The 288,358-nt window shown below is 37.8% G+C and overlaps 3 protein-coding genes, 1 long non-coding RNA gene and 4 pseudogenes across 14 annotated transcripts in view; 4 read left to right on the forward strand and 4 right to left on the reverse strand.

Annotated features, from left to right (window-relative positions):
- Positions 1-423: 423 nt before the first annotated feature.
- Best3 (bestrophin 3) lies at positions 424-78,361 on the reverse strand. 5 transcript variants are annotated; one of them, XM_087192485.1, is made up of 14 exons: positions 78,042-78,361; positions 49,229-49,271; positions 49,042-49,084; positions 46,930-47,025; positions 44,370-44,422; positions 43,321-43,559; positions 38,010-38,191; positions 37,501-37,734; positions 28,579-28,733; positions 26,736-26,813; positions 26,474-26,626; positions 22,955-23,035; positions 21,601-21,752; positions 424-3,435 (listed from the first exon to the last, which is right to left on the reverse strand). In XM_087192485.1, the coding sequence occupies exons 8-14, from the start codon at positions 37,661-37,663 to the stop codon at positions 2,472-2,474; spliced, it is 1,746 nt and encodes a 581-aa protein (XP_087048611.1). In that variant the 5' UTR covers positions 37,664-37,734; positions 38,010-38,191; positions 43,321-43,559; positions 44,370-44,422; positions 46,930-47,025; positions 49,042-49,084; positions 49,229-49,271; positions 78,042-78,361; the 3' UTR covers positions 424-2,471. The 5 variants fall into 5 exon arrangements, with proteins under 5 accessions (XP_087048611.1, XP_087048612.1, XP_087048613.1 ...); XM_087192486.1 differs by lacking the exon at positions 38,010-38,191; XM_087192487.1 differs by lacking the exons at positions 44,370-44,422; positions 46,930-47,025.
- LOC101724997 (OCIA domain-containing protein 2 pseudogene) lies at positions 59,613-60,217 on the reverse strand (annotated as a pseudogene).
- Positions 61,468-63,250, forward strand: LOC101726245 (ribosomal oxygenase 2 pseudogene; annotated as a pseudogene).
- A 93-nt stretch (positions 78,362-78,454) lies between the features above and the next one.
- Rab3ip (RAB3A interacting protein) lies at positions 78,455-150,670 on the forward strand. Of its 4 annotated transcripts, XM_021258531.2 has the most exons (12): positions 78,528-78,676; positions 79,128-79,445; positions 88,697-88,972; positions 89,838-90,096; positions 119,207-119,302; positions 135,194-135,271; positions 135,872-136,075; positions 138,989-139,117; positions 143,222-143,334; positions 147,408-147,507; positions 147,593-147,662; positions 149,551-150,670. In XM_021258531.2, exons 2-12 carry the CDS (start codon positions 79,435-79,437, stop codon positions 149,631-149,633), a joined length of 1,419 nt encoding a protein of 472 aa, XP_021114190.1. In that variant the 5' UTR covers positions 78,528-78,676; positions 79,128-79,434; the 3' UTR covers positions 149,634-150,670. The 4 variants fall into 4 exon arrangements, with proteins under 4 accessions (XP_004845110.1, XP_021114190.1, XP_087048617.1 ...); XM_004845053.3 differs by lacking the exon at positions 79,128-79,445 and having other exon boundaries at positions 78,455-78,676; XM_087192491.1 differs by lacking the exons at positions 78,528-78,676; positions 79,128-79,445 and adding an exon at positions 78,942-79,083.
- On the forward strand, positions 90,103-112,953 carry LOC147823651 (uncharacterized). Its single transcript, XR_015443482.1, has 2 exons — positions 90,103-95,040; positions 95,105-112,953. It is a non-coding gene; the product is annotated as an uncharacterized LOC147823651 (long non-coding RNA).
- A 15,742-nt stretch (positions 150,671-166,412) lies between the features above and the next one.
- LOC101723562 (bcl-2-like protein 1) lies at positions 166,413-167,568 on the reverse strand (annotated as a pseudogene).
- A 25,807-nt stretch (positions 167,569-193,375) lies between these two features.
- Positions 193,376-288,358, forward strand: part of Myrfl (myelin regulatory factor like) — a 150,612-nt gene continuing 55,629 nt past the window's right edge. For 2 of the 4 annotated variants that reach the window (XR_015443459.1, XM_087192413.1), the window contains exons 1-13: positions 193,377-193,815; positions 222,342-222,432; positions 240,661-240,728; positions 240,825-241,083; positions 241,910-242,001; positions 250,408-250,558; positions 253,105-253,300; positions 255,301-255,377; positions 256,813-256,923; positions 258,233-258,323; positions 264,277-264,477; positions 286,419-286,527; positions 287,317-287,426. Coding sequence is in view for 1 of the 4 variants with exons in the window: in XM_087192413.1 (XP_087048539.1) it covers positions 193,770-193,815; positions 222,342-222,432; positions 240,661-240,728; positions 240,825-241,083; positions 241,910-242,001; positions 250,408-250,558; positions 253,105-253,300; positions 255,301-255,377; positions 256,813-256,923; positions 258,233-258,323; positions 264,277-264,477; positions 286,419-286,527; positions 287,317-287,426 (1,602 nt within the window). In the remaining 3 variants the exon portion in view is untranslated. Of the gene's footprint in view, positions 193,816-222,341; positions 222,433-240,660; positions 240,729-240,824; positions 241,084-241,909; positions 242,002-250,407; positions 250,559-253,104; positions 253,301-255,300; positions 255,378-256,812; positions 256,924-258,232; positions 258,324-264,276; positions 264,478-286,418; positions 286,528-287,316; positions 287,427-288,358 lie in introns of all 4 variants that reach the window. The other 2 variants (XR_015443458.1, XR_015443460.1) reach the window with 2 other exon arrangements.
- Positions 232,404-233,087, reverse strand: LOC101723208 (glucose-induced degradation protein 8 homolog pseudogene; annotated as a pseudogene).

Consider the following 288,358-nt stretch of genomic DNA (forward strand, 5'->3'; position numbering starts at 1 on the left):
AAATAGAATTGAAGAAAAGAGATCAGAGGGATTTAAGTTGCAGCACACAAGAAAATTGCACAAAGACGCTGGGAGAAGGTCAGAGTTCTGGACTTTTAGAAGTATGCTGTTGGGGCCTTATTGTGTGTAATGTTTTGGGAATATCAGTGCCTTCCTAGGAGGAAACACTAATTGACCATCAGTGGATAGCATTTCTAATATTTCCTTTAAGCCCTTTGAGAAAAGCTAGTAAGAGTAAGTGTCATTGCTCTCACATAGGTTGGGAGGCCTGTTGAGATTAGCCCGTCTTATGAAGATGGGCTAATTATGACACTGAACCTCAAGAGGAGTCAGGTAAGGGACAGGAGGATTCTGCCAATTTTCTGCTGTCATGAAAAATGAAAAAGGTACAGCTATGGGGCCAGGGATTGATTGATTGATTGATTGATTTAGCTTAAGTTCTTTTATTGGTACATTTTAGGAATACAATACGTTTACATTTATCATTGGGTGCTTGTACCTGTACATGATGTATCTTGGTTATTTTTTCCCCATTACCTGTGCGCCCTTCACCCCCTCCACCCTTCCCTATTTACACAGTCTTTGTTTCCATTTTTTTCTTTTCTCATAATTTTTCCTTTCCCCTTCCCCTCCCACTTCCAGGGCCAGGGATTTAGCTCAGTGGCATTGCACCTGTCTCAAAAGTGCAAGGTCCTGAGTTCGATCCCTGGTACCAAACAAACAAGCAAAGAAGGTACAGCTATGGCTCAAACTTGAAGTGCACTCTTCTCTGTAAATGCATGAAAGGTGAAGGTAGACTTAAGCAGGCAGGACCCAAGAGGCCTCCAAAGCTGGATCATGAACCTGTGATTTTGGTGCAGTTTCCTTGGAGTAATTCTGGAGAAATTACTAGCAGATTCAGGGCCTTACAGTCTGGAGCAGTAGAAAGATTAATGGTTATGAGTGTGTTCTTGAGCTAGATGAGACTGGTCATGTGGTTTTTCTTCATTTTAAAAATAGAAATAAAAGGAAGCTGGGTATGATGGTGCCTATTTGTAATCCTAGCACTTGGGAGGCTGAGGCAGGAGGATCATGAATTCAAGGCCGGCTATGTAGTGAATTAGAAGCCAGCCTGAAGTGAGATTTTGTCTCAAAAAAAAAAAAAAAAAAAAAAAAGGGAGGGAGGGCAATATTAGTATATGACTGCCATAGAATTTCTATAGGATCAGTGAAATCCCTGTGAATTTTGTATGCTGCTGCCTGGAACATTATGAGTACTCAATCAATGATACTTATAAGGGTTACTTTATTTCTTAAGCCATATGTAGCCAAGTTTCATCAGATGGCAAATGGTGAGACCACATTCATAAGGAAAGGCCTTACAAACTTAGGAGCTCACAACAAATAGCCACCCTAAGAGCTCTTGGAGGGATTTAGTCAAAACCCAGTCCCCATTATGCAGGGCTGGACCCCATCTCCTGTAGCCTATTTCATTTCAAACAACCTGATAGGCACAGTAGCTGGTCCCATGTTGTGACACAACTGAGAATTCTGCTTAAGAGTTGAAAATAAGCAGATTTGAACCATATTATTCTTTAGTTCCATAGTATTTGGTTAGGCAAGCTTCATATCCTCTTAGCCTCTGTTTTCTCCAGTGTCCAAGAGCAAGAACAGAATCAGAGTGCAGCAGCAATGGTTTTGAGAGAGTGGTAGATACCATTAACCTGGCCCTCTGTGAGGCTGGATGTGTCTGAGGTTCTATTTGTTGACCTGTTTGGTTATCCTGTAGGTGGCTTTGCCAGTGCCTCACATTTGGAATACCACAGCAAGAAGCAAGCAACAGAGTTGGCAAGAGAAAACATAACCTAGAAGGTGAGACAGATTGTAGTAACTAGAGAAGCAAGACTGGTGAGAACAGGGAGGAGAACATGAGCAAATAAAGATGGAAGAGAGAAAAATGAAGACTGGAAAGTGAAAGGGCAATTGAAAATAAATGGAGCTTTCTGATGCTGATGAAGCATGAGTTAGAAAATGATGATAATAATAGTTATAGAAAGATCATGAGATGGTTAGAAAGCCTCAAAGAATTGTAAGAGAAAAGGGTCTTTGGGGCATTGTGTTATCTATCTTTTGTCTTTATAGTTGAAGAAAGGAAAAAGTAAAGTAAAAAAGGAAAGAAAGAGAGAATCCTTGTGTTTGGGCTTTTGTGTCTAGGGGATTAGATTTGATCTATAAGGCCTTTTCCATGCCTAATAATCTATGAATTTACAAGTCAGACTTATTTATATAAGATTTCTTATCTAGTTAAAATAATTTACTGTGGTTTGTATAACTTCCATGAAAGCCACATTATTATGGATGATGTGAACGTGTCTGATTTTTCAAATTTACAAAAAGTCAAGATCATAATGCCCTTCGAATTTCTAAGTAGCTTATACAGTGGGATCCTTTTTTTTCCAGAAAGCTAACCAGCCCCCAGGGGTGTCCTGAGATTAGTGCTGAGCCTTTGGCAAAATGAAATCTGGGCTAGAACAGGTCCCAGAGCTTTGTGGCATTCCTTTGGGGGATTCCTCCGTTTCCTCATTGCTAAAGTCTATGATGTCTGTCTCCTTGGCATCTAGGTTTTCCATTAAGTACAGCATCTCAGGAGAGACCCGAGAGCCAGCCCCATTGCTGACTGCACTGGGCTCTGAGGATATCCACGTTTCAAGAAAGAGAGGCTGCCCAGGGCTCATGGGATCTGGACTTAGATTTCCTAGGGAGGTGTGGCTGGACTCCTGAAACTCTGGGAGGCTCCACCTTTTCAGGAACCTGTCATCATCTGGGTCTTCCTCAAACTTGAACTTATTTGTCTCAGTACAGGCTGAAGCAGTCTGGAGAGTAGGGCTCCCAGGAGGTGGCCCCTCCTCTGAGGGGGAAAGGAGTGATCCTACCGGGTCTTCCTGCTGCTCCGTCCTGCTTGGCTGAACTCCAGTAAACTCAAAGCTAGTGATGGAAGTAGTGGAATTGTGGTGATGGCCATCTGATGAGAGCGCTGGCACTTCAGCTGCTGTGATCAATACCTCGGGGACCTGAGGCATTTTGGTGGGGGAGGCCCTCACACTGCACTGTGGGGTTAGGCTCTGGAGGGTGCTTGTCCTGCTGGTCTCCCTGATTGTGGACAGTTCTCCCATGCTGGAATGAAGCTTGAGGCCGCCCTCGAGGGAGTGCGATTGCTGCTGGATATGTGAGGCTCTGTGAGGGCTTCTAGAGGGCACATGCAGCAGATCCTGAGTTGGTCTGATGGGGAAGAGCATGGAGCTGTCGCTGGCCTGCCTCCTGAAGCTTCTCCTGGGGCTAGTGGGGTGCTCGTGGGTACTCAAGAACCTCTTGACTTTTCTTATCATAGAGTGCCGATGGCCATGCTTCTGAAAGTCCCACATCCACTCCTCACTGGGGAAGTCAGACTCAGACATCCTGAAACACACAATGACAAAAAGACAGGAATGGTAGCCTTGGGGGCCTGACTCTGGGGGCAGAGTCTCAAAGTCAAGAAATGAATTTGCTGTTTTTGCTTTACAGATTTTGAAAGGGAGGCAGGGGGATTTAACTCAACATAGTTCAGTAGGGATTTTCAAGCTTTTTGGTTTCAAGATCCTTTTAAACTCTTAAAAATTATCGTGTACCTCAAAGACATCTATTAATGTGAGTATTTTCTATCATTTCCTACATTTGTAATTATAACAGGAATTTTAAAACACAAGAATGTATACGTACACATTGCATTAATGGTTAATGATGATGTCATTGCATATCTGGTAGCTTCTGGAACATTCTCCTGTGTGTGAGTCATCCCTTATCTGTGGGACAGACATTCCAAGACACTCAGTAGGTGCCTGAAACTACAGATGGTGCGAAACCATAAGGGGTTTTCTATCTTGTTTGTCACACACTGACTGTAACTTTTGTAGTTTGAGTTGTGACAGCAAAACTAGCATGAATTTCTTTTCCTTCTCCACAATTTCATGGGTAGAAGAGTCACTCATATTGTAGATCTTCACAATTTCAGCATAGGAAGCACTTTACAGCTCCCTTTGACATATGTGCATTGTCCCCATTACTACTCCTGTGCTCTGGAGTTATTATTAAGCAGAATAAAGGTTACTTGAATACAAGTACTGTGACGCTGTGACAGTCAGTCTGATAACTGAGTTGTCTATTAAGTGCCTGGAGGGCAGACAGTGCAGATACACTAGACAAAGGGATGCTTCATGTTCTAGGTAAGATGGAGCAGGATAGTTTGAGATTTCATTCACTCTTCAGAATGGAATGCAATTTAATTGCAATGAATTATTTATTTCTAGAAACTTTTATTTAATATTTTTGGATTATAAAGAAAAAATAGTTTAGGAGTGTGTTTGATTGTGCATAACTGCAACCTTGGAAAGTGAAGTGGTGGCTAAAGGGAAAAGAGAAGAGGCAAATAACAGCTTGGTATTAATATGAAAATAGTTTTGACCTTAAGGATTCTTCTCTAAGTGGGTCTTTGAGACTCACTGATCTGGAGACTTGAACATTAAAACATGTATACTGTATACAATATATGATCTTTCTCCCTTATTACAGTTAAAATGAGATCCTGTTCCCCCAGTATCCATAATTCCCTTCTCCCCCCAAAACAATGGATCATAGCTAAATTTTAAAAGAGCGCAAATAACAGCTAATGTTCATTTAGTTCTCACAACAATTGTGTGAGTTGGTATTTTTATTATTATTCATACTTTACAGAGAAGGAAACTGAGTCCCAGAGAGATCCATTAGGCTTAAGCAGCCAGTGAGGGCCAAACTCCAAGACCAATTCCAGAGCCTTTGGTCTTTACTCCTGTGATAAAAGCCTGCCACACAGGTGTCAAGAGATGAGCTAAAGCCCAGGGCAGACTGATAAGTAAAACTATTGTCTTTTCGCAGAGGTGATTTCTGGTGAATGCTTTGCCTTTCTGTCTGTTCAGTGAGTTAAGGAAAGAGAACCACATTGTGCTTGGGCTCCCTTGTGAGTAAGTCTGATGCATTTGCTGTGGCTAAAAATTTCCTATTAATTTTAACATTTAAAAATTAAAACAAATAATCTTACTATTTTAAATCTCCTTAAGGCTGAAATAAAACGAGTAACTCAGATAGCCATAAGACTGGTTGGTAGTAAGGTCTGCTCTTGCCTCAGATTACATGGTTGTCTCACATTCCTGAGGACTTAGAGTCTTAATGGGGTTTGGAGAACTCCTTAAAGCCTTGCCCTTAAACAACAAATGCTCATGCTGGCTGTGGGAGCACCCGTAATCACACTAACCCAGTCCAGCATTGGTATTGATATACATGGTGACAAGACACTTCATGCCAGGAGCATTTTATGTGACATAAAGGGAAGAGTTGGTGCAGTAAATTGCATGTGTAACCTGAAAGGGCAAAGGGAGTAGCCAAAGAAAATGTGTTCCTGGTGTTTATGAATAAGAGATGGACGACCAAGATGATTAACTGGCTACATGTCCCAGGAAGGGGTTCCATTACACCCTTGTGCTGTTATTCTGAAGCCCCAGCTGTGCCCTTGGCTACCACATAGCCTTCTGACCTGCCCCCTGCTGTGCAAGGTGCGGCTTCTGTTACATGGACTTGGAAATGCAGACTCATGCTTCAGTGGCCTGGGTGACCCTGCTTACTGGATTTCATTAGGTCAGATTCCAGTCATACTTCACAGGAATCTGTTTAGCTGGGGTGCACACAAGCATAGTTGGTCACTAAGACTGCCACACTGGATGTGCTCTGGGACTTGAGGTCGACCTGGCAATTTCTCTTTATAGGACCAGCATCTGTCCTCCATTTGGGATCTTGACTATTTATTTGAATTCCTTAACTACTTCTAAAGCACATAACCTCATAAGAATGATACAGTCTTCTAGGGAAAAAAGTTTGTGTTTTTTTGTACTTCAAAATTTTGTAGCAAAAACAAAACAAAACAAAACCCTTGTGATTCAAAAGGAAAAACCTTGCAAACTATGCACAGGTGTAGTGGATACATACATTCAATATAGTGACAGGAATAAGCCACTGAGTCACAGAATAGAGAAAAACGGACATGTTTAGTGAAGAAACTGCAAAAGGATTAGTGCTTTTGCTAATGTTCTACTGACTGACATTGGGTTGATCTGTCAAAGACCCTAATGCACCTTCTGCCACATGTAGACTCAAGAGATTTATCTGCTTATTCACCAGCAAATTTATGGAACATTTATCATGAACAATTTGTTGCAGTAGGAACATTATTTATAATTTAAAAGGAGCAAGAACATACACACACACACACACACACACACACACACATACCTTTGAGACAAATTAAGTTTTTGAGCTGCCCTTGACACTGAGAGTTGGACAGGTGGAGAAGGGACAGAACATTTCAGGTGGAAGAAGTGACTTGAGCAAATAAGGCAGCAGGAATTAGAATGCTTGTGAGGAATAGGAACACTTGAGGTGGTATAAACATACAGGATAGTGTTAGGCACAGGCTAGCAAGCTATTTTGGAGTGTGTTATAAAGAGTCCTGTCCTGCGTAGAGGGATTTGAACTTCACTGCAGAGGTACTGTGCAGCTATGGATTGTCTTGGACAATAGTGGGAATAGCCAGGGTTGCCTGGTCTGGTAGTAGAGCCCAAGCTGGAATGGCTACATGAAAAGCAACACTGATGGATGCTTAGGGTAAGAAATATAAACTTTCCCACCTTAGCCTGAAATGGGTCGTTTGAAGAACATTTTGTTTTTTGTGCATTTCATGATGAAACGATGAGTGGTGTCCTCCAGGTTTTTATTCCATGGGGGAGCAATAGTGGAATTCATCAGCATGATGGGCTGAATGACCTTTCTTCCATGAAAAGTGCTTCCATTGAAAATTTCATTGCTAATGCACAATGTCTGCCACCTTCCTTCTCTAAAAGTCATGGTTTTCAGCATGACTGTTCTCACTCTGGGGGAAATTGTGGTTTAAGAACAAAATGGTTTAAACCTTAGAGCACAGAGAATAGAATACATTTAAAAAGTCTTCATTTCCTAACTGGGTGGCTTTGGTGTGCCTTTTAGGTCCTTTTATGCTTTCTGTTCCTCCTTTTCTGATTTTAAAAATGTATTCTTAGTATAAAGTTAGAATAATTATAAGACCCAAAATGTCACTTAAGCAGTTCTAGCAGAAACACTATATGACACAACATAAGCACTCTCATTATATTGCTAAATATTAGAGATGGTCAGCTGAAAAAGTGAGGTTTTGTATTTTAAAACTCATTTGGACTGAGCTAGACAGGTAATTAGAGAATGGAGGACACTCATGGAAAGTGCTACCCAGCCATCAGTTTCTGGAGATGGAATTGGAGAGCTGTCTCTGATGTGGGACAAGTGATTCATTGTGAGAGCCTGCTGAGCTAGGATTGCTGCTGCTCAGGCTGACACTAGTTGTGTGACCTTGGGAGACTCACATAACCTCTCTGTGACTTAGCAATGCTCTTCGTAAACTAGTGATAGTGATACTTTATTGCTTTCCGGGTTGTTTGGGAACTCAAAAGGGATCATACATGCAGAAAAGCTCTCAAGAGTTGAAGATAGAACAAGGACTCTGTCAATGACTGGCAAAGTTTCAGAAATGGTTTCCAAACCATGATTGACTTCTCTGGTTGGAGGGAATGACAGTGTCTACCTAAGGGTCACTGCCTTTTTCCCCTTAAGAGTCTCCTTTAAAAATGTGACCTTGGAAGGGCTGGGGATTTAGCTCAGTGGTTCCAGTGCCTGCCTCAAAAAATGTGACCTTGGAGGGCCAGGGATTTAGCTCAGTGGTTTTGCCGCCTGCTGCACAAGGCCAAGGACCTGAGTTCGATCCCCAGTACCAAAAAAAAAAAAAAAAGTCACCTCGGAGCTGTCACCAAATAGTTAAAACCTTAGAAAGGATGACTTAGCATTCATTTACTGCTAAGAGTAGGATATGGGGGGAACAGAGAAGAGTGCTGGCAGAATCTGGGTTATTGGAAGGAAGGAAGATATGGCTGACTAGATGGTGGGAATATGGAGACGGGACTATCCTGACCTCACCTTGTCCCTCAATACTGGTATTTTTTTATGCCACTGCCAGAAATTACCAACCCAACTGTATACACTTATTGCATAATATAAATCATCAATACAGAAATACAGGACACATGGGAATGAGAAAGATTTCCTAGATGTTGGGCTATTTTTGGAAGGGAGTAGAAGGGTAGAAGAAGAAGAAAGAAAGGCTATTGCTTAAGCTTATTGTTTATAATTGAGTCTAAAAGAAAAGAGAGCCTGAATTATTTCTTCAGGGCAGATAAACATCTGGATTATTTTCAGTCCTAATGTAAAAAAACAAAACCCCAAGATTTCAAAACATTCATGGAGCACCTACAAAACCATCAGCCTCCCTTGCAAAGAACAGACATGGAAGGGCAGGAGCAGCAGAGATCTCTGGGCTGCCCAGGGTGCAGAATGCTTTGCCCCCCATGTTGCCAGGACAAGGGAGACAGGAGACCAGATGTTGAAGATGTCAGCAAGATTCCACAGTTTGAGGGGCATGTCTGATATGGAAAGACCACATAGCCTTGATGATTTGAAGGATTTTATGGATCTTTTTAAAAGCAAGCTTTTTGCAAAACAGCCCCATTTTGACTAGTATGATTAGGTAAACATAGAGCTTCAAAAAGACTGAAAGAGAAAACTGGATGCTGGCTTTTCTTTTTCTGTTCCACTTTTGAAGCTGTGTTTTGACAATTTAAATCGAAATGATAACAGGTCATTTTAAGAACTGAAATGAGGAATTTATGAAAATGATATTTAATACTATCTCGCATCAGATATCTTATTTTAAAATTGCTAGTGTACTCAGTGTTGGGGGACTACCTTGGAGGAAGCCAATAATTTTCCTGAGAATCTATCAAGGCAGAGACTTGCAAAACAAAATGTACTTTTCAAACCCATTAGAGGTGAACATTGTTATTTTTAACCTTCTGCGCTGCAGAATCACTGTCAAAATTGTAGCCAAGGATTTATAAATGGGCAAAGTAACCCTCATGCTGAGCTGGTAAGAATGGGGCTGAGAGATATGAGAAAATCCAGGGGACAGAAATTGTATCCTCCCAGCCTCCCCCTGCTCCATTTCTGGTAGACAATTTTAAGCTAGCGAAGCAACCTGGGAGCTCTACTTAGGCCAGAAAGCTGTGTGTAGAGCTGGTGACCTTCCCATCACCTCTCTGTTGCCGATCAAAGTTTAGACCAAGGATTACGGCAAATCTGACTTAAGAAGAGGACTATTGCACCTTTAAGGAGGCGTATCTGTCTTCATGCTGTCACCTTGGTTATTCTGTGCTGGCCTCCGCTGTTTGACACAAAGAGCCAAAAGTCAAAAGTGGAGGTTCACGTAACCCTCACCTGATTAATATTGTATTCTATAAGAGTTTTGTGAGAAAGGGAAATTAAGCCATGTATACAAAAGGTGAAAATGGAGGACCATTGATGACCCTATACTGACATTTTAATGAATCTTTACATTTTAAAATTATGTACTTAATGCAGTCATTTCCTTGTGAGGTTTTGTGTCCCTTTCCTTTCTGCAACATTAAGAGAAAAAAATCAATGTTCCAAGAATACACTTTTACTGAAGTTAGTGATTCAGAACTGGATATATTTTCAGTAGTATATAACATAAGCATACAAGACTATGTATTGGACTATGTCTTCTATTATAATGCTAAACTACTTGAGTATAGTTGGCCAAGAGAATTTTTGAAAAAAGTGTCAATCTGGAAGTATATTTAATCAAATTTTAAGGTCTTTGCTTGCTACAATACGTATCTTCATATAGTTTAACTAATATCACCTACTATGCAATCCTAAATGCTTTGTGCACATTGAGTATATATATGTATAACTACAAAAACTAATTGTATTATTGATCTATATGCTTAGAAGTTTTGGAATAGAAAAAGGTAAATAAAAGCCACCATTTCCAACCAAGTGATTATAGTTTCACAGTACCAGATGAGTCTTAAATAAATTTTTTGACTCTTCTCCTCCTTCTTCCCAAATAGACCTACCAGGAATCAGCCTTGAAAACTAGAGATCAAAAATGCAGCCCCAATCAGCCTATTTTTGCCTTACCTGCCTTACATAGTAGCCACCAAGCAAGAGAATAGTGATGACAGTTAAGGGAAGGATACGATGATTGGGGGCGACATTTACAATTTCTAGTTTTCAAGGCTATTTATTTTCTAGCTAGGTCTTATTTTCAGGGAAAGAGGGTAGAAGAAACTCTTAGAAAAATTTGAATATTTCTCCTCTTTACTAAGTGGATCCTTTTTTTTAAATTTAAAAAATAAATTAGAAGCCGGGAATTTAGCTCAGTGGTTCTGCCACCTGCCCCGCAAACACAAGGACCCGAGTTTGATCCCCGTTACAAAAAATAAATAAATAAATAAATAAGAATACATAATCTCTCTTGGTTCTTATTTTTTCCCCATTCCCCTGCCCTCCCTTCAACCCCTCCATCCCTATTTACAAAGATTTTGTTTCCATTTTTTCATTTTCTTATATGAATCCCATTCCCTTCTATCCTTTCCCCTAGCCCTCCCACTTCCTTCCCCTTTGCCCCTTTTCTTTCTATTTCACATTACCTATTATACATTTAGTCCTTATTTACACTTTCAGTTTCTCACACCAGAGAAACTATTTGGTATTTATACATGTGTGTCCTATTTATTTCACTTAAGAGTATTGCCTCAATGTGCATCCACTTAGCTATAAATGTCTCTAATTTCTCATTTTTTATGGCTGAGTAGTACTCCATTTTATAAAAAACCTACATTTTCTTGATCCAGTCTCCAGTTGATGGGGATTTGGGCTGTTTCCAAGTTTTAGCTATCACAAACTGTGCTGCTATGAACATGGGCGCACATATATCACAGTGGTATGATTCTTTTAGTTCTTTGGGGAAGATCCCCAGCACTGGAATAGCGGGGTCAAATGAGACTTCCAGTCCTAGTTCTTTGAGGTATCTCCATACTGATTTCCACAGTGCTTGCACCAGTCTACACTCCCACCAGCAGTGGAGCAGTGTTCCTCTTTCCCCACAGCCCCGCCAGCATGTGTTGTTGATTGATTTCATGATAGCAGCCATTCTTTCTGGAGTGAGGTGGAATCTCAGCATTGTTTTCATTTGCATCTCTCGAATGACCAGTGATGTTGAACATTTTTTCTTGTATTTATTTGCTATTTCTACTTCTTTGTCAGAGAAATGTCTGTTCATTTCAGATGCCCATTTTTGGATTGGGTCTTTAAATTTGGGAGGTCTGATCTTTTTAAGTTCTTTATAGAGTTGAGATAGTAGACTTTTGTCTGAGGAAGAGCAGGTGAAGATTTTTTCCCACATTGTGGGTTGTCTCTTCACACTGCTGGTGGTTTCTCTTGCTGTGCAGAAGTCTTTTAATAAGAAGAGATCCCACTTGTTGATTGTTTATGCTAGTGCACGGGCAACTGAGGTTTTGTCCATAAAATCTTTTCCTACGCTGATGTCTTCAAGAGTTCTACCTAACCTCTGTTCTAACTGGTTCAGAGTTTCTATTTTAATATTTAGATCTTTAATCCATTTTGATTTTAGTTTAGTGCATGGTGAGAGATATAGGTCTAGTTTTAATCTTTGGCAAGTTGAAGCCCAATTTTTCCAGCACCATTTATTTAAGAGGCTATCTTTCCTCCAGTGAAGTGTTTGACTCCTTTATTGAAGATGAGATGGCTGAATGTGTCTGGCATTGTTTCTGCATCTTCTAATCTGTTCCACTGGTCCTCAGGTCTGTTTCTTTGCCAGTACCATGCTGTTTTTTTCACAGTAGCTTTGTAGTAGAGTTTCAGGTTGGGGATTGTGATACCCCCTGCCATGTCTCTGTTACCTAGAATTGCTTTTGATATTCTGGGTCTCTTCTTGTTTCAAATGAATTTTTGGATTGTTTTCTCAAGGTCTGTGAAGTCTGCTGCTGGGATCTCAATTGGAATTGCATTAAATCTATATAGCAGTTTTGGAAGTATGGCCATTTTCACTATATTAATCCTTCCTACCCAGGAGCAGGGGATGTCTGTCCATTTTCTGATATCATCTTCAATCTCTCTTTTCAGAGTGCCATAGTTTTCAGAGAACAGGTCTTTGATTTCTTTCTTTAGGTTGATTCCTAGGTATTTCAGTTTCTTGGATGCTATTGTGAAAGGAATTATTTGCCCTATTTCTCTCTCAGTGAGTCTGTCATTTGTGTAGAGGAAAGCTATTGATTTTTGTGTGTTGACCTTGTAACCAGCTACTTGACTGAATTTGGTTATTAAGTCTAGAAGACTTTCGGTAGAGTTCCTGGGGTCTTCTATAGAGAGTATCATGTCATCTGCAAATAATGACAATTTGACTTCTTCATTACCTATCTTTATTCCTTTTATTTCTTTCTCTTGTCTAATTGCCGTGGCTAATGTTTCCAGAACTATATTGAACAAGAGTGGTGATAGTGGACATCCTTGTCTTGTTCCTGATTTTAGTGTGAAGGATTTCAATTTTTGACCATTTAGTATGATATTGGCTGTTGGTTTTTCATAGATGGCGTCTATCAGTTTGAGGTAGAGATCATCTATTCCAATTTTTGTAGGGTTTTTATCATAAATGCATGTTGGATTTTGTCAAATGCTTTTTCTGCATCTATGGAGATAATCATATGGCTTTTGTCCTTGGCTCTATTGATATAGTGTATTACATTGATTGATTTTCATATATTGAACCATCCCTGCATCCCTGGGATGAATCCCACTTGATCAGGGTGTATGATCTTCTTGATGATCTTCTGCATTCTGTTTGCCAGTATCTTATAAAGGATTTTTGCATCTATGTTCATTAGTGAGATTGGCCTATAGTTCTCCTTTTCAGTTGGGTCTTTCTCTGCTTTGGGGATCAAGGTGATGCTTGCTTCCAGGAATGAATTTGGGAGTATTGTTTCCCTTTCAATTTCATTGAAGAGTTTAAACAGTAGTGGTAGCAGTTCCTCTCTAAATGTCTTGTAAAATTCAGCAGTGAAGCCATCAGGGCCTGGGCTTTTCTTAGTTGATAAGTTTTTAATTCCATTTTCAATTTCATTGGTTGATACTGGGTTGTTCAGAATTTTTAGGTCTTCTTCCTTCAACTTTGGTAATTCATATGTATCTAGTTATCTGTCCATTTCTTCTGTGTTTTCCATCTTATTGGCGTATAGTTTCTGGAAGTAGGTATTGATGATCCTCTGGATTTCTGCTGGGTCTGTTGTAATTTCACCCTTTTCATTCCTAATTGCATGGATTTGGGCCTTTTCTTTCCTTTTTTCTGATAAGGTTGGCTAAGGGTTTGTCAATTTTTTTGATTCTTTCGAAAAACCAACTCTTGTTTTAACGAATTTTTTTGTATTGTTCTCTTAGTCTGCATTGCATTGATTTCTTCTCTAATCTTTATAATTTCCTCCCTTGTATGAGCTTTGGGTTTGTCCTCCTCTTCTTTTTCTAGAAGCTGGAGGTTCAGCATCAGGTTAATTGGACTCACTATGTTTTCCCAATACTAGTATTCTCTGCTATGAATTTCACTCATAAGATTGCTTTCATTGTGTCCCATAGATTCCGATATGTTGTATTGTCATTGTCATTTAATTGTAGGAACTCTCTGATTCTTCTTTAATTTTCTCTGTGACCCATTGGTTATTCAGAAGTGTGTTGTTCCATTTCCATGTGTTTATGAAATTCTTGCAGTTTCTTTTGGTATTGATCTCCAATTTCATTGCACTGTGGTCTGATAATATATAGAGGATAACTTTAATTACCTTGCACTTCCTTAAACATGTTCTGTGAGTGAGTATGTGGTCTATTTTGGAGAACGACCTGTGTGCCACTGAAAAGAATGTGTATTCTGATTTTGTGTGGTGGAACACTTTGTAAACATCTGTTAAGTTCATTTGTTCAAGAGTTTGATTGAGTTCTAGTATTTTGTTGCTTATTTTTTGTCTAGTTGATCTATTTGTGAAAGTGGGGTATTGAGGTCCCCCACTACTATTGTATTAGTTATTATTTTATTTTTCATGTCCATATTTGTTTTACATAGTTGGGCACACTAGTGTTTGGTCCATAGATATTTATGATTGACATCTCTTCCTCTTGGATTGTTCCCTTTACAAGAATGTAGTGTCCTTCTTTGTCTCTCTTAATCAGTGTTGGTTTGAAATCCCTTTGATCTGCAAAGAGGATAGTTACTCCTGCTTTTTTTCGGGTTCCTGTCACATGGAGGATCGTTTTCCACCCTTTTTCAGTCTATGAGTTTCTTTTTGAATTCAGTGAGTTTCTTGTATGCAGAATATTGTTGGATCTTGCTTCTTGACCCATTCTGCCAGCCTATTTCATTTGGTTGATCAATTGAGACCATTAACATTGATGGTTATAACTGATATGTTTTGACTTATCATTGTCATGACCTTTTCTTTTTGTTGGAATCTCCCCCTTTGCGTTTAATTTCTTGTTGTGCTGAATGGATTCATTCTGCTGGGCTTCCTGGGGTTGTGATCCTCATTGTCTTTTCCTAGTATATTGTCTAAAATTTTTTTCAGAGTGCTGGTTTGGTATTCATGAAGTTCCTAACGTACTCTTTGTCATGACAGTATCTTATTTCTCCATCAATTTTGAAAGATAGTTTTGCAGGTTACATCAGTCTAGGTTGGAGGTTGTTTTCCTTTAGGGCTTGAAATACATCACTCCAAGCTCTTCTTGCCTTGAGGGTTTGTGTTGAGAAGTCTGTTGTGATTCTGATGGGCTTTCCTTTGTATGTGATTTGTTTCTTTTCTCTAACTGCTTGTAGAAATTTATTCTTCTGTTGGGTTTCTGGAATCTTAACTATTATATGCCTATGTGTAGATTTTTTTTTAATCAAGGCTAGTTGGAGTCCTACATGCCTCATTTATCTGTATGTCAAGTTCTTTTCCCCTCCTTGGGAAGTTTTCTGCCATCATTTCTGTGATGAGTTTTTTTTATGTCATCTGCACTGTCTCTTGTTTCTTCATTGACTCCAATCAGTCTTATGTTATTCTTCTTTGCATGGTCTAGCAGTTGCTGGGTTGATTTCTCATAGTCCCTTACTATTTTAAAGAAATTTTTCTTTTCATGGTCACTAATTGCAGTCTTATCTTCTATATCTGAAATTCTGTCCTCACATTGGCTCATTCTGCCGTGTAGACTTTCAGTGGAGCTTTTAATCTCCTGGAAATCTGTTTGCATCTATTTTATGGATTCCATTTGTTTCCTATGTTGGGATTCCATCATATTCCTCAGCTCCTCTATTTTTTAATCTGTGTCCTCTTTAGATTTATTAATCATTTCTTGCACTATAGGCACAATCTCTGCTGTTATCTGAGAAATTATTTCTGATTTCATTTTTTCCAGATCCTCTTTTGTTGCTAGTTCAGGTAGTCCAGGTCATTGAATAACAGATTGATCCATCTTGTTTCTCTTTGGAGTTGCTTTAGTTGATCTGCAAGTCTGATTTTGAGTCTTGGTTATGTGTCTTCTCATTTCTAGCAGGGGGAGGTGTGTGCTACTGCTGCCCTTGTGGCTCACTGCCTCATCGCTGGGGGCAGCTCTGCTCCTCAGTGCTGGGAGTGGTGTTAAAGTAGCCTGCAAAGCTCCTAAGAGGATCCTTATTTGACATCATGCACCCCTTGTATAAGATTACTATAAATATGAAGAGGTTTCAACATGTAATTTTTTTTTTTTTGGTACCCAAGATTGAACTCGGGACCTTGTGCTTGCGAGGCAGGTGCCAGAACCACTGAGCTAAATTCCTGGCCCTTCAACATATAATTTAAATAATGGCAGAAAAGCCCAATAAAACAACTCACTTTAGAAGGGACTGCAGTTTAGTTTAAGATTTGAACATGCTTTCAGATTAGCAGCACGGTTAGATCATGTGCTCATGGCACACTTGAATGATGCATTTTGTCAGCAGCCATGGCCTCCCTTCTCTAGAACTTGGAATTGTCTGGCTATTATGGAGGTATAGTGTGTTGGGGTTCTTCCTGGGCCTGTAAGAGATTAGTGCTTCTTTACTATTAGCAGGTTTGATTTTCAAGACAGGACTAAAGAGACTTATGAATCTTCAGGTCTTTAATTTCCATGTGTTCTATTTCTCAGTGTCTTTTTTTTTTTTGGTACTGGGGATTGAACTCAGGACCTTGCACTTGAGAGGGAGGCGGCAGCACCAGTGAGCTAAATCCCTGGCCCATATTTCTCAGTGTCTTAAACATTGGTAATCTCAAGTAAATAAAAAATAGAAAAAATTTTGAAGTGACTCATGAAGCCGTAAGACAAGCATTCTACCTTTTTCCTCAACCCAGCTGTGGCAGACTAGGTCTGGATCATTTTTTCTTTCTGTTTTTCAGCCATGTTCTGTTAAATTTAAGCATTTGAGGTTTGTTTTGGTAAAGTTAGGTTTATCAAACTAAGTATTTATTACTGCCACAATAAGAACTATTTTCACTTATGACTGCTTTCTTATTGTACATCTTATCAACATCTCTTCTTCTGGCTGATTTTGGGTATTTTCTTAATCTTAGTTAATAGTGTTTTCCAAGTGAGTTAATTAAAAAGACACTTTAATTACGACAGCTATCAGAAAGCATTCCATATAATAACAAAAGAACAAACAAAACATATTCAACTAAAGTGATTTCAGGTAAGATGATGGGCAAGAGTTCAAATAGAAAATTTTTTTCACTGCTTAGTTAATTCAGAGGATGGTTTATTAAGAGGAGATTAATGACTATATAGTAACTATCACTATTAGATGGTCAAGGCTGGCATATTTATAAAAGCACTTCTACTTTGGGCACTCCATTTACTTTTTTTTTTTTTGGTACCAGGGATCGAACTCAGGTCCTTGTGCTTGCAAGGCAGGCGGTGGAACCACTGAGCTAAATCCCTGGCACCATTTATATTTTTAAACAACCTTTTTTCATGCAATCAGTTGATTCTAAAGTTGATTTTTACAACATTGGGAGATGAGATGGAACTTCAGACTGATTTGGTGTTGGAGTGTATAAAATGCAGGTTTATTTTTATTTTTTTTCATTATTGCACCTTCAAGTTTTACTTTCAATCCTTGTTAGCCACTTCCACTTGCTTCCCTCCAAACAAAAGTCTAAAACTGACTACCTCCATGCTCATCACTTTAGCCTGTTATTTTCATAAACATAATCTAAGTTTAAACTCTACATATAAGGCACAAAAACTTTACTAAATTAGACTTCTATGTTTTCCATACATCACCAACTGGAGTTGCCCTGTGTCCTATTGGTCTTGACTTCACAACATTCCTAAGTGGTCGAGGGGAAGCTCAGGGTGGGGGCAGCATCCTAAGTTCCGGTCACCAATGGGCACAGCCACACCCACTTGCTTCTGGCTTAAGGCTCAAAGGTCAGGCAATGGCAGCAAAAATGTTAACCTTGCAAAATCCATGGAGTAATCCAGAAATACAGCAGTGTCCTCTTTTTGTGGGCTCGCCTCCTCTTTCAGTTGTTACTTTTAAGAAATGTCTACATATTCACAGCAAGTTGAAGCCAAAGGAAATAGCAAGGAAGACCAAAGCCACAGGTATTACAACATAGGACCTGCTTTGTTTTGGAATTCAATGGTAAGGGGTCCCCAGGTGTTCGCAGTTCAGTGAGGAGACACCCTGGATATCAGAGTCAGAAACACTACTGAAAGGACACAGACCTGATGTTGGGCCAGGGATCAGATGGGCATTGGATGGGCAGCTCTGCTCTGGGTCTGCACCCTGCTAGATGGTGAATATGCTGGAGTCTATAAGCCCTTGAAATACTTTCCAAAGCAGCACAAGGCACATGCCCTTGGTCAGTGTGTGGTGAACTAAGTGGAGGGGTGAAAGCATCTGTGAATTGCCCTTAGGTTTTCCAGTTTGGAAGTTTCCAAGCCCTGTGCTCAGCTTCCACTAAAGGAGACATTTACAGGCCAGGCACCTACTCAGTGCACCCTAGGCAAGATCCTCACCCTCAACCATCAGGCTCAAACTTCTTTCTAGACTCTTCTCAGGGCACCTACTCTCCAGGGTGTCACCAATAAAATGCAGATTTAAAACAGTAGCTTTTTCAACTCAGATTAGGCAGAAAAAGGTGAGCCTTGTTAGAATTTACTTTCAATAAGATGAGATGATGACTGCACGAGGTAAAAATAGTGCTTCCTACTCCACCAGCCACATGGGCACCATCTCCCCTTGTCTCCTTCTACACCCAATTGGGGCTCCTTCCTTCTGTCTCAGATGCCAAGGCCTCCCTCCTCTGGGCCAGCCCCAGGCCTTTGCCATCCCCATGTCTTCTCTGTCATCCCTCATGATGCTACCTAGTCCCTAATCCCCTCCTGCTTAAGTGACAGCAACCTGTTAAATGGTCTCTCTGATTCTACTCTTTTCATCAGCAATCCACCTTTCAGTCAGCTGCCCGGCTAACCTATCTAAAATAAAAATGCGACCATGTCTGTGAAGAGTTTTGGGCCAAGGCAGAGGCCCTTCACCCGGCCTGTAAAACCTTCCATAATCTGCCCTTCCTTCTTCTCCAGATTCATTTCTTGGCTCTTCTTTGTACATCCAATTGTTCCTTTGAATATATCATTTATCATTCCCTTCCATGTTTGCTCACACTGGCCTGGAACATACCCTTTACTGATTCCCCCGCTCCCATTTGTGTGCCAGCTCTACTCTCCTCATTAAAGATGAATGCTACACTCCCAACTCCAAGAACCTTTCTCTGATCCACCAGGCTGAGTGTTCCCATAAGACCCTGAGGATTTCTCTATTGCTGCACTAAATCACATTGTATTGTAACTTGTCTCCTCATTATCTCTGTGTGCTTATGTGGTATTTAAAAAATTAATTTTTTTCCCATGTCTATATCTAGTATCTGGCATAAAATTTACCACATAGTAGAACTCTGGAAAAAAACTTTTAAATTTGTACTTAAAGAGTTTAAAAAAGGGAGAAGCAATAACTTTGTTTCAGATGTGCACATCTAGTAAATATTCAGAAAACAGAGCCATATTTTGAACAAAGTTTCATAATACTGAGAACAAAAGAATTTCCTTTCTATGTGAAGGTGAATAGTGTGCCGGATAAAATAGTGGCAGAGTAATTTCTCAGGTGCCCTTGGATAATACTTTTGCTCAGTTTTGTTTTGGTTACAGAGCATCAAACTTGGAAACTTGAACTTGCGAGGCAGGCGGCGGAACCACTGAGCTAAATCTCCGGCCCTTGTTTTGTTTTTTTTTGAGACAGGGTCTCACCATGTAGTACAGGCTGGTTTTGAACTCGCTATGCAGCCCAGCCTGGCTGTGAACTTCCTATGATCCTCCTGCCTTGCTTCCTGAGTGCTGGGATTACAGGCATGCACCACCACACCTGGCCTTTTGCTCAGTTTTTGAAGGGTATTTATTGCCTTGCTGTTAGAATTTCTGGGTCATAGGAATTGTAGCTACAAATCTGAAATCTTGATATACAAAGATAATGAAGTTTCATTCTGAATTAAATATGCTGGGACTATTCACAGAATAAAAATAAACAATACAAAAATAAAAAATTGGGCCGGGGATTTGGCTCAGTGGTTTCGATGCCTGCTGCGCAAGCACAAGGACCTGAGTTCGATCCCCAGTACCAAAAAAAAAATTTACTCATCCAAGAAAAGATTTTTATGCTCATCAAGCATGGACACATGAACTAGCCATGGGTAGTCAAAACATTGTCTCTACCGGTCAGAAGTGATTAGTTTAGGAATGGATATGTTAGTCAAGCCCTGCCAGTTATAGCAAATCCAGCACTTCAGTTTTGAGAATTGGAAAGATATGTGTCCTTTCCCCAGGGTTTGCTGAAAGATGTGTTCTAAACCTGGAGCAGCTGGCTGCCATCTGGCATTTCACCCTCTGGAAGGGAGAGATTACCTGAAAATTGCACCACAGGGGAGAAACGCAGAACCCAGAGAGATGGGGCAATAGTGGGTCAGTTAGGTAACTCTGAGCCTCTGGATCCAGCCAAAGCTAGGCTTACTCTCTGGATGTGATCTAACAAATCCCCTTTTGCTTAAGTTAGTTTGAGTATGGTTTTCTGTCACAGGCGATCAGAAACATTTTGCTGAATACCATAACCGTAAGAATAATCAACATTCATGACCAAAAAGGGGTTGATTTCCGTGAATGCTCAGCTTTCTGCAGCCAGTGCTCCTGTGAGTGACTTTTCCTGGATGGTGAGACAACCCTTTCATGGCTCTCATTCATGCAGAAAGTCAAGGGTAAGCAAGCTTTTGCCTAATTGTTTCTTTGATCAGTTGGTTCTAGCAGAATCCAGCTAGACTTCTTGCAAAAATTTCCACAGACTCTGGCTTTTTTGCTTTTTGGCCTCTTCCTGCCATTCTGGGAAATATCCCATTTTGAGTAGTGAAACTATGACAACTGACAATTTTTTTTGCTGCAGTTTTCAAGTGTCATATCTCCTGATTTTTCTCTCAGTTGTTTTATTTTCTGTTCCAAACTCCCAGGGTTAGTTTAATATGAAAAAGAACTTTCGATTTATTTAATATTTCTGTGCTTTGGTTTGAAATCCACAAGTAAAAGACCTGACTAGTTGATAATAATACTGCAGAAGGAGTTGCCAAGGCTGACTAGAGCAAGCAACAAGAAATTGCTATTCATGGAGACTGAGCAATAGGCCAGGGGCAGGATGAGCAACTATCTCAGAAGAACCCTGGATGGAGGATCCTGTCTCTGAAGGCCAACTGGCAGCAGAGGCAAGTACTTGGAGGAGCACCATGACAAATCTCCCGGCTCCTAAGTCTTTTGCATCATTCACCACAACTCCTGAAATTCCACTTTGTGTCACCTTTGGCTTTGGATCTTGGAGGGTGTTCAGCCTCAAAGCCCCTAAAACCATTACTTATGAGCACCAGGAGACATCAGGTAGAGTTTAGCTTTCAGGAACAGGATGAAGATAAATGCCTGAAAACAGGGAGTCAGGAGGCAGAATGCTACAGAAGGTGGGGAAAGATGGTCACAGTGCCAGCTACAGGACTCAAACCCACTTCACAATCTGCTTAGAGCATCCTCAGGAATAATCAGTTTTGTCACAAAAATTTTTCCTTTTCTACCATTTTTTTGGGGGCTTGGGGGAGGTTTATTACTTGGTAAATTTGTCTATGCTCTCTTCTTTAAGTTACTTAGAAACTATAGGATCTGCCTCCCACAAATAAACTTTTCGCCATTCATGTATTTCTCCAAAATCAGAAATATTATCAAATCTAATAAAATTATTCCAGAGTTGTGCATAAATGACATCAGAACTCAGTCCATTTATTTAAGTCTTATAGTACATTGGGACAGATTGTTAGGTTAAAACCACTGGATAGGGTCTGACTTACATATGAAATACAGTGAAAAAGTACCCCCTCCCATAAAAGGTAGATACTGATTGAGTTATTTGCTAAATATTGAAGATTTAAAAAAAATACTTACCCCATTTGGGTTGTTGACCCCAGAAATGAGGGTATACAGTAATCAGCAGCAGCCAGTGTGTATGGTGGTTGAGCGGCTGAATCATCCCAGTAAATATCCTTCTTCATTTTAGGTAAGCTCATGTGCATTTCATCCACAGCTAAAAGAGAGACCTAAAATCATTGTCATATTGTTAGAATAGCTTAGATTTGAATTATAGAAAAGAGAAGAATTTCCAGTAGGTAGACGGGAGTTGGAGAGTGACGGGACAGAGTCTAAATGAGTAAGTATACAAATAAATGCCTACAGTACTTACTTGCTACACCAGGGCTGCTGTGGAGTTATACCTATTGTTCACTGTTCAAGAGCCCTTGACAATAGTGAAAATGGGGCTGCTAAGCTGCCCACCCTCCATGCATCAAGCCACACCCCTCAGTGTGGGCCTGTATCTCACCTGGAGGCAAGTGAGGCACCCTTTTCTTCTGTACTCACAGTTACAGCACTGTCTTAGTGGCTACCCTGACAGCAGCCACTTCACCCCAGGACAGCAAGGTGAAGATTCTCATCATCTCACCTAGTTAACCCCATAAATACATATTAATCACTTCTTCTATGCCCTAGTTTCTTATTTATTTAAAAAAGCACATCATCAAGCCCATACTATTTGAATATATAGTGATCTTTCCTCTTGCTTTTGACAAAATGACACAGGAATAAATTATTCATTCTCTCACACTCAACTTTTAACAAAGAGAGAGTCATCTAGGCATTTCCCTTCTTCCCTAATAGACTGACAATATGATATACAGTGAAATATTTGAACCTAAAACAAATGGAAGTGAAATGAATACAGTTTTGTCCAGAAGGAAAATTTCCTTATGCCAGTCCTTCATGGAAAGGTCATTAGAATAGTGCTTCGCAGTAATGGGGTGTGTTTCAGGAAAATTTGAGAAACAGTCCAATGTGGCCCAGGCTCAGGGTCCATCCGCTAGACATCTGATTGCTAGAATCTATGTGCTATGAGTTTAGGATTATATCTGGGTGCCATTTTATGTCATGTAAACCTCTCTGGGTGGGAACAGAAAACAGATAAAATAATGACTTGAATATTGCACTTGTCCTAGAAGGAAGAGGCTGAGGAAAGCTAATGGAGAAACTTACAGAGAAAACTGACTTGAAGTTCTACTTAAATTTTCCAAGAACTGAGATCTAGGACATGTGAGCCTCCAAGAGGACAACATGCTATAAAGATAACCTTCTTTCATTTGTAGCTAAAAGCTCTGATGCCTGGGTCCTGTGTCCAGTCAGTTCAGATTGGAAGCATCACAAATTGTTTACTGTTAATGTTTGTAAAGGAGAGAAAATTTCCTCTAACCTGCAGATTTCTATCAATGCACCAGTTAGTTTCAAAGTCATCATCATCTTCTCCAAAAGGGTTGATAAGCTGCTCGGCTACCTGCAGTTGAGAACACAAAATAAGTCATCATACTGTCTGTAATGCTAAACAGGGACTGGGGATGATTATTGATTTATTCTCTTCTTTTTGTGTCACTTTCATAACATGAAGACTAGAGGAGAGTGTGTTTTCCATAGGCGGATATTTTTTAGCAAATGAGTCTTGATTCTTTCACCATAAATGATGTCCAGATGATAAGACAAGGCTAAACAGTAAAGAAAGATTTAAGTCACAGTTAAAGAAAACATAAGGTGATTTTACAATTATTAGACATAACTGCCAAGTTAATGAGTCAGAGAGTTATTAATTCATCAAGGTGGTATTCGAGGCTTACTTAATTTTACCCTAAAGAATTCATTTTTATCCCGTTAAGTTTTCTGGTTGGGAAAAGTTTAGGTAGCTTCTTATCACACATTTGTATTTTTAAATTTTTTACATACTTTTCTTATATTTGGTCAATATTAAATTATTTTCTTTCCTTCCTTCCTTCCTTCCTTCTTTCTTTCTTTTCTTTCTTTCTTTCCTTTTCTTTTTGGTACCAGGGATCGAACTCCGGTCCTTGTGCTTGCACAGCAGGCGGCGAAACCACTGAGCTAAATCCCCAGCCCAAAATAATTTTCTTATGTTCTTGCATCAAATAGTCTTCTTGATGAGAGCTTTATATGTTAACCTGTCATACTGTCATTTACTGTTTGAATAATTTCCTTTAATTTTTATTATCTCTGTATCTGTGTATGTGTGCCTGTGTGTGCATGCTTGAGTGGGACATTTTACATTAGATCTAGGTAGAAAAAAACTTATATGTATAGGATAAAGGTATCATTTGAATGATTCCCAAATTATAGATTCTGAGATCATTTGGTAGAAACTCCACTCACTTAGCTTTTTGAATTTAAGTCAGATCACTTAAAGCAGTTATTTTCAACCTTGGCTGTACCTGAAAGTCACTTGAGGAACTCTTCAAAAACAACCTCACAACTGAAAACCAGATGCCCGGGCCCCTGCTCCAGCGGTTCTGATTTAACCTGTGGAAGCTGAGCCACACATCAGGAATTGGGTAAAGCTTTCAGGAGGTTTTAAAGTATGGCCTGAGTTTCTGAGCCACTGAGAAAGAGACAAGGTGCCTCTGCTTGTTCTAAGGGACAGCCCCAGGCAAGGCTGTGCCCTGCAGCAGTGAGCCCCAGGGGATAACTGTGTGGAGTCCTTCATTGTGAGCTGTAAGAATATACCTTTTCCCTCCCTTAGAATTTTGCTTAGATTAAATGGACTACTGGGTCCTGAAAATCTTTTCATTATATCTAAATTTTCACTTTTACAGTGTGAGTCTGGTGTATATTATTATAGTCTATACTCCATTATTAAAATGACACCTGAATTTGTGAATTGACAATCTCACAAAGATCATGGAGCAAGTAACTGAGTAATAGACTGTTCAGAAAGTGAAGATGGCTCTGCCACACTTTGGAAAGATTTATAAATACAGTGGACCCTTGAGATATGACTGGCCTGACATATGAACAATTGGGTTATGAATGGAATTTTAATTTTAACTTAAGAACAAAGTCTTGAGTTACTACCCGAATGCTGGCCGCTTGTGCTTCTAGATGGTGTCAGATACAGATTTAAGCCTTCAAGAGTTCTGGAAGGAGCATTATAACACCCTTTCCTGTGTGGGTTAACTGAGAAATCCTGGGCCAGTGCCTCTCTAAGGACACTGAGATCTGCCTGTGTACAGGAGAGAGACTTTGGAGGCTGTGTAGAAGAGCCTAAGCCTATAATTGACCAACTTGAGTTATAACCAGCCCTCGAGAATGAATTGAGTTCATAAGTCAAAGATCCACTGTATCTGAACTGCCAGGATAGAACAGCTCTTTAAAAGTGAAGACACAGCTCATTGGTGTGGGAAACTAACTTCTCTCTCAATTCTTTTTTTTGTGTACCAGGGATTGAACTTGGGACCTTGCATTTTCAAGGCAGGTGGCGGAACCACTGAGCTAAATCCCCAGCCCAGGGAAACTCACTCTATAAAGTTTCCTGTATCCTAGTGGAGCTACAATTGTGTCATTCATATTTTACCTTTTAAAAATATTTTATAAAGGAAAAGGATATTAATATTTTAGAAATATGCTGGAAGAAAGGAACAACTAACTACAACTGGTTTAGGACCTTTTTGTTTTTGACTGAGCACCTTAAACGGACACAAAGCAAATAATTAAAAGGTTAACACAACTCAAAGAGGAGGGGGAAAATTATAAGACAGAGCATTTGGGCCAACTGTGGAGATACTATGTTTATAGAGGGAAAGTCTACTTTTTTCTCTAGTGGGAAATAAGAGTCATTAATCTGTCCTACCCTTTCTTGCTCTTCAGTGAGTAAAAATAATTAGTAATTATTGTCATCTGGTTAAAAATGTTTTGCCATTTGTAAAGGACATGCCTGTAGTCTCTGGAGCATAATTTAAAATGCCAACATACTTACTTTTCAAGATGAAGATTCAAGCCAAGGAAAGAAAAGGCTTCAGAAAGGAAAACACTGCCACAGCCTGAAGGCAAGACAGCACGTGGCTGTTTGCAAGGCCTCACATTTAGAAATTCTGTTAGTTGTCTTCAAACTGTCATTAGATTTCAGTTGGTAAAGCCATGGCCTTTGTTTTTCTTCCCCACTACACACTTCCCTTCTAGAAGTTTACAGAAGTGATGGAAGAGCCCGGCTTCTGGTATTTATACATATATCTGGGGTTGCGGTTGAGAGAAGTGGGGAGGTGGTGGCCGTGGTTGGGAAACAAAAGTCTACCCTGAGAATTGGATAAGCCGTTCTTGATGTTCTGACCTGTTTTTAAATTCCTGGCAAACCAAAAGTCATTATGAATCCTGGTGTTTTTGGTGTTGATTCTGATGAATTCTTTTCTGAGTCTCAGTTCTTGTTTTGAAAATGGGATGCATTTAATATTATGGGACAGCTAGTAAGATTTCAGAGTATTGCATGTAACAATTTACAGAGCCAGGCAGAACCAAGATTCCACTACAATATTAATGTTTAAGTTTGATATCTCAGGCTTCTTCTTTACTCTCTTTTACTCTGCTTAGTTGCTTATTGTGGCATAGAATATCAATGCAGTTACAGTTATTACTTTAATTACATTTCTACAATCCTAATGGGAGCACACAGAAACTTTAAAGGAATCAATAACTATAAAAGAGTGTTCTTCTAATTTGCTTGCATAATGAACTGCTTCAGCCTGCTGCAATACAGTTTGACTACATCTCTGTCATTTTAATCCTTGATGGAAAAATAATCACATTTCTGAGCTACTGCATGTTAAATCTACCTTTGACTCACTCATGAGTGATTTGCTAAAGGCTTAGTAAGGATCAGCATGGAGAATTTAGAACATGATAGATTACAGAGTGGATCCCAGGCACTGAGACTGTTGCCTACCTTCAGCCATCCTGCATAGAAGAAGAACTGCAGGAGAGTAAAGACTGGAATGTAAAGATCTAAGTCATGCCCTGCGTAGCCTTTCGTGGGATCCAAAAACTGGCGTCCAATCAGGCAGGCAAGGAAGAAGGTGTAGACAGCAAGAGTGACAACCTGGAACAGAGAGAAACTGGAGTGAGTGGATGGTGCTGCTGCCCACAGGGAGCTTGAGTGTCAAGGTGGGCAAGGAGAAATAACATATCACACACAAAGCATCTGATACCTGGGTGTAAACCAGCGGGATTCCAACCCAGTCATAACCGAACAAGAGGCTGCACCAAGAGCGGTATCGATTCATTTCCTATGACAGAAACAGATAAAACAGGATTTATTGGAATGATGGGCATGGTAATAAATATTGACTGGGATTCAGGCAATGTCCAAAATGACGGGACAGACTTTGTAAGACTAGGAAAGTGCTTCCTAAAGCTACTACAAAAGAAAGCTCTAAAAATGACATGCAGGGCTGGGGATGTAGCTCAGCGGTGAAGCCTATGCCTGGCAAGTGTGAGGCCCTGCGTTCAATTTCTGGTACCAAAAAACAAACAAAACAAAAATGACATGCAATAAGCATCACTGCACAGTGTGCAAAAAAGAGTGAGAACTTTTAGACATACATACAGTATTTTTCTTTTTAAAATATTAAGACCAGAAGTTATAGAAATATCCCTTATTCTATTGAATCCACAATTTCCAACTTAGCAAAAAATGGTGATGGGAAGGCAATGATTAATATTTTAAATAAGCAATTTGTAGCTATTTTATCAGAAAAGTTTGGTGAGCATTTTTCTCTCTCTCATGTGTGTGTGTGTGTGTGGGGGGGGGTGGTTTTTTTGGTACTGGGGATCGAACTCAGGACCTTGTGCTTGCAAGGGAGGCGGTGGCACCACTGAGCTAAATCATGAAAGAGATGAGATTCGTCTTAAACTCCCTCCCCCAACAAATGGGGACTTCAGAATTCACATATTGATAGAAAATCTATCTCTTCTTGGGGCAGAAGGACTGAAACTCATTGCTTCTTTTCCTCTATTGAATGTAATTATTATCTAAGACTGGGAAGAAAAATTCACCTTAATTTGTGTGCCATTTTAAAACCATTTAGCCTTTTAGCCTAACTCAGGCAGGAGACTGTCATGGCACAAACATATGTAGCCCTTTTGTGAATTTGTTTCTTAGATGAATTCAGTTTTCTTTCTTTCCTTTCTTCCTCTTTTTTCTTTTTCCTTTCTCTCTTTCTTCCTTTTCCCCTCCCCCTTCCTTCCTTCCTTTCTTTCTTCCTTCCTTCCTTTCTCTCTTTCTTTCTTTCCTTTCTCTCTCTCCTCTCTCATTCTCTCTCCTTCCTTCTTTCCTTCCTTTCCTCTCTCATCTCTCTTTTCTCTTTTCTTTCTTTCTTCCTTCCCTCCCTCCCTCCTTTCCTTCCTTCCTTCCTTCCTTCTCTCTCTCTTTTCTCTCTCTCTCTCTCTTTCTTTCTTTCTTTCTTTCTTTCTTTCTTTCTTTCTTTCTTTCTTTCTTTCTTTCTTTCTTTCTTTCTTTCTTTCTTTCCTCAGAGCATCATACATGTCAGGGAACTGTTCTACCATTCACATTCTCAGCTCCAATTCAGGGTTCTTTTGTTTAGGGAAAACACTCTTTTGTTACTGAAGCACCTGAGATGTTGACTTAAATTTGAGACAGTCTCGTTTTTGGGAAATGGCTGAGGAAGTTTTCTTTCTGTGCAGATTTTATTTTAGAATCCTGAAACTAGGGATGAAAAATATGCTGTGTGGGCATTGTATTCTCCAGAGCTCTTGGCAGTCCAAGGTTAATCAATCAAGGAACACTATTTGCAGAGCCTATCAAAGTGTTCTGTATAAAACATACCTTCCTAGCAACTACAACCAAGCAATCTGAGTTCAACCTATGCATTGTGTCTTGCACATTGTGGGTTCAGATACTAGCAGCTTGATCTTTCTGTTCCTTTGGAAGCAGAATGAACAAAACAGACTTTTCCTGGCCAGACCTGTTATATCCAGGTCCCTTGTGGGAGATAGTCAACATCTTTTACTGATGATTTGTGATGTACTTACCGCCATCAATGATTGTAGATCAACACTGTCTCTGATTCTACCTTCATCCCGGGCTTTAGCTGCGAGATTTCCAAACCAGATGAATGGAACCCAATATTTCAGATGAGGAGATTTGTGATGGTCAAATAATTTCCTTTCATCTGGTGTCATAAAACCTTATAGAAAATAAAAACAGCTAGATTATACAAACTTATTTTAGCACTAGTACATTACCGTATTTTCAGTCTACTATGGAAACAGATGGAGGGATACTAAAGAAATATAAAGGTTCCTTTCTCAAGTAGTTTATCCCCAGATTCTGATTTAATTGTTTTAGGGTGAAGTCAGGTATCAGCATTCTTTTAAATCCTCATGGGTGATTTAATGGAATTACATCCTGGCAGTTGCAGGCTTACTGAGCTCTGCAGGAAACTGTGACATACAGAAATGTTTGAAAATCACTGTACTAACCAGTGAAGGTTCTGTTTATTCAGTATTTGAAGTAAACAGCTAAACTATTACAAAGGCAATATTTACCAAATAGGAGACTAGTTTAAGATGATACTCAGGTTACTAATACTGGCTTAGAAGGGTTCTGCCCATGCCTAGAGAACGGTGCCCTCTACAGAGATTAAAAAAAAAAAAAAAAGCCTGGTAGTTAATTCACTTCTTGCTTCTTAGTACAACTCAGAGTTGTTGTATGATTTAGATAATCTGTTATTTATTTTCTTTTTTCAAAAAAGACTTTCAGGGTGTGATTAGATGTTATTTCAAGAAGTCAACAGAAAAGTAAAGAGCAAAGTGAAAAATAGATGATAGGAAACAGGGAGGTAGCCTTTGTGGAGATGGGAGGAAATAGATGGGGGAAGGGGAAGTAAAATGATGATGATGTGTTATGTATCATGTGCCAGTTCCCCAAAATGAATGCAGTTATCATGTATCACAAGCATATAAAATAAAAAATGTAAAAAAAGAGAAGTTAACAGATGCATTTGACCTGTCTTGGCTTTATGTTTAAAGAGTTGCTGCAGCTGTTCTTTAGCTGTAAGCCTATTCTCAGATATTCCATATCAATTGTCTAACAGTTATATTCTTAGGATTTATAGTGTAATTTCCAAAAATGATCCCACTTTTATAGTGGCTGCAATCTCTGTAATTTGACAAAAGAATAACTTTGTCTCTAGTTTTTTTTAAATTTAAGAGCATGGACCAAACTGTGATGGCAAATTCATTCTTGGCTTCTAAGTAGAAAGCAAATAAACACAGTGAAGGCTTATTTAGTGCAAATAGCAATGCAAGAGTTAGGCTCTTTTCTCCGTGTAGGACATCGTCCCCCACCCATCCCAGGTACCAGGAATTAAACCCAGGGCCTCATACATGCTAGGGAAATGTTCTATCACTGAGCTACACCTCCAGCCTCAATTAATTTTATTTTGAGAGAGAGTATCACTAAGTTTTGAGGCAGGCTTTGAATTTACAGTCCTGCTACCTCAGCTTCTTGAGTAGGTGGGATTATAGGCATCCACCACTGTGCCCAGCTAGGAGTTCTATTGATTGGAAAGGACCAGTAGAGGAAGGAAGCTGGTAAGTTTTCAGCTTGAATTTATTGAAAGATTTCTAGCTGTTGTGAAAGATAAAAGATGGATCAGATATTAATCTATCCTCTAGGAGTATATAGGCAGAATAACTTTTGTCATTCCCTGCGCGGTCACATATTTTATACAAAGTAACCTCCTCTGGTTATTTGAAAGAAAATGCCTAGATTGTTGGCCAAATCGATTCAAAGAGAATTTTTCATGAAATGGAATGTTGTCCTCCATCAGCACTTCAAGTAATATTAACCACAGGCCAATACTTTTTTCAGAATAGGGTCATTAACTCAGCTCTAAGGCTATGTTAATTACAGTCACTGATATGCCACAGTTTGACAGTGCCATCATTGGCTGGTCTCCCATCAACCTGTCTTCTTTCCATGTCTGTCTCCATGTTATGCTCCTTTGGGTCCTATCCATACTCATGGCTGGCATGGTTTTTGTCCTGTCATTGTGTATGCCTATATTTTTTCTTGCTATCTCTTTTCCCTCTGGCTGGCTCAGCTCTGCTCAACCATTTTCATATTGCTTATTCCCCAAAATATCTTCTTTACTATTTCTAATCAGAGCAAAATATCTATATCTGTCAATACAGAAATATGTTTGCATTGACTTGCAACTTGAGTTATGGTTTGATGGAATGGTATCTGCTACCTGAAGGGGAAATTTTATTGCCCTCAACCCAAAGGATGAATTAATTCTATTGACAAACACATTCTGGTCATAATAGATTATATCTTCTGTATAGCTGTCCTATTTTTTTCTTGGTTGAAGCTGAGGTAGGTGTTTTTTTGCCTTTTAAGCAGAGAATCAAGTGAGGCTCTATTTGTAGGACTAAAAGGTCATCTCAAAATTTGAAGGCAAAATGGGTTTGATGGCAGTTCTTTCTGAAAAAGAAGGCCATGCATTCAGCATCTGAGCCCTTCTTAGAGGGAAGGCTTTTCAGGAAGCCTTCAATGTGCCTGCCTCATTTTCATTTCTGTGTTTTCTAAATGCACACAACAAAGCCACCCTTCAACAAAAGCTGTCTTTTAAATATAACGGGAGAGGTTTAGACGACCCTGTCAACTGGAAAAAGTCAAGGAGAGGCAAAACAAGATAGAAAGAGAGAGAGATGGAATCACATTATGGAATCTGCATTATGTAGGGCAGTATATCAAGCACCTTCTACCATGAGGTACAGTACAGTAAGACATGTGGTTTATAAAATGACTATTAGCTCTATCCTGTTGTGTTCTTTATTCCATCTCATTAAAATGGTGGTTGCAAACCATTAAAATGATTTAAGAACCAAACAATGAATTACAGCCCACAGTGCACAATCTGAAAGAGGATATGGTGGGGTAAATTAGTGCCTCTGGAGGTAATGCTGAACAGAGACAGAGACAGAGACATTCCCTTATTTTTCTGATATGAGCAAAACATCTCTAGTCAGCAACATCCCTGCAACTAAATTAATATCTTGTTCAGTAGTTCACCACCTTCTAAACAGCAACACGTAAGAAATAACATTCACAAAATTAGTACGCTTAACTCCTCACCTATGCAATCGGCCCAGAATTTCATTTGTCCTTAGTATGTAGATCTGAGGCAATTTGCAGATAAAATTGGAAGAATTAATTAATGTGCCCTAGGGCAGTGGTCCCTAAACTTTGCTGCACATCAGAATGGTACTGGAACCCAATCATTGAGGGTAGCAGATAGATACCAGTACTTTAAAACTATCCCCAGTGAGTGATTCCAATGTGTGGCAGAGTTTGGGAAAAACTGGCCTACTGCTAGGCATTTCAAAATTCTTAGTTTGAGCCAAACATCCTGCAGTGCTTCTGGGGGGCTTGTTTGAATGTATATTTCCCAGTTCTTAAGCCTCAGTGTCTTGGATTTCCTAGGCTGCCAGGGAACCTACAATTTACATAGGTACCCTTGATAATTCAGTAATTATGATCTACAGTCACACTTTCAGAAACGCCAAGGTGAACAGATTTAAACTCATAAAACAGAACTGTGGGGAAACTTCAAACACTGGAGACTGTCCATCTGTGGTATTAACTCAAGGAGGTTAGTACTGCCTTGCACTTTCTCTCCTGAGCAGAGCAAGTGCACATAGGTGAATCAAGTTTCACTCACAAGATGACATTCTGTCTGTTCCGGACTCATCATGTGAGACTATAGGGGCAACTGACTCAGCCTCTGAAAGTTCAGCCAACAGGAAAATCTGGCACAGCTGTGAATTCCACTGTCTCCTTGGCCATTTTCTCCTGTAACACAGAACAGTTGGAGATTTCAAGACTAAGGAGCCCCAGAGCCACAGGAGGCATCAGAAAAACCCATGGCAGACCTCAGCACAGAAATGTAATACAGAATTCAATTGATTTTATTTAGGCAGAGAAGGGAAGATCACCAATGAAATGCTCTATCTATGCCAGAAACTCAAATAGGGCTCACTTCCAGTCAGAACTTGTAATGAACAACCACTTGACAGCTGGGGGATTACTGGGCTGCATGGATGTCTACGAACCATAAGAGTCACTGAAGTCCAATGGTGCCTCATCACTCCCTTTAGTCATAGAGCAAGTTCATGAAACTTCATGTTAAGATTACCAGGGTTTAAGAAAAGAAAAGGGTGGTTTATCTACAAATTTACTGTCTTCTAATCACTCTTATGAATTATCAAGTACAGAAGGAAACTACTCCAGAGAGATGGAAATGTAATGTAGAGATATGAAGTTTAGCTGTAAATATATATATTTAAATATAACTGTGCTTGTCTCTTAAAATAATTAACGTAAGACAATATTTACAGTGATTTTACTGATCCTTGAGGACAGGGACCATACCCATTCTTGCTTATACCAGTAGTTGTATTCCCAGGGCCCAGCACAGTGCCTGGCAGTTGGTGAAGTTTTGTCTAATGGAGCAAATCCGTAATACACTCAGCATCACTTTGCTAATATTTCTTTTAGAGGGATTATATATATATATATTTCCTATTATCCATCTTTGTGCTTCTGGTTAAGTAATTATGAAGAGAACGATTTTTTTCTCTTGATGCTTATGAAATACTAGATAAAATTATTTTATTCAGGCTGACACTATAATACAAGCACTTAACTAAGGTTATAATTTGAATTAGCAAAGATCTAGAATTGTGCACCTGCCATGGAATGAGTGACTTTTTTCAGGGCATCGAGATGACTAGACTTTTCCACAACAATTTCTCTGATAGGCAAAATAACAGAGACTATATTGCAATCCCTTTGATAAATAACTGGTAACAGAGCAGTTCAAGGGCTTTATTTTAAATTCAGTAGTTATATTTCTATTTTCATATACACAAAAAACATCTTTTTATTTTTAATTTGAACCTGCAACATCAAAATCAAGTCATGTACATATATGCACACACACATATATATGAATATATATGACTGCGTGTATTGCAGACTTTTTACTTCCCACAATAATATAACGACTGCTGACACTAAAGCAAGGAAAGTTTGGAGACCAGCAGGTAAGTGGCCTGGCTCGTCCCCCTCCAATCAGGGAACTGCTAGATGCTTCAGGAGGAACTGCTGGTCTTCATTCTTTTTTTTTTTTTTTTGGCACCGGGGATTGAACTCAGGTCCTTGTGCTTTTGCAGCAGGCAGCGAAACCACTGAGCTAAATCCCTGGCATGGTCTTCATTCTCTTGGTACTCTCCCTTCCTTCCTTCCTCCTGGCCAGCCCTGAATCTATGCAGGCCTAAGCCTTCTCTGAAGGAGGAGGGAGAAGAGGGTGGAGAGATACTCGATTGCTTTAAGCCTATTGTTTTCCTGAGTGTGATCTAGTGACCATCTGCCTTGTTAAATGTACTGTTTCCTGGACTCTATTTTTGACCTCCTGAATCAGAGTCTCTAAGAGTAGCATCTGGAGATCTGCATTTTTTACTTTAATTGATTGACTTTAATAATATGTAATGAACACTGAAGTTCGTGAAAACGCACTTTTCCTTACAGGTGATTTTCTGTAGGGGAGTCAAGTGACAAGGTTTTGTGTGCCTGCAGCATTACCCTACCCGATGGTATTTACCAGTTTCTCTGCTCTCAGTCAGGAGCAGGTGCCCTGTCCCTGAGTCTAGGGCATCTGCCAAACAATTTCCACTATCCCTGAACTTCCTATTCTTCCCAGAAACCCTGGCACAGGCATGGGGCAGCCAGGGAGTGGCGGAGGCAAGTGCCCAATTAGGAGAACTTGGAAACAGACCCAGTGTGCAGACTCTGAGTCAGCGCTGCCATGGATAGAGGGTGCGGGCTCTGAGGCAGCCAGGAAGGACCCCGCCTCTGAAGCCTCTCTCTTTGCTTAGAGGATAGTGGCTTGGAACCTTTGCTCTACTGCCTAAAACACAAAACTTACACTCTTGTGGGAGCAGGATGTGCCCACTACCTCTTTTCCTGCGTCTTGAGAAAACATCAAGGATTAAAGGAAGCACTGGGGCTTTTTCACACAGGTAACTGGGGATGATCTAACAGGGTGCTTGGAAAGGCTTAGGCCTCATTAGCTTTCCCCCAGTGCTCTTCCTCCTCAGCCAGACCAAACAAACCAACCAGAAATTTTGTCAAATCAACACTGTTTATGTCTAAGCAGTCCTAATTCAACTCTTCTGGGCAGACTGCTGTTGAAAGCCCACCTTTATAATTCTGGAGCAACTGGTGAAGCTAAGGTTTTGAATCTACTCTTTCTTAATCGTTGCTACTTGTTGTTAGTAATGAGTTGGTGGTTCCCAAAGCCTTTACTCTAGGAGTGAGAAAAGGGCTTTAAAAAAATAAGCATTCCAGTGATGACACATGTCTGTAATCCCAGCATCTGGGAGGCTGAGGCAGGAGCATTCCAAGTTTGAACTCAGCCTGGGCAATTTAGCAACTGAGTGAGACCTCTCTCAAAATAAAAAAGATTAAAAGGAGATGTATCCCAGTGCAAATTTTTTTGGTTCAATCCCTAGTGCTGCAACAAACAAACACACACACAAACACCCATAAAAGATCCAGTACCTCTCAAACTTCACTGTACACAAAATGACATGGAAGCATGTTTTAATGCAGGTGCCTGGGCTCTACAGCACAGATTCTGATACAGCAGACCTGAAATGGGGTCCAGGAATATGCATTTAAAATAAATAACTCAAGTTATTCAAGATGTAGAGGCCTGTGGGTCTGTTGATCACATCATGGAGACATACGAGTTTAAATGCATTTCAAGGAGTGAACAGCTCATTTTCAGATTCCCTTGGAGTGTGTGGGGGTATTGTTGGTTTGGAGAAAGAGGCATTCCAATATTTTCAATGCCTTTGGAAGGGAAAAAGCCTGGATTTAAGTGCATATAGACGTCTGTGTGAGTTTGTTGAGGAGGAGGTGTCTATACCATGAAAAACATACTCATGGGAATGAAATCATGTCATTCTCCTGCCTCTCTCCCTTTCTATTTGCCCTTCAGTCCTCTGAGCTCATGTATGACCAAAGGCCCCCAAGGACTCTCCATTGCCAGCTGTTCTGACTTCCTCTCCATGTGCTTTTAATATGGACGTGACAGTAGGAGGATGAGATCTGCTTTGAGAATTGGGCCTGGTATATGACTCCTGTCAGAACATACTCTCTTTACTCCAAGGATGTGTCAGAACCAGAGAAATATCATCTCTATTCATCCAAGTAAGCGTTAGTTCTCACTCATCAATTTGGCTGGGTCAAATCTTTCTTGTTTGTTCTTAGGTCTTTCTTTAGAAGTGGCAATTAAAAAAATATTTAACTCTTTAGATATTAAGATAAGAAAATTAAGTTGTTAGGTAGCATTTTCAATTTGATTATTTGGAAGAAGTATTCTACTATTAAATTTAGAGGACAGATGGTAGTTAATTTTTGTGTAGTTTCTGTTGTTTTTACATCATGATACACCTGTACACTTGCCAGGCCATTCATACCCTCCACCTGAATCCTTAGCCAATAGGACCCCTATACCCCAAGACTTTCTCATATCCTATGGTGTACCCCTAGCAACATCATTTACATCACCCCTTTTTTATTTCCACCTTGACTTTCACAATTTCCTGGTCAAAGTAGATCAAGGAGACTTGGGATGTCATATTCCCAATAAATCTTCTAAAGTGATCAAAGTTCTATATTATGCTGCTGTTTTAGATGATTTCTAAGTAGCAAGAAATCACATAGCACTTACCAAGTGCCAAGCACTGCTCTGAACTTTTTTGCAAATATTAATTCATTCAATTTTCATAATAAGCCTATTAGGTGTATAAGGTAGGTGCTATATAAGGCCATTTTATGGATGAGAGAAATGAGGTTAAGTAACTCACATGAGGTCATGTAGGAGGTAAACATTAAAGGATTCAAACTCTTAGTGCTCTTAGTTACTCTCTATGTACCCATGTAGGGAGAAAGAACAGGTAACAACAACAAAAAAGCCACAGAAAACTCCATAAACAAATATTTTTTAAAAAACTATTTTCAAGGACATTTCAGAAAAGGAAACTGGAGATTCCTATTTAATTTGAAACTGTACTCAATACAAAGGCAAAATCATCTAAGGGTTCTTATGAGAATTACCTCATTTAATCCTTACCCTAGTGAAGGCTTCTTTGCTAAATATTTACATGCCAGAGAGAACCATACTTGAAACATAGTTTATTCTGAGCACTCTGTGTGCAGGAACCCAGAGAAAATAACTGCATCTACTCTGAGGCACTGGAGATGCCAGGTTCACACTGAAACAGCCTGTTACTGTTGCTTCTCAGGCCTGGTTAGGGGAAATCAACTTTGGTGATTTGTACAAAAATCTGCTTATGCTTTGAGAAAAGCATTAAGGTAGGAGTTCCAAGCCTACATTTTCATCTTATCTCTTCAGCTAATGAGCTGTGTGATTCAGGACAGGTTGTGACATATTCAAATAAGTTTTCTCACTTTTTCATAAGGTCCAAATGAACTAGTCACAAAATAATATATATTGTAAAGTACTGGAAAACTGTAAGGTAATATTATAGGTTGTTTTAATATGACCATCATAATTATATTCTCTTAAGGCCATGCGACTATCTGCTGAAGGCAGGAACCATGTTTTATTTATCTTTGCCTCTCAAGGTTGCTTCTGGCACATAGTAACTGATCAATAAATGTTTCTTGAGTGAATGAATAAATACAAGAGATTTTTGGCTTGGGAATGCAGCTTAACGGCGCCTCACCTGCCTGGCAAGTGCAAGGTCCTGAGTTTGATCCCCATTACAAAAAAAAGAGAGAGATTTTCAAAAGGATTTTGGAGATCCACATGTCAATTGAGAAGAGTCCATGGAAGGAAAAGCCATTCACAGTACCTGCTTCAACCACGTGGTCCATTGTTGGAAACCTTTTGTATACAGCTGTGCTGACTGAGCGAAAGATGAGCAGGGACGTGAGATTTACGTAGCGCATCAGAGTCCTTCTGAGCAAGCGCCCATGCTGGTCACGTCCATGAACACTGCTGGAGATGAGGAACATCAGCCTGTCTGGCCAGGGCAGATTCACAAACTGGTTCCACCATCGGTTCACTACCAGAGTAACATAAAATCCTGCAGAATGGGAGGAAATTACAAAGAAACTTCTTACAGTAGACACATTGGTGACACTGATGTTTTAAAGCAGAATTTTAGCCTTTTTAGGGGTTGGGGGAAATAAAAATATGTTATTATCCATACCTTCAGATTTTGCCCTCCAGAAAGAAAAAAAGTCACTTGCGCCTGGCAGTGCCAAACACCCAGTAAGTGAGTATTAGAATTCAAGTATTAACTACAAAAATGGAGAGTTAGTGAAGGGAAGGCTTAATTGTTCAATAGCAGATTATTACCTCAAACTTGTTTGTTGTTAATTTAGCAGAAGCAGCCCGAAGGCAAGAAACTGTATGGATGATTCTGTCCTATTGCAAGCGATGGCTTTTCAGGCATGCCTTTCAGCGTGGAAACACTCCCATGCAGAGTCATTGGTGCCATCCTAACGGAGACAGCTGTGTGGCTGCATTCTGTGAGTGACCTATACTTACCAAGCACAAAGGTTACTGGAATTTGTTCAGCATATCTGTCACAGTAAATTGATAATTTTTCAAAGTAATGTTTTTGGGCTCCTGTAAGTAACAATCTGGAGCAAAAATAAAATGCACAGCCCTTTATGATATTATACTTCTGCACCTGCATTGCAAGTGACATAAGTGCAAACAATGAAGCACAAATATTGTTCTTTTTAAAAGGAGCAATAATTTTCCTTTCTCCTAAAGCTGATGTGTTTTAAAAGTTTTTTACTTGCTTAATGTTTCAAGTACTGAAGTTTTTGCACATAAATGTTACTGACCATTAAATACAGTGGTACCTTGTTTCACGAATTTAATTTGTTCCACGATTTTGGAAAAGATGGCCATATTTGTGTTCATGCAGGAAAGATAGCCATGGTTGTGTTTGTCACCTGATGTAGATTTTGCCAACAGAAACAGAATTTTGCCAAGCATTTTTGTTAATGAATCAAATTTTTCACAAACAAAAGGGTTTGTGAACTGAGGTACCACTGTAGAGGTACCATTTATATTTTTAAAGTTTTGTATAATTGTTTCATTGGATTTGGAAGAATATATGTTATAAAAAAATCCATTTTCAGTTATTACTAAGACATACTCAAAAAAGAGAGTATTGATTAAATGTAACAGAATTAAGTTATTATTAAATAATAACATTTGACATCTTGACTTTACTTTCTCCCAAATATGCTACTTAGCACATTTGGTTCATATATGTTGTACTTCAAGAGATACTATAATTATTTAAAATTCCATAGTTATTTAAAATATAAATAAAACAAATTTCACAATTAGAGGTGAAAAGTGTTATTTTTACATTTAGTTACTGTCTCAAAATGTTTATTATAGATCTGATTCAACCTACCCAAACCTATTTTCTGGTATTGTTAAACACAATTGCATTTAAAGGCCATCATTGATATTTGTGTTGTAGGGTGAGATTCAGAGTTAGAAGTGGTGTCTAAAGGCTAATAGCAATGATCAAAGTATGGAAAGGGAAGCCACACACATGAATTTGCATAAATCAATGAGTGCAGCTGTTTCAAAGATGGAAGAACCTGAGGAAAGATCCATTATAACAAGCATTAAAAGCTCCTTTGAGGAGTAGAACTTTGATAATGGAAGCAGAGGGACAATGGGGTAATAGTGAGCAACCAATCATATTGCAGGTGGGGCCCTGTTGGGAGCTAGTATTGGCAAGCAAAGTGTTTGGTGCACACGGTGGGCTTAGGGTTCCTGCCCCAGCTTTGGAGGTGGTGTTAGTTACTAAAGTCAGGAAGAGCTGAAGAGGCACCAACTGGTTACACAGACCTAACTGGATCATGGTGATGGCAGGTCACAGTCAGAATGGTTTTCTAATATGTAAATCAAAATGACCAAAGAAGATTTAATGTGGAAAGCATAGATCTTAGGTTCAGGACAAGACAGACTTTAATTTCAGCTCTGCCTCTTATTGGTTTGGACTTTGAGCATATTTTTAAATCTCTTTGAATGTCTGTTGTCTCATTTGTTAATGGAGATAATAATACCTTATATAGTAGGGATGTTATAAGAATTGAAGGATTAATAATCATATATATGAAATGATTATGGCCTCATACTTAATAATGAACTGATTGGTATTATTACTAGTTAGCTAAAGACAAATATTTAGATGAGAGGCACACAGAAATGTTAACAGCTAGAAACTACTACAGAGATTACTTTGTCAAATTTCTTTAAAAATAGGAAGAGGCATAATCATTTTAATGAATTCTTGTTCTGCCTTATGATATTTGTTACATATAATTATTTGCTTATAATAGGATTAACAAAAATTTAGGTCATTAGTAGACATGGGAATAAAACTGTTTATGTTTTTCCACTGGTATATTTGACTTTCTTAAATTCATTCTATAGTTGTTAAATCTTTGATCAAGATAAAAAGGATCTACTTTAACAAGATTTTTACAGTTGAACTTTCAAAAGTACAGGATAATTTGGACTGATAATTATTGTTAGTAAGCACTCTTTTGTCTTTGGGAAAAATATAAGCATACAATTTGGGAGGAGAAGGTTAGAAGTAGGATATTGGAGTACAAGTTGAGATCCCAAGGAGCATTTCTGGCTACATAGTAACTGCTCTGAGGACTATTCTATTCTAAGCAGCAGTAGCAGCAATAAACTCATATTAGTAAAAATAAACTAATGAGATAATTATCTTGGAACATCATTGTGTCTTCCACCATTTCATATTCTGAAGGCTTAGGTGACATATAAATAAATATATCAAATTATATGACATATCTGATAAATTATTAGAGGTTTTTAATAAAGATATTTTGCCAAAATGCATATCAATATGTATATTTATTTGGAATGGCAGTTTTGATGTACAGGAAAATGGCTTTTTCCACTTTATTTTTGATGATTATCAGCCAGCTAAATTAGTATCTCTCCTCTCTAAATGGAGTCCTATTGCTGCAAGGAAGAAGGTAGGTAAGAGCAATGATATACAGATTTTTTTATCTGTATGCAGAAGAAAAATAAACTGATGTACATAGAAAAGGTATAAATACAGCCTCAAAAACCTTTAGCTTTCCTGTTTTAAGTTTTAGCTTTCTCTAGAGAAGAAATATATGCATTCAATTTTAACAAAAAAAACCCCATAAAGCTTACTTTTCATCATACTGATAAAATTTTATTAAGTCTGTAATTTTTAGTTCTGAAAGTATTTCTTAGATGTGATATTGGTCAAATTTTCTATCAATCTGACAGACAGGCATAGGTTGTGAATATACCTCCTTTTCTGAACATAACATGTTCTAAAATCAGAAAATATAAAGAAATAAATTAGCCTTCAGGCCTTAATTCCTTACTTGAGGCTCTGGTAAGGTTGGAGGGCACTATCCTGGATAAGAGCTCATCTCTCCAGGCAAAAGGAAGGAAAGTTGTTTGATACACACCACTCATGAATATAATTACATATGTAGTTGCAACCAGCAGTCAAATCACAAATTCAAACCATGTATGACAGTTGGGAGAAGTCAAATAATTACTTGTTTGTGGACTTTTCCTGTTCATAATCATGACATAATAAAGATCTAAAAACCGTCCAATTTATGTCTGTAGCAATGCCTTGAAGCATGACTAATACTTCTTTATGATTAATTAACGTGGGGTTGGAATGAGAGCCTCTTGAATCTGAGAGTTACAGACTATTTAATATCCTATAGAATGGTTAGGTGTGGATTAAAACACCCCATCCTGCAGAGAAGACAACAGAGAGTTCATGCAAAGGAAGAGGTAACATAATGCAAAAGTCAGCAGCAACCAAAGGGTTCCAGATTTTTGAGACTGTATTCTTACATAATATTTGATGGCCATTTAAAGAGACATGCAAAGCAAAGTACCTGTACACCAAACTTATTGCTGTGTAAAGAATAGCAAAAACAATAAATTCCCTGTACAGTAGCTTGTAGATGCTGCCTCTCCACTTGAGGAGTAACCTATGAAATCCAAAAAAAGTCGCATTTGCTACTTTACTGGAGTAAGTGACAGTCATCTTGGATAGTTTTTTTCTAGAAGAGTAAGAAGACAAAACACAAATAAAAAATCATGTTTAAAATAGGGCATAAATAAATCTATATCAAAGGAAACCCAAGCCAGTAACCCAATCAGCCATCTCCTTTCTTAATAAGTACACTTGGAACTTGGGGATAACCATCTCAGTCCTAGAGCTCTTAGCAGAGAAAAGGAAGAAAAGGAGTCTCTGGGATGAGTGATATTAGAAGTCTTAAAATTGCCTTAATGACAAAATATTTTAGACTGAATAGCCACTGCTTAATAAATTTTTAAATAAATGAAACATATAATCTATGTTGTAACATCATCTATCGTATGTTGTCTTAATCCACAGGAGGATTTAGGATATTGATATGCTAAGTTAATTGATATTTTCAAGAGCAGTGCCCAAACAATAAGTGTGTTGAAGTATTGATATCACCTTTAAAACTCCTAAGGGGAAGTTGTGGCTCTCATCCTAAAAATTGGACATTGTTGGAAAGAAGCCAGGCTCTCATGAGAATTTAACTGGTGGGTTACTGTTGGTGGTTTTAGTTGTATGGGATGTCTCTCTAGAGGTGCTCTTGGTGCAGATAGCACTCTGTGTCCTTCAAGAGGCAGCCCAAATGTTAGCAACAGTGACATTTTAAAAAGTGCACTTTTTCTATGAAAAGTCTCATTAAAATGCTTACAGGTGGTCGACTTTCTGATTGGAACTGAACAAAATGAGATTATTACTTAGGACTTTCTACTTGGATCTGTTCCATGCATGTAGATAGGATGAGACTGGCACCTTAAAGCCTAGTTTTTGGTTAGTTCTTTGAAATTCCATTGCTTTTCCCTGAGGTGCTAAATAGTCAATGTTTGAGATAGGTGGCCCAAAACTAACCTTCGAAAATCCTACTCAACTATTGGCTAACATGGATCATATGCAGATAAAATAAGATTTCTCTGAAATCTTGGTTTTCTCAAAAGGATCTGTGAGGAAAGTCTTACAGCACTACTTTGAGATCATGGAGCTTTTAGGTAGAATTGTTGTAGACATAAAAAATACATTCTGTAACAGATTTCTCATAAAGTAACATGTCACACATTTTACAATAAACAAGAAAACTTTGTCTTTACTCATTCCCAGAAAAATGACCCAACTCCAATTTACCCATTTTCTTTAAGGAAATGAAATTCTAGGGGCTACATTAAAAAAATTACAAACTCAGTCTCCAGTGTTACCGATTTTAAAAGAAACCAGGGCCTTTTGCCATAAGTAAATGGCATTACAAAAAAATGGGACTCATGCCACAAGACCAGTTTCATTTTTCCATTTTTACTTTGTCTATTCATCTAACGTGAACACAGCCAACATGGGGACGGGAGGATAATAAATTAAATCCATTTCATAATTTGTTCTCAGAGGCATGAGCTAAATAACAGTCCTCAAATCACTTTCTTTCATTTAATCATTCACCCTTCTGTTTAGCCTCTGTCAGAAATACTAACATCACGTAGAGTAGAGGTCAGCGTTAAAATGCATAGGTTTACTCTGGGCACTAACCTATTTACTTGGAGTCTCCGAAAGGAAAGAAAATCTTCAAATTTCAGGCTCCTTTTGAAGAGGTGCTTTCAGGTCGCTGTTGTTCTCTTGGTTTCACCCTTCGTTCACGGACAGTCAGATTTTCTTTCTGTTCTCTCTGGCTACTGTGCGTGCCCAGAGTGTAAGAAGCACAGGGGTTGAATGTTTTTCCACTTGTGGAGGCCTGTTTATGCCAATTTGCCCACTGATGACAGTTATAGCTGGGAACAAACAGAAGTGACAGCTGCTGATGTTGCTTTTTTCTCATCTATAATTATAACTCCACCTGCCACTCAAAGTACCCCTTTGAATGAGGAGTCGGTGGTGACATTAAGGATGTTGGGCCATTTAAATCTTAGATTCATTTCAACTGCATCCTGGGATCAAGGGAGCAAGTTCCATTTTCCCCCAAAGAATTCTGAAGAGATTCCACCAGCCAAAGAAGGGAATTAGGACACTCTTTTTGTGCTTGAAATGAAGAATATATTTTTATGAAGTCATAAGCTGAAGCAGACAAGAATATAAACAGGATTTTCATTTATTTGAGAGGTATTGAGAACGCTCTTCCATTAAAAGCAACAAGCTATGTGTTTTAGAGAGAGAGTGTTGTGTGTGTTTTAGATGAGCATACAGAATTGTGACGTGATGGCTCAGTGTAGTGGAAAACCGTAACACACTTGATTTGTAACACTTTGTTATCTTTTCTATGGTTAGCTGGAAAATTTTAAATTATTCAAGATGTTTTCTCTTAGAATTTTGCCTATACATTTTCCTTCTTAAAAGAAAGAGTTCATCTGCACTGTTTAAAAAATGGAATTATTAATTTAAGGGCCAATACATGGCACCTTTCCAACCTTCTGAAGTAACTCTGTGCACCAATCATTGTACTATATAAGCTTAAAGAAAATGACTTCAAATAAACATATTTTTGTGGGGAAAGAGAAAAAATATTTATTCTAAAATTGAGAATACATAGAATTAAATTTTTTCTAAAGAATTCTTAAGTCTTATATACAGTTGGCTGTACATACGTTAGAGCAATGATGGATTTGTAGGTGTTCTAACAGAGTTTCAGCATGGAGCCCTGTAAATAATGGATATTCAATGTATATTTGCTGTTTGATTATCATCTTATCTTCACTATTATACTTCTGTTGGTACACCTGAGGGAGTTTTGGAACATTTGAAAAGCATGTACACAGTATGGATCACATCTTATATTTGGGTTGTCAGGAAAAGTGATTGGGTAGATCTGATGTTATAAAGGTTTTCAAAATTGAGCAGTGTTAGGGAATTTGAGCAAATCTAAACCTTATGAAGTAGAAACATTGAGGACATTTTGCAAATTCCCACTCCTGAATCTTCTATCAAATGTGTGATGGCCCTGAAAGTTGGTATGGTTTCATAACTGTGGCACTAGAATTGCCCCTTTGGTATGGCACTGTTAGCACTGTTGGTCACTCCCATTTTTGAACAAGGGTAATTATATTCATCTTTCCCAATAGGTTGCTTGAATAATGTTGAGTGCATTCTATATGCAAATTAGTCAATAATAATTTGATTGAATGAATGAACTCCCCTTATTGAGCGCTGAGCCTGGTGATTATTTCTAATAGGTACTGAAAGATGCCATTTGGTAATTAACTCTTTAAATGAGATGAGCCACTAGAGCTTATTTCAAAATGTCTAGCAAAACACCAAATTGAAAAGTTTACCACATAGGAAGTTTTGAAGAAAACTTTAAAATTTCTTGTTTAAAATGTACATATTGGGCCAGGGATTTAGCTCAGTGGTTCCGTCGCTTGCCTTGCAAGCGCAAGGACCCGAATTCAATCCCTGGTACCAAAAAAAATAAAATAAAAAAAATAAAATGGTCATATTTTTCAAGATTCTGAAGATAACATAAAATTACAAAAAAAGTAAAACAACATATAAAGAACAGAGTAATAATCATGCCACACTAGAAAGGTTTTAACATTGGTCATAAGGTTTGTCTTTCTATATTTTGTGGAAAGTATTTTAATTCCCATAATTAATAGCAAACAATATGACAGGGGGCTCTGTGAAATAACTATACCAGGCATATTTCCTCTTAATAGCTAGCAACAGGTTATGTGATTCTGACCACTCTGATTTTCAACAGTTCAGGTAAGCACATTTGTCTTTGATTTCAGTAAACCTTCAGTGATAGGACAGTTCATAAAAGAGAAGTGATTGCTTCCAAGCGATAGGAATACTGAAAATCAGCTGTTGATGTCAAATTACCCTTTGTTCTTTAACTGAATAGAAAACAATAACAAGTTTAAATAGTCACCACCATTCCCTAAAGCTCCACATCAATTTTACACAGATTTATTTACTTTTACAATAAATCTTTACACAGATTTATTTATTTTTCTTTTTTGGGGGGATAAATTTCTTTTCAGTGCTTGGTTAAATATAGTTGTAGTGACTAAGCTTAATAGTGTCAATTTGTTTGGCTTGGGTGATGCTGAGGGAATTAATACAGCACACTTCTGGGTGTTTGGGTGGGTCATGGAGGATTACCCATGGGGTGTATATCTGGTCCCTTGCCCCTTCCTCTCTGGCACTGCTCTACTCCTGTGCTTCCCAGCCACCATGAACTAAGCAGCTTTGCTCCACCATGTTCTCCTGCTGTGACGTTTCTACCTTGGAGTCAGATGATCATGAACTGAATCCCCTGAAACTGTGAGCCAAGTTAAACCTCTTCTCCATTAAATTGTCAGTATCTGATATTGTGTCCCAGAAGTTGACTAATACAATGGCTATATGTAAGTACAACTTGCATTTTAATATTAACCAAAGACCAGAAATGGAAGGAATTGATTTTGAACTTGACTTTTAGACATTATTAAATAGGGAACAAGGACAGTATTTTTTATCAGAAAAAGGATTTGGAAAACATTTGTGTTTCAGAAAAGTGGTGAGTCTTTGCAAAGGCTGTGTGATAGATTGGAATGGGCAGGGACTCTAGCAAGGGGATCCATTTGGAGGTTATTTTATTGTTGTTTTGGTATGAATTAGGATGGTGGTAAGTGGAATGCAGAGGGAAGATGGTGATAGAGAACCTGAGGAAAATCTCCACCAAAAGGAGAAGCAGGTAGGGGTAGGGTTTGGAAAAGAAGAGAAGTCATATATAGCATTGTCCTTTGACCAGCCCGTTTGCTCACAACACAGATACCACAGAACATGATTCTCAAATTTGTTCTGATCATATTTTGGACAGGTTTTCTTTGCTGGGACAAAATTTCTGACATTTGTAATTTAAAGGAGAAGAGGTTTATTTCAGCTCACAGTTTCAGAGGTTTCAGTCTATGACTGGCTGGCTCCAAGGCAGAAACATCATGCTGGAAGGGTACGGTGGAGAAAAGTTGATCAACTCATGGCATCCAGAAAGCAGAGTAGAAGAGTGAGAGAAGGGACCAGGGACCAAATGTGGTCCCCACGGTCATGCCTCCATGATTCACTTTCTCCAACTAGACTTTAATTCCCAGTAGCCCATCCAGCTGTGAACTCATCAGTGGGTTAACCCATTGATGAGGTTGGTGCCCTCACAATGCACGCACTTACTTCTCCAGAAGGGTCTTAATCCAGTCAAGTCTACAATCAAGATTTGCCAGCACTCGTGACATGGGGAGCCATGAAAATTTGATGTTTTATTTGATGCTGCAAAAAGGAACATTTTTGTGGCAAAAAATGAATGCAAAGGAAAAGCACAAGTAAAAGTTCATATTCCCATAAAAAACAAGTAGTTGAATTAAATATGATTAGCTGATACTGTTATTCTGCTATGCTTGCTCCTGACACATACTCATTTTGCAGTGTGCTGGATCTCTCTAGAAAAGAGAGTAGTCAGTGCCAAAGGGTCAAGAAAATTTATAGAGTAAAACACAGAGAACAGCATGTAATTATTATTATTATTTTCCTCAGCAGAATACCTTGGTTCAGTTGATTTGCGAACTACTCAGATTGATCTTTTTTCTTATTGTAAATTTTTACTGGCATAGTTAAATGGTAAACCTCTTGAGAACTCACGCGATGCTTTTGGAGTTTTTTCCTAGTCACTGACTGCCAGCTGTATAGTAACAGCTGATTGGGATAATTTATGTGTGTGGAAGTTTCTTTTCTATTTTTCTGAGTTGATGTACCTATCTTCAGAAGTTTCTACTACAACATGTCTTTATAGAACTCTGCCAAAAATCAAACTGAAAAGGGTGGGGAAACCTGTTCTATTAATTTTCTCTTTTTGATTTTAGGGGAGAAATGGCAAATAGCTAGGGCTAGAAAAACTAGAGTTTTATTACAGCTGCAGCTCTAAGCCCATAAGAAACTAGATATTTAAGGAGTCATCATTACTTTCCTTGCATAGAGTAATTGCCAACTCAACAAAACAGAAATCCATTAGTCAAATTCTGAAGGTTATCCTTTTCTAATGGAAGCTTTGAAAACTTTGTTCTATTTTAGAGATAAAAGCTTAGAGTCTAGAGAATTATTACCAGGGCCTGAAAGTGTATTCTGTACTTCACAATCAATGACATTTCTTAAATGGAGTGTACTACTCAGCTCAAATATATTCCAGATAACTAAAAGAAAAAAATTACAATATAGAACTGATTATAAATCTGTTCAATCTCATGAAAAGCATGCAAAACCCCAAATATATTGTTTATTCCAGGCATCTGTGAAATTCTGTTACTTTAACACCAATGCCAGAAGGTGATAGAAATAATATTACTACAAAGGTAGAGGGAAGACATAGGTAAATAGAAAAAATTTATGCATATATATGTGGATAATTTTATATCTTTTTTTTTGGTACCAAGGATTGAACTCAGGACCTTGTGCTTGCAAGGCAGGTGCGGTGCCACTGAGCTAAATCCCCAGGCCTGATTTTATATCTTTTTTATATAGTGAAGTACATGTGGCAGTGAAAAACTCTTGTTGATCTTCATTCTCTAATCTGGCAGACTGAACAATTTTCAGATGTCTTTTTAGTTTTGTAACACATAATAACTCCTGAATAGTGGTACTCCTGGGGAAAGTAGAGGATTTGGAGTGAAGAGAGTGAAGGAGAAATTTCAGATTTTGTTTCATATAATTTTATATTTAAAAAATAACACCCATATTTGCATATTTAATCATATGCAATAAAAATCTGATTTTACCCCACTTCCAATTTATTCTTCCAGTCCAAATCTTTCACCCAACTCAACATCTCAAACCTAAAGTAGCCCAAATTTAACTCCTGATCTTTTCCCCAAAATGTGCTCCACCTGCAATTCTTCCTGTGTTATTTCTTTCAAAAATTTTTTTGAGGGATTAAGGAAGTTGAGAATGTCGAGTGGTCTCCAGTTCTTTTCCCTTCTTTTATCTAAACTGAACAGGAGGCAGATAAGGGTATCCAGTGTGGATTCACTGGGGTGGAACTGTTTGGGAAGATGTCACCACCTCTGGAAAGGGAGAGGGAAGGGAGAAATCACTGGAACCTAGAGAGGGCAGTTGAATGAAGAAAATGCCAGATACCACTGGTATGACACAACCAGTCACAGGAGAGCTGGTTAATAGATGGTCCATTTTGACTCCCTTTCTGCCTTTCAAGCTCTTGCCAGGAGCTCCTATTGACTGCACCCAACCAGGATCCAGAGGTAGGAGAGCCCAGTGATGCAGCTGAAATATACTTACTTGGTGGGATCCAGTGCAGAGTGGAGAAGGCTGGAAAGTGGATCTGGAGGAATAAAGGAAAGGTATTCAGCATGGAGATCATCTATACTACCTTTTCCATTTTGCAAATGAGAAACATAACCCTCGATGAGGTTAAAATATTTATCCAGGGTCACAGTGAAAAGCAGTTTGGAAGAATTATACTTACTTGGTGGGATCCAGTGCAGAGTGGAGAAGGCTGGAAAGTGGATCTGGAGGAATAAAGGAAAGGTATTCAGCATGGAGATCATCTATACTACCTTTTCCATTTTGCAAATGAGAAACATAACCCTCAATGAGGTTAAAATATTTATCCAGGGTCACAGTGAAAAGCAGTTTGGAAGAATTGACAACTTATTGGTTGGCAATTTGGAAGACCTAGATTGTAGTTTGGGGTAGGTCATATCACTAAGCTTTGGTTTTCACAGCTATGAATTAAAGAAAGGGGTCGCCATCGGGAGAGGGAAGACTAAGGGAATGGTTTTCAAATTGGTATACATGTACCTCTGGGTATACATATGAGTCTCCAGACCCACAACTTCCATATGTATATATATATATTTTTCTCCTATAATTAATAATTTTCTCCTATAATTTCCTATAATAATCTCCTATAATTGTTTACCTAATTGTTCTTTTCCCACTTGCAAAAGGAAAAGCATGACCCTCACTCTTCTTATATAATGGAGGGTATGAAAGTTTTGGGGACATCAAACAAAGGGATATTTAAAATATGCATGGCTTTTGAGGCAGAGTGATAGCACACGAGACAGCTTCCATAAAGAAATACTGATAGGCACAAATGTTTACCTGTGCATAGTCTTTCTGAGAAGGGTTTGAATCTTATGAATGAATGTTTCACATTATATTTAGGTCAGTTTTTTTTTTTTTTTTTTTTGGTACCGGGGATCAAACTCAGGACTTTGTGCTTTCCAGGCAGGTGCGGCACCACTGAGCTACATCCCCAGCTCTATTTAGGTCAGTTTTATTTTTTTCACATTATAAATTCAAGATTGAAAGTGGGTCTTTATCCACTTATGAGGAAAGAGGATTCTGAGATGATGAGTGCTTGAGCTCTTCCAGGAACTGGTTGTGCCACATACTAGACAGACTGGCACAACTGTGGGTGATAATATGCAATTATCTCACCTTGTAGATACATCATTTAATTCTTACTCAGAGCTCTGTTTCTTCACAGAAAAACCAGTTCACAATGAACTAGCTGAAGCCTAGAGCTTCCAAGGCTAGTTGTCATTTCTCTTTGAACATGTTCAAACTAGGACAAATTGCTTCACTAGATCAGTGTTATTTATGATTCCTTTCACTCTGCTGTCTCCTTGGAGAGCCGTGCACTGTCCATGATGCCAACCTTAAGCTTAAGGACTTTCAATTTACTATTAGTTGCCAATTACAGAAGGCACTCTTTCTGTACATTGCTCTAAATAACTCCTCCAATTCTTGAAAATGTTATTATTATTTTGTTAAAATGACAACATGCACACTGTAAAAATGAAAACAAATTGGAAAGTATAAAAAAGAAGGACAAAAGTATCCTAGATTCTACCAATCAAAAATAATTGTTAATAGGGCTGGGGATTTAGCTCAGTGGTTCCACTGCCTGCCTTGCAAGTGCAAGGACCTGAGTTCGATCCCTGGTACCAAAAAAAAAATTGTTAACATTTGGTGACTGATCATATAAATTTCCATTGACTATCCAGGAGTTAAGGGATTTGAGGCACAAGATAATGTGTTCTAGCTTACTTTATAGTCTTTAATATAAAGTTTCATAAGTCAGAAAGTTTCACTAGATAACAAGTTTCATCACACACATGGGAAATATTGTATTTGATGTGTCACGCCTGGTGCCAAGAATAAACAGATGAATGACTCTTCATCTGTGCCTTCAAGGAATTCACTGTCTAGATGAGAAGACAGACAAATAAACAAATCATTGCTAGGCAGGAAGAGATTACAGTCTACTAAAATGAGCAGCATTAATGCAAAGCTGTGAAACAGCACAATGTATTTAGAGAAAAGATCAAGAGGAAACAGCCATCCTCTTTGGGGTGTATTAGCAAATCTCCTTCCTTTGTAAGGCAATTCTCTATCCCCACCCACTTGAATCTTCTCTCTCTATGCAATGCTTACTTCATAAGGAGACTCAATTCTAACTTGAAACTCAGTTATTCTAAGATAAACAGAGAATCTAGGAAGCTAAAGAGCACACAAAATACTCAGAACACACATGGCCTTTATAGCTAGGCTGTGTGATGATAAGATTAACTTCTGTGGATCTGCAAATATAGATGTGTTAGTGATTAAATCACTTCAGTAGATGAAAAACAAGCAAGCCATTGGTGAACTTTACGTATATAGATAAGTGAATTGCCGTCCAGTAGTGTGTGTAATTTATTGTAATCACAAAACAACAGACTAAGAAGCTTAGTTTTGAGTCTGTGGTGTGTGTGTGTGTGTGTGTGTGTGTGTGTGTGTGTGTGTATGTGTGATACTTTGTACCTTTTGGATCAGATGTATTTAATAGTTTAGTATTCTTAGAAATAAGCCATTTCATGTATTTGTACCACATCCCAGAAATCTCTTCAGGAGCCTGATTTCCTTTTGAAATAAATGAACCTGTTTGTTGTGACTTTTATGTCATTTTGGTCCTCTACTCATATCTATTCCTTTCATTTCCCCCCACATTGTATTTTTCCTCTTTCTTCACTGTTCACCACTTCTTTCTCTAAGCTTCTTACAGTCAGACTGCCATTAACTGGAAAATTTTTCTAGGTCTTTATATCTGCAATAATCTTCAGCCTCTACCTACTTGTTTTCCTGACCCAAGTTCCTAGGATATAGCAGGAGACCACTCCACATTTAAAATCTTCCCCTCCATCTGGGAAAAGAGGAAGATATGTATAACCATTTGCCCTAATGTCTTGAGGACATGACTTATACAAATATTTTAGTTGTATTGACTTCCCTTTTGATGCATGGTTGTTCTCAAGATTGATTTTTAAGAGAAAAATGTTTGGATTGTGTGCACTTTTCATTTAAGATGAAAGTATATGTTGATGCACAAAATATGTTTAATGCACATATCAATTATTTATAAATTTGAGTCACTGGCATCTGAAAGCAAGCATTCAAGCCTATCAAGGCTAAGTGGCTTTTAAATTACATCCGTCAGCATTGTCATTCCTCTGGGTTATAGAATCTTTTGCTAAGATATCTTCATAATACAAATAAAACCATTTAAAAATTTCATATATATATGTATTATATATGTTAGTTCTAGTGTTCCTTAATATTTTTTTTCCCCATTAAGTTTATTGGTACATTTTAGGTATACAATACAGTTACATTCATCATTGGGATCTTGTGCCATTACATGAGTCTCTTGGTTCTTATCTTTTTTCCCCTTCCCTTGCCCTCCCTTCCCTATTTGCAAAGACCTTGTATCAATGTTTTTCCTCTTCTCATATTTTTTCCTTTCCCTTTTTCCCCTTCCCCTACCCCTCACAATTCCCCTGCTCTTTTAGACCTTTTCTTCCTGTTACACAATATCAGTTATACATTTTTAAAATTACAATATTAAGATCTAGGAGACATTACCACAGATTTTACAGAATTTAAAAGGATATAGAAAGCATATTACAAAAATCTTTTTTGAAATAAATTTGACAACTTCTAAGAAGTAACTTAGAAGACAAATTAATGAAACTAACTCTGGAGGAAATATAAAATTTGAATAGCACCTATTAAAGAAAGTATATTCCTAGCTTGAAAACCTACCTATATGACAATAGCAGGCTCATAAACATTTTAACTGATAAATTATATCAAACATTTAAAGCAGAAAAAAGAAGGAACACTTCTCTCCTCATTGTAGGAAATCAACATTGTGCTAATCCTAAAACTGGATAAAGATAATAGAAGAAAAAAGTATGAACATAGATAGAAATTTGTTTAACAAAACAAACTCTTAGAAGTCAGATCTGGCAGGATGTAGAAAGTGGTTTTGTTATAGGGATGGCAGTGTTGGTTCAGCATTGGAAGATCCATCCCCAAAAGTAATCATTTTAACAGAGGAAAGGAGAAAGCCGTATGATCCTGTCACTAGTTGGAGAAAGAGTATTGGACTAAATTCTACAGCTGTTCATGGTAAAAGCTATCAGGAGACTAGAAGTAGAACAGAAACTTATCAACAGATTAAAGACATGTACTCCATACTTCCAACAAAAACTCCTTCTATGAATGGGGACGATGCAATGCTTTCTCCCTAAAGTGGGGAACAAGGGCATATATGCCTACTCTTCATCTGTCCATTAGACTTTGAAACATAGGTCTAAACCAGAATAGTCTGGCAATAAAAGGACACAACTAGGATAGGATTGGCACGGCAGAAGCAAAATCTTTATATGTAGATGAAATGATCATCTACAGAGAAAATACTAAGAAATCTCTAGGAGCCCCTAGAACTTGTACTTGAATTTAGCAGGATTAGAAAACACAAGGTATATATAAAAATTCAGGTCTGTGTATACTTGCTATAAATGAAGAATTGGATATTGAAATTTAAAAGTTATGTAGGAGTACAAAGGACCCAGAAAAGCCAAAAACAAAAACAAAAACAGTGTTGGAAGACGTTTACCATCCAATTTTCAGACTTCTTCTAAAGCTACAGTAATCAAGGCAGTGTTGGTGTAAGGAAAGACATATAGATCATTTGAATAAAACAGAATCTAGAAATAGAACCACACATATATGGTCCACTGAGTTTTGAAAGATTATTTAACCTTAGCATTTTATAAAATATAAACTCGATTCAAGAGCCGAGGAAGAGATAGTGTCTTCAGCAAATGGCACTAGAACACCTGGTATTCGTATATAAAAAATTAACCTCAATCCTTTTTTTCCATACATGAAAATGACTTGAAGGGATCTATGAACCTAAATAAGAAAGCCTGAAAGTATAAAACTTTAAGAAGAAATTATAAGGGAAAATATTTATGAATTCAGGGTAGGCAAGAACTACCTAGGATACAAAAACTATGATGTATAAAAGAAAAATAATTGATGAGATTCCATCAAAATTTAGAACTTTAAATGACATCATTAAAATGAAAAGTAGTCCTTAAACAGACCATATTTACAATGCATATAACCTATGAGCAGAATATATAAAGAATTCTTAGAGCTCATTAATAGACAACCCAATTAAAATGTAGACATAAGAAGATGATAAATAGCCAGTATAGCACAAGGAATGGTGTGCAACTCTAGAATCAGAAAAATACTAATCAGTACAATAATAAGATTGAATTATACACTCATTAGGGAGATGAAGTCAAAAGTTTTAAAAGCCTTGTCATGACTTTTTCTTTTTGTTGGATTCTCCCCTTTGTGTTTAATTTGTCACGCCCAATGGATTCATTTTGCTGGGTTTCCTGGGGTTGTGATCCTCATTGTCTTTTCCTAGGGTATTGTCTAAAATTTTTTGGAGTGCTGGTTTGGTATTCATGAAGTTCCTGAGGTGCTCTTTATCATGAAAGCATCTTATTTCTCCATCAATTTTGAAAGATAGTTTTGCAGGGTACATCCGTCTGGGTTGGAGGCTGTTTTCCTTTAGGGCTTGAAATACATCACTCCAAGCTCTTCTTGCCTTGAGGGTTTGCATTGAGAAGTCTGCTGTGATTCTGATGGGCTTTCCTTTGTATGAAATTTGTTTCTTTTCTCTCACTTCTTGTAGAATTTTATTCTTCTGTTGGATTTCTGGAATCCTAACTATTATATGCCTATGTGTAGATTTTTTTTGATTAAGGTTAGCTGGAGTCCTATATGCCTCCCTTATCTGTATGTCAAGTTCTTTTCCCCTCCTTGTGACATTTTCTGCCATCACTTCTGTGAACAATTTTTTATGTCATCTGCACTGTCTCCTCTTTCTTCATTGACTCCAATCAGTCTTATGTTATTCTTCTTTGCATTGTCTAGCAGCTGCTGGATTGATTTCTCATGTTCCCTTATAATTTTAAAGCAATTTTTCTTTTCCTGGTCACTAATAGCAATCTTATCTTCTATATGTGAAATTCTATCCTCACATTGGTTCATTCTGTTGCGCAGACTTTCGATGGAGTTTTTAATCTCTTGGAAATCTGTTTGTATCTGTTTTATGGATTCCATTTGTTTCCTATGTTGGGATTCCATCATGTTCCTCAGTTCCTCAATTTTTTATCTGTGTCCTCTCTAGATTTATTAATCATGTCTTGCACCATGAGCAAAATCTTTGCTGTTATCTGAGAAATTATTTCTGATTTCATTTTTCCCAGATCCTCTTTTGTTGCCAGTTCAGAGTCCAGGTGGTTGAGTATCAGAGTGTTCCATCTTGTTTCCCTTTGGGGTTGCTGTAGGTGATCTGGAAGTCTGTTTTTGAGGCTTGTTTATGTGTCTTCTCATTTCCATGGCAGGGGGTTGCTTCTGGTGCCCATGCGGCTCACCTTCTCTGCCCTAGGAGCTTGGGATGTCAGTGGGGGAGCTTCCTTCTGGGTGTTGGGACTGGCTGAGCTTCACTGCCCTAGGAGCCTGGGATGGAGGTGGGGAGTTCCTTCTGGGTGCTGGGACCGGCTGAGCTTCACTGCCCTAGGACTTAATTTTGTTTTTCATGTAAAATATAACATAGTCTTTAACTTTTATATTTCATTGATGTATTGTGTTTTTCAAATCTGGTTCACACCTGTAATCAGAGATCCTTTTATCTTTTTTTAAAGGTTTGAACATTGCCCTTTTCTTTTTTTGGTACTGAGGATCGAACTTAGGACCTTGTGCTTGTGAGGCATGCAGCAGCACCACTGAGCTAAATCCTGGCCCAATGCCTTATGTTTTTATAATTAGTGAAACTTTCTCACCAGTAAAAAGGAGATCATGGTAGTGTTGTTATAGAGTTATGAAGTTAAATAAATCAATATATATAATGGCAGCAACAAGTAATACTACTTGAGTAGTTTCCTTGTGCCAGTCACTATTTCAAGTGCTTTACATGTATCATTAACTCACTTATTCTTCCTTCCAACACTATGTGCTAAATATTATGATTATAATCCCCTTCTTTTTATAGATAAGGAAACTGAGGCACAGAATTGAGCCTTGTTCCTAGGTTACACAGGGAGCAAATGGAAAAGCTGGGATTAAAATTCAGGCAGATGGATTTCTGAGCCTCCACTCTTATTCACTGTGTTAAATTGCCTCTAAGGGAAAAGAGTATTTAAAAGAACCAGGTTTGGATTAGTGGAAATTTTTATAAACATTGAAAAGTGAAATCCAAAGCATATGAAATGAATGCTTTTATGTTACTGGAGCTCAGTGTGGTTTGACTAAGCCATCTCCAATACCTAATGGGTGGTATCCTTACTTCCTTCTTTTCTTGACTGCCTTTAAAACTCTTTGACTTCAGGTAAAGCATACTAGTGGAAGAAACATAAAATCTTTGAATCAGAAATGGTTTGATTCTTTACTACCTATGTGACCTAGAACAAGTGACATGTCTCTATGAACCTCAGTTGTCCTATGTGCAAAAATAGTGGTAATATCTGCTCAAGTTCTACAATAGCAAGGCAGGAAATAATTAAGCATCAAAGCACAGAGGAGGGCAATGAGGAAACTCAGACCATGAGTATAGAATATGATGCACACTGACCAAGACTGAGACACCTATCTTAGCTGTCTCTAAGGCTTAGAGTGTTGCCAGCTCCCCAAGAGGATGAAAATGAAGGATCTCACTGAATATCACTATTTTGTTGCTTATATACTTGTACCTGAAGTTCTCACTGTAGAAAATTGTGTATTGTACTTATTCCATATAATTCTTAATTTTTAAATTAAGTCTGAACATAAATAGCTCTAAAGTATCTTTTAGACATTTATAATTTGTACTACTAGTAAAAATTTTTGCATATAAATGATAGGAGCAAATAATATGTGTAATAGACAATATTATTTGTGGAATAGACAATGCCAGCATACAGAGAATGGTTAAGTTTTTTCAGAAATCAAGAAATGCAAAACTAACAACATATGTTTCTTATAATACTCACTTCTGGTAAGAGACATATTCATTGCTGATGATACAAAAAAGATTAAAACCTGTCAGAAGGCCACTTTTAATATGCAACAAGTATGTTAAATGTGTTTATATATTTTAAGAGAATTTCAGTTTCTAGAGTATAGCTTCAAGAACATGAACTACAGAAAAAGCTTTTAGTATAAACCAATTATTGTGACATTATTTACAGTAATAATAAGTTAGAAACAACTTAAATATTTCCTACAAGTTAGGAATATGAGTGAACAAGATGTTTTCTACTAATAATTATTTAAAATTATCAGTTATTGAAATTATGCTCATAAATAGTTTATAAGGCATAGGGAAATACATGTAAGTAAAAAGCAGGATGCATTTTATGAAAAGTGTGATCACGACTAAATATAAAATAATTGTATGAAAACAATTTGGAAAAAATATACTAGACTATACTAGATGGTTATTGGGGAGGTAATAATGAGGGTGTTTTTTTTGCTTTCTATGTTTTTATATTTTTTATTTTTTTACAATAAACAAATGTTATTTTACAATATTAAAAAAACAAAGCAAAGTTGATATAAATAGAGATTTTTGTTGCTAGTCTGGGCATTTGTTCTACTAGGATGTCTTAATAAGGCAGATTCCATTTGGGTGTATGTCTTCTCTCTCCTTGTTGAGACAAAATACTCAATACCCACAAGTTATTTAGCTCAGTTTGTAGAGGTTTCAGTCCATAATCAGCTGGCTCCAAGGCAGGGTGGCACGGCAGACAGGTATTGCAGAAGAGAAACAGTTCATGGTGGGCAGAAGGTAGCAAAACAACAAGGGACCTTAGTGGCTTTTTTTCTGCCCCTTTTATACTCTATTTAGGCTACCGGCTTTGGGTGGTGCCAACCCAATTGGTGGATTGATTTAGTAATCACACATCCTTAACCCCAGCATCACACGCTCTAGATTCGGCCATCTCTGAAAGCTCCATCTATGACTGCATGAGGCTTTGGGGGGATATCTAGACACAAGCCATAACACTGTGTGCACCATGTTATACACTACCACAGGGTTTCTGTGAGAATTAAATATTCTACTATATGGAATGGTGGCCAATACATATTGCCATATATTAAGGAAGTATCACAAGAAATTTCATTTTACAAACTTACATAAGAGCTAGGAAGATATTTTTCAAAAACATTTAAAAAAAACATTTCCTTAACTTACACAGTTTCCTTAACTAGCTAACTTTCCCATGCATTTGAAATTTCATTTACGTAACATACAATTTTTCAGGGCTTCTTTTGTTTGTATTGTTCAAAGTAAGATAAATTAGCCTGTAGTGGAACCTTTATCAAGAACACATCAAGAGAGAAAAACAAACTATGTAATTCAGTCAAGTTTTTTTGAAGCAAAATATTTATTGGCACATTTTAGATATACATAATGGAAACATTCATCATAGGGCATTTGTACCTGTACATGATATGTCTTGCTTCTTCATTTTTCTCATTCTTCTCCCCTTCAACACCTCTTCCCCTCCTTATGTACAAAAGCTTTGTTTCCATTTTTCCTTCTATTCTCTTTTTTTTCTTGTCCCTTCTTTCCCCCTCCCCACTCCCTTGTTTCCCTTCTCATTTGAACATTTATTTCCCATTTCCCAATATGTATTATACAGTTTGGTCCTTATTTCCATTTTTGGTTTTTCACACCAGAGAAACGAAGGGGTGTTTAAACATATGTGTCTGATTTATTTCACTGAGTATGATCTCAAGGTGCATCTATTTAGCTAGAAATGTTTTAAGCTTATCCTTTTTTATGGCAGAGTGGTACTCTATTGTATAACCCCCCCCCATCTTCTTTTATCTATTTGGGCTGTTTCCAAGATTTAGCTATTATAAACTGTGCCACTATAAACATAGGTGTGCATATATCACTGTGGTATGATGCTTCCAATTATTTTGGGAAGATTCCAAGAAGGGAAGTACCTGGGTCAAATACTTGGGTCAAATGGAACCTCTAGTTTTAGTTTTTTGAGGAATCTCCATACTGATTTCCATAGTGGTTGCCCAGTCTACACTCCCACCAACAGAGGAGAAGGATTCTTTTTTTCCCCATAGCCCCATCAGCATTTGTTATTGGCTGATTTCTTGATAATAGTCATTCTTTCTGGTGTGAGATGAAATCTCAGCGTTGTTTTAATTTTCATCTCTTGAATAAGTAATGATGTTGAACATTTTTTAATGTATTTATTGAATGTTTCTACTTCATCTGAGAAGCGTCTACTCATTTCAGAGGCCCATTTTTGGATTGGGTCTTTAAACTTGGGGGAGGGGGTCTGATTTTTTTGAGTTCTTTATATATTCTAGATAGTAGTTCTTTGTCTGAGGAACAGCTGACAAAAATTTTTTTCCCACACAGTGGGTTGTTTCTTCACTCTGTTGATGGGGTTTTTTTTTCCTCTTTTACCAGAAGTATATTATTTTTTAGTACACTTGAAATTTTAAATGTGTACAAATTCAGGGATTTAAAAACTTCAAAAGCCACAGACATGGAGTTTAGGAAGCAGAAGGCTGGGAGCCTCCCTTCTCAGTTAATCCACACCTTATTTTGCATTCCTCACAGGTAAGCAAGCAGTGCCTGTTATGGTGTGGACCAAAACCAGCCCCACAAAGCTGATCGTCAAAGGAGTGGAATTTTCTCTGGCACACTCCTATGTAGGAGGCCTTTCCAAGGGCAAATCCCACGATACCCGCAAGTGCAACTTTAGGCAATGATCCAAATCTTGGATTAGCTGCTAAATAACCTTGGTGGACCAATCCCTGGGTAATAAGCATGCTTACAAGTGAAGAAGGCAGAGCTCTCTTCCAGAAGCTTTCTTCTTGACATTCTTGGATAATCTTGGCAACCTCTCCTTTGTGCATGTGCAGTTTTGATTTTGGACAAAACAAGAAACTCTTCTTGCTCGGTGGTGGCAACTGAGGCCCTCGCTCTTGGTCTCCATGAGTAGACACTGAAGCCATGATGATGCTCTTCTTGCTTTTCTTCTTGAATGCGTTGCTTACTCCTTGACCCAATGTCTTTTCCATGTGAGCTTCCTCTCCTCCCAGCCTTCTTCCCCTTTCTCCTTCCGGCTCTTGTTGGTGGTTTCTTTTGCTGTGAAAAAGCTTTTTAGTAAGATGAGATCCCAGTTGTTGAGTCTTTGTGACATTTCCTGTGTGATTGGGGTTTTGTTTATAAAGTCTTTGCCTACACCAGTGTCTTCAAGAGTTCCACCTATTCTATCTTCCAGCAGATTTAGTGTTTCTGTTTTAATATTTAGATCTTTGATCCACTTTGATTTGAGTTTAGTGCATGGTGGAAGATATGGGTCTATGACATGTAGAAAGCCAGTTTTTTCAGCACCATTTATTAAAGAGGCTATCTTTCTTCCAGTGAAGGTGTTTGGCTCCTTTGTCAAAGATAAGGTGGCTGAGTATATTTGGAGTTGTTTCTGAAACTTCTAATCTCTTCCATTGATCCTTTGTTTTTGTGTTTTTTTTGCCAGTACCATGCTGTTTTTATCACAGTACTTTGTAGTATAATTTCAAGTCAGGGATTGTGATGCTCCCTGCCTTGCCTTTGTTGCCCAGAATTGCTTTTGCTATTCTAGGTCTCTTCTGGTTCCAAATGAATTTTAGGACTGTTTTCTCTAATTTTGTGAGATATGCTAATAGAATTTTGATTGAGATTGCATTAAATCTGTATAAAAACTTTGAAAGTATGACCATTTTCATTATACTGGTTCTTCCTACCCAAGGACAAGGGATATCTTTCCATTTCTGATATCCTCTTTGATTTCCTTTTTCAGAGTACTGTAGTTTTCCATGTAAAAGTCTTTTACTTCCTTCATTAGACTGATTCCTAGGCATTTCATTTTTTTGAATGCTAGGTGTTGTTTCCCTAATTTCTCTCTCAGTGAGTTTGTTATTTGTGTATAGGAATGCTATTGATTTTTGAGTGTTGACTTTGTATCCAGCTATGCTACAGAATTTGATTTTGGTTAAGTCTTTTGGTGAAGTTTTTTTGGGCCCAGGCATTTGCCTGTTAACAAGCCTTGTTGGTTATGCTGCGGACTGCACACTACTTTAGTGCTCAGTTGTAAAGACTCACCTTCCTCCCCAGGCTTGAATATTAATTTTACTTACTCAGTCCTCAGTGTAGCCGAAATACTGCTTAGTTATAATGACAAGAGAGAAGAAGAAAACAACATTTGTGCAATTCTGGTAACTCAATAAAGTAGAAAGCCTTGGCTCTTATATGTTTGCATTTCCTCCTTGCTTTGTCTTGAACACAGAACAATGCCAAAGAATGTGAAGCCTATGGAGAATGGGAAGGAAGAGGGCCCTGTTCCCAGTAAACAGGTGAAGGTAGAGGCAGTTGGTGGGGCTTCCACTTTAAACTTTGATAGCCCCAGTAGTCTCTTTGAAAGTTTAATCTTACCCAAAAAGACAGAGACTTTTTCAGGGAATTCTGGGAGAAGAAGCCCCTTCCTCATTCAGAGGGATAACCCTGCACTAGCCACATAACAATCTCTCTTCAGGCTGACAGACTTCTTCAGTCTGTGCAGCCAGGGTATGTATTACTGAAGAGATGTGAATGTCTGCCTGTGGGTCAACGGGAAGAAGGTTTTAAATTTAAAGTGCACTTTCTTCAGCTGAGAAAAGATTTTGGTCAGAAAAGGGCAACAATTCAGTTTCACAAACCTCAGAGATTTAAGGATGAGCTTTGGAGGATCCAGGAGAAGCTAAACAGTTTCTTTGACTCCTTGGCTGGCTCAAATGTATACATAACCCCTGCCGGATGTCAAGGCCTACCTCCCTATTAGGAGATGTTGAAGTTTTCATCCTGCAGCTAAAGGGAGAGAAGCCCTGGTGGCTCTACCTGCCCACAGTGGCCCTGGCACTTGAGTAGTGTGGAGTCTGAGGCCCGAGTTGGTGCACCAATGCCTGAGTTCACCTTGAAGCAGGTGGAAACATCGGCTGTTGCAACAAGAAGATTAAGTGGCTTTCTGAGGACTCTTGCAGAAAGCCTGGAGGGCAGTAAGGACTGTTTTCATCAGACATGAAGAAGGATTTTGTTACACATTGACTTCCTCCTTACCATGTAAGAGATGGAACAGAGCTGTCAACACCAGGTGGTACATTACCAGGGTTGGATAGCATAGTGAGACTGCTTAGAGACCACATCATCCTCACAGTAGGGCCAGATCAGAATCGATCCAATGAAGCTCAAGAAAAGATGGTTTACATCTATCATTCTCTAAAGAACAGGAGAGAGACACACACATAATGGGAAATGAGTAAACAGAGTCTCATAGACTTCGCTTTCTTTTATCACATGTGGATGCACTGAAGCAAATTTGGAACAGTTCAGCTATTTCTGTCAAGAACCTGAAACTACCTACAGATGAGAAAAAGGAGAGCTTAGTATTATCCCTCTGGATGGAATGTTTAATCCAAGTAGTTCTGTGCCTTTTTAGAAGCAAATAGTTGCTATTTTGTATGTTCGTGTTTTTGTTTTTTGTTTTTGTTTTTTTTTGGTACATGGGATCAAACTTGGGTCCTTGTGCTTGCAAGGCAGGTGGCAGAACCACTGAGCTAAATCCTCGGCCCTCGTGTTTTTTTTTTAAAGGGAAGATATAGGTGCTAGGTAGGTACTGTTGTTTTGAGACCACTCACTGAGTAAGAGCAATGGCCATACACATGACCCAAGAAGAGAATGTCACCGTCCCTTACCTTACAGTGTGTCTGTTGTGAGATATGCTTGTACTAATGGGCACATGGAAGAAAAAATAGTAAAATACTAGATGTCCCAGAATGTGACCAAACCATGCTTTTAAAGTTTTAAAAATCTAGTGTGGTAGAAAAGGCACAACTTCAATAAATGTATCATGTAGAATTTTTTTTTCATGTTAAATTTTTTTAAAAATCAAGTTTTTTTAAAAGAATAAAATTTGCTTCCTAATTTGGTGATAATAAATAGGGTCTTTTTTACTCAGGTCCATCTTGGTTAGCACTTGTCCTGATATACTCAATAAAAGTGCCCCCTCCTCTCAGAATTGTTCTGGGTCAGACAATAAGTTATTATATGTCACTCCAACAATATCAGATATGGAGATGGGGGTGGGAAGGATGAAGGGGAGGATCAGGATACTGACTGCTGAGTGGAGGTGTGACCAGAGTGGAGTAGGGCAGAGGCAGATGGCTTCTAGCAGTCACCATGGGGAAAGAAGGAGGTGGCAGCTGCACTGGAATGTACAGAGAGTACCCCAGCTGCCAATAAACACAGCCCCTGGGCTGTATTGCTTGGTCTAATCAGTCATATATATTACTTGACAGTGATTCTGGCAGCATTGGCCCTAACTGAAGGTGGAAAAGAAAATTTATCTAGTTGACTTAAGATACTCAAGACATGCTTGCCCCAGGATATCTTTTCCACAAGTGCAAAGTTTGGAGCCTAGCATTTCCACTATTAGAGTTACTATAATTAAATGTTCTCAAAATAATTAAAATTCTGCCTGGAGAGAACAGCACAAAAGTGCAGGGGAAATGAGACTCTTAAAGAGTTAGAAAGATTCTCATGCTGACCCTGCTCTTCCTTACCAGGCCAACCTAGGTAAGGGCATTTGACATTCTCAAAGTTTCAATCTCTTCAGTAGTAAAAAGAGGAAAGTAAAACCTATTCAGCCTATCTCATGGGCTTGTAGTATGAATAAAATGGTTATGGTCTGTGAAAATGCTCTGTAAATAAAAAGAACTCTGTAAATATCAAATTGTTAATATTATAAAGTCATTGAAATAAAATTACTGTTAGCTTGAGCATGCAGTAAGCAAGACCTGGGGAAGATGATACAAAATGGCTAAAAGTTGATAGGGTTACAAGGTGGAGAGGACTGAAGCAGTCTGGCTGGTCACCGGAACCACCTGGAAAGCTTTTTAGAACAAAACACATTAGTAAGTACCATCCCGAGAGTCTGATATTCAGTTGACCACACATAGCACAGAGTAAGTCATTTGGGGAGGGAAGGGGGACGAGGACGCTGCTGAACATGATACAGAGTGGGCTAGAGTGTAATGGGGTATGAAATAATAGAACTCCTGCATTGATATTGTTTTCAGAGCTGGCTTTGCTAGGAAATTAAGGGGTAAAATGAATTTCTGGTATTTTTGGTAACTCTTTCATCTATCCTCTCCTTAATTTTAGAAAATAAACTCCACGTGGGTAAAGATTTTTGTCCCTTTACTTCACTGCGGAATGCCCAGCACTTAGAACACTTTCTGGCACATAGGACCAGACAACTATTACAGAAATGTGTATCATTTACCATCAACTCTTTTCCCCATTCATGTCTGTAATATTTATTTATTTATTTATTTATTTGGTACCGGGGACCTTGTGCTTGGGAGGCAGGCAGAGGAACCACTGAGCTAAATCCCTGGCCCAAAATTGGCCAATTTTTGTTACTGCTATTTAAGGGGAGAATTAGACCAAACTGAGGATACAGGGACTTGATCTAGGCCACATAATGGTGGCCTGCACCTGCGGTAATTGTTACTTTTACCACCAATCTCAATTATTTACTAATGACTTGTCATGTCAGATTCTGTTGACAAGCTTTAATATCTTGGTAGTCTTCAAGCACTAGAATTACCTTACCAAGAACAGAATTATTTTTAAAGTTGCATTCATTGGTTATCCCAAAAAATAAAATGGTAAGAGGAGAGTCTTAATTCTCATCAAAGTTCATTACTATCCTTTGGGCGCTGTAATATGATAATGATTTAGATAATATAGTTTGATGATTGATTTTGTTAACTTTACTGATTGTCTTAAGCTTTCTGGATGAGAAATGATTTAGATTTTATTCTGTGTACCTTTCCTTTTATGTTATTACTTAACCACCTACCAGATGACCACACTAATCAGTTCAACTGAAGAAATGTTTGTTGAGTTCCTCCTATATGCAGATGTTAGAATTGAGTGTGTGAAGATAAGACAAATATTACCTCTTAGTCTCTGATGAAATAGGTGATACTAGAAATATGTAATATGTGTGTATGTATATATAAATGTATATGAGTATGTGTTGCCAAGATGCTTTTGAGGGCAATTAATGGAATATGTGATTTAAAGTGTGAGCATATTTATTACCTTATAAACAAGGGCTTAGGTATATGCATGTGTATGCACATTTACCAACATTTTCCAGAAAGCCTCAATATCTAGTTTGCTTTTGGTCTTGGCCTGGGCCCTCTACACTGGAGAACAAGAGGCAAGGATTACTGTGTACTGCTTTATTTGGGAAGTACAAGTGAGGCTGATGGGGATAAGTTAAAAAAGTGGAAGTGAGGCAAGAAAAATGCAAAGCAATGCGATGTGCTGTGCAACCGCTCTGGCCATTTCACAATGGGTCTGGCAAAGACACAGTCGATGTTTGGCAGATGTGTCAACCTGCATTCAGGCCATACCCACAGTGACCCACCTCTTCCCATCAGGCTTTACTTCCTCCACATCACATCCAGCTCTAAATCCATCAGTGAACTAATCCAGTATCATACAGCCATGATCCAATCACCTCCCAAAAGCTGCACCTCTGAGCTCATGATGCTTTGGGGAGAAATCTAGTTATAAACTATAATGGGTTTATATGGTTTCTATTCATTTTTTACTCCATCTCATTTTATATTGCTTGTTTTTCTCATTTCTTTTCCCTATATTTTTATCTTTTCTTTTTAATACTCTTCTAATTTTACTTTCTGTGATGGTTTTACTTTTCTACTACTACTCTTCTGAATTCTTTCATCTTGGATTTCATCACTGCCTGTTCTTTCTATATATACCTTCCTTGAATTCTTACATTTTTGCTTATGGTTTTATTTTAATAGAGGCAGTTGTCTCATTATTCTTTCCTAATTCAGAGAAAGATATTTTTCAGAGCTTATTTTTATCTGTCATAAAGGCATTTTATTGGTAAAATGTTCCTCATCTGGTATTTTGCTCCTTTCCTCAAAAATTTTGCTATAATTTCTTTACATATCAGTTGTGTGCTACTTCCTTTCTTATTTCTCATCATTGGATCAAGTAGGTTTTCTTGGACCAGCTATTTGTAAGAGTTTCCAATATGGGTGAGAACAAGGGTGAGAAGGAGAAGCTATTTTTCATTAAGTATAAAGTCACTTCTCTGTTGCTCCTTGAACAGAAAGCGTCCTGCAAATATGGCATATCTTTGTGTTGAATCAAACTGAGTACACGTGGCTTTTGTTGTTAGCTGGCTTGTTCTAGTTCTCACATCCCCTTTACAGAGGATAATCTTTTAGTAATTCAAGGTGTGTTCCTTACCTTCAGGAATTACACTTTTGGTAATACTGTTTAGCTGAGCCTTCTTGCTGCTGAGATCTGTTTCTACATTCTTTTTCTCTCTACTTTCTCCCATACAATTTCTGTTCAGTTTCAGCTGCTTTTGCCAATTCTTACAGATGCATTGGAATCTGGTCAGTATCCTTGTTTGCAAAAGAATAAAATGGGTTTGTGGATTTTTTTTGGGGGGGGTAGAGGCTGTGCTTTTGAACTCTTAGCTCTTGAATGTTTTGTAAAGATAAAAAAAGAAAATATTAATATGCCCAATCACATTCACACCAGAAGTCCTCCCTAATTCTTTACAACAGTGATGTATACATTTTAGGGATAAAAAGAAATCCATACTCATGTAGCCTGGATTTTCTCCTAGTGCTCTTCAAAATTACAGACATTTAGAATAATATAAAGAGTTTCAAAATCGTTGAATCAACTATGTTTATAGAAATGCACTAATATAGTCTACCAAAACTAGGGATGACTCATATCTTTTGGAAATTTTAAGACCCCAAGAGATAGACCAAAAGTTTATATTGTTCATTTACTCCTTATAAAACACCAGGCTAAACAATATTCATGTTTTCCATACAGCAGCTAGTGCTTTCCTCAAGGTCAGATTCTAGAATTGTCTGAATCATCTGGACACCGAGTTGGAATTATTGGCAATGAATTGGGGCAGATGCCCATTCCTTGCAGCCAAAACAGCTTGGTTATCTGGCAAGAAATAGTTCATACAGGGATGATGGAAGAGGATTTCTGGTCCTGAAAAATATCAGCCTGAAATAGGAACTTGTGGATTAATTTTGATTATGTCAATGACAAGACAGTGATATATGTGACTAAATAATTCTTGAGATGTCTGGACTATATTCAGGCACCAGATAGTTGAATTTTTAGTCCAAATTTTTATTGCTGATGATATGGTTGCTACCAGCTTGGATTTCAGTAGATTCATGAAAGAAAGCCATTAGGAATAAAATTTAGGACAATTTTGTGATTTGTTTGTCATTTCTAAAATTCTAATTAAATTTTGTCTTTTTTGATAGCATAGTTCCCTTTCAGGTCTATGAAATTAAATTCCTTTTGCAATCAAGTTGTACATATAGGAGGAATACTTGGTAATTCAAACACATCTTGAGATTTGCACACCAAAAACAGCTGCAGAAAAGTAAAGTATGATTCATATTCGTCAAAATATGCATCTTCTACAATTTGGACTTTATTTCTATCTAAATAGCAGAACAACTCCTCGAAATCTGTAATTCCATTAAATTCAGGGCAACATGCCTGTTTTAAGCCTGAGATTTTCACTTCCTGAAACAAAAGCCCTTCCTTTCCCCTGCAGTTTCACATTCAGCATATTAGGATGTTTGATCAGAACAATAAGGAAGCAGTCACTTGGGTGCCTGCATGTTGAGTAAGTCGGGCCTTTGAGAGTCCTTTAATTCCTCTAACATCCTTGACCTCAAAACATCTCTTTAACAAGTTCCCATAACTGTGCTTTCTGACTGCATTAAAATAAACTTAAACTGCATAGATTGCTTATTTTCCCCCAAATTGGTAATGGTTAAGAGCACAGGTATGAAGAATGTTGACAAGGGCTGGGGATTTAGCTCAGTGGTTTTGCCGACCTGCTGCGCAAGCGGAACGACCTGAGTTCAATCCCCGGTACCAAAAAAAACAAAAACAAATCAAGTCCTAACATGTTGCAAAGACCTAAAATCAAAATATGCTTCCTAATCACAGTTCAAGTGAGAAATCGACAGATAAAACATAATTGGAAAAAAAAAGAATGTTGACAACCATGATAAGTTCCATTCTAACACCAAGATAAAAAGCTTTCTTGCAAAGTTCAATCACACACACACACCTGATGAATGATGTAAGGTTCACCAAAACCTTCTTTCACTTTGAATTAATATTGAAGCATTTCTCTCTTTTTTTACTGCAGGTATCCCATTTATAGTAAACATCCACATTTATACCAAACTTCTTAAATTCCTTACTTAAAAAATAGCCCTTGCAAAGTTTCTGTGTTGTAGCTAATCAAAATCAGTTAGATAACCTAACTAGGTACTGCTCCTTTGTGTTATTCTATTCTGTATGTTGGGTACATGTAATGTAAATCTTAAATAAAACAGTCTTAACATTGCTGTGTAAATGTGTATGACAACAATTTTAAAGATTTTTTTCTAGTTGGAAGTTCATTATGTGTCTTGATCATTTTCTTGTGTGGGACAAAATACTTGCAGCTTAAAGGAGGAGATGTTTATTTTGGCTCCCCGTTTCAGAACTCTCAGTCCTTGCATGGTGAGCTAGCTCCAAGGCAATATCAGCAAAACTGCTCACTTCATGGCAGCCAGGAAGCAGAGAGAAAATTGAAGAGCAGGGAAAGGAGATATACCTTTTCAGGTCACACCCTAGTGACCCCCCTTTTCTGACCAGATCCCAACACCTAATAGCAAATTAGCTACATCACCTCCATGATTCAGTCACCTTCCAAAAATGTCCTGCCTATGAGCACGTGAGGTTTTTGGGGGACATTCTTGATCCAACCATAACACTATGTAAAGGAAATAAAAGAGAAGCCAGCTACTACAGTTCAAGGGAACTAAGAATAAAAGAGCATTCCTCTTGCTTAGGAGAGACAAGATCCTTAGGCTGTCTAGAGCATATTTTGTTTCATAGTCAATTTTTGTGACTAGTCCATGGATATATTAATAAATGTACTCTTTGTCTTTCATATATTTCTATAGATTTATAAATATAAAACATTGGTATACAATCTACCTTATATTATTTAGGCCTTCTCTGCACTTTTTTTATTTTGGACCACTTCATCTTTTCTAGGAGAGAGCTAAATTAAGTAGTCATGTTTTCTGTGGTCTTCTTTTGGAATTTACTATATATATTGATTAGGCTTCTTTAGAGGAAAAGAAATTTATACAAAATTGGGTAAGGGGATCTATTAGATAGGCTTACAGGATCACAGGTGGGAGTGCACAATGGCTCTCTCTCCAGCTGGAGAGCCAGAGGATCCAGTAGCTGCTCCGTGTAAGCTGGAAACAACAAAACAAGAGGGATCAAGGATGCAGTGTAGTCTGAGCCTGAAGGGCTGGGGGCTCTCTGAAGAGCTGCTGGTGTGAGTCGGATTTGAAAGGCTGAAGAAATTGGAATCTGATGGACACTGGTAACAATAGTTGCAAAAGATGCACCTTCTCAAACTAAACAGAGCTTTTCAAATTCAGGCTGACTTCCTCTTGTTTCATTCTATCCAGACTGTGAGCCTATTGGATGACACCACCCACAGTTAGGGGGTCAGTTTTCTTTGTGAAAATAGGAGGTATGATAATTTAAAGGTCTTCTCCATCTCTGATATTTTTATGACTGTAATTACTTTCAGTGATTTCATATCATTCTTGTGATCATTACTAATCATACCAAATATCTACCCTTTGAATGTAGATTTGATTTTTTTTGAGCAAATAAAATTTATCAGAGCTAAAATTTATCAGGTTAATATCATGTATGACTAATGTAGATGATACTGTCTTTAAAACTTAGAATTATAATTGGTTTCTTCCTCATCTTTATTTACGTACATTCAGCTTTAAATGGTGGGAAATCCAACACAAACTGCCTTAAGCAAAGAGAAAATTATTGGTTCATATATCGCAAAAGTCCAGTCTTTTGTTTCAGGCACAGCTTGATCCGGTAAGACAAATGATGTTTCCTTTTTTTTGCGGGGAATGGAATTAATACGAGAAAATGAAAAACTGGAAACAAAGTCTTTGTAAATAGGGAGGGATGGAGGGGTTGAAGGGAGGGCAGGGGAATGGGGAAAAATAAGAACCAAGAGAGATTATGTAAAGGTGAAAATTTCCAATGATGAATGTCATTATATTGTACACCTAAAATGTACCAATAAAATTAATAAAAAGAAAAAAAAAGATAAATGATGTTATTAGGACCCAAACTTGGTTATCTTATCTTTCGGACCTGCTTTCTCCATTTTAGCTTCATTCTTAGGCACTGTTATTGTTTGGGTGTAGATCTTCCCCCTAAGCCTCATGTGGTCATAGGCTTGATCTAGAGTGTTCGAAGCTGGAATTGCTTCATGATGCAATGCTAGGCTCAAGGGTGCTAGGATTAAGGGTGTGAGTGCTACCTGCGCGAAGTAGCCTGAATAAGATAAAAGGGGCAGAAAGATGCTGGTAACATCCCTTGTTACCTTTGCTGCCTTGTGCGCGCCATGTTGTTTCTGCTCTGCCATGCCTGTTTGTCATCCCTGTCTTGGAGCCAGCTGATTATGGACTGAAACTTCTACAAACTGTAAGCCAAATAAATCCTTTCCCCCCCTAACTTTGGGTGTTGGGTATTTTGTTTTGGCAAAGAGATGAAAGTAACTAACACAGGCACATTCTGCTTTGGATGTTAAAATTACTGCCAACAGCTCAAGGCTCATCTTTGTTCTCAGCAATTCTCATGGAAAGTGAAATTCACTTTTCCTAAAAAATTCCAAAAGTCTCAGAAATGATTCTTATTGGCCATCTTTTAGTCATTTGCTTATGACTGAGTCAATCACAAAGATCAGGAGGATGCTTTGAGTGGTCAAGCCTGGGTCATATGCTCACCCTTGGAGTCAAGGGAATTCAGTTCCATGTGAATCATATGGCCTGTATAATCACTGTACTGATGGTAAAACTATATAATGGATATTGGGCGAGAGATTGAGAGAGCAAGGGTGGGGGAGAGATATAATTACTTGTTATAGTAGAAAAGTTATCGAAATATTTCTTCTTTTCTGTTTTATCTGCAATACAGGAATTCACTATCTCATAGTATCTCCTAATTTCCTTCCTTCTAGTCATTCCCCTCTCAAATGCATTTTAGGCATTGCTACCACATTAGTCTTTCTAAGGCATTGTTTTGATCATTTCACTCTAGCTCAAACTCTTTCAATAATTCTATTCTATCAAAAGCTACATTATTTATCCTGGCACTTATGATCTTTCCACAATCTGACTTTTGCATAACTGCCCAGGCTTATCTATCTACTTGCACTTGTTCCATGTACCAGCTAATCTGAATTGCTCCTCATCACTAACCATACTGCATGTTTTCCTAACATTGCTTTTTGCTGCTTGTATGATCCATCTTCTCAATTAATTCTTTTTTTTTTTTTTGGTACTGGGGTTCGAACTTGGGACCCTGCACTTGCAAGGCAGGCAGCAGCACCACTGAGCTAAATCCCTGGCCCTCAATTAATTCTTATGTCTGATAATGAGCCAGAGGCTGCTGTTACCTCCAATATCCTGGTCTCTCCTTTTTAGTGCTAGTACCATTGATTTTCAGGGGTATGTGGTTAACCAGTAGAGACTATAATTAACCAATAGGGTTTAAGTGTAGTTATATATGCAACTTCTACAAATGTCCTTAAATAGAGAGGTATGCTCCTTTCTGTCCTTTTTTGCTGGCTGGAAAAGGAATGTGATGGTTGGACCTTGAGCAGTTATAGTAAATCATAAAGTAGAAGTTGCATGGTCAGAATAGTGAAGCTACACGACAGAAAGTTTCTGTTAATCAGAAAGCCCTGGACTGCCTACACTTGCAAGGGCTGAGTCAATTTTATTTTATTTAAGCATGTTACTTTGAGTTTTTAATTGCTATAGAAATCAATCCCTCCATGAAAATATTTTGTTTAGAATAACTTTCTGGTGGCCAGTAACAGGAGTTCATTCAAAGCAAAAAGGGAGAGTTATTTTAGGAATACAAGAATTTCTCACAGAACCTGTAGGAAGGAATGAAGGGCTCCTCAGGAATAGACTGGAAATCTGGAAATAAAATACTGTGCAGAAGTCAGGGAATCCTCTTATTGTATCTCATTTCTCCTTTTTGCTCTTGCTGCAGGTCATTTATATGCGTGGCATAGAGAAACAATAAATTTTTGCTTAGTGAATGGCAATTTGTTTGTGCGTGTGAGAGATAAGTAAGTTAGATCTAAAGACAATTCTTAAAACATTTTTTATATGTATAGAGTTTGTTAAGGTGATTTTTAAAGGGCATCATATCTTTTAAAAGAGTGTAAGCCCTCTGTTAATCATTTCTCAGCCCTCCAATTTTTTCTATTTGTTTATTCTAATATCAGAGAAGGGGCCAAACATGCATAGTTGTCTATAATTGATCTAATGAAAGATGCTGTAGAGACTGCTGTGCTTTTTTTTTTTAATGTGCTAGAAATTGAACCTAGGACCTCAAGCTTGCTAAGTATATGTTCTACCACTGAGCTACACCCCTAGCCTCTAGCACTGTTTTTGTATAGGTGTTACAAAAGCAAATCTTTAAGGGAATGCAGGCCCTAGCCCACAAGAAACTATTCTAATAGTCAGGAAAATGATAGATTATTGTTGGTACAATCTATTTTTTCCATTTTTCCATTGTTATTACAATTTGAATTCCAATTTTACCTAGTTTTTGCTCCTAGTGTTTATGTTCTTGCCAACTCGTTGATATGTTTGATAATTTTTTTTATAATTCTACCTAGCACTTTTGGTTGCTTCTGGTGGGAGAATCTGTCAGTCTCTAGTGTGCCACACTGCTGGATATGAAAGTCCAATATGCTTTTCCAAGAGTTGGAACTTCATTGTTTTGTAAAGTATCAACCTGCACTATAAAAACCAGGGTCTAACTCTAGTGGTCTAAGCTCCCTGCCTATAAACATAAAGAATAGCTACCTTTTGGCCTATGTCAAGCTAGTTTTTGTAAAGGACTCTGCTATGGCTTATATCTGGATCTCCCTCTTCCCCAAAGCCTCATGCACTCATAGAAGGGTCTTTTGGGAGGTGGTTGGGTCATAGGGGTATGATGTCAGAAGTAAAACTAAGTGTGATGTTGGAAAGTAAAGCCTGGTTGGAAGAGGTAGGTCACTGGGGGTGTGACCTGGAAGGGTCTATCTCCCTCCCCCGTCTCTCTCTCTGCTTCCCACTGCCATGCCATGAGTTCCTTCTCCACTCCCATGCCATCCTGCCATGGAGCCTGCTAACTGTGGACTGAAACTTCTACAGACTGTGGGCCAAAATAGACCTTTCCTCCTTAGAGTCATGGGTGTTGGATATTGTGTCCTACCTATGAGGGAAGTAACTAAGACAGATTTTGGTCTTAGTTATTAAAACAGAGAAGTGAGGTTGTTACTGTGACTGCCAGACTATGTGGTTCAGAATCATCTAGAAATGGTTAACAGGAGGAGTTTGGAAAGGTTTGGAGATGCAGGCTGGAGAATTAGCCCTAGAATACTGTAAACCAAGCACTGATGGCAGATTCTGGTCAGAGCTCAGAGGACCAGAACACTGACAAAAAGGCAATCAGAAAAGACCAGGATCAGGAGGTTTCAGTTGGGAACAAGGACTCCATTGGAGTCCTTGGATTCCAGGCCATGTCTATTGTGCTTCAGCAGAACATTTGCCTACATTTTGCTCCTATCCTGAGATTTAAGGAAGACTAAGATTAAGCCCAGCAGACTAATTAATCTGGCTGAGGAAATTTCAAGGCAGTCTGATGTTGAGGCTGTGGCTGGAGTACTATTAGGGCTTTTAGCCAATTCTACCTTGAGATTCAAGGTAAGAGTTTTGAGTTTGGCCAGAAAGGAAGCTCCTGAAAAGTTGAGGCCTGTAAAGATAGAACAAGAGAGAGCTTGGCTGCTAAAAAGATTAGGATTTAAAAAAAAAGCCAAGTACTTCACACCAAGACAATAGGAAAAATGCCTTGAGGGAATGTGAAGAATCAGCAAGGCCCTACGGTTTACAGGCCCAAAATTACAAAGGTGAAGAAGGACTTTGGTTTGAGAAGAGAGCCTCAGAGCACTCTATTGGAAGAAGGCCACCTAGGGAATTGATATTCCTTGATATTCAGTTGATCATGCTCAGCCATTTAGGCACTTGGAGACCTGTGCAGCCTTGATACGAAAGAGTTCAGCTATTGCTACGGTTGGTGGCAGACCTTCGTGTCATCCATGTGGTGCTGGTTTTATGTGCTTGAAGAATGCAAGAGTTGTGGGGTCAGCATCTTACTTACGTTTCTTGTTGCTGGGACAAAATACCTGACACCCACAAGTTAAAGGAGGGAAAGTTTATTTTAGCTTACAGTCTGTGGAGGTTTCAGTCCATAGTTGGCTGGCTCCAAGGCAGGGTGGCATGGCAGAGGGGCTGGCAGAGGAGAAACAGTCCATGAAAGGGAAGGCAGGAGGCAGCAAGCAGCAGCCTCCCTTTACCTTTTATCTCCTCTGGGCTATATGCTTTTTGGGTGGTGCCACCCACACCTGAGATGGGCCTTCCCATTAACCACACCCAGAACTATGATAAACCAATCAGTGTGCTAATTTGGTTATCACACACCCTTAATTCATATTCGCACACCATAGATCCAGCTACCTCTGAAAAGCCCCACCTATGACAGCATGAGGCTGGGCGGGGGTGGGGTGCATCTAGATATAAGCCATGACAGTCAGGAAGACTTCCACCCAGATTTCAGAAAAAGGCCTGGGAGGCCATGCAATGTGCCCATGAGTGGGCAGTGTGTGAAGCTGTGAGAGTGAAGCCAGAAGTGGAGACACCCAGCATGTTGGAAAAGCCAAGAACATGGAATGTCTAAGGAAAGATGCAAGGAGTGAGCCAAGCTGGCCTAAGAGAGAAGTCATGAGGGCTATACCAGCAATGCTGGAGGGGCAGGGTCATCCAAGTCCTTTGGAGTTCACATCTTACCACAGACTACCCAGGGTGCTGGGCATGAAACTATGAGATTTAATGTTTGCCCTGCTGGATTTAGGTCTTGCTTTGGTCTCATTCCTTTCTCTCCATTTCTCCCTTGTGGAATGGGAATGTTTACCTCTGCCTTTGTATTTGTATGTTGGCAGTGTTTAACATTTTTTTTCATTTTTACAGGGCCTCACAGCTAAGAGTTTGCCTTAAATCTCAGACTTTGGACTTGGACTTTTAGCAATGCTGAAACTGTTACGACTTTTGCAACTCTTAGAGATGGACTAAATATATTTTGCATGAAGAGGTACACCTAAGTCTTTTGATTGCTGGGACGGAATGTAATAGTTTTTAACTATAACTCCCCCGAAAGGCTCACGCATTCACAGGTGGGGCTTTTTGGAGGTAATTGAATCATGGGGGTGTGGATTAGTGGATTAGTCCACTGAGGAGTTTATAGCTGTGATTTTGGGAGGTAAAGTCTGGTCAGAAGGGGTGCGTCACTGGGAGTGTGGCCTGGAAGAGTATATTTCCCTTCCTCCTCCCTTTATCTCTCTCTCTCTGCTTCCTATCATGCCATAAACAAGCCTTCTCTACCATGCCCTTCTGTCATGCTGCCCTGCCTTAGAGCTGACTATGAACTGAAACTTCTACAAACTATGAGCCAAAACAAACCTTATGTCTTTAGAATTGTGGGTATGGTGTATTTTGTCCCAGTGACAAAGGAAGTAATTAAGACAGATTTAAAATAATGTGGAGTCTGTTTTAAACTGGAGATACCATGCAAATTTACAAATTTTCTTAACTTTATAAATAAAATGTGGCAAACAAGTAACAAAAGTTACAACTAAGGGTAACAATCTTAGAATGACTTGCCCAATTTAAAATATCTTTGTATTTATTTCCTTTATCTTCTGGCCCCAAGTATGAATGGGAAAATCTTCAAATTATAAAATTAAGTATTATTTTATATGTTGTATTTGACATTACTTATATAATCTATTTTTTAATGAAAAGGAAAGAAGGTAAACTTGAGTACTTTATAAAATTTATAATGTTTTAAAATTTGTGTTTGTCTCTTCGATATATGGATAAGCAACCTAACAGGATGTTCATGACATTTTATGTACTTTATAGGCTGAGGTCCTGAATGTTTAACATACTGTAATATATCTTTGTCTCTGTGTTATCAAGCTGAGGTATTATTATAGGTAACTACCCATATTACCCTTCTCATTCTCAAACTGCTAGTAATATAAGTATCCAAGGGGAATACTTGTAAATACATTCCAAAGAGCCTTGTGGATGGTAGATGACTTGCAAATGGACCAGTGTAGGCACATAGCTGTTACTATTTCCTGTAGGTGTATGATATGTTAGGTCTAACGTAGTTTTTTTTTTTTGGTACCAGGGATTGAACTAGGGACCTTGCAAGGCAGGCGGTGGAACCACTGAGCTAAGTCCCCGGCCCATGGTCAAATGTAGAACATATTATAGGGCCTGTCCTCTAAACATTCATATACCAAGATAGTGTACTCTGCATGTATGTCATTCACTCATTCTGCATTTAATGTGAGTCAGTTCTACTGCATATTTAGCTTTGTGCCTGCTCTCAAGGAGATTATAATCTAATTAAGAAAGTAGAGAAAAAAATTACAATTATAGTTCTGTATAAAAAGTGGTAGAAACAGGTAAGATGTTTTAGAGTTACAGGTAGGGACACTGAGCCCATACTGGAGTGGGTGGAATAAGGCTGGGGGGCAAGCAACAGTGAAAGGTTTATAATGGAATTGATGCCTGGAAGGATAAGCAGGAATTAGCTAGGTCCAGGAAAGGTAGGGAACCAGGAAATAACTAACCTTGGAAATGGCATAAAGTCAGACATGTGTGAGAGTACGGCAAGACTAGGGAGCCCTCAAAGTTTATTATGTATTTATTCCCTTGTCATTAACACACCACTCTCCCTATGGTTAGTCTTTGGAGGGGATTTCCTGTCCCTATGTCTAGCAGAAGGCACATAGATGCTAGAGTAATAAATGTTTGATGAAGGAAAGAACAAAAAAGAAAGATCATAATTTAGCGGGGAACAAATGAGACAGAATTTGGGAATTAGAATAGATAAGACATGGTAATACACAGGAGATGGAGTAAAACATAAAAACAGATTGGAATAAAAGTGAATTTTTAGGTTTCTGTTGGATTATAGGTGGATGTCAACAGTAATTAATAATAACAGCTGGTATTCACTCTGTCTTGTAATACATTGAGTTTTTACATGTTTTAAACCACTCAAACTCTCAACAACTCATTGTTGTAGGTATTCTTATTTTACCCATTTACTAGTGAGGAAATTAAGATGAGAGTTCAACTGGCCCAGGATCACAGAGATAGTAGGGGTGGCAGATTCAAAACCAAGAATTCTGATTCCAATGGAATACATTTATAACCTACTTTTCTTTACCTTCTCTAAGATGAGATCAATGCATAGAATAATGGTCCTGTTCAATGTGTATCACACAAATTGCAAGTCTTTCTTTTAGTAAACTTAGGCTGTGATTGCTTTTTTTTTTTTTTTTTTTTTTTGGTACCGGAGGTCAAACTCGGGTCCTTGCACTTTCGGGGCAGGCAGCAGAACCACTAAGCTAAATCCCCGGCCCATCTGACTGCTTATCTTTTGTCAGGCTTTTAGGAGCATGGTTCTGTCTGTAATTTCACTTTTTCCACTGGGAAGTCTTAATGTGGTGTGGAAGTTTGATAAAACCGCTTACACAAAAGATGGGTGAAGGCAGGCACAGAAAGGACGTTCTCAAATGCTGGCACGGTTGCTGGAATGACGGGATCTGGATTCTATCAGGCTCTCCCTGACATCGGCCTCCACACACACGTTATAAGGTATATACAGTATGGGCGCCGACCCTAAGGTTGGTTGTACCAGTCCTCAACTCACAGTGAAGGCGCCTCCTCCGACTCCTGGCGAGCCCAAGGCGCTGTAAGGTATCTCCAGGCAGTCTCTAGGGCCGGGAAACACCTCTCTGGGCAGCCGCCGGTCGTTTCCAGGGAAACCGCCCGCGGAGGCACCTGGGACCCACGGCGGGCCCCGCCTGGCGGCAGGGGGCGCGGAAGCGCGTTGGCCCCTGCGGCCCCACTCACGCCCCGCCCCGCCCCGCCCCGCTCCCAGCCCCGCCTTCTCTCCGCAGGGACCTGCCGCTCCCAGTTCCCGGCTCCCGACCCCGCTTCCGGCGCAGGCGCAATCTAGCTCTCCTTCGGCGGCGGCTCCCGGCGCAGTGCGCCGTGCGCGGCGGAGTAGGCGGGGGTCGGCCCGTGGTCCTTTGGCTCTCGCTCCCTGGGGCGCGCTCCGTGCTGCTCTGCGAGCGCCCCTGAGTACGGGCGTTGGGTTCGTCAGGTGAGTGTGGCCGCGGGAGGGAGCGGCCCGGGGCGGGAGTACCGCCCCCCTTGGCGCCGCGCGCCTGCCCGCCTCCCGTCTGCCGGCCGCAGGTGCAGGTGTAGGCTCCGCGGCCCGGGCCGGCGAGCGCTTCCACGCCTGGGCGCGCGGGCCCCGCGTCACCCGCGACGGGTTCGGGGCGCCGGGCACCCGGTGGGCGTCGGGCGGCGGCTCCTCAATGCTCTCCGGGCCCAGGCGCGTTGCTCCGGGGGGCGCGGTCTCGGGCGCCCGGGGTGATGATCTCTGAGCCTTGGGTGGCAGTCTGCGGGCGAACGCGGCCCAGCCCCGGGGGGCTTGGGTCACGGAGGAGTAAAGAGTTCCCGAACTTGTCGGGACCCGGTCGCAGCACGGACGGCGCGCGGCACCCGGTACGGAATCAAGCGGTAGCTGAGGGAGTTCTTTCCTGCCCCAGTCCTAGTAAACGTCGTGCGAAGCGCCGTGCCCAGGAGTAGAGGTCACCCTCGGGAGATTTCGGTGAAACCTGGAGGGGAAGAGCCAGCGCCTGGAGTCGCGCCTTAGGCGGCAGCTCAGTCCTGCCAGACTTGAGTTTGGGGGAGAGGACAGTGCCTTCCCGGCATTGACAGCTCCGGCATTGACAGCTCCTCACCGCCGCCCGCTGAAAAGCCAGCCTCAGGGCTGGACGGGGGATGATGCTAGGTGGAATCTGCAGCACTTGAAGAGCTGACAGTTTTTACGGGATTAAAAGAAAAAAATCTGTAATGGCCAAAGGGTAAGATATTGAAAAATAGGAACAATTTAGTTTCACTCGAAAGTTGCCTATTCCAACGCTACCTGTTATACATCTTGTTTTCCCCCAACTCCTGCCTTTCAGTGTCTGGGAAAAGCCCTGTAATGTTTTGCTGTGGAATGATTGCATAATTGGAGAGGCCGATAAGATTAAAACAAAATTGTCCTACAGTAAATCTGTTGAAAGACCCAGTTTCTGGTTTTTGCCCTTATTTTGTTGTACAGGCAGGGCTTTTTTTTTTTTTAGTGGTGAATGACAAATCAAGGAGAAAAGAGGCAGAATAGTTTGTAGATCATCATAGTAAATATTTGATACTGTTAAATATTTCACCAGTTTTATGGGGCCTTGTTCTGTTAACATGTGTAATTTATTTACCAGTACTGCGCATTTTGATAGGACTTTTCATGTTTGGAAATTGTATTCAGAATGTAGCTTATGTGAAACAATCCTAAAGCCTGAGTGGGATTTATAGAAGTAAACTTAACAGTTACATAATTTTACTATAATAGTTTATTACCATTAGAAGAAAAGTCTAATTTTTTTCTTTTTTCAGCACAACAGTGTTATGTGTTAATGCATACTTTTGTGAACCAGAGTGTTCCATGTAACTCTTCCTTGTGTTTCCCAAACCAACTCATCTGTGGTAGTGAGTACATCCACCTTTCAACCAGGATGATTATTTGATGTTCGGCTGTTTTGTGTCCAGTTAGTGAAGTATCTAATTAGATCCATTTGTATTTTTTGAATTAGAGTAGTGTAGTTATGCATATGCTCCCTTTAATATTCTTTACCTTTGATTTTCTCTAAACCCTTAATCTCCCCCAACACACAGATAGATGCTCTGCAAATAATTTTTTTGTAAATTGAGAAGTTTGTAGAAATAGCTCACTCGTATTTTAGTATGGCAGAACAAAAACTTATAAGTTACATTCGTTTTACATGTATTTCCTTCCTTAGTAGATCTCACTGAACAAATTAGTTCAGAACAAATTAGTCCAAAAATTAATCCAAAAAAGCTGGACTCATGAAGAATTATTTAACTTTCAGTGCCATCACTTACTAGGCATATGACCTTAAGTAAATGATTTAACTTTTCTGAGCTTGTCTACATTTGTACATGAAATAGTACTAGGTAGAAACATATGAAATTGCCAGTATTTGGCTGTTTTTTTATGTCTAGCCCAATCATGGGTTTCATAATGATGAGGTGAGGATTTAATGAGGTATTCCATGTGAAATGTGGGGGAGGGAAGAAGGAAAAAACGTTAGCTTGACAGTATGTCATGCCCTGTGCTTATTTTAAGGTACCTTGACTCTTTAGTCCTCAGGACATTCTTGTTATGTAGGTGGTTTATCGAATTTTACCAATCAGGAAATTGAGGTACAGAGAATAGAAATAACTTGACAGTAGTTACTTAGTTAACTACTATCCTTGGTCATATACTGCAGCTGATTAATGGCAAAGCCAGGTTTAAAAACTGTGACTGTCCAAAATGGAACTCTTAACCCTCTTGTTCCTTACATTACTGGTCTGCACATCCTGAAAAAGGGCTTTGTATTTATAAGGAAGCATACAGATGAAAGGTGGTGTTATTCGTGTTTCTGGGTAAAAATACCTAAGGTTTCTTATGATGATGATGCTGCCACTGCTACTTCTGTTACTAAGTCTGCTGTTTCTCTTGTGCCAAGTCCTGTTCTAAGCACTATCCCCACTCACTGTCACAACAAGCTAGAAATAGGTAGTATTTTACCCCCATGTTATAATTGAGAAAATTGAGACATGGAGAGGTTATATAGTTTGCCCAAGGTCATAATTAAGTGATAGGCCTACATTAGGAAATCAAGCAGTTGTCTTCAGTACCAGTGTTGTTAACCACTGCATTCACATCACTCCATAAGTTACACTGCTAAGGAATCGTTGGCTCTTAGTCACTGCACTACCTCTCCATTTGTAGGTTATAATACTGAAGAATTGTTTTTAATTTAGCTTTCTTGAGATACTTAATATTACTTTAATATTTAATTCTTTTGTCAACAGAGGTTTTAAAAATTAAATATTCATTGAACATCTACTCTGCAAGTCAGGATGTTAAAGTATTCATAAAGCATCTGGAAGGTAGAGACATACAATACATAATCATCCCCCGCCCCCCTTTTTTTGCGGCACCAGGGATTGAATCCAGAGCCTTTGGACTAAGCTACATCCCCAGCCTTTATTTATTTCTTATTTTGAGTCAGGGTCTCACCATGTTTCCCAACCTGGGCTCAGATTTGTGATCTTCCTGCTCAGCCTCCCAGAGTGCTGGGATTACAGGTATGTGTCACCATGCCTGGCTTCCCATGGCTTATGTATGTTCCTCAAAACTTTGTATACATTTTATTTTTGAGTTTTTATTAGTGCATGTTTGGATTATGTAATACATTCATTGTGGGGAATTGGTAAACATATGTAACACATCTTAATTCTTTTTACTCCCCTTTCCCTTCTCCTTCCCCTCTCCTGCCTCCAGCTTTGTATACATTTTAATGAGTGCCAAATAAGACAAAGAGCTAGAATTGTTGAGTAGTAGGGAGGAACGAAGAATGAGAAGTAGGTAGAGATATTTATGAGGGAAAGTTTTGAGGATATTTTGAGAGTATGCTTTTTCAAACTAAACTTTTGACCCAGTATCATTCTGGTTAAAGTGCAGTTCAACCAGGACCAGTCAATTTATTTATATATATATATATATATGTATATATATATGTGTACATATATATATACATATATATATGTATGTACATATATATATATACATATATATATGTATATATATATATATATTTTTTTTGGTACCGGGGATTGAACTTGGGACCTTGTGCTTGGCGGTTGCACCACTGAGCTAAATCCCCAGACCTAATTACTGTATTTTTAATGTCCTAAAAATAAAATATAAGGTTTTAAAAGCTCTTTTCTACATGTTTCTCATTTTCTGTACCAGGTAGTACTTTTTCACCTTTATGCTTCTGTAATATTGAGTACATCCTTTTATTGGTATTTATTAATTTTGACATGTGGACTCTATTTGTAACTATTTCCTGAGCACTAGAAACACATTTGACAAAGTGGTCTCTTTTCTAGTCTACAAGTGCTTGAAGGGCACAACTGAGAGTCATAGAGATTGACTTGGCCAAGTTCACACAGCTAGTTCATAGTAGAATCTGGTTTAGAGTGAAGGTTTTCTGAAGCTAGTCTGATTAAATTGCTCATTTCCTCAGACTTTAAAATTCCACTTTCTCCAGTCTTCATGGTCTTCAGGTACTTACTGTTTTACCACCATCTTTTTAGAAAAACATAGCCTGGCATTTCTCTCCTCTTCAGTGCTTTCTTTGCTCGTCATGCTGTCTAGACTCTTGTTTATCTAGTCAGTTCCTATTTCAGTGACTGTTGAGTGTTTAGTTAACGTTTATTCTTGCATATGCAAAATAAGGCTCCCACTATTAAAAATTCAGAAAAATTTTTATATATCTGTTCCAAAGATTTATAATTAAATATAATAAAATATTAGTAACTTGGTAAGTTCAGAACATTTTCTGAAAATCCCAAATAGAAGAATCTTCAGTAATATCTAAAAATGCCAGGTTGTACATTCAAGTACTGTGGAATTAGTAAGTGGAAATTAGTATATGAGCTGTCTTAATAAAAATGGGAAGGTTGTGCAGCTTGAGCACTTGATTGATTTTCTTTTTGAGTTACTAGTAATTTCATACTTGTAAGCATAGAATACTTCTTAATGTGTAAATATGACTTTTTCTTGTTATAACAAAAGTGTTAGCTTGGAAAGCCAACTTTAAAATTATAATAGAAGTTAATTAGAAAATGATTTTATGTATTTTCATTTTTTCTCACTTTTTATACTGTATTTGAATTTGCTCTTTAGACTTGTTTGGAGGGCATTCTAATTATGGAAAATTTAAAATAAACAGACACAGTAGCACTTGAACCTCAAAGTTCCCATTATCTAGTCCAGTCACCATCAGTAGTAAAGGTTAATCTAATCCTATCTACTTCTCTCCCTCCTGTATTTTTCTTTTTGGTACCATGTGAGGCAGGCGCGCCGCCACTGAGCTAAATCCCTGGGCCTCTCTGTATTTTTTAAAGCAAATTGTAAGCATTGTGCAATTTCATCTTTAATTATTCCAATATAGTTTTCTAAAAGATAGTGGAAATACAAACTTTAAAAACCTACTGATGTCTTATGTATCAAATATCCATTCCTTTTTCATTTAAAACATTTTAATTGACACATAAATATAAATATGGGATATAGTAATAGTCAATACATGTATACAATGTGTAATGATCAGATCAGAGCAATTGGCATATCCAATACCTCAGAGATTTATTACTGTATTTCTTTGTGTTGGGAACATCCAAGTTATACTATTTTGAAATACACGTAATTATTGTCAGTCATGATTATTTTACTGTGTTATAGAACGTTAGAAGCTATTCCTGCTATGTCCTGTACTCATTGTCTTCTCTCCATCCCTATCCAACCCTTTGCAGCCTCTGAATGTTTTCCATTCTTCCATCCCAACCATTCTTATTTCCATATTTCTTTATTCTTTCCATTGCCAGTGCATGAACCTGGCACGATGGCCCTATGATTCCATCACAGTGGTAGGCTGAAACAGGAGGATCACAAGTTCAAGCCTAGTTTAGGAAATTTACTAATTTAATGAGACCCTGTCTCAAAATAAAAATGGTTGGGTTTGTAGTCTAAGGCAAAGATTCTGGGCTCAATCCTCAGTATTGCAAAAAAACAAAAAACCAAAACCCTTGACATTAGATCATACCTTCATAATCTCTTGCATAGCCTGTTGCAGTAACCTTTTAACCAGTTGCTGCTAGTTTCTTCTCTAAAGTTTTTATTGCCTTGGAATTCATTTTTCTAAAGACTATAGGACATTTATACTTTGTAAGATGAAGAGCCAACAATGCTTTCAGGATAAACTCCAAGCAACCTTTTCCATGTTAAATGAGGCTTTTAATGGTCTGTCCCTTAGCTACCTTTTCTTCCTGATTTTCTGTCACTTTTTCTATTGTTAGTTTCCATAGTGCCAGACCCTTATTCCCTGACTGTCTTATTTTTCTGCCTTGCCAATCTGTTGGACTCCTATTCAGCATTTAAATCCAAGTTATAATTTACTTCTCCTTGAAATCTTCTCTTTTCCTCCTTCTCTTACTATACCCTTGGTGTAATCATTGGGTGATTCATAATAGGAGATTTGTCGTCTTCATATGAATTAATTCTGAACACATACTTTAAAGAGCAAAAGACTTTCAGACCTGTGATATTTTATTTCGTTGCCAGATAAGTTACAGTTATGGAAATTTCACATGCTTGAAAAAGAGACTAAATTTGATGTTAAAATAATCTTTCCATAAATGAGTTGAATTTAAACAATATAAATATCCCCTAGAATGAAAACGTTGTAGGTAGAGGCATTGCTCAGAGGTACTGTCTTAAGTGTTGAAAGCATTGTCTTTTAATTTTTATCCTTTAAGGTAGAAAACCATGGTAGAGGTTTCCAGATGAGAGAACCTAGACAGATTGCCCAATAATTTGACAGAAGCAAGATTCAAACCCACTTCTCTTTGAGTTTTGCCTCTTTTTTATTCATAGCTTATGTTCCAGCTTATAGAATATTTGTGTTTTCCATAAATGTGTAGCTTTCATACCTTAAGGATACTTGAAAAACTTTTCCAAGAAGTTTGTCTTTCTCATTATTTTCTGCTTGTTATTTAGGGTCCTTTATTTGTTTTATTTTGTTCTGAGAGTTCATTGCCTCTGATTTATTTGTCTGTCCTGTGTGGTCTGTTAGTATCCTTTCATCTACTGTGATACTGGACACATTATCATTGCCTCTACTTGTCAGTCTGTCCTACTGTATTGAAGCTATTTGAGGGTAGAGTAGTTTAATCTCTCTCTCCCCCAAGGGCCTGGTACGTTAGAATAGGTCCTCAGTAAATACTTGCTAAAAAGAATGGCTGAAATACAGTGTTTATATATAGGAAAAATAGAGTTGATGCAAGAATGATAGATTGTGATCCAGTATAAAGAGAAACATTAGAATGGTCTAACAGTGGAATGGAAAACAATTCTAGTGGTAGAGAGTACGTTGTTGTGGTAAAGAGCTTGGACTCTGGAGTCCAGCAGACATAATTCTAGTTGCCCTAAGCTGCAGTTTCTTCAGTGTACTGAAACTATACCTAATATTTAGTAAATGCTTAATAAAAACTAGCTGTTATTATTAGAGGAGAAATCTTATTTTTCTTTGTGATTGGGACTGGTAGTTGGATGGTTCAGCTCCCCCTTTTTTCTATTTCGCCATGGATTATTTTGAAATAAATTCAGGTAATCTTACTTCATTATAAATGCTTTGGTGTATATCTTTAAAAAATAAGGATTTTTAAAAAACAGTACCATTATTTCTAAAAATTAAAGCTAATTCCTAATATGTATTTTATAGTTGGTTTGTTCAGATAAGAATCTGAAGATCTGCACATTATATTTAATTATATCTTTTACATCTCTTTTCAAATATAAGTTCTCTCTCTTTTAGCAGTTTATTCACAAAACCTGATGGATTGACCATGAGAGTTTACCAGAATCCAAATTTTTTTGGTTTTTTTTCTCCACAGTCATATAATAATATATCCCTTTCTCTTGAGCACTTGCTATAAACTGATGAAGATGTAGAGGCTTGATTGGTTTTGGGTCCTTTTATTTTCCTCAGTGGAGTAATGCTTCATGAATCGTGATGGTATTCATTTCTTATTTAGCACATAACACACATAATGTCTCATTCTCTCTTTTATTGTGATGTGATTAGTAACTTTAGGTGCTGTCATTCTGATCCACTAGCTATGAAGTTCCTGAAACAGCTTTTTCTGTTAGGGTTTTAATAGCTATTGATGATTTTGCCTAGACCAATTTTTTCATTGGAATTGTAAAGTTGATACTGAGTGAAGTTAAAAACAAACAAACAAATAACTTTTTCCCTTGAAATATTTTGCTGGATGACATAAAGGAAAGTAAGGGTAAATACTTCTTTCCATTTCCTTACCAATTTTGATAATAGTGAATTGGCTCCATAGCACTGACCAGTGAGTTTTTTGTTTGTTTTATTTTTAGTATCATTATGAATTCATGGGTTTAAAAATATTTTGAGTTTAGTTCTTTGCAGATATTATGCTTTTTATTATGCTTCAGATTGTCTCATCTTTAGTTAGTGGGAGTCCTTTGGATTTCTTGCCAATAATGTTTGATAGGTTGCTTGCTTCCTGGTATAACAAGATATTCTGGGATTCTTTTGTGCATTACTGCCCCAGGCCTGGAGTCATCTATTTCTCCCAGGAACCTTGTTCTTTCTTTGTAGGAAATGGTATTACTCTCTGAGCACGGGGATACTCATTGCTCTTGAATTGATCAGTGTTGCTGTACTTTTTCATTGAATAAAGTTAGGAATATTTTAAAATAGAAATTTTTTTCTGGTATTTCTGATTCAGATATAGGATTCTAGGATTTAAACCTGTGTCTTGTTTCATATGCTAAAAACTTGGTTCCAAATTATATTAACATAACTTACTTGGTTCAGATTATATGTCTAATGGTTTCAGAATAACGATGTTGCTATGTGATCACTGAAAGTAGTTTATGGCTTTATTTTTACTTTTACCCTTAGAATACATTTTATCAAGGATTTATATTACTGTTTTAAGGTCATTTGAAGTAATTCTTTTGTATGTGGTTAAGGTACCATCTCAATATACAGTTAGGTTTATTTGTTTTAGGAATTATTTTTTAAAACTTAATTTTGTTTTTTCACTTATATGGTTTCAAACTCTACTGGACATTTTAAATACTTTATTGATATTTAATATGAGAAAGTTAAAATTTTCAGTTAGCAAGTGAATGCATATCTATTTTATGGAAGAAATTATATGCTATACTGTTGATTGTGTTTGGTAACTTTGAAGTTCTGAGCAGGATCTTTCATGATCATCAAAATAGCATTGTAGGAAAGAAGAATTAGATGTTGTGTTCAGATCATAGAAAACTACTTCTCAATGTAGTAAGTTTGGACTTCTTCTGTAGCTAGTGTGAAATCAATAGTTTATAGCTTTAGATTATTTACACGAAAAACTTAGGACATTTCTTAGTTTTCATGTAACCTTTGTAATGTAATTGAGTAGTTATATAAAATATATTTTGCTAATGGAGAAATTAAAGCATTCTTGCTAATGGCTGTGACATGTTTATTGAGACCATACTATGTGCCAGGTACAGAGTATTCTACTAAGTACTTTCATAGATTGTCTTCCTTGATCCTTACAGGACACAGGAGGGAATGATGTTATCCTCATTCTCATCCTATCAGAGGAGGAATTTAAGGTTTAGGGAAATGTACCATATTATCCAGGATTGGATCCTAGACCCATAATGGACATTATTAGAAGAACCAGTGAACTTTGAATGAGACCTGTCCATTAGATGATAATTTTGATCAGTGTTACATCCAGTATTTGTCGATCAGTTTGTGATTAAATAAGAGACTGTCTTTGTACTTAAGATATAGTATATATACATACTGAGATATTAAGCATTAATGGGTGTCAGGTCTGAAACATTTTCAAAGGACCTAAAAGTGTTAACAGTTTGATAATGTGGGTGAATGGTACCCAGGAGCTCTACAGTTCTTATGTGAACTTAAAATTATTTCAAAATAAAAAGTGTTGACTCACCAAAGTCACATAGCTAGTATGGTGCAGAACAGAAGAGTTACTTGAACTTAAGTCTATTATTCTAAATGTGCTTGTGTATGTGTATGTATATCTTCACTGTCTGTTCTATTTTTTCTAACCAAGATCACAGATAATAGCAAAATTAAAAATGTCAAGCAAAGGTTTTTTCATTCCTCATGTTTACTTACTAATTATACCTAAAAAACATTAGCCATCTTTTTCAAATTTCTTTCAGATCAGCTTGTTTGCCTTTTATAGTGTTTATATTCTTGAGGTTTTGTAATAAATGCTAAGTGATAACAAGGTTTCTTTCCTTTACTATTTCTTTTATCATAAGCTTATATTTTATTATGGACTATTAAATACATTTTATAATTTATGTATCTTAAGTTAGTTCTAAATGTAGCCATTTAAAAATAATCTGCTTTTTGTTTTAATATAGGTTATTTTATGATGAAGCTTTTGCTATGGCTAATGACCCCTTGGAAGGCTTTCATGAAGTAAACCTTGCTTCACCTACTTCTCCAGACCTTCTTAGTGTGTATGAATCAGGGACTCAAGAGCAAACTACCTCAGCAAGTGTCATCTTCCGACCACATCCTTCAGCTTTATGCTCCACTCCTGTCCAGGCTAATGCATTGGATGTTTCTGATCTTCCTACACAACCTGTGTATTCACCCCTCAGACATTTAAACTGTGTGGAAATATCTAATATCAGGTAGGACATCAAAACATTTGTTTTGAATGTTTTTTTAAAAATGAATAATTTGCTTGGTTACCTTACATTTTACTGTTATAGAAAATTTGAGTAATATAAGCTTGCCCATACAGAGCGATATGTGTCAATGTTCTTTTGTTTTTTTGAGACAAAGTCTCACAATGTGCTTCAGTCCGGCCTTGAACTCACTATGTAGCCCGGGCTGGCTTTGAACTCAAAATAATCCTCCTGTCTCGGCCTCCCAAATGCTGGGGTTACAGGTATGCGCTACCACACCCAGCCATCAATGCTGTACAGCAGTGACTGGCAAACTTTATGTGAGGGCCAGGTAGTAAATGTTTTAAGCTTTGGTAACCATACAGTCTCTGTCTCAGCTATTCAGTTCTGCTCCTTTAGAGTGTGAAAGCAGCTATAGGCAGAATGTAAATGAATAAATGTGGCTGTGTTTCAAAAAACTTTATATATGAATACAGAATTTTGAATTTCATAAAATTTTCACATGCCACAAAATATTATTTTTAAAATGTCTTTTTAATCATTTGAAAACATGAATGTTCTTAGCCCCAAGGGCCTTGTGAAACAGGTGGCTGGCTTGATTTAGCCTGCAGATTTTAGTTTGCTGACCCTTCTTCTTGAGTAGCACTGTCCAACAGAACTGTCTGTGATAGGTTGTTCTATTTCTATGGTAATATGCATGATAGCCTTTAGCCACATGTGGCTGTTGAACTCCTGAGATGTGGCTAGTGTAACTGAAGACTTGCTGTTAATTAACTGTAGAGGCTACCAAATTGGATAGTGCAGTTGAGAGCTACTGTTTATGCCATTTTTGTTCTGATTTTTGAAAGACTGTTTCTCTCCTTTACAGCATTCATGTTACAGAACCAGCATCTTGTGTTACCTCAGGAGTTTCATCTGGGATAACTAAATTAACTACAAGAAAGGACAGCTGTAATGCAGAGAGGGAGTTTTTACAGGGTGCTACGGTCACAGAGGCTTCTGCTAGCAGTGATGATATATTTGGTTTGAGTACAGATAGTCTATCCCGTTTACGAAGCCCATCTGTTCTGGAAGTTAGAGAAAAGGGCTATGAAAGATTAAAAGAAGAACTTGCAAAAGCTCAGAGGGTAAGAAAGAAATTTTTATTCTTTAAAAATTACTTTGCCATGGGGTGAGACAGCTCATAAACATCATCATTACAGTTCGACACTTGTCCTTCGCATATGCCCAGCCTCAGCTCCTGTTTGTCAGCATTTGGAAACCTGTGAAATTGGCTTGGTAGTAAAAGAGCGCCATAAGATGATTAAATGGAAAAATGAGATTCTGAAACTCTTCTGTACCTCCTATATTGGCTTCTTTCTGTCTTGTATTATATGTTATGCAAATTTAGTGGGCTATTATCCATAGATGAATTTTTTCCCTTTTTATATGTGATTGACCCAATAGTCATTTATGTGAAGTCATTCAATATAATTTATTTTGTTTTGAGGAATTGTTTTAGTAGCATCATCTTTGTTATTTTGCTGGGTTTGACTATTTCCTGGCTTATCTTAGAGAATTTTCTTTTCTTAGTAAATTGTCCTGTTTTTCACTGGGTCTTCTTTACAATTTGTTGGCCACATCTTACTGTTTTGGAGACCGTCCTTAAATTTCAGAGGGAAATGTACAGCATTGGAAAGAGGGATAAGTCTCAAATGAACAATCTAAACTTTCACTTTAAGAACTCGAAAAGGATAGTAAAATAAAACCAGAGCTAGTAGAAGGGAGGGAATAATCATAAGAGCAGAAATCAAAATTGACAAGAGAAAAAAGAGAAAATGAATGAAACAAAATATTGGTTCTTTAAAATAACAAAACAAAACAAGAAAATTGGCATGCCTCTGGCAAAACTGAACAAAAGAACCCCAAAACAGACACAAACAAAAACAGCTCCCCCAAAACAGAAGATATAGATTAACAGTGAAAAGAGTGAAATGAGTTATCACTGCAGACCCCACAGACATCAAAAGTACAATAAGGGAATAAAATGAAAAACACTGTATACATAAATTTAGCAGCCTTGGTAAAAATACCAAGATACATTTAGAAAATTGAGATGATAATGTAAACATCCCATAGGTGTTGCTTCCAGCATACTATGACATTTTACAGACATGCATTTCATCCTCTCCCTGCCATACTTGTCTCTCAAGGGCATAACATTTTAAAATTCTGTTTCTAACATAATACAGTACAGTGTCTTTTTGTAAGTGCTTCAGTGAATCGCAGATGGTTAAATAGCCATACAGATATGTTGATACTGTTTGTTAAAATATATTTTACCAGGAAGAAAAATTAATAGCCTTTTATTTTTATTTGTTTATTTATTTTTTCTTTTTGGTACTGGGGATTGAACTTGGGACCTTGCGCTTGTGAAGCAGGCAGTGGAACCACTGAGCTAAATCCCTGGCCCTCAATAACCTTTTAAATCTTTTCCCAGAGGTAATGGATGTGGTGAGATATGGCTACATTTTGCTTTTACCATTTGGCTTAGACTTTATTGTCTTAAATACACAGTATTTTTGTGAGATCATAGATTTTACAGAAGCAAGCTATTAAGAGTATACATCCATCTTTAAAAATAAATTGTGTTTATTTATTGTTCAGAATAGATTGCTAATCTCTTAGCTCAGTTTGGAATTTCTTCTGAGATAGGTACTGTTGAGATAATTGAAATGATGTATAAGTACCTATATAGGGTGGATTTTGTTATGAAGAGTACAAGACAGTTTGATATTTTTAGGTTTTAAGTCTTGAAGAGGACTCTTGAATATGAAAATATTTTCTGATTTATGGCATCCTGTGAGTCAAAACTATGTCATCAGCCATTTTTTTATTCTGATTACTTTTTTAAAACAGAGGCCAGGTAGTTGCCATTTTTCATCCTTTACTTTTTAACATATTTTTGTCTTCTATTTAAAGTGAATTTCTTGTGGGTAATGTGTAATTGTCTTGGTTTTTTATCCTTTCTGATATCTGTTGGCACCACTGAGCTAAATCCCTGGGCCCTATCCTATTGTTTTTTTATTTGTTGTCTCATCTGATCCTTTTCCCCCCTTTCCTCCTTTTTTTTGCCTTTTATATTCTGTATTTTTTGTTTTATGCTACCACCTTTTCTTATTGGCTGTTTATTTTTGTTGTGTTAATTTAGTAATTACTTTAGGGTTTATAGTGTGCATTTTTAACTTGTTATTGTCTGTCTACCAGTGATATACTGTACCACCCTACATGCAGTGTAAGAACCTTAGAAATTAGGTGGAATATTTTTCATACACTTCTACATATGTTTTATACTTCACACTACATTGTTATTATTTTTATATTAAACTGTTATCTTTTAAAGGGATTTAAGTAATGAGAATCTTTATTTTTCTTTATATAGGCATCCATGAGCTTCCATTTCCAGTACTATTTCTTCCTTCATGTATATCTAGATTTCCAACTGATACATTTTCCTTTTGCTTGAAGGACATGCTTTAACACTTTTGTTGTCCATGCTTGCTGCCGATGAATTCTTTTAGCTTTTTATATCTGAAAAAGTCTCTTGTTTACTTTTGTTTTTGGAAGGATATTTTCATAAGGTAAAGAATTTTAGGCCGATGGGTTTTTCTTTTTCCTTTCAGTAATATAAAGTTGTTACTCCAGTGCCTTTTTTTTTTTTCCTGTATGTGATATTTTTTTCTCTGCTTGGTCTTGAGAGTTTGCTGTAAGCAGTTTGATTATGATTTGCCTTGATGCCATTTTGTTAATCTTTTTGTGTGTGATTGGGATTTGTTGAGTTTTTTGAATCTGTAGGTTGTTAGTTTTCATAAAATTTGGGATATTTGGCCATTATTTCATCAAAAAGTTTTACATTCTTCATCTCTCCCCTTATTCTGGACCCCTATTGCCTGTACATTAGACTACAAAAAACTGTCCCATTTCTCACTGGGATTCTGTTCATTTATTTTAAAAATCTTTTTCCCTCTTTATATTTCACTATAGATAGTTTCTGTTGTTGTATTGTTATTGTCACTATCTTTCCCTCTTCAGTATCTAGTCTGTTACTTTCATACATTATGTTGTTAAACCTACACATTGTATTGTTTATCTCCAAATGTTTGATTTGAATTTTTTTGTATTTTGCTTTCTTTGTTTAACATGATTAGTTTTAGCTCTAGATTCTTGAACATATGGAAAACAAGCTTTTCTAACCTGTGATTCTTTAAATAATCATATAGTATTCACCTTACACCCCCATTTCTGAAGGATTACTTTTTGTTACAGTAAGTTTGATATCTTAAAAATTATTTCATATATTTTCCCAGTTTTTGAGTTGTGTCAGTGGGTGGTAAATCTGATCCTTTTTACTGTATCTTGATTGGAAGTTGTGTTTCTTTATTTTTTCTTGATTGCCCTGTCCCATTTCAGTAACTCCCACATAGAAACTCTGTGCTTCGTCATTCATGCTTCAATTAACTTGAGTTTCATGAATATAAAGATGCAGATGTTTTTGCTCATAGTTATAATTGAGCATAGAATGGATTCTTAATACATTTTGCTGATTAAATGAATTATATATGTGTGTATGTGGTTATACTGGTATATGAGTGGTACACATACATAATATATTAAAGTGATGCTGCTGCTGTAAGCAACCCTAACATTTTACTGACTTAACTGAATAGAAGTTCACTTTTATTTGTCTACTACTCTGATGCGGATGTTTGTAGTTAGTAGCCAGCTCTTTTCTGTGAAATAATTCAGGGATCTGTGTTTCTTTTGTTGTGGGCCTTTTAATCTCTTAGGCCTGAACAACCACTTGGTTCCCAGGAACAGATTTATACCATAAATAGGGGGGGCTTGCCACATGATCACTTGACTTAGGTGCAGGGATGGAGAGAGAAGATGTAATTCTTTGGCCTTCCACAGGTTGTTGCTGAAGAGCAGCTTTTGGTGAAATTCTCAGGTGAAGTTGGGCTTTAGTATATCTTTTTTAAAATGTAGATTTTTATATTTCATTCCAGTGATGAAACAGTTATTGTGTTGAGGTTTGTGAATATACATTTTCAGCCGGCTTCCTTGTTGATTATTCACTAAAAAGGTCAAACCTGCTGGTGAGCATAGGGGATTACCATTTTATGCTTCTCTAAAAGAGAATGACATGACTTGGAAAATAAAACCTAGTAGGATAGCTTGAAGCTAAAGTCATTCAAAAACATATCCTTGTATCAGTTAGTATGGTCCTACTAACTCTAGCCAAGGATATTTATAAACATTTACTGTGTTCTTTCATTGACATATTTCTTGAATAACCAAAGTGCTCACGTATAACATTAGGCTGTGTAGTGTACAAAAATAGCTGAGACTCAGCCTTTAAGGAGTTTCTAATTGAGGAAACATATGGATACATGGTACAAGATAATGTTTCATTGATTCTTTTTTTGCTGTGTTCACAATCAAACTCAGGACCTTGCACTTCCAGGCAGGCACAGTGCCACTGAACTAATCCCTGACCCTGTTTTATTGATTCTGAGCTATAGATTTTCCCCATTGAATCTGTGAAATCAATATGAGTCTTAAAATTTCTGTTAGCTAGGTAATAATCATGACACTTGTCCTCGCCTACTTGTGTGTAGACTTCTTTGTAGCTGTTTATGTTATTTAACCAAATTGTGAGTTGGGTGCTGTCTCTATTGATCTTAATTACTTAATATCTTCGAAAAGATCTCATGTAATGTGACACGGAAAGAAAAAAGGCACAGAAAAGCAGAGTAACATAATAAAAATCTATTTCTCTGTCAGTTTAAGAGTTCTCTAAATATAAATTGAAAATTCTAAGAAATAAGACAGTACTTTCATTAACAATAGTATATTACCTTTGTCCCTCCCTACTTCTCATCCTTCCTTTACCTAATTAAACGTGATATTCTTGCCTCAGCCTTTAGAGTAGCTGAGATTACAGTTATGCCCACCATGCCCCACTTATATTTTATTCTTTGGTATATAAAACGTCTGTGTTAAAAACGATGAAATAGGCTGCAGAGAGGCAGGTCTGCGCACCCCCTACTGAGGTCCCAAGTCACGTGGAACAATCAGCCCGCTGCAGACAGGCAGGTCTGTGCACGCCCTACGGAGGTCCTGAGTCACGTGGAAGGCATCGAATCAGCCTACTGCAGAAAGGCAGGTCTGCGCACCCCCTACCAAGGTCCCGAGTCGCGCAGAACATGCAGAATCAGCCCACGCCCTGGCAACAAACCACTGGACCCCCACCCCTGCTCCTCTGTACAACCACCTGGTTCCACACTACAAAGACACAGAGGACATTGGACCACCAGACCACAGTACTGAGTCCTGCTGCTCCCGGCCCAGAGGTAGGGTCTTCTGAGCCGCCGTCCCACTGCTCCTGGTCCAGAGGAAGGGGCTTCCCAGCCACCATCCCTCCCACTGCTCCCAGCCCAGAGGATAGGGCTTTTGGGCCACCTTCTGTCCTGCTGCTCCTGGCCCAGAGGAAGGGGCTTCTGGGCCACCATCCCTCCCGCTGCTCCCAGTCTACAGGAAAGGGCTTTTGGGCCACCATCCCTACCGCTGCTCCCGGCCCCTGTCCCACCTCTCCCAGCTCTGAGGAGGTAATCTGTGCAGGCGCCAACAGCCCCAACCCCAGTTGAAATGAGAAAACACGTAAATAAGTCTCAAAATCAGACTTCCAGATCACCTACAGCAATCCCAAAGGGAAAGGAGATGGAACACTCTGATACTCAACCACCTGGACCCGCTGAACTGGCAACAAATGGGGATCTGGAAAAAATGAAATCAGAAATAATTACTCAGATAACAGAAAAGATTTTGCTCATGGTGCAAGACATGATTAATAAATCTAGAGAGGACACAGATAAAAAAAAGAGGAACATGATGGAATCCCAACATAGGAAACAAATGGAATCCATAAAACAGATGCAAATAGATTTCCAGGACATGAAAAACTCCATTCAAAGGCTACACAGCAGAATCAGCCAATGTGAGGACAGAATTTCAGATAAGATTGCAATTAATGACCAGGAAAAGAAAAATTGCTTCAAAATTATAAGGGAACATGAGAAATCAATCCAGCAGCTGCTAGATGATGCAAAGAAGAATAACATCAGACTGATTATAGTCAATGAAGAAACAGGAGAGAGTGGAGATGACATAAAAACTCTCTTCACAGAAATAATGGCAGAAAACTTCCCAAGCAGGGGAAAAGAGCTTGACATACAGATAAGTGAGACATATAGGACTCCAAATAGCCTTGATCAAAAAAAATCTACACATAGGCATATAATTGTTAAGATTCCAGAAACTCAACAGAAGAACAAAGTTCTCCAAGCCGTTAGAGGAAAGAAACAAATCACATACAAAGGAAAGCCCATCAGAATCACAGCAGACTTCTCAACACAAACCATCAAGGCAAGAAGAGCTTGGAGTGACATATTCCAAGCCCTAAAAGAAAACAGCCTCCAACCCAGATTGATGTACCCTGCAAAACTGTCTTTCAAAATGGATGGAGAAATAAGATAATTTCATGACAAAGAGCACCTTAGGAACTTCATGAATACCAAACCAGCACTCCAAAGAATTTTACACAATAGCCTAGGAACAGACATTGAGGATCACAACCCCAGGAAGTAAAGCAGAATGAACCCATCTGGCATGACAAGAAATTAAATGTAAAGACGGAGAACCCAACAGAAAGAAAAAGTCATGGCAATGACAAGTCAATACGTTTTCAGTTATAACCATCAATGTTAATGGTCTCAATTCACCAATCAAAAGAAATAGACTGGCAGAATGGGTCAAGAAGCAAAATCCAACAATATGCTGCATACAAGAAACACACTTAATTCAAAAGGAAACTCATAGACTGAAAGTTAAAGGGTGGAAAACAATACTCCATGAGACAGGAACCCCCCAAAAAGCAGGAATAGCTATCCTCTTTGCAGATCAAGTAGATTTCAAACCAACACTGATTAAGAGAGACGAAGAAGGACACTACATCCTTGTAAAGGGAAGAATCCAAGAGGAAGAGATGACAATCATAAATATCTATGCACCAAACACTAGTGCACCCAAGTATATAAAACAAATACTTATGGACATGAAAAGTCATATATGCACTAATACAATTGTGGGGGACCCCAACACCCCACTGTCACAAATAGATAGATCAACTAGACAAAAAATAAGTAATGAAATACTAGAACTCAATCGAACTCTTGAACAAATGAACTTAACAGATGTTTACAGAGTGTTCCACCCCACAAAATCAGAGTACACATTCTTCTCAGCTGCACATGGGTCATTCTCCAAAATAGACCACATACTCACACATAGAACATGTTTAAGTAAGTGCAAAGGAATTGAAGTTATCCCCTGTGCATTATCAGACTATAGTGCAATGAAATTGGAGATCCATATCAAAAGAAACTCAAAAAATTTCATAAACATGTGGAAATGGAACAACACACTTCTGAATAACCAATGGGTCACAGAGGAAATTAAAGAAGAAATCAGACAGTTCCTTCAATTGAATGACAATGACAATACAACATATCGGAATCTATGGAGCACAATGAAAGCAGTCTTATGAGGGAAATTCATAGCAGTGAATACGCATATTAGGAAAACAGAATGAGCCCAATTAAACAACCTGATGCTGCACCTCAAGCTTCTAGAAAAAGAACAGGACAACCCCAGAGCTCATGCAAGGGAGGAAATTATAAAGATCAGAGGAGAAATCAATGCAATGGAGACTAAGAGAACCATACAAAAAATCAATGAAGCCAAGAGTTGGTTCTTGGAAAGAATCAACAAAATTGATAAACCCTTAGCCAACCTTGTCAAAAAAAGGAAAGAAAAGGCCCAAATCCATGCAATTAGGAATGAAAAGGGTGAAATTACAACAGACCCAGCAGAAATCCAGAGGCTCATCAATACCTACTTCCAGAACCTATACGCCAATAAGATGGACAACATAGAAGAAATGGACAGATTCCTAGATACGTATGAATTACCAAAGTTGAACGAAGACCTAAAAATTCTGAACAACCCAATATCAACCAAAGAAATTGAAAATGTAATTAAAAACTTATCAACTAAGAAAAGCCCAGGCCCTGATGGCTTCACTGTTGAATTCTACAAGACATTTAGAGAGGAACTGCTGTCACTACTGTATAAACTCTTCAATGAAATTGAAGGGAAGCATTACTTCCAAATTCATTCCTGGAAGCAAGCATCACCTTGATCCCCAAAGCAGAGAAAGACCTAACTGAAAAGGAGAACTATAGGCCAATCTCACTAATGAACATAGATGCAAAAATCCTTAAAAAGATACTGGCAAACAGAATGCAGAAGATCATCAAGAAGATCATACACCCTGATCAAGTGGGATTCATCCCAGGGATGCAGGGATGGTTCAATATATGAAAATCAATCAATGTAATACACTATATCAATAGAGCCAAGGACAAAAACCATATGATTATTTCCATAGATGCAGAAAAAGCATTTGACAAAATCCAACATGCATTCATGATAAAAACCCTATAAAAATTGGAATAGATGATCTCTACCTCAAACTGATAGAAGCCATCTATGAAAAGCCAACAGCCAATATCATACTAAATGGTCAAAAACTGAAATCCTTCACACTCAAATCAGGAACAAGACAAGGATGTCCACTATCACCACTCGTGTTCAATATAGTTCTGGAAACATTAGCCATGGCAATTAAACAAGAGAAAGAAAAGGAATAAAGATAGGAAATGAAGAAGTCAAATCGTCATTATTTGCAGATGACATGATACTCTATATAGAAGACCCCAGGAACTCTACCAAAAGTCTTCTAGACTTAATAACCAAATTCAGTCAAGTAGCTGGTTACAAGGTCAACACACAAAAATCAAAAGCTTTCCTCTACACCAATGACAGACTCACTGAGAGAGAAATAGGGCAAATAATTCCTTTCACAATAGCATCCAAGAAACTGAAATACCTAGGAATCAACCTAACAAAAGAAATCAAAGACCTCTTCTCTGAAAACTATGGCACTCTGAAAAGAGAGATTGAAGATGATATCAGAAAATGGACAGACACCCCCTGCTCCTGGGTAGGAAGGATTAATATAGTGAAAATGGCCATACTTCCAAAACTGCTATATAGATTTAATCCAATTCCAATTGAGATCCCAGCAGCATACTTCATTTACCTTGAGAAAACAATCCAAAAATTCATTTGAAACAAGAAGAGACCTAGAATATCAAAAGCAACTCTAGGTAACAGAGACATGGCAAGGAGTATTACAATCCCCAACCTGCAACTATACTTCAAAGCTACTGTGATAAAACATCATGGTACTGGCAAAGAAACAGACCTGAGGACCAGTGGGACAGATTAGAAGTTGCAGAAACAACGCCAGACACACTCAGCCATCTCATCTTCAATAAAGGAGCCAAACACCCTCACTGGAGGAAAGATGGCCTCTTAAACAAATGGTGCTGGAAAAATTGGGCTTCAACTTGCCAAAGATTAAAACTAGACCTGTATCTCTCACCATGCACTAAACTAAAATCAAAATGGATTAAAGATCTCAATATTAAAGTAGAAACTCTGAACCAGTTGGAACAGAGGTTAGGTAGAACCCTTGAAGACATGAGTGTAGGAAAAGATTTTATGAACAAAACCTCAGTTGCCTGTGAACGAGCACAATCAACAAGTGGGATCTCCTCTTATGAAAAGGCTTCTGTACAGCAAGAGAAACCACCAGCAGTGTGAAGAGACAACCCACAATGTGGGAAAAAATCTTCACCTGCTCTTCCTCAGACAAAGGTCTACTATCTCGAATCTATAAAGAACTTAAAAAGATCAGACCTCCCAAATTTAAAGACCCAATTCGAAAATGGGCATCTGAAATGAACAGATGTTTCTCAGACAAGGAAGTAGAAATAGCAAATAAATACATGAAAAAATGTTCAACATCACTGGTCATTCAAAAGATGCAAATGAAAACAACACTGAGATGCCACCTCACTCCAGAAAGAATGGCTGCTAGCATGAAATCAACCAATAACAAATGCTGGCGGGGCTGTGGGGAAAGCGGAACCCTGCTCCACTGCTGGTGGGAGTGTAGACTGGTGCAAGCACTGTGGAAATCAGTATGGAGATACCTCAAAGAACTAGGACTGGAAGTCCCATTTGACCCCGCTATTCCACTGCTGGGGATCTTCCCCCCAAAATTAAAATAATCATACCACAGTGGTATATGTGCACCCATGTTCATAGCAGCACAGTTTGTAATAGCTAAAACTTGGAAACAGTCCAAATGCCCATCAACTGGAGACTGGATCAAGAAAATGTGTTTTTTTTATAAAATGGAGTACTACTCAGCCATAAAAAATGAGAAATTAGAGATATTTATAGCTAAGTGGATGCACATTGAGGCGATACTCTCAAGTGAAATAAATAGGACACACATGTATAAATACTGAATAGTTTCTCTGGTGTGAGAAACTGAAAGTGTTAATAAGGACTAAAGTGTATAATAGGTAATGTGAAATAGGAAGAAAAGGGGCAAAGGGGAAGGAAGTGGGAGGGCTAGGGGAAAGGATAGAAGGGAATGGATTTAATATGAGAAAATGGAAAAATAGGAACAAAATGTTTGTAAATAGGGAGGACTGGAGGGGTTGAAGGGAGGGCTGGGCAAGGGTGAAAAATAAGAACCAAGAGAGACTATGTAAAGGTGCAAATTTCCAGTGATGGATGTCATTATATTGTATATCTAAAATGTACCAATGATTAGAATGAATAATTGATTATGCAAAATAGGAAGAAAAGGTCCAAAGGGCTAGGGGTAGTGGGAGGGGCAGGGGAAAGGAAAGAAGGGAAAGGAAAAATGCTGAGAAGTGGAAAAAATGGAAATAAAGTCTTTGTAAATAGGGAAGGGTGGAGGGAGTGAAGGGAGGGCTAGGAATGGGGAAAAAATAAGAACCAAGATGCATTATGTAAAGGTACAATTCCCAATGAGAAATGTAATTGTGTTGTATACCTACAATGTACCAATAAAAGAATTTAATAAAAAAATAAAATAAAAACAATGAAATAGCTGAGTGTGGTGGCACATACCTGTAACTGCAGCACTCTAGGAGGCTGAGGCAGGAGAATTGCAAGTTTGAGCCCACCTTGGACAACTTAGCAAGACCCTATCCCAATTTAAAAAATACAAAAGGGGCTGATTATGTAGCTTAGTGTGAAGGCTCTGTGTTCAATCTCTAATGCTGCCAAAAAAGAAAAAAAACTCTTAGTGGGGGCTGGTGTTCTGCACTCTTAGTCCCAGCTACTTGGGAGGCTGAAGAAGGAGGATCTCTTGAGCTCAGGGTGTTGAGGCCAGTGTGTGGAACATAGTGAGAACTGCTTCAAAATAAAACAAAACAAACGAAAAATAAACAAAGATGAAGTCTTAAATTTGTTTAAATACTTTGATTATAAAATTCTGTCACTTCTTTTCTTCAGTATTAGTCCTCTAATTCCATACTTCTTGCCTAAAATATTAATTACTGTGTTCTCTCTCCAGTCTTTTATTTTAACCCAGGCAAAGTACAAATTATTCTGAATTGCAAATCTGTTTTTTGTCCTGATTAAAATTCTTTAGTGATTTCTGATTGCCTTTTGAAGACTTCTCCTTGTTTTTAAAGAAAGTCTTAATTTCTTAACCTGACATTCAAGGCTTTTCAAGACAGGTCATAAACCTAATTTTCTGGCCTTACCTTCATGTGGCATCCATCTTCCCCATCTTTGGGTACCATGAAACATATGCTTTCCTTTATATTTGGCAGACTCTTTAATTTTTTTCTAGTATTCACACGTCACTATAAAGTTGCCTTCTAAATTTATTGAAAAGTTTGTAGCCCTCACGAGGCAATGACTTCATGAAAATCCTGAATTTTGGTCTGATTCCATTTGTATATCTCTTGCCCCTAGATTAAATTCTGAGGTATTGGTAACACAAAGTTTTGTTGAAGGAATGAATTTTGAAGAACTATATTACAGTACAAGGTATTAATAATTAAAATACAAAGAAAGGTCTAAAAAGTATTCACATGAACAAATTTTACTTTATGTAGATAGATTAAGTTGGAACTTGAGTTATAAAGAAAGTTATTGGTCAGTTATAGATTAAGAGTTTGTCCAGATGAATGGAATCAGATTGAGAAATGAAGGAAGAGTGAGTCAGACTAGTTAAACTATAGCCTAGAGTATGTGGATCAAGGGAGATAATTCTGAAAAGGGAAACAGCACACATTGTAGAGCAGTGGTCCCCAACATTTTTGACACCAGGGTCCAGTTTTGTGGAAGACAGTTTTTCCATGGACTGGGGTTGGATGGTTAGAGGACATTACATTTATTGCGCACTTTATTTCTATCATTATTACATGGTAATATATAATAATTATGCAACTCACCATAATCTGGGAGCCCTGAGCTCACAAGCTCTGGGGGCCCTGAATTTGTTTTCCTTTAACTAGACAGTCCCATTTGGGGGTGATGAGAGAGAGTGATATCCTAAGTGTGTTGTGTATGTCTAGTCTACCTTGTGATCTCATTTCAGTTGCTGTTAGTGAAGAAAACCCTATTTCACAAAGATAGGATTTTGGAAATGGAAACAGGCTTTTCAGTGGTTTTGTGACAGACTCAGTATATCCTGCCTTGCTCTTAATCCAGAACATAGGGATATTTGAAGTTATCTCAAACATACTTTTAAGGCCACTGTAATTTACAATCTCAAATAGTTGATCCACTTCTAGCATAAAGTTGATTCACCTGGCTAATTCACAAATGAGTTGTGAATCCATTCCTTCCCAATTCAGGGGTCTTTTGTGGTTGGAAAGTAATGTTCAAATGCCTTTGAAAGTGAAGATAGGTGATCATGTACCAGCTAGGACAGTGATGATGAACTTTTAGAACTTTCAATGATACAAACAGCTCGTTGCAGCACATGTGCCATAGGTTTACCACTGAGCTAGGAGAAAGAAGGCCCTAGCTCATTTTCTTTCAAAATCACTGCTAATGTTTGAAGCATGTCAAAAAGCCCATGATTCCAGTTTGGCTTTGAATGCCTCCACTTTATCTGCCAACTTGAACACAATTGTCATTCTCCTCTGAAGTGACAGATTGCATTCATTGAGCAGGATGAATATATTACACGAGAAAGGAAGTTTTGTGATTCGTTCTTTGTCTTTGAAATGTGCTGCTGGTGATGACTTTTTCTAAGAAATATCTCTAGAGTGGCTCTAATAACCTAGAAACTGGCTAGTGATGAGTCTTTAGAAAATCATCTCACTTCTGTGTAAAAGAAGACATAATGCTCTGCATACATCTCCTCACAGAGATTTGCCAATAGATTTGCCATTTCATTTGCCAATGAATTAAGGGCATTCACTTTAATAATTATATCCTGCACAGTGTTATTAGTTAAGTACAGTGGCATTTTTCAGCTAGGCAACATTTCTTTATGAATGACATAGTGCATAGACTTAATCTTCAGAAGTGATCTCTTTGATCTAAGTATTGAAACCAGAAAGCAGTCCAGGTATCGCAGCTGCTCCATCTGTGCATATATCTACACAAGTTGATCAATTCAGTTTTCCTGATATATAAACTTTTAAAGGCTTGAATACTTCTGCAGCTGTGATGCACATAACATAAGCTCCTGCATATCCTCCTGAAAAATGCAGTGCACAAAACCAATACTTGTTGCCTTGTTGTCAACATTGGTAGACTTGTCAACCTGGATTGTGTATCACAGTGACTTCATTAATCCTAACAATTATGCTTCAGTATCCTCTGGTATTTTACCTAATTACGGTCCTAGCCCAAAGAGCAATATGTGCCACCCTTTTTTAAAAATTGAGTTTATTGGTACATTTAGGTATACCTTATGATCACATTCATCATTGAGAATTTGTACCTGTACATGATAAATCCTGATTCTTATTTTTTCCCCTTCCCTTGCCCTCCCTTCAACCCTTCTACCCCCTATATACATAAGCTTTGTTTCCATTTTTGTCTTAACCTTTAATTTTTTTCTTTCCCTTCTTTCCTTTCCCCTGTCCCCCTTCCCTAGTACCCCTTCCACTTTGAACATTTTCTTCCTGTTTCATGATATCTATTATATATTTTGGCCCTTATTTACACCTTCAGTTTCTTGCACCAGAGAAATGATTTGGTATTTACACATGTGTATCCTATTTATTTCACTTACAAGTGTGGTCTGAAGGTGCATCCATTTAGCTATAAATGTCTCAAGTTTATGGCTGAGTAGTACTCCATTTAATTTTTTTAATTTTTTAAAATTTTGGTTCATTTTATGCTTAGTTTTATTTTATTTTTTTCCATTAAGTTTATTGGTACATTTTAGGTATAAAATACAGTTACATTCATAATTGGGATCTTGTACCTTTACATGATGTATCTTGGTTCTTATTTTTTTCCCTTCCCCTGCCCTCCCTTCACCCCTTCCACCTTTCCCTATTTGCAAAGACTTTGTTTTCATTTTTTTTCCTTTTCTCATATTTTTTCTTTTCCCTTCTTTCTTTTCCCCTACCCCTCCCACTTCTGCTACTCCTTTAGACCTTTTCTTCCTATTATGCAATATCAATTGTGCATTGTTTTAATTACAGTATCAAAATTTACGGGACATTACCACAGATTTTACAGAATTTAAAAGGATATAGAAAGCATATTACAAAAATCCTTTTTGAAATAAATTTGACAACTTCTAAGAAGTTCCTTGGAAGACAAATTAATGAAATGGACTCTGGAGGAAATATAAAATTTGAATAGCAACTATTAAAGAAAGTATATTTCTAGCTTAAAAACCTACCTATATGACAACGACAGGCTCATATACATTTTAACTGATGAATTATATCAAACATTTAAAGCAGAGAAAAGAAGGAGCACTTCTCCCCTCATTTTAGGAAATCAACATTGTGCCAATACTAAAACTGGATAAAGATAATAGAAGGAAAAAGTATGAACATAGATAGAAATTTGTTTAACAAAACAAACTATTAGAAGTCAGATCTGGCAGTATGTGGAAAGTGGTTTTATTACAGGGATGGCAGTGTTGGTTCAGCATTGGAAGATCCACTCCCATAAGTCATCATTTTTTTCTTTTTTGTACTGGGGGTTGAACTCTGGTCCTTGTGCTTGCACAGCAGGCGGCAAAACCACTGAACTAAATCCCTGGCCTCATAAGTCATCATTTTAACAGAGGAAAGGAAAAAGCCGTATGATCCTGTCAGTAGTTGCTGAAAAAGTATTGGACTAAATTCTACAGCTACTGTTGGTAAAAGCTATCAGGAGACTAGCAGTAGAACAGAACCTTCTCAAGAGATAAGACATGTACTCCATACTTCCAGCAAAAATGCCTTATATTAATGGAAAAGATATAGTGCTTTCTCCCTAAGGTGGGGAACACAGGCAGATATGCATACTCTTCATCTGTCCATTAAACTTTGAAACGTAGGCCCAAACCAAAATAGTCTGGCAATAAAAGGAAATAATTAGCATAGGATTGGCAAGGTAAAATCTTTATATGTAGATGAAATGATCATCTACAGAGAAAATACTAATAAATCTCTAGGAGCCCCTAGAACTTGTATCTGAATTTAGCAGGATGAGCAAACACAAGATATATATAAAAATTCAGGTCTGTGTATACTTGGTATAAATGAAGAACTGGATATTGAAATTGAAAGTTATATAGGAGTACAAAGGACCTAGAAAAGTAAAAAGAAAAAAAAAAGAAGCAGCGTTGGAAGACATTTATTACCTAATTTTAAGACTTCCTTTAAAGCTACAGTAATCAAGGCAGTGTTGGTGTAAGGAAAGACATATAGATCATTGGAATAAAACAGAGAATCTGGAAATAGAGCCACACGTATATGGTCCACTGAGTTTTGAAAGATTATTTAACATTAACATTTTATAAAACATAAACTCAAGAGCAGAGGAAAGGGTAGTGTTTTCAGCAAATGGTACTAGAATACCTGTTACCCGTACGTAAAAAATTAACCTCAACCCTTTATTTCCATATATAAAAATAACTTGAAAGGATCTATGAGCCTAAATATGAAAGACTAAAACTGTAAAACTTTAAAGAAGAAATTATAAGGGAAAATTTTCATGAATTTAGGGTAGGCAAGAATTTCCTAGGATACAAAAAACATGATGTATAGAAGAAAAAAATTGATAAATGAGATTCCATCAAAATTTAGAACTTTAAATGACATCGTTAAGAAAATAAAAAGTAGTCCTTAAACAGACCATATTTATAATGCATATAACCTATGACCAGAATATATAAAGAACACTTACAGCTCATTAATAGACAACCCAATTAAAAAGTAGACACAAGAAGATGATAAATAGCCAGTACAGCACAAGGAAAGGTGTGCAACACTAGAATCAAAAAAATACTAATCAGTACAATAACAAGACTGCATTATACACTCATTAGGGAGATGAAGTTAAAAGTTTTCAAAGAACAAATGTCAGCTTAGGTGTGAACCAGTTAGAACTTTCTAATACTGCTAATGTGAATGTAAAATGATAAAACCATTTTGGAAAACAATATAGTATTTCTTGTATTACTGTTAAGAACAAACAGTTCTGTTCTTAAGTTTTTACTTAAGAGGAATGAAAACACATGTTCACAATAGATTTGTACATACAAGTTGACTATCCCTTATTTGAAATTTTTGGGACCAGAAGTGTTTCAGATTTTGGTTTGAAATCCACTTGATCTTCAAAGAGGATAGCTATTCCTGTTTTTTTTGGTTTCCTGTCACATGGAGTATTGTTTTCCACCCTTCAACTTTCAGTCTATGAGTTTCTTTTTGAATTCAGTGTGTTTCTTTTATGTAGCATATTTTTGAATCTTGCTTCTTGGCCCATTCTGCCAGTCTGTTTCTTTTGATTGGTGAATCGAGACCATTAACATTGATGGTTATAACCGATCTGTATTGACTTATCATTGTCATGACTTTTTCTTTTTTTTTTTTTGTTAAATTCTTTTATTGGTACATTTTAGGTATACAACACAATTACATTTCTCATTGGGAATTGTACCTTTACATAATGCATCTTGGTTCTTATTTTTTTCCCCATTCCTAGCCCTCCCTTCACTCCCTCCACCCTTCCCTATTTACAAAGACGTTATTTCCATTTTTTCCATTTCTCAGCACTTTTTCCTTTCCCTTCTTTCCTTTCCCCTGCCCCTCCCACTACCCCTACCCCTTTGGACCTTTTCTTCCTATTTTACATTATCTATTGTTCATTCTAATCATTGGTACATTTTAGGTATACAATATAATGACATTCATCATTGGAAATTTGCACCTTTACATAATCTTTCTTGGTTCTTATTTTTCATCCTTGCCCAGCCCTCCCTTCAACCCCTCCAGTCCTCCCTATTTACAAACATTTTGTTCCTATTTTTCCATTTTCTCATATTAATCCCATTCCCTTCTATCCTTTCCCCTAGCCCTCCCACTTCCTTCCCTTTTGCCCCTTTTCTTCCATTTCACATTACCTATTATACATTTAGTCCTAATTTACACTTTCAGTTTCTCACACCAGAGAAACTATTCAGTATTTATACATGTGTGTCCTATTTATTTCACTTGAGAGTATCGCCTCAATGTGCATCCACTTAGCTATAAATATCTCTAATTTCTCATTTTTTATGGCTGAGTAGTACTCCATTTTATAAAAAAAACACATTTTCTTGATCCAGTCTCCAGCTGATGGGCATGTGGGCTGTTTCTAAGTTTTAGCTATTACAAACTGTGCTGCTATGAACATGGGCACACATATATCACAGTGGTATGATTTTTTTAATTCTTTGGGGAAGATCCTCAGCAGTGGAATAACAGGGTCAAATGGGATTTCCAGTCCTAGTTCTTTGAGGTATCTCCATACTGATTTCCACAGTGCTTGCACCAGTCTACACTCCCACCAGCAGTGGAGCAGGGTTCCTCTTTCCCCACAGCCCCACCAGCATTTGTTATTGGTTGATTTCATGCTAGCAGCCATTCTTTCTGGAGTGAGGTGGCATCTCAGTGTTGTTTTCATTTGCATCTTTTGAATGACCAGTGATGTTGAACATTTTTTCATGTATTTATTTGCTATTTCTACTTCCTTGTCTGAGAAACATCTGTTCATTTCAGATGCCCATTTTCGGATTGGGTCTTTAAATTTGGGAGGTCTGATCTTTTTAAATTCTTTATAGATTCGAGATAATAGACCTTTGAGGAAAAGCAGATGAAGATTTTTTCCCACGTTGTGGGTTATGTCTTTTTCTTTTTGTTGGATTCTCCCCCTTTGCATTTAATTTCTTGTTGCGCTGAATGAATTCATTCTGCTGGGCTTCCTGGGGTTGTGGTCCTCATTGTCTTTTCCTAGGCTATTGTCTAAAATTTTTTGGAGTGCTGGTTTGGTATTCATGAAGTTCCTAAGGAGCTCTTTGTCATGAAAGTATCTTATTTCTCCATCAATTTTGAAAGATAGTTTTGCAGGGTTCATCAGTCTGGGTTGGACACTGTTTTCCTTTAGGGCTTGAAATACATCACTCCAAGCTCTTCTTGCCTTGATTGTTTGTGTTGTGAAGTCTGCTGTGAGTCTTATGAGCTTTCCTTTGTATGTGAATTGTTTCTTTTCTCTAACTGCTTGTAGAATTTTGTTCTTCTGTTGGGTTTCTGGAATCTTTAACTATATGCCTATGTGTAGATTTTTTTTTTGATCATGGCTAGTTGGAGTCGTATATGCCTCACTTATCTGTATATCAAGTTCTTTTCCCTTGCTTGGGAAGTTTTCTGCCATCACTTCTGTGAACAGGTTTTTTTTTGGTACCTGCCATCAAACTCAGGACCTTGTGTTTGCGAGGCAGGCGGTGACACCACTGAGCCAAATCCCCAGCCCTGTGAACAGTTTTTTTATGTTGTCTGTACTCTCTCCTGTTTTTTCATTGACTCTGATCAGTCTTATGTTATTTTTCTTTGCATCGTCTAGCAGCTGATGAATTGATTTCTCGTGGTCCTTTACAATTTTAAAGCAGTTTTTCTTTTCCTGGTCATTAATTGCAATCTTATCTCTATATCTGAGATTCTGTCCTCACATTGGCTCATTGTTCTGTATAAGCTTTTAATGGAGTTTTTTTTTTTTGGTGTGGGGGATTGAACTTGGCTCCTTGTGCTTGCGCAGCAGGCAGCGAAACCACTGAGCTAAATCCCTGGCCCTTCAATGGAGTTTTTAATCTCATGGAAATCTGTTTGCATCTGTTTTATGAATCCCATTTGTTTCCTGTGCTGGGATTCCATCATGTTCCTCAGCTCCTCTATTTTTTTTAATCTGTCCCTTCTCTAGATTTATTCATCATGTCTTACACTATGGGCACAATCTCTGATGTTATCTGGGAAATTATTTCTGATTTTATTTTTTCCAGTTGCTCTTTTGTTGCCAGTTCAGGGAGTCCAGGTGGTTGAGTATCAGACGGTTCCATCTTGTTTCCCTTTGGGTTGCTTTAGGTGATCTGGAAGTCTGGTTTTGAGACTTGTTTATGTGTCTTCTCATTTTGACTGGGGGAGGTTGTTGCTGGCACCCACACAGCTCACCTCCCCTGCGTTGAAGAGGCTGGTACAGTGGTCTGGAAGCCTCTTTCTGGCTGCTGGGAGCGACTCACCTCCTCTGTGCTGGAGGAGGGGGTGGTTACAGTGGCCCAGAAGCCTCCTCCTGGGCACTGGGAGCAGCTCACCTCTTCTGTGCTAAGGAGGATGGTATGGTGGCTTGGAAGCCTCCTCCTGGGCACTTGGAGTGGCTCAGCTCCTCTGTGTTAGTACTCCATTTTATTAAAAAAAAATCACATCTTCTTTATTTACTTACCAGTTGATGGGCTTTTGGGCTGTTTCCAAAATTTAGCTATTATAAACTGTGCCTCTATAAACATGGGTGTGCATATGTCGCTGTGGTTTGATCCTTTTAATTCTTTTGGGAATACACCCAGAAGGGGAATAATAGAGTCAAATTGGGACCTCTTGTCCTAGTTTTTGTGGAATCTCCACACTGATTTCCACAGTGGTTGTACCAGTCTACTCTCCCACCAACAGTGAATGATTCTTTTCTCCCCAAAGTCCCACCAGTATTTGTTATTGGTTGATTTCTTGATAGCAGCCATTCTTTCTGGAGTGAGGTGGAATCTTAGTGTTATTTTCATCTGCATCTCTGAAATAACCAGTGATATTGAACATTTTTTCTTATGTTTATTTGCTGCTTCTACTTCTTCTTCTAGAAATGTTGGTTTATTTCAGATGCCCATTTTTGAACTGGATCTTTAAATCTGGGAGGTCTGATTTTTGTAAGTTATTTATATGTTCTAGATAGTAGTCCTTTTTCTAAGGAACAGCTGGTAAAATTTTTTCCCACATTGTCGGTTGTCCCTTAGCTCTGTTGGTGATGTCTGTTGCTGTGTAGAAGCTTTTCAGTAAGATGAGGTCCCAGTTTTTGATTCTTTGTGCTAGTTCCCATGCTACTGAGGTATTGTTTATAAAGTCTTTTCCTATGCCCATGTCTTCAAGAGTTCTACCTAACCTATCTTCCAGGAGGTTTAGGGTTTCTGTTTTAATATTTAGATCTTTGATCAACTTCAGTTTCAGTTTAGTGCATGGTGAAAGATATGTGTCTAGTTTTAATCTTTGGCAGGTTGAAACCCAGTTTTTCTAACACCATTTATTAAAGAGGCTGGCTTGGGCTGGGGATTTAGCTCAGTGGTTCTGTCGCCTGCCTCGGAAGTGCAAGATCCCAAGTTTGATCCCCAGTACCAGAAAAAAAAAAGAGACTGTCTTTCCTCCAGTGAGGTGGGCCACCCTTTTTGAAGTGCAGCTTTTCCTAAAAGTTCATGACAGGTGTCTTTAGCAGCAGACAGGATCAACTTTTCACCAATAATAAAAGGTTTCTTAGCTTTAGCAAATTGTTAGCCATTAAAAATGATGCTTTCAATTCAGTCACATTTGATGAAGTGTTGGCCTTCAATAGTTGCTTCTGTTCTTTGTGCTCATGTTTTATTCTTTTCTTTCTTTCTTTTTTTTTTCTTTTGGTACCGGGGAATGTTCTTTTCTTTTGAAAAACTCCAGAGGCTTGTCTTTTAGTGCAGAGTGCTTGGTCTCCATGTGATGAAGCAGTTAAGGTTACATGGTTTTGTTGGATAGCTGGTCAGCACATACTGTGTAGTGCAGGCTTGGAGAATGTGAATCCCTTGTTGCAGTGAGCCCACAATAGGTGAGACTCGGTATTTTCTTTTAAATGCAGCTCTCTTTCTGTTGGCAGTCTTAGAGTCTTCTGTTGTCTCGTCATTGAATCTTCTTTGCAAAGGAGCTCTCCAGTGATGTTCATTTTTTAATTCATTTTTGGTTAGGGTTAACTTTGGTGTTACCAAAACTGTCACTGAGACATGTGCTCAGGGCAAGGAGAGAGGCATGAACAGAAGTGATAAATATAATAACATGTGGGCGTTACATGGACTGAAATAAGTGTCATATTCTTACTTAAAGCCAGCCACCAGATGTGTACACCTGAAGTGTATAAACTCACTTAACCACTATAAATATGTGTGCATACTTACCGTCTGCCATCAGATGCACATTATTACTTGCTGATCGCTGATAGCATTTTGGTATGAGTCTTCAAGCAGTTAAATTATTGTGGTCTGTAGTGAAATCTTTCTGCCAATGTTAATCTATTTTGTGGGCACTCCCCACCACTAGCATCAACACTTCAGATCATCACATATTAAATTCTCATAAGGAGCATGCAGCCAAGGTCCCTGTATGCACATTTCACTGTACGTTTGAACTTCTGTGAGAATCTAATACTGCTGTTGATCTGACAGGAGACAGAGCTTGGACAGGAATTAGTGGTGGGAGATAGCTATAAATACAGATGAAACTTTGCTTACTTGCCCACCACTCACCTGGTATTGTGTTGCCTGGTTACTAACAGGTTACTGAGAGTCCACTGACCAGTACTGGAGGATGGAGACCCCTGTTGTGAATAGTCTTTAGTATTGAGCATGAGGTTTATGCCACTTTGACAGATAGTAGGTTCATGCCTCTTTGGTGGATAGTTGTACCTTCATGAGTGATAGATGTATTGCTTTATTGGTTTGGAAACTTCTCAAGGGGATAATATCTCATTTGTTTTTGTGTCCTGAGGGGTTACCACCTGCTTAGGAAATATTCAATGAATTGGCTTCATTTTCATATAAAATTTAGGCTTTGAAATGACCTGGTATTAAATTTATGCATTTATGGATTTATGAATTAACTTGGGCAGAATTGGCATCAAAATGGTGTCTTTCTATTCAAGAACACGGTGTACTTCTCTTTCTATTTGCTCAGGTCTTTTGTGTTTTTAGGAGTACTCTGAAATTCTTAGTTTGCATTGTATTCTTTAGCATTATAAAATTTCCTTTGTCTTTGTTAGTGATTTTTGTCCTATATTCTACTTTGTCCAGGTGATATCGAGATTAAGATTTCTGTTTTATTTTTATATTTTGGTATAGTTCTGCCATCTTTTATTTTTAATGTCTGAATCACTTTGTTTTAGGTATGTCTTTTGTATGGGGTATAGGGATGGATTTTGCTTTTTAAGCCAAACTGAAAGTCATTTTCTTTTAATAGGTGAGTTATGGTCATTTACATTTATTGATAAATATGCCACATTTAGGCTTATTTCTGTTAAATAGCTTTCAGATGTTTATTATACATAATATATGTAATGTAATAATATATGTATGGGTGAGTTATGCTCATTTATGTTTGTTGATAAACATGCTATATTTGGGCTTATTTATAGCTTTCAGATGATTCCTGAATATGTATACAGACCTTTTCTTTGTGTCCATCTCCTTTTTTTTTTGGTGCCAGGGATCAAACTCAAGACCTTCTGCTTGCGAGGCAGGTGGCGGAACCACTGAGCTAAATCCCCAGCCCGCATCTCCTTTTTTTTCTTTTTTGAAAGTTAGATTTTTCATTTCAGTTTTTACTTTTATTTTATTTTTTTCCTTAAATTCTTTTATTGGTGCATTTTAGGTATACAGTATGTTTACATTTATCATTGGGTGCTTGTACCTGTACATGATGTATCTTTTTTTCTTTTTTTGGTACCAGAGATTGAACTCTGGACTTTGCACTTGCGAGGCAGGCGCTGGAACCACTGAGCTAAATCCCTGGCCCTACATGATGTATCTTGGTCCTTATTTTTTCTCTATTACCTGTGTGCCCTTCACCCCCTTCACCCTTCCCTATTTACAAAGACTTTGTCTCCATTTTTTTTCTTTTCTCATAATTTATCCTTTCCCTTGTTTCCTTTCCCCTTCCCCTCCCACCACCCCTACCGCTTTGGACCTTTTCTATTTCAAATTATCAATTATTCATTTTAATCATTTTAATCCTTATTTACACTTTTAGTTTCTCACACTAGAGAAACTATTTGGTATTTACATGTGTGTCCTCTTTATTTCACTTAAGAGTATAGCCTCAATATGCATCCATTTAGCTATAAATGCCTCTAGTTTCTTGTTCTTTATGGCTGAGTAGTACTCCATTTTATAAAAAAAAAACAAAACACATCTTTATCCAGCTTCCAGTTGATGGGCACTTGGGCTGTTTCCAAGCTTTTGCTATTAAGAACTGTGCCACTATAAACATGGGTGCACATATATCACTGTGGTATGATTCTTTTAATTCTTTTGGGAAGAGACCCAGCAGGGGAATAGCTGTGTCAAATGGGACCTCTAGTCCTAGTTCTTTGAGGTATCTTCATACTGATTTCCACAGTGGTTGCACCAGTGTGCACTCCCACCAGCAATGGAGAAGGGTTCCTTTCTCCACACACCCCCGCCAGCATTTGTTATTGGTTGATTTCTTGATAGCAGCCATTCTTTTTGGGGTGAGGTGGAATCTCAGTGTTGTTTTCATCTGCATCTCTTGAATGACCAGTGATGTTGAACATTTTTTCATATATTTATTTGCTGCTTTTACTTCTTTGTCTGAGAAATGTCTATTCATTTCAGATCCCCATTTTTGAATTGGGTCTTTGAATTTGGGGGGGGGTCTGATTTTTTCCAGTTCTTTATATATTCTAGATAGTAGTCCTTTGTCTGCAGTACAGCTGTTAAAATTTTTTTCCCACATTGTAGGTTGTCTCTTAGCTCTGTGGGTGGTTTCTCTTGCAGTACAGAAGCTTTTTAATAAGATGATACTCCAGTTGTTGATTCTTTGTGCTAGTTCCTGTGCTACTGAGGTTTTGTTCATAAAGTCTTTTCCTATGCCAATGTCTTCAAGAGTTCTACCTAACTTATCTTCTAGCAAGTTTAGTGTTTCTGTTTTAATATTTAGATCTTTGATCTACTTTGATCTTAGTTTATTGCATGGTGATAGATAAGTGTCTAGTTTTAATCTTTTACAGGTTGAAATCCAGTTTTTCCAACACCATTTATTAAATAGGCTATCTTTCCTGCAATGAGGGTGGTTGGCTCCTTTGTCAAAGATGAAGTGGCTGAGTATGTCTGGAGTTGCTTCTGCATCTTCTAATCTATTCCACTGATCCTCGGGTCTGTTTTTTTGCCAGTACCATGCTGTTTTTATCACAGGAGCTTTGTAGTATAGTTTCAAGTTGGCGATTGTCATACCCCCTGCCATGTCTCTGTTGCTTAGAATTGCTTTAGCTATTCTAGGTCTCTTCTGGTTCCAAATGAATTTTTGGATTGTTTTCTCTATTTCTGTGAAATATATTAGTGGAATTTCAAGTGGCATTGCATTAAATCTGTATAGCAGTTTCGGAAGTGTGGCTATTTTCACTATATTAGTTCTTCCTACCCAGCAACAGGGGATGTCTTTCCATTTTCTTATATTCTTCAGTTATTACTTTTAAATAAAAATAATTATATATTTTAGCCCTAGATACTGCCTTTATTCCATATCATAAACAGTACTGAAGTTATCTAGTAGCTCTTTTCTTTTGTTGTATCAATTATTTCTAGTTATATGTGTTCCTCCTATATTTGGGTTTATATTAATTTATTTGTGAGCCTGAAGTTGTTCATGTTACTTGCAGGTAATACATAAGATGTTAAGGAGTTTAAGCTTTCTCCTGATTTTTTGTTTTGTATTTGTTGCTTCTATATTCCCAAAGTTTATATAATTTATATACTCTTTTGCCAACTTTATCCCCTGTAAAAAATAGACATTATTTTTTAGAGCAGTTTTAGATGCACAGCAAAATTAAAAGTAGAATTCTCAGATATTCTTCTTTCTATTAAAGTCATCCACCAGCATGATGAATTTGTTAATAAATTATTTATTAATAATTAAGCTCTACTGACTCATTATCTCCAAAACTCTTGGTGTTGAACATTTTATGAGTTGAAAAATGTATAATGACATGTATCCAATATAGTGTCATGAGCATAGTTTCTCTGCCCTGAAAATCCTCTATGCTCTGCTTATTTGTCTTTTTTCCTCTTAAAGCCTGTCAGATATTTTTATCATCTTGATAGTTTTACTTTTGTCCAGGATATAATGCAGTTGGAAATACTCCAACATACAACTCAGTATGTACTCTTTTCAAATTGATTTCTTTTACTTAGTAATATGCATTCTTTCCCTCCATGTCTTTTCCTGGCTTGGTAGCTCTTTTTTTAAAGCATCAAATGAGATTGAAGTGTCGTGATGCACAACAGTTATTCATCCATTCATTCACTGAAAGAGATCTTGGCTGTTTTGACACTTACAAATAAATGTCGTGCTATAAATGTCCATGTTCAGGGTTTTGTATAGATGTAAGTGTTTCACTCCTTTGAGTATGTACGCTAGTGCTGGATCATATGGAAGATATCTGTCTGTTTTTTGTTTTTTTTTCTTTTGTACCGGGCATCAAACTCTGAACCTTGGGCTTGGGCTTGTGAGGCAGAAGGTGGAATCACTGAGCTAAATCCCCGGCCCCTATCTGTCTGGTTTTGTGAGAAACTGCCCAACCATCTTCCAAAGTGGCTGCACTGTTTTGCATTTCCACCAGCCAGAAATGAGTCCCTCACTAGCATGTGATGTTACCAGTGTTCAGATTTTCACTAGTATAATAGGCAGGTACTGACAGCTCACTGTTGTTTATTTTCCTCAGAGCTGGTAATTAACCCAGGGCTTTTAAACTGAGCTACATCCCTAGCCCTTTCATTTTTGATTTTGAGACAGGATCTTGCTAAGTCACTGAATTGCCTAGGCTGGGCTCAAGTTTGCCACCCTCCTTCTTCAGCCTCCCACAGTTCTGGGATGGCAGGCATGACCCACCACACCTAGCTCTCTCATAGTTGTTTTAATTTGTAGTTTCCTAGTCAGAAATGATGTTGAGCATCTTATATGCTTAATTGTCATCTGTATATCTTCTTTGATTAAATGTCTGTTCTGATTTTTTGCCTATTTTTAACAGTCCTTTATAGATAAGTCTTTGCAAATACTTTCAGTCTGTGGCTTGCCTTCGTTTTGATTATCCTTGACTTTTAATTACAGACCTGTTGTTAGATATGTTTTCTTCTCACCTCTCGTCCTTAATAAAAGATTCTGTGGGTTTTGTTGTTGTTATTGAAACTTAATCCTCTGTTTCATTACTCAGGTAGGTTCAGGGGAGAGACAGTTTTAAGGTCATATAGGCTTGTAATACTTTGTGGTCCACACATGAAGGAAATTTGGCCTGGATATAAAGTACTCAGTTCACATTTTTTTCCCCCATGAGTATCTAAAAATGTTACTTCATTGTTTTCTAGCATAAAGTGTTGTTGATGTTTAAGAAAAATCTAATTTTTCTTTCCCTTACAGGTGACTTGGCTTTATGTTTAACTTTTTTGTTGTTAATTTTGTAACTAATAAAATATAAAATTTGTACATATTGATGGGGCAGTATATAATGTTTCAGTACATGTATACATTGAGTAATGTTTAAGTCAGGTTCAACATATCTCCTCAAACATTTATCAGTTTTTGCGGGGAGGCACTAATGGTGATTGAACCAATGGCTTTACATTGAGTTACATCCTTAGCCCCTTTAAATGTTTTTTTTTTATTATTGTTTTTAAATTTTGAGAAAGGATCTCCATAAGTTGCCCAAGCTGATCTTTTACCTTGCTTTCTGCCTGCCTCAGACTCCCAAGTAGCTGGATTACATGTGTCATTTCTTGTTTTTTGTTGGTATCAGGGATCAAACTCTGGACCTTGCGCTTGCAAGGCAGGTGTGGTGCCATTGAGCTAAATCACTGGCCCCGGATATCATTTCGTGATGGCCAAACATTCAAAGTCCTTTTAGCTTTTTGAAATGTATGGTACATTGTTGTTACCTATAGTCATCTTACATTGCAATAAATAACACAGCAGAATTTCTTGTGCTTATTCAGCTGTAACTTTACATATTTGTTTATGTTTCCTATGTTTATATGAATTTTATTTCCTTGGATTATTCTTTGGATTGTAAGATGGTCCAGTAAAGTGGTAGGGTAAGCCAGGATCAATTTCCCTTTGGTTGTCATCAGTGCATTTGTGTAGCCATTTCTGTCTTTCAGAGGTTAGCTTTGTTCAAGCAGTTTTCTTCTCCAGCACAGTGTTTCTGAGGGCTTTACTGGCTTATTGTTCCACTACCGGAAAAGTATTTTCTCTTTATAGTACTTTCTGTAATCTATTTCCTTTGGAATTTTGCTACCCCTTTCCTCCTCTTGTATCTGATTGTTCTTTCTCCTATCTCTATTGTTTCTGTCCTGCACATTTTTGCCTTAGCATGAGATTCTATTCTTTGGCAAGGGGCTCTTGCTGACCATTTCTGAGATGCTTTAGAGTTCAGAGCTTCATAGCCTGCTGAATGGAATATATAGGTTGTTGCATTTACCTGGAAGTGGAGCCTGTGAAAATCTTTCTGCTTTTCTCCATTTGTTCTCAGATCTGATCTCCCAGTTTTCTCTAATGATAAACTGCACTCCTTTTGAGGGATTCACTAGTGATACTTGGGTTCTGAGTCCCCTTTCACTTTCCTTTGATCTCTTCTGCTCAGCTGCTGGTCCTGCGTTGTGGACAATTTAGACACGTTCTCTTATATTCTGAGATTTGTGGGAATTATCCTTTACCTAGGTTTTTTTTTTTTTTTTTTTTTTTGTTACCGGGGATCGAACTTGGGACCTTTCGCTTGCGAGGAAGGTGGTGGCACCACTGAGCTAAATCCCCAGCCTTTTACCTGTTTTTGTTGAAGATGTAGTCATTAAATTCTTCTGATTGTCCTAGTTGGTTTGTTTGGTTTTCAGGAGTTGACTTTGGGAGATTAAAAAAAGTATATTGCCACCACAATTGCAATACTAACTGATTTTACTGGTGTAATTGTGACTAGTAGATAAGGAGATTGAATTTTTTTTTATCTCTGTGTTTGAAAGGTTTAGGACTATTTCATATAAAATTGTATATTTTAACACCTCATAAAGGATTTTTTGAACATCTATTTGTGACCTATAGAGAAATCATATATAAATGTCATATATAAATGTAAGATGTAATTTTTGTCATTGACATTCTTTTTGACTTTAAATGCTAATATGCATAGTTTACCTTACTGCAATGTGAATTGTGTATAGTCTCATAGAAATTTTAGATTAACTAAATTTTAGTTAATAAATAAGTGATTTTAATATATGAATAATATACAAATAAATGATTTTAATATAAATGTGAAAAAGCCACTGAACTTTATTGAAATTAATAAACATAATTTAAAAATTCCTTGCTTGATGGAAATGAATATTGTTTGGAGAAAAGCTAAGGGAAAAAGAATTAAGTAATTTTATTATTTTTATATGTAATACATACTTATACTTAATCTTTTGATTTTTTGTGAGAGATGTGAAAATTTAGTGTTGAAATTATTTGTAATTTTAGGCTTGCCTAATTGCCTTCGTGTAGCACGTACTAGGTAATCATTTTTACTGTGAGCATATGGAAAAAACAGTATTAATATCTTGTTAATTTTATTAGTAAAGATTATATAATCTATTGGATCTAACTTCAAACTATGGAGATGCAAAATAAAATTATCAATTTTTCATAGGAACTGAAGTTAAAAGATGAAGAATGTGAAAGGCTTTCAAAAGTTCGAGATCAACTTGGACAGGAATTGGAAGAACTCACAGCTAGTCTGTTTGAGGTTGGTCTATTTATGTCTTGGCCAACAGCAACATCTCAATTTTTATATACTGGTAGACTTATTTTTTGAAAGAATCTCGGAAAAAGGACATACTTAGCTTTATGTTTGTTAAGTCCTCTAAGCAAAAAATAGAATAAAATTATTAAGCAATATAGAGTCTATAACTTAAAATGATGTGAAAGAAAATCTGATAGGGGTGTTTTGAGGAATGTTAGAAGGCATACCTCAGTATTTCTTCCTGCCACCTTGACCAAAATTTCTACCTAATCAGACCAGTGAGTCTGAGTAGGAGGTCACTGGTACAGAGAAACAGAAGCGACTGGTGTGTATGAGAGAGAATGGAGGCATGAGCACTCATTACCTTAAAGAATTGGCTCATGCAGTTATGGATGCTGGCAAGTCCCAGGAACTGCAGGGTGAATTGAGAAGCTGGAGATACTGGATGGTATAGTTCCGGTCTGAATCTGAAGGCCTGAAAACCAGGAAGAGCTGATGTTTCAGTCAGAATCCGAAGGCAGAAGGAATTTTATTAAGGTAGTCCTTTTTGTTCTATTTAGGCCTTAAGCTGATTGGATGAGACCTACTCACGTTCTAAAGGACACTCTGCATTATTCAGTCTATCAATTTAAATGCTACTGTCGGTTAAAAACACCTTCACGGAAATACTCAGAGTAGTGTTTGACCAAGCATTTGGCCACTCTCATGATCTAATCAAATTGGCAGGTAAAGTTAACCATTTTACTAGGCTTTATGGAAAAAAATGCTAGTAATACTCCCTGATCATTCTGACAACTTACAGTATTTCTAGGGGGTGCATGGTAAAGAACCATTGCCATCAAGTGTCTTCTTTGGATTAAGACCTTGAGTTTTTAGAAGATCCTTATAAAAACATGTTGATGTGTTACTGTAATGGCTAATGCCATTATAACTTAACAGTATTTTCTTTTTCCCCTAAAAATTTATTCATAAAGTTTTTATTGTAATAAAAATGTTAAGGGAAAAATTCACCTTTTGTTATTTTTATTTATGCAACATCTATTTCAGTTTTAGAGGTATGCAGTAGAAGGGAAATAAGCAGAAACTTCTCCTTCTGTAGCAGGATACAGAGGGCCAGAAATGCAGTGTGTACAATGAGTAAAGTACCTCTTAAGAAAGAACAGTTTTGGATTTCTAATCTATCCCTAATCCAATAGAGGTTAAAAGCCTTGACACTGAATGCTGTCTTGGAAGTAATGTACATTAATAAAGAAAATTGTACTCAAACTAATTGTTTATGACTTGCAAGAAAAGGCTAAAAGGTTTTCTGTAATCTTAATTGTGCCTTCACAATTTTAGTTTACTGTTGTCTTATGGAAATATTTTTTGGCTGCAGTTTGTGTGTATAATTTTTTTTGGTACCGGGGATCGAACTCACGTCCTTGCGCTTGCACAGCAGGTGGCAAAACCACTGAGCTAAATCGCCAGCCCCTATGTGTGTATAATTTTTGAGAGTCAAAATTACTCAGAATAGACTCAATTTGTACACCTCTGGTAAACTTAACGTGTGATTTCAAATTAGGAGTTTATTATTGTGTGTGATGAATCATCTTGAATATAATTATACTTTACATGTAGCAAAATTGAGTTTTTTTTTTTTTTTTAATTGAGTGTTTTAAAAGTATCAAATACATACAAGAACTCCAGTGTTAATATTTTCTTATAACACTTCCAGTTTTTTTTTTTTTTTGGTACTGGGGATTGAACTCGGTCCTTGCGCTTGCGCAGCAGGCGGTGAAACCACTGAGCTGAATCCCCAGCCCAACACTTCCAGTTTTGAGGTAACATAAAATTAAGTCAGTTTAAAGAGTGCTTTATGAAGTAGTTTGGACTTAATATGGAAAAAACGGTGGTCTTAAAAGATCATTTTAATGTTTTATCAGATACTTTTAGTACATTTCAGTGATGTGCCTTATAGTCTCTCAACAATGCTGTAAGTTTTATAAGCATAGATTGTTACAATGGAAGGCTAATAAGCTATGCTGATTCTCAGATTCATGACTGACTCTAGCTTTAGGCTCTATGAAAGTCATAACTGGAACTTTTTTTGTCTCAAGCTGTAGTAAAGGAATCATCATGAGATACCTCTTTCCTTCATCCCACATTCAAATTTTCAGTAAAGTCTTGTGATGCTACCTCCAGACTATAAAGCAGACCATTTTTGAAGCTACTGTCATTTCTTAGCTAGACCAATAGATGCCAAATATTTTGATTCTGTACTCTGTCAGTAATGGAAAATTTGAGCATATACCTAATACTTATTGACAGCATGTATTTACAAATTGTTTACATACACAATATACATGTACATATGTATATTTAAAACATGAAAGTTTTAAAAGATGATACAGTAATAAAATACTTAAAAATTTTATAATACAAAAATATTTTATTCTTACTGAAACATTTCTTATATGTGTATTTTAATATATATTTAGTGAGGACTATGAATGTTACCCTTTTTTGAAAATTTTATTTTAACAATTTATGACTCCGATGATAGTCCAGTCTGTTTCATTTTTAAAATGTTCAAAATTGCTGACTATTAGAGAAAGCGATTTAAAACAATACTGAGATTTGATCTTATCCCAGTAATAATGGCTATTATCAAGAAATCAAATAATAACCAATGCTGGTGAGGCTTCAGGGAGAAAGGAACCCTTCAACACTGTTGGTGGGAATGTAAACTAGTACTGTGGAAATCAGTATGAAGATTACTCAGAAAGCTAAAGCTAGAAATTTCATTTGACCCAGCTAATCCCCTTCTCCAGATTCCCTTTAGGTATCTTCCTGAAAGATGTTAAAGTCATCACACTACAGTGATAGATGCATACCCATGTTTATAGCAGCACAGTTCATAATAGCTAAATCTCGGAAGCAGAATGGATGAAGAAATTGTGGTATTTACACACAATGGAATACTGTATTACTCTGCCACAAAGAAAGATAAACTTGAATCATTTGTAGGAAAATGGATACTCTTGAGACCATAATATTAAGTGAAATAAATCAGATGCACAAACTTAAATGTCATTTAAATATAAATAAAGAGGAAAATAAAAGATCGATAATAGGAAGTACGGAGAGAGATCTTTCTCAGATGGGAAGGGGGTCAAGAGATGGAAGGAATGGGGTGGGGAAAAGAAAAGAGTTGAAGAAAGAAATTAAGATGTGTTATGTACACGTGCAAACTCCACACAAGGAATGGAAACATTATGTACTGCAAACATGTACTAATAGAAAATAGGGATATGTGACAACTGAAAATGTTAGCTGTAATATTGCTGGTACTCACAGATATACTGATCCATATGTAAGATGTGTATCTTTTCCTGTAGTTAGTAATATACCAAATTTCAATTCAGTTGCAAGTTGTGGAAAGATTTTTCCAGAAAATTTTCTAGTGAATTTTTATGTTCTCTAATACTATACTAGCAAATAATATTTGCAAATTAGTCAGAAGAGACTCAAACAGAGAAAATGAAGAATTGCTACATAGTGCTGGACATAGTGCTGGACAGGAACAGAGTGGTGGACAAGATCTAGACTCACCTGGATGACTTCCAAGATCCTTCAGACTGAAATCAAATCCCTGGTGTAGAACAAGGTAAATGATGGTGCAGGAAGCTGAAAGACCCAACAGGAGGACTCTGACAGGCAAGAGGAGACAGTGGAGACAGTAGTGTTGGAGCTGTACAGGATGATGCAGAGCATGCTATTCAAGGTGGCAGCCCATGAGGATGGGTGGAAGAAGCCTATAAAGCAGCTGAGAAAGGACCTGGACACCAAGCTAGTCCCCAGTCTGGACACTCCAAAGAAAGAGGTGGTAGAGATCTGGGAAGCAGTTGGGAGGCTAATGATGGAGGAGGGCTTTTGACTTGATTTGGATCATGCAGCAGGCTTTAGGAGGTGTTGTAGTCAGGGCCTGGAAGGGAATAGATTTCACATAGGACACATAATTTATGGGATCATTTTATAATATTCACCCAAAAGATCAAAGGCAGAGGAATACAATAGATATGTCTATACACTAGAGACCTGAAGAATCCAGCCAAAGGCTTGGATCCTATAACACTGTCCCGCACTAGTCCAGCTGAAGCCCTAGAGCCTGTGGCAATATCTCATATATTGAGGATCCACACTGGGAAGGCCCAAAAACCAGTGATGGAAGCTAGAAAGCCTGCACCGGTGGGGTGAAGGATTTGTGCCACCAGGCTGAGGGATCTACATTGGACCCAGGAGTGACGCTCAAGGTGAAGATCAGGGCTTCCCTGAAAAGAACAACAGCCATTCCCAGAGACAGCGAGGACCCAAGCTCCTCTTCTGACAAGAACAGCCAAGTTCACTTCAGGAAAACCAGCCATGGCAAACTTCTCCAAGAAAATCAACAATTTTTTTTTGGTCTTTCTGAGACGGAGTCTCACTGTGTAGTTTAGGCTGGCCTTGAACTCACTGTGTAGCCCAGCCTGGCCTTGAACTTGAAGTGATCCTTCTGCCTCAGCCTCCCAAGTGCTGGGATTACAGGCATGCACCTCCATGCCTGGCTGTCTGGTCCTGTTTTTATGCTGTTGGCAACAGTCCTCAGGTGGGTCTTCCATACCCGGACCACGCTGATTCAGTTCAGCGGGGTGTTCCAAGTTGCCCATTAGTTAATCCACCACATGAGGCAACTGTTTGAGTGGGAGAAGTGCACTTCCTGTGACTGGCAGGTGCAGATGATGACTTGCCCACAGATGATCACCATCTGCAGAGCCAATAGCTATGAGTACCTGCAGTGTCAGCACATGAGAGAATGTCACCTGCTGCAGTTCCAGGACTTCAGCATCTCAGAGGAAAACCTGAATGCCCTGGGTTTTCACAAGGATTGGGGTGACAGCCCCTGAAATGATGCCAGCCCCAAGCTCTAGTCATGTAATCTATCAACTCTCCCTATGAGGGTCCCCAAGTGATACACTATGACACTGCTGAGCTGGACAACCTAGGAGCAGATGGGGTACTGTATAAAGTTGAATGAACAACCAGACTGAGACTCAACCCTTGGCCACTGAGAAGAAAGAGCCAGCAGCTGTGAAAATTCTATGTCCCCCCAGCTCAAAATCTGTATAACCTTGTGCCCTGTAGTTCCTTAATTTGTGCCATCCACCCCCTGAGAAGGACTCCATTAGGCCAGCAGTCCTAGAAATGTTCTTGGGACACAGCACTGGTTTCTTCCTCCCCTCTAGCCTTGGGCCCTCATACCAGCACCAGCTCAGTTGCCTTGGGCCCTCACACCACGATGTTGGCTTGGATGTCATCTCTGCTGCCTCTGACACTGCTGCCACCATTTATCCCACCCCTAAAGAATCCCTAGCAGGCTCTAGAACCCACCAGGCACTTTGAGATCTCTGTACCTCGAATCCTAAGGAAGCATGTGGATTGTGGAGGAGCCTCCCAACTATGAGCCCCATCCCCTGCCCCCTACCAGGTCCCCTCTGCTGCCCCTGTGGAAGCCCTGGGGCCCTGTGGGTGGCCCAGGAAATTATGCAGGGGCCCTGGACATAGAGGAGGGATCTGTGTCTGGATAGGTCCTCATGTTGTGCTAGCGATTGTTTTAACTCTGTACATATAAATAACACAATCTTTATTGACATTTTCATGGAGAACACAGCTCTCAAATGCATTTTCCACTGAGATAATGAAATTCTTTGACCAATTTTTGATACAACAGACTTAGAGTGGCTTTAAAATCATCCTTTTTTATTTTGCTGCAATGATGTCATCAGACAACTCTTGCCTTTGTGTCTCTTACCTGGATACCATTATTTCTAGTGAGACCAGTGTTCTCATGGCAACCCCCTCAAACTACAAAAACAAATAGAATCAAAGTATATCACCACAAAAATAATCAAATTATAACAATACAAGAGAAGAGAGGAACAAGAGAACTACACAACTGAAAAAATGTAGCAAGATGGAAAGAATAAATCCTTATTTTACAATTACTACTTTAAATATAAATGAACTAAACTCAGTCAAAAAACAGTTTCTGAATTGATAAATAACAAAAACCTATCTCTATGCTATTTACAAGATACTCAGTTTTGATGTAAGGGTATTCACAGATTAAAGGTGAAGAAGTGGAAAAATATGCAACTGGTAACCAAAGAGCAGGAGTGGACAGCATAGACTTTAAGTCACAACTGGCATAAGAGACAAAATATAAAAGGTTAACTTGACAGGAAGGTATAACAATTATATATGCATCCAACGTCAAAGCACTTAGATCTGTGAAGCAACCATGATAGATTTGAAGAGATAGCAAAATAGTAATAGTTGGAAACTTTAATACACTACTTGGTATAATGAATATATGATTCAGATAGAAAATCAATAAGGAAACAGTGAACTGTATAACATAGCCCAAATGGACAAGATACTGTCTATCTCACTTCCTATCTATCTAATCTTATCTTTCCATAGAACAAAGGAATATACATTCTGTAAGGCCAGTATCATCCTAATACAAAGGGCAGCAAAGAAACCACAAGAATAAATAACAGCAGGTCAATATTCCCCATGCATATAGGTACAGAAATTTTACATAAAATACTAACTGATTTCAACCACACATGATAAGGATTATACATCATGACCAAGTAGGATTTATCCCAGAGGTCCAAGGATGGTTCAAGATATGCAAATCAATCAGTGTGATACATTACATTAATAGATAATCACATGATCATCTCAATAAGTGAAAACATTTTACAAAATTCAGCATCTATTCATGTTAAAAATGCTCAACAAAATAGGTACTAAAGTGATATAATTCCACACAATAAGGAACGTATGAAAACCTCAGCAGATATAATAATCAATGAGGGGAAAACTGAAATTTTTTTTTCCTAAGATCTGGTACAAGACAAGGATGCCCACTCTTCACTTCTGTGTAACAATACTGGAAGTCCTAGCAAGAGCAATTAGATAAGAAAAAACGAGAAGTAAAATGATCTGTTTGCAGATAACATCGTCATATATATAGAAAATTGTAAAGATTCAACAACAGCAAAGTTAGAACTAATAAGTCAATTTAATAAAGTTTCAGTATACAAAAGTCAGTGATGTTTCTACATATAAATAATGAACTATCTGAAAAGGAAATGAAAACAATCTCATTTTGCAGAAATATCGAAAAGAATCAAATACTTAGGAATAAATTTGACCAAAGGAGTGAAATACTTGTACACTGAAAATTATAATTGACTGGTGAAGAGACTTAAAACACAGATATGTGAAAAGACACCTCATGTTCATGGATTGGAAGAATTAATATCGTTAAAGTGTCCATACAGCCAAAAATGTTCAACAGATTGAGTGTGGTCCCTTTGAAAATTCCAATGAGATTGTCTACAAAAATAGAAAAATTCTGAAATTCGTATGGAACCATGCTATATTTAGATCTAAAATGTCCCCTAAAGTCACATGTATTCAAGAGGTGGGGCTTTTAGAAGTGTTTGGATCATGGGAGTGCTGTACTCATCAGTGGATTAATCCATTGATGAGTTTATAGTTAAATGTGCTTTAGGAGGTAGAGCCTGGTTGGAAGAAGTGTGTCACTAGAGTTGTGCCTTTGGAAGTAGTATTAGTTGGGGTTCTCTAGAGAAACAGAAGCACATTTTCATTCATTCATTCATTCAAAGGAAATTTATTAGGTAGATTTACATAATCAGAGGTAGAAGAGTCTACAGTGGCCATCTGTGGAATTAGAAGTGAAAGAATCACAATGACCACCTATGTACTGGAGAGCCAGATGATCCAGTAGCTGTTCAACACAAGAAGATGGAAGCCACAGAACAAGAGGGATCAAGATGCAGTGCAAGTCAAAGGCTGTAGACCTTTTAAGCTCTCCGTAGAGTTACTGATACAAGTCTGAGCTGAAAGGCTGAAGAAGAAACTGGAGATCAGTGTTCAAAGGTGGCAAAGACTGGAGCTCTTCCAAAATGGAGACAATTTCTTTTTCCTTTCTTTTTTTTGAGGCTGTAGGATGGTGCCACAAATATCTAGGGTGGTTCTTCCCTTCTGTTTGCTGGTCTTCATATCAGTCATCAACAAACATACCCAGAATTTTGCTCCACTAATCTGTGAGGTGTTTATTAATCCATTCAGTTTGCATACCATGATTACTGGTCACAACCCATCCCTTGTCAACTTGACATCCAGACACAGTTCTTTAAACCATACTTAATCTCCAAATACAATAGCATGTTTCATAATTATGACTAACATGATACAACTGTTTTGCATACGAACAGATACACTAATGCTCCATACTGGAAGATAGAGGTTTTCTTTCTGTCATGCCTGCTCTTCTCCTGACATTCCATAACTTAAATATTATGATGTAAGTTTCACTATAGTTAAGTACCAATGTTAAGTCAATCAACATGTTAGAAAGAAAACAAATATCTGCTTTATATATGTATATATGCACAGAAGTACCAACAAAAAAGGAAAGAATACTCAGGACAGCTACAATCTTTATTTTTATAACTAGTCATGCAGTCATAGTTAGTATTTATGACTAACATTTTCTACCTACTATGTTCACTTGACCTTCGGCAAGCACCTCAGCAGGTTTTGGTTCTTTACCTGGTAGAATGACCCATACCTTAATTCATGAAAATTCTGAGCCATTTGTTAGCCTGCCTGGGTTGGGTTGTGTTTCCCATTGACCTTCATTACAGGGCATGGTAGTACTGAAAGATGGCTTAGAAATCTTAGTTCCAGAGGGGGAAAGGCTTCTACTAGGAAGCACAACAGTGATCTCAGTGAAGTGGAAGCTAAAACTTAGCTCTGGTCACGTTGGGCTTCTCGTGCTTCTGAGTCAACAAGCTAAAAAGGGAGTAAGGTGTTGGTGGGGGGAGATTGATCCAGACTATCAACGTAAAATTGAACTACTGCTCCATAATGGAGGTAGGGAAGACTATACTTGGAGTACAGGAGCTCCCTTAATGCAACAGAGCATAAGATCATGGGAATAGGAAGGTTTTTGCTAGTGAGTCACTTGGGGTAATTACTGAGTGGTACCATTCCCATTTTGACACCTTGATTCTTGGACCCATAAATCCTGGAGATGAGAGAAACAGTTACATATGTTGGATACTAATTCAGAGCATATACAGGTGTCTGCAGAACCTTGCCCCAGCTCTACAGTGTATTGCCATGTAGATGGAGCTGTAATTGCATCTTCAGAAGCCCATTCCACTGTTCTGTCATTCCACTGCTTCTGGATGGAGGAGCATGGTAAGACCAGTGAATTCTGTGAAAATGAGCCCATTGGTGTTGGAAAAACTGGATTTGAACCTGGCAAAGATTAAAACTAGACCCATACCTATCACTGTGCACTAAACTAAGATCGAAGTGGATTAAAGATCTAAATATTAAGACAGAAACACTAAACTTGCTGGAAGAGAAGTTAGGTAGAACTCTTGATGACACTGGCATAGGAAAAGACTTTATGAACAAATCTTCAGTATCATGGGAGCTAGCACAAAGAATCAACAACTGGGATCTCATCTTATTAAAAAGCTTCTGCACTACAAGAGAAACCACCAACAGAGCTAAGAGACAACCTACAATGTGGGAAGAAATTTTTAGCAGCTGTACCTGAGACAAAGGACTACTATCTAGGATATGTAAAGAATTGAAAAAAATCAGACCCCCCCCAGATTCAAAGACCCAATTCAAAAATGGGCATCCGAAATGAATAGACATTTCTCAAAAAAGTAAAAGCAGCAAATAAATATATGAAAAAATGTTCAACATCACTGGTCATTCGAGAGATGCAGATGAAAACAACGCTGAGATTCCACCTCACCCCACAAAGATTGGCTGCTATCAAGAAATCAACCAATAACAAATGCTGATGGGGTTGTGTGGAGAAAGGAACCCTTCTCCGTTGTTGGTGGCAGTGCAGGCTGGTGCAACCACTGTGGAAATCAGTAGGGAGATACCTCAAAAAACTCGGACTAGAGGTCCCATTTGACCCAGCTATTCCCCTGCTGGGTATCTTCCCAAAAGAATTAAAAGAATCATAACACAGTGATATATGTGCACCTATGTTTATAGCGGGACAGTTTGTAATACCTAAAGCTTGGAAACAGCACAAGTGCCCATCAACTGGAAACTGGATAAAGAAGATGTGTTTTTTTAATAAAATGGAGTACTACTCGGCCATAAAGAATGAGAAACTAGAGACATTTATAGCTAAATGGATGCATATTGAGGCCATACTTTTTTTTTCTAAGTTCTTTTATTGGTACGTGTTAGGTATATGATTCGTTTACATTTATCATTGGGTGCTTGTACCTGTACATGATGTATCTTGGTTCTTATTTTTTCCCCATTACCTGTGTACCCTTCACCCCCTCTGCCCTTCCCTATTTACATAGACATCATTTCCACTTTTTTTCTTTTCTCATAGTTTTTCCTTTCCCACCTTTCCTTTCCCCTTCCCCTCCCTTCACCCCTTCATCTTTGGACCTTTTTTCCTATTTCCAATTATCCAATATTCATTTTAACCCTTGTTTACACTATCAGTTTCTCTCACTAGTGAAACTATTCGGTATTTACACGTGTGTCCTATTTATTTCACTTAAGAGTACGGCAACAGGACACGTGTAAATACCGAATAGTTTCTCTAGTGTGAGAAACTGAAAGTGTAAATAAGGATGAAAATGATTAAAATGAGTATTGGATAATTGGAAATAGGCAAAAAGGTCCAAAGATGAAGGGTTGAAGGGAGGGGAATGGGAAAGGGAAGAAGGGAAAGGAAAAATTATGAGAAAAGAAAAAAAAATGGAAACAAATCTATGTAAATAGGGAAGAGTGGAGGGGGTGAAGGGCGCACAGGTAATGGGGAAAAAATAAGAACCAAGATACATCATGTTCAGGTACAAGCACCAGTGATAAATGTAAATGTATACCTAAAATGTACCAATAAATATATATATATAAAGAAAATGAGCCCATTGCTGCACTTCCTTGGCCATGAAGTATGTTCCTTGGTCAGAAGCAATGCTGGGTGGAATACCATGACAGTGGATGAAGCATTCTATAAGTATATGGATGGTACTTTTGGCAGAAGTATTACATGCAGGGAAGACAAATCCATACTGGAAATAAGTGTCTATTCCTGTAAGGACAAATATTTCTCCTACAGCTCCTCCCTTCTCTCTGTGGTTCCTGGCTGCCATGAAGTGAACAGATTTCTTCTTCCATGCCCTTTAACCGTGCTGTTTCTAACTTGGAGTCAGCCTACCATAGACTGAAACCCCCAGACTGTGAGCCAAATTAAACTTCTCCTTAAGTTGTGGGTGTCAGGTATTTTGTCCCAGTAACGAGAAAACTAATACTACAAACCACAAAGAACTGAATAGTTAAAGCAGTCTTGAGCAAGAAAAATAAATAATGGATGTATCACACTTTCTGAATTCAAAGTATATGACAGAGTGACAAAACAATGTGACATTGATAAAAAGGTAAAGAGTCCAATGGAACAGAATAAAGAGCTCAGAATTGTGTTTATAATTATCTCATCTTCACAAGGGAGTTAAATACCCAGTGGCAAAAGGATAGTCTGTTCAATAAATGGTGCTGGCAAATCTGGATATCCACATACATAAGAATTAAATTGGACCCTTATCTCAAACCATGAACAAAAGTCTCAAATTGATAAACATGTTCAGGATGCGGCTGTAACTCATATGTCTCACTGCTGGTTGGCTCTGATTTGAACGTGTTTGTTCTCGTTGGTTTGAACCACTGGTGGTACACACATGACTGTCTCATTGGGCAGTACAGCTGCCCCCTGGGACAATCATACGTGTACCACTGGTGATTGAAGCTGGTGAGAATGTGTTCAAGACTTAAACGTAAGACCTGAGACTATAAAACAATTAACATAAACAAAATGCTTCTTTTAAAAATTTTCATTGTTAAAAAAATTTTTATTACTACATTTGTACCACATAATGATTACATTCATCATGTGGTGTTGGTATGTGTACATGACAATTCTTATTTTAATGTAATACAAGTAGATATTAATAAAATACAAAAACACTTCTATGAAAAAATAAAATTTCATAACAAAATAGTAACTGTATATACACTGTATATCATGATCTTAAAATGCTCCTTGACAATGAGCAGTGTTTTTTTTGAATATGACACTAAAAGCATAGGCAGTAATAGCAAAAATAGGTAAGTGGAATGCATCAAACTGAGAAGCCACTGCATAGCATCAAAAAATTGAAAAAGCACGCTACTGTGTGAGAAAATATTTACAAACCCTGTATGTGTTATGGGCTTGATACTTTAACCAAAATCTGTAAATAACTGAATACCAATTAACAGTAGAGTTCAAAATAGGCTATGGTGGTTCTGGTGCCTGCCGTGTACGCTGAAGGTCCCGAGTTCGATCCCTGGTACCAAAAAAAAAAAAAAATAGGCCATGGACCTGAATAGATACTTCTAAGAAGACATGCAGGTAGCCAGTAGGTATATGAAAAGGTGCTCAAAATCACTAACCATGAGGTAAATCCAAATCAAAACTCCAATGAGATACTACCCCACACCTATTAAACTGCTATTGTCAAAACACAGAAGGTAGCAGGTACTGGCAAGGATGTGGAGAAAAAACTCATACACTGTTGGTGGAAATATAAATTAGTACCACCATTATGGAAAACAGTATGGAGGTTCTTCCTCAAAAAATTAAAGAAGTATTGGGCCGGGGATTTAGCTCAGTGGTTTTGCCACCTGCTGTGCAACTGCAAGGACAGGAGTTCGATCCCTGGTACCAAAAAAAAAAAAACAATTAAAGAAGTATCAACAATCCCATTTGTGAGTATACATCTAAAGGAGAGAAAATTAGTTTCTTAATTCCTGTACTCCATGTTCATTGAAACAATATTCTCATTATCCAGGCTATGAAAATAAATGTCCATCAGTGGATGAATGGGTAAAGAAAATCTGATGTGTATAAAATTGGAGTGTTATTCAGCCTTGAAAAGAAATCCTGCTATTTGAGACAACATGGACGAACCTAGGGGACATTATGTTAAGTGAAACAAGCCATATGCTGAAAAATGGTGCATGGTCTCATGTGAAATTTAAATAAGTTGAACTTGTAAAAGCACAGAGTACATTGGTGTTCACCTGAGGTTGATAGATGGGAGAAATGGGAGATGTTAGTCAAATGTAACAAGATTTCAGTTTTGCAGAATTAATAAATTTTGGAGGTCTAAGGTGCAGCCTGATGACTCTGTTGTATACTTGAAATTTCCTGAGAAGGTAGATCTTAAATGTTCCCATTATCACCCTAAAAACAAAACAATAGAAACACAACTTTGTGAGGTGATGGATATATGGAAAAATAATACGAAATGCAACTGTCAGTGTTCATAAAGTTTACTGAGAAAGGCACATTTATTTGTTTATGTATTGCCTGTAGATGCTTTCATATTGCAAAATCAGAGTTGGATAGTTGGAGCAGAAACTGTATATGGCTTTCAAATCCCAAAATATTTACTATTTCACCATTTACAGAAAAAGTTTGCTGACTCCTGCTATAGGTTGTGCTTACTTCATTTTCAGCATCAGAAGGAGAGAATGATAGATTAATTTTCAAACTTAAAAAAAATCTACCTTTTGATGTTTTTGTTGATTTGCAGAATTCTGTACATTATCTTTTTAGATAATACTCCTGCCTCAGACTGGCTCCCTTCTTTCCATTTGGGACCCCACTTACATGGAAGGGGGTTATCTTTCACTGTGTCCCTTGTCTCTAGTGGAAAGACCACCTCAACTCGTACTTCAGTTTTCTGGGTTAACTTTTCCTGATCTGGACCCCAAAGTTTTACTATTTTTTTTAGCTCTCTTATACTTTCATTCAGGCACATTTTTAAACATATTGTCAACTTTTCTTATTTTCCATTGGAAATTTTACGCAAATTGCATAGTCTGTTATTAATGAAAACAGTTAATTTCCAAACAGTTGAACAAATATTCTTTCCATAGTACAAGTTACTTCAGCAATTGTAAATATCACTTATCTTGAAGCATCAGATTAAATGTTTTAAAAATTAAAATATTTTATTTAAAAAATATCTCCCAGATCATCTTCTGTTTTTACTTATCCCAGAAAAATTTGGCACATCTGAAACATTGTTAATTTTAAAAGGAAAATGGTCATTAAATTTGACAGCTCTTAAGGACCTTGCCAAGCTAATCAGCATAATGGTACATAGAATATTTTTTATAGTTAATCTCATTTTGTTAAAATCATTGACTTACTTTTTCATTGCTGAGACGAAATATCTGACATTCTCAACTTAAAGGAGGAGAGGTTTATTTTGGCTCATGGTTGTTAGAGGATTCAGTCCGTAGCTGGCTGGCTCTAAGTCTGGAAACACACGGTAAAAGGGTCAGTTGAAGGAAAGGTGCTCATCTCATGGTGGGCAAGAAGCAGAGAGAAGGGAGGAGCCTGGGAAGGAGACGCAGCCTTCCGGATCATGCCCTCAGTGACCCACCTCTTCCAACCAGACCCCACTGCCTAACAGCACATTCAGCTCTGAGAATATCATGCCCGTGTGGGGCATCTTCCCAAATCCCGACGTTTGAACACATGAAACTTTTGGGAGACATTTTAGATCCCAACCATAACAATTATTGATAGTGAATTCTTTTAAACTAGTGTGACCTGTAAATTCATGATAATGGTCACGCTCAGACTGCAACTCAGTATACTGTAAGCAAGTGGACAAATGGAATGCCAGCATCAGGCTCTGATGTAGTGAACTTTTACTCCTCTACTCTACCACTGAGTAGCTGACAGACCTTTGTGAGTGTGCAGTTGTCAGACTATATACGTATTAAAATATCTTTGACCTCCCTCCTCTCTGTCTTCCATTCAAGTAAACTATAAATTGAAGTTCTAAATATAAATTCTTACATCCCAGGGGATTATATAATTCCCTACTGTTCCAATCCATCCTTAATCTTTGTAGGAATTATTCCATATAACAGTGTAATCTTTTTAAAATGCAAGATCATATTGTTCTTCTGCTTTAAGAAGTTTTCATTTTGCACTTGGAATAAAATTCAGAATTTTTACCCTGATGTTTATTTGATTATTAGAACGTAGTAAGAAAAGTTCTTTAAGAGCTGGGACCTAGTATATTATCAGCTCCTAGAATGATACAAAGAAATATCATGAATATATATTTGATGAGTAGATAGTGTATGAATAAAAAGTAATTAAATATCTAGGGTTTCATATTTATGGTGTTAAAATTAAGACCTTATTAAAGAGTGAACTTTGAGTTACCTTTTTGGGTTGCCATGTACAAATTTTTTACTTAATATTATTTTGTGAATGATTTTCTTGGAAGCTCTGAGACTTCTCTGTAATTCCTGTAAATTACATTATAAATGTGTTCATATTTTTTATTTGTCCTTCCTGTGTATTTTTGCTGTGAACGTGCAAAGGAGTTGGTTTTGACACGTGGGCCATTGTCTGTTTTGTTTTGTTTTGTTGGTCACTTTTACAGTCTGCATAGCATCTATCAGGATGATTAAACTCAATTTGACTGCTTCAGTGGTAATAGGTAATAACTAGGGGGATACCTATTCTTGGTTCCTGTTAGTTTATCTTTTTCTGATGTCTGCTGCCATTTCCACAGTTGATTTCTTAATTTCAGATTAAATTTTGGCAGTATATTTTTGCTTCAATCATAGACACTTGGTAAAAATTTTTTGAAAACAAATGCTAAATATTTTGTTTCCAAAATATGAGATAATTAACTTTTTCAGGAAGCTCATAAGATGGTGAGAGAAGCAAATGTCAAGCAGGCAACTGCAGAAAAACAGCTAAAAGAAGCACAAGGGAAAGTAAGTTTTTACTGTTCAATAATATAACATATAAATAAATAAATTATTATTGTGTTAAAGATACTTCAACATCTACTGGATTTTGTCCTAATAGTAAAAGTAGTGCTTTTTTTTTTTTTACAGAAAAATATAAAGAAAATAGCTACTATATCACAACAATACAAAATAGCAGTGAACATTGGTGTCCATTTATATTAGAACCAAATAATTGAAAACCTTGTAAATCACTTGCACTGTCAAAAGGATTGTAAAATCATATTTTAAAGTTAATATTTATTTTCCTGATTCACTGAAAAAGATATCTAAATGTTAGTAAATTTTGGTATTTTAGGAGTGTGCTATAACTAATCATAAGTTATAGTTAGTGATTTTGAAAATTGATAGTTTAAAAAATTTCATCTGATTTCATAACTGGTAGCTGAATCTGAACCACATGGAAACATCAAAAACCTTGGATGTATTTTCTTTTTATTAGTCTACAGGAAGTATCAGTTAAATTTATTTTCCATCTTTGAAGGTGTTTTACCCAAATCATTAACATATAGTTTCATCTGTCATAAAACTGTTTAGTGTGTTTGACTATGTTGATTTGTTTTCAAGATTGATGTTCTTCAAGCTGAAGTAGCTGCACTGAAGACGCTTGTATTGTCCAGTTCTCCAACATCACCTACGCAAGAGCCTCTGCCAGGTGGAAAGACACCTTTTAAAAGGGGGCATACAAGAAATAAAAGTACAAGCAGTGCTATGAGTGGCAGTCATCAGGACCTCAGTGTGATACAGCCAATTGTAAAAGACTGCAAAGAGGTAACTCGTCAAGGACTGTCCCCTCTGACTCTGTTGGTACTTGTTAATTCTCATCACTGAGGTGTCAGTTATAATTTTTGCCAGCAAAATTTTTAGTACAAAATGTGCAATATTAAGATGGGGGAGGCTTTATCTAGAGCTGGCTGCTTTCAGGGATTCTTCACTTCCATTCTCTACCTGCCTGACCTTGGAGTACCTGCTAGAAACTTGGTAAGTTTCTTAATCTCAATTTTCTATTTAGGAAACAAACTGTCATGTCTTACATAAAGGAGAGTGAGTGGCTTTAATGACTTGGTTAGTCCAAATGTAGAGTGCTGTAATAAAATATGAATCTAAGAAATATGTGAAAATAAAGTGATTTGTAATTAAAGATTAGTATGTTACTTTTTATTTAAATTCTGAGAAGCAGAATTTTATATTGGTAAGGGAATTCTAGAGTTAATTCAGATAATTAAGCAACAAAAATAGAAATGATAGCCTTATCATTTTAGAAGACATTATTAAGATAACTGAGATATTATGTGTTTTGAATGCTTAGAGTAAAAATTATGTAATTATAAAATAGCTTAAATTTTGTCATTGCACATGATGATGTCATGCACATGATTCCAGTGAGATTCATCAGTAATTCATTGAGCACCCCTCCCCCATTTTTTCTTTAAAAGCAGTATTTTACATTGTTGAATTAAAATTCGTCATTAATCTTGGAGAAGCTATTTATATTTATTCAGTTAATTTTTGGCATGGAATCTAGGAATTTATTAAATTAAATAACCAAAGTTTAGTCTTTTAATTGAATTGCATTTTAGTTAAAAATGCTAATCAGAGAGAAGTTCAGTACTTAGTAAAATCTGTAACAAATCTAAAATTCACATTGATATCTGTTAAATATTTAAGAAACTTTAAAAAACTTTCTGATTTTCTTGAGTAGCATTTTTTTTTTCTCCTGGTACTTGGGCTCCAACTTAGGACCTTGCGCTTGCCAGGCAGATGCAAGGCCATTGAGCTAAATCCCCGCCCCTTGAGTAGCTTTTCTCTTTTTGGTACCGGAGATCGAACTCAGGACCTTGTGTTTGTGAGGCAGGCAGTGGCACCACTGAGCTAAATCCCTGGCCCTTGAGTAGCATTTTTAGTTGCTTAATAAAACTTGTATTTTTGCTACAGTTTCTGAGGAGGTATATAACTTTGTATTTTTCCCCTACTGTTTACACTTAAAAATTTAAATATTTTATTATGGAACATTTAAAGAGTTCATTTTTAGATTTTGAAATTCTTTAAGGTATGAATAGGCAACATGTAACTTCAAAATAATAACTTTTTGCTTTCCAGATGTATCTTAATGTTCTGATGTTTTGTAATAAATGTCAAAAAGTTTTATTAGACTTAGGAAACATAAACATTTGACCTACATAATTCTTAGAACAGATATAACAATCTGAAAGAAAACGAAGTATTTCTGTCTTTCTGTAGAAAACATGATGGGACACTCAATCATGATATTAGTGACATATCTTCTGTAGGCATTTAAAACACATGCGTGCATGCAGACACAAGTATGCAGTGCAAGGCTTTGGGATCAAGCCACATAGATTTGAATTTGAATTTTTTTGCTGTGTAACCTTGGGCAAGTTACTTTCAGTCTTTGCTTCCTTGTCTGTCAGAAGGATCATAATATCTGTCTTGCACAGCTCTGAGGATTAAATGTTTATAAATTGCTTATCATAGTTTTTGCAAGAGTCAGCTTTTAAGAAATGGTTTAAATTACTGATTTTAAACTAGAGTCTTTCCTTAGAATTCCATTTACCTGCTTTGGGATTTACGTCCATTTTTTCCAGTAAACTTTACAAAGAAGGAATTTGGAAATGTTACTGTTTATCTGCTAATATTCTTTATCCTTTTGCCTCTAGCTTTGACTCAAGGAATTTATGAATTGGGATGAAGTAATTTACATTGAAATTGCCATTATACACCTTAGAATCTGTAGGAAAGCTTGGGTACACTCAGCCTCTTGTTACTTTCATGTGAACTACATGCACCTTTGATTAAGCTAGCCCAGAAGGTGGCTGCAGGCTGCAGTCAGTGTGTTGTTCATAGGGTACCCATTGCATCTGGATACAGAGGTTTAGAACTGCATGAGGAGAGAGCACTCTGTGTTTGGTTGGGTAATGTGGCTGCAACTTTGTAGTCCAGCAGATGGTATGGAGCTAGGGAGGCTAAGGGAATCTCAGAATCGTTAGGGAAGAATAATTGGAGAACATTTATCATGAGGAAAAGGAAAAAAGAGGAACAATTAGAGAAGTGCTTAAGAAGGCAAGTGCTAGCCGTGGATGTATTACTGATAATTCAGATGGTAGTAGACACTGGACATCAAAATGCCAAAAGTTTAATGGCCAATTTAGTAAACTATAGTGTACTTCTTTTTGTTTTCTTGTTTTCAGTAAACATTTTGGAAGTTCTTTTAGGACTGCCTTGAAGTAATAGCACAATTAGTATCATTTTGACTCAAACTAGATTTCATAATTTATTCTCAATTTATTTGAAAACTTAACTTGGCTCCAAATTGCTTTTTGATTATTTTCAGAAAAGACTTCACCAGTTTTCATATTCAGAACAGTGTGTACCTCTCTTAAGAGTAGCTCCGTCATTAATTTGGGGGGGACACAAGGTGAGGAAAATGGTGGTGTCATTGGAGACCATAGTGGATACATTGGAAAGGGCTAGTCATTTGGGAGTTGTTTTTTTAAAAGAAAAATTGCTTTCATATTATAATTAGGAACAGTTCAATTTATTATTTTAAGTAAAGAGCATTACCTTTTCAGTAGTGTTTAGATTTTATAAAAGTGTTTGGTTTTATAAAGTGTTTTTATGTTTGTTCTTCTTAAAACTTTTTTCATGTTGTCTTTTGTTTGTTAGGCTGATTTATCTCTGTATAATGAATTCAGATCTTGGAAGGATGAGCCCACAATGGACAGAACATGTCCTTTCTTAGACAAAATCTATCAGGAGGATATCTTTCCATGTTTAACATTCTCAAAAAGTGAGGTAATTTTTTTTCATTTTAATAGGAATGCATTACAGTTGTTTCTGTACTTTTTAAAAAGTCATGTTAGGTATTTTAATAGCCCTTATATCAAATACAGTGGACCCTTGACTTACAAACTCAGTTTGTTTGTGAGGACTGGTTATAACTCAAGTTGGTTTTAAGTCAAGATTATTTTCCCATAAGAAATAATGGAAATACTCATAATGCATTCTGAAACACCCCTTAACTAACCTTCTCTAAAAAAGGGTTATATAATGTGCATAGTTTACCAGAAACACTAATAATTTTCCTAGTGTATTCAATAAGAAGTTAAAAATTAAAGTTAAATGTACCTAGTTTACCAGAAACAACAATTTCATACTGTACTCACCATTCAAGTTGCAAGTTGCATCTTTGGCTTGCATGAAGGGAGAATGAAATGGAAGGTGGTTATTGTTTGGAAGGAGAGCCCCCTTCCATAAGAACATCAGGAATTTGGCTCTCTGGTGTCCTTTCTGTTCTTGGGAGAGCCCACTAGGACCTGCTTCTGGCTCACTAGATTTCATCATTTTCAGAACTAAAAACTGGTCTAAGGTTGTCTTTCTGTCTTTTCTTTAACACTCTTCTGTAGTATGACATGGCATCATCATTAAGCAAGTGAATGCAATGATTGGCTTTTTCTCTGTCCGGTTGAGTCTTCTGTATAAATGTAGCTTTGTCCATTTTTTCAGGGTTTCCTTTATTTCAGAAGAACCTTGCTGCATTGATTGTTGATACTCCCTTTCCTCTTCAGAAAGCTGCTCATCTGTCATTCTCTGTTCCTCAGCCAGAAGTTGCTGAAGTTCCTTTACAGACAATTCCTCTAAGTGTTCCTCTACCAGTTCCTCAATATCACCACTGTCTACCTACAAGGCTATGGACTCTGCTATAGTGACAATGTCATCAACCACAGGGTCAATTGAAGGCTCAGGCTCTTCTACACACCCTTCAAAGTCTCTCTTCTGTATAATTTTAGGCCACACTTTCTTCCAGGCAGATCTCAATGTCCTTAGAGAGAGATTGGCCCAGGATTTCTAAATTAACCCCACACAGGAAAGGATGTTGTAATGTTCCTTCCAGGACTCTTTAAGGGTTAAATCTGTATCTCAGACCATCTGGAAGCACTTTAGGAATAGTTCCTTGGTGTATAGCTTCTTGAAGTTAGCTGTAACCTGCTGGTCCATAGGCTGCAGTAGAGGAGTTGTGTTAGGTGGGAGGAACTTGACTGAGAGCCATGGGAATTCTTCGGCCAATTCTTCTTCCAAATCTTGTGGGTGAGTAGAAGCATTGTCCATGATGAGGAGAGCCTTGACTGGTAAACCTTTGTGCTCTAGATATTTCTTAACAGTAGGACAGAAAGCCTCCCTGATCCACTCAAGAAAAAGTATTCTTATTACCCACGCTTTTGCGTTAGATCTTCACATGACCCCTAGCCTATTCTTCATGACTTTATGTTTTCTGAACAGACTAGAGGGTCTCAGAGTGATAAACCAAGAGAGACTTTATCTTTAGGTCACTGCTTGTATTGGTACATAGCAGTAAGGTTAGTCTATCCTTCATAGGCTTATAGCCTGGGATTTTCTTCCCTTTCTGGGTAATATATGTTCTCCTGGGCATTTTCTTCCAGGAAAGGCCAGTTGCATTACAATTGAAAACTTGATGAGAGGAAAAGCCATTTCATTGTTTCAAAGTGGGATATGTAATTTTCAGCAGCCCTTTTATCAGCACTGGCTGCTTCACCATCCCTAGTTACACTGTGAGCCATAGTTCTCACTTTAAAATCATGAAACCCCTCCTTACTGGCTTGAAATGTTTCATCATTATCACTCATTGATGGATTATCCTTTATGAGATCTTTATTTATAGCCCTAGCTTTTTTCACAAATTATATACTCAGGCTATAAGCTGCCATCTGCCTTTTGTTTATCCACACTAATAATAGCCTTTTTACCTCATCTAACACTGTTGATTGTGGCTAATTTGAGTAACACCCTTAGCAGCAGTAGCTTCCTTATACAGATTTTTTCTCTGTAAGATTGTCCATATGGTGCTGCACATATTAGTGAGATCAGTTACATGAATGCCTTTCTCATATTTATCCACAATTTTCTTCTTCTTTTCAATTGTGATTGCTTTACCTTCCCTTCCTTTCTTAGCTTCTTTTCTAGCTTTTTAGGGCCATTTTGATAGCAACAACATCTACAAACATGCGCATTTGAGCTCAGACTGATGTTTACATACACTTACATATACTCCTTTGGCATCATCTTTGTTTACAACCTCAAGTGGCCAGCATTTGGGTTGTAACTCAAATCTTTGGTCATATGTTAAAGCTAAAATTCCACCAGTCATAACCCAAGTTGTTAGTATGTGAGGTTGGTCGTAACTCAATGGTCCACAGTATTATAAAATGTCATGTTTTTGCCATTTTCTCCATTTTATATTAGGGTTGTAATTGTTGACATTCAGTTAATTGAATAGCTTTTCTTATTTGAGCATAGGCTAATTGACACTGAAACGTTTATTGCATTGGAGTGAAGTATAAATACATATGGGGAGAAGAAGAGGGTTTAAGACTCACAGTCCCAGGTTCAGTGTAAGGGAAGTTCTTAAAAATGCTTGTTGGGTTTATCCATACATGATGAAAAATTATATTTAGTTTCTTCATCTTTAAAACTGGAATAATAATGCCTTCTTTGCATATGTCACAATGTTGTTAAAAGGAAAAATGAAATAGATTAAGTAGATACAAAAACTTTAAAAATATAAGGCATAGTGTTGTTTTAATATTTAGATCTTTGATACATTTCAATTTTAGTTTAGTGCATGGTGAGAGATACAGGTCTAGTTTTAATCTTTGGCAAGTTGAAAAAGTGGCTTCTTTCCTGAGGATATCTGGCTCCTTTGTCAAAGATAAGGTGGCTAGGTATGCCTGGAGTTGTTTCTCTGGTGTGAGAAAATGAAAGTGTAAATGAGCATCAAAATGTATAATAGGGGCCAGGGATTTAGCTCAGTGGTTCCGGTGCTTGCCCAGCAAGCGCAAGGTCCAGAGTTCGATCCCCGGTACCAAAAAAAAAAGAGTATAATAGGTAATGTGAAATAGGAAGAAAAGGCCCAAAGGGGAAGGGAAAGGGGAAGTGGAAAGGGTAGGGGAAAGGAAAGAAGGGAAAGGAAAAAATATGAGAAAAGGAAAAAAACGGAAACAAAGTCTTTGTAAATAGGGAGGAGAGGAGGGGTTGAAGAGAGGGCAGGGGAATAGGGGAAAAAATAAGAACCAAGATGCATCATGTAAAGGTGCAAGTTCCTAATGATGAATGTAACTGTATTGTATACCTAAAATGTACCAATAAACTTAATGAATTAAAAAAAATAAGGCATTATACAAATGTAAACTCATCCAGTTTGTTCTTATGTGTGAAAAGTTTATCTCCACATACCTTGTCAATTAATGTTTAAGAAATTTAATCCTAAGAATCTTTCATTAAATCTTTTAAGGATTAGTTATAATATTACTTGTAAGGATAACTGAAAATGAATAGTATAACACTTTTGATATGAATATATATTGTTTTTGGTGGCTATGCACTTGGTTTCTGATAGGCCAGTCTTAATCTTACCAGACTGGAGAAGTTTGCCTTTCTTATCTGATAATTGTCAAGTGTTACTCTGGAGACCTGATATTTTACAACTTATTTTTTGTAGACTCCTGTACATATAAATGCAAGTTGAGAAAATATATAGCTATACTTAGTATTTGTTATATAATTTATCAGAATAAAGCATTAGGATATTCATTTTGATGTGGTTTTACATACATGTTAATTGTGGATAAAGGCTGGACAAAGACTGAAATTAACACTTTTAACCCTTTTCTAGGTAATGGGAAAAGTTACTTCACTATGACTGAACTGCCTTTCATAACAGTGTTTGAATTATGAAATAAATCAAGATTACCTGATTTCTTTCATTGGCTAAAGTTGAGTTAGTGAAACTTGGGAGAATAATTTATGAAATTGGTTTTACTATTGAATACAGTTTTGATATTTTTCTGCAAGCATAGTGATCCAATACTTTCCTTTTTTAAGTTGGCTTCAGCTGTTCTGGAGGCTGTGGAAAACAATACTCTAAGCATTGAACCAGTGGGATTACAACCTATTCGATTTGTTAAAGCTTCTGCAGTTGAATGTGGAGGACCAAAGTAGGTTTTCACTTCTGTGGCTTGTGGAAGATGAGATTTGAAATTTTGTATGTTGCAGTTATTTAGTGGTTTTTTTTTTCGTGTGTGTGTGTGTTAATTGTGTTTTAATTTCTTCTCAGATTTCTGTTTAGAGTCTGTGCAGCCCAAAGACAAATCTCCAGACAATGTGGGATATAGCGTTTCAAATTTAACTTTGAAAAAGAGCCCTTTTAATTACTGTGTATGTTTATGAATATGAATTATATATACGTATATGAATTATAGGAATCTAGGTAGGCTAAATATTAAAAACATCACAGAATTTTTGTTTGTATTATACATGTGTATAGCTGTGTGTACTGGGTATCTGTAAAATATTTTTTTGAGGGTTGCCATAAAAAATAGTTTGGGAGGTACTGAGTTAGACCAAATCTTACCAAGCTTGCCAAAAAGTCTTTTTTAGCCCTTACCTTTTTCATATAGTTATTATAAAGGATTCTGTCTTTGGTAATCAGTTCTTTTTTATATGACAAAGATTTGAGAATTATAAATCCTCAGAGGTAAGGCTGCATATTTCATTGCAGGGCAGGGTTTTTCATCCAGTCTTATAAAGAGGAAAGACTGAATTGAATTGTATCTAAAACTTAGGCAATGGAAATGTTTTGCCTAATAATTGGGCCTTAGGTTCTGTTTAAGCAAATGACTTGGAAGGGCTGGGAATTTAGCTCAGTGGCACCCCGCAAGCAAGCGCAAGGTTCTGTCTGATTCCCGGTACCAGAACAAAACAAAACAAAACAAATGACTTGGAAAGCTTTTGAGGAAGCTTCATAGTGATTAAGAAGCAGCTTAATTAAAGATTGGAAAGAATGAGAAAGCTTGTAGAAAGCAATTGATTACTATCAGGATTATTTTGAAGCCAGAAGAGATTAACTAATAAATTTTGGTTAAAGCCTGTTGTAGAAGTACAGTTCTCTGTTTCTCATAATTTACATAAATTCTCAGCAAAATAACAGAATTTGATGTTTATGTGACTGGAGGATAACGGCCACATATTTGTTTTGTGAGCCTCACATTTCACCCGGAATTGTATCCTGTGTTACACTCACCCTGTGACATTCCTGTGACACAGTGCCCTCTGAACTTTAAGGAAGGGATTTATATTCTTAAATCCTATATCCACCCCAAAGTGGAGAATCACATGTAATAACAGCAATTTTTATACTTTTAAGGCCCATGTCATACCTTATTTTAAAATAGCACATGACAGTTTTAATTGTAAAATTAAAATTTTGTTGTTGCAGTAGATACCACTTTACCCGTATGCAAATATTAAATGATGACAAATGGGAATATCAGTGACAGTAGATTTACTTTAGTGAAATAATCATACTGTATGGTATAGATTTAGAGACTAACTTACTAGTTTAAGGATATTGTGCTTGGGTTTGAAGCCAGAATCCAAGCTTTTTGTAATGTTTATTATGTGGAAAAAAGTGAAGGAATTGTCTTTTTTTTTTTTTTTTAATGAAATGTAAAGTATAGCCCTGGTCAAAGCTCTTGGAGATTAGATTATAAAGATAGTGACTATAAATAAATGGCTCAGGGCTATAGGAATTTTGAAGAAGAGAAGACTATTCCAGTTGTGGTCAAGGACTCTTCTTGGAGGGAGGGAGGGAGATTTGATTGAATTTTTGAAGTGTGGGTGGAATTTGGATAAAGAACAATTGGGCTAGATGTTGTGTCTCATGCCTGTAATCCTAGCCCCTGGAAGGGTATGGCAGGAGGATCGGAAAACTGTTTGTTTGTTTTTTTTGATACGGGGGATCAAACTCAGGACCCTATACTTGCAAGGCAGGCGTGATGCCACTGAGCTAAATCCCCAGCCCAGGATGGAAAATTCTAACACAGCCTGGGCAATTAAGCTGGGTGTGGTGGTGCACGATTGTAATCCCAGTAGTCAGTAGGCTGAGGGAGGAGGATTGCCATGAGTTCAAGGCCAGCATTGGCTATATAATGATTTCAAGGTGAGGCCGAACTACATAGTGATACCCTGTCTCAAAAAACAGAAAACAAAACAAAACCAAAAAAACCCCAGCATGGGCAATTTAGTGCCATCTTGCCTCAAATTAAAAAAAAATAAAAAAGCTCTGAGGTGCTCAATGACAGAGCACCTCTGGGTCCCCCCCCCCCCCCGTACCACAAGAAACATCAAAAGAAAAACATGTGGTATTACTGAGGGCCTAGAAATAGGGAAGCAAAGTGTGTTCAGAGAATGGTGAATGTATGGAAAAGAAAGGAGGATGTGATAATCTCAAGAAAGAAAAATTCAATTGAGGTCATGGGCTGGGTAAAAGAGAAAGGTGTTAGAGGTAGCTGACTGGAACAATGATTTGGAGTAACTTTGGAAATTACTAAGAGAAGCTGTGGCTGTGGAAAGATTAGGGGTCTAGCTTTAAACATGTTGACATTCTTATGTGAAAATGGCAAGCAGGGATTTAAAATGTTGAGAGTAAAGCTAAAATATACTAAGATATTATAGCATGTAAAGAAATTGGAGGGAAGACAGAAGATAGCATTAAATCCTGACTCAAAACAAAAATGGTTTCTAAATGGTTTTAGAAATGAGATCAGCCAGGTATGGTGGCACATGCCTGTAATCCCAGCACTCAGGAAGCTGAGGCAGGAGGATTGCTGCAAGTTCGAGGCCAGCTTGGGCTTCGTAGTGAGTTCAAGGCCAGCCTGAACTACATGGCAAGATTATGTCTCAAAAGAAAAAAAAAAAAGAAAAAAGAAAAAAGAAATGAGATCATTTAAGAAACACTGTATTATTTTAAAAGTTATACTTAAAACTACTTCAGTAGAGCCCTTTCAAAATTACAAAAGACAGTAGATGACAAGTGTATTTATGTTTCCAGAAGAATAACATAAATTACTTTTTATCAGTTTAATGCTATTTTTTCCTCTTGAGTAAATTATACTTTTGAAAATTTAAATTGAACCTTAGTTTATCTTCCCCAAGTTAGTAGTTCTTAATAGATATTGTTACAGATAAAGCAATAAAGGAATAATGCTAATGAAGGAATAATGAGTCAAAATCTCTTTGAAAAGGTAAGAACAGTTTCTAATTTGCAAATTATCCAAATAATTCATTTCTGTGTTTTCTTAATATGCTGACATGTATTTCTTGTAGTTATAGCTGAAATTTTATGTTCAGATACTCTTTATTATATAATTAAAAATGTCATATAAAATGTCACTGGCACTCTATTATACTGAGAGCTGTGCTGAGTTTTCATTGATAAAGAGTAGTAGTTATATCCAGCCAAATTCCTGGCTTATGATGATGATAGAATGTTGCAAGGCCAGCCTTATAGACAAATTAGCTTCCTCTCATGGAGAGTAGAGTGGCAGGTGGCTCATCACTTGTTCAACAGTTGGCAAATGTCTGCTGTGTCCCATACATATGTGTGATGCCAGCCATTTTAAGATGTGTAAGATAAAGTCCTTGTCCTCAAGAGGCTTATAGCCTAATCCTAGCCCGGAAAGCCCTCATACCAAGTTTTAGGTTTTATGGTATACAAATAGAAAGAATGGTATGAAATATAGTGTACTCTTTATATAGTGTTAGGATCAGTGTGTTTTTAAGATGGCTTATTCCTTTGTACTTCTCCCTGTGTTCCATATGAAATGCATGTAAACCAATCAACCAAGCAAAGTACCCCATCTGGAAGCTGTTACTCTGCAGCTATCAATAGTAGGTTTTGAGACTTGAACAGTTACCATTAGATTCTTTTCTTCTGAGAAGTTAAAATCCTGTGGAAAGTTGAGTGCTCTCCTGCAGCTGGTTACTCGTGTAACCATCTCTGGGAAACACCTAATTTCTATATCTAGAACCATAGTTAGTGTTATGATATTATGTTTATACCAGAGGGCAGGGACTTTTCCTTCTCATCACTGTAGCCAAGCATCCAAAACAGTGCCTGGTTCCTAGTAGGTTCTCAAATATTCTTATTGAATGAATAGACATCTTGTAGGGAGCATAGGGGCATAATGCTTCTAATTTTAAAAAACTGAAATTTATCATTATTTTACAGAAAATGTGCTCTCACTGGCCAGATTAAGTCCTGTAAACACAGAATTAAACTAGGGGACTCAAGCAACTATTATTATATTTCTCCTTTTTGCAGATATAGGGTAAGTGACTTACCATGAGTTTTTATAAAGGTTGCTTTGATATAAGACATTCAACTGCTCCTGACATTTTTTACATTTGTTCTAGATCACTTCTGTATGTAATTTTTTCACATACATTCGATATATTCAGCAAGGACTTGTGAAACAGCAGGATGGTAAGTGTTGTTTATTCATTATAAATATTTATATGAAGATGTAGCAAAAAGTGTAAGGACAAATAATAATGCTCAAATAAACTTCATTGTTTCTACATTTATGTTGAATTTTTTTATAGTTCTAATAAAATGTGTGATTTGGGAATAGATAGCCTTTTTAAAAAATATGGAAAAGTCACAATGAAACCCATTAATTTATACAGTTAATACATATTAATAAAAATAATGCATTTAATCATTTTATTTGCTTTATATTTTTGAATTTAAGCAGGACCAGTTTTAACTTGTAAGGGATATGTGCTAAACAAGATGGTAAATGTGAGCAGAATATGAAGCTTATTGAATTCATTCTTTACAAGATGAAAATGAGCAAGAAGTGGTCACAGGGCCGAGGATTTAGCTCAGTGGTTTTGCTGCCTGCTGTGCAAACGCAGGGACCCAAATTCAATCCCCGGTACCAAAAAAAAAAGAAGTGCTTAGATTTATCTTGATAAAAACTATGAACAAGCTAACACTTTTTCCTGTATTCTCTTTCACGTGTGAATTAATAAAGCCATCATGAAATAATTCTATTTTGAATAAAGATTACCATATTCTAAATCCTCAGAAACGTGAAGATGATGTATGTAGCCATGCAAGCTCTTGCAAATGTGTTAATGTTTTAATGTAGTCTTCCAGGAATCCTGATGGTTTTATAACATAGTGTCTTTAATATCAGGCATAAAAACTGATATGACTTGACAGCTACAAAGCAGTATTTCTTGAATGTGAGTTAAAACTGTAATAGCAGATACTAGATTAGGAACAAGTCTATGCCAGTTTTGCAGTTGAAGTTACAGGAGATTTTCTTGTTTATATTTTTTAAGCACTGAAAATATTCTTGTACTTAAAAACTAGTAGATGCCTGGTACCATTCAGTTACATAGACTAGTTAATCTCAATTCTATGAAAAATTAGTCTGTCAAAAACTTAGATTAACCTCTTTCAAGCTCTGGTATGTTTTTCAAAAGTCATTTATTTAGAAATGCCATATAATTGAATTTTAATGCTTACAAGAAGAGAGATAACACCTATCTTCAATTATTCATGAATTTCAAAAGCCTGTATAACATAAAAGTAGTGTTTAAGCTTTGTAATACTTTTATAACTTTATTAATAAAATTGAAATCTTTTTGATTACCTGTTGTTGGTAGATAATATGATTTAAACTGGAGAACAAGTGATTTATGCTAAAATGTCAAGCATATTTTATTTTTCTCCTTGTTAAAAGATCTACAAGGACATCTGGAAGACAGTTTACTTTATTAATCAATCTAGTATGATCACAGAATGTACCGATAGATAGATTACAGATCATCCCTTACATTTATTTTTATTTCTAATTTGAGCCATACACAAAACCTTTCCATATTATTACAAAGAATGTTACTGAGTTTTCTGGATTATCTCTTTTTTTTCCTGTTTCACTTTCTGTTAGTGTTAATGAAGAGTAAAATGACCAAGATATAGTATACTAGAGCAAGAAGATGCATTTGCTAGACAGTAATTTGAATAATGGAACATTAAGTATACTCACTTATGAATGGAGCAACATTGACATTTACTCAGGACTCTGAAATGTCTACTTTTCTTTGGGCTAAAGTGATATAGTCTTTTATGTATCTAACAATTGTGACAAAACTAATGAATATTGTTTATTTACTAATAAAAACTAGAATGCCCATAAGTACATAGAAAAATTTGTGTGAACTATTGAAGGGTTGTCTAGGCATTAGTACAATTAGGAAGTGCCCAATTTGACATTTCAGCCAATCCACAATTTTCAGTGAAACATTAAAAATAGTTAAGATGGTAAGTTATGAATTACATGTCTCTTTTCTCTGTGTAGTTGATCAAATGTTTTGGGAAGTTATGCAGTTGAGAAAAGAGATGTCATTGGCAAAGCTGGGTTATTTCAAAGAGGAACTCTGATGCACTGCGTGGGACCATGCAGAACCTTCCTGAACAACTGGAAATGGCTGAATATTTTTGTGCTTACTCAATATTTATTTCCAAGAAGTGGGTCTAAGACTTTTTCCCCCTTTTGCAAATTACACTGAGAAGTACCGTGATTTCTTTTCCACTGACCTATGCTGTGTTTGCTTATTCTTTAGTTGGACACACTGTAATATAAAGAATTACAGGTGTACTAGTGATTATAATTTATAGATGCAAAACTCCCCTCAATAAATAAATAAATAAATATATAAATAAATAAATAGATGTATGTATATATATATATGTTACATTGAATGAATGTTTTTCTCTTCTAGCTCTAAAGTGGCCTTTTAGAGTCAGCAGGCCATATTAAGTGGTTTTCATACTTTCAGCAGACTGAGGCAAGGAAGAAGATTATTAATGGACAGGACTCACCTCTATTTTTATCTTTTGTATGTATAGGGCTTCACAATACTTTTACTTCGAGAATGACTTGCTAAAAGGTTGAAAGTTACCATATTTATCATTCTGCTCTAATTTAAATAATGCATTTTACGTTGTTTTTTTTAAATATTAGAGAGGGAAGGCAGTCACATTTTATCCCAGAGATGCAGTCTCAACATATCATGATATAAGTGCTCATGATTTATGTGTGTTGAGTGTGATCATATCATTAGAGGCATATAAAGATACATAAGGAGTGTGTATGTTTAAGCAGGTTTGAAGGGGTGTGGATTAAAAGAATAGTACAGTTGAAGTATAAAGTGACCATACAAACTGACTTGTGTGAAGAAATTATTACAATTATTTATAAAGGTAAAGACATTCATGGTGGAGATATGGTAAGTATAGAAGAGCAAAAAGAAGAAATGAAAAACTATTCTTTCCCTCTAGAGAAAACTACTGTTAATATTTTTAGAGAATAGCTTTCAGTTTTCAGATATTTCCTACTGAAATAGTGTAGCCTTTCTTTTTTTTTAAAAAAATCTTAAGTGTCAAATGTTTTCTTGTGAATAAATGTGTACATTTCAGTCACTGTATGTTGATTATATAATTTTAACTATGTTTGAACATTAGATTCTTTTCTCCGCCTAGAAGCAAAATTGTTGGATAAAGGTATATGTATATGTATTTTAAAATGTTTGATTTACCTGGGTAGATTACCCTTCAGAAAAATTGAACCAATTTATAATCACAGTAACAGTGTGCATGAGAGAACAGGTTTTCTGAAGATGACATTTTTTTCAGACCTGCCTAGAGGTTTGATCAACTTTAGCTGTAGAAGATTGAGTCACCAGACTGGATGGGAGCCCACATGCAAAAGGACACTTGAGGATTGTATGGTAGAAATCATTACTATGACCATCTCAAGAATGTGGAATTGAATGTGAAAAGAACTTCAAACCTAGAATTTTATGACCCAATAAACAAAAAAAGGGAAAGTTTGTTAATAACCTGAATAAATAAAAAGCAGGACTAAAGGATATAAAGAGCAGAAAGTATATCTGTAATCTTCAGAAACTAAAATTTGCTACAACATCAATACAATAGGAGTGAGGAGAGACCAGATAACATGAGGATATTTGAAACTTCTTGTTAGAAGGAAGATAGATGTAAAAAAAATGAGATGATAAAAAAAATGACCAAGTAGAGAAGTAGTATGAAATGGAAATAAGATGGTGAGATTAAACTTAGCAGTTCATTTTATGAACACATAGTCAAATAGAATTAAAATATATATTTATCTACAAAACATAAGGACACGGAAAGGTTGAAAATCAAAGAATGGAAAGAAGGTACCAGGAAAATAATAGATGAACTAGTGTAGTTACACTATTAGCAGACCAAATGGACAAAAACATTAAGGATAGAGATGAGTCCTACATAGCAGTATAAGTTGAATTCATGCAGAAGACAAACACTAATAAATAGTGTAAATAATAGAAATAATTAAAATTCAAGATTCTAAGGGCTGATTAATACTAAAAACAGGGTGAAAGTTACGCGTCAAGGGAAATTTTATAGCTTTAAATCCCTTTTTAAAAGTTTGAAAATGAGCTAAGTGCCCAATTGAAGTAGTTATAGGAAGGCAATAAGATACAGTAAAACTGAAGGTCAGAGCAGAAATAGAAAACAAAAATGCATAGAGAGACAACCAAGCTATTGGTTGAATTTTTTGAAAAGACTAATGAAATAACAAACATGGAGCGAGTGTATCATGGAGAAGAAAAATGCACAGATAAACTAGTATTGTGAGTGGAAGCATGTATGCCATTACATATGATGCAGATACTGAACAGATAGAAGCATACTAATAAATGAAAATTAAAGTAGAGACATTTTAATAAAAGTTTTAATTAAGAAATCAGAAGCCCAAGCAATAATTTTACTGTTAAAGGAAATTGTTAAAATTTTTCCTACAAGACACTCTAGGTATAGATGATTTTCTAGAATTTTAAAGAATGGATTATTCTAATATACAAACTCTTCCAGAGCATAAAGTAAGGCACCTGCTACATCAAGCCAACATAACCTTGGTAGTAAAACCAAATAGGGGCAGTGCCAGAAATGAAAATTATGGGTCCATTTTAGTCCTGGATCTAGACATGACTAAGTGGTATTTATCCCAGTAATGCAAAAGTGATATTTAGAAAATTGGTAAATCTCATTCACCACATGTAGAATAAAGGTGGAAAAACCACTTGATTAGTAGATGCAGAAAATATTTGATAAAATCGGTACCCATTGAGGGTATGCATATGATCAAAATATGTCCATGTAGAAAATACTGCATTAAATGTAACATTTTATAAAATTAATATATACTAATATATTTTAAAATAAATATAAATAACAGCTCTTAGTAATCTGTACATGGGAGAATACTTTTCAACATGATACAGTTATCTACAAAAATTCTACAGTAAACATCCTGGGGAGGAGAGAAATAGACACATTCTCTAGTGAGACGAAAATAATTTATCCTCACTTTATTTAAAATTGTAATGAGGGAAATAAGAGTATGATTAAAAGGAGATAGTGGGCAGTGGTGCCGGCACCTGCCTCACAAGTGCAAGGTCCCAAGTTCAATCCCCAGTACCAAAAAAAAAAAAAAGATAGTAAAACTCATTTTCAAACGATATGATTGCATAGAAAATCTAAAAAGGTTTCCATCATGTTATTAGACAAATTGGAGCACTTAGTAAAGTGACTAAATATAAGATCAATATGTAATTGTAAATTGTACTTTCATACACCAGCTACAAGCAGTTAGAAAACAGAATTTCTCGAAAATGCCAAATAATTGAAAAAGGAATTCTAAAGTACCCTGTAATAAATCTAAATCAAATATATGCCAGAATTGTATGCAGAAAGTTATAAAACTTTACGAAAAAGATACTAAGGATTAGAGTGATGAAATGTTCAGGAGTAGAAAAAATATTCTAAAAAACCCTCTCAGTTCCCTTTAAATTGATTTCATGCATCTCCAAATAGATCCCAACATTTGCTCTAGAATTGATAAACACAAATTTATGTGGCAGAGTAAATGATGAATGATCAAGGCTTTAATGAAGAAAAAGAAGGGGGGATATATCCTATGAGAAGCACTTTTTGTAAGGCTGCTGGAGTGTGTTATAAGTGCAGAAATGGAAAAAATGACTAGAGGCAGACCCCACACATGCATGTAAACTTCATATTGACAGAGGGTGTGTGGTAGATCAATGGTACAACTTTTCATGAAATGGAGCTGACAAGAAAAAGGAAATTGTACCTCTTCCTCACAACACACAAAACAAGTGTTTTAAATCTTCTTTCAACTTTAGAAATTTTGATGACAAAATTTAGGTGAAGTATATTTAGAAAATGTAGGTATCTGTCTTGTTACTTTCTCATTGCCAGGACAAAATACCTGACATCCACAAGTTAAAGGAAGGAAACGTTTATTTTAGCTTACAGTTTGTAGAGATTTCAGCCCATAGCTGGCTGGCTCCAAGGCAGGGCAGTGTAGTGGAGGGGCATGGCAGAGGAGAAGTGGTTCATGATATGGCAGGTAGGTGACAGCTGCAGTGAACCTCCCTTTCCCTTTTATTCCATTCAGGCTATAAGCCTATTGGTTGGTGCCACCCACATCCAGGGTGAGACTTCCCATTATCCACATAGAACTATGCTAAACCAATCAATGGCCTGATTTAGTTATCACACACCCTTAATCCATATCCACATACCCTTGATCCAGCCACTTCCAGAAAGCCCCACCTGTGAGCACAGGAGAGTTTGAGGGGACATCTAGATACAAGCCATAACAGTATCTTCCTCAATTTGCTTTAAGAACATCTTAAATTGCAAAACCACAAAACCACAGAAACCACAAAAGGTAACCCTAAAAAATTAAATTGTACTGTAATATAAATTAGAACTTCTTTCCATCAAAAGACATTGAAGAAGCCCAACCTATAACATAGCCAGTACTAAATTATTATATATACAGAAGAATATATACAGAAGTTCTATAAACCTACAAGAACAGAAACTTCACAGAAATGTGGGCAAAAGTCTTAAATTTTCCATAGAATTAGTACATAGGGGCTAATAAACATTAAAAGGTTTCACCACTGCTCATCAGAGAAACTAACTGGGACCAAAATGACGTTTAAATTTATTCAATTGACAAAAATTAAGAAACTTGACTGTCAAGTTTTGAAAATTTTAATAGGGTCACTTACATCTTATTAATGAGAGTGTCAAGTGGTATATCCACTATGAAAAACTATTCATTTGAAAAGTTGAACTTTCATATGCTCATGGGCCAGTAATTCCACTTTTAGATATAGATGCAAAAGAAATGCTTGCACATAGAGCCCCAGAATACATAAATAAGAATGTTCTGGGGAAAAATCCAAATCTCCATCTGTGGGAGTTTATTGTGTGTGCACATAATGTACAACCACATAGCAGCATAATGAGTGGCCAACTACTTGCAGCACAGCAAGTTAACATAAATGGAGTGAAATACCCTAATATTTTTCTCAGAAAAGATGACACTGAATAGGTGTGCATAAATGTGTGTGTAAAGTCCATATAATGGTTACTCAGTGTGGGAAACATAGAGAGGAAGTAAGCAAATATCTAAGTCCCTGGGTTGGATGGTGAGTTTATGGATTTCATTTATCATTAAAGGTAAATGCTGTGCATAAATGTCCATTGGTGCTGTGTTATGAACCAGGGACTATGATTAGCCCAGTTGTATGTACCTTCATCCCAAAACAACAAAAGATGGCCATACTATTGATGAATTGGGTATCTGAGAAGAAAGGAAAGAAATTAGGTCTGGATCTTGGGTTTTTGACTTGAGGTATTATAATTTACTGAGATGGGGAAATTTATGGTAGGGGAAAATTGAAAATGTATGAATTCAGTGATCAGGTTAGGTCAGTAGATAAATTTTGAAGTAATTAGCCAAAGGACCAGAGGGATGTTTTAGGTGTATTTTGGAGACAGAAATACATTATCAAGACCACAGTTACTTGAGAGAGGGGGGTGGGGACAATAGAGGGGAGGAGAGGAGAAAGAGATCCAGAGATGAAGGGGGGAACAGGTAGGAATTGCAAGGCAAAAGAAGGAAGAATTAGCATGTTGATTTTATGTTCATGAGAATTTTTAGAGAGAATTTAATCAAGATTACAAATCCTCAAAAAGAGGACTTTATGGGGCTGGGGATTTAGCTCACTGGTTCTGCTGCCTGCCTCGCAAACACAAGGTCCTGAGTTCGATCCCCGGTACCAACAAAAAAGAGGACTTTTTGGTTAGTTTTTATAAGTAAGGTTAGAGTTGGGGAGATAGCCTGGGTGAACAGAAAGAGCTCTGAATTGGGGTCACTCAGGACACCTGCATTCTTATCCAGGCATGGTTCCCTAAAAACAAGGTCAAAGCAGGGCCTCACATGTCTCCATACTCTTTGATAAAGACTAAACCAAGTGTTCTCTGTGGTGTCTCTCAGCCATAGGATAGTCACAGCCTTTGAGCAGCCACACTGGAAGAAAAAGATTTGGTGTCTGAACACTGAGTCTCCTTAAAAGAACTTGCAAACACCTACCAACCCACTTAGCAACATTGTCCCTAAATGAGTCCTATGAGTTTTTGCTTTTATGCATCCAGAGTCTAAAATATGTCTGTTTTTATTCAGAGGCTTTGCTTTCAAAAGTATTCTTTGTAGTATTTTTCTCTAGATGAAGTGTGTTTTCTATGAGAGAGAATATTTAACAAAAGAGTTCAAAGCAACATGAGTGTATATATGTGTGTGTGTGTTTACTTTTGTGCTAGAAAATAGTTCCTCATTTGCTACATAAAATGCAATAAAATTACCATCTCAACTAAGATTTTTCTTATCTTTGAAATGTAGATGCATGAAGACCCCAGTAGTATCTCCAATTTTTGCATGAGGCTTCTAGAAAAAGGAAATTTCTCTTTACTACATTCATTCATTCATATTCTAGGTGGGCATACAGCATCGGGCAAAACAGGCCAGGTCCCAGGGCTCACAGCACTCTGCCTGGTGAGAACAAATTTTAAAAGGCAGCATAGGTTTTTATACATATTTAAAAATGGAGTAATAGACTAGAGAGGGAGTAGAACGCTGACTACTTCAAATGGTAGTGAGGACAGGTATAATTTCAGGACGTGACATTTTATGTTAGATTCTGATTAGACCAGGTCTTGTGAATGAGAGAGCAGGGAAAATATTGTGATATTAATCTAAAGCCCCCTAAGAAAGAAACATACATATTTAAAAATTGACAAGGTAACCTAGAGAGCAGTTGGTGGTAGGAAGTGTCAGAGAAAACTGAAGAGATACACAGGATTCAGACCAAGTAGATCTTGTAAGCCAGGGTTGGGAATTTGGAGTCTTATGTGGCAACTTGAGTTACAGCTCTACAGGACTCTTCTTTACTGGCTCTTTTTCATCTCAGCATCATGGGCTTCAACTGCTGGAATGTTCACAGTCTTGCTGTGGGCCCTCTCCTGTTTAAATATTCTTTAGATCATCCCATCTAGGTCTATGGCTTTAAAAACTGTATAACTGCTCACAACCCCACATCTCCACCATCTCTTATTTAGCTCCAGAATTTTATATCTCTTTGCCTACTCAGCCTTTCCCGATTTCTAATTGGCACCACAAACCTAATATGGTTGAACTGTCTGTCACTGAGTCATTTAATCAAAATTCTAAGGATTATTCTCGGCTCATTCTTCTTTGTCATCATCACTCTCAACCCTGTCCATCAGCAAATTCTATCAACACTTTGCAAAATATATCTAAAATCCATCCACTTCCTTTCATTTCCACCACCACACAGCAGAGCCATTGTAATCTTTCACCTGGTCTTCTGCAGTAGTCTCTTAGCTGATGTCCTTGCATCTACTCTTGTCCTCCTACAATCACTAACTCAGCAGCCAAAGTGTCATTTCAAAACAAAAAATCAGGGCTGGGGATTTAGCTCAGTGGTTCTGCTGCCTGACTTGAAAGTGCAAGGACCTGAGTTTGATCCCCGGTACCAAAAACAAAACAAAAATAAATAATATCACTTAAAACTTTTTAGTGTCTTCCTGCGACATTTAGAAAAAAATCCAAATGCCACAGAAAGTCTTGACCCAGTTTTCACTGTAGTTATTGTAATAATAACAAAAATCAGCTTTAAAATCAATTTTAACATCATAAAAATAGAGGGTCAAACTTTCCAAAATTTAAAGATTAGAAACTTCCTAAAGGCAGCATCTCAAGGAAGTACATGTTTATACACAGTGTACTTCAAGAGGAACTGTGATTATGAGTGCTTTACCGTTTTACTGTTGTGCTTCAGGTCTTACAGGTAGTCTCAGGGAGGAAACAAGGTTTCCATCACCAACACCCAAATTTAACCACTTCCACAGATTTAACCACAACAGCTCAGCTTTTATTTATTTCCTATTAATGTTCTATAGGAAATGTCAATACAAACAAATACAATTCACAGCTAAACTAAATTACTATTCAAGAGAATGAATCTCCACTGAATCTGTGCAAAATTGGATATTCAAGAAAATAAAATATTGGATTTTGGCCTCTTTTTCAAAGTTCAAATAGTTGAATGTGCTTGGGATTATTTCTGCATCCTCTCTTCTGTTCCACTTATCCTCATGTCTGTTTTTTGGCAGTACAATGATGTTTTTATCACTGTAGCTTTGTCACATAACTTCAAGTCCAGTATTGTGATGACTCACACTTTGCTTTCTAACCAAGGATTGCTTTTGCTAGTCTTGGTCTCTTTTGGTTCCTTATGAATTTTAGGATAGTTTCTCCAGTTTTGAGAAGAATGCTGTTGGTATTTTGATTGGGATTATATTAACTCTATATCAATTTTGGAAGCATGGACACTTAACTATATTGGTTCTGCCTATGTAGGAAAAGGGGCTATCTTTCCACTTTCTTTTTTTAAAAATTTTCTTTTATTGGTACAATTTTGATATACAATATAAGGACATTCATCATTGGAAATTTGCACCTTTACGTAATCTCTCTTGGTTCTTATTTTTCCCCCTTCCCCTGCCCTCCTTTCAACTCCTCCATTCCTCCCTATTTACAAAGACCTTGTTTCCATTTTTTCATTTTCTCATATTCCATTCCCTTTTATCCTTTCCCCTAACCCTCCTGCTTCCCCTTCCCCTTTGCCCCTTTTTTTCCTATTTCACATTATCTATTATACCTTTTAGTCCTTACTTACACTTTCAGTTTTTCACACTAGAGAAGCTACTTGGTATTTACACATGTGTCCTGTTTATTTCACTTAAGAGCATGGCCTCAATATGCATCCATTTAGCTATAAATGTCTCTAGTTTCTTGTTCTTTATGGCTGAGTAGTACTCCATTTTATAGAAAAACCACATCTTCTTTATCCAGTTTCCAGTTGATGGGCACTGGGGCTGTTTCCAAGCTTTAGCTATTACAAACTGTGCTGCTATAAACATAGGTGCACATATATCACGGTGGTATGATTCTTTTAATTCTTTGGGGAAGATCCCCAGCAGGGGACTAGCTGGGTCAATTGGGAGTTCCAGTCGTAGTTCTTTGAGGTATCTCCATACTGATTTCCACAGTGGTTGCACCAGTCTACACTCCCACCAGCAGTGGAGAAGCGTTCCTCTTTCCTCACAGCCTCACCAGCATTTGTTATTGGTTGATTTCATGATAGCAACCATTCTTTCTGGAGTGAGGTGGAGTCTCAGCATTGTTTTCATTTGCATCTCTGAAATGACCAGTGATGTTGAACACTTCTTCATATATTTATTTGGTATTTCTACTTTGTCTGAAAAATGTCTGTTCATTTCAGATGCCCATTTTCGGATTGGGTCTTTAAATTTGGGAGGTCTGATTTTTTTAAGTTCTTTATAGATTCAACATAGCAGCTCTTCGTCTGAGGAAGAGCAGGTGAAGATTTTTTCCCACATTGTGGGTTGTCTCTTCACACTGCTGGTGGTTTCTCTTGCTGTGCAGAAGCTTTTTAATAAGAGATCTCACTTGTTGATTGTTTGTGCTAGTTCATGGGCAACTGAGGTTTTGTTCATAAAATATTTTCCTGCACCAATGTCTTCAAGAGTTCTGCCTAACCTGTGTTCCAGGTGATTCAGCATTTACTTTTTAATATTTAGATCCTTAATCCATTTTGATTTTAGTTTAGTGCATGGTGAGAGATATAGGTCTAGTTTTAGTCTTTGGCAAGTTGAAACCCAATTTTTCTAGCACCATTTATTAAAGAGGCTATCTTTCCTCCAGTGAGGGTGTTTGGCTCCTTTATCGAAGATGACATGACTGAGAGTGTCTGGCGTTGTTTCTGCATCTTCTAATCTGTTCCACTGGTCCTCACATCTGTTTCTTTGCCAGTACCATGCTGTTTTTATCACAGTGGCTTTGTAGTACAGTTTCAGTTTGGGGATTGTGATACCCCCTGCCATGTCTCTGTTACCTTAGAATTGCTTTTGCTATTCTGGGTCTCTTCATGTTCCAAATGAATTTTTGGTTTGTTTTCTCAAGGTCTGTGAAGTATGCTGCTGGGATTTCAATTGGTATTGCATTGAATCTATTTAACAGTTTTGGAAGTATGGCCATTTTCAGTACATTGATTCTTCCTACCCAGGAGCGGGGGATGTCTGTCCATTTTCTGATTTCATTTTCAATCTCTCTTTTCAGAGTGCTATAGTTTTCAGAGAAGAGGTCTTTGATTTCTTTCTTTAGATTGATTCCTAGGTAATTCAGTTTTTTGGATGCTATTGTGAAAGGAATTGTTGGCTCTATTTCTCGGTGAATCTATTGTTCATGTAGAGGAAAGCTTTTGATTTTTGTGTGTTGACCTTGTATCCAGCTACTTGATTGAATTTGGTTATTAAGTCTAGAAGACTTTTGGTGGAGTTCTTGGGGTCTTCTATATAGAGTATCATGTCATCAGCAAATAATGACAATTTGACTTCTTCATTTCCTATCTTTATTCTTTTTATTTCTTTCTCCTGTCTAATTGCCATGGCTAATGTTTCCAAAACTATATTGAACAGGAGTGGTGATAGTGGACATCCTTGTCTTGTTCCTGATTTTAGTGTGAAGGATTTCAGTTTTTGACCATTTAGTATGATATTGGCTGTTGGTTTTTCATAGATGGCTTCTATCAGTTTGAGGTAGAGATCATCTATTCCAATTTTTGTAGGGTTTTTATCATAAATGCATGTTGGATTTTGTCAAATGCTTTTTCTGCATCTAAGGAGATAATCATATGGTTTTTGTCCTTGGCTCTATTGATATAGTGTATTATATTGATTGATTTGCATATGTTAAACCATCCCTGCAACCCTGGGATGAATGGCACTTGGTCAGGGTGTATGATCTTATTGATGATCTTCTGCATTCTATTTGCCAGTATCTTATTAAGGATTTTTGCATCTATGTTCATTAGTGAGATTGGCCTATAGTTCTCTTTTTCAGTTGGGTCTTTCTCTGCATTGGGGATCAAGGTGATGCTTGCTTCCAGGAATGAATTTGGGAGTATTGCTTCCCTTTCAATTTCATTGAAGAGTTTAAATAGTAGTGGCAGCAGTTCCTCTCTAAATGTCTTGTAGAATTCAGCAGTAAAGCCATCAGGACTGGGGCTTTTCTTAGTTGATAAGTTTTTAATTATGTTTTCAATTTCATTGGTTGATATTGGGTTGTTTAGAATTTTTAGGTCTTCTTCGTTCAACTTTGGTAATTTATATGTATCTAGTTATCTGTCCATTTCTTCTGTGTTTTTCATTTTATTGGCGTATAGGTTCTGCAAGTAGATATTGATGATCCTCTGGATTTCTGCTGGGTCTATTGTAATTTCATCCTTTTCATTCCTAATTGCATGGATTTGGGCCTTTTCTTTCCTTTTTCTTATAAGGTTAGCTAAGAGTTTGTCAATTTTGTTGATTCTTTTGAAGAACCAACTCCTGGCTTCATTAATTTTTTTTATCATTCTCTTAGTCTCCATTGCATTGATTTCTGCTCTGATCTTTATAATTTCCTCCCTTGTATGAGCTTTGGGTTTGTTCTGCTCTTCTTTTCCTAGAAGCTTGAGGTTCAGCATCAGGTTGTTTAATTGGGCTCGCTCTGTTTTCCTAATATGAGTATTCACTGCTATGAATTTCCTTCGTAAGACTGCTTTCATTGTGTCCCATAGATGCTGATATGTTGTATTGTCACTGTCATTTAATTGATGGAACTGTCTGATTTCTTCTCTATTTTCCTCTGTGACACATTGGTTATTCAGAAGTGTGTTGTTCAATTTCCACGTGTTTATGTAATTTTTCTGGTTTCTTTTGCTATGAATCTCCAATTTCATCTCGCTGTGGTCTGATAATATACAGGGGATAACTTCACTTAAAGTTACTTTGCACTTACTTAAACATGTTGTATGAGTGAATATGTGGTCTATTTTGGAGAACGACCCATGTGCAGCTGAAAAGAATGTGTATTCTGATTTTATGGGGTGGAACACTGTAATCATCTGTTAAGCTCATTTGTTCAGGAGTTCGATTGAGTTCTAGTATTTCATTATTTATTTTTTGTCTAGTTGATCTATCTGTTTGTGACAGTGGGGTATTGAGGTCCCCACTACCGTTGTATTAGTGCATATGTGGCTTTTCATGTCCATTAGCATTTGTTTTATATAGTTGGGTGCACTAGTGTTTGGTGCATAGATATGTATGATTGTCATCTCTTCCTGTTGGATTGTTCCCTTTACAAGGATGTAGTGTCCTTCTTTGTCTCTCTTAATCAGTGTTGGTTTGAAATCCACTTGACCTGCAAAGAGGATAGCTACTCCTCCTTTTTTTGGGGGGTTCCTGTCTCATGGAGTATTATTTTCCACCCTTTAACTTTCAATCTGTGAGTTTCTTTTTGAATTAAGTGTGATTCTTATATGCAACATATTGTTGGATTTTGCTTCTTGACCCATTCTGCCAGACTGTTTCTTTTGACTGGTGAATTGAGACCATTAACTTTGATGGTTGTAACTGATACATATTGACTTATCATTGTCATGACTTTTTCTGTTTGTTGAATTCTCCCCCTTTACATTTAATTTCTTGTCACGCCCGATGGATTCATTCTGCTGTGCTTCCTGTTGTTGTGATCCTCATTTTCTGTTCCTAGGATATTGTGTAAAATTTTTTGGAGTGCTGTTTTGGTATTCATGAAGTTCCGAAGGTGCCTTTTGTCATGAAAGTATCTTATTTCTCCATCAATTTTGAAAGATAGTTTTGCAGGGTACATTAATCTGGGTTGGAGGCTGTTTTCCTTTAGAGCTTGAAATACATCACTCCAAGCTCTTCTTGCCTTGAGAGTTTGCATTGAGAAGTCTGCTGTGATTTTTATGGGCTTTCCTTTGTATGTGATTTATTTCTTTTCTCTAACTGCTTGTGGAACTTTGTTTTTCTGTTGGGTTTCTGGAATCTTAACAATTATATGCTTAAGTGTAGATTTTTTTCATCAAGGCTATTTGGAGTCCTGTATGCCTCATTTATCTGTATGTCAAGTTGTTTTACCCTTCTTGGGAAGTTTTCTGCCATTATTTCTGTGAACGTTTTTTTTTTATGTCATCTGCACTCTCTCCTGTTTCTTCATTGACTCCAATCTGTCTTATGTTATTCTTCTTTGCATCATCTAGAAGCTGCTGGATTGATTTCTCGTGATCCCTTTCAATTTTGAAGCAATTTTTCTTTTCCTGGTCACTAATTGCAATCTTATCTTCTATATCTGAAATTCTGTCTTCACATTGGCTCATTGTGCTATGTAGACTTTCAGTGGAGTTTTCATCTCCTGGAAATGTTTGCATCTGTTTTATGGATTCCATTTGTTTCCTATGTTGGGATTCCATCATGTTCCTCAGCTCCTCTATTGTTTTTTCAGTGTCCTCTGTAGATTTATTAATCATGTCTTGCACTATGTGCAGAATCTCTGCTGTTATCTGAGAAATTATTTCTGATTTCATTCTTTCCATATCCTCTTTTGTTGCCAGTTCAGGGAGTCCAGGTGGTTGAGTATCAGAGTGTTCCATCTCCTTTCCCTTTTGGGTTGCTGTAGGCGATCTGGAAGTCTTGTTTTGAGACTTTTTACATGTCTTCTCATTTTGATGGTGGGGAGGGGTTGCTGTTGGTGCCCAGATGGCTCACCTCTTCTGTGCTGGGAGCGATGGAACGGTGGCCCGGAAGCCCCTTCCTCTGGACTGGGAAGGGTGGAGCAGTATCTTTTCATTTTTCTGATGTCTTCTCCAATTTCCTTTTTCAGAGTACTGTTTTCTTTGAACAGGTCTTTTACTTCCTTCATTAGGTTAGTATTTAATTTTTCTTGGTATTATGGATTCCTAATTTTGTTCTCAGTGGGTTCATTATTGGTGTGCATGAATTCTGTTGATTTTTGTGTGTTGATTTTGTATCCTATTGCATTACTAAATTTGGCTATTTTTTCTGTTATTGCATTTATTGATTTGTGTATGTTGAACTACCCCTGCATCCCTGTAATTAATCCTATGTGGTCATGGTGTATGATCTTTTTGATTATTTGATGCATTTTGTTTGCCAGGATTATTGAGAATTTTTACATTTATGTTCATTATGACCTGTAGTTCTCCTTTTTGGTTATGTGCTCTTCTGATTTTGGAATCAGGGTAATACTTCTTTCCAGGAATGACTTTGGGAGTACTGCTTTCCTTTCAATTTCATTAAAGAATTTGAGTGTTGGCCTTGAATCTTTTCTAAATTTCTTATTGAATGTGGCAGTGAATCTGTCAAGACCTGGACTTTTCTTAGCTGGTAGTTTTTAAATTACTTCTTCCATTTCATTGATTGATATTGGATTATTCAGGATTTTATATCTTCTTTGTTCAGCTTTGGCAGTTCATGTGTCTAGAAATTTATCCATTTCTTCTAATTTTCTACTTTATTAAAGTATAGGTTCTTGAAGTAGTTACCTATGATCTTCTGTATTTTGGCAGAATCCATTGCGATTTCATCCTTTTCATTTCTAATTGCATGGATTTGGATCTTTTCTTTCCTTTTTTTGATAAGATTGGCTAAGGGTTTGTCTGTTCAGTCTTTTAAAGAAACAAATCTTCAATTCATTGATTCTCTGTGTTGTTTTTAAATCTCAATTCCATTAATTTCCACTCTGATATTTATAATTTCCTTCATCATACTATCTTTGGGTTTGAATTGTTATTTTTCTAAGACCTTGAGGTGCATCATTAGGTTATTTATTTGAGCTTGCTCTGTTTTTCTGATGTGGGAATTCATCATTATGAACTTCCCTCTTAGGACTACTTTCATTGTGTCCTATAGGTCCTAGCATGTCATACTGGCATTATCATTTGATTGTAGGAACTAATTTCTTCTTCAATTTCATATGTGACCCATTAAGAAAGTAGTTTTAATTTCCATGTATTTGCACAGTTTCTGTGGTGTCTTTTTCCATTGATTTCTACTTTCATTGTACTGTCTGATAATATGCATGGAATAATTTTGGTATTTTGCATTTACTTAAGCATGTCTCATGGGCTAATATGTGGTCTGTTTTGGAGAAAGTCCCATGTACTGCTGAGAAGAACGTGTATTCTTTTGTTTTGGGGTGGAACACTTTGTAGATGTCTATTAAGTCCATTTGTTAAAAGACTTGGTCCAACTTTTATATTTCTTTGTTAACTTTTTGTCTAGTTGATTTCTCTATTTGTGAAAGTGGGATATTGAAGTCCCCCATTACAGTTTTATTGGTGTTTGTTTGATTTTTCATGTCCATTAGTGTTTGTTTGTGAGTTTCTTTTTTTTCACCAAATCAACACAGTTTATTACTGAACTGCACTTTCACCTTCACACAGACTATTTCAGAGCTGGAACAAAAGTAGGGGGTGGATCAGGGGAGGGACAGGTGCCCCTCAGGAGCCAGGACCCCAGGCCTCCCTAGGGGAGGGAGCATCAGGCTGCCACTCTCCGGGCACGAGCTCTCCACATGCACGCACATAGCAAGCCAGCAGCTCTGCACACATACAGACATGCTTAACAAAAATAGTGTATCATTTTCACAAGGAATAAAAACTAGTCTTGAATATGTACAGCAGAGAGCCCAGGGTGGCCAGTGCTGTGCTGGGACCCCCAGGGATGAGACAGGGCAAGGATGGAGCAGAGGGTAGAGGGAGGCCTGAAGGGCTCCTGGCCAGGCAACTCTGACCTTGGCAGCCCAGCTGCCCAGGCTGCATGGGAGTGGGGCATGACTCTACCTGGCCAGGCAGGACAGGCCCCAGCCAGCCTCACCCCCACCCCGTGCACCAGGCTCTCCTTCCTGCCCTTTCTGCCTGAGGTAGGGAAGACCCCAAGGTTCCCACAGCTGCTCCCTGTAGCTCCCCTTCACTTTTGGGCTAAGGTCTCTTGGCCCATGGGCGCCATAGGCAACAGCCAAAGCCAAGATGCCATGGGCTGGTCTTGCAGGAAGCAAGGCCATAAACAGCTATGGGGCACTTGTCTTGGGCCAGTTGGTTCCCTCAGTCATGGTCATGGGAGCCTGGGAGGGGAGGGGAAGGAAAGGGACTAGGGTGATGCTAAATTGCAAGGGCCATCCTACCTCGAGCATGAGGTGCTTCCTGCAGCGATAGCCCCCTCCCTCTTAGATAGGGCTGGCCTCTACCCAGAGGCCTCTGGAGAACATTCAGACTAGGGGTGGAGACTTTGGCCTGGCCAGACATGGGGAGGGAATTCTGGTCCTTGTTTCTTTATCCCAAGCAGCCTGAATTCCTGATTAGTCAAAAGTGTCTTCTAAATGGCTCTTAGGGGGTGGTGATGGAAGGAAGGGAGGCCAGGTCCAGAGAGGGATGGGAAATGATCAATTCTGAGACCACAAACATTGAAACAAAGGCAATCTAGTCTCTCTGGGGACAAGGTTCAGAAAACTTTCCAGCTCCCTGCCAGGAAAGCATTCTCAGAGGCTAAGGGTAATAAGGGTTCCACCAATTAGGCAGGACCCTCCTGCCCCTAACCCCACCCCCACCCCGTACCAGCCTCCATGGGGCAGATTCTAGGGAAACTGGATTTTGAGGCCAGGAGAACTGAGGTATGGGGGAAGGCAGTTCTCACAGTAGTGTGGTAGATTCTAGAAAACTATTTTCGAGGGACCAGGTCTAGACCTACCCCTGGGATGGGCAGGTGGGCATGGACTGCATGTAGTGGTTCTCCTGGTCTCAAATGTGGCTGGATGGAGGGATGTGGTGGGGGCAAAGCAGGGGGTGGGAAGGTGAGGGGTGGTCAGTGTCTGGTCATTTCTGACTGAAGAGTGAGCCCAGCAGAACAATGCCAGCCACAGTCATGCCTGTCAGGAACCAGTGGTTGAAGTGCTCCTGGCCCTTCTGGCTCTCAGCTGCTGCATTGTTCCCATAGAGTTCCACAAAAGTGTCCCAGCCTCCCTTCTCCTGGATCCAAGGCTCTAGGTGGTCATTCAGGTAAGTGGCCATTCAGCTTGCGATCTGCCTCACCAATACCTGCATCTCCTTGTCTAGGCTCTCCATGCACAATGCCCCGCCAAAGGAGAAAAGGGCCACAATGTGACCCCAGTTTACCCCATCCCGGAAGAGTTCATTCACTACCTATTCAAAGCTCTGATATGCTGTACCTGGGGTGGTGTGGAGCTAAGATGTAGGTGTGAGACTTCAGTGACTCCATTCTAAAATTTGGTGGCATAAGTTTCAGTTCTAAGAAAAACCACAAGATGTATTTTGACCACCTGCATGTGATAGTGTTCAGCCATCCCCTAGCAACAGCTAATCAGTAGTTAGCAACCGTTTGCAGCTTGGGTGCACAAGGCACAATCAATCAGGTTTAATTACCAATCTAGAACCTTGCTGTAACCACTATAAAAACCCCTGCTGATTTGGAGTCAGGGCTCTCAATCTTGACCTGCTGTGGCGGTGACGGTTGGGAGTGCCTGCTCGAGCTTGAATAAATGACCCTCATGTGTTTACATCGGAATCAGCTCCTTGGTGGTCTTTGGGGACCTCAAAATCTGGGCACAGCATAGGTCACTGAATGCCTGCCGTACTGCAGTTCAAACTAGTTGCCCGCTTCCCTCAGAGGTTGCTTCACTGCTGCCATGGGAATCACCTCCTGGGCATCCAAACTGCTGCTGTGGCCAGTTGCCCCATTCACTGTGGGGCTATCCACCAGGTGCGAGGATGGGTTGCCATTGATGGCATTGGGGGGTCTCCATCTCTGATTCAGTCCCTTCTGGGCCTTCAGTCCTGTTCTCTTCTATATCACTGAACTGACTCCAGCTGTATCTTTTCTGGGAAAGCTTGTAGGAGAGAAAGTCAACCTCGAGCTCCCAGTTGCTCTGAGACATTTTTATAATAGAGATGGGGTCAACCAGTCTATTGTCCAAAACACCTGCTCACTCACTGAGTCTGGTCTCGGCTTAGTGATTCTCTTCTAAAATCCAAAGCCAAAATAAGGTTATTCAAATTCTTCTTAGGCAAAAGCAGGCAGGTGCAGCCCCTGGAAGATCTTTTGTATCATAGGTCGGGAGAGGAGGTGGCAGCCCCATAGCCATAGCTGGTAACTCAGCCGGCCTCGCAGCGGCTGGCAAAAAATCCCAGCTCCTGCTGGAGGGATCATGCAACCCAGTAGGCTGGGAGCCCAGAAGGTGACACAGGAATCGCGAAGCTCAGGAACCTGGCCCCTTGCTTGCTTCCTCCATTGGGCTCGCTCTCCACGCTGAAGCCGCGGCCTCCAGCCACCCAGGAGCCTGTGAGTTTCTTTTTGAATTAAATGTGTTTCTTGTATACTACATATTGTTGGGTTTTCTTTCTTGATACATTCTGCCAGTCTGTGTCTTTTGATTGGGGAACTAAGACCATTGACATTCAAAGTTATTACTGAGAGAGCAAGGGATTTAGCTCAGTGGTGCCTCCACCTGCCTCGCAAGCGCAAGGTCCCGAGTTTGATCCCCGGTACCAAAAAAAAAAAAAAAAAAAAAAAAAAGCAGTGGCAGAGTTGTTATTAAGAGGTATTGTCTTATTCCTGTCACTGCATTATTTTCCTGTTGCTAATTTAATTAGTTTTTCCTTTTGTTTAGCTGCTCATCCTGCCAGATGTATTCATTCTTTTTTGACTTATTGGCATTGTTGGCTTCATGGTCTCTAGGATATCCTTGAGGATTTTTTGTAATGCTGGTTTGGTGGTCATGAATTTCTTCCCCCTCCCCTTAACTTTATTGGTACATTTTAGGTATAAAATACAGTTACATTCATCATTGGAATCTTGTACCATTACATGAGTCTCTTGGTTTTTATTTTTTTCCCCTTCCCTTGCCCTCCCTTCCCTATTTGCAAAGAACTTGTTTCCACTTTTTTCCTCTTCTCATATTTTTTCCTTTCTTTTTCCCTTCCCCTACCCTTCACAATTCCCCTGCTCTTTTAGACCTTTTTTTCCTGTTACACAATATCAGTTATTCATTTTTTAAATTAAAATATTAAATATTAATATATGGGGGAGAAAAGAGAGAAAATATTAAGATCTAGGAGACATTACCACAGATTTTACAGAATTTAAAAGGATATAGAAAGCATATTACAAAAATCTTTTTTGAAATAAATTTGACAACTTCTAAGAAGTAACTTGGAAGACAAATTAATGAAACTAACTCAGGAGGAAATATAAAATTTGAATAGCACCTATTAAAGAAAGTATATTCCTAGCTTGAAAACCTACCTATATGACAACACCAGGCTCATCAGTTAAACATTTAAATCAGTTAAACATTTTAACTGATAAATTATATCAAACATTTAAAGCAGAAAAAAGAAGGAACACTTCTCCCCTCATTGTAGGAAATCAACATTGTGCTAATCCTAAAACTGGATAAAGATAATAGAAGAAAAAATTATGAACATAGATAGAAATTTGTTTAACAAAACAAACTATTGGAAGTCAGATCTGGTAGGATGTAGAAAGTGGTTTAATTATAGGGATGGCAGTGTTGGTTTAGCATTGGAAGATCCATCCCCAAAAGTAATCATTTTAACAGAGGAAAGGAGAAAGCCATATGATCCTGTCACTAGTTGGAGAAAGAGTATTGGACTAAATTCTACAGCTGTTTATGGTAAAAGCTATCAGGAGACTAGAAGTAAAACAGAACCTTCTCAACAGATCAAAGACATGTACTCCATACTTCCAACAAAAACTCCTTCTATGAATGGAGACGATACAATGCTTTCTCCCTAAAGTGGGGAACAAGGGCATATGTGCCTACTCTTCATCTGTCCATTAGACTTTGAAACATAGGTCTAAACCAAAATAGTCTGGCAATAAAATGACACCACTAGGATAGGATTGGCATGGCAGAAGCAAAATCTTTATATGTGGATGAAATGATCATCTACAGAGAAAATACTAAGAAATCTCTAGAAGCCCCTAGAACTTGTACTTGAATTTAGCAGGATTAGAAAACACAAAGTATATATAAAAATTCAGGTCTGTGTATACTTGCTATAAATGGAGAACTGGATATTGAAATTTAAAAGCTATGTAGGAGTACAAAGGACCCAGAAAGGCCAAAAACAAAAACAGTGTTGGAAGATGTTTAGCACCCAATTTTAAGACTTCTTCTAAAGCTACAGTAATCAAGGCAGTGTTGGTGTAAGGAAAGACATATAGATCATTTGAATAAAACAGAGAATCTAGAAATAGAACCACACATATATGGTCCACTGAGTTTTGAAAGATTATTTAACATTAACATTTTATAGAATATAAACTCGATTCAAGAGCCGAGGAAGAGATAGTGTCTTCAGCAAATGCCACTAGAACACCTAGTATCTGTATATAAAAAATTAACCTCAACCTTTTTTTTTCCATACATGAAAATAACTTGAAGGGATTCAAGAACCTAAATAAGAAAGCCTAAAAGTATAAAACTTTAAGAAGAAATTATAAGGGAAAATATTTATGAATTCAGCTTAGGCAAGAACTACCTAGGATACAAAAAACATGATGTATAAAAGAAAAAAATTGATAAATGAGATTCCATCAAAATTTAGAACTTTAAATGACATCATGAAAATGAAAAGTAGTCCTTAAACAGACCATATTTACAATGCATATAACCTATGAGCAGAATATATAAAGAATTCTTAGAGCTCATTAACAGACAACCCAATTAAAATGTAGACATAAGAAGATGATAAATAGACAGTATAGCACAAGGAAAGGTGTGCAACTCTAGAATCAGAAAAATACTAAACAGTACAATAATAAGATTGAATTATACACTCATTAGGGAGATGAAGTCAAAAGTTTTAAAAGCCTTGTCATGACTTTTTCTTTTTGTTGGATTCTCCCCCTTTGCATTTAATTTGTCACGCCCAATGGATTCATTCTGCTGAGTTTCCTGGGGTTGTGATCCTCATTGCCTTTTCCTAGGGTATTGTCTAAAATTTTCTGGAGTGCCGGTTTGGTATCCATGAAGTCCCTGAGGTGCTCTTTATCATGAAAGCATCTTATTTCTCCATCAATTTTGAAAGATAGTTTTGCAGGGTACATCAATCTGGGTTGGAGGATGTTTTCCTTTAGGGCTTGAAATATCCCTCCAAGCTCTTCTTGCCTTGAGGGTTTGCATTGAGAAGTCAGCTGTGATTCTGATGAGCTTTCCTTTGTATGTGATTTGTTTCTTTTCTCTCACTGCTTGTAGAATTTTATTCTTCTGTTGGATTTCTGGAATCCTAACTATTATATGCCTATGTGTAGATTTCTTTTTATTAAGGTTAGCTGGAGTCCTATATGCCTCCCTTATCTGTATGTAAAGTTCTTTTCCCCTCCTTGGGAAGTTTTCTGCCATCACTTCTGTGAAGAGTTTTTTTATGTCATCTGCACTGTCTTCTCTTTCTTCATTGACTCCAATCAGTCTTATGTTATTCTTCTTTGCATCGTCTAGCAGCTGCTGGATTGATTTCTCATGTTCCCTTACAATTTTAAAGCAATTTTTCTTTTCCTGGTCATTAATTGCAATCTTATCTTCTATATGTGAAATTCTGTCCTCACATTGGTTCATTCTGCTGCGCAGACTTTCGATGGAGTTTTTAATCTCTTGGAAATCTGTTTGTATCTGTTTTATGGATTCCATTTGTTTCCTATGTTGGGATTCCATCATGTTCCTCAGCTTCTCTATTTTTTTATCTGTGCCCTCTCTAGATTTATTAATCATGTCATGCACTATGGGCACAATCTTTGCTGTTATCTGAGAAGTTGTTTCTGATTTCATTTTTTCCAGATCCTCTTTTGTTGCCAGTTCAGGGAGTCCAGGTGGTTGAGTATCAGAGTGTTCCATCTCATTTCCCTTTGAGGTTGCTGTAGGTGATCTGGAAGTCTGTTTTTGAGGCTTGTTTATGTGTCTTCTCATTTCCACGGGGTGTGGGGAGGTGCTTCTGGCACCCATGTGGCTCACCTTCTCTGCCCTAGGAGCTTGGGATGGCAGTGGGGGAGCTTCTTTCTGGGTGCTGGGGCTGGCTGAGCATCACTGCCCTAGGAGCCTGGGATGGAGGCAGGGAGCTTCCTTCCGGATGCTGGGACCGGCTCACCTTCTTGGCCCTAGGAGCCTGGGATGGCAGTGGGGGAGCTTCCTTCAAGGTGCTGGGTCATGAATTTCTTGAGGTGCTCATTATCATGGAAGTACCTTATTTCACTGTTGGTTTTGAAGGAAAATTTTGTAGGATGCATGTATTGGAAGTTATCTATTGGGATTTGAAACACTTTGCTCCAAGCACTCTTGCCCTTTAAGGTTTATGTAGAGATGTCCATTATAATCCTAATGGGGTTGCCTTTATATGTGATTTGTTGCCTTTCTCTAGCAGCTTTTAAGGTTTTTGTCCCTGGGATGGACTTCTGGTACTTTGAGTATAATGTAGCATGGAGAGTTGCCCTTTTAGTTGTGGCTGTTTGGAGTTCTCTATGCCTTATTTGTATGTTTATTTCTGTCCTTATATTTGATAAGTTTTCTGCCATTTTTTTCTGTGAATAGTTATTTGGTGCCATTTGTGTTATTTTCTGATTTTTCACTTATTCCAATTATTCTTAGATTAGTCCTCTTTGCTTCATCTAGCAGCTATTGGATCAATTTTTCATGTTTTCTTGTTTTTAAGGTGTCTTTGAGCAATTAGTCTTTGGAGGCATCATTGTATTCTAGTTCTGAAATTCTGTCCTCACATTGGTCGCTACTGCTGCCATATATGATTTTTAATGTTCTAGATTTCTTACTGAAATCTTTTCATGGACTCTATTTCTTCATTGGGCTGGTCATTCATGTTTTGCATCATTCTGTTTAGCTTATCTAACTTTTTATTAGTGTCTTCTGAAAGCTCCTGCATCTGTTGTTATTACTTCCATTATCTGTTTAGTTATATCTTCTCTGATCTCTCTGAATACCTCTTTGATCTGTTTTCCAATCTCCTCTGTTGTCTTTTTCAGTAATTCCTGCATGTGGTTTATGCTATTCTGACCCTCAGTGCCCCCTGGATTAGCTTCAGGAGAGTTGGAAGTTTTGGGAGGTCTTTTGTTGTCTTGTCTTCTCATGTTTCTATTGTTTTGCACTGAGGTTTGTGGATGCTTATATTCTTTTTTTTTCCCATTAAGTTCATTAGTACATTTTAGGTATAAAATACAGTTACAGTCATCATTAGGCTCTTGTACCTTTACATGCTGTATCTTGGTTCTTATTTTATCCCCTTCCCCTGGCCTCCCTTCACCCCCTCCACCCTTCCCTATTTGCAAAGACTTTGTTTCCATTTTTTTCCTTTTCTCATATTTTTTCTTTTCTCTTCTTTCCTTTCCCCTGCCCCTCCCACTTCCCCTACTCCTTCACACCTTTTCTTCCTATTACACAATATCAATTATACATTTTAAAAATTACAATATGAAGATCTAAAAGACATTACCACAGATTTTACAGAATTTAAAAGGATATAGAAAGCATATTACAAAATTTTTTTTTGAAATAAATGTGACAACTTCTATGAAGTACCTTGGAAGACAAATTAATGAAACTAACTCTGGAGGAAATATAAAATCTGAATAGAACCTATTAAATAAAATATATTCCTAGCTTGAAAACCTACCTATATGACAACAACAGGTTCGTATACATTTTAACTGATAAATTATATCAAACAAAGGAGAAAAAAGAAGGAACACTTCTCCCCTCATTGTAGGAAATCAACATTGTGCTAATCCTAAAACTGGATAAAGATAATAGAAGAAAAAAGTATGAACATAGAAATTTGTTTAACAAAACTATTAGAAGTCACATGTGACAGTATGTAGAAAGTGGTTTAATTATAGGGATGGCAGTGTTAGTTCAGCATTGGAAGATCCACCCCCAAAAGTCACCATTTAAACAGAGGAAAGGAAAAAGCCATATGATCCTATCATTAGTTGGAGAAAGAGCATTGGACTAAATTCTACAGCTGTTCAGGGTAAAAGCTATCAGGAGACTAGAAGTAGAACAGAACTTTTTCAACAGATTAAAGACATGTACTGCATATTTCCAAGAAAAACGCCTTATATGAATGGAGAAGATACAATGTTTTCTCCTTAAGGTAGGGAACAAGGGCAGATGGGCTTACTCTTCATCTGTCCATTAAACTTTGAAAAATAGGCGCAAACCAAAATAGTCTGGTAATAAAATGACACAATTAGGATAGGATTGGCAAGGTAGAAGCAAAATCTTTATATGTAGATGAAATGATCATCTACAGAGCAAATACTAAGAAATCCCTAGGAGCCCCTAGAGCTTGTATTTGAATTTAGCAGGATAAGAAAACATGAGGTATATATAAAAATTCAGGTTTATGTATGCTTGCTATAAATGAAGAATTGGATATTGATATTTATTTATTTATTTATTTTTCACTTTATTAAATTCTTTTATTGGTACATTGTAGGTATACAACACAATTACATTTCTCATTGGGAATTGTACCTTTACATAATGCATCTTGGTTCTTATTTTTTCCCCATTCCTAGCCCTCCCTTCACACCCACCACCCTTCCCTATTTACAAAGACTTTATTTCCATTTTTTCCATTTCTCATCATTTTTCTTTTCCCGTCTTTACTTTCCCCTGCCACTCCCACTACTCCTACCCCTTTGGACCTTTTCTTCCTATTTTACATTATTGATTATTCATTCTAATCATTGGCACATTTGAGGTATACAATATAATGACATTCATCATGGGAAATTTGCACGTTTACATAGTCTCTCTTGGTTCTTATTTTTCACCATTGCCCAGCCCTCCCTTCAACCCCTCCATTCCTCCCTATTTACAAAGATTTTGTTCCTATTTTTCCATTTTCTCATATTGATCCCATTCCCTTCTATCCTTTCCCCTAGCCCTCCCACTTCCTTCCCCTTTGCCCCTTTTCTTTCTATTTCACATTACCTATTATACATTTAGTCCTTATTTACACTTTCAGTTTTTCACACCAGAGAAACTATTCGGTATTTATTCAAGTGTGTCCTATTTATTTCATTTAAGAGTATTGCCTCAATGTGCATCCACTTAGCTATAAATGTCTCTAATTTCTCATTTTTTATGGCTGAGTAGTACTCCATTTTATAAAAAAACCACATTTTCTTTATCCAGTCTCCGGTTGATGGACATTTGGGCTGTTTCCAAGTTTTAGCTATTACAAACTGTGCTGCTATGAACATGGGCACACATATATCACAGTGGTATGATTCTTTTAATTCTTCGGGGAAGATCCCCAGCAGTGGAATAGTGGGGTCAAATGGGACTTCCAGTCGAGTTCTTTGAGGTATCTCCATACTGATTTCCACAGTGCTTGCACCAGTCTACAGTCCCACCAGCAGTGGAACAGGGTTCCTCTTTCCCCACAGCCCTGCCAGCATTTGTTATTGGTTGATTTCATGATAGCAGCCATTCTTTCTGGAGTGAAGTGAAATCTCAGAGTTATTTTCATTTGCATCTCTCGAATGACTAGTGATGTTGAACATTTTTTCATGTATTTATTTGCTATATCTACCTTGTCTGAGAAATGTCTGTTCATTTCAGATGCCCATTTTTTGATTGGTCTTTAAATTTGGACGGTCTGATCTTTTTAAGTTCTTTATAGATTCTAGACAGTAGACCTTTGTCTGAGGAAGAGCAGGTGAAGATTTTTTTCCCACACTGTGGGTTGTCTCTTCACACTGCTGGTGGTTTCTCTTGCTGTGCAGAAGCCTTTTAATAAGAGGAGATCCCACTTCTTGATTGTTTGTGCTAGTTTATGGGCAACTGAGGTTTTGTTCATAAAATCTTTTCCTACACCGATATCTTCAAGGGTTCTACCTAACCTCTGTTCCAACTGGTTCAGAGTTTCTATTTTAATATTTAGATCTTTAATCCATTTTCATTTTAGTTTAGTGCATGGTGAGAGATATAGGTCTAGTTTTAATCTTTGGCAAGTTGAAGCCCAATTTTTCCAGCACCATTTATTAAAGAGGTTATCTTTCCTCCAGTGAGGGTGTTTGGCTTCTTTGTCAAAGATGAGATGGCTGAGTGTGTCTGGCGTTGTTTCTGCATCTTCTAATCTGTTCCACTGGTCCTCAGGTCTGTTCCTTTGCCAGTACCATGCTGTTTTTATCACAGTAGCTTTGAAGTATAGTTGCAGGTTGGGGATTGTGATAACCCTTGCCATGTCTCTGTTACCTAGAATTGCTTTTGCTATTCTGGGTCTCTTCTTGATTCAAATGATTTTTTGGATTTTTTTCTCAAGGTCCATGAAGTATGCTGGTGGGATCTCAACTGGAATTGCATTAAATCTATATAGCAGTTTTGGAAGTATGGCTATTTTCACTATATTAATCCTTCCTACCCAGAAGGAGGGGTTGTCTGTCCATTTTCTGATATCATCTTCAATCTCTCTTTTCAGAGTGCCATAGTTTTCAGAGAAGAGGTCTTTGATTTCTTTTGTTAGGATGATTCCTAGGTATTTCAGTTTTTTGGATGCTATTGTGAAAGGAATTATTTTCCCTATTTCTCTCTCAGTGAGTCTGTCATTTGTGTAGAGGAAAGCTTTTGATTTTTGTGTGTTGACCTTGTAACCAGCTACTTGACTGAATTTGGTTATTAAGTCTAGAAGACTTTTGGTGGAGTTCTTGGGGTCTTCTATATAGAGTATCATGTCATCAGCAAATAATGACAATTTGACTTCTTCATTACCTAACTTTATTCCTTTTATTTCTTTCTCTTGTCTAATTGCCTTGGCTAATGTTTCCAGAACTATATTGAACAAGAGTGGTGATAGTGGACATCCTTGTCTTGTTCCTGATTTTAGTGTGAAGGATTTCAGTTTTTGACCATTTAGTATGATATTGGCTGTTGGTTTTTCATAGATGGCTTTTATCAGTTCGAGGTAGAGACCATCTATTCTAATTTTTTGTGGGGTTTTAATCATAAATGCATGTTTCATTTTGTCAAATGCTTTTTCGGCATCTATGGAGGTAATCATATGGTTTTTGTCCTTGGCTCTATTGATATAGTGTATTATATTGATTGATTTGCATATATCGAACTATGCCTGCATCCCTGGGATGAATGGCACTTGAGCTGGGTGTATGATCTTCTTGATGACCTTCTGCATTCTGTTTGCCAATATCTTATTAAGGATTTTTGCATCTATGTTCATTAGGGAGACTGGCCTATAGTTCTCTTTTTCAGTTGGGTCTTTCTCTGCATTGGGGATCAAGGTGATGTTTGCTTCCAGGAATGAATTTGGGAGTATTGCTTCCCGTTCAATTTCATTGAAGAGTTTAAACAGTAGTGGCACCAATTCTTTTCTAAATGTCTTGTAGAATTCAGCAGTGAAGCCATCAGGGCCTGGGCTTTTCTTAGTTGATAAGTTTTTAATTACATTTTCAATTTCTTTGGTTGATATTGGGTTGTTCAGAATTTTTAGGTCTTCTTCATTCAACTTTGGTAATTCATATGTATCTAGGAATCTGTCCATTTCTTCTGTGTTGTCCATCTTATTGGCATATAGGTTCTGGAAGTAGGTATTGATGATCGTCTGGATTTCTGCTGGGTCTGTTGTAATTTCACCCTTTTCATTCCTAATTGCATGGATTTGGGCCTTTTCTTTCCTTTTTCTGAAAAGGTTGGCTAAGGGTTTGTCAATTTTGTTGATTCTTTCGAAGAACCAACTCCTGGCTTCATTGATTTTTTGTATCATTCTCTTAGTCTCCATTGCATTGATTTCTCCTCTGATCTTTATAATTTTGTCCCTTGTATGAGCTCTGGGGTTGTCCTGTTCTTTTGCTAGAAGGCTGAGGTGCAGCATCAGGTTGTTTAATTGGGCTCGCTGTGTTTTCCTAATATGTGTATTCACTGCTATGAATTTCCCTCATAAGACTGCTTTCATTATGTCCCATAGATTCCAATATGTTGTATTGTCATTGTCACTTAATTGAAGGAACTGTCTGATTTCTTCTTTAATTTCCTCTGTGACCCATTGGTTATTCCAAAGTGTGTTGTTCCATTTCCATGTGTTTATGAAATTTTTTGAGTTTCTTTTGCTATGGATCTCCAATTTCATTGCACTATTGTCTGATAATATACAGGGGATAACTTAAATTCCTTTGCCCTTACTTAAACAAGTTCTATGTGTGAGTATGTGGTCTATTTTGGAGAATGATCCATGTGCATCTGAGAAGAATGTGTATTCTGATGTTGTGGGGAGGAAGACTCTGTAAACATCTGTTAAGTTCATTTGTTCAAGAGCTCGGTTGAGTTCTAGTATTTCATGACGTATTTTTAGTCTAGTTGATCTATCTATTTGTGACAGTGGGGTGTTGAGGTCCCCCACTACAATTGTATTAGTGCATATATGACTTTTCATGTTCGTTAGTATTTGTTTTATATAGTTGGGTGCACTAGTGTTTGGTGCATAGATATTTATGATTGTCATCTCTTCCTCTTGGATTCTTCCCTTTACAAAGATATAGTGTCCTTCTTCATCTCTCTTAATCAATGTTGGTTTGAAATCTACTAGATCTTCCAAGAGGATAGCTACTCCTGCTTTTTTTCGGGTTCCCGTTGCATGGAGTATTGTTTTCCACCCTTTAACTTTCAGTCTATGGGTTTCTTTTTGAATTAAGTGTGTTTCTTGTATGCAGCATATTGTTGGATTTTGCTTCTTGACCCATTCTGCCAGTCTATTTCTTTTGATTGGTGAATTGAGACCATTAACATTGATGGTTATAACTGAAACGTATTGACTTGTCATTGCCATGACTTTTTCTTTTTGTTGGGTTCTCCCCCTTTACATTTAATTTGTTTTCATGCCAGATGGGTTCATTCTGCTTTGCTTCTTGGGGTTGTCATCCTCAATGTCTGTTCCTAGGCTATTGTGTAAAATTCTTTGGAGTGCTGGTTTGGTATTCACGAAGTTCCTAAGGTGCTTTTTGTCATGAAAGTATCTTATTTCTCCATCCATTTTGAAAGATAGTTTTGCAGGGTACATCAATCTGGGTTGGAGGCTGTTTTCTTTTAGGGCTTGGAATATGTCACTCCAAGCTCTTCTTGCCTTGATGGTTTGTGTTGAGAAGTCTGTTGTGATTCTGATGGGCTTTCCTTTGTATGTGATTTGTTTCTTTTCTCTGACTGCTTGGAGAACTTTGTTCTTCTGTTGAGTTTCTGGAATCTTAACAATTATATGCCTATGTGTAGATTTCTTTTGATCAAGGCTATTTGGAGTCCTATATGCCTCACTTATCTGTATGTCAAGTTCTTTTCCCCTCCTTGGGAAGTTTTCTGCCATTATTTCTGTGAAGAGATTTTTTTATGTCATCTCCACTCTCTCCTGTTTCTTCATTGACTACAATCAGTCTGATGTTATTCTCCTTTTTCATCATCTAGCAGCTGCTGGATTGATTTCTCATGTTCCCTTATAATTTTGAAGCAATTTTTCTTTTCCTGGTCACTAATTGCAATCTTATCTTCTATATCTGAAATTCTGTCCTCCCACTGGCTCATTCTGCTGTGTAGACTTTCAATGGAGTTTTTCATGTCCTGGAAATCTATTTGCATCTGTTTTATGGATTCCATTTGTTTCCTATGTTGGGATTCCATCATGTTCCTGAGCTCCTCTCTAGATTTATTAATCATGTCTTGCACTAGGGGTACAATTTCTCCTGATATCTGAGAAATTATTTCTGATTTCATTTTTTCCAGATCCCCTTTTGTTACCAGTTCAGTGGGTCCAGGTGGTTCAGCATCAGAGTGTTCCATCTCCTTTCCCTTTGGGGTTGCTGTAGGTGATCTGGAAGTCTTGTTTTGAGACTTATTTGTCTTTTCTCATTTCAACTGGGGCAGAGGGCTGTTAGCACCTGCACGGATTACCTCCTCTGAGCTGGGAGAGGTGGGAAAGGGGCTGGGAGCAGTGGTAGGGATGATGACCCCAAAGCCCTTTCCTGTGGGCTGGGAGCAGCAGGAGGGATGGTGGCTGGGAACCCCCTTCCTCTGGACCAGGAGCAGTGGGATGGCAGCTGAGAAGCCCCTACTTCTGGGCTGGGGGCAGTGGGAGGGTTGGTGGCCTGGAAGCCCCTTCCTCTGGGCCAGGAGCAGCGGGATAGAAGGTGGCTCAAAAGCCCTTTCCTCTGGGCTGGGAGCAGCGGGAGGGATGGTGACTGGGAAGCCCCTTCCTCTGGACCAGGAGCAGTGGGACAGCGGCTCAGAAGCCCCTTCTTCTGGGCTGGGAGCAGCAGAACTCAGTACCTTGGTCTGGTGGTCTGGTGTCCTCTATGTCTTTGTAGTGTGGAACCAGGTGTTTGCCTGTCTGCAGTGGGGTGATTCGGTGTCTTCCACGCAACTGGGGACCTCGGTAGGGTATGCACAGACCTGCCTGTCTGCAGCAGGCTGATTCGGCATCCTCAACATGACTGGGGACCTCGGTAGGGTGTGGGCACACCTGCCTGTCTGCAGTGGGGTGATTCGGCACCTTCTGCATGACTTGGGACCTCGGTAGGGTGTGTACAGACCTTCCTGTCTGCAGCAGGCTGATTTGGCATGTTCTGTGCCACCAGTGTAGATTTTTTTTGATCAAGGCTATTTGGAGTCCTATATGCCTCATTTATCTGTATGTCAAGCTCTTTTCTCCTGCTTGGGAAGTTTTCTGCCATTACTTCTGTGAAGAGTTTTTTTTATGTCATCTGCATTCTCTCCTGCTTCTTCATTGACTCTAATCAGTCTTATGTTATTCTTCTTTGCATCATCTAGCAGCTGCTGGATTGATTTCTTTTGTTCCCTTATAATTTTGAAGCAATTTTTCTTTTCTGGTCATTAATTGCAGTCTTATCTTCTATATCTGAAATTGTGTCTTCACATTGGCTCATTCTGCTGTGTAGACTTTCAATGGTGTTTTTCATCTCCTGGAAATCTATTTGCATCTGTTTTATGGATTCCATTTGTTTCCTATGTTGTGATTCCATCATGTTCCTGAGCTCCTCTCTAGATTTATTAATCATGTCTTGCACTAGGGGCACAATTTCTCCTGTTATCTGAGAAATTATTTCTGATTTCATTTTTTCCAGATCCCCTTTTGTTGCTAGTTCAGTGGGTCCAGGTGGTTGAGTATCAGAGTGTTGCATCTCCTTTCCCTTTGGGGTTGCTGTAGATGATCTGGAAGTCTGGTTTTGAGACTTATTTATGTGTTTTCTCATTTTGACTGGGGGGGGCAGGGGGTATGCTGTTAGTGTCCGTGCAGCTCTCCTCCTCTGAGCTGGGAGAGGTGGGCCAGGGACCGGGAGTGGTGGTAGGGACGGTTGCCCAAAAACCTCTTCCTCTGGGCCAGGAGCAGCGGGACAGTGGCTCAGAAGCCCCTACCTCTGGGCAGGAATTCTTTAAATGCTGAGAATTTGATTAGCTCCAGTACAGTGGTCTGGTGGTCCGGTGTCCTCTGCATCTTTGTAGTGTGGAACCAGGTGGCTGTACAGAGAAGAGGCCAAAGAAGTGGGGCAGGGGGTCCAGTGGATTGCTGCAGGGGCGTGGGCTGATTCAGTGTTTTCTGCATGACTGGCGACCTCGGGACTACATCCACAGACCTGCCTCAAAAGTATAAAACTTTAAGAAGAAATTATAAGGGAAAATGTTTGTGAATTTAGGGTAGGCAAGAACTTCCTAGGATACAAAAAACATGATGTATAAAAGAAAAAAATTGATAAATGAGATTCCATCAAAATTTAGAACTTTAAATGACATCATTAAGAAAATAAAAAGTAGTCCTTAAACAGACCATATTTATAATGCATATAACCTATGACCAGAATATATAAAGAACACTTACAGCTCATTAATGTACAACCCAATTAAAAAGTAGACACAAGAAGATGATAAATAGCCAGTACAGCATGAGGAAAGGTGTGCAACACTACAATCAGAAAAATACTAATCAGTACAATAACAAGATTGAATTATACACTCATTAGGGAGATAAAGTTAAAAGTTTTCAAAGAACAAATGTCAGCTTAGGTGTGAACCAGTTAGGACTTTCTAATATTGCTAATGTGAATGTAAAATGACAAAACCATTTTGGAAAACAATATAGAAATTTCTTGTATTACTGTTAAGAACCAACAGTCCTGTTCTTAAGTTTTTACTTAAGAGCAATGAAAACACATATTCACAATAGATTTGTACATACAAGTTGACTATTCCTTATCTGAAATTCTTGGGACCAGAGTGTTTCAGATTTTCATTTGAAATCCACTTGATGTGCAAAGAGGATACCTACTCCTGCTTTTTTTGGGGGGGGCGGTTCCTGTCACATGGAGTATTTTTTTTTTTTTTTGGTACCAGGGATCGAACTCGGGTCCCTGTGCTTGTGCAGCAGGTGGCAAAACCACTGAGCTAAATCCCCAGCCCATCTCCCCCTTTGCTTTTAATTTCTTGTTGCTCCCAATGGATTCATTCTGCTGGGCTTCCTGGGGTTGTGCTCCTCGTTGTCTTTTCCTAGGATATTGTGTAAAATTTTTTGGAGTGCTGGTTTGGTATTCATGAAGTTCCTCAGGTGTTCTTTGTCATGACAATATCTTATTTTTCCATCAATTTTGAAAGATAATTTTGCAGTGTACATCAATCTGGGTTGGACACTGTTTTCCTTTAGGGCTTGAAATACATCACTCCAAGCTCTTCTTGCCTTGAGGGTTTGCGTTGAGAAGTCTGCTGTGATTCTGATGGGCTTTCCTTTGTATGTGATTTGTTTCTTTTCTGTAACTGCTTGTAGAATTTTGTTTTTCTGTTGGGTTTCTGGAATCCCAACTATTATATGCCTATGTGTAGATTTTTTTTGACCACAGATACTTGGAGTCCTATATGCCTCACTTATTTGTATGTCAAGTTCTTTTCCCCCTGCTTGGGAAGTTTTCTGCCATCACTTCTGTGAATAGCTTTTTTTATGTCATCCGTACTCTCTCCGGTTTCTTCATTGACTCTAATCAGTCTTATGTTATTCTTCTTTGAATCATCTCACAGCTGCTGGATTGATTTCTTATGGTCCCTTATAATTTTGAAGCAATTTTTCTTTTCCTGGTCACTAATTGCAATCTTATCTTCTATATCTGAAATTCTGTCCTCATATTGGTTCATTCTGCTGCATAGACTTTCCATGGAGTTTTTAATCTCCTGGAAATCTGTTTGCATCTGTTTTATGGATTCCTTTTGTTTCCTATGTTGGGATTCCATCATGTTCCTCAGCTTCTCTATTTTTTTATCTGTGTCCTCTCTAGATTTATTAATCATGTCTTGCACTATGGGCACAATCTCTGTTGTTATCTGAGAAATTATTTCTGATTTTATTTTTTCCAGATCCTCTTTTGCTGCCAGTTCAGGATTCCAGGTGCTTGAGTATCACAATGTTCCAACTCATTTCCCTTTGGGATTGTTTTAGGTGATCTGGAAGTCTGGTTTTGAAACTTGTTTACTTGTCTTGTCATTTCAATGAAGGGTGGGAGTGCTGGTGGTGCCTGGGCAGCTCACCTCCTCTGTGGTCTCCGCTGGGGGTTGGGGGCAGGGGGGTGGGGTGGGGTATGGAGGACCAGAAGCCTCCTCTTGTGCACTGGGAGTGGCTCACCTCCTCTGTGCTCATGGGGGTCTATGGATGCTTATATTCTAAAGACTTTGTGCTAGTATAGAGATCTCTTTAGTTGCTTTTCAGTGAGGTACCCTGGGCATGGCTAACTATTCTTTTGCCACAGCTTCAAGGTCCAACCACCTTGGCTAATTTGGGAGGGGAGGATGTAGTGCAGTTAGCCTTACAACCAAATTCTCTGGGAATATACTTTTGTATTGTTAATGTCATAAAGGTAAACTGAGTGTTGAGTTTCAGAGAAAAATTGCCAATTCTATGAGCTGATTAATATCAAGCAAATCAGCTACACTAGAATCATCTAAGGAAAATTGGATGTTAACATACCATAAGAACTAATTATGTATTAAGGTTAATCCTAGAGAGGAAATCCACAATTATGGTGTAAGCATTAAGACAAACCAGGTATTGACTTACAGCTAGTATGTATGAAATGTAACAGGTATATCTTTGCTAATGGTAGACAAGAATTCAACAGAGATTTTGCAGACTTAACTATCAAAAGATTAACAAAGCTAGACCAGGGATTTAGCTCAGCGGTTCTGGCATGTGCCTTACAAGTGCAAGGTCCTGAGTTTGACCCCTGGTACCAAAAAAAAAAAAAAGATTAATAAAGCTTTATAGTGATACTATTAAAGATAGAGAGTTTGGGAATGGGGTATGCAAGAGGAAAACTTTGAAACTTTAACTCTATAATACGAGAAAGAGAAGAGAGAAGTGGTACAAAGAATCCTATTGGGGAGTAGAAGGATATTTATAGAATTGGGTAAAGGTAAGAGAAAAAGATTAATGAGAAGTATAAGATACAAGGAAAGAGGGAGAAAAAATTATATAGAGAGTAAAAATTTAAAAATTAAAGTGAGAAAAATTAAAGGAGAGAAGGAGAAAAGTAAAGAGAAAAAAGAAGAAAAGGAGATAAGCAGAGAAGGATAAAAGAAAATTCCTCAAACCCCAATAAACTGCTGAAGAAGAAAAAGATAACAAAGTAAAAACAACATACATACAAAGACAAAGAAATTTCTCTGTGATTTCAAATGTGTGGTTTTCTTCCAGGAACTACATTTTCAGGACAACATCCAGGTCAAGATGTGTTCCTGCTCATGCAGTAGATAAAGAAGGCAGACAAACCTCAGATCCATGCTGAATGCAGGCACCAGCAGGCAACAGAATTAGGGTGAGGGTGCCAATTCCGAGACTATATCCAGAGCAATTCAGGCTGAGCCTGGCCTCTGGCCATAGGGATGGGGCCTGTATTCTTTAGCTTAAACCTTTCAGGCGGTCTGTTTCCAGCCTGACAACAGCTCCCTGACCACAGCTGTCTTCTGTTGCTGTCTCTTACCCAGTCACTGTGGGAATGTAATACTGGGAGCCCTGAATTAAAGCCAGCACATTGCTGTTCTGAGTGCTGGGTTCAGTGAACTCCTCCCTGGAATGGTGTCCAACCAAGTACTCTCTCCAGTGGGTATGGTGGGCTTGGACTGGAGTTACTCTCCAGTTGTTGCAACTCACAGCATCTGCCCATCTGTTTCACTGCTGCATTTCTCCCTAGAGCCCTCTAGAGTACCCCACTTTCACTTTGTCTTTATAGATTTGATCTCTCTTTCTCAAGAGCTACAAACTAGGGAAAAAGTGCAGATTGTCCCTTCCCTGTTCTGTGTTCTCTTCTGTCTTTTCAATTTCTCTGTAGGTTTTAATTTTCCAGTCAGTTCCTTCCTGGTTCCCAGGGATCTACTTCCTTCTTTTTTTCCTTCCTCAAGTTTTTATTTTCCAGTGTCTGAATTACAAATCTCAGAGAGTCTGGGTTTTTGTTGCATACCACTCTCTGAATTTGGTTTTTAATTGTAGGAGTTTTGATGAATTTTTTTGGGTCTTCTATATAGAAGATCATGTCATCTGCAAATAATAACTTCTTCCTTTCCTATACATATACTTTTAATTTCTTTTTCTTGCCAGTTTGCTCTTGCTATTTCAATACTATGTTGAACAATAGTCATGATAGTGGACATTCTTTGTCTTGTTCCTGATTTTAGAGGAAAGCATTCAGTTCCTCCCCACTTAATATGATATTGGCAGTAGATTTGTCATAAATGACTTTTATGAGTTTGATATAGTCCTTCTATACCTATTATCTTCAGTGTTTTTGTCATGAAAGAATGTTGGATTTTGTCAAAAGATTTTTCTGCATCAATTGGGATGATCATGTGATTTTTGTCTTTGCTTCCGTTTATGTGATATGTTGCATTTATTGACTCGTGTATGTTGAACTATCCTTGCATCACTGTAATGAGGCTTACTTGGTCATGAGGTATGCTCTTTTGATGATTTGTTACATTCTGTTTGCCAGTATCTTGTTGAGAATTTTTGTATCTATGTTCATTAAAGAGATTGGTTTACTGTCTGGTCTGGTCTGGTCAAAGTCATCAGGAATGACTTTGGGAGTACTCCTTCCCTTTTAATTTCATTAAAGAACTCAAGGAGTATTGGTGTTAGATCTTCTCTGAAGTTTTTGTAGACTTCAGCAATGAATCCATCTGGACCTGGGGTTTTCTTAGTTGGTAGATTTTTTTCCTCACTGCTTTAATTTCATTGCCTGTTATTGGTTTATTAAAGGGTTTTAATCTTCATGAAGATTTTTAAAAAAACTATAACTAGAAATGCCATTTTACCCAGCTATTCCACTTCTGAGTATTTTTCTGAAAGAGTTAAAGACATCATATTAGCCATGTTTATAGCAGCACAATTCATAATAGCTAAAGTTTGGAAGCAGCCTGATGTCCATCAAAAAGATGACTGGATAAAGAAAATGTAGCATTTACACACAACAGAGTACTACTCTGTCATAAAGAAAGGTAAACGAGTCATTTGTAGGAAAATGGATGTACCTTGAGAACATAATGGTAAGTGAAATAAATCAGACACATAACCTTAAATATCACATGATTTCTCTGATGTGAGAAACCCACATTATAAATAAAGAGCAAAACAGACTATAATAGGAAGTAGGGAGATAGATCTTACTCAAATGGGAAGGGGATCAGGAGATGGAAGGGGGAAGAGAAGGAAATTAAAGAAATTAAGATGTGTTATGTACATGTACCAACTCTACACAAGTAACGTAAACATTATGTACTACAAATATACTAATAAAAATAGAAAAGATATCATTTATGTATCAATCCAAAAAATAAAAAAAGAAAATATTGTCCATATAAAGCCATAATCAAGGCAATATAGACAATATTTGGTTTTTCCCCCCATTAAATTTATTGGTACATTTTAGGTATAAAATACATTTACATACATCATTGGGATCTTATACCATTACATGAGTATCTTGGTTCTTTTCATTTTCCCCTTCCCCTGCCCTCCCTTCACCCCCTCCACCCTTCCCTATTTGCAAAGATTTTGCTTCCATTTTTTTCTTTTCTTATATTTTTTCTTTTCCTTTCTCCTACCCCTCCCACTTCCTCTGCTCTTTTAGACCTTTACATCCTATTACACAATATCAATTATACATTTTAAAAATGACAATATCAAGATCTAGGAGACATTACCACAGATTTTACAGAATTTAAAAGGATATAGAAAGCATATTACAAAAATCTGTTTTGAAATAAATTTGACAACTTCTAAGAAGTAACTTAGAAGACAAATTAATGAAACTAACTCTGGAGGAAATATAAAATTTAAATAGTACTTAAAAAAGAAAGTATATTCCTAGCTTGAAAACCTACCTATATGACAACAACAGGTTTGTATACATTTTAACTGATAAATTATATCAAACAATTAAAGCAGAAAAAAAAAGTAACACTTCTCCCCTCATTGTAGGAAATCAACATTGTGGTAATCCTAAAACTGGATAAAGATAATAGAAGAAAAAAGTATGAACATAGATAGAAATTTGTTTAACAAAACACACTCTTAGAAGTCAGATCTGGCAGGATGTAGAAAGTGTTTTTTTTTACAGGGATGGTAGTGTTGGTTCAGCATTGGAAGATCCACCCCCAAAAGTCATCATTTTAACAGGGGAAAGGAAAAAGCCATATGATCCTGTCACTAGTTGGAGAAAGAGTATTGGACTAAATTCTACAGCTGTTCATGGTCAAAGCTATCAGGAGACTAGAAGTAGAATAGAACCTTCTCAACAGATTAAAGACATGTACTCCATACTTCCAGCAAGAATGCCTTATATGAATGGCAAAGATACAATGCTTTCTCCTTAAGGTGGGGAACAAGGGTGATATGCATACTCTTCATCTGTCCATTAAACTTTGAAACATAGGCCCAAACCAAAATAGTCTGGCAATAAAATGAGACAATTAGGATAGGATTGGTAAGGTAGAAGCAAAATCTTTATATGTGGATGAAATGATTATCTACAGAGAAAATACTAAGAAATCTCTAGGAGACCTGAGAGCTTGTATTTGAATTTAGCAGGACTAGAAAACACAAGGTATATATAAAAATTCAGGTCTATGTATACTTGCTATATATGAAGAATTGGATATTGAAATTTAAAAGTTATGTAGGAGTACAAAGGACCTAGAAAAGTAGAAAAAAAAAGTGTTGGAAGAGGTTTAGTACCTAATTTTAAGACTTCCTCTAAAGCGACAGTAATCAAGGCAGTGTTAGTGTAAGGAAAGACATAGAGATCATTGGAATAAAACAGAGAATCTAGAAATAGAACCACACATATATGGTCCACTGAGTTTTGAAAGATTATTTAACATTAACATTTTATAGAACATAAACTCAATTCAAGAGCCAAGGAAAAGACAGTGTTTTCAGCAAATGGCACTAGAACACCTGGTATCTGTATATAAAAAATTAACCTCAACCCTTTTTTTCCATAAATGAAAATAACTTGAAGGGATCTATGAATCTAAATATGAAAGCCTAAAAGTATAAAACTTTAAGAAGGAATTATAAGGGAAAATGTTTATGAATTTAGGGTAGGCAAGAACTTCTTAGGATACAAAAAACATGACGTATAAAAGGAAAAAATTGATAAATGAGATTCCATCAAAATTTAGAACTTTAAATGGCATCATTAAAATGAAAAGTAGTCCTTAAACAGACATATTTACAATGCATATAACCTATGACCAGAATATATAAAGAATTCTTACAGCTCATTAATGTACAACCCAATTAAAAAGTAGACACCAGAAGATGATAAATAGCCAGTACAGCACAAGGAAAGGTGTGCAACACTGGAATTAGAAAAATACTAATCATTAACAATAACAAGATTGAATTATATACTCATTAGGGAGATGAAGTTAAAAGTTTTAAAAGCCTTGTCATGACATTTTCTATTTGTTGGATTCTCCCCCTTTGTGTTTAATTTGTCATGCCCAACGGATTCATTCTGCTGGGCTTCCTGGGGTTGTGATCCTCATTGTCTTTTCCTAGAATATTGTTTAAAATTTTTTGGAGTGGTGGTTTGGTATTCATGAAGTTCCTAAGGTACTGTTTGTCATGAAAGTATCTTATTTCTCCATCAATTTTGAAAGATAGTTTTGCAGGGCACATCAATCTGGGTTGGAGGCTGTTTTCTTTTAGGGCTTGAAATACATCACTCCAAGCTCTTCTTGCCTTGAGGGTTTGCATTGAGAAGTCTGCTGTGATTCTGATGGGCTTTCCTTTGTATGTGATTTGTTTCTTTTCTCTCACTGCTTATAGAATTTTATTCTTCTGTTGGATTTCTGGAATCCTAACTATTATATGTCTATGTGTAGATTTTTTTTGATTAAGGTTAGCTGGAGTCCTATATGCCTCCCTTATCTGTATGTAAAGTTCTTTTCCCCTGCTTGAGAAGTTTCCTGCCATCACTTCTGTGAAGAGTTTTTTTATGTCATGTGCACTCTCTCCTCTTTCTTCATTAACTCCAATCAGTCTTACGTTATTCTTCTTTGCATTGTCTAGCAGCTGCTGGATTGATTTCTCATGTTCCCTTACAATTTTGAAGCAATTTTTCTTTTCCTGGTCACTAATTGCAATCTTATCTTCTATATGTGAAATTCTGTCCTCGCATTGGTTCATTCTGCTGTGTAGACTTTCAATGGAGTTTTTAATCTCCTGGAAATCTGTTTGCATCTGTTTTATGGATTCCATTTGTTTCCTATGTTGGGATTCCATCATGTTCCTCAGCTTCTCTATTTTTTTTATCTGTGTCCTCTCTAGATTTATTAATCATGTCTTGCACTATGGGCACAATCTTTGCTGTTATCTGAGAAGTTGTTTCTGATTTCATTTTTTCCAGATCCTCTTTTGTTGCCAGTTCAGGGAGTCCAGGTGGCTGAGTATCAGAGTGTTCCATCTCATTTCCGTTTGGGGTTGCTGTAGATGGTCAGTAAGTCTGTTTTTGAGGCTTGTTCATGTGTCTTCTCATTTCCACAGTGGGGGGGTGGTTGGGTGCTTCTGGAGCCCGTGTGGCTCACCTTCTCTGCCCTAGGAGCATGGTATGGCGGCACGGGAGCCTCTTCATGGGCCCTGAGATCGGCTTACCTTCTCTGCTCTAGGAGCGTGGAACCTAGATAATATTTGTTATTCATGAAAAGGGAGAAATTTCTATTTAAATTGCATTTGCCACAGATGGATTATACTCTTAGCGAGTTGCTCTGGACTCTAATTAATACAGATATATTTTCCAGTTCGTATAACAACTCTGTTCAAAATTCTTTTTACTTTCCTCAGATCTCTCTGAGTTTATCCAGCTTCCTGCTGGTTGTATGTCAGTTTCTGAACTAGAGGTGGCATCCTGAAACCAGCAGGCTTAGTGTTTTCACATGTGTGCTATTTTTTCTGGACATTGTTTTGGTTTCTTTTTCTGTTGTTCATTTTGTTTTAAATCAGTTTTCAACTTTTATCAATGATGAGATTTAAAATTGGAATGTGCACCTCAGCTTCTCTTTTAAAATTGGCCATTTGATGACACTGAACCCAAATTCTTGAATGACAACCCTTGTGAAGTTGAGTGACTCTACCCCTGGTAGCAGGGCCTGTGCTCTCTGGTTTGGTCCATAACTCACCACCCCTGATTGTCTCCCTGACACCACAGCTAAGGGTCAGCTGTCAGTTATCAACATGCTTTCATGATTAGTATTTGCTTATTTTGATCCATTTTACTCAGTTACCTGCCAGGACCTAGAAATATTTGAGTTGGGCTTCCAATTCTAACTTTAGCTTCTCAGCTCATTAAATTGAATCTAATTTCTCTCTTGCTGACATTTCCTGTCACTCATTACTCTGCTTCTGAGAACTTGAAGTCTCTGGTGAACTGTTGGATAGGATCCGGAATTCACTGTGAGTTTGTGTGCTGACTTTCAGTGGCCTCCAGTAAGTTTGGCTGGGTGTTTCCCTTGGAGTTTAGATTTAGCTAGAAACTATGTGTTTTAGCATATTAATTTATATTTTATCTAAGACATAAATCCTTCAAAAATTCACCCTAACTTTGTTCTTGCACTCCATTTAAAGTCAGTAGTCAATTTTTGACTCTATGTTGTGTTACTTCATGCTTTATTATTGCCCAGCTGGATTCTTGCAGTAGCTTCTTACCTGGTCTGACCTGCAGCAGTCAGCACACTCCAATACAGCTATCTCTCTGAGTTAGATATAATTATATCATGGTTTTCACCCACCTAAATAGAAACCATCAATAGATACATTTAGAATGAACATGTGTGGACTCAGATTACATTCAAAATCTCCCACCTTCCTTCTTCAGCATTTTCCAAACTTCTCCCACTGTGCCAGGTACATAGTTTCTACACCTGTGTTCTCTACCTTCCAAGCTATTGCCTCTATATTTAAAGACACATTCATTACTTAAGTCTCTTCAAATCCTAACTCTTTGTGGCACTTTGCCAGGTCCTTTAATATAAAATTAATCTTTCCTTCCTCTGTTCTCTTGGGATGTTTTACCAAGATCTTATCAGTTTGCCTTGAGTTATACTTACTTGTGTTTTTCTCATGTCCTAGATTTGAGTTTATGAAGGGCAGGAACCATTATTTACTCATCTTTTTGTTTCTTGTAACCAGCAGATAGCTCCACACAAGTCTAATTGAAACAAATTAAAAATTCATTCTTTTAAACAACTTGACAACATGTCCTCAAAGATCTGGGGGACCTTCAAAAGAGGTTGATAAACCTCTTTTTTCCTTCCAAATAAAAAAAGTTTGCTCATTTTCTAGAAACTATTACATATGTGTGAGCTTTTTTATTCTGAAATTCTTTTATTGGTATATTTTAGGTATACAAGACATTTACATTCATCATTGGGAACTTGTACCTTTACATGATGTATCCTGGTTCTTATTTTTTCCCCATTCCCCTGCCCTCCCTTCAACCCTTCCACCCCTCCCTATTTGTGTGAGATTTAAAAATATATGTTTGAAAGTATACTACATAACTTATACTAATTTTAATAATAAAACAATAGAAAAAATCAGAAAGAGAAACGTTCTACATGCGGTACGTCTTAGTTACTTTTCTCATCGCTGGACAAAATACCCAACACCCCTAAGTTAAGGGAGGAAAGGTTTATTTAGCTCACAGTTTGTAGAGGTTTCAGTCCATAGTTGGCTAGCTCCAAGTTAGGGCAGCATTTCAGAGGGGCATCACAGAGGAGAAACAGTTCATGATGTGGCAGGGTAGGCAGAAGCCAAAAGCCAGAAGGCAGTGAGCAGCAAGCAGTGAAACAGCAGAAGCTACAGTAGCAAGCCAACTTCTCCATTTTTTCTCATCCAGGATACCAGGCTTTTGGGTGGTGCCACCCACATCCAGGGTGAACCTTTCCATTATCCATAGCCAGAACTATGCTAAACCAGTCAGTGCTCTAATTTAGTAATCATGTATCCTCAAATCCAGCATCACACCCTTAATTAATCCCAGTATCATATACCCTAGATCCAGCCACTTTTAAAAAACCCACCTTTGATCACATGAGGCTTTGGAGGGGACATCTAGATACAAGCCATAACACAATGGACTTTTTTTTTTTTTAATGGGTTTAAAAAAAAGCACCAAAATAATGAAAAACAAAATCAATCAAAAAAGGTGATAAGGGAGAAGGTTCTGTATTTTAAAAAGATATAACCAAAGGCAGTAAATGAACATTCATTGGATACTTGATCAGAAAAGAAGATATTAGAAAAGATATTTTAGGGCCGGGGATTTAGCTCAGTGCTTCCTCTGCTTCCTGTAAGTGCAAGGACCCAAGTTTGATTCCTGGTACCAAACAAACAAACAAACTAAAAGATATTTTTAGAAGTGGAAATTATATATGAGATGATAGTATTAAATTCATGTTATATTTATTTGGTATGATAATGTCACTATGTAGGAGAGTGGCCTCAATGTTAGGAGACATACCCTATTATTTAGGGGTGACATGTCAAGATGGCGGCAACTTATTTTCAAGTGACTTGAAGAAAAAAATAGAATGTTTATATAAGAAGAGAGAAAAAACAAAAGTGTCAAGACAATTAGTAAATCTAGATAAAGAGCATATGGGTATATCATGATATAACCCTTTCAATTATTCTGTAGATTCATAGTTTTTCCAAAAGAGAAAAATAAGGGACTAGAAAAACAGTTTAGTTTCTTAATTGTATTCTTCTTAGGCTGTTATTAAATAAATTATAGCCAAGCAGTGAAAATCAATTATTTGAATCTAGCTTTATATTTTGGAGTAAAACCTACTAGCAGTTGTAAGAGTTATTAAGTTAATAATGCAGTCTTTGTTGTTTGTAAGAAAGACTTTGAATTCTTGGTTTATACTTTTAAGGAAAATAAACTCTGGAGAAAGTAGACTTGATATGTATTGAGGAATGTAAGTTTTTGCTATAAATTTGAAAATATTGAACAAATTCTAACTTTTCATTGTCACAAGCCTTTTAAAATCACTTGCTATACCTGTAAAAGTGATTATATTGATTTCTCCTTTTTCTAGATTAAAGAAAATAACTATCTTTTCTTGGTAGTGGCTAAATGGATATGGTTGATAAAGGTGGAGATATAAATATATTAGTGTAAAAGGACAAATAAGAGATAAGACTATGCATTTATTGCCCATTTATGTAATTACGTGTGTCACTAAGGACAAAGGTTCTTAAAACAAAGACATAAGGCAAAGTAGAAACAGTCGCCTGCATTAAGAGAGATGAATTTGCTGCCACTTCCCTCTTCGTAATTTTTTTTCTATATAGTTGCATATCCTGTTGGTTTTATAATCACATTTGAAAACGGAACCATCTTTCTGGGGACAATTCAGTGGCTGAAGATATGCTTTGCTCCAGTAAAAAGAAAATGATTTTTCAAGAGCATTCATAGGCTTTGAGTTCAGAGGACAGCACTTACTTCCTGAGGTTTGATAACTTTTGTTTTAAGAGGAAATATTACTAGGACCAAAGCACCATGGATGTGGTAGGTGAAAATGAGGCCCTGCAGCAGTTCTTTGAAGGTAAGAGCCCAGCTTCTAATATTAAGTTTTTGTTTTTGAGAAATATCACTGCTTGCTATCATGATTTTATCTTTTTGGTGTTCACTTAAACTTTGTCTTAATAGAAATAATATCATACTTAGATAACTCTCCTGATATAGGAAGTAGAAGTTTATTTGCTTCATGGGTAGTAATCATTAATGATATGGATAGAGACTTAAGAAATAGAGGATTTCCATCTTATAGCTTGGTTATTAAAAGAATGAAGATGTCAAGATATTTGTTATTATTACTTGTCTGGGTCCTGTGCTAGATTTTATTCTTTTGAATTGCCTATGTTTCAAGAAATCTCGGATTTGTCTTATCTCTAAAATTATTGAATATAGCATAAGAAAAATTTAAGATTTTACTTAAACATTTTTAGTTATATAAATAAATACAAAAAGCCTAAATTAGCAAAGAACACAACTTTCCCTACTCCATCCTCATCTTTCTGTTTTATTTATAACACTTAAAAATGTGTAGCTGAATAATGATTTGCTTTTGAAGTCGAATATTTTTCTCCCCAAGGGCAGCAAGTACTATGGATGTGGTTATAACTTCCTTTTAAAAACCTAAAATGTCAGGACATCTGCTCACATTGCCTTGGGTGATATTCTAATGTGACTTTGTTGAAGATATTTGCAAGGACTTGTCCTCTGGGGCATCATTTGGGGGACTTATTATCATTGTGGCCTCAGTGCTTTATCAGCTAGTCATGCTCAGAAGTCCATGCAAAGGGAAGCATGGCTGTAGTTTTTACACATTTCAAGGTGTTTTGCAGGAGGGAGGATGAGAAACACTGAGGGTGATTGGAGGACTAATGTGCCAGAGCACAGCAAGTAGCACAGTGAGGAAGTACTCTTGACATTTTGTGAACTTAGTAAAGTAACTGACAAATAACAGACATTTAGAGGTTGAGTGGAATTGATCAAACACTACACACCATGTTGAGCATTAGAGAGAAATAGATCTTACCAAACAAATAGTGAGATTCTAGGTCACTATCAGGACCACTCAACACAATGTAGTAGTATCTGTGGTTTGAATTTTGGCAGAAGTGGCAAAAAGGAACATAAGACTAAGAAAACTATGTCCCTTCAGTCCTATAATCTATACCATCAAGTTCTGCCTGGGACAGTGGCCAAGTCAGCATTGCCAACCTTTGTCCAAGGCAAATGAATGCTGTTTCATTGTTTTGCTTGGTTTTACATCAGATATAACTGTCATTTGAGTAGTAGTGACAAGCTTCAAGGTACAGGTGTATCTGCACTATTTTTTTTAAAAAGAGAAATCACCAATTCATTTTGTCAATACAAAAAGCCTACTTCATTTTTTTCCAGAGTTGAAGAAGTCCTAATTATCAATTTAAAAAATTCCCTCCACTATTTGGCAAAAACTGAGCATCTACTCGATGCCAAGTCCAAAACCATGTTCTCTGGGTGATATCTGGGAGAGCTTTGAAATTTTTTCTTTAGATTTTAATAATTTCTTTTCTCTTTTTCAAATCTTCCTTAAAATGACAACAAAACTAGATATGTAACAAAGAAGGCCAGTTGTTGCATGCCATGTTCCCATCAATATGTTATTATTTCTAATTAAGTACAAACTCACATAAAAAAAGCAAACCCTGAAAGTCAAGAAAAGTTTTGAAAAATTGTTACACACTTGAAAGCTATTTTTCTTCATTTTCTTGGACTCTATTCTAAGAAACCAAGATCTAATAGTGCATTTTTCTTCATAAGCATTTTTTTGTATTAAAGAGCATCCAAATGGACACCATCATCTTGAGTTAAATGGTCTTGCCTGTGAAAGCTCATGATAATGTTTGTTTGTCTTATAAACTGGCAGACTGGAACTCCAGTTCCCTTGCTGAAGGCTGTGGGGTAGCTCTTGGAACCAGGATCTGAGAGAGGGCAGAAACCATCCATTAGCTCCTGAGATCCATGAAGAAGGAAACTAGTATCAAACCAGCTCTGAACATTTTCTGTCCTTGTCTTTCTACTTAAGATTTAAATTCTTCAGGAAGCTCTTATCAAAAGAGGGCAGTGAAACAGGAAAAGAGGAAAGGCAAAAACATCTGCTGCTCAAGAGTTGTATAGGAATACACGGTGGTACCTAGTGTTTGGTAAAACTGAAAAAGTGCTGAAGCCTCTGGAGCAGAAAAATGGACTGAAGTGCTCAGTTTCAAAAGGATTAATCTAGAAGACTTCAAGGGAGGTGAGGCAGAGCTGTTAAGTAAAAAAGAAATGTAGCTTGGAAAAAGTGCCTGTATGGTATCACACATGCCAGACATTCAATAATATTTATAGAATGAATGAATGAAAGAACAACACAAAACACTATTGATATCAACAAACAGTTATTGAATTCCAAATAGGTTTTAGGTACCCGGCAAATTCAAATGTAGGAAGAAGGAAAATGTTGCTAGCCGAATGGTCCAGTGAATAGAATAGAAGCAACTGGGGGAAATTAAAAGAACTGAGCCAATTAGAATAAAGCCTCAGTTTTCATTACTACCACAGATAAATGATAAATGTGTTCAGTGGTTTCTATACATTGTTTCTCAAAAATGTGAAACCCCCTCTGATTTGCTGATGTTTCTGGATTCCTGAGAAAAAATTCAGAAACTCTGAGCAGCTGATTGCAATATAAAGGGCAGAAGGGGTCCACTGCTGAGCTGCCCCTGGGCAGGTTCCCTTTGTGAGCAGAGTATCTCTGCCATCAGGCCAGTCTCTCAATTTCTCCTTTTTCTTTCAATTTTGAGAATCACCACTATCTCAGCCACTGTCATCTTGCCCTCTTCTTTCTGTCCCAATAGAACCTGAGCTTGCTCAGAAAGAGCAAATAGCAAATGATCTAATGCCACATAACATTTCTATATTCAAAGGGTTTTCTATATTTCTCATATTCAAAGGGTTTTCACAAAACATCTATGTTTTTTGGATCAAATGAGTCACCACCATCTTTGTTATTACTGATATTGTCATCTTTTCAACTTTGGAATTAGGGCTGGGTTTCTGACAATTCTATTCTGTCTTAGAAGCTAGACATTTGAACTATAGACAATTTTGGAAAACAAACATTTTAAAAGAAGATAGTTATCGCTAGTAAACTCAGACTTAATGGTAATTATTATTCATTTTGGTGTTGATCTTGTGAGTTTTTAAAAACAAAAAAGATTACTTGTATATATTTTTACTCTTTAGCAATGGACTTCTTCATGGAAGATAGAGTGAATATCTCTTACCATTAGTTATTCTTGCTGCTCTACAACAGAGATGCTTAAGCTATGCCCCATAGGCCAAATCTGGGCTATAGCTGGTTTTTGCAAATAAAGTTTAACAGAACACATCTAATCATTTATGTTGCCTCTGGTGCTTAGGCACTATGGTGGCAGAGTTGAGTGGCTGTAACAGAGATCATAAGGCCTGAAAGTCCTAAAGCATTTGCCATCTGGCTATTTACAGAAAATGTTTTTGGCACCTCCTGGCCTGCAACATAATTAATAGAATAACTGTTATTTGTTGAGTACTTCTTATGTGCTAGATATAGAATAATAGGAACATGGGTTCTGAATCAGTCATCCTGGATGTGGATCCTGGCTCTGCCACTTACAATCCCTGGGACTAGGGATCAGTAAATCTCTGCAGGCCTTAGCTTCCTTATTTGTAAAATGAAGATAATTGTACTATCTCAAAATTTGGTTGTGAAGCATAATGACTGGCACAGGCAGGTCAATAATTATTTTCACAGTTAATTATCATTTTCTCTGCTTCCCAATCAAAGTAGTAGCTCTATGCAGTTTTTATTCCCCCATGAGAAACATGAGGCCTGAGGAAGTTAAGTAGCTTGTTTAAGGGTCATCCACACAGTAAGTGCCTGCACGTTCATCATTGATTCCTTCCTTTGTTCATCCAGTCAATCAAAAGTATCTGAGTGTCTCTCAAGACCTGGATGGATACTTAATTTATTGGTGAACAAGAAGAGACCTTGCACTAAAGGGGTGTCATTTTCTAGCTGAAGGAAGAAGACAATAAGGAGATAAATAAGAAAGATATTTTCAAAAAATCATTAAGTATAAAAAATAAAACAAGATGATGATGCAGAGAGAGACTGATGAGGGGAGGGCAAATGCATTCATTACTCGCACTGTGGCACTATGGAAAGGGATCTGAGGAGATGACAGCTGAATGATGGGACCTGAATAATGACCAGGAGCAAGTTATGCATAAGTTCAGGAGAAAACAATTCCAGGAAAAGGGGCTATTAGGGCAAAGTCACTGAGCTTAGAAGGGTTTAGAGTGGCATGGGGAAGGAAAGTGAAGTTGAATTGGCTGGAATATAACAAATGACAACAGGGAGGGTAGGAGAAAAGGACATTAGAGTTAGAGTTTTTATTCTTAGTGCCACGGTAAATTAGCGGAGATAAGCAGAATAACAGGTAGGGCATAGGCTGTGTGAGTGAGGAAGACAGATGAATCTTTTAAGGATGATGCCTATGTGTTGTAGTCAACACTTTATAAATGGTGGTTCAATGTATCAAGATATGGAAGACGAAAGAGTGTTCGTGCACGTGTGTGTTATCAAGAATTCATTTGAGACATTTGAAATATCTTTTAGATAACCAAGTAGAAATGATGTTGAGGTTGTTAGATAATTGAATCTGAAACCCAAGGACAGGATTGGGCTGCTTGTGTCTGTTTGGGAGTCATTAGTATATAAATGGTATTAAAGCCTTTGAGACTAGATGAAGTCACCAGGAAAGTATTATAGATAGAGGAAAGATCCCTCCAAAATATTTAGGAACCCAAGTGAAAGCAAGTAGCAAAGAAATGGGAGGTGAAACGGGAGGAAAACCAGGATAGTGTGGTGTCAAGCTAGGAGAGAAAAGTGTTTCTGAAAGGATAGGGGTTAATTGCTTGAATGCTTCTGTAATACCAGGTAATTTTCCATAGAACTTGGGAAGAAGGTTGTGTGTGACCTTCACAAGTGGTTTCTATGTGGTGGGGAAGAAACCCAGTCACTGGGTTGAAGAGACAGTGGGAGGCTAGGAGCTAGAACTGATAATGGTTTTGAGAAGCTCTATTGTGGCAGCAACAGAGAAATGTGGCAGTGGTTGGAGGGGTGCAGAAGTAAGTGAAGTTTTATTTGATTATTGGTCTGGGTTTGATATTTAAGATAGGAGATGCTGAAACATGGTATGCATATAGAAATGATTCAGTTTAGAATAATAAGTGCAGAAGGGGGGGGGGGATAATTGCAGGAGGGGAATCTTGACCAGGTGGTCAGGGATGGCATCTAGGGCACTGGAGAGTGTGCCCTTGAGCAGCAAGCAAGAACACTTAACTCTTATAATAAGAAGAGACGTAGGGTATCTGGAAGAGGTGCAGTTTATTTGGTAAGTGTCGGGATGAGAAACTGAGATAGACTACTTCTGCTTTACCTGTGAAGTCTGAGGTGTCCTAAGAGGGAACTGGCTGGGACTGGTGTGGGGTGGGGTATGGTGGGGGACTATTTAAGGATTTGGAGAGAGAGAATAAGTTATGAAATTATCTTCTTAGAGAGTTTAAGTCTGCCATAGAAAATAACTACAACTTTGACAGCTTAAAGGAACAGAAAATTATTTTCTCCATAGTGCTGGGGGCCAGAAGCCTGGAAATCAAGATACTGGCAGGGCCACACTAGCTCTGAAGGCTCTAGGAGAGAATCTGTTCCAAGACTCTCTTCCCGTATCTGTGGTGGCTGGGGATTCTTTGTATTCCTTGACTTGTAGATGTATCACTTGGATCTCTGCCTCCATCTTCACGTTAGATTCTCTGAGTCCTCTTTTCTTCTAAGGACATCTGTCCCTGGATTTAGGGGACACCCAAATCTAGGATGACCTCAAGATTCATAATATAATTACATCTGCCAAGGCCCTTTTTGCAAAGATGGTCACTTTTTCTGGTTCTGAGTGTACCTACCTTTTGCAGGGGGCATTTTTCAGCTCACTACAGGCAGTAGGAAAGAAAATCTGCTAGGGAGATAGTAGGATTCCTAGTGAGTATTGCAATTAGAGGTCAATTACTTTTAGTGAGGTTTATGCTTAACTGAAGCTGAAGTTTTTGCAGAAGAGTGCCACAGAGAGTGGGAAGGGAAGAGAGTGACAAGTCTTTGGATTGGAGTGATTAGAACGATGGAATGGTAAGCTAGTTGGGTAAGAAGGGAAGAAGGTATGACAGAAGTGGGGTGAAGAGCTATGAAAGGTGAGAATGGGCTCAATGGGTGGAGAATAAGTGGATGTGAAAAGCTGTTAAGAGTGGGCTGTGTCAGTAAGCAGAAGTTACACACATGTGCCTTGCTTTTGTTGAGGCCTTGGAAAGGGTCCTGAGAGGAGGTGGCTAAAGTGAGGTGGAAAAAAAATACTTGGTGGTGAGGAGTGTAAGGCTCTGAAAGGCTGGAATATTAGTGGGTGGATGTTGAAGGAACCAGCCCTTTTGGGAAGAGTAGTGTTTGAAAGGGGAAGAGGAAGCAGCACTGTAAGTATCCAATGAAAAAGGGATAATGATAAAAACGTTGGTAGATGCCATGTAGGAGGTAGTGTGGTTTTTTGGCCTCTGGTTCAAGGGAACTGAAGCATGTGAAGAAAGAGGCAGGGAAACTTGTCTGGAAACAGGAGTGAGGAGTAAAGAGAACTCTTCTCCCACTTTTAGGCCTTAGGCACATGCTACAAACAACTTCTGTTTGAGAGGCTCCATAATTTAGCTATTTGTTGTTCATATTGAGCTGGCTCTCAAGTTTTGCCTGTTAAAAAAATGTGATGAAATTTACCCCCAAATCTTTAGTTACGTACTTTGGGTAAATTTACCTAAAATAGAATGCACAGTTGTTTATTTTTTTTTTAAAAAAATTGTTGACATGCATGATCTTTTAAAAAATTAGGTCTTTGCTTACTATTACCAAATTACCTGCTGGGAAGATTAAGAAAATCAGTCTGAAGACTTGAGCTATTGGTGTTGCCTGATATTAATTTGCATTTTTTGGGCTTAGAAAATGTTTCTCTACTTCCAGAGTCCTTAACCGGGGATAAGATCCTGGGGGTAGGTAGGGGGGATTGAATCCTTTGAACAGGATAGAAATATATATTTATGAATGGTCATAATTTCAAGGAAGCTTCTATAACTTTGATCATATGCTCAGCATAGTCCACAAACCACATGAAATTAGGAATCACTACAATTCCCAGGCTATTGGCTGTTTCTATTATTTGTCCCTTCCTGGTAGAGCCAAAACCTGGAGCTGCCCATGAAGGAGAGGGTATGCTTGGAATTAGGTAAAAGATTCTGGACTGGGAGACATTTTAACAATCAGGGTCTAGAAGCTTATAGATTCAACTAAAAATGTTGTGAAATTATGGGATAGGGTGATATAACAGTATGATTATGGACTGTGATGAAAAATTGCTGTTTTCTCTTTTTATTCTGACTTGTGACAGTATCAGTAAATACTTAGTACCAAAATAATATTCTAATGAAAAAATTTTTAAAAGAAAAAAAGTGAGTTAAATTTTGGAAATCTGTGCTCAATTTTATGGTTGAAATAGAAAACCAGGGAACTTTTCCCAGACAAGTTGTCCTTATCAGGAAAAGGTGACTAGATCTTTTCCCTGGGCTTCAGTCCCCAGGGACTATTGGTGAAAACCCCAGGCCAGAGAGGCATTTGAAGAAATGCTTCCAAGGGTGGAGCTGGTGATGAGTCTGTGAGGAGGAGCCCCTTTGCACTATATTGGTTATTTATTCTTAGCTTGGCTATAAAAAGAGGTTGGAAAGAATTTATATTAAAAGATATCTTCAAAATTGGTATAAAAGTCAATACAAGGGAGAAGAGAAGGCAATAGAAACTCCTTGAAGTATAATAGTGAAATCAAGATAACAATGGACCAATGAGAAGATTGAGTACCTCTTCCTTCAACTCTCCCTCTACTTCCACTCACCTGTCTTTTCCCTTCCATCACCAATCTCATAAACACCCACTCTTCTCTGTTCACTGTTCAACCCACTTTAATCCTGCTTCTGATTTAGTTTATTCTGAAATTTTTCTCATTGCTAGAGCACATTAAAATCTTCAGCCCTCATGCTCTTGGAGTTCATGCTAGGCTTTATCACTGTTCCCTATTTTTATCATAGGCACTCCCTCCTATTTGCTTCCATGGTATCCAGCCTCTCTGTTTCCTCTCATTCTCCTGCAGTCAGTCATTCACTCTCCTCCTTGTCTACTCCAGAGGCCTGTTTCTGAAATACTTCTCTTCAAGTGCCACAAACTTTTATGCTGTATTCACATATGGAAGAATGCAGAAAGGTAACAGAGCAAGCTAGCCACGGGCCTTGCTCCCATTCAAGAGGAAGGAGTACTCATGGTCTATTCAGCTATTAAAGGCCCCACTTCTTAAGACTGTCACATTAGTAAAACCTGAATGTGGAAAGGGACACATTCAAATCATAGCACCTTTTAAACTATAAATAGGGGTATAATGTTTGACGACTCATTCTATACTCTGTCAATAATTGTGTACCAAATCTTGCTGCTTAAACCTCAGGAATACAGTATCTTTCATCTACAAATCTACCCCTCTTTGTTTTGACATTCATGTCTTGCAAGAGCCTTCTAACTTCTCACCTTGAGTTGATCACCTTCCACATTGCTATTGATTCACACAAAAGCCATTATTTAAATATTTTTATTGAATGTCCATTGCCTCAGCTTGGAAAAATGGCCTCAATGTAACATTCTAAGGAGACTTATCTCTGTTAACTCCCCCATATTAACATCTGTGAGAGGCAGTTTGGGGTAGTGATGAAGAGATGCCATAGGACCAGAGTTCAAACTCTGACTCCGCCCCTTGCTAGTGATGTGATCTTGGGAGTGTTATTTAATCTCTTTGAAACTCAGATCTATATCTATAAAATTGGGATAATACTGGAACTGACAGTAGATGAAATGATGCAATAGACATGAGGCTCAAAATAGGACTTGGATTACTGTTTGATATCACCGTCATTATTTTAGTAATATTGTTATTATTTTTTATCTGTATAACAACTCCACTGAACTTCTCATGGTTTCTTGAATACATTCTACCTTTTTATAGCATTGAGGCTTTGACCATGCCTTCTGCCCAGAATGTTCTTTCTTGCTTTTTCACTTAGCAAAATTAGTGAAAACTAATTTTCTAACTTTCATGGGCAAAGTTAGAAGCAAAATTCCCCATACTTACATGGCTCTTTGTCTATACCTTTGTATTAGCACCTTTCACATTGATAATTGTTAAACTGTTAATTTATGTGTTTAATGTCTGTCTTTCCCAAAGACAGTCAGTACTCTAGTTGAAGTACTCAACTTTTTTGCCTCATTCATCTTTGCAGGATTAGTGTCTTATAGATAGTAGTTAATTTAAAAAATCTTGTTAAATGAGATCTTGATCAATATTTCTAGTGTAAAAGGGGTCTTTGTCATCTTATATGTAATATCTTGGTTTACACTTCTTTACAAATGTCTTAGTTACTTTTTCTTGTTGCTGAGACAAAGATACTTAATACCTAAAGTTAAAGGAGGAAAGATTTTTCTTTTTGGCTCACAGTGTGTAGAGCCTGTAATTGGCTGGCTTCAGTCTGTAATGTGGCATGGCAGGGGGACATCACAGAGATGAAATGGTTCATGGTGGGCTGAAGACAACAAAAGCAGCAAGCAGCAAGCAACAACAGCAGACCTTTTTCTGTCCCTTATAGTCTATCCAGGCTACCTGCACAGGGAAAGTACCATTCACATCCATGGTGAGGCACCCTTAATCCTAGCATCACACCACAAATCAATTCCAGCATCACATCCTTAATCCCAGCATCATGCATTCTAGATTGAGCCACCTCTGAAAAGCCCTCCTTTGATGCATGAGATTTTTGGGGGAAGCTAGATACAAGCCAAAATAACATATTTTTCAGAGTACTGGGTATTGAACCCAAGGCCTTCCTTATGCTAGGCAAGGAATCTACCACTTAGTTATACCTCCAACCCCTCTTTACAGATATTTTAATATCAGTCCTGGGATCAACTCTGGTAAGAGAGCCACAGCTCCTCATTTTATGTAAAATTCTCTTGGAATTTCTCTGTTATCCATAGTAGCAATTTTCCTCTGTTAGGGTATCTCTAATTCTCCATAAAAGGGATTCTTTATTGACAGCTAAGAAATAGAGGAGTTGTGGTGCTCAGTAAAAACATGGCAGACATGCAAATTGGGAATGGAAAGGGTTGGAAACTAAAGTCCACAAGGAAGAGACAGGATGAAACTCAGGGTCCTGAACTGAGCTGAGCTGAGCTGAAAATCAGGCTCAATATTTGAAAGTCACTAGATGTTAGCAATCAAACAGCGAAATGGAAACTCTAGTCATGAGTAAAAATAGAGGTCCTAGTGCTAGGAAACACTGTTAAGGTAATGAAAATGGGGTCGTAAGAATGATATTGGAGGTTGTCTGATTACAGCCTCTTTCTCTTATAAAGACTGTATTTAACTGCCCACTCACATCAGCTCTGGAAATTGGAAACCTTTATAAATCACACATTATTCTTGAGCTCCTGATGCCAGCCTGTACATATGGTGATGAGTGATGTAGTAGTTAGCACAGGCTTGTACCTAGATTGCCCTGGGTTTGTTTATTTATTTATTTATTTATTTTGGTACCGGGAATCGAACTCGGGTCCTTGCACTTGCACAGCAGGCAGTGAAACCACTGAGCTAAATCCCCAGCCTTGCCCTGGGTTTAAATCCTGCTTATATTGCATACTTAAGGTTCTGCCTTGGCAAATGACTGGGTTCCTCATCTATCAAATGGGATAATACCTCACAGAATAGGAGTGAGGATTAAGATTAAACATATAAAGTCCTTTGCCTGACACAGTTATTGCCCGGTGACATAGTATTATTAGTATTCTATAATTAAGAAAAACATTTACAAAGGAGCTCCCTGAAGCAGTAAGAAAACCACTACCATTTAGAGAATGCTTGAATTTGTGTTAGACATTGTACTAAGACCTTTCATTGTATTAATTCAAAATTGCACAACACAATGAACAAGTAGATAAGGTGATCACCATTTTACAGATGAGAAAATAAAAATTCAGTGAAGTTTTATATCTTGTCTAGGATAACATCACTGTTATATGTCAGAGCTTGGATTAACACAGAGGCCTATCTGACTCTGAAGGTCTGTGTACATAGGCATTGTGTATAATTCCTTCTAAATAGGTTATAAGATAGTTATAGAACTTATGGCTTCTGTTAAAATAACCAAGTATCTTTTTTGATGATTTTTATAGAAAATTATTCTGGACTGTGAGCAGTTGGTACTTTACTACCATCTGGCATTTTTTGGCAAAGCCCAGCTTCAGCATCATAAGATGAGGGGTTTGTGACAAAAAGGCAATGTTTTATGTTTACAGAGCAAGCAGCTACAGAAACTCAAAAGATAAGGCCACTAATAAGAATGCAAAGATTAAGAAGCCAACATTGATCCTTAGTACCGCTTGGTGTATAATAAAATCCTACAGGGGAATTTAGGTAGATTGGTTTGCACAGAAATGTAGTAGACAATATTAATTTTTAATCTTGTCACTTTAGGTAACCAGACTCAGGACAAAAAGTTCAGCAAAATTAAAGCTGCATAACTGATACTCTGGTATTAGCAATATAAGAAATAAATGCCATATATAGCAATTGTAAGTACTTTGATCCAAGGGGAATATCATGTGACTTGATCATTGGAACTGATGTCACTCACACAGTGTTAAAGCTATCAATAGCTTTAAATATTGGGAGCCCAGAAACATGCATTCTAGTAATCCCAATAGTGTGTTGGTTAATGGCATAACCTTTATTCACACAAACCTGGCTTTGAATCCTAGTCTGTTGCTCCTCAGTTGTGTTACCTTAGGCTAATTACTTACCCTTTGAAAGTTTTAGGTTTCTTTTGTTCCATCTATAAAATAGAGATAGTAACACTTATCTCCTAGGGTTGTGCAGAGTAATGATAAAATGTTGAAATGATGAAATAAATGGTAGTTATTGATTTTATTATTATATTTTCAAGTGTGAAAAAACCAAATTATTTTCTTTATTTTGACACAAGAATAAGTAAGCTACATAGATAGATCCATACATTTCTTTTTCAAAAGAATACTCCTATCTCCAGGGAGTTATTATGACTTTTACATGTTCACATTAATTCCAAAGCCTTTATAATCATAAAATCTATTTATGGCCCTCAGTTTCCAAGCAACAAAGGACAAAGTACTGAGTATTTCCTTTATTGCAAAAGCTTTGGCTTTCCCATGTTTGTCTTGAAATCAACATTTTTCAGAAAAGACAGAATAGTGAAACTTAATACCATAATCCTAAGCCTTATATGACATTTCTCATATGGGAATTGAATCAAAGCTGAAAGAATACATTGTTATGATTGCTCTGTTATCGGATAATCTAAATCACTTTGTACTAACTCTACAGTAAATCTATAAGAAGTTCTGAAGCTGAGAGATTGAGAATTTATTTTAGGGAGAGAATTTTTTTTTCATTTTGTGTTCTGTAATGTTGTGTCAAAGACCCAGTTCTTTTACCTGTGGATAATCTTGAGGGAAAGGCTGGGATGGAGTTAAATTTGTATGAGAAAATGCTTTCTGCTGATGGTGGTATTCACTGAAATGGGCCATTCAACTATGCATGGGGCAGGGTTTGGAGAAGCTTGCTTTTAAGGCTTATAGCTAAATTAAATTGACTTTAAATGGGATCGAACCTTTTAATTCTGTTGTTTTTGCCCATGGATAATCAGTAGATAAAGGTTTGGGAGTCTAAAAATAATTAAAAGAATATATCACTATTTAGCATTTTATAAGGAATTTCAGTACAACTTATTTTTTTCATTTATGAAAAAATGAAACAAAATTTCATAAGAAAATAATAAGAGAATTATAATAATACACTGTGTATCATTATCTTCGATGTAGTTACTCAGAATACAAGACACAGACCAGAAAGATTATTACAAAGAAGAAAACAGACAACACAAAACTTTCTTTTCAATGAAGTAAGATAAATTAGTAGTACAAAGGAAACAAATTAGCACATATATTAAAATATTTTTGAAACAATGGAATAGGTAATTTGGGAAAGTATCTGAACTTCTCCCTACTTCCTATTTATCTCTGTTCTATTTTGCTTTTATTTGTATATAAGGCGTTTCTCATATAAAAGAAACCATGTGATATTTGAGCTTGCTTGTCTGACTTATTTCACTTAACATTATGCTCCCAAGTTGCATTCATTTACCTATGACTGTCTCAAGTTTATTGTTTTTTATTGCAGTGAAGTACTCCATTGTGCCTGAATACATTTTCCTTATCCATTCATCTGTTGCTAGACATATATGCTGTTTCCAAGATGTAGCTATTATAAATTGTGTTGCTATAAACATGGGTATGTCCAGTACAACCTACATGAAAAAGGTTTTTAATTTACATGACTATTTCTCTATTCATCTGTCTTAAAACTGTACCAAAGCAGATTAGGATATCTTGTTGGAAATTTTAGTGCCCTTTGTCCCTATAAGTATTTTACATATGTAGTGGGATTCTATAGATGCAAAAAAAGTGGAGAGAGTGAACCTCTTGTTTTTTCCCCTTGTTGAATTAAGGGAGCTTGTTGCTTTGAAACAACTCTACTGATAACGCACATAAAATGTTGTACATGAAGGAAAAGGCAGAAAGAATACTTTAAATATATTATGGTTCCATGGGGTAACAGTTGGTCAAAGCTCTTCTGAGTGTAAAACGTACTTTGGAACTATCTTTGTGTGGGAAAATGAAAGAATAAGATCTAGCTGTGAGTGTGAGTCTGCAGATTCCAGCTGAGGAAAAGAAGGAATCTATTATTCATACATTTCAAGTGTGGTGCCTTGAGAAGCATTTGAACTATTTCCTCTTATTATCTGTATGAGGATAAAACAAAGACAAAAATGTTCTTCCCTTCCCTGGAGAGAGAGTTAGGCTCTGTGTGAAATCTGAAACAGTCTTACATGGTGCTGAGAAGGTCAAGTCTGTGAAACAGTCCTCAAGACTGATCCTCCCCTTGCTGGCTTTTTAATGGAAATATTGGAAAAAACAAAAATCCATATGCATCCACCAATTTTTTCATTTACTTATTTTTCCAGTTCATTCCTAACCCTGCTTTGAAGTTTCTTTCTCTCTTATCCATTTGTATTATAGTTGTTCATAGAGTTTGATATTTCATATGGAAACCTGGATTGCCATTCTCACTGGCCTCTTGTGTATTCTGAGAGGGAAGAATTTTACAGATGTTAAAAAACTGAGGTATAAAAAGTTGAGATATATCTAAAATCATGCTGATAAGTTCCAGGTTTGAGACAAAACCTTTGTCTTCTCATTCTAAATCCAGCACTTTCCATCTGCATTCCACTCTGTCTTTTCAAAGGAAAAAGCAAATAAAGACAGGCATTGGCTCATGTCCCCCCATATTCTAGGGCTAGCTGTCAGAAAAATACTTAAACATGGTCAGTCTTTGGAAAAACCTCCTCCTTTCCATCCCTTCTCTTTCACTTTGCCATTAGCCATCTCATAATCTCTGGTCACAGATTTCCCAATCCCACATCCTCTCCCAATAGAGGCAGCAAGTTTCTACCTTTTCAGCCTTTGCTTAGCCCTTTGCTTTTGTCACCAACTAGTATGGATTCTTAGCCACATGTAAGTTGGAAATCTGATATGGGCTCATCCTCAAGCTTGCTGACAACTGTCACTATTGTTTGCCATCTTTTTCTAAAGGGGATAGTCCTCCTACAGGCTTCAAAGATGTTACCAACTAGCTCAAAGTTCTGCTCAATTTATATAGAAATCACAAGTTGGCAAAGTGTAGCTCTTTAAAAATTAATGGCCCTAGGCTTTGACTACCCACAGCTATCACCTCTTTTAGTGTTAATGTTTGAGGTTTTGAATGCCAGCCACTATCAGCTGTTTCAGTGTTAGCAACCCTCCTTGCTGTTCCAAGCAGGAGGCCTCAGGAACTCTTCCAGTCAGTGAAGATGGTGGTTCCCAGAAATTTCCTATTGTTCTTCACCATTCTTTGTTGCAGCCATCATCAGTTACCAGCTCCAGTAGCAGGCTGCTTTTGACACCAGTGGCCTTTAATATCACCAGCTATTAGTGTACTAGACTTTTTAATAGTCCAAATCAGAATAGTAATAATTTTCTAAAGCCTTGAATATAAAATCAATGAGATCGTCTGATGTGTTCCTATGCCACTTAAACAATTTTTCAGGTTCTATTTCCCAAATTTATCTTCATGGTTGTTGTGGCTTATGTCCCCCCCAAAGCCTCATGTGGTCATAGGTGGGGATTTTCAGAGGTGGCTGGATCTAAAGTATGTGATGCTGGGATTAAGTGTGTGAAGCTGGGATGAAGTGTGTGTGGTTACTAAATTAGTCCACTGATTGGTTTGGCTTAGTTCTTGGTGTGGATAATGTGAAGGATTAAGGGTGTCTCACCCTAGGTGTGAGGGCTACCAGCCCTAAGGGCATGTAGCCTGGTTAGACTATCAGGGAGAGAAAGAGGGCTGTTGTCATCGCTTGCTGCTTGCTGCCTTTCTGTCTTCTGCCTGCCATGAACTATTTCTCCTCTGAGATGCCCCTCTACCATGCCGTCTTGCCTTGAAGCCAGAAAACTATGAACTGAAACCTCTACAAACTGTGAACTGCAATGAACCTTTCTTCCTTTAACTTTGGGTGTTGAGTATTTTGTCTCAGCAATGAGAAAAGTAACTAAGACAATGCTTACAGCTAATATTGGTTAAATGCAGTCAATTGTTTTTTTTCTCTTCTGATATTTTTATTCCAGTATATATTAACATTAACGTATGTTATTGAAGAGAAAATGAATGAAGGATGAAAGTTTGATCATCCTGTTATAGGGCTGGGTGTAAGAAGGAGGATTAGGTGTAAGGATTCAAAACTTCTGGAAAAATGGATTCCCAAGCTCCCTGGAAGGCCAGAGGATCTTGTTTAATTTATTTCTTAAATCACTAATTTAAAAGAGGAAATGTGACCTTGATAATCTACTAGTGAAAATGTTGAAATTGTTCCATCAAAATAGAGGTTACATGATATAATAGACATATCATTTTCCCATCTTCCTTTGAATCCCATTTGAAATTTTAGATTCTTCATCAAGAAGTTGCACAAATACTATAAGGGCAGCTCTGCAAAGATAATGAGCCAATCACTAATCATTCATTATTTATTTTGAGTGATGCCTGAGTTAATGAAAAAGCAATAAAAGAGACATTATATGGAATTTTAATAACATTAATGCTGAAGGAAATAGGATACATAGCATTTCAAAGTTATGCTTGGCAGACACCATCAGCAGACACACCCACCTTCTTTCCTGCTAACAAAAGCCTCACCTATTCAGTTGGAGGAGAGTCCTTGAACCCAGGAAGGATACCTCTGATCCAGCTCTATCAGACGGATTATAATTGGCTTAAACCAGTTATCATAATCTAAATTCCCTGCCCCCTCTTCCTTTGCTTGCATAATTCAGCACCTGCAATTCTTTTCGGCCAGCATGCCTTTTATAAAAGGTAAATGCCTCCATTTTCCTGAGGTACTTAACAATATTGGTAATAATTTAACATGTTATTTAAATTTCTATTAAAAACATTATTGCTTTTGTGAACTTCTAGTGGTATTTGCCAACTCCATATCCTCCTATTATTTTGTATAAATCTACAGAAAGTAAGATTGTTTAGGAACACATATGTTATAGTAGCAAACACTTGAGCCCCTGAAATAACAACCACAACTTGGGCAATACTTACACTTACTAGGACTGTTTGCTCTGAAAAATGGGTGTGGTAATATCTGATAGAGTAGTTATCTGATTAATAGAATAAGATTGGTGTGAGGATTAAATGAGAAAATAAATTCTGCTGTGTAAAATTCTTATCACAGTATTGCTACAGAATGTGTTCCCCAAACTTACCAAGTATTCTTCTTCTCCATTGTCCATCTCTCAAATGGCTTGCCTTCATCTCTGAATACTATTTGCCAGCATTCTTCTCAAACATGGGTCTCATGTCATCAAGGTTTGACCTGTGCACAGAGGAGCAGAGACCTTACCATCCTATTTCTGTATTCAATGATTCTGTAATCCAATCTCTGTACCATGTTAGTTTCTTTGTCTAATACTTTCTTATGATGACAATCTAAAAGATCTATGCCATTATCATCTATTCATCCACAATCCAAGTTTATGTATATTATATTTACATCATTAGAAAAGTCAGTGCAAATCTGTATACTTTTTTTTTGTATTAAATTCTTTTATTGGTACATTATAGGTATACAACACAATTACATTTCTCATTGGGAATTGTACCTTTACATAATGCATCTTGGTTCTTATTTTTTTTCCCATTCCTAGCTCTCCCTTCATGCCCTCCACCCTTCCCTATTTACAAAGACTTCATTTCCATTTTTTCCATTTCTCATCATTTTCCCTTTCACTTCTTTCCTTTCCCCTGCCCCTCCCACTACCCCTACCCCTTTGGACCTTTTCTTCCTATTTTACATTATCGATTATTCATTCTAATCATTGGCACATTTTAGGTATACAATATAATGACATCCATCATTGGAAATTTGCACCTTTACATAGTCTCTCTTGGTTCTTATTTTTCACCATTGCCCAGCCCTCCCTTCAACCCCTCCATTCCTCCCTATTTACAAAGATTTTGTTCCTATTTTTCTGTTTTCTCATATTAATCCCATTCCCTTCTATCCTTTCCCCTAGCCCTCCCACTTCCTTCCCCTTTGCCCCTTTTCTTCTTATCTCACATTACCTATTATACACTTAGTCCTTATTTACACTTTCAGTTTCTCACACCAGAGAAACTATTCGGTATTTACACATGTGTGTCCTATTTATTTCACTTGAGAGTATCGCCTCAATGTGCATCCACTTAGCTATAAATGTCTCTAATTTCTCATTTTTTATGGCTGAGTAGTACTCCATTTTATAAAAAAAACACATTTTCTTTCTCCAGTCTCCAGTTGATGGGCAGCAAATCTGTATACTTAACCTTCTAATTTTCTTCTTGTCAGAGACAGCTATCAATCCAGTTATTCCAGATTAGCTTCTGACATTCTCATACAATATTGTGCCTTGGTCACCTCCTTCTAGCTGCCTACATATTTGGACAGTTTGTTTTCTCTATATTTTTCTAAATTATATGTAACATTATTGGGAAGGGTAAGAGCAGAGTCATTTTGTACTAAATTTTAAGATTTTCTCCAGGTTAGCATTCTGAGGAACAGTTGTTCTCTTAGGTAGAAATGATCTGAATTCTGTGTAATATTCTTTTTTCATCTTTTTATTTGTTTATTTTTTTGGTACCAGGGATCGAACTTGGGTCCTTGCGCTTACAAGGCAGGCGGCGGAACCACTGAGCTAGATCCCCAGCCCAATTCTGTGTAATATTAATGTAATTTACTTTATCTTTCTCTATCTTCTCTACAATTACTGTCATCCATCTTCGACCTTTCCTGGTCCCCACCATTGGATTATAAGCCCCTCCTAGGTGAGTGTGGTGGTACAAGCCTGTAATTACAGCACTCTAGGAAACTGAGGTAGGAGGATTGCAAATTTGAGACTAGCCTGGAAAACTTAGCAACTTGGAGAGAATCTGTCTCAAATTAAAAATAAATAAGGATTGGGGATGTAGCTTAGTGTGAAGGGCCTGGGCTCAATCCCTTATATGAGGAGGGGAGATGATTAGAAAAACCTTCTGCTAAATGTTTCTTTTTGTCAGACTTTTCTTCCTCTGCTGGGTACTGTTTACCTCTCTATGCTCCCCTTCTCCACCTTGAAGGTAACATGAATGTTGCTAACTATTCTGTCCTTAGTGCCTAGCATGCACTTATTAAATATTCATTGGAAGTTGAATGAATGAATGAGCAATTTTGTTAAGTATGTATTTAGTTGAACTCAAAATACACATGTCCATTGAGAGTCCCTAGCCTGCTGTCAGGTAGCTGAACAGGAAAGGAAAGGAAGTCCATTGGCCTGGCTAGCTCTTGGTAGGGATACGTAGGCTCTCTGAAGTCTTCTCCTGTTCTCAGAGTCCAGCAGCCAAAGTTTTGATAGTCTTTTCTAGAATTTTGCATCCTTGTCAGTTACAGAAAACCCATGTGGGGGCTGCCATTTGTTATATAATGTGCTTGAACTATGTACTCAAGTTGAATAAAGGTTAATTTTCATTTTATCTTTATTATCAGCAACGTAAATTCCAGGTGATTCAGACCATGTTAAAGTCCAAGGAGAGTCTTTCAATTTAGTCACTATTTCCAATGATGGGTCATGTTACCTCTGCTGGGAAGAACTGATTAAATTTTTACTAGGTCAATGTAAGACCAACCATGCAAGGAGATTCCCAAGATTCAGGTCATTAGGTGGAGTTTCTCTTGGGGATAGTGCCCTGCTGCTCACTTGTATTTCTAAGAGTGTGTAAAATAGGATTGATATGAGTGGATGAACTCCAGGCTCCTTGACCAAATCTCATTTCGTATCTCAAGACACAAACATAACTATCAAGGACTGGGAAAAATTGCCTGGATTCTTTTAACCAGTCACAAAAACCAGTGGTTTATTCTCTCAACTACTACTCACATGCAAGGATGTAAATGTTTAATTACAAACTCCTGACAGGGAAAAAATAGCCCATCTTTGTAGTATTTGCTAGTTTCCATGGTTTAATACTCCCACTATGGCTAGTTTTAAGCTGCCAGCATGATGTCACTGTCAAGTTGGGACAAGACAATGCACAAATCTGTGCAAGCTGTCTTCTGCACACTATTACACATTCTTCCACTTGTCTGGCCATTTCTTTTTTTTTTTTTTTGGTACTGGGGATCAAACTCAGGTTCTTGCGCTTGCGTGTGCAGCAGGCAGCGAAACCACTGAGCTAAATCCCCAGCCCTCCTGGCCATTTCTTCAATGCACCAGGTCAGAGTCTCATGGGATTTGATACCCCAGGATCTACTTCTTCTGACTGTTGTAGCCTCATTGACCTTTTTCCCTAGAAGTTTTTGTTTTTGGTGCCCTTTTTCTCTTGTTGAGTTATTTAGGCATCCCATAAAATGCTCCTATGTTTATCTCCACTGTCATAGCACATTATTGTGGTATACGTCTTTACGTCAATTTTTCACATTGGTCTATAAACTTCTTAAGCACAGAAGCTGATAATAATTGTACAAGGTGGTATTTATTGAGCTGTGATAAACATGTTGTGTTCATTTGCTCATTTAATTCTCATAACAACTCCATAAGACTTATTATGCTCTTATTAGCCTCATTTTATAGATAAAGGAAACAGGAGAGCCTAGGTAATTTGCCTAAGATTGAACAGCTGAGGTGTTTCAGTGAGGTTTTGAGCTCAGGCCTTGCTATAGAACCAGGACTCTTAACTACTAATTCTTTTTATCTTTGTGCTCATTGTACCTGGCACTGTGCCTGCTCCAAGTAGGTGTCCACTGTATGCCAAATGACATAATGGGAGGAGGCCAGTGTGGGCAGTGTTCTTGATTAGTCTTTGCTCTGGTCTTCCCAGCTTTAGTTCAATCTCCCGACTGTAGGCTGAATGACTGTTTATAATTATAAACCAGATCATCTTACCTCTCTGTTTAAAATTTGATGTCTGCCAGTGTCTCTAGATACACTTTTCACCATTCACAATCACATTTATTCATTTAGAGCTTTATGTATTTATGCAACAAATTCAATGCTAATTGAATAACTATCATGTTCTAGATTTTGTTGTAGATATGAGGATACATACAATAATAGGCAATTTCTGTTGTAGAGGAGCTTAGAGCTAAGTAGAGACAGGTGTATTGCTATATAGTTGAAATAAATGTACATACAGCTGGTAGTGGGATCCATGAAGGGCACTGCTCTCAGTCTCTGCCATATTCTTCACCTATCTCCTGAATCTGGTCGGACTACTGACACATTTCCAAAGAAGTCCTGATACTCATTGTTTGAAATCATTTGCATATTCTCTTTTCTGATCCTAGAGTCCTTGGCTTATTTCTGGCCAGCCTAATCAAAGCTTCCATAGTATTCAAGTGTATGTTCATCACAACACTTAACACTTTGCACTGCTATAGCTGATTTTCTTGACTCTCTTACTGGACTGTGACCTTGTCTCTAAATGTTTAATTACAAGCTCTTGGTGGAAGAAAACAATCAGCCCTGATTTGTAGTGTTGCCAATTTCTGTGGTATAAATACTCCCACCGTGGTCAGTTTTGAGCTACTAACATGATGTCAGTATTTACAAAGTTGGGATGAGATACACACAAATTTGTCCAAGTTGGCTCCCACACACTGTTGCGTGTTCTTCCACTAAGAATAACATTAAGTAAATGTGCACATAAGTGAATAAACAATTAGTCAACTGATGATTAGCAATATTTCTTGGAAAATGTAATCTTTATTCACCTAACTAAACTGGTTGTGGCTCTAGACATCAACATTAGATTTTAGATCCTGTTCCAATTTCAGTGGATTTTCAAGAAAAAATTCTCCGTAGCAAATGAGAGAAGAGGAGTATTGGTTTCTCATCCTCTTAATCATCCCCTTCTATTGCCATTTCTGCTCCAATTTCTCAAGAACACCAGCCTATTAGAGGGAAACTATATTTAAATCCAAAAGGTAATCATTTGAGTGTTCTTTCCTATTGCATTTAGAATTCTTAAATAACTAGAGCTGCTGTGACAAGCACATGTGGTCTTGGCTGTTGTCTGAATCTTCTGGGCAACCTTGTGTGTCACAACGGGTGAAAGAATGGAAAGGAACAGGGGAGCATCAGAGATATCAGGGCTGTGGGAAGGGAGCCTGTCTGATGGAAACAGGAAGGGTCTTTACATAGGATTGGTTGGTAGGCAGATGAACTGGTGGATGGAAGGAGTAAGGAAGGAAAAGTCTTTGCTGTGGCTCCCCTGCTTATAATTTAGAGAAGCCCCAAAGATATATGAGTGTTTGTTCATGGGCTCTGTGGATACAACTTGGATTTGTCTGCGTATTCCCCAATGGATTGTTGATCCTTATAACCTTGATTGATCCTTATCTGTCTGAATCCAAGGCAGCAGGGCAGGTTACCATCCTGCAATTGTCCCTGGAAGGGGAGGCAGAGAACTAGGGTGAGGTATGGGCTTACTTTTGGAAAGGAATCAAGAAGGGTTTCTATGAGCCTTCCAAAGGTTGTGGGCTGTTTCTCCTCTTGTGAGCAGGACTACAGCAGCCCTTCCTAGCCACAAAAGATACAGGTAGAAGCAGGTGGAATCCAATATGAAACTGACCCTCCCTGGACAGGAAATAGAATGCCCAAGGATATGTTCTTTGCAGGTTTGGTGTTATAAACAAGTGTTTAAGACATTTAGAGTAGAGTGATTATTTTTAAAAGCAGGAGATTTATTTTAAAAGCCATTTGAGAGTTGCTCTCTGTGTGTAAAACATCCTGAAACAGTTTTATCTGACACTATGGATTTATCTTGTTGATTAATTTCCTTTGTGTTTGGAAAGCACAGATGTGATTTTGAGAAAGCTAGCTGCTCCAGGGATCATCTCTCCATGTTCATTAAGGTGTTTGGACAAGCTGAACAGGCGCATCCTGGGAGCTGGGGCCCATTTTCTATTTCTACCCAGAAAGGGGGCAGGGTATTGTAAAGCAAGTGGTGCTTTGTCAGCACTTAGAATCCATGAGCCTCCTATTTCTACCTAGGACCGTGTGTGTGTGTGTGTGTGTGTGTGTGTGTGTGTGTGTGTGTGTGTGTTGGGGGAGGGTGCCATATAGAGCAGATGGGACACCAGCAGGAGCTTCAGTGGGAAACTAAACAGATTCCTCTCTCCATCTGCTTTTCTAGCAGTCAGCTTGTCCAAAGCCCAAAGAAACAGTAGAAGCAAGTCAGTCCTGCAGTTGGCTGGAGCTCCTCGTGGAGCAGAGGAGCACAGAGTGGGCAGGCAAGATGGGGTGGTGGTGAGAACATGCTCAGGAATCAAGGCAGGCCTGTGTTGGCTTCCCTGTGTGTCACCTGGAAGGTATGGGACTGTGAGCACACCAGTTAACCTGTGCAATCACTTGGCCTTATTGGTAAACTTGGATTAATGTTGATGTCCACCTGCTAGGGCTGTTTTGAAAATTAAATAAGATAACTCAGGTTAAGTGCTTGTCCTCTTTCTTAGCCCAGAGTAAGAAGTCCAAACTCTGATTGTCCCTGGACAACTGCAGTAATGTTCACATGGATTTCCCTTTTTTTGTTGTTCCCTTATAATCCTTTTCCAGACAGCAGCTAGAATGAACTTTTAAACATGTAGAGCACATCATGTCCCTTTCCAGAGGATTTCCACTGCTCTGACCTGCTCTACTCTTGTGCTCCTGGGCTTTAGACACTGGAATGATTTGCTTCTCATACTCGCTCAGCACTGTTCAGCCCCCAGGATCTTGGCATTGCCCTTCCCTCTGCCTGGCATGCTCTGTCCTTGATCCTTCCGTGGCTGGTTGCTGCCTGAGAGAAGCCTCCAAAACAAAAGGCGATCCTCTGCCACAGTCTATTATACCACACTGTTTCCTTTTCATCACTATCTGGACATACCCTGTTTGTTTATTGCTTTCCCTATGTCACTTATGTGCTACCCTACCCTTTCGGTCGCCACATTTCCCTCCCATAGAATACAAGTTTCCTAGAAGAGTCTTATCTTTTGTTTTGTTTTTTTTCACGGCAATGCTCCCAGAACCTCATACAGTGCTTGGCACATGGCAGATGCTTAGTAAGTATTGGTTGAATTAATGTTTTGTCCTGCCATCTCCAACCTGTCCTTTCTTTAAAATTTAGCTGAAGGCTAAATTCCACTGGGAAGTCATTTCTGACTATCACAACTTTAAAGAATCTTTTTATTTTACAAATCCAGGAGGCACTGGGGATATGTTCTGTCTATTTCTTTCTTAGTACCTGTCATCAAATAGAGTTGGTGATGTCTTTTCTTCTCTATTTCTACACCTTGAGAACATAGAGAAAGAAGAAAATCTCCAAGTGCTTTTTTTTGGTACTGGGGATCGAACTCTGGACCTTGAGCTTGCGAGGCAGGTGCTGGAACCACTGAGCTAAATTCCTGGCCCTCCAAGTACTTTTTATGAAGACAGCATAAAACATGAGGAATACTGGTGGAGGCGCAGAGTGTTAATTTAATGAATAGCCAAGTTAGACTTGGAAAAACCCCCACAAAATTTGTTAAGACCTTTTTATCTATCATCTATTTCAGATTTTAATAAAATGAAAGAAAACCCTTTTGGCCTTCCACTGTTGGCAAAAGTAAAAAACAAAAACAAAAAACAGTTGTTTCTGATCCTGTAGATGAGAATATTATAATTCTCTAGAGAAGCAAAATATTTTACCCAACAGAAGGTACCACCCAGAATGGAGACTGGGAGTTGCCAAAGACAATACGTACACCATGAGGAGTCCTTGAATCCTAAATAATGGGTTTGAGTGAATTGGTTTATCCCTGGCATTTTAGAGAGCAGTTGATTACAGTAAAACTAGCTCCCATCTGTGTTTAGCACAGATAAATTGCTTGCCTTGGTTTAACCACTGTATGTTGGCTTCAAGTAATTGGTTATTGGTTATCAGGAGCTACAGTGTAGTTACAGTGGCATGAAAAGCTTCTAAATAATGACGTGGGAACTGTATGTTTGGGTGGGGGCTCTCATGCCACTCAAACTGCTCTGGTAAGACAAAGCTTAGTCAGAGGGCATTGAAGGAAGCTCAGATTTCAAGGGCCTTTGTTGTGGGGTGGGGTCGCATCCAGGAAAGGCCAAGAGGATGGAGTAAAGGATCATCAGTCTAGTCCTTTAAAAGGAAGATATTTCTTTCATTCATTCATTCAACAAATGTACTTTGACTCTCAACTGTGAGCCAGCTGAAGGATCTAGGTCAGTGGTGGCGATCCTATGGCACATGGATCACAGCAGGGCCTTTGTTTTCATTGAAAGCTCTGAAAGGTTCTCTATCACTGTTCAAAGTGATGAGGTTATAGAGAGGAATAAGACGATGATTTTAGCACTCATTGAACTTTTCTATTGAATAGAATATACAGAATCATTAAGAGGTTTGATTTGGGAATTAGTCATTTAAAATTTAAGAAGTAGTCTTTGCTTTCGGCCTTTTTATGTGTAGTCTGAAAAACTCAATTTTTATATGGTCAAATTTATAGACCTTTTTCTTATGTTTTTGTTGTCCTCATTATGATTTGACAACCGACCTGCCCTTCTAAAATATACAAACATACATCCCTATTTTCTTCTAATATTGTGGTTTATTTAAATCTTCCATTACCTAGGAACTCATTTTGATGTAGAAGTGAGATTCTAACCTATTCATTTTTTATTAACATAAAATGATACATTTATCATTACCTAAATTCCCAAAAATATATTTGGGGCTTATTTCTGAACATTATTGTATTCAAAAGATTGGTCTATTGCTATAACAAAAAATTTATACTACTTGTATGTATTTGTTAATATATATCCCTTATTTATTTGTTTATTTTTTATTCTCTTGGGTATCACATTACATTTTTTGAAATAAACTATAGAATAACATTTTTATTTCAAGAGTTTTTAAATCATAGATTTATTAAATACATAGATTATGCTAACTGTAAGTTACTGACAAGTAAAATCAAAGGTCCAACTGACTAAACACCACATACATGTGAGATCTTCAAAATGAAGCAATGTGTATAAATCAATGTTCATGTTCTAGGCATGGAAATTAGAAACCTAATAAACTTCTTCATTCAGCATGGAGAAAAAAATAAGAATGTCTATGTCTTTGCACTGCTGCCTCTTTTTGTCCAAAAAATGGTCTTTATTTGTTCAAGTCTTCATTTAGTTATGTATCAGAGTTTTAGAGTGTCTTTTTTTTTTTTTTTTGCAGTATGGGGATCGGACTCAGGACTTTGCACTTGCAGGGCAGGTGTAGTGCCACTGAGCTAAATCCCCAGCCCTACAGTTTCTTTTTTTGATTTTATCAAGTTTATTACTAGGAATCTTTACATTAAATTTTCTAAGTACACTATAGAAATCTATTTTAATATATATTACTTTTGTGATGGTCTTCTTATTGAAGTTCTCTCTTATTTATAATAAGTTTTAGTTAGTATTCTTTGGTTTTGTAAGTTTAAAATGAATGTCCTATGCAAATTGTTTCCACCTTTTAAACATTCATTCCTCTCATTTTGTTTTCTTGATTAAATGTGATGCTAGTGCATTTAGTTGTGTATTGAGTAATAATATGGTAACAAAGTACTTATTTTTGGTGAATTTCTTTTTTTTTTTTTTTACAAAGTACTTATTTTATTCCTAACATTAATGGAAGTAGTTCTAGTTTTAAAAAATAATTTTGAAAAACCACATGTATACAAGAAATAGGTGCAGTACGATGTACACATGTGTATGAATATATTCACTCTTAATGATGTCATTGGAATCAATGTTAAATGCTCAATGCCTTCTGGCCCTGATCAAGAAGGTCAGGTAGCTTTTTACTCATGATACATAAATTCTAGTATCGAATCATCACTGTATTCCTTGATGATAAATTCTTCCCTTGATGCTGAATTCCATTTCCCCACATTTTCTTTTGGATCTGGGCATAATATTCATAATTGATGTTAGTCTGTAGTTTTTTATGCATTTCATTTCTGTCAAATTTTGGCATCCCTTTCTTTTATGCTGGCTTCATAAAAAATATCTGGAGGCCTTTTTCTTTCTCTATGTTCCAGAGTTCTGAAAACAGGAGAGGAGTTATTATGTTGCTAAAGCTTTGAAGCATGGTGCTTGATGCCAGTGGAAACTTGCTCTTTTAAGCAAAGCATAGCTGATGGTCATGGATGAAAAATCTCTGTATTTATTGCAAGGCTACTAGTCATTCTTTTTATTTGGACCCTATCTTGGCAATTTTATTTTTTTAAAAAAGTTTAAAATATCCTTTTATCTGAAGTTGTATACATTTTTCCAAAATGTAAAATAATTCTTTAAAAAAGATGTTATTTAAAATCCTATACTCTCACCAGTGTTAATAGTGGTGGGATATTATTTTATCATCTCTCAGAATATCTACCTATAAAAATGAATGGAAATAGTTTTATAATAAATAGATCTTATCTTACATGCACTATATTAATTTTATTTGAATTTAATAATAAAAAGAACTTAAAGGAAAACTGGAGGAATTACAGAATTTAAAGTAATTGTTTCTTTACTTCTAGATATATCAGTTCCAAAGAATTTTTCCAACACTAAGAAACAAGATTTAAGAGTCACTTAACAGTTGGAGCAGTTTTTAAGAAACTGATGATTCAGAATTCGGTAGTGCTATGATTTGAATATGGCCTGTTCCCCCAAACTCATGAAGTTCAATCCCCAAATTCATGTGTTAGTAGTATTAAGAGGTTGGAAACTTAATCCAACTATGGTGTTTAGAAGTGGGACTTTTGGAAAATGACGACTTATACGGTTGTTAGGGTGAAGCCTCTGTGACTGAAATCTTGGTGGCTTTATAAGAAGAGGGGCAGAGGCCAGACACAGAGATGTCCATTTTCTATTTCTTGCCCTGTGATGTCGTGTACTGAATTTGCTACTCTGCCAGCAAAAAGCTATTGCCATAACCTATCCAACCCTTTTTAGTCCAAATACACGAATTTATTCTTTTTGGGGGCATAGAGGCTGCTTTACTACCGAGAATGTAACCCTTGCTAAGCACAGCTTTATCAGGAGATGACATCCTCTCATCAAGACCCCATATGTGCGGGTCTCCCAACTCTAAGCATTCACAGAATTTCAGTTCGCTTTTGCTTCGTTTAGGACAAGACAAGAGCTGCTCCGTGTTTGGCTAAACCATCTGTGTTACAGGATTGAATTCTACCAGGATAATAAATCTATCTTGTCAGCTAGTCAGTGATTTTTTTTTTTACTTTTGTTCTGAGTCTATTTTTTAGTTTCTTTTTTTATCATTAAAAAAAAAATTTTATTTATTTATTTATTTTTGGTACTGGGAATCGAACTCAGCTCCTTGCGCTTGTGAGGCAGGTGCCGGAACCACTGAGCTAAATCCCCGGCCCGCTCTTTTTTTATTAGTATATATTTGCGGTACATAATAATTACATTCATCTTGGGGAACTGTTACTATACATAGTGCATCTAAAGACATGACTGAAGAAAATATTTAAATGGAAGAAAGACCACATTCTCATAAATGCATTGTGCTATTTAGTTGCTTTGAAATTCTTGAGTATAAGGTGTCATCTTCTGAAATCTTCATGGTTCTAAAGAGTCTCAATTTGCCTTTGCAGCTCAGGGAGCCAATGGCACTCTGGAGAACCCAGCCCTGGATACAAGTCTACTGGAAGAGTTCTTGGGCAATGACTTTGATTTGGGGGTCTTGTAAGTAATGAGAGCACATCTTTTCATTTGATGTTTTCAAAATTAAGAGATAATTAAATGAGATAGGCAGGGTTTCATCCTCTTCTAGTTTCCAAAGGAACTTAGGTAGAATTAGTATTATTTCTGTGGCATATTTGGTGTATTTGGTATATTTGACCAGCGAGGACACATGGACCTGGAACTTTGTTTGTGGGAAGTGCCCTCTCCTCTTCTCAACTCATGTCATTGCAAAAATTGCAATGTCTTGAATAGACATGGAGCTATTTAGGTTATTTGCTGGGTTGTTACCCCCTTAGGCAGTGTGTGTCTTTTAGTGAATTTGTCCATTTCATCTAGGTTTTCAAATTACTGACATAAAATTATTCATATTTCCTTATTAAATTTTAATGGCATTAAGATCTGTAGTGATGATCTTCACATCATTCTTTATATCAGTAGTTTGTGTCTTTTCTCTTGATCAACCTGGCGGGAAGTTTATCAATTTTCTTAACTTTTTCAAAGAACCAGGTTAAAATTATATTCTCAATTGTTCTGTTTTCCCTTTCATTGGTTTCTGCCCTTATTTTTGCTATTGTTACAGCTGTACAAGCTTTCTTTTTTATTCTTAACTTACATACAGTGAAACTTAACTTTTTTGTATATATTTCTGAGTTTTGACAAGTTCATAGAGTTGCATAACTACTACCAAAATCAGGATAAAGAACAGTTTCCTCATCTGAAAGTTTTCTCTGCCTTATCTTGTCCTTTGGTTATCAAACAAACTACAGACTTCTAATTCCTGGTAACTATTGATCTGTTTCCTGTCCTTATAGATCTGTTTCTCCCAGAATATTACATAAATAAAAATGTACAGTATATTACCTTTTGAGCCAGTTATCACTCACTTAGCATAACATCTTTGTCCAATAGTTAATTTCTTTCTATTGCTGAGAAAGATTTTTTTGCATGCTTTTGTCACAGTTTGTTCATCCATTCACCCATTCAAGGATACTTAAATTATTTCCACTTACTGGCAGTTATGAATAATGTTTATATAAATATTCACATGCAGAGTTTTGTTTGACCAAGAGTTTTTCTTTAGAGTAAATACTTAAGATAAAACTGCTTGGATGTATTATAAATGTAAACTTAAAGAATTGCCAAATTTTTTAGGGTGACCATGTTATTTTATTCTACTATTAGCTGTGTGTGAGATATCCAATTGCTTCTCTTCATCGTCAGTTCTTAGTATTACCAATATAACAAAATTTAATATAGGGCCGGGGATTTACCTCAGTGGTTCGGCTGCCTGCCTCGCAAGCGCAAGGTCCTGAGTTCGATTCCCGGTACCAAAAAAGCCCCCAAAACAAAATTTAATATAGCCATCCTAACAGACTTGCAGTGGTATCTCATTGTGTTTTAATTTACATTTTCTAGTGACTAAAGATGCTGGGTGTTATTTCATGTGCTTATTTGCCATTCATGTATTTTTTTTGGTGAAGTGTCTGTTTAATTTTTTTGTCCATTTAAAAAAATTGAGATTATTTTCTAATCTTTTGTTTTAGAAAAATTTTATAGGAATTTTGTTAGACTTGTGAATATAGTTGGTAATTTACATGTTAATTCTTTTAATAATGCCTTTTTCAGAGCAAAAAATTTAAATTTGATTGTGTTCAAAATTTTTCTCATATGATTTATACTTTATATTTAAGAAATATAATCCAGCTTAATCCAGGTTCCCAAGAAATTTCTCTTGTTTTTTCTAAGAATCTAAGAAATTTCCTTTTTTTTTTTTTTTTTTTTTTGAGACAGTCTTGCTATATACTTCAAGCTGGTCTTGAACTTATTATGCTATCCAGGCTGGCCTCAAACTCATGGCAATATTCCTGCCTCAGCCTTCTAAGTGCTGAGATGATAAACATGTACCATCATGTTCAGCTACAGTATTACACTTATGTCTATCTGTGATCTGTTTTCAATTAATTTTTGTATAAAGTTTGAGATATATCAAAACTAAATTATTAGTATGTGAATGTTCAATTATTCTAAAATTATTAGTTTAGAACCTTTATCAATTGAATTCAAGGTTATTTAAAGAGATCAATTGGCCATATTTGTGAGGTCTCATTTCTACAATCTCTATTCTATTTCATTGTTCTATATGCCTATCATTTCCCCAATACTATACCATCTTTATTACTGCAGCTTTATCACAAATCTTAAAATAATATAGTATAAATCCTTCAAATTTGTCCTATTTTCAAAATTGTTTTATTAATAAGTATTAAAATCAGCTTTTTGTATCTGAAGAATCCTGCTGGATTTTTATTAAGATTGTATTAGTATGAAAATCTACTTGGGGAGAACTGACAGCTTAATAAAATTGAGTCTTCCAATCCATGAACACGGTATATTTCTCTATTTTAATTTTATTTCTTTTGTCAGTGTTTTGTAGTTTTCAATCTACAACATATACCCTGCACATATTTTGTTTTATTTATAGCTAAGTATTTCACATTTTTCCTTTGAGCCATTGTAAATGACATTTAAAAATATTTTTGTGGGGCCGGGGATTTAGCTCAGTGGTTTTGCCACCTGCTGCACAAGCGCAAGGACCTGAGTTTGATCCCCAGTACCAAAAAAAAAAATTTTGTGTTCCAATATTTTTGCTGGTATATAGAAATAACAATTTTTAATTTTGGGGGTTTTAGTCTTGCAATATTAATCAAGCCATTTATTAGTTCTAAAGGCTTTTGAAAGATATATTTCTCAGGTTTTTCTATGTTGATAATTATCTGATCTGCAAAATGAGACAGTTTTATATCTTTCTTTCCAAACGTTATACTTTTTTGGACCCCTTTTCCTGAAAGGTTACTGAATTGGGTATAATGTTGAATAGAGAAGTAGTGACAGCAGATATTCTTGTTTTGTAACTGGTGTTAAAGAAGGATTCAGTTTTTTTAAATCATTAAGTGTGATATAAGTTATAAGGTTTTTGCAGTGTCCTTTATTCATTTAAGGAGAGTCTCCTAGTTTGATGAGAAGTTTTTACTCTGAATAGACATTGAATTGCATCAAATGTTTTTTCTGTACTTATTGACATAATTATACATCTTTTCTCCTATTAATATGGTGACTTAGTTTACTTAATTTTGAATATTGAACTGCATCAAATTTCTCGAGTAAACCTCACTTAGTTCTAATGTATGGTCTTTAGATACATATTCTTGAATTCATCTGACTAAAATTTTGTTGAGGATTTTGCATTTGAATATTCATGAGAATATTGGTCTGAAGTTTTCCTTTCTGTTACGGCATTTTTGGGGAGGGTAGAGTATCAGAATAATCTCTCTCTCTCTCTCTCTCTCTCTCTCTGTCTCTCTCTCTCCCCCTCCCCCCATATACTACTGCAATAAACACTGGAGTACAAATGTCTCATTTCTCTTGGTTATATATCCAGTAATGGAGTTGCTGAATCATACGATAGTTCTCTTTCGAGTTTTGTTTTTTTTTGTACCGGGGATTGAACTCGGGTTCTTGCTTTTGCGCAGCAGGCGGCGAAACCACTGAGCTAAATCCCTGGCCCTCTTTCTAGTTTTTTGAAAAACTTCTGTATTGTTTTTCGTAATGACTGTACTAATTTACATTCTCGCCCACAGCATTTGGAAGTTCTTTTTTCTTTGCATACTTGCCAGCTCTTGTTATTTTTTGTTACTTTGATAATAGCCATTCTGACTAGGATGAAATGATATATACTTGTGGTTTTCACTTGAATTTCCCTGATAATTAGTGATGTGAACATTTTTCATATACTTGACCATTTGTATATCTATTTTATTGTTCTTTTCAATTAAGCAGTTTTTGGTTTCATTGATTTTTCTGTTTATTTTTCAATCTTACTGACTTCTACCCTTATTTTTATTTCCTTCTTTCTGCCTGCGTTAAGTTTGCTCTTCTTTTTTAGTTCTGAGGTAGAATATTAGTTCTTAATTTGAGAACTTTCTTTGCTAATTTAAGAATTCAGTGTTATACATTTCTCTGTATGGCTAGCTGCATATCTCAGTTTTGATACAATCATATTGCCTTTAAAAGTATGACATGGTATTATAATATTTGGTTTCCACACTCATACCCATGTCAGAGAACTTAAGAAGAGGAAAAATAGCCTGTTATATTGACTCAAGCATTTACCATTTTTTTGTTGATTTTTTTTCAATGAGGAAATGACATGATTCTTCCTGGAGTCATTTTTCTTCCACTTTAAAATCTCTGTTTAGCCTTTCCTTTAGAGTAGATCTGTTGGCAATGCATTCTCTAAATTTTCCTTCATTGAAAATGTATTTATTTTACTTTCATATTTAAAGAACATTTTTGCCAGATGTAGAATTCTTGGTTGATAGAATCTTTTTTCATCCAGCACTTTAAATAGGTTGGCCTATTGTCTTCTAACCCTCATGGGTTCTGATAAGAAAAGGATTATTATTGGAATCATTGTTCCCTTGTATGTAACATGTCATTTTTCTGTACCTGTATTTTCTTTATCTTTGATTTTCACCAATTTGACTATGATATATCTGAGTAGGCATATGGTTTTCTTTGAGATTACTCTATCTGAGATCTGCTAAACTTTTTGAATTTTATAAATTTGTGCTTTTTACCACATCTGGAAAGTTTTCAATATTATTTCTTCACATTTATTTTTTTGTACCAATGTCTTTCTTTTTTCCTTTTTGGACTCCAAAAATACAAATGTTAGACCTTTTGATGTCATGCTGTTCCCTAAGGTTCAGTTAATTTTCTCAAATTTTTTTCCAATCTCTGTAGTTCAGGATGAATAATTTCTATTGATCTGTCTTCATGTTTACTGGCCCTCCTTTATCATTGTCATTTTCATTCTTTTATCCAAGCCAACTGGCATTGCATGGGCTAAACTCAGTCATTGCCCTAGTGCCTACCCCTACATTTCTTATCACATCCAGGCAGCTGGCATGAATTCAAGTGGGAAGGGTGGGCAATGGATGTATTCTTATTTTCTTTGACCTGAAAACAGTTTACCAGAAGTCATATACTCTTTTCTCTAAGTGTCGCCTTCCTGAGAGAAGATATAGCTCATTTCACCAGAACACTGGACCATCAGAATTAATCACCTGGACCATGACCACTTTGTAATTAGCAGACAGATCTTTAGCTGTTTGAGTCGAGACTGTAAACAAAAGTCTTATTTAACAGATTGTCTTATCTTGGAATTCTGAAATTTGTCATAGGACCTTAGTGTCCATGGTAATAATAGTCCTTTCTGGGCAAACCACAAATATCTACTGACAACCTTTCTCATTGCTATTGAAATTCAGGCCTAGTTTGCCCAAATGGATTTAGTATTTTTGGAGGTGGATTGAAGGAGCAGATTATAAGTGAAGTAGAGAAGGAGGATAATATTGCTGAATATTAATGATGGCCAAACCATTGGGGATTGTGCTTTGTATTTTACATATTCACTTATTTAATTCTATATTTGATATCATATATTTCTTTTTCTTAACTCTGCTAAATAGATATAGTATTATTTATACTTTATAGAGGAGGAGGCTAATGTGCTGACAGGTTAAGTAGCACTCCATAGGTCAGTAAGTCACAAAGCTGGGTTAGAATCTATCTTTTCTCCTACCTGGAGTTTTCAGATTAACTGATATTTTAGGGAATATTTTGGAGAAATTTGGACCTCAGGGAAATATATTTAAAGTATCTCAAATTATCTATCAAAAGGTGTGACTCAGAATAAGTTTGAGCCCTAGTTGTGTAAAGATTGTCAGAGTTCATATTCACTACAGGAAAGCCCTATGATCAGATAACCTGTCATTAGTTGATAAAAAATGCTCAGGTGCAGGCAGTTAGGTGGGGCTGTAATAAAAATCTGAGTGGGAACAAGTAGAAACAGGCCCAGTCCATGACCTCAAGGACGCTGGGCTGGTTCAATGATCATTATTAATATGATAATTATCATTATCTGTACTACCTGTACAGATACACAAAGTTTGGAGACACCAGGCTCTATGCAGCATTTCTTCCAATAACCATAGGATGTAACCCCACCCCCTCACCCCATAGCAGAGCTGAAATTCAGAGTTTGGCTTGCTATAAATCCTGGGTTACTTCTCTACTAAATTGCCTATGAATTGTGGCTTTAAAAATATCAATGAAAACTTTTTATCTAAATTACCTCAGAGCCTGCTAGAGTGTAAAATTGCTAAGCTCTGGTTTGAATTTCTTTCTTTCTTTTGGTACCGGGGATTGAACTCAGGCAGGCGTGGTGCCACTGCAGTTTGAATTTCATGGGCAGATTTTCAAATCTTAAATATACTAAAAGGTTGAATTATAGGTCCTGTAACCCAGATTTTTCTGAATGTTCTATTGAAAACATATCCCAGCAGGTGTTATGGGAAAAAGTTCCATAATCAATAAATAAACTTGTGACTAACTAGCTTAAACCAAATTAAATGAGCGTATTTACTGTAGAGCTTCTCAGAGCCTTTGACATGCTAATGTGTACTTGGAGAAGGGAAATGCTGTGGCATGTTCTTCATATTATTTTGGCCATGGACTTCTTTTGGGAGACAGGTATTCATTTATGAGCATTGGAATATGCTACTCAGGACTTTCTTATCCTCTTGTGAAATTGAATTTGTATGTGGAACAGGGGCCACATCCTCTCAGCATGTGACAATTTCTGCGAATTGCTCTTAACTCTGTATTTCCTCATGTGGCATAGTCCAGGGCAGCTAATTATCTAGAGGAGCTGGCTGATGTCCTCTCTGATTTCCTGGGTTAGCCAGCCAGTTACCTCCTACGTACACAGGTGAGCTGTGTTGGTAGAACATCCCGAGAAGTGTCCAGGTGTGGAGTACTGCTTGGAGAGTGCGAGCTAGAAATTTAAGGGCCAGCATAGAACTCTGGAAGTTGCGATGAAAAGAACAATTGTGTGTGTGTGTGTGTGTGGGGGGAAGACTAGTGAATCTTAAAGACAAGTTTGTTTCCTTGAAAAATGCCTAGAGATTCACCTTCTTCCTTTATTCAAAGTGATGGTTGAGGGCTGGGGATGTAGCTCCGTGGTAGGGTACTTGCCTAGCCTAGCCCGGCAAGGCCCTGGGTTGAATCCTTAGCACTGCCAAATAAATAAATGAAGTGAGGGCTGAGGAGTAATGTAAGTGTCAGCTTGGAACTAGAAATATGGCATCTTTAAGTCTACCCAGAAATGCTCAATCAGAATCTGTATTTTTAATAGGATTCTGTGGGTTTCATATCTACATTACAGATTGAGATTTGTGTTAGGTCATGTAGACATGCCTCCTTCCCCACCAACCTCTCAAGCCCCAAGCCAAATGCAGTCCTGCATCACTTAATGAGGGGGATACAGTCTGAGAAAAACATCATTAGGTATTTCTTTGCATTGATACATGAGCTAAGACAGATGTGATGTCACTAGGTGATATAATTTTATGGGACCACTGTGAACAACAGGCTGAAATGTTACGGGGCACGTGTGTAATTAATGTAGTTTGGCTTGAGTAAGTATACTCAAAGGAAGTTGATATTATAGTGAGTTTTGGGATGGGCTAGAGTCCTGTATATAGAGTAAGAGAAAACTGAGTGCACTGAGGTGACCTGTAAGGAGGATGTTTGAATAGTGACTTCATAAGAGGAGAACTTAGGTCATGAAGGAATCAACTCTAGGATTCATTTTATTTAATTATTATTTTTTTTGTACCAGGGATCGAACTTGGGACCTTGTGCTTGTGAGGCAGACAGCAGAGCCACTGAGCTAAATCCCCAGCTTCATTTTATTTCATTTTAATGGTTGATCTTAAGCATCTAATATTCTGGGTTTCACTTAGGACTGAAATTACTCAGGTTGGATGGCAAAAGGAGTTAGGAGTCCGTTACCTCATACATGTCTCACTAGAATAGAGCTGATAAGTTTTTTACTGTGACATTGCAACAGGGAATGAGGCAGTCCATGTAGCTCTGTGGGAGGAGCTTACTAATGGCTGCTTGAGTCCATGGACTGGTTTGACCTTGAGTTCAAATTGATGTAGTAAGAGGAAGCCTAGAGAGCTTCCTCTCTTTAGGGGGCTAAGACACTACTCTGCACTCCTCCATTTTAAGGAGAGTTGTACAAAACACTATAGTCTAAAATAATTCATGGGATTAGAAGATCTGTATTTAGAGGCTAAGCTCTGGTAGTAGGTCACTCAACTCGAGCTTGACTACTTGGCAGATGAATGATCTTGAGTAAATTGTTTAACTTCATGAAGCCTCAGTTTCATTGTCTCTGGAGTAGGAACAATACCATAGAAATACATTTCTATATAGAGACTAAATGAAACAACATACACAAGGGTTACTGGGGTGCCTTGCCCAGTGAAGTTTCTCAAACTGAGTCCTTTGTGCCCAAAGCACAGAGGATAGGTGGTGAGAGAGACAGGGTCCCTGCAGTTTGCTAATACAGAGTGGAAGGGGAGAAGTGGAGTCTTTTCGGTTTTGTTTCTTGCAATCCTATCGTGATATGGTTTTCTTGAGCTATGTTATCCACTGACATTTCTGCCAAGGTCCTTTCCCATCCTATCTTCAGGGTGGTAGGTATAAATGCTAACCAAACTTGATCAAGTGTTTATCAAGTGCCTCCCACACAGACTTCTAGGGTATTATGGGGTATGCATGCATGGACATGTGCATGTGTGTACACTCACAAATTCCTAATATGAAAGTTCATGTGTGTGTGGGATATATCATGCACATGAAAAACTAGAGGAAATATCTTTAGTAACAACTATTTTTATAGTTGCGATAAGTCATAATACTAAACAAAACATCTGGAATCCTTGTCCATAGCTTACAAAGGGCTGTGTGCTGGGATCAGTCTTCACAGGCATTTTTTCAGAATTAGTGATAGTAAAAAGTAGACTGATTCTTCATAGGCTTAAGTATTGTTTTAAAATTCTCTGCAAACAATACATTTCCTTGTTGCCTGCTCCTGAGGCAGGCCATTCCCTTCCTCTCCTGGCACTCCACTGCTGTCGGATCACTCCAGTGGGACGAGAAAGACAGTGACAGGTAGTTTAAGGTCATGCAGTAAGATGAGGACAAAGAAGAGCAGGGGAAGGAAGTGGAGAGTGACAAGTGGGAGCAGGCTACCGTCTCAGATTGGGTGGTCAGGAAAGCCTGCTCTCTTTTTCTTTTTTAATCAAAGAGAAACCTTTATTTTCAACAAATATGCCTACAAGAGATGGTTCATTGATCTACTATAAACAAGTCTCTCTTCACATACAGCACCAAAATATATATTTAAAAAATTAAAGAACACACAGCCCCACCCCTCACACACACATCTCCCCAAAAGTCACACAGCTTGGACCAAAAGGGAAAAACAAGTCAAACTCAATACCCTCACACAAAGTCATCTTTGAATTAGGATTTACAAATTTATATATTCTTTCCTATGAAAAACAAAACAAAATTTCCAAATGAAAAGCAAGGGGTAAGGAAACACTGAAAATAAAGGCTGGACAAGACTTAGGAAAATTAACAAACATACTGTCTGCCTGTGAGCTGACAGAAAGCAAAAGAATGATCAGTGGTCTTCATGTACTTTGGGAGACCTTAAGTTAACTGATACTCCCTAATAATGCAGCACTCAATGACAAGGTAAACACTCAGGAGTCAGAAACACCAGGAGCACTGGGACAGGAAACAGAAAAGTGTTGAAATCCTGAGGATGTACCACAGTGTATAGACCACTCAGACTCCTAAAGTGTCTTTCCCGTGGGTTTGCCAGCATTTAAAAGGGACACATTCCCTTTAAAAAAAGATTCCGGGTCAAAAAGAAAAGTACAAAGGGGTGAAGGGTTCTCTACTGCACGGAAAGTCTTTCCGTCACAGTCCGAGAGGAGGTGTGTCCTGTGCCCTCATGGCAGGGCCAGGGTCTGCCTGCACCAGCTCTACTTGGGCTCCTAGATCACACCCTTGCTGAGGTCTGTCATTTCGGGCTATTTTACTTTCTTCTGGTCCAGCTTGTTCTGAGCCCAAAGTAGTAGTTTCAGTAATTTTGCCAGCTTGAATGTTGACTCATGATTCTCGTAACCTAAAACAGCTTGGCTAACTTCAGTCCACACCTTTTGCCTCTGCATCATGTGGAGAAGGTCTCCGAAGGGTGACTCCTTCGGGCTGTCAAAGGCCAGCAGGGCCAGTGTGCACTCTATCTCTGTGAGGCACTCTTTGCTCTCCTTGCCCTGCTCTGCCAGCTGTGTCTGGGTGAACTCCAGCGCCACAGTCTCACGCCGGCGGATCAGCTCGATGAAATGCTGCTGCTGCAGATGAAAGTAAAGATAGCGGTTTGTGTCCAGGAGCTCTGGATGGAGGGTGTTGATCAAGGCGATGGCCTCTTAAATCTGACCCTTCAGAATCATCTCTCGAATCTCGATCCGTTCATCAAGTGTTTCTAGATCCACACTTGGTTCAATTCCAGATTCCATTCGAAAGTTTTCTGCTGCTTCCTTAAAGCCCACTGTGACCAGATAGTTCATGATGAGTTGATTCATGTCTGCTCACTGGACATGTAAGTTATTGAGCTTTTGCATCCAGTCATCTTTTGTGATTTCATTGGGCTTTTCTGCATAACTCATTTTGATTTATTTCGTACTGATCCCGCCTCCCACGTGACGCGGTATGGGCGGCGGGGGCCAGCCTGCTCTTAACATATGAAATTATATACACAGAATATTCATTGCAGTACATAGTTTTTTAAAAAAGTATTTCATATTTATTAAACACCAACTCTGTACCACACACTCTCCTGAGCTGAGGTCACTGAGGGGTGCCATGGAGCTTTGGAGAAGGTGCAGTTGATGTTGCGTGAAAGCACTGGGGGACTTATTAGAGCAAACTCAGAATGGGCTGTTGAATTGTAAGCAGTCTCACTGGTGTAGTCACAGGAAGACCATGTCTTAATACTGTGTGGGCTTCTGCACAGTGCTCAGTAGAGTCATGGGCATATAGGCACTCAGTCAGCAGTGTTCTGAATCAAGGCTACAATGGGAAAGAAACACCGGCTGCTTTGGAGGCAGCACGTGAATATCACGGGTGTACGGATAACTGCAACTACCTAGAGGGAATAGTCTCTTTTATGCCCTCCTCTTTTGATTTGCATACAATTCAGCCCCCAGGAGACTATTTTCTCCATTTGTCTTCCAAAAAAACAAAAACATATTATATTTCCAAGAGGAGGAGTTTTGAAGGCAAATTATTCTGTTCTTTTAACCAGCTGCTAAGAATCTCTTGGTTTTTACAGATGTTTCCTACAGAAGCTAGAGGTAGAGTTGGCCACTCAGAGAATGACTCAAGGTGTTTGTCATTTCTGGTGACTGCTTTATGAAAATCCCTGTAGTTTAAGAGACAAATTGAGACCACAAAGGCCAAAGAAAGTCTGCTGTACATTGCTTGGATTTCTGATATGTTGTTTGTGAGCGGGAAGGAGTGCAAAAACAATCTCAGACAACAGTTGTTTTTTTTTTTTTTTGGTACCGGGAATCAAACTCTGGTCCTTTCGCATTTGAAGCAGGCGGCAGAACCACTGAGCTAAATCCCCAGCCCAAACAACAGTATTTTTCTTGAGTTCATCTTTGCCCTTGTTTTAACAATTTGCCTAGTTTTCAAGGTAGATTTCATGAATTCTTTCTTCAGATTTTCTGAAAAGAACTGCAAAATTTCTCTGAACATACTAAAATGTATTTAGCATGAAAGGGTATAAAATATAAAGAAATAAAAGACTAGCTGTGGTGAATTGCTTTCACTGAACACAGGGATTCTTTCATATTTCTCTGAAGAATGAATATGCTTTGGTTTTCTCAGGCAGTCACTTTGCTTAGACTCAAACTATAAACTCTGTCTCTTGGGAAGAAGTTCATATTTCAGTTTCTGCCCCACACATGGACAGCTTGGGGATCAGCAAGAGACTCGGGAAGTTATACATAGAGTCTGGCTTCCCTTTCTTGGTATCACTCTTTTCCAAGATTTCCCTTCAGTTTTGTTTTCCCCATTAACTTTATTGGTACATTTTAGGTATACAATAGTTACATTCATCATTGGGATCTTGTACCATTACATGAGTCTCTTGGTTCTTATTTTTTCCCCCTTCCCTTGCCCTCCCTTCACCCCCTCCACCCTTCCCTATTTGCAAAGACCTTGTTTCCATTTTTTTCCTCTTCTCATATTTTTTCCTTTTCCTTTTTCCCCTTCTCCTACCCCTCCCAATTCCCCTGGTCTTTTAGACCTTTTCTTCCTGTTACACAATATCAGTTATACATTTTTTAAATTACAATATTAAGATCTAGGCAACATTACTGCAGATTTTACAGAATTTAAAAGGATATAGAAAGCATATTACAAAAATCTTTTTTGAAATAAATTTGACAACTTCTAAGAAGTAACTTGGAAGACAAATTAATGAAACTAACTCTGGAGGAAATATAAAATTTGAATAGCACCTATTAAAGAAAGTATATTCCTAGCTTGAAAACCTACCTATATGACAACAGCAGGCTCATAAACATTTTAACTGATAGATTATATCAAACAATTAAAGCAAAAAAAAGAAGGAACACTTCTCCCCTCATTTTAGGAACTCAACATTGTGCTAATCCTAAAACTGGATAAAGATAATAGAAGAAAAGCGTATGAACATAGATAGAAATTTGTTTAACAAAACAAGCTATTGGAAGTCAGATCTGGCAGGATGTAGAAAGTGGTTTTGTTATAGGGATGGCAGTGTTGGTTCAGCATTGGAAGATCCATCCCCAAAAGTAATCATTTTAACAGAGGAAAGGAGAAAGCCATATGATCCTGTCACTAGTTGGAGAAAGAGTATTGGACTAAATTCTACAGCTGTTCATGGTAAAAGCTATCAGGAGCCTAGAAGTAGAACAGAAACTTCTCAACAGATTAAAGACATGTACTCCGTACTTCCAGCAAGAATGCCTTATACAAATGGAGATGATACAATGCTTTCTCTTTAAGATGGCGAACAAGGGCAGATATGCTTACTCTTTATCTGTCCATTAAACTTTGAAACCTAGTCCCCACCAAAATAGTCTGGCAATAAAATGACACCACTAGGATAGGATTGGCACGGCAGAAGTAAAATCTTTATATGTAGATGAAATGATCATCTACAGAGAAAATACTAAGAAATCTCTAGAAGCCCCTAGAACTTGTACTTGACTTTAGCAGGATTAGAAAACACAAGGTATATATAAAAATTCAGGTCTGTGTATACTTGCTATAAATGAAGAATTGGATATTGAAATTTTAAAGTTATGTAGGAGTACAAAGGACCCAGAAAAGCCAAAAACAAAAACAAAAACAGTGTTGGAAGACGTTTAGCACCCAATTTTAAGACTTCTTCTAAAGCTACAGTAATCAAGGCAGTGTTGGTGTAAGGAAAGACATATAGACCATTTGAATAAAACAGAGAATCTAGAAATAGAACCACACATATATGGTCCACTGAGTTTTGAAAGATTATTTAACATTAGCATTTTATAGAATATAAACTCAATTCAAGAGCCGATGGAAGAGATAGTGTCTTCAGCAAATGGCACTAGAACACCTGGTATCCATATACAAAAAAATTAACCTCAACCCTTTTTTTCCATACATGAAAATAACTTGAAGGGATCTATGAACCTAAATATGAAAGCCTAAAAGTATAAAACTTTAAGAGGGAATTATAAGGGAAAATATATATGAATTCAGGGTAGGCAAGAACTACCTAGGATACAAAAACCATGATGTATAAAAGAAAAAAATTGATGAGATTCCATCAAAATTTAGAACTTTAAATGGCATCATTAAAATGAAAAGTAGTCCTTAAACAGACCATATTTACAATACATATAACCTATGAGCAGAATAAATAAAGAATTCTTAGAGCTCATTAATAGACAACCCAATTAAAATGTAGACATAAGAAGATGATAAATAGCCAGTATAGCACAAGGAATGGTGTGGAATTCTAGAATCAGAAAAATACTAATCAGTACAATAATAAGATTGAATTATACACTCATTAGGGAGATGAAGTCAAAAGTTTTAAAAGCCTCATCATGACTTTTTCTTTTTGTTGGATTCTCCCCCTTCGCGTTTAATTTGTCACGCCCAATGGATTCATTCTGCTGGGTTTCCTGGGGTTGTGATCCTCATTGTCTTTTCCTAGGGTATTGTCTAAAATTGTCTGGAGTGCCGGTTTGGTATTCATGAAGTTCCTGAGGTGCTCTTTATCATGAAAGCATCTTATTTCTCCATCAATTTTGAAAGATAGTTTCGCAGGGTACATCCGTCTGGGTTGGAGTCTGTTTTCCTTTAGGGCTTGAAATACATCACTCCAAGCTCTTCTTGCCTTGAGGGTTTGCATTGAGAAGTCAGCTGTGATTCTGATGGACTTTCCTTTGTATGTGATTTGTTTCTTTTCTCTCACTGCTTGTAGAATTTTATTCTTCTGTTGGATTTCTGGAATCCTAACTAGCTGGAGTCCTATATGCCTCACTTATCTGTATGTCAAGTTCTTTTCCCCTCCTTGGGAAGTTTTCTGCCATCACTTCTGTGAAGAGTTTTTTTATGTCATCTGCACTGTCTTCTCTTTCTTCATTGACTCCAATCAGCCTTATGTTATTCTTCTTTGCATCGTCTAGCAGCTGCTGGATTGATTTCTCATGTTCCCTTACAATTTTAAAGCAATTTTTCTTTTCCTGGTCATTAATTGCAATCTTATCTGCTAAATGTGAAATTCTATCCTCACATTGGTTCATTCTGCTGCTCAGACTTTCAATGGAGTTTTTAATCTCTTGGAAATCTGTTTGTATCTGTTTTATGGATTCCATTTGTTTCCTATGTTGTGATTCCATCATGTTCCTCAGATCCTCTACTTTTTTATCTGTGCCCTCTCTAGATTTATTAATCATGTCTTGCACCATGAGCAAAATCTTTGCTGTTATCTGAGTAATTATTTCTGATTTCATTTTTCCACAGGGGGATGGGGGGGGCAAGTGCTTCTGGCGCCCACACGGCTCACCTTCTGTGCCCTAGGAGCTTGGGATGGCAGCAGGGGAGCTTCCTTCTGGGTGCTGGGACCGACTGAGCTTCACTGCCCTAGGAGCCTGGGATGGAGGAGGGGGAACTTCCTTCCGGGTGCTGGGATTGGCTCTCCCTTCAGTTTTGAGCAGCTATGTTTATCCCACATTCTTTTCCGGTTGTTCAAGGCAGAAGGACTGGATTTTTATTGGAGTTTCAGATGGTCTCTTCAGATGGTTTCAGATGCTTTGACTTTGATCAGCCTTTCAGGTTGAACACTGAGGACAGGTAACTCACAGTCTGATATTATCTTCCTACCTTTCTGTGCTCTTCCAGAATCTTGTTTCTTTTGTCTACTTTCCAGCGTTTTTGGGTGAGATTTTTATACACAGAGTTTAGAGTTTTTATCTGTGGGAAAGTCAGGTTTGGTAGAGTCAGTCATATAAGAGATCAGTTGCATTAGAAGCAGAAGAGTGGTTGGTGATTTTTGTGTATTTCTTATCTAGTTGTTTGCTCTGTCTTTAAATTTTAAAGGCTTTCTGATAATATCTGGTATTTCATTGTTCCTGTTTAAGAAATTCTACATCCACGCCATTATTCTTTTTAACTGATTTTTATTTATTTTGGATGAATGTAGTCTTTGTGAAGGTGGCAGACTGAACCTGGAAACTACAGACAAGAACAGAATGGGTGGGCACTCCTCCTGTTACCTACCACAGGTCTGCTGATTTTTCTCAGCTGAGCCAGTGCCAGCTTGGGTCTAAGATTTTGATTCTTTAGCTATTGTCATGTTGCCAACCTACTCCTTTTGTTTCTTTAATTAAATGTCCACAGGCCAACCAAACTGTCCATACTTCTTGCATCCCAATTGTCCTTGGCCTGCCTCTATAGTACATTTCCCTGGATTATCTCATCCATTTCCATAGCTGTAATTACCTTCTCTCTGTTAGTGGTTTCCACAGCTAATTTTAGCTCAGATCTGCCTCCTAACTTTCAAACTCCTATAACCTACTCCTTACTGGACCTCTTCATTTGGATGCATGAAGTATTTATGTACTCACTATGTCTGAAGCTATCCTATTTCTATCCAGATATGTTCCTACTCCTGTGTTGCCTCTTTTAGTATATAATGGCACTATGCACTTGCTTGCTGAGTCAGAAAGCTGAACATCGTCCTTAACTTCTTCTCTTTTATCTCACTTTTTCTCTTCTTTTTGTTTTTTCTTTTCTTGGCTCAGCTCGGCTCAACTTGGACCCTCCCCTCCCTGCCCTCCCCTCTCATCCCCCACCCCATCCTCCTCTTCCTCCTCCTCTTCTTCTTTTTCTTCTTCCTCTTCCTCCTCCTCTTCTCCTCCTCCTTCTTCTTCCTCCTCCTCCTTCTTCCTCTCTCTCTCTCCTTCCTTCCTTCTTTCCCTTCTTCCCACCCTACAATGTTAAATCTAATCACTAAGTACTGTATATTCCATTTCTTATTTACAATAGGGTTATGTCCCTATAAACACATTGAAAATTGGAAATATCATAAGTTGAAAACACATTTAATACACCCAACCAAAGATCGCTCACCCACACTGTATGCTGTAAAGTATGGGTGATTTCCCTTGTTAGAGCATGGCTGACTGGGAGCTGTGGCTCTCTGCTCTGCCTAATATCTTTTTTTATTCTATAAGTTTATTGGTAGATTTTAGGTATACAATATGATGACATTCGTCATTGGAAATTTGTACCTGTACATGATGTATTTTGGTTCTTATGTTTTCCCCATTCCCCTGCCCTCCCTTCAACACCTCTGCCCCTCCCTATTTACAAAGACTTTGTTTCCATTTTCTCCCTTTCCTGTATTTTTTTCCCCTTCTTTCTTTTCCCCTAACTCTCCTCACTTCCCCTTCCCCTTTCTCTTTGGACCTTTTCTTCCTATTTCACATTATCTATTATACATTTTTGTCCTCATTTACACTTTCAGTTTCTCACACCAGCGAAACTATCATTATTTACACATGTGTGTCCTGTTCATTTTACTTAAGAGTATGGCCTCAATGTACATCCAAACCTTTATTCTTAAAAGGTGAATTTCACTGTAAAGTGATCAGACAGGGACAAACTATTTCCTTGGTAACGTCAACATTTTGTATCCCTTTTGCCCTTTAGTACATGTAAGCTTTCTTGGGAACAATGCTCTAATTTCTTATTCATGAAATATTGGTTTGGTTTTATTCAAAGCAGAGTTGAGGGAGATACCACAGCTGAGCATTTAGATTTCTAATGCATCCTTCCATGTTCAGGCCAGCCGCTTACCAATGGCCTTAACTATGCCTTGTAACCTTGTACAACAATGTCCCTGGTTCCATTTCACTTCTTTTGGGGTGACAGGTGGGGAAGTTGATATAATGGTTTGATTGTTTCTTAATTGAACCTTCAACTAACCCTATTTTCAGCCCTATTCTTACCCTTGTATTTAGAGGTTTTATGTGATCCCAGTGTCACAGGCTTTTTGGGAAATTTTTTGATTGGACTACTCATTTCTTAAAATGAAATTTTGCTGGCACCTGAACATATAAAACAGAAAAATGTTATTTTCCTCCGGGCATTAAAAATGTTCTTTTGTACTTTTGAGCTCCTTCCAAGAGCTAGGGATACCCGAGAGGATTCAGAGATGGAAAACCATTACTTTAGCAACAGCATTTTGTATAACCTTAGCTCAAATCATATGTAGAACTGTCTCTCTGGTGTAAGAATTTTAAGAACAATAACAGTATTAATTAAACTTTATTGAGCACTCACAGTGTTGGAAACAGTATGTTGTGGGCTTATATGGACATTATCTCAATTCTTGCCAAGATGCTTTGAAGTCGGTATAGTAATTATTGCTGTTTTGTCAGTGGGGAGATGGAGGCCTGGAGAGGTTATTTGTTCATGGAAGCATAGCTAGGAAGTGAAGGAGTTGGGACTCAAAGCCCAATCATGGAGCCATGACAGGACACTGGCTGTGGTCTGATGGGCTTTGCTCCCCACCCCTCAGCATCTGAAACCATCACTGAGGGTGCTGTACACTGAAGGCTTCCTCCTATTTGTGATAAATGTATGATGGAATAGAGTAAAAAAAAAAAAAAAATCCGTGTCTGTAATCCACAGGCAACGCCGGCTCCCAGATACCCCTCCCTATTCTGCATCAGATTCATGCTCCCCTCCACAGGTCAAAGGTGAGTGCAATCCACCGTCAGCACGTCTTGTATTGTTACTCTCTGGATTCTGAGTGGTGAGAAATAGAGGTACTTCTGGCTTTCGTCTTCCACCAGGTACAAGCTTCCGGACCCCGAGGGCTACAACTGGAAGGAGTCCAGCTGCTTTTCTCCACTCCGCAGCAGCCCTTGGGATGCTGTCCATGAACCTGCAGCAGAGCATGTCTGGAATGAGCAACTCGGGCCAAACCCATGGCAGCTTTCACAACTGCTACCCAAACACCAGTCATCCCGCCAACCTCCTGGATCAATCCGGGTCCTCCCATTTGGGGATAAGTTGTTCTTACCACCAGGAGCCTTTGTGCCACACGCCTGGGTAAAGGGCAGGATAATTAGTTCTAAAAGACCTGGTAGGAAGCCTCAGAGCAGTCAGAACCCCGGTAGTGACGTAGGGAGAACGGCAGTGGGAGCCTGCCCAGGAGATGGCAGTATTGAGACGCGAATAGGACATGGCGGGATCCCAGCGTTCTTGGCTTAGACAATCTCTTAATTAAAACTCCACTAAATCCAAGGTGCTCATTCAACAAAAAGTAAAATGTCAGAAGTGTAGGAAGATTCCAGGCGATAGAGGCAAACCGTGTTTGCTCATGCACGTAGGCCAGATGACACAAGGAAATTTGGGAACGAGCTCTTGGAAAACTGTCAATTAAGCATTAACAAATTCTTTTCTCTCCTCCTTTTCTCCTGTTTATTCCTCCTTCTGAATCCAAAAGGTAGAAAAAACTAGTCAGGGCTATCAAAAATTGAGGCTAGGGCTGGGGATTTAGCTCAGTGGTTTCACCGCCTGCTGCTCAAGCACAAGGACCAGAGTTTGATCCCTCGTACCAAAAAAAAAAAAAAAAATGGAGGCCAAACTCCACAGTAAAAACATTCTTGGGTGTAACATGTATACCTATATTTTTAAGTCTGTATCTTCAGTTTCAATGAGTCTTCTGCTTTTGAAAATGTCAGTTTATTTTTTAAGGTAGGTAAACCTCAAATTCATTGGCTAAGCTTCAGACTGTTAAGGTTTCAGTAACCTTAACTAGCTGGGGCTGGATTTAGGAAAGCAGAAAACAGAGACCTGGGAAGTTAAATTCAATTTAATGTAACAGGCCGAGCAAAGGAGAATCCTAATGTTCCTTTTGGTTTCTTGATTGCAGAGATTCGTTGCCTCCAACCAAGAAGAGAAAGCACACAGAGTCCCTGGAGGGCTCCGAGGACTGTGGGGTGTGGGCCCACCCCTCTAGACCAGGTGAGCAAACCTGGGCTGTAACAGAGTCAAGGCTATCAAAACCTTGACCATCAGATCACGGCTTTGTACTGGCCTTTGAGCAGCCCTACAACATGATGTTCTTTCTCATAGAAGGGCAACAATAGACTTGGGAGTTTATTTCTTCCCTCTCGACATGTCTTTAGTGCAGTTGGGGTCATACCAGTGCTTGCAGTAAGAGACTCCCTTCTCCTTCTTGGTGTGGGTAAAATGCTAGTCTTTCAATTTCAGGAGCATGTCTCAGAGAACACAGGCTCCAGGCCTGGGGGAAAGGTACAGTGTCTTTGAGAGCCTGTGGGTGTGTCCATTGCTTTGTTTAGTGCAACCCTCCTGGATTTTAACCCAGATTAACACAGAAATCTTGGTAAAAATGCAGATTCTGATTCAATAAATCTGAGCTGGGGTCTGAGACCTGCATTTCTAACAAGTTTTCAGGTGATATCAATACTGTTGGTTCTTGGAAGATGCTCTGAGAAGCAAGACTTTAGCTTAAAGTCTCCACTGAAAGGAAGGTGGAAAGTCTTGACGCTGAAGACTTGAACTGTGAGAATCTTCCAGGCACAAATTCCACAGCATTTCTAGGGAAAATACTCTGGGCCAATTTTATGAGCTACTGTAAGTGCTCAAACATAAGCAGTGTGAACATCACCCCCAATTCACGGTACCATGAGTCAGCTTGGCAAGAAGCCCAGGATTTCCTCTTGGGGCTCCCCCTTCCATTCTTGTCCCCAAATAGAGATTTATACTGCTCTGAAAGGAAATGCATGTTTTCTTACCAGTAGGGGTCGCTGTCTTTGCCTTTAACAGTCCCATGGAGTGGGAGGACACCTGGCTTCACCTCCAGCATGGGCAGAGGAGGTCTTTCAGTGGATAGCAATACCACCCTTTCAGCCAAGCCCAACATCACTGTCCCCTGGGAGTATTATGTCACAGTGGTGCTGGACTTCCAGCCCTTTTATAAAGTAAACCTCTTATATCCTCCTTTCCTTTTACATGGGTCTACCATGATGAACAGTCAACATTCACCCCCTCCCCAACCCTAGAAATAAAATGCTCTTTCAACCCTTGCAATACAATGTGCTAATTAGAGCCCCTTTGTGGATAATATAGAGCTCTCTGTCCACCTTCCTATGCAAGGTTACCCTAATTTCTTCAGGGATTCCTGCATCTTGCCTGCAGTTTCTGTATGATTCTCAAATATAAAGGCTGAACAAATTCCTAGCCAGATGAGGGAACCATCTGTTCACTCTCCTGCAGACACATCAGCTCAATGGGGGATATAGGGCAGTCACTGAAACCTTCCAAGAGTTTCCTCAGTGGACCAGATTGTTACTCAAATCATTCTAGAGTTAACTTCCATCCTGGGATGATTTTCTGTTGCCTGTCCCAGATGGACAGAACATAGATTATTTTCATCCTCTTCAGAGAGATCTTAGAGTAACTGAAGAATGCAAACAGTGAGGAAACCACGAATTCCTTAAGTCCTATTTAAAGGACATTGAAAAGCTGACTAAAAATAATTGGTTACAGACAACTGTTCAAGAATGAAAATGAGCAGGTTCCCAGGAAAAAGAAGGGGAAAAGACAAAGGGAAGAACTTAGTTAATCCAAATACCACATTTTCATTACCAGTTGTATTTTTTAGCCAAAGTATTCCAGTGGAGATCTCCTATTTGATGTTGCAGGGTTTTTACAAGGTCTAGAGGAAGGCACACATTGGTGGAGGAAGGAAGAGCTTCTGTCAGTCTTGTAGACAGGAATAGGATTACCAATTTTCTGTGGGACAGGATATTCTAAATCAGTTAATAAGGGTTTTCTAATGACCTTCTTCTAGGCAACATACATTGGCTGAGGGTTCAAGAGTCCATTTGTAGAGCCAAATGTACAATTACTGGGTTGTTGTGAGCAGATGTAAAATCTTGTGTTGAGAGCAAGCTGCTGGTGGGCAGGCTCCTGTCAGCTGGCTCCTGGTTCTACCTGCCCAAATAAAAGAGGGTTCCTGGCCTAACTTGCAGGCTTCAACCCTTTTATATTTTGAACCTCATATGTGAAGGGGTTTTCCAGCTCCAGTCATGACCTTTGGCCCACACTAGTTGAATTCACCCTGAATAGTCAGGAAAGTGCCTGTATTGTCTATAGTGAATGGAAACTCTCAGAGCATTACTTCTCTTTATTAGCAAATGAGTCATGATTTCTACTTCACTTATCTCTGAGACTTTTTAACAGCAAAGTATACAAGATATTTTGAAAAGCAGTTTTCTCTGAAGGTTGGAACTTGAGCAGTGTACTGTGTTCACACTTCTGCTTCTCTGTGTTAGAATTTCTCCTTCGATCCTCAGATAACATGAAAGGAAGAAGGTTTGAATCTCAGCTCTTCCACTTAAACCCTGCAACATTGGGCAAGTTATATCAGGTCTTTGAGCCTCAGCTTCCACATTAATGAGAGTAAGAATCTTTGCTTCATACACTTTAGAAATATTTACTGGCATCTCCTCAAGGGTATCCTACATGCAGTGATTCCACACCTAGGAATAAGCCTAGCAGAAATGTATGCACATTCTCTCCAAAGAAAATGTGCAAGAATGTCCCCCACAGCATCACTCATAATAGCCACAAAGTGGCCATTAACAGCAGCATAAACTGTGGCACATTTATATGATGAGAAAGCAATGAAAATGAACAAAGGATTGCTGGTGCAGTAATAATGGATGGATCTCATAAACATAACATCAGGCCATACCATATCTAGCACATAACAGGCCATACCATATCATCTTACTCCATTTCTGTAAGTTCCTCTCTGCTGTTAGATTTCAAGACAATTTTAGGCAGAAGAAAGGAGTTATTAGAAGGGGTCATAGGGATATCTCCTGGAAGTCTGGAAGTATCCTATGGTTTGATCTAGTGGTAGGTCTGTGTAGTAGAATTCATTATATAAAGAAGTATAAAATTGTGTGCTCATAATTTGTATGCTTTTATTCATGTATAGAATTCTTCAATAAAGAAAATTTATTGAAAAGATGATCCTCCCCTTGGAGATGAATTAAGGAATTGGTGATACACTGTGTGAAGTGTCTGGGACAGTACCTGTGGTACAGAAAGCACACAGAATAGAAGTTGTTATTAGTAGAAGTAGTAAGAAGTCCCAGCTTTGGGCTCAGAGTTGGAATTTTAGTGTGGTCCTGTGGTTCTCAGGGCCTTACCAGCAGATAAGCAGCTCCCAGGGAAGCCACGACTATGCGACTCCTGTTGGAGTGGCTGCTCTGATACCTTTGCTATATTGATGAGAAAGAGCGAGTAATGCCATTATCTTTGAGCACAATGACAATGCCCCTGAATCCCTGACCATGCACTCCATCAGTGTCTGGTGGAATAGAGCTGGCCTGTGGCCATGCACCTAGGCACATTGGCCTTACTGCGACAGGGCCTGTGTTAGCTGGAATTCAGTTGGGAACATCTAGTAGTTTCTTTACATTAGCTGCAGTAGGTGGAAGCCAAGAACAGAACTACAGTGGATGTGTGACTTATGAACTTAATTTGTTCCTGAGTGCTGGTTGTAACTCCAGTTGGTCAATTACCTCCAGAGTCTCTCTTCTCTCTAATTTTAGGCCACACTTTCTTCCAGGCAGATCTCAGTGTCCTTAGAGAGACATTGGCCCTGAATTTCTCAACCCCCCAACAGGAAAAGATGTTGTAATGTTCCTTCCAGGACTCTTTAAGGGTTAAATCTGTATCTAAGACCATCTGGAAGCATAAGCAGCTAGCATTTGAGTCATAACTCAAGACTTTGGTCATAAGTTAAAACTAAAATTCTGGTCTTAAATCAAGTTCTTTGTATGTCAGGCCAGTCATAATCCCTCATGGCTTCTTAGGAATAACTGAGTCATGTAGCTGAAATAAAGACAAGCGATACCTAAAACTGGCCACCAGTTTGGACTTGTGGTCTGACGCAGGTGGCTGCACCCTGCTCTGTCCGGCTTGCTCCGCCCACTTGCATCCACGAGACCATGAGGACACCCCCCCCCCCCCGCAGGCCCACCAGCCACCAGCTTGGCTGCACGGGTACAGGGGGACATAAAGGCCATTGTCCTGAGTTGCAGAAGTGAACAACAGAGAGAGGGCCTCTGTCAGGCTCCCTGATGAAAACTGAAGCCCACTGTAAAAGTGAAGAGAATCTCTGCAATATAGGCACACCAGACCACTGTACTTGGTAAGTTGGAAGGATCATCACCTCCCATTTGAACCTGGACTATTTTCAGGGGAAAGACAGCTGGAACCTGTAATAGAACCTTGCAGAGTTCAACCCTGCAGGAGGACAGGGAGCTCATTTTGGGACTTGCATCCAGAAATCTGCCTGACTCTCACGGGTCTGTGACTGGCTTACTGAGACTCATTGACTTATAACTGACAGCACCAAAAACAAAAATGAGAAGACATTTAAGCAAGTCAAAAACTCAGACTTCCACCCCACAAAAGGCAATTTCTGGGGAAAACGAGGTGGAAAAGTCTGATAATCAACCACCTGGACACCCTGAACTGATAGCACAGGAAGTAACAAAACAGATGAATGAGGCTCTAGAAAAATTCAAAGCAGAAATAATCTCCCAGATAACTACAGAGATGGTGAGTAGAGTGAAAGACATAATTAGAGGCTCTAGAATAGAAACAGATAAAAAAAATAGATGAGCTCAGAAACATGCTGGAAGCCATGAATGCCCAGCATAAGAAAGAAATGGAAACCATGATCACCCAACATAAGAAAGAAATGGAATCCATGAAACAGATTCAAACAGATATTTAGGAGATTAAAAACTCCATTGAAAGCATGCACAGCAGATTAAGGGAATCTAAAGATAGAATATCAGATATAGAAGACAGGATTGTGGTTAAGGACCATGAGAACAGAGATCTCTTCAAAATAGTAAGGGACCATGAGAAATCAATCCAGCAGCTGCTAGGTGATGCAAGGAAGAATAACATAAGACTGATAGGAGTCCATGAAAAAACAGGAGAAAATACAATTGACATAAAAAACTGTTCACAGAAGTAATAGAAAACTTCCCAGACAGAGGGAACTGGACATACAGATAAGTGAGGGATATAGAACTCCAACTAGCCATGATCAAAAAAGATCTAAACCTAGACACATAATAATCAAGATCCCAGAAACCCAACAGAAGAACAAAATTCTACAGGCAGTTAGAGAAAAGAATCAAATCACCTATGAAGGAAAGCCCATCAGAATCACGGCAGATTTTTCAACATAAACCCTCAAATCAAGGAGAGCCTGGAGTGAAGTATTTCAAGCCCTAAAAGAAAATAATTTCCAACCTAAACTGTTGTATCCTGCAAAATTATCTTTCAAAATCGATTGGGAAATTAGATACTTCCACAACAAAGACCACCTGAGAAATTTCATGAACACCAAACCAGCACTCCAAACAATCCTAAGCAATATCCTAGAAAAAGACAATGAAGAGCACAACTCCATGAGCCCCAACAGAGGGAAGCCACCAGGCAAAGTAAGAAACTAAAGGGAAAGGGGGAAAAAAAAACAAACAAGAAATAAAAGAGCCAACAATAGTAAAACATCATGACAAGGATGAGTCAATTTCTATCAATTATAACTATCAATGTTAATGGTCTCAATTCACCAATCAAAAGAAACAGACTGATAGAATGGATTAAGAAGCAAAATCCAACAATATACTGAATATAAAAAACACACCTAACTCAAAAAGAAATACATAGACTGAAGGTAAAAGGATGGAAAACAGCTCTCCATGCCACAGGAACCCAGAAAAAAGCAGGGGTAGCAATTTTATTTGCAAACAAAGTAGATTTCAAACCAAAACTAATTAAGACAGACAAAGATGGTCACTACATCCTTATGAAGGGAACAGTCTGATAGGAAGAGATGACAATTATAAATATATGTGCACCAAATATGAATGCCCCCAACTATACAAAACAAATATTCATGGACATGAAAAACCAAATAAGCTCTAATACAATTGTAGTGGGGGATCTCAATACCCCATTATCACAATTAGACAGATCATCTAGACAAAAAATTAATGAAATTCTAGAACTGAACCAAGCTATTGAAAAATTGGACTTAATAGATGTTTACAGAGTGTTCCACCCCACAAAATCAGAATATACATTCTTTTTGGCTGCTCATGGTTCATTCTCCAAAATAGACCACATGCTAGCTCATAGGACATGTCTAAGTAAATGTAAAAGAATTGAAGTTACCCCCTGTATATTATCAGACCATAGTGCAATAAAACTGGAGATCAATGACACAAGAAACTGCAAAACTCCCACAAACACATGGAAATTAAATAACACCCTCTTGAACAAATAATACCTAAAGGTAGCATTGTTTAGATGCTCCTTGGTGGCAAACAAGGGGCTAAGCACTTTGTAGACATCTCCTCGTTGAGTCCCTTCAACAACTCTGGGAGGTGGCACATGGTTATTCCAGTTCTGCAGATGAAGAAATCGAAGTCCAGAGAACATAAATAATTTTAGGTATTTACGTATCAGATGTTTAGGTATCAGGTGTGTTTAGGGCTCACACTGACCCTTCTTGATGCTTTCTTTGTTACAGCAGAGAGGAAGGAGAGAAGGCAGAACTAGTTTCTCCCTTTCTCTGAATTTTGTGGGAGTAGAACCATGAAATGATTTTATTTTTGCAATTTTTTCAAAAATATTTTAGGCCAGGGAGCTTTTGGAGGAGTGAGGACATATGCAGGTCTTTGTGTTGCCCACCTCCAGTGTTACTAGATGGGAACAAATTTTTAGGATTCCAAGAAATCTCTCCTTCATGGATGTTTTACAAAAACTAAAAAATATATATTTTGCTTAGGTGACATTTAGTGTTGAGATTCCAAGAAAAATTCATTTTCTATAACATTTGGTATTGTTTGGGAAACAGTTCAAATTATTTATTTTATGAAATATTCAGTGGAAACATAAAGGAAAAGTTAGAGAAGTAAAAGAAAACTCAACCTTTCTCTCCTGCATCTCCCACACTGTGGGCTTTAGTGGCACATTCTGTAAAAGCAAATGTCTATTTCCCTGTTATTGCTGACAGCCTGCACCTGGTCTTACCAACACTCACCATTTCCCTTCCGCTCCTGGTGTCAGGCAAGAGTGATGGTAGGGCTGTTAGAAAAAAAGGGAAACAGCAAACGTACCAGTCACATTTTACGTAATATCGAGGTTAAATTATATGGTTTGGGAGGCATACTCAAATCAAGACAGACAACTTTAAGGATTATGCAAAAATAGGGGTTGGCCATGTGAAATTGCTGTTATCTGACAGTTTTGAAATACAAAAGTGGAAGTTTCTTAGAGTTGATACTACATACTACCAAGATCTGTTAGTTTCTCTTGGTTTTAACTTCTGAAAGTGCTTTCACTTCTATTCTCTTATTCTTTGCTTGTATAATGTTGCAAGATGAGCAGCACACATGTGTTTAATTTTCTATTTTTCCAGTTGAGGGAAGTAAGATGGTAAGTGAATAACTCATCTAAGTTCAAAAAGCTTGTTGGAACAACAGAATATGGGTGCCACACAGACCTGTAACAAATTAGGATATATTGCTGTAAATAACAAAAAAACTAAAACCAAAATCCTCAAACTGCCTTAAGCAATAAAGCAAAACAGAAAACAAACAAGAAAAAAAACAAAGAGTCAGGGGATCTACTGGCTCCTGAAACCCAAACATTTAGGACTGGATCCCAGAGCTCAAATGACATCATCAAGCCTGGTTGTCCTTCATAGTTCACCCTCTTTTCTGCTGTACTGGTTTCATTCCTGCGTGAGCTTCCCCTTTATATCCCCAATGATGCCAACAGCTCTTGGGGATGTATCTTGTAGGTTTAAACCTCATGGAAAACAGTGAGCATCTTAGAACCTGAATTCTTGTGAAGTGCTGAGATGCCCTTTACTTGAATCGCGAAAGGCATTCTTTTTTTGTTTTCCTTTGGTGCCGGAGATTGAACTCAGAACCTTGAGCTTGTGTGGCAGGCAGGGGCCGTTTGCAGCCATTCTTGATGAAAGTACTGAATGCTGTACTTTGATCTACTGAGCCTGGGTCACCTGCCCTCCTGGAGCTTGTAATAGACTTTATTGGGACCACACAGTGGAGGTGAGCAGATGCTATACAGGATCCTCTTAGAGATCACTGACCCCAGGCTGCTCTTCTTACAGATGAGGGCTCAGGGCAGCAGCACACCTCTTGCCTCCGACCATCTGCGCCTCCCATTCAGGCACTCTGCCTCACACAAGGCCCATGCATCAGCTCTGTGCAGCTGCCTGTGAGTCTGAGAAGAGAAGTTTAGCAGGAAGAATCTAACCTACTGGTTTCATTGCAGTGACCAGCAGGAGTCACAGCAGTGAAGTGCAGGACCATAACAGTGAGCTACAGAATGGGATGCCTGCAGGCCAGTTCTCCCCTGCTCTGAAGTGGCAGCCATACCAAAGTGTTCCTTGGCATAGCTTACTAAACTGTCATCATGAAAAACTGTAAGTGGCCTTAGCAACACCTTGGGTGCGTGGGAGTGTGTGTGTGTGTGTGTGTGTGTGTGTGTGTGTGTGTGTGTAAACCAGTGCTAAATCTCATCATTGAATCAAAGTGTTTGGGCTTGGATGCTACACCTGGTCAAGGGCTGGGTCAATGAGGAAGTATCTGTGTTACACCTTATTTTTCCATCTTAACTAATTAATAGCTGGGACATGGGCTTTTGGCCTTCAGGAACCCAGACTTGTAATTCTAACTCATAATTTACCCACTAAATGGTGGAGGGAAAGGGTATTTTCTGAAACCACAGGCTCAATTTAAACTAAAAGTTGGAAAACAGAACTTTCCCAAATCACTAACACTTTATCATGCAGTTAACTTAGAATGCCATGGAATACATTGTAGGAGTCCACATTAACTCGTTAGCCAGTGACACCCTTAACATCTGTGCCATGAAGCGGTATTATCAAGTTCACTATCAATATAACTTGCATGTTTTGAATGGTGAGCCTGCAACCACAGGGAGTGGTTTCTTCATATTCAAAGACTGGTCAAATCATGCAAATTATCCTAAAACTAGAAAAAAGTTTAACCATATTTTTTTTCTTTGGTATCAGGGATCAAACTTGGGACCTTGTGCTTACAAGGCAGGTGGCAGCACCACTGAGCTAAATCTCTGGCCCTAACTATATTTTTATAACATTATAGTTTTAAACATAAATGTGGACTCATGCATTATTGATATTAAACAACCTTTAAATTGTCTCTTTATTTCTTAAAATATAATTTGCCTAAGTTTTCTACAGTTTTTCTTGCTTACAAATGCTTCCTTGAAACATTAAAATATGCCAATGGTTAAGTCGAATTTTCAAGTCATAAATATAATATAAAATTAGAAACTTTGAAAGATAAATTTGAGGGCCTTCTTGGTATTTGAGGCCCTTCTTGGTATTTTACAAATTCAAATAGAGCAAAGTTTATTATGAGAACATTTGTGTTGGATGAACTAGAAGAAAGAAATAATATTTCCTTAAAATGAAGTCTAGGGAGTTGGCCAGACTAATGGTCATATATAAGCTGTAAATTATACCTTTTTTAAGAATTATTTTTCACAAAAAATTCCTTTGCTATTCTCAACCAACACAGTTCTTATTACCTTCCATAATAAAATCAATGTAGGGCCAGGGATTTAGGTCAGTGGTTCTGCCACCTGCCTCACAAACACAAGGACCCGAGTTCGATCCCCGGTACCAAAAAAATTAAAAATAAAATCTATGTAATTCTATCCATATAGCCTTTAGATGAGCTAATTAGCAGATTAATTCTAGAAACCTGAGTCATACAAAGTTCTGTGGTAGCATCATACATGTAGTCTTATCAAATTCTTCATTCAGTGGATTTCCCCTAGCTGCTGTTGTTCACTGTGATTGTGAAGCCATTGACTAAGCATCTACTTAATGGTAATCTGTGAAACAATGACTTGATCCTTTGGGAGGTGTTTTACTGACTTGCAAAGGACATGAACATTCTTTTCCCAAGAGACCCATTAATAGTATGTGTCTGGAATTAGAGCAAAAATTAGAAACTTAAATTGTATATTATAATGACAAACATCACATTTAAGATCCCAGGAGGTAAAGATCTACACAGTGGTAGAGCAGTGAATAGTCCCTCTTCCACTCATGGTTCTTAGAAGGAGCTTCTTTTCTGAGGAAAAAAATCCAGCTATAGGAATATTGATGAATTAAAAATTCTGTTCCATATCTACAACATGAATGGAAAAAACCACCAAAGGAGTCCTCTACTTGAAAACATTATTCATTTAATGTTTTATTTTTATTAACATTTTAAAGTATTTTGTTAAACGTGATATACACAAAGGATTTCTATTGAACATAGCTATGATAAAACAAAGTAAAAGTCTGATTAGCCATCCTACCACCGCATTTTCTTTTCCAACAGAAATTGAGTTTGAAGTAGTTAAAGTAGTTCAGTTTTTCAGTGCTGTCATCAGATTGGGAGAATAAAAAGGAAATGAACATACTCTAGTAAACACAGGTTCCCAATGACTAGAATATCTGGTTCTAGTTAATTTAATTTAAAGCTATTTTTTATATGACCATCAATGGACTGAATATTCATTCATTCATTCATTTTGAGTGTGGTAGAGCTGATAAAGCTTAATACTTTTTTTTAAAGAGGAAAGAGATTAATTCTACCCCAGATATTTCTTAGTAATGTGATGATTTTGCAATTTCTAGCCTACATCTTTCTATTGCATTATGGAGTCAATTAAAAGTTTAGGAAGCACAAAGGGGAAAGGCAGATTGAGGAAATGATGTTTCCATTTGACAAAAATTGTACTTTTTTGTGAGAAGGTTAAGAAACTGGGGCTGTGTTTACAAAGATTAAGGGATCAATTGATTAGATATAGCCAAAGGCACTTTTCACATTACATTTTCTTGAAATGTTTGTACAATGAATATTGATGGTAAAAGAAAACGTGTGGAAAATATTTGTAAAATTGGTTTCTTGATTCCTTTCTTCCTAGACCTGATGTGGGCTATCAAGTTGTCACAGACAAAGGATTTAGTTTCTCTCCAGCAGATGAGGCTTTTGTTTGTCAAAAGAAGAACCATTTCCAGATAACCATCCACATCCAAGTTTGGGGAAGTCCAAAATTTGTTAAAACCCAAATGGGCCTAAAGCCAATAGAAATGTTTTACTTGAAAGCTTTTGGAATTAAGGTAAAACTTTTATTTTTTCAATTGAATTTAATAATAAATTTAATAATAAACCATCTTAAAACTTAGGAGTTTAAAATAATATCATTAATATATAGGAATCACAAATCTGCAACTTGGTCAGGCTTGGCTATGAAAACTCATGTTTGTTGAGGAGTCATCCCTGGGATAGCTCAGCTGAGCCATTTCCAAGATGGCACCTCATATGCTTATACATTTGGGCAGCCATTGGCTGGAGATCAAATGGGACTTTTGTTGGGAGCCCTTAGCTCTTCCCTACATGTACACCTTTATGGGATACCTTGTGCTTCCTCACAGCATGGTGGATGGGTTTTAAGACACAGGAAGTTACAGGACACAGGAAGTGGAAAATCCCAATTCTTCACCTCAGAAATTGGCACAGCATCACCTCAAACTATAGTTTTTCTAGTTTCCTGTGTATAAATCCTATACTTCTTTTACTAAATTTATTCTTAATTATTTTATTCTTATTAATGCTGGTGTGTTTTCTTTTTTATTCAATGTATTTGTATATTTTTTATTAGTACATGTGTGTAGTACATAATGCTTATGTTACTTGTGGGGAATTGGTATATGTACATAGCACATCTTAATTCCTTTTTTTAGTCCTCTTTCTCTTCCCTTCCCCCTCCTTCCATCTCTTGATCTTTTTTCCCTTTTAGCAGATTGTACTTCCCTACTTCCTATCATGTATCTTTTATTTTGCTCTTTATTTATTCTTTGGGTTTCTCATATAAGAGAAACTATGCATATAGGATAGATTCATAGTTTTTACCAGATTCTCAAAGAGGTCTCTAATTTAAAAGAAGCCAGAGAACCACTAATTTAGTCAATGCTGGTCTTCTGTAGTTTAAGAGAAGGGAAACTGAGGCCCAGTGATGTTAATCAATTTATCCAAGTTAGTAGACGATTGAGCTGGGTTTAGAATGTAGGCAGTATGACTGGGAAGTTAAAAAGTATCTATTAAGTTATTACCTCATATCCAGATCCTTAGGGGGAGTAGCATCCATTACCTACATATTTCATTATGATGGTTAATCTAGGATTGGCCGTGGAATCTCCTAAAACAGGATGAGCTACTGAACTCAAATAATATTGTTACCAAATAACAACAAAACACATTTTTCTGATTATGTGAGCAATGTAAGTCCATTGTGACAATTTTGAAATATAATAGAAATATATGAAGAAAGCATCAAATTAAGTTATATTTGGGATGTTATATTTGTTACTAAAGCTACACTAAATATCTGTGTGCACCCATCTTTGCAGAAGGATAAATTCCAAAAGGAGACTTTATCATCAAAGATATGAATATTATTAAGGCTCTTAATGTAGGCTGCCCAATTACTTCCCAGAAAGATTGTTACAATGTATTTGAATATCCATAAGCTGTATATTACAAGATCGGTCTCATGCCCTTGCTTCTTGCTATTCATGGAACAAGAAGAAGAGTATGTAGCAGATGCTGAATAAATGTCATTTCTTGTATATTATTTATTTTTATTTTTATATTATTGTTTCTTCATGGTAGAAAGTAAGCTCCGGAAGAGCAAGGATTTTTGTTAATTTTGTCCACTTCTTATCTCTAATGTTTAGAGAGTGCCTGGCACAAAGTAGGTGCTTAATAAATATTTGTAGAATGAATGAATGTGTGTGTTCTTTGAGCTGAATTCGTCCTGAGTTTATCTTCTATAGTTCAGTCATCTACTACTTGACTCTGTATTCACTGCTTACCTGAACTGCTTTGTTGTTTTGCATTTTCATTGTTTAAGTTTATAAGCATTTATTTGTTTTCTCATCAGTAGCATTGTGCTTTAAAGCAGGGGCCACTGTATTCTGTCTTTTCAGTGATTTGCCCTTAAATGCTAGAGTCTGGCATGATGCCTTGAGAATTTTTTTAAGTATCTAAATATTTTGTATGAATGAATGTTTATTTAATAAAGTTATTGCTATTAATTACTTTTTATTGTTGCATACAGGTAGAAACCACCAATCAAATAATTGCTATTGAACAGTCCCAAGCAGATAGAAGCAAAAGGATTTTCAATCCTGTTAAGTAAGAACTATTTTTCTGAATTCCTTGGTGAATATTTTGGGAAGAAAATCTGATGTCTAATTTATTTTGCTTATTTAAAATGAAACCCACTGTAGAATATAAATTAGTAACACTGTAGAATTTTTTTGTGGGTACTAGGGATCGAACTTGGGACCTTGCGCTTGAGAGGCAGGTGGTGGAACCACAGAGCTAAATCCCTGCCCCAACACTGTAGTATTTTAATAGAGTGGTACCTCGGACCACAAACTTAATTTGTTCCATGATTCTTGGGAATATGGCCACAGACACATCATGTTTGTCACTTGATGTGGAGTTCATAAATGGAAGCAAAATTTTGCTTAACACTTCTGTTTGTGAACTGATTGTGAACAGAAGTGTTGATGAACTGAGGCACTGTATTATTGTATTATGAATGCATATTTATCAATAAAAATAAAATTGGCAAAATATATTGGAAACACTGCAAAATCATTTATAAAAGGATTCATTTTAAAAAATCATCCTTTTTATAATCATTTAGTACTAACACATGTTACTAACAACTTTGGTTCCTTACGAAAGATTATAGCCTTATCTTGCCTTGCACTTCCCATGTAAATCAGCTTGATGCTGACTGAATTAATTCAAGGTTCCATTTCCACACTGTGCATACAATTCAGTTTTTCTTATTTTTATGGTACCAGGGATCGAACTCGGGAACCACTGAGCTAAATCCCCAGCCTGTTTTTCTTCTTTTTAAAGGCTACATTGATGGCTGACTGGACTCAAGATAGAAAGTGTGCACTACTGGTAGTGTGCACAGCCATATGACACTCCAAAGTCGAGACATCTCAATGTCTTGACCCTCAGTCAGTCCCATGTGAGCTGGGAAGAGAATGGCCCAACACCTTGGACAGACCAGCTCATACAGACCAGGCACTTGAACAAACAGCACTCAGCTTGCTTAGAGTGTGTGTTTCTCCCTTGTGTAGTCTTCCCTTGGAGGAAGTTGCCCCCGTCACTAGGCTAGGAGAGAACAAATACATGAAGGAGAAGCCAAGGCATTTGCAAAGAACCTAGAGAAACTGCTTGTCCAGAGGTGAGTGCTACAGTAACCATGGTAGCAATACAGTGAGAGGCACCTTTCTTCTCACTGAGGAGGTCACAGAGCCCATATGTGGTGTATGGAGCATACGGCACTCATGAGTCAGAAACTCTGGGCAGAGCTGCTGAGTGAGCATTTCTCAGTGCCCAAGTCATTCTGTGGCCTTTCTGGTGGCTGCCTCTGGCTGGGTTGTGGATCGGACTAGGAATCAGTGCCTGTAATAAACTGTCCTCCACAGTGTGATGGGAACTGAGGACTCAACACCTTGAGAGTCTCAGAGTGGGTTAGATATGATCAAGGGTTCTGTGTTCTCTTATAATCTCTTGGTATTTCTGCTATTTTTTTTTTTAGAATTGACCTACTGGCTGACCAGGTCACCAAAGTAACACTGGGACGATTACACTTCAGTGAGACTACGGCAAACAACATGAGAAAGAAGGGGAAACCGAATCCTGACCAGAGGTACCAGTGCCACTGTGCACACTAGGAGGGCTAGACACACCATCTGACATGAAGCAGCTTCTGGGGACCCTCTGGTCCTCATATGTTCATGCCTCATTACTGTTTTGAGCTGAAAATTGACTTCATTCCTCAAATTTGTTTGCTAATCCTGAAGCACTGCTGTAACCATTTTGATTAAAAAAGGAAATACCTTTGTATCATGATTTAAACCTGTGGTTCTCAAAGTGTGGTCCCAGGACCAATGGAGATGGTGACACCTGAACATTTGTTAGAAATACAGGTTCCCCATCCTCCACACTAACACCCTCCTGAATAAAAAAGTGGAGCTCAAGAAATGGAGCTTAGCAATTTATATCTTAGCAAATGTTCCAGATAATTCTGATACATGCACTGGTTTTAGGACATAGGTTTTGGTGCTGGGAAAAATTGAGTTTGAACTTTTAATGCTGCCATTTGCTACCTTAGGCATATACCTTAATGTTTCTGAGACTCATTTTCCTATTCTGTAAAATAGGGGCAATAACAATATCTTACTCCAATAAAGTTGTTTGGGGGACCTAAATGAAATAATGTAAGCAAACTGCTTAACCCAGCACTTAACATATCTTGAGTTTTCTATGGTAGTTAATCACAATAATGGTAACAATTATTGCTAGTTCTGATTTATTTTAGATACAGTGAGATAACTTTTGTTTTCCACGGCTATACCCATAGAGTATACCAAGGAAGTTGGTAACTTTTTTTTCATGCAGTTTTTAAAGTGAAACTTTTCTGATATGGATAGTTTTTTTTAACTTTCAAGAAATAGTCTAATCCGAAGACTGTTTCTTCAATTGTCCATAGGAAGAAGTAATTGCAATAACAGTGGTAAAAATTGCCTTGAAATTGGAGGGAGGTTCAGGTCTTTAAGGCCCAAGACTTGGGTGTCTCTGGATGTAGGGACTTCTGGTGGGTTCCTGTTGTGTTTGTGAGCAGTGCCATGCTGAGGGCCCAGGCATGCAGTGAATGAGGCCTGGCAAGACAGGTGGGCTTAGCCCAGGCCCCCAGTGGGAACTCTACCCAGGGAAGGCTGCTTTCCTGCTGCCCTGGAGCTTGACAAACACCTCTACTTCAGTACAGAGTACACACGGGACAATAGCAAGTGCATCAGTTGCTCTCTTGTTTCAGTGGGGTGCAGCTAAGAGCAGAAGGGAAAAGGCAAACTCATCTCGGTAAGTTTACTAGTATTTAACTGTCGGGTGGTGTTTGATCACACAATGATGTCTCCGCACTCTGATGTGTTGGCATTGGTCTGCTGTTTCTGAATTAGATACTTCAAGTTGGTGGTTGGACTGTATGCTGCTAACCAAGACCAGTTCTATCTGCTGTCTGCCCATATCTCTGAAAGAATCATTGTACGGGTAAGCCTTATTCTTTGATTTTTCTGGATTCCACTTGCTTTTCTGTGCTGTAGGAAGAATTTGAATTTTCAGTGACATACTTAAAATGTGCTATTTTTAAATTGTTATTGGTGGTAATGATGATAATAGTGATAGCAGAAAAAGCAATTCAATTATTTTAGTGTTCACACAGTGGTTTTCAACCAAAGCCAATTTTATCCCTCAAGAGTCACATCGTAATGTCTGGAGCAGTTTTGGTTGTTGCAACGGGCATCTAGTGGGTAGAGATTAGTGATGCTGCCCAATGCTGTACAATGTACAAGGGAACCCTACACACAAAATTATTCCTCCCAAAATGTTGATGGTACTAAGCTTGGGAAATCCTGATTTTTACTGCATTCTAGGACTGAACTAGACAATCTGTACATGACAGATAAAGAACTGACCCCCAAACCTACAGAGTAGGGAAAGTACCATGAAAGCTTTCTGTGCTTTCTGCTGGGCCACAGCCTAGTACACAGGAATGGCTCAGCATATTGTGCTGAATGGTCACAGCTATAGACGGGAGTCTTGGCAGCCACAGGAACATAAAGCTGTTGGCAGCTGCAGCTGCAGCTATGTAAGGCCAGGCTGGCTGCTGCTGAGAATACCAGAAGCATAAAGTAACAGGTAACTGCAGGCTTGGCACCTGTAGGTCTTTGAAGGAATGAGAGAGGAGGAGCAAACTCCAGGAGGGAAAATCATTCACTGAGGCCATGCCCACGGATGTGTTAACCATGGGCCCTGGGGAGAAAATCTGCCCTTGGGAAGTGGTGTCTCTCCTTGCCTGCTTTGAGGTGTCCTGAAACAAAGGGCTCTCTGTAATTTTTTAGTCAGTTAAAAGTAATAAGCTGCTTATTGTTGGAAATCCTTCAAGTCTCAGAATTTTATAGGCAGTGAAGTAGTGAGAGAAATGAGGTAGAATACTTATGTGTTCAGTGTCCCCATGGGAGGGCTGGCCACACACGCCTTGGGACCTGACCTAATCTGAGGTGAATGAGGCTCCTCTGAGGCCAAGGTGGGAAGGCCCTCTTCTTTGGCCATGGGCCTGTCCATCCCTCACTGGACAGACTTTGTTCGACATTTTGCCTGATTGTAATCTGGGATTGCTTTGCTGTCAAGTCTGGAAAGCTAGGTCACTTGTTGTTTCTAATTTCTCTTCAGAAAGAATAAAGACAGACAATGCCTTTCTTTTCCAAGTTTTCCAAGACTAGATCTCATGACCGTGCTGTCCTGAGCTGTGTAATTCATGCTTGAGTTAGGCAGTCCGCTAGTCACTTGCATATTTTGAATAATTTACCTGATGACAAGATTTCTATATTTCCTCCTGGTGAAGCTCTCCTGGGGCTGCTGTACAAGTCCAGGACAGCAACGGGAGGAAGAGGGTTGCACTCTGTAGCGTTCTGTTTAGCCAAAAGCTCTCTGCTAATTGGCACCTCCTCATATCCAAGGCACAAAGATGATTCTCTCTGAGAAGTTGAAAGTTTCTGTAACTCATGTTCAGTATGAATATAAAAAAATGTTAAGTTTTACTCAGCATACATTTGGTGTCATGTCATTTACTAATAAAAATTAAATTAAAAAATAAACGTTTATTTTAAGAATGATTGTATCCAGATTTAATAGCTTCCACCAAGTCTCTTTTTTGGCTAAAGAGAACGCCCTGTTCTGTAAGTGTGCTGAGCAACACAAAAGTTATCCGAAAAGCAATGAGAAGAAAATGCTAATGCTAACACAAACCCTTTGTATTTTCTCCCAACTGAAAATCCATTATTGATATCATTCTAACCTCCAAACATAGAAGTGAAAATGAATGCATACTTTTCGGTCTACATAATTAACATTTAAACCAACCAAAAGAGAAACTGAATTTAAGAAATGGCATTGTTGTTTGATTTGGAGAGTTTTAGGAATGTGCACAGAACACGTTTCCAGAGGGGGCTGTTCAGGCACAGTATATCCAGTGATGGTGAAGCTTTTAGAGCTTTCAATGATACAAACAACCCGGTGCAGCATTCGTGGCATAGGTTCACCACTAGTGGTTTATACAGTGGTTTGGGAAGAGGGTAGATCAGACTGCATCCTACCCAATAGCCAAATGTGGCCTCTTGGGCTATGGCCTGGTTCTGTTAGTATGAGCTGCAGAATGAAGTACAGGAAGACAGATTTAATAATTAAAGACATTACAAGACCTGACACATTAAGTGGAGAAGTGCAAACTGCCTTCAGTAAATCCAAATTCACTTTGTAGACTAAGAACCATTTCTCCAAACCTTAGAGATAAGCATTCTATTATGCGGTGAGGGCATTGTATGAGTGCTGCTGTCTGATGAGGCTCAGGCTTCCAGGAGGGGTCCAGAACAACAAGTCTGTCTGAATTCTCCTTGGAGAGAGAATGGTGGGCAGGACTCAGTAATGGTTCATCCAGGTTGTCAATCAAAACAGCTTTAGAAATACATTATGTTCCTGAGGTGTAAATTGGGCAATTTAATGGAAATTAAGATTTACTCCAAAGAACAGATTTATTTCCCAGGACTTTTTTTTGGGGAGTGTTCCCCAGTGGAGTTCCTTCAGACTCCCCTTGTTAACGACTAGGCTTTACTTCAGCTCCACGTTCCTTCTGAAACACTTAATTAAACCTGGTTTGGAGTGGTGTGTTGCAAGCAGGAGGGATGATTACTTTTCTCTGCCTTTCAAAGACACTCTAGGATTTCCTTATTTTGAAAAACTAATAAATGATTCCAGTTTCCTTCCCAGAAGAATAGAAATGGCTACATCCTCCAAACCTCTCTTCTACAAACCAAACTGAATGTAGGAATCCAACACTCAGAGGTAGGGAAGACAAGAGACACAGTCACATGTATGGAAAGGGATGAGGACAGAACAGAGTGGCCTCTGTACTGCTGAATTTCACTGGCTCTTATTTCTGACCACCGATCTACTTTCTCTCTCCTGGCACACACACACACACACACACACACACACACACACACACACACACACACTTTTCTGGAGATCAAATGAATTTTTATTTACCCAAAGGAATGTTTGCAAAGTATATGTTTCACCTATACTTTGAATTCAGCAAACAGAGCTTTCTTTGAATTCCACAAACACAGGCACCGTGGTCTAACCTAGAGTTTTTGATTTAATAGGCCAAGGATGCCTAAGAATATGTATTTCTGAAAAACTACCACAAAATGCTGACATGCTGACCTGCAGACCACTCCTTGGATGGCACTGGTGGAGAGTTTTTCTAGATCCATTTTTGGTAACCCTTTCAAAAGGTGCAAAACTTGGTTTCCTAACTGCTACCTTCTTCAGGTCAAGCTCTCCTATTACCTTGTTGGCTGCTGTTTTTGAATTCCAAATAACTGTAAAGCAAGAACAAGAAACAGAAAACAAAATGCAAAAAATATTCCAGCTTTTCATTCCCTATTTAGAATAGGCCTGAAATTACTAGTGATGCTGTTTCCTATTCCATAAACCTGCAGGGGGCACCCTGTACATTGGATTCTTCATGAACAGCGTCTCAGGGGGAATTGTGGCACTCTGCAGGTGAGTTGCTGAGAACAGATTAAGTGTTTACTGGTTAAGCCCTGATTGCTCTGCCCAGTAGAGCACATTGAGGGATGAATTTATGACTATTCATCCTCATTTTTGCAAACTGTTCATGAACACATAATTTCAGTTAATTCCACAATAACCCTGTGCAATAGGTAAAGAAGACATGATTATCTTTATTCTTCAGAAGATGACATTGGTACAGAAAGATTAATGACTGTCCCAAGGTCACACAGCCAGTTGGTATCATAACACAGACTAGAGTGTTCAGGTCTTCATAAATATATGAGGCTGTAAAACTAATAATAAAACATATGTTAGAAATTTTAATGAATTCATTTTGGTGTTTGCTGCTCACCAACTGCTACTGGACCACATATTAATAGAAACTCAGAATTCTGAAAAGAGGTCCTACATTACAGTTTGCTTTGACACATGAAGATTGTGGGTTATAGAAAAGGGAAATACAGTTATAGATCTTATAGTAATATTTTCCATTCCTGACAAGGACTCACTTCCTAGGGCTATATATCCAATAGAATACTGTAAGCCAGTGTCTCTTTTCTAAAATGATTTGAACATATTTTAGAGATTTGAGATGTCATCTGATGAAAGCCAAGTGAAATGGTATAATTGTTCCAAAAAATTGAATCTACTTATATCTGCTGTTCCAGTATTGTGTTACCAACATGATAATAATTATCCCAAAGCTCATTAACAAACAACAAAAAATATCCATCACTGTCCTATTTTGTTTCCATGAAGTGGCTCATTATGTTTAGTATAGAGAAAATACATCAACGTTCTCTATAGCATACCTGTGGATTTAGTTGATTGCTCACTATAAACGGGTTTGAGTCAAAGCCAATTTGGCATTCACATCCAAGGAGACTCCAGGGACCTTGCAGAAAAGCTCTTTGTTCAAGTAAATCTATACAAAATAACGTTATTTTGTATTCCTTCACTGCTTTTGTCTGTAAGATATCCATGGTTGAGCCTTCTAAGGAGCTCACAGTTCAGACAGGTGGGGATAAAATAGGAAGTCAGAGACACCTGAAAGTTCTTTAGCCAAACCAAAACTAAGAACTCAACTTTGTGTTTCCTTGTAATTATTTTTAATGGGTAACACAAATGGCAAAACAATACCAAGAGAGTATACAGTGAGTGAATCTTCCTTCTGCCCCAGTTTCTAGGCCTTCCAGTCTCTGTCCTTGAGGAAACCTTTCCTATTAGCTTCCTGAATGGTCTTCAGAGATAAGCTAGAATATTCAGGTGCTGTGCTGGCAAGGCTCAGAAACTACCAGAAAGACGAAAATTGAAATCACTGTGTTAGTACTGACTTTCTAGAGGGTTAGGATCCCAACTTTTTTGATTTGTGACCAACTGCCTCAAACACACAAAAATCACACTAGAAGAGTATGTCATCATTTCAAAAGCAAGTGGATTTTCTGGTGAAGATTTTGAGGGATTTAGAGATCTCTACTTAAAGATATTTGGAAATATATTCAGCAGCTACAGAGAAGCAGGGAAAAGGGAAGGCATTACGATGGAAAATTTTTTGGTAAAGAATTTTATTTAAGAGTAAAATCTTCAGAACTTTGAGTAGTTCCAAAGTCTTCCGGGGCTACTTATAGGCAGCATCATAAAATGGGTAAAGTTAGTCCTTATTTGATAATTAGAAGAAGTATGTACTTCTGGCTTCAGAACTTATTAGCTATCTGTTCTTGGTCAATTTATCCTTTTAGAGTGTCAATGTCAATACAATGAGAATAACAGTACCTATACCATAGAATTGCAGTGGGGATCAGCACATAAATGTTTAGTTGTTATTATTCTTGCTTCAGTATCACCTGTGTTTAGGGAATAGTTGAAGTGTAGTAAATATATCTATATTACCATTTGCTTGTCAATTATGTATGAAATCACAAATATGAGTGCTTTGAAACTATAAAGGACTAGGTAAATGTAAGGTACTTTTACTTATCTGAGCTTTAATAAACTTGTAAGGTATTCTTATTTTAAATTATTGTTATTATCTCTAAAAAGAGAGTCATTTTCAGTTTTCTTCTGCTTCTTTATCATCCACCTCGTATAGCTGATCACATTTTCAGTTCCAGAAAAATGCAGCAGAGATTGGCTGTCCCAAGCCACAGCATGCAGGTCTCGTGCCTTTAGAAGGCAGGGTGGTTAGGAGACACCTTCCTTGAACTCCTGGGGACCCAGGGTTATTCAGATCATGTCAGATTCTGCCCAATACAGAAATCTCATGTGAAAGATTTAAGTAACATCCTGCTATCCTTTCCTCTGAAGACTGATAATCATCTATTCTTGCTACTGTAACTTTAATTGTAATGTTTATATACTTTTCCAGGCCTCTAACCCCGGGCAGTTTGAAAATGACAGTGATGTATTATGGCAGCGAGGACAAGTCCCAGAATCTGTTGTCTGTCATGGTCGAATAGGAATAAACACAGATACACCAGATGAAGCCCTGGTTGTCTGTGGCAACATGAAAGTGATGGGGACAATCATGCACCCTTCTGACAGCCGGGCAAAGCAGAATATCCAGGAGGTGAGTTCAGTGGCAGGCCCTGGGCCCTCACCGATACCAGGGGTGCTGGGTTCTCCTGGCATCCTTGACATCTTTATGTCACCTGTTGGTTTGAAATGATCACGCTGCTTTATAAAGATGACTTTTGGAGCTGTTGGCCATCTGCTGAAATCGTAAAACAGTTTCTATCCAAGAGAATGGATTTACCTGATAGGAGCAGTGGGCAGTGACAGGATTTCACTGGCTTCACACACAGCAGGTCTCAGAGTTACTTTCCACAAGCCGTTCCCCTTCTCTCCCTGTTTGTCAACTGCCAGAGTTTGCCTTTGCCTCTTCACCTCCCTGAATCTCCCTAGCACTGCTTCAATCTTCTTCCTGATCGTATTTTTCCTGGATGCCTCAGCCTCTTCCTCCCAGGTCCCTGCATCAGTCCCGCAGGTCATTGTCTTCCTCATACATCATCTTTCTCTGAGAAGCAGTTGAGATGCTTCTGTTCCTCAGTCCTGACTGGGTCAATCTCGTGGCCCAGAGGTTCTGGGTGAGACCTCCCCACTCTGTGGAAAGGCAGTCACCTGGTGGAAATCAGAATAGGCCTAAATATCAGCAGATCACTCCCCCACTTGGGGCTTTCACCAGCAATGTGACCCTGGATATAAATGCTGAACATGGAGCAGTTTAACAACTTAGTGAGACTTTGTTTTAAGGTAGGAAAAAAAGGGGTGGGACTGGGGATGATACAGCTTAGTTTGAAGACCTGAGTTCAATCCTCGGTATCAGAAAAAAAAAAAATGCTGAAGCTCATAGAACTTGGTCTTCTTCTACAAGATGGAAATGTTCCCAATTCCTGACCCTCCTGAGTCTATCTTAAATTTTTCACCAGTTGAGATAAAGTACACACCCATCTTGGAAAGCACACCTGCTGTGTGAACCAAACTGATTAGGATGAAGAGTCTAATCCCTGGGCTCAGCCTCTCCTGGTTCCAGTTCTTCCATTATTTCAACTGTGTCCCATTCACTGCTCCTACCAACTTCCCACCTTCCCACCTTCTCACTCATTTTGCTTCTTGGAAAAGCATTTTTGAGGCTGTGCAGAGTTGTGTTTTTAAACCACTCTTTCTCTGCTTTCCTTTTTATTTTTTAGCTATGAGCAGACCTAATCTGTTAATCATTGGCCCTTCTTCCAGACTGCATTCCTTTCCCAGTGAAAATCTGCATTGGTTATTCTAAACCGGCCAAGGAATGTCCTTTTTTGCTGAGAGGATTCCAAAGAATGGTTGTAATTGTAGACTTTTAAGCTACTGAAGCTGTGGTTCATGTTAGAAGAGCTGTGACCCACTAGCTGGATGGGAACACAGGACTAGAAAGTTCTCACGTACGTTTTCAGATTCAGTGCTAGATATCAACTCTTTGACTTCACAGATAAACTGTCTGCATTTCAGATCACACCTATTCAATTGTATCCTTGCAATTGACTATTCCATTTCCTACCATGTCTCACTGAAATATAAGTGGACTACAGTGAGTAGGCAACTTCCTCTATAATAACCCCGCTGCTACCACCAGGCTTGCATATTTGTTTCTTTTATCAGAAGTCTTCAAATTTTGCTTTTTGGATGGAAGAAAATATATTAAATTAAAATAACAAGTTTCTATGGAACTTCTCATATACCTTTAAAAAACCTTCTCCATGTAAATTAAATGTAACCCCAGTCCAGGGTTCTGCATGTGAAATTCCTCTACTCCCTTTAAGCTCACAGCAGCCTGGTGGAATGAAGAGAATCCCAGTCTATGGTTAGAAGAAGGGAGGTTTATCTTGATTTTGCCAGCCCAAGACTCCTTCCCCAGGAGGTGACCTATTCCTCTTTTGTCTGTGGACAGGAGCTGGTCATAATTATTTTACCCAGGTCAAGGGATTTTTCTAAGTTCATATATGTGGGACACTTTTTAATTGTACAAGGCTAAGCAATAGTTATTATTTTTGCACTTGCATAAAATGCAAATTATATGCACTATATTAAGTTATTTTATATTAGTATATTTATTCCATACACATTTGGTCTATCTGCATTTATGAAATATATATTCCTAGAAAATTTGTCTGTCCCATCTACTATCTATGGCCGAGATGAGAGAGATGAAATATTGATATGGTGCTGACAGATGTGTGAACTTTACCTTCACTTCTCCCTGACTCAGTTTAACAATGTTGGCCAGGCTGCTCTTGAACTTATGGGCTCAAGTGATCCTCCCATCTCAGCCTTTGAGTAGCTGGGATTATACACATGTGCCACTGTGTCCAGCTTTAGTTTATCAAACTTTTAATAATGAAAGAGCCAGTCTTATAAATTCTCTGGGAAACTGGCCATGTTATAACAAAATACTATGAACGGGGTACAGTAATTTATAAACAATAGAAGTTTATTTCCCACCATTGTAGAGGTTGGGAAGTCCAAGATCAAGGTACTGCCAGGCTCCATGTCTGGTAATGGTCTTGGTCTCTGTTGCTAAAGTGGTTCTTGAATACAATATCTTCACAGGGTGAAAGGGAAGGAAAGGCAAAAAGGGGCTAAGCTAGTTTTCTTCAGTGTTTTTATAAGATATTGTTCCATTCATGAGGCCAGAGACCTCCTGACTTAATCATTTTCCCCAAAGGCCCCACATCTTAATATCACCACAATGGAGACCATGTTTCAACATGAATTTTTTTTCGCCATTAAGTTTATTGGTACATTTTAGGTATAAAATATATTTACATACATCATTGGGATCTTGTACCATAAGATGAGTATCTTGGTTCTTATTTTTTCCCCTTCCCCTGCCCTCCCTTCACCCCCTCCACCCTTCCCTATTTGTAAAGACATTGTTTCCATTATATTCCTTTTCTCATATTTTTTCTTTTCCCTTCTTTCCTTTCCCCTACCCCTCCCACTTCCCCTGCTCCTTTAGACCTTTACATCCTATTACACAATATCAATTATACATTTAAAAAATAACAATATCAAGATCTAGGAGACATTACCACAGATTTTACAGAATTTATTTATTTTTTTATTTTTTAATTTTTCTCAAGTATGTCTTTTTTTAATTAAATTCTTTTGTTGGTACATTGTAGGTATACAACACAATTACATTTCTCATTGGGAATTGTACCTTTACATAATGCATCTTGGTTCTTATTTTTTCCCCATTTCTAGCCCTCCCTTCACGCCTTCCACCCTTCCGTGTTTACAAAGACTTTATTTCTATTTTTTCCATTTCTCATCATTTTTCCTTTCCCTTCTTTCCTTTCCCCTGCCCCTCCCACTACCCATACCCCTTTGGACCTTTTCTTCCTATTTTACATTATCGATTATTCGTTCTAATCATTGGTACATTTTAGGTATACAATATAATGACATTTATCATTGGAAATTTGCACCTTTCTTGGTTCCTATTTTTCACCCTTGCCCAGCCCTCCCTTCAACCCCTCCATTCCTCCCTATTTACAAAGATTTTGTTCCTATTTTTCCATTTTCTCATATTAATCCCATTCCCTTCTATCCTTTCCCCTAGCCCTCTTGCTTCCTTCCCCTTTGCCCCTTTTCTTCCTATTTCGCATTACCTATTATACATTTAGTCCTTATTTACACTTTCAGTTTCTCACACCAGAGAAACTATTCGGTATTTATTCATGTGTGTCCTATTTATTTCACTTAAGAGTATCGCCTCAATGTGCATCCACTTAGCTATAAATGTCTCTAATTTCTTATTTTTTATGGCTGAGTAGTAATCCATTTTATAAAAAACCACATTTTCTTTATCCAGTCTCCAGTTGATGGGCATTTGGACTCTTTCCAAGTTTTAGCTATCACAAACTGTGCTGCTATGAACATGGGTGCACATATATCACTGTGGTATGATTCTTTTAATTCTTTGGGGAAGATCCCCAGCAGGGGACTAGCTGGGTCAAATGGGACTTTCAGTCCCAGTTCTTTGAGGTATCTCCATACTGATTTCTACAGTGCTTGCACCAGTCTACACTCCCACCAGCAGTGGAGCAGGGTTCCTCTTTCCCCACAGCCCCACCAGCATTTGTTATTGGTTGATTTCATGACAGCAGCCATTCTTTCTGGAGTGAAGTGGAATCTCAGCATTGTTTTCATTTACATCTCTCAAATTACCAGTGATGTTGAACATTTTTTCATGTATTTATTTGCTATTTCTACTTCTTTGTCTGAGAAATGTCTGTTCATTTCAGATGCTCATTTTGGATTGGGTCTTTAAATTTGGGAGGTCTGATCTTTTTAAGTTCCTTATAGATTCGAGACAGTAGACCTTTGTCTGAGGAAAAGCAGGTGAAGATTTTTTCCCACATTGTGAGTTGTCTCTTCACACTGCTGGTGGTTTCTCTTGCTGTGCAGAAGCCTTTTATTAAGAAGAGATCCCACTTGTTGATTGTTTGTACTAGTTTATGGGCAACTGAGGTTTTGTTCATAAAATCTTTTCCTACACTGATGTCTTCAAGGGTTCTACCTAACCTGTGTTCCAACTGGTTCAGAGTTTCTATTTTAATATTTAGATCTTTAATCCATTTTGATTTTAGTTTAGTGCATGGTGAGAGATATAGGTCTAGTTTTAATCTTTGGCAAGTTGAAGCCCAATTTTTCCAGCACCATTTATTAAAGGGGCTATCTTTCCTCCAGTGAGGGTGTTTGGCTCCTTTATCAAAGATGAGATGGCTGAGTGTGTCTGGTGTTGTTTCTGCATCTTCTAATCTGTTCCACTGGTCCTCAGGTCTGTTTCTTTGCCAGTTCCATGCTGTTTTTCTCACAGTAGCTTTGTAGTAGAGTTGCAGGTTGGGGATTGTGATACCCCCTGCCATGTCTCTGTTACCTAGAATTGCTTTTGCTATTCTGGGTCTCTTTTTGTTCCAAATAAATTTTTGGATTGTTTTCTCGAGGTCCATGAAGTATGCTGGTGGGATCTCAACTGGAATTGCATTGAATCTATATAGCAGTTTTGGAAGTATGGCCATTTTCACTATATTAATCCTTCCTACCCAGGAGCAGGGGATGTCTGTCCATTTTCTGATATCTTCAATCTCTCTTTTCAGAGTACCACAGTTTTCAGAGAAGAGGTTTTTGATTTCTTTTGTTAGGTCTATTCCTAGGTATTTCAGTTTTTTGGATGCTATTGTGAAAGGCATTATTTGCCCTATTTCTCTCTCAGTGAGTCTGTCATTGGTGTAGAGGAAAGCTATTGATTTTTGTGTGTTGACCTTGTAACCAGCTACTTGACTGAATTTGGTTATTAAGTCTAGAAGACTTTTGGTAGAATTCTTGGGGTCTTCTATGTAGAGTATCATGTCATCTGCAAATAATGACAATTTGACTTCTTCATTTCCTATCTTTATTCCTTTTCTTTCTCTTGTTTAATTGCCATGGCTAATGTTTCCAGAACTATATTGAACAAGAGTGGTGATAGTGGACATCCTTGTCTTGTTCCTGATTTGAGTGTGAAGGATTTCAGTTTTTGACCATTTAGTATGATATTGGCTGTTGGTTTTTCATAGATGGCTTCTATCAGTTTGAGGTAGAGACCATCTATTCCAATTTTTTGTAGGGTTTTTATCATAAATGCATGTTGGATTTTGTCAAATGCTTTTTCTGCGTCTATGGAGATAATCATATGGTTTTTGTCCTTGGCTCTATTGATATAGTGCATTACATTGATTGGTTTGCATATATTGAACCATCCCTGCATCCCTGGGATGAATCCCACTTGATCAGGGTGTATGATCTTCTTGATGATCTTCTGCATTCTGTTTGCCAGTGTCTTATTAAGGATTTTTGCATCTATGTTCATTAGTGAGATTGGCCTATAGTTCTCTTTTTCAGTTGGGTCTTTCTCTACTTTGGGGATCAAGGTGATGCTTGCTTCCAGGAATGAATTCGAGAGTATTGCTTCCCTTTCAATTTTGTTGAAGAGTTTAAACAGTAGTGGCAGCAGTTCCTCTCTAAATGTCTTGTAGAATTCAGCAGTGAAGCCATGAGGGCCTGGGCTTTTCTTAGTTGATAAGTTTTTAATTATGTTTTCAATTTCATTGGTTGATATTGGGTTGTTCAGAATTTTGAGGTCTTCTTTGTTCAACTTTGGTAATTCATATGTATCTAGGAATCTGTCCATTTCTTCTGTGTTGTCCATCTTATTGGCATATAGGTTCTAGAAGTAGGTATTGATGATCCTCTGGATTTCTGCTGGGTCTGTTGTAATTTCACCCTTTTCATTCCTAATTGCATGGATTTGGGCCTTTTCTTTCCTTTTTCTGATAAGGTTGGTGAAGGGTTTGTCAGTTTTGTGTATTCTTTCGAAGAACCAACTCTTGGTTTCATTAATTTTTTTGTATTGTTCTCTTAGTCTTCATTGCATTTATTTCTCCTCTGATCTTTATAATTTCCTCCCTTGTATGAGCTTTGGGGTTGTCCTGCTCTTCTTTTTCTAGAAGCTTGAGGTTCAGCATCAGGTTGTTTATTTGGGCTCGTTCTGTTTTCCTAATATGTGTGTTCACTGATATGAATTTCCCTCGTAAGACTGCTTTCATTGTGTCCCATAGGTTCCGATATGTTGCATTGTCATTGTCATTTAATGGAAGGAACTGTTTGATTTCTTCTTTAATTTCCTCTGTGACCCATTGGTTATTCAGAAGTGTGTTGTTCAATTTCCATGTGTTTATGAAATTTTTTGAGTTTCTTTTGCTATGGATCTCCAATTTCATCACACTATGTTCTGATAATATACAGGGGATAACTTCAATTCCTTTGCGCTTACTTAAACATGATCTATGTGTGAGTATGTGGTCTATTTCAGAGAATGACCCATGTGCAGCTGAAAAGAATGTGTATTCTGATTTTGTGGGGTGGAAAACTCTGTAAACATCTGTTAAATTCATTTGTTCAAGAGTTCGATTGAGTTCTAGTATTTCATGACTTATTTTTAGTCTAGTTGATCTATTTCTTTGTGACAGTGGGGTGTTGAGGTCTCCCACTACAATTGTGTTAGTGCATATATGACTTTTCATGTTCGTTACTATTTGTTTTATATAGTTGGGCACACTAGAGTTTGGTGCATAGATATTTATGATTGTCATCTCTTCCTCTTGGATTGTTCCCTTTACAAAGATATAGTGTCCTTCTTCATCTCTCTTAGTCAGTGTTGGTTTGAAATCTACTAGATCTGCAAAGAGGGTAGCTACTCCTGCTTTTTTTCGGGTTCCCGTTGCATGGAGTATTGTTTTCCACCCTTTAACTTTCAGTCTATGAGTTTCCTTTTGAATTAAGTGTGTTTTTTGTATGCAGCATATTGTTGGATTTTGCTTCTTGACCCATTCTACCAGTCTATTTCTTTTGATTGGTGAATTGAAACCATTAACGTTGATGGTTATAACTGAAACGTATTGACTTGTCATTGCCATGACTTTTTCTTTTTGTTGGGTTCTCCCCCTTTACATTTAATTTCTTGTCATGCCAGATGGATTCATTCTGCTTTGCTTCCTGGGGTTGTGATCCTCAATGTCTGTTCCAAGGATATTGTGTAAAATTCTTTGGAGTGCTGGTTTGGTATTCACAAAATTCCTAAGGTGCTCTTTGTCTTGAAAATATCTTATTTTTCTATCCATTTTGAAAGATAGTTTTGCAGGGTACATCAATCTGGGTTGGAGGCTGTTTTCTTTTAGGGCTTGGAATATGCCACTCCATGCTCTTCTTGCCTTGATGGTTTGTGTTGAGAAGTCTGTTGTGATTCTGATGGGCTTTCCTTTGTATGTGATTTGTTTCTTTTCTCTGACTGCTTGGAGAACTTTGTTCTTCTGTTGAGTTTCTGGAATCTTAACAATTATATGCCTATGTGTAGATTTTTTTTGATCAAGGCTATTTGGAGTCCTATATGCCTCACTTATCTGTATGTCAAGCTCTTTTCCCCTGCTTGGGAAGTTTTCTGCCATTATTTCTGTGAACTTTTTTTTTATGTCATCTGCACTCTCTCCTGTTTCTTCATTGAGCCCAATCAGTCTTATGTTATTCTTCTTTGCATCATCTAGCAGCTGCTGGATTGATTTCTCGTGTTCCATTATAATTTTGAAGCAATTTTTCTTTTTCTGTTCACTAATTGCAATCTTATCTTCTATATCTGAAATTCTGTCCTGACATTGGCTCATTCTGCTGTGTAGACTTTCAATGGAGTATTTCATGTCCTGGAAATCTGTTTGCATCTGTTTTATGGATTCCATTTGTTTCTTATGTTGGGATTCCATCATGTTCCTGAGCTCCTCTCTAGATTTATTAATCATGTCTTGCACTAGGGGCACAATTTCTCCTGTTATCTGAGAAATTATTTCTGATTTCATTTTTTCCAGATCCTGTTTTGTTACCAGTTCAGGGGGTCCAGGTGGTTGAGTATCAGAGTGTTCCATCTCATTTCCCTTTGGGGTTGCTGTGGGTGATCTGGAAGTCTGGTTTTGAGACTTATTTACCTGTTTTCTCATTTTGACTGGGGCAGGGGGCTGTTAGCACCTGCACGGATTACCTCCTCTGAGCTGGGTGAGGTGGGACCAGGGCCAGGAGCAGCAGTAGGGATGGTGACCCAAAAGCCCTTTCTTGTGGGCTGGGGGCAGCGGGAGTAATGGTGACTGGGAATCCCCTTCCTCTGGACCAGGAGCAGTGAGATGGTGGGTCAGAAGCCCCTACTTCTGGGTTGGGAGCGATGGGAGGGATGGTGGCCCAGAAGCCCCTTCCTCTGGACCAGGAGCAGTGGGACAGAAGGTGGCCCAAAAGCCCTTTCCTCTGGGCTGGGAGCAGTGGGAGAGATGGTGACCGGGAAGCCCCTTCCTCTGGACCAGGAGCAGTGGGATGGCGGCTCTGAAGCCCCTACCTCTGGTCCAGGAGCAGCGCGACTCAGTACTTTTGTCTGGTGGTCTAGTGTCCTCTGTGTCTTTGTAGTGTGGAATCAGGTGGCTGCCTGTCTGTAGCGGGGTGATTTGACATCTTCTCCGCCACTTGGGACCTGGGTAGGGTGTGCACAGACCTGCCTGTCTGCAGCGCCCTGATTCAGCATGTTCCATGCCACTCGGGACCTCGGTAGGGTGTGGGCAGACCTACCTGTCTGCAGTGGGGTGATTCGGTGTCTTCTGTGTAACTTGGGACCTTGGTAGGGCATGCACAGACCTGCCTCGATTTTACAGAATTTAAAAGGATATAGAAAGCATATTTCAAGAATCTGTTTTGAAATAAATTGGAGAACTTCTAAGAAGTACCTTGGAAGACAAATTAATGAAACTAACTCTGGAGGAAATATAAAATTTGAATAGCACCTATTAAAGAAAGTATAGTCCTAGCTTGAAAACCTACCTATATGACAACAACAGGCTCATATACATTTGAACTGATGAATCATATCAAGCATTTAAAGCAGAAAACAAAAGAAACACTTCTCCCTTCATTTTAGGAAATCAACATTGTGCTAATCCTAAAACTGGATAAAGGTAATAGAAGTAAAAAGTGTGAACATAGATAGAAATTTGTTTAATAAAACAAACTATTAGAAGTCAGATCTGGCAGTATGTAGAAAGTAGTTTTATTATAGGGTTGGCAGTGTTGGTTCAGCATTGGAAGATGCACCCCCTGGAGTAATCATTTTAATAGAGGAAGGGAAAAAGCCATATGATCCTGTCAGTAGTTGGAGAGAAAGTATTGGACTAAATTCTACAGCTGTTCAGGGTAAAAGCTAGCAGGAGACCAGAAGTAGAACAGAACTTTTTCAATAGTTTAAAGACATGTACTGCATATTTCCAAGAAAAACGCCTTATATGAATGGAGAAGATACAATGTTTTCTCCTTAAGATGGGGAACAAGGGCAGATGTGCTTACTCTTCATCTGTCCATTAAACTTTGAAAAATAGGCCCAAACCAAAGTAGTCTGGTAATAAAATGACACAATTAGGATAGAATTGGCAAGGTAGAAGCAAAATCTTTATATGTAGATGAAATGATCATCTACAGAGAAAATACTAAGAAATCCCTAGGAGCCCCTAGAACTTGTATTTGAATTTAGCAGGATTAGAAAACACAAGGTATATATAAAAATTCAGGTCTATGTATACTTGGTATAAATGAAGAATTGGATATTGAAATTTAAAAGTTATGTAGGAGTACAAAGGACCTAGAAAAGTAAAAAAAACAAAAACAAAACAGTGTTGGAAGATGTTTAGTACCTAATTTTAAGGCTTCCTGTAAAGCTACAGTAATCAAGGCAGTGTTGGTATAAGGCAAGACATATAGATCATTGGAATAAAACAGAGAATCTAGAAATAGAACCACCCATATATGGTCCACTGAGTTTTGAAAGATTATTTAACATTAGCATTTTATAGAATATAAACTCAATTCAAGAGCTGAGGAAGAGATAGTGTTTTCAGTAAATGACACAGAACACCTGGTTTCTGTATATAAAAAATTTACCTCAACCCTTTATTTCCATACATAAAAATAACTTGAAAGGATCTATGAACCTAAATATGAAAGCCTAAAAGTATAAAACTTTAAGAAGAAATTATAAGGGAAAATGTTTATGAATTTAGGGTAGGCAAGAATTTCCTTGGATAAAAAAATGTGATGTATAAAAGAAAAAAATTGATAAATGAGATTCCATCAAAATTTAGAACTTTAAATGACATTGTTAAAATGAAAAGTAGTCCTTAAACAGACCATATTTATAATGCATGTAACCTATGAGCAGAATACATAAAGAACTCTTACAGCTCATTAATAGACAACCCAATTAAAAAGTACATACCAGAAGATGAAAAATAGCCAGTACAGCACAAGGAAAAGTGTACAACACTAAAATCAGAAAAATACTAATCATGAACAATAACAAGATTGAATTATATACTCATTAGGGAGATGAAGTTAAAAGTTTTAAAAGCCTTGTCATGACTTTTTCTTTTTGTTGGATTCTCCCCCTTTGCAATTAATTTGTTATGCCCAACAGATTCATTCTACTGGGCTTCCTGGGGTTGTGATCCTCATTGTCTTTTTCCTAAGATATTGCCAGAAATTTTTTGGAGTGCTGGTTTGGTATTCAGGAAGTTCCTCAGGTGCTCTTTATCATGAAAGTATCTTATTTCTCCATCAATTTTGAAAGATAGTTTTGCAGGGTACATCAATCTGGGTTGGAGTCTGTTTTCCTTTAGGGCTTGAAATACATCACTCCAAGCTCTTCTTGCCTTGAGGGTTTGCATTGAGAAGTCTACTGTGATTCTGATGGGCTTTCCTTTGTATGTGATTTGTTTCTTTTCTCACACAGCTTGTAGAATTTTGTTCTTCTGTTGGGTTTCTGGACTCCTAACTATTATATGCCTATGTGTAGATTTTTTTTGATTAAGGCTAGCTGGAGTCCTATATGCCTCACTTATCTGTATGTCAAGTTCTTTTCCCCTCCTTGGGAAGTTTTCTGCCATCACTTCTGTGAACAGCTTTTTTATGTCATCCGTACTCTCTCCTGTTTCTTCATTGACTCCAATCAGTTTTATGTTATTCTTCTTTGCATTGTCTAGCAGCTGCTGGATTGATTTTTCATGGTCCCTTATAATTTTAAAGCAGTTTTTCTTTTCCTGGTCACTAATTGCAGTCTTATCTTCTATATCTGAAATTCTGTCCTCACATTGGTTCATTCTGCTGTGTAGGCTTTCGATAGAGCTTTTAATCTCCTGGAAATCTGTTTGCATCTGTTTTATGGATTCCATTTGTTTCCTATGTTGAGATTCCATCCTGTTCCTCAGCTCCTCTATTTTTTATCTGTGTCTTCTCTAGATTTATTAATCATGTCTTGCACTATGGACACAATCTTTGCTGTTATGTGAGAAATTATTTCTGATTTCATTTTTTCCATATCCTCTTTTGTTGCCAGTTCAGGGAGTCCTTGTGATTGAGTATCAAATTTTTCCTTCTCATTTCCCTTTGGGGTTGCTATAGGTGATCTGGAAGTCTGTTTTCGAGGCTTATTTATGTGTCTTCTCATTTCCACGGGGGGTGTTTGTGGGCTTCTGTTGCCCATGCGGCTCACCTTCTCTGCCCTAGGACCATGGAATAGCGGTAGGGGAGTCTCTTCCTTGGTGCTGTCAACATGAATTTTGTAGGTGACACAAGCATTTAAATCATAGCAGTGACCCTTGGTTGATTTGATTGCACATATGGGACTGGGGGGTAATTTCTCATTCTTTAAGGATGCATGCCAACCAGAGCTGGCTTCTGCACCAGCTATTGTGAAATGCAGTGGCCCAGCATGTTCCTTAACACTGTCATCAGGGAAAATGAATATAGGTTGCTGCCTTTCCCTGACTATGCATCTCCTCACTGAGGGCCACAAAGGTTGCTTTGTGGATTAAGCACACAATTATCTGCATGGAGTCCTGCAGAAGATGTCTGGTGTGCATGCAGAAATATATCCCAGATGCAGAAAAGATGATGTAGGTATGACTGAAACTGTGCGGCTGAAGCACTGGCAGGATAAGTTTGACCTGAGTGGTGAGGAATAGTTTAACTTGGCATTGTGCCTACTGATGTGACTAGATACCAGAGAAGGAAATGCAGCTTTGACAGTGTGACAGTGAAAACTCAGCTGAATTCAGAGAAAAGGACATGCCCCAAACCAAGGGGAAGCAAAATATATTTTTTTTGTATATTCATTTATTGGTACATTTTAGGTGTGCAATATAATGACATTCATCATTGGAGACAGGCACCTTTAGATACTCTCTTGGTTCTTATTTTTTTTTCCACTTCCCCTGCCCTCCCTTCAACCCCTCTGTCCCTCTCTATTTACAAAGACTTTGTTTCCTTTTTTTATTTTCTCATATTAATTCCATTCCCTTCTTTCCTTTCTCCTACTGCTCCCACTTCCCCTTCCCCTTTGCCCCTTTTCTTCCTATTTCACATTATCTATTATACCTTTTAGTCCTTATTTACACTTCAGTTTCTCACACTAGAAAAGATATATGGTATATACACATGTGGGCTGTTTATTTCACTTAAGAGTGTGGCCTCATTGTGCATCCATTTAGCTATAAATGTCTCTAATTTCTCATTTTTTATGGCTGAGTAGTACTCCATTTTATAAAAAATACCCCACATTTTCTTGATACATTCTCCGGTTGATGGGCACTTGGGCTGCTTCCAAGTTTTAGCTATTACAAATTGTGCTGCTATGAACATGGGTGCACATATTTCACTCTGGTAAGATTCTTTTAATTCTTTGGGGAAGATAGCCAGCAGGGGAATAGCTGGGTCAAATGGGACTTCCAGTCATAGTTCTTTGAGGTATCTCCATACTGATTTCCACAGTGGTTGCACCAGTCTACACTCCCACCAGCAGTGGAGCAGGGTTCCTTTTTCCCCATAGCCCCTCCAGCATTTGTTATTGGTTGATTTCATGATAGCAGCCATTCTTTCTGGAGTAAGGTGGAATCTCAGTGATGTTTTCATCTGCATCTCTCGAACAACCAGTGATGTTGAACATGTTTTCATAAGTTTATTTCCTATTTCTACTTCTTTGTCTGAGAAATGTCTGTTCATTTCAGATGCCCATTTTTAGATTAGGCCTTTAAATTTGGGAGGTCTGATTTTTGTTTTTTAAGTTCTTTATAGATTCTAGATAGTAGACCTTTGTCTGAGGGACCACTGGTGAAAATTTTTTCCCACATTGTGGGTTGTCTCTTCACATTGTTGGTGGTTTCTCTTGGTGTGCAGAAGCTTTTTAGTAAGAAGAGATCCCACTTGTTGATTGTTTGTGCTAGTTTATGGGCAACTGAAGTTTTGTTCATAAAGTCTTTTCCTACCCTGATGTCTTCAAGGGTTCTACCTAACCTCTGTTCCAGCTGGTTCAGCATTTCTGTTTTAATATTTAGATCTTTAATCCATTTTGATTTTAGTTTAGTGCATGGTGAGAGATATAGGTCTAGTTTTAGTCTTTGGCAAGTTAAAACCCAAAATTTCCAGCACCATTTATTAAAGAGGCTATCTTTCCTCCAGCGAGGGACATCCTTTGTCAAAGATGAGGTGGCTATGGGCCGGGGATTTAGCTCAGTGGTTTTGCTGCCTGCTGTGCAAGCACAAGGACCTGAGTTCAATCCTTGGTACCAAAAAAACAAAAACAAAAAAAGACAAAACAAAACTAACAAAAAGATGAGGTGGCTGAGTGTGTCTGGAGTTGTTTCTGCATCTTCTAATCTGTTACACTGGTCCTCAAGTCTGTTTCTTTGCCAGTACCATGGTGTTTTTATCACAGTATCTTTGTAGTATAGTTTCAAGTTGAGGCATGTAATACCCCCTGCCGTGTCTCTGTTACCTAGAATTGCTTTTGCTATTCTGGGTCTCTTCTTGTTCCAAATGAATTTTTGTATTGTTTTCTCAAGGTCCATGAAGTATGCTGCTGGGATTTCAATTGGGATTGCATTGAATCTATACAGTAATTTTGAAAGTATGGCCATTTTCACTATGTTGATCCTTCCTACCCTGGAGCAAGGGCTGTCTTTCTATTTTCTGATATCCCCATCAATCTCTTTGTTCAAAGTGTTATCGTTTTCAGAGAATAGGTCTTTGATTTCTTTTGTCAGGTTGATTCCTAGGTATTTCAATTTTTGGGTGCTATTGTGAAAGGAATTGTTTGACCAATTTCTCTCTCAGTGAGTCTGTTATTCGTGTAGAGGAAAGCTATTGATTTTTGTGTGTTGACCTTGTATCCAGCTACTTGACTGAATTTGGTTATTAAGTCTAGAAGACTTTTGGTGGAGTTCTTGGGGTCTTCTATATAGAGTATCATGTCATCTGCAAATAATGACAATTTGACTTCTTCATTACCTATCTTTATTCCTTTTATTTCTCTTGTCTAATTGCTGTGGCTAACGTTTCCAAAACTATATTAAACAGGAGTGGTGATAGTGGACCTCCTTGTCTTGTTCCTGATTTTAGTGTGAAGGATTTCAGTTTTTGACCATTTAGTGTGATATTGGCTGTTGGCTTTTCATACATGACTTTTATCAGAGTTAGGTAGAGACTGTCTATACCAATTTTTTGTAGGGTTTTGTTTTTTATCATAAATGCATGTTGGATTTTGCCAAATGCTTTTTCTGCATCTATGGAGATGAACATATGGTTTTTGTCCTAGGCTCTATTGATATAGTGCATTAAATTAATTGATTTGCATAAGTTGAAACATCCCTGCATCCCTGGGATGAATCCCACTTGGTCAGGGTGTATGATCTTCTTGATAATCTGCATTGTATTTGCTAGTATCTCAGTAAGGATTTTTGCATCTATGTTCATTAGTGAGATTGGCCTATAGTTCTCTTTTTCAGTTGGGTCTTCCTCTGCTTTGGGGATCAAGGTGATGTTTGCTTCCAGGAATGATTTTGGGAGTATTGCTTCCCTTGAAGAGTTTACACATTCGTTGCAGTAGTTCCTCTCTAAATGTCTTGTAGAATTCAGCAGTGAAGCCATCAGGATCTGGGATTTTCTTTTGGTAAGTTTTTAATTGTGTTTTCAATTTCATTGATTGATATTGGGTTGTTTAGAATTTTTAGGCCTTCTTCGTTCAACTTTGGTAATTCATACATGTCTAGGAATCTGTCCATTTCTTCTGTGTTTTCCATCTTATTGGCGTATAGGCTCTGGAAGCAGGTATTGATGATCCTCTGGGTTTCTGCTGGGTCTGTTGTAATTTCACCCTTTTCATTCCTAATTGCATGGATTTGGGCCTTTTCTTTCCTTTTTCTGATAAGGTTGGTGAAGGGTTTGTCAGTTTTGTGTATTCTTTCGAAGAACCAACTCTTGGTTTCATTGATTTTTTGTATTGTTCTCTTAGTCTTCATTGCATTTATTTCTGCTCTGATCTTTATAATTTCCTCCCTTGTATGAACTTTGGGGTTGTCCTGCTCTTCTTTTTCTAGAAGCTTGAGGTTCAGCATGAGGTTGTTTAATTGGGCTCATTCTGTTTTCCTAATATGAGTATTCACTGCTATGAATTTCCCTCATAAGACTGCTTTCATTGTGTCCCATAGATTCCGATATGTTGTATTGTCATTGTCATTTAATTGAAGGAACTGTCTGATTTCTTCTTTAATTTCCTCTGTGACCCATTGTTTATTCAGAAGTGTGTTGTTACATTTCCATGTGTTTATGAAGTTTTTGCAGTTTCTTTTGGTATGGATCTCCAATTTCTTTACACTATGGTCTAATAATACACAGGGGATAACTTCAATTCCTTTGCACTTACCTAAATATGTTCTATGAGTGAGTATGTGGTCTATATTGTAGAATGACCCATGTGCAGCTGAAAAGAATGTGTATTCTGATTTTGTGGTGTGGAACTCTCTGTAAACATCTGTTAAGTTCATTTGTTCAAGAGTTTGAGTTCTAGTATTTTGTTGCTTGTTTTTTGTCTAGTTGATCTATCTATTTGTGACAATGGTTTATTGAGGTTCCTCACTGCCATTGTATTAGTGCTTATTTGGTTTTTCATGCCCATTAGTATTTGTTTTATATAGTTGGGTGCACTAGTGTTTGGTGCATAGATATTTACGATTGTCATCTCTTCCTCTTGGATTCTTTCCTTTACAAAGATATAGTGTTCTTCTTTGTCTGTCTTAATCAGTGTTGGTTTGAAATCCACTTGATCTGCAAAGAGGATAGCTATTCCTGCTTTTTTTCAGGTTCCCATTGAATGAAGTATTGTTTTCCACCCTTTAACTTTCAGTCTATGAGTTTGTGTTTGAATTCAGTTTGTTTCTTGTATGCAGAATATTGTTGGATCTTGCTTCTTGACCCATTCTGCCAGTCTATTTCTTTTGATTAGTGTGTTGAGACCATTAACATTGATGGTTATAACTGATACGTATTGACTTATCATTGTCATTACTTTTTCTTTTTGTTGGATTCTCCCCCTTTGCTTTTAATTTCTTGTCGTGCCCTGTGGATTCATTCTGCTGGGCTTCCTGGGGTTGTGATCCTCATTGTCTTTTCCTAGTATTTTGTCTACAATTTTTTGGAGTGCTGGTTTGGTTTTCATGAAGTTTCTAAGGTACACTTTATCATGAAAATATCTTATTTCACCATCAATTTTGAAAGATAATTTTTCAGGGTACATCAATCTGGATTGGAGGTTGTTTTCCTTTAGGGTTTAAAACACATCATTCCAAGCTCTTCTTGCCTTGAGGGTTTGCACTGAGAAGTCTGCTGTGATTCTGATGGGCTTTCCTTTGTATGTGATTTGTTTCTTTTCTCTAACTGTAGAATTTGTTCTTCTGTTGTGTTTCTGGAATCTTAACAATTATATGCCTATGTGTAGGTTTTTTTTGATCAAGGCTCTTTGGAGTCCTGTATGCCTTGCTTATCTGTATGTCACGTTCTTTTCCCCTGCTTGGGAAGTTTTCTCCCATCAGTTCCATGAACAGTTTTTTTACATCTTCTGCACTCTTTCCTGTTTTTTCATTGACTCCAATCAGTCTTATGTTATTCTTCTTTGCATCGTCTAGCAGCTGCTGGATTGATTTCTTGTGGTCCCTTACAATTTTTAAGAATTTTTTCTTTTCCCCATCACTAATTGCAATCTTATCTTCTATATCTGGAATCCTGTCTTCACATTGGCTCATTCTGATGCATAGACTTTCAAGGGAGTTTTTGATCTCCTGGAAATCTGTTTGTATCTGTTTTATGGATTCCATTTGTTTCCTATGTTACCATTCCATCGTGTTTCTCAGCTCCTCTCTTTTTTTTTTTATCTGTATCCTCTCTAGATTTATTAATCATATCTTGCACTATGGGCACAATCTTTGCTGTTATGTGAGAAATTATTTCTGATTTCATTTTTTCCATATCCTCTTTCCTTGCTAGTTCAGGGAGTCCAGGTGGTTGAATATCAGAGTGTTCCTTCTCATTTCCCTTTGGGGTTTCTGTAGATGATCTGGAAGTCTGGTTCTGAGGCTTGTTTACATGTCTTCTCATTTCGACATGGGTGGTGGTGGTGAGGTGTTCCTGGTGCCAGCGTTGGTCACCTCCTCTGTGCTGCGAGCTGTGGCACGCCTACCCCAGAGGCCTTCTCCAGGCTGGGAGCTGTGACACCCCTACCTGGGCACCTCCTCCACATTGGGAGCTCTGGCACGCTGACCTGGAAGCCTCCTCTAGGCTGGGAGCCATGGCATGCCGACCCAGAGTCCTCCTGTGTGCTGGGAGCTGTGACATGCCAACTTGGAGGCCTCCTCTGTTCTGGGAGCTGTCAAAAAATATTGATGTTAATGCAACAAAAGGAAACAAAACATCATGAGGAAGTTGAGAGTTGAATGCATCCAATTCTGTGGTACAATCTGAAAAAAGGCAGCAAGCTATTTAAAAATAAAACCCAGAAAAAGAAATCAGTTCAGATGAAAGTCTCAAAAGTTTTGTTTTTCTCCAAGCCATACCAGCCAGTGTGCTAGTTGAAGACAAAAATGAACATGGAAAAGACTGGAGAAAGCCAAACATGCAAAGTCACCTTCAGGGCCACAATCCAAAGGCCATAGTTCCTCAGCTTTGGGTGAGCAGGTGTAGTTCAGGCAGATGTCATCAGGAGGCTGGGCTGTGTGCCATAATCACACCACAGGTAGTGAGACTGTCTTCCCTGAACAAAGTAGAGTCCTATGAACTGTAAGGTGGCACAGTTCCTAAGTTAATGACATAGAAACCTTGGGTGTGAGACAGCATGATAATGGAAACCAATGCATTCATGGTCAAAACTTCTCAAATCTGCTGTAAGATCAAATTAGACACCCAAATCTAGATTCTAGCTTCTTAGTCAACACATGGTTCATTCTATGATGGTCTGTGTGAGGAGCCTGGGAAGAATTCAAAGAAGGCACATTCTTGTCTTGTGGGTTTTCTTAGGCCAACTGTGCACACAGGGAACATGTAGTATGGCCTGTATCTATCTGGCTTTGGGAAGTCCAAAAACCAGCATTAGAGACAAAAAGAGTATTCTCTTTGAAGCATACTGTTACATAAGGTGTTTAGGTCTTTAATTTGACCCTCAACATTGTAGTTCATCAAAAAATCTATTCAAAGAACAATGATAATAGCACTAGAGAATCTAATTCTATGTCTAACAATATCTTTGGGGAAAATGAAGTTAAGGATCCAACTGGGAAACCCTCTCAGTTGTGTGGACAGCATGCAGGAGGGCGTGGGTTTGTTTGCTTTCTTCCTGCAGGAAAAGGACCAATCTGCCTCCATTTTATTCTCTGTTGGAGACTCCCACAGGCCATGCAGGAAGCAAAGGGTAAAAAGAAAGGAGCAAAGGACTGCTAGCAGTGCAGGGGTAGGGAACTGTATAGTGTTAGATCAGTCCAGGAAGTATCTTCATTGACTGTTCCCCTTCAGTTCTGCCAGGAACTGTTCTGCCATTTCACTACTTTCATTCTTTTATTTCCTTTTTTCTCCATTGAAGATTTTTGTCCAATTCTTTTTTTAGACACCGTGCAGGCCTTGAAATGAATAAGACATAGAATCTACCCTTTATTAAAACTAAGCTTTTATTAAAACCTAAACTCCGAGTGAGGGGGAATATTCTGAGAGGAATTAATGACAATGTGTCTTTTACTGTAAGAAATATTTTTAGTAATCTAAAAAAAATATAAACTCCAAACAAGATATAGTCACCAAATATCCAGTGCCTAGGATAACATCAGGTACACAGTAGCTACTAAATATTTATTGAATGAGTGAAGGAGCTCATAGTGGTAGATATGTGCACACAGTAATGGGAACTGGTGACTGTTCCTTCCTTACATGGCCTTAAGGCCCTTGCTGCTCTGGCCTTGACCTTTATAGTTTTTTAACTCCAAACTTTGCCTTGGTTAAGCAGTTTTCATTTAGGAGACTTGGTGCTTTGGGTCTTGTGTCCTGGTGTTCTCTTTGCTTATAGTTTTTATTTTAGTCTCATTTTTTTTCTACCCACATCCTAGTCTATGTCTTTCCTTTACTTGTAACTTAAAATTATCAAGGTATTTACCCCACTATTAGTTGAGCACCTACAGCATTCAAAGTATTATACTAGAAACTAGTGATATGGTGATGAACAGAAAATGATGGTCTCACACAGTCTTCATCCTCTAGGGTGTATACCTTGTAGGGGAAGACAGAGAATAAAGTCGACACAACTAGTCATCTGGTGTATTGTGATTTGTACTGTGAAGGAGAACAGTGCAAAGAGCACAGAAAGTAGAGGGACACTTCCTAGTCTTGAGGGTCAAAAATCTTCTGAGGAAAAGATGTTTAAATTGGAGGAGGAAAAGGTAAGAGTTCTTTAGGCAAGTAACCAGCATGAGCAAAGGCCCTGAGGAGCAAAGAGTAGAACATATTTGAGGAACTGAAAGAAGGCAAGCTCTTGGTTAGGCTTCACCATCTCTAGGAAGCTTTCTTCTTGGCTCGCCTAAAAATATTTTAGGTAGCTCCTCAGAGCTGAGAGGATGGTCATAGTTTCAGTAACACACTGCATTTTTCTCAGTGTAATATAATTATATGTGATGTGTCTATCTTCCTGTTGAGACCAGAAACTTTAAAAAGGCAATCATTTTTTAAAAGCCCCAATATTTAATAGTACATGATATATTTAATAATGCATGATGTGACTGGTAAATATTAATTGAATGAAACAAATAATAAATGAGTTGACCTTAGCTTCTGATAATAGTAGTTATTAAAACAGCAAGAAACTCAAAATTATACTATGAGATAAGTATCTGAAGTGAAGTTAGTCCTTTTGGCCAAATGAGTACCAGTGTCCACTGTTACAACCAGTCAAACTGAGGAAGGGCGGAGAGTCCTGACTGTGGAAGAACTTTCCTCGGCTTCATGGAGTTGGTCAAAGAAGGAGTTGACAGCCATGACAGGGGATTTCTTAAAATAGCAGCAGCAGCAGCAACAACAAAAGCATATTGGATTCCTCTAAAGCATGGATGAGTGCCCAGGCAGTATATTTCTTATTGGCAAGACACCACTGGCTTCATAATCCAGTAGTATTCTAGGCAAGTGCTCTTCTTCTGAGTTACATCCCCAGCTCAGTAATATTCTAAAACAAATTTTGATGAACCTGCAAAAGGTGTCCAATATTTTGTTTGTCAAATAAAGTAATTAAGAAAATTGATCAGGCTAGTTTCAACAAGTCATAAAAAAAACCCCACTAGGGAATCATTTGGCTTAAACACATTTAGCTTTAGGGAAAATTCATTGTGTTATGGTTGTTACCGTTTTCCTGGGGCTCAGTGAAATTGAGGACTCTGCAGTAACAGAAATGCGTTTGTACACAGAGCAGAGATCTCAGAGGCAGGTACCTTGGTTGACCAGAGTGACCTGGGGCACTGAGCTACCTAGCGAAGTGGGAGGTCTGAGTCCTGAAGGACCAGTAGTTGAATAATCTAGACTTGTAATCCACTTGAAGGAATTTTCTCCTACAAAATGTTTAAAAACAATTCAATAATATAGGCCCTTGAACAAAGCACTGCCATTTCAATTTGCAAATACAAGTTTTGCTATTAATCTGTATCATTTGAAAATGATGCCTTATGATCCAGAGAAGCCACTGTTTCTCTACAAAGTGAAGAACCTCTTCTCAAAAGGAGGATTCAGCTCTCAGGGGAGAAAAATATGGCAAGAACAGTGACAGATCAAGCTTTTGCCCTATAATATAGGTTCAAAACCCTGAGTCAGTTTATTAGTCAGTGGGTGGAAATCACTGACGTGAACCTTACAACTTTGGCTCCTCTAAGGAGAAAGAGAAATTTCTCTTACAGTAGTTGGGCAAAAGAAAAGAACAGTCCCATTGTCAATATTCCTAATCTCTCTGGGCATTGATTTGAATAGCAGTTATCTAAACATTGTAAATCTGTTCTTCTTTAATCAATTTAGGTTGACACAAATGAACAGCTGAGAAGAATAGCACAAATGAGGATTGTTGAATATGACTACAAACCTGAGTTTGCATCTGCAATGGGAATAAACACTGCCCATCAAACAGGTACACAAACAAATTCCCTTTTCAATTTTGTATCATCAGCCATTAAAGTTGAATTCCCTCTTAATTTTGAGGTTGTGTGCTATAGGATTTGATAACACCCTGGTGCTCTATCTCATTCTCTGTGAAACCCACATTCACCAGATCAGGAAAGGTTGAAGAATTTCTGTGTCATCTTTTCTATCACCTCCATTCCTGCACCGTAATGTCCTAGCGGAGTAATCTGAATATATTGTTTCTTTTCGATGGAATCATCTTGCTCATGAGATAAAGGTTGGGAAAATGGTAGCTCAAACTGTGGGAGGGGCAGTATTGGGCAGTTTGGGAATGGAGGAAGAAGTTGGAGGGTAGGAAGGTAGGTCTAGGAAAGAGAAAGTGTAAACAAAATGATGTTTATTCTCTAACCCAAGAATCCTAAAGAAAGAAGGAATATTTAGGGGCAAAGGCCTCTCATAGGAAAAGAAAGGAATTAAAGCTAATTCCCCACCTTTCCTTCTATGTACAAGGATTTTAAGGTATTTACTCACCCTTCCCAACATTTGTCAGAGAGTCTTTAAATAGAAAGAGAGTAAAATAACTATATTCTCACTTTGAATCCTATAGTGATTCTTGGCTCAAAGTTTCCTCTTTGTGTAAAATGTATTGTAGATCAAAGCCAAAGCTTAGAAGGGATAAACATCTATTTCCTAAGATGTCCTGTGGCTATCAGGGTTTCATCCTGACATAGACCTGCCAGGATTTTCTCCCAGCAGTCTTTCTCTGATTAAATCTGTTGGAGTGTTTTGTACATAGGAATGATTGCCCAGGAGGTGCAAGAGATCCTGCCCAGAGCTGTGAGAGAGGTTGGTGATGTCACCTGTGAAAATGGAGAGAAGCTAGAGAACTTCCTCATGGTTGATAAGGTAATACATCACTGAATAGATATCTGTTCCCCCATGAATAAGCCTTTTCTATGGCGGCACAATGGACTGAAACATGTCACCAGAAAATACACATTAAAAAAGACTTCTTCACTTAGCTATGAAGTGAGTTGTATCAATTACAGGTAGAAAAAAGTTGTGTCATAAGGATGTTCTCATCACAAGCGATGCCAAATGTTTGAGGTGATGGATGGCTTGGTTGGTTGGCTTGGTTGTTCCATATTATATTAAAAAATCATAACATCATTTTGTATCTCTCAAATATGTACAGCTATATTTGTCAATATGTAGTAATAAGGAAAGAAGTCCCATAAGAGAAAAAGAAAAAGGAATACACAATAATAATTTCACTTTAGCAAGTATTGGAGGAAAACTGGCATTGGAAAAGTCCACTTAGCATCAATGTTATTAAAACAAGGGTTTAACATAACAATGGACAGTGAGAAAAAGTTTGATTAGACTTCATCTATAAAAATTGAACTGAAACTTATGAAACTATATATTATCTAATGTTACACAGCTTCAATTATAAGTATACAATGTGCTATTACTCAGAATGAATAATGACTGGAGTGGTGACTTTCTTTTGGACTAGTTTTTGATGAAATTATATTTGACTTTCATAGTATAATCACAAAGTGGGTCATTTTTATGAAGACATTCATGGGTCTCCTCATTTTTCCCCAAGGGCTTGTCTTAATTCCTTGGTATTCAAATCATCCCCTTTTGAAGGAATGTCATCATGCCTCTAGATTAGCTCTCCTCATGGTCCAGCCTGCCAGTTCCTTGCTTGCTGATGCAGTGTGTGTGTGATTTGAGTAGTTCCCTGATATGATGTCCATCAATTCTGTGACACCTTGTATCTTTTGCAAAGTTCACAAATTTGGTCTGCTGCTGACTGACTTTACATTGAG

Source organism: Heterocephalus glaber, unplaced genomic scaffold, assembly GCF_053883595.1.
Source record: "Heterocephalus glaber isolate CG9 unplaced genomic scaffold, H.glaber_assembly_v1.0 deba00001571, whole genome shotgun sequence".
Classification (NCBI taxonomy): Eukaryota; Metazoa; Chordata; class Mammalia; order Rodentia; family Bathyergidae; genus Heterocephalus; species Heterocephalus glaber.

Coding starts and splice junctions, on each gene's coding strand:
- Best3 (XM_087192489.1), bottom strand. CDS start 41,769: ATGACTGTCACTTACTCCAGTAAAGTAGCAAATGCGACTTTTTTTGGA. Junction 37,735..38,201: donor TCCAGTAACCTTTGTGCTTG/GTAAGTATAGGT, acceptor CCCATTCTGCAG/GATTTTATGTTACTCTGGTA. Junction 3,436..21,600: donor GGGTCAACAACCCAAATGGG/GTAAGTATTTTT, acceptor TGTGTGTTTCAG/GATGTCTGAGTCTGACTTCC.
- Rab3ip (XM_021258531.2), top strand. Junction 135,272..135,871: donor TAAAAGAAGCACAAGGGAAA/GTAAGTTTTTAC, acceptor TTTGTTTTCAAG/ATTGATGTTCTTCAAGCTGA. Junction 139,118..143,221: donor TAACATTCTCAAAAAGTGAG/GTAATTTTTTTT, acceptor TCCTTTTTTAAG/TTGGCTTCAGCTGTTCTGGA.